At 42.2% G+C, this 288,358-nt stretch overlaps 1 protein-coding gene and 1 long non-coding RNA gene across 7 annotated transcripts; one reads left to right on the top strand and one right to left on the bottom strand.

Moving 5' to 3' along the window:
• Positions 1-45,991: 45,991 nt before the first annotated feature.
• On the bottom strand, positions 45,992-48,275 carry LOC106732243 (uncharacterized). Of its 2 annotated transcripts, none has more exons than XR_012900746.2 (3): positions 48,173-48,275; positions 47,091-47,276; positions 45,992-46,171 (listed from the first exon to the last, which is right to left on the bottom strand). It is a non-coding gene; the product is annotated as an uncharacterized LOC106732243 (long non-coding RNA). The 2 variants fall into 2 exon arrangements; XR_012900747.2 differs by having other exon boundaries at positions 45,992-46,148.
• Positions 48,276-65,008: 16,733 nt separating this feature from the next.
• Positions 65,009-257,376, top strand: ADAMTS20 (ADAM metallopeptidase with thrombospondin type 1 motif 20). 5 transcript variants are annotated; one of them, XM_075930234.2, is made up of 39 exons: positions 65,009-65,565; positions 67,060-67,406; positions 94,007-94,172; positions 115,976-116,238; positions 126,820-126,903; positions 131,763-131,887; positions 135,540-135,580; positions 136,161-136,266; positions 137,368-137,514; positions 140,249-140,390; positions 143,233-143,337; positions 160,467-160,612; positions 160,792-160,973; positions 161,070-161,206; positions 164,984-165,077; positions 169,043-169,138; positions 174,073-174,239; positions 174,343-174,472; positions 180,728-180,854; positions 182,280-182,490; positions 184,585-184,749; positions 185,454-185,618; positions 194,009-194,131; positions 196,135-196,236; positions 197,525-197,689; positions 197,906-198,205; positions 198,557-198,718; positions 204,914-205,090; positions 236,576-236,743; positions 240,274-240,447; positions 244,842-245,012; positions 246,318-246,518; positions 246,643-246,772; positions 246,934-247,028; positions 247,115-247,209; positions 247,606-247,739; positions 248,901-248,992; positions 252,937-253,041; positions 255,698-257,376. In XM_075930234.2, the coding sequence occupies exons 1-39, from the start codon at positions 65,475-65,477 to the stop codon at positions 255,785-255,787; spliced, it is 5,721 nt and encodes a 1,906-aa protein (XP_075786349.2). In that variant the 5' UTR covers positions 65,009-65,474; the 3' UTR covers positions 255,788-257,376. The 5 variants fall into 5 exon arrangements, with proteins under 5 accessions (XP_075786349.2, XP_075786355.2, XP_075786345.2 ...); XM_075930240.2 differs by having other exon boundaries at positions 65,010-65,565; positions 116,012-116,238; positions 164,984-165,101; XM_075930230.2 differs by having other exon boundaries at positions 65,011-65,565; positions 164,984-165,101.
• The last annotated feature ends 30,982 nt before the right edge of the window (positions 257,377-288,358 follow it).

The following is a 288,358-nucleotide window of genomic DNA, read 5'->3' as shown; positions in this document are numbered from 1 at the left end:
CCTTACCCAAAAAAGGTTCCCCACCCCTGCTTTAGAATGAGGGACAGCACATGTCACAGTAGTTTTTTAAGGCAGTAAAAAGTTTTGGGGGAAATCACTGACTCTAGTGACAGGAGAACTTTTAAAAGGTTCAGGTTTAGTTTAGATAAGAGCCAAAAGGTTCAAACCCTTATCCAAACAGATTGAATGAATCCTTGATTCAGATTGGATTAATAGTTGAATCCAGCCTTGTAGTTTGATTTTTCTTTGTTCCCAGGGTTCCCAGGTGGTTTCAACAAAAATACCAGACACACATGACATTACATCACAATCTACATTACATCTTATTTAGAAATTACTGGACATTTATATTCTCTCATTTTTATTTTCTCAATTTGTTTCCCAAACAGAAAGCTCAAATACTGGACTGTCCAGTTCAAAACTGGACACCTGGCAACTCTATTTGTTCTGGTCTAGGACAAAAGCCTAGTCACTTGTCACTGACATTCCTACTATACAGAGAAGGCTGCAAGATTAATTGCAGCCAGTCAGCCAGTTTCTAGTGGGGATTATGGCTCAATGGGTGGCTAAAGAAGTGCCCTGTGACATGTAGGGGCTCGTCCAGAATTGTGAGAGGATTTACAGGCCCCTCACTAAGACTTCAGAAGTACTGGAACAGTCTTGGACCAAGAAAGCCCCCATTCCTCAGCAACTGCAGAACATACAGTACTTCAAATGGGGGACTGACTTAAAAATGAACTCTGGCAATCAAACGGGGAGTGTGAAGGAGAGGCTGTCTATACGGTAGGAGCCAGTTAGAATCTTCTGGAACAGAGAAATCCACTGTGGAAGGGCCTTCCTTGGCTGGGTATACCCACACGCCTGACCCCTTTCTTCCTTCCCTTCTCCTTGACAAGGAGAAATCATAGGGTACTGAGAAGAAAGCGTGTAGCCCCCAAATAACTATCTGAACAGTTGAGATTGCTTGGGGAGCCAAGTTGTCAACACTGTATTTAAAAAAGAAGGGGCTGTTTTCTAAGCACCCCTGCCACACCTGTCCTCCTGATATTATTAGCATTATTATTAGTATTAATAATGCCAAATCATAATCAGTACTCACATTCACCAGGGCTACTTCTGGCTGCTTTTTTGCAGCAGTCACCAATTCCTGATCCTGTTGTACAGAGATGAAAAAACAACAGTATGTCCATTGTACTAAGGTACTGTAGGTAACCATACTGAGGGAGTGAGAGGGAGGAAACAGAGTACTGTGACCACACTCCAAACTGAAGGAAGCACAGGAGAGGTAGAAAATAGCCCAGGAGAGTAGCTAGAGGTTCTGGGAACCCCAGAACCCCAGGCCCTTTTAACTGCTGCTACAGCCTCACATGATGTGCTCCAGGTAGGGCTGCCTGGGAAAAGCTAGCTCCAGCCCCATTCCCTTCCACTTGAAGCCCCGCCCCTTGTGGGGGCACAGAGCTGCCCCCTCCACCTTACCCAATGGCCTGATGATTCTGTCAACCACACTGCAAACAAGACATTTTATTTACTTTGCCCACTCACAGGTTGCCAGATTCTACTGGTTTCTGTCTACTTCGTTTTTTTCCTACCACTATTAACTTGACATGCAGGTAAAGCAAGAGCATGTGAAGTGAGGAGTGTGTTGATTGAACACAGCATTGACTGCAAGAGCCATGCTCTGTCTCCGCATCCAAACAAAGCGCAGTTAGTAAAACTATCCTACCCTGGGAGACCATCTTGCTTCCAACAATCTTGTGGCCCACTGAGATGAAGGAGGGTCAATCATGCAGCCCACTCAGTAGCCTAGGTTGTACATCACTGACCTACATGAAATCCTGGGATATGTCTCTGGGGGTTTGCACAAAAATTATCTGGTTAACTAATTGGTATTTGAGGCCAAATAGGCAGAACATAGAGGCCCTTATGGACCCAATTATTCTTGACCAGTTTACCCAGACCCTTACTGAGGCTACAAGAGTTTGGGTCACAAGGCATCAGCCAGAATTTCTAGAGGCAGCTGCAAAACTAATGGAGACATATGGAAGTGGACTTTCCATGAAAAGAACTCTGTTCCCCACACAATAAGGTAGTGGAGAAGGAGGGCCAGGAACCTCAGTCACCAAAGCTCATGTAGAGGATACAAGAGGTTACCCAGGTTGCCCTAGTGCCCACTCAGTTGTTTGTTACCAGTGTGCCAGCAAAGGGGATATAATGAAAGACTGCCCAGACATGCACTGTGGGTTCATGGGATTCTGGGGGTGGACAGGCATAAAAGATGGTAAAGTACCAGGAGTGCAGTGGATTTGACAGCCATGTTTTCTATTTCAAGAAGTACCTTGGTTATATGGTGATGACAATAGAAAAGGGTGACAATAATCCACTGTGTACATTTGGGCAAAAGAGTAGAAAGCTGACGCTGCAATTCTGGGATCTTCTTTAGAAACCGCAAGAGTAGAGCCTGCAGTTAATTCTCCAGGTGCACTTTTTAAAGTCCCTAGACCTATTGCAACAAGCTCAAAGTTGAAATACTGGAGGACTTAGAGAAGGGGGGAAGACATTTTCATGAGGGTGGCAGTCAATCTGGCAGTAAAAGATCATAAACACCTAGCAGAGAAGGGGGGGTGGGGGGCGGCGTGTAGGAAAAGGGGAAAGAAAGGGGGAGTAAAGGCTTGGCCTACTGCCCAAAGGCACAAGCCACTGGCAAGGCTCGGGAAGAAAGGCAGACTGAGGAGGGAGAAAAGGGTCCTGGAGGTCAACTTACCTAGATAGTTCTAAGCCTGTGTCAAGATAAATCAGGGGATCCTGATACTGAGGTGCTAGAGGGACAACTTACTTAAATAGATACAAGCCAGTAGTAGGAATTGTTGCTTGCTGGGTAACTAAAGGGCCCAGTGACACACTCTTATCTGAAAAATGAGATCTTCAACATCAAAGGCTGTTTACTTCTGAGTAAAATCCTCTCTGTTTACCCCCACTGCCTCATCTACCTTTTACCATCCTACAGGCCACTGCAAAAGCTCCTTCCTGTTATCAATATAATTTTATCTGTGCATTTCTAATATGTTCGGCATGTGGGCTGCATGCATCCAGATTAATTGCTTATGTTTGATGAATACCAGGGCCAAAAGGTAATTTTTTTGCCATCTCTGAAGTCCAGATATATTTTTCAAATTATTAGAACTTCTTAAATTGGCATAATTAAGTTGGAAACCTCATGAGAGGGGAATTATATTGACGTATTCAGTATTTCTTCCTTTAGGTCAGGCCAGAACTCCTGTGAGAATAACTTATCTTCTAATCCCCTTTTGGTCCTTACTATAAGTAGAGGTTCACAAAAATGAAGACATAATAAGACTTAAATAAAGGTTTTGGTTCCTGTGTCATTTTTTAGGGAAGACCTAAGATGGGAGGGTTTTTAAAATTATTTTATCTAAAATGCCATGCCTCCTCCCCGATTTTGTCTCTTGAGAATATATATGCATCTCTTTCTAGCTGCACAAATTCAATTGGTAACAGCACCTACAACCATGTCAGCCATTGACTAGTATGTTTGGACCAAATGTATCAGAGGCACCTGAAGTACCCTCAGTCATCTTGAATCTTTCTAAAGGGAAATTTGAATATATTTTATACACTTCAAAAAGAGAAATACTGAACCTTTGATGAAGAAAACCTAATCTCAAAAATTGGTTCTATAATATGAAATATGTTGTCAGAATATTCAAATTTGATCTAAATCCTCCCATATCTGAATCAGCAATAAATCCTATTCCATACATATTACCCCCTAGCCAAGACATGTACTGTGGAAATTAGTATCAGATCTATTTTTGTGAGATTAGCTTCCTTAAGGCTCAGTTTTACACATCTGCAGGCAGCCCATAATAGAGTTTTAGTGGGTATTAACACCACAATTATTTTTTTCCTTATTGCCTACCTGTCTCTTAATCATCCCTGATTAGCTTATGGCAGGGGTGTCCAAACTTTTTTCAAAGAGGGCCAGATTTGATGAAGTGAACATGCGTGAGGGCCGACCATTTTGCCTGACATTCTTTGAACCATTAAAATTAAATGCAACTTAACTATTTTATGCAAAGTTTATTGCAAACGGCATACTTTTCATTTCGTCACATGGATGACAAATCTAAACAGGTGTTAAATCACTCTGCCTTTCATATCTGAAGGCCAGATGAACAAAAAAATCCAGGAAGCTGAAATATATGTCAGGAACATTGTAAAGTACATTACATATTAGTGGTAATAAAGGTTGTCTGTCAACTTTTAAGTTCAAAAAATACGAACAGGAACATAACACCAAGTATACATGTTGTGTCCAAATATATTTATAACTGATTTAGACCAACTGACATTAACGGAGATTTTACAATGTATTCATCTCAATACATATGGATTCGTTGGGGGCCATAAAAGATAGATATTGCCAAATTACCTGTGGGGCCGTATTAAACCAGAACATGGGCCGCAATTGGCCCGCGGGCCGGACTTTGGACATGCCTGGCTTATGGAATACACACCTCCCCAGGGCTTATGGACCATTACAAACAATGTATGCTTCTGTGATGGCCAAGAAATTTTAAATGTTGGCAGTGAAAGCTTCACTCCCTTCCTTAAATAATAGATGGTTTTATTTGAGGGCCCAATCCTATGAGGCGTTCAGAGCTTTGAACTTTGACTACAGTTAATGTGAGGGAACTCTGCTATGTGCAGGATTGGTCCCTGAATAATTGATCTGGAAATTCTGAAAAGATAACCTGCAAGATCCAGATTCTCAATTACACTAGTTTAAATCTAGACTTTCTTGAATTCATGTTTACATCATCATAGCTAAGATTGAACTCTTTCCCACAAACTGCAAATATTTGAAAGCATATGGTCTTTAGTCTTGGTCTTTTACGGTGAGGTCATGAGATAGGTAACTAAAGTTAAAGGAAATGGAAATTGGAAGTAATGCAGTATCATAGTCTGCTTAGATTGTAAGATCTTTGGGGCAAGGATTATCTTTTTGTTCCTGAGTTTGTACAAGTTGATTCCGTATCTATTGTAAATGGCCTATAGCAGATGCTGTAATGCTAATCTGCTGGAGAACCTCTGTGTGAGAATTGGAGGAGCTAGTAAAGCCCAATTAGGAAAAACTGGAGACTCATTCAATGGTTTTGTTGTTCAGAGAGATTGGAGTTGCAGGTGGACTTGGCCTCAGATTTTGCAGTTTCGTTTTTGACCATGAAACATGGAGATCAATCTTAACTGACTCCTGCATATGTTGGAGTGCCTTATGACCCCTGTCAGAGCTCAGACTTATTTTTTTTAGCTGAATTCTTCCCATACTGTTGAATGGCTGTTAAACATGCATACTATGTTGCATGGAGTGGACAAAACAGGAGGCTTTCCACACACAATGTCAGAGTTGTATGTTGGGCATAAAGTGAAATGATTTCATCTGTAGTGCCAATGTTTATGGTTGTTGATGCCTACAGACTACTAGGGCCATTGTCCACAGGTAGTACTCTATGCTTTTTGGACATGTCACAAGGATGCCACAAGATGTTCCAGTGAATGCTTTTCTCCAGATGGCTTGTAACATCTGGGATATTGCACCAACTAAGGGGTGGTGGTGGTTCAAAAGCAGACACCCTATTTCATGTGTTCAGCAAGTCTATTCTGATATTGGATTCTCAGGTCATCAAGCCTTTCCGATTGCATGAATGGACAAAATGGTGAATGATTGCTATGGCTGACTGTTGGCTAAACATTGAAGAGAAGTGTACAAGTGCATGGTACAATGTAGTCCTGAATGATGACTGGTGCTCCTATGTACTAAATAATGAAATATTTTGCTCATGCTACAGATCTCATGCAATCATATTAGGAAAACTCAATGCATCCCTAGGAATGAGATGAAAGTCTTCAGTAGTTTATTTCTACCATTAAAAATTATTGGGTTTGCTCAGACATGAACATATTTTTAAATTACAGTATGGTATCTGAGGGTACGTCTACACTACAGAGGAAGATCAAAGCTGCTGCTGTCGATCTTCCAGGGTTTGAATTAGCAGTCTAGTGAAGACATGCTAATTTGAAGTCAGGGGGGTACTCCCGTCGATGCTGGTAACATTGCTTCCATGAGGAGTAAAGGAAGTTGAAGAGAGAGCGTTCTTTCTTTGACTTCCTGCAGTGTGGACGGTGCCAAAAGTCAAGTTAAGCTACTTCGACTTCAGCTAAGCAATTAACGTAGCTGAAGTTGTGTATCTTAATTCAACTTTGTTCCGCAGTGTAGACACACCCTGAAAATGTGTCAAATCAATAGTCCTATATAAAGCAGTGGTATGTTTTTCAATATTTTTCTATCACTGTGTATGTTTTAGTAAAATATACAAACACTTTTTTTTATGGTTGTGGTCCTGACCTTGCAAACACTGCCAAGTATAATGCATATAGCAATAAGTAGCCCACGTGAATTTATGAAGTTACTTGAAGTTCAGGGCACTGTTCATTATAGCAAATCTTTGCAGGGTTAGGCCCTGTATTTGTTGTTTTAAGGGGAGAGCACTCCCTTGAGTGGAATCAGAGGTTATTACCAAGATCAAATTTCAAAGGGATCACTTCAAAACAAGTAAGGTGTAAAGACATGAATAAAGTATGTAGATTAAAGCTTTGATCCACTATGCAGGTGAAAGTCTATTGTATTGTATAAATAAGTTAGAATCAAATGACAAGATTTTGAATGTACTTAATTTTTATTAAGTCAACATAGAGGAAAATGCAAAGACAAAATCTAGTTTGCTGACCTATAGCACCTACAGTGTAATTAAAAAAAAAAAACCTCCAATTTTGCAGGTGCTAATGCTAAGGCCTGAGTCCTCATTGTCGTGCACTTTACTTAGTCACTTTCACTTACGTAAAGTGGGTTTGAATTTCTATCAGAACAGAATGGTAGCATTTTCTACATTCTTTGAAGGAAAAAAAGGTGGAAGGCAGTGCAGAATGGCCAGCATAGCTAATTGATTATGCCCACAAATCAGTTAGACCTCTGAATGCTATTTGCATTCATAATTAATTGTGCCTTTGAAACTGGAGGCAGGTTTGGAGTCCCTTTTACAGACAGTGGTTGTAAATATAAAAATCTATATCACTACGTATTTTTGAGATTTTTTTTAAAACCCAGAATGTGAATTTTAAAACAAAAATGCAACCAAGATATTTGTCTTATTAATTGCCTGCAAAACTTCAAGTTTAAGAAGTTTAAAATGAAAGCTGCTTTAGCCTTCTAAAACAGAAGAACATGGTCTTGCACAGTTATCTTTTATGCACTGATTATTAATAGATACAGAAATAATTGGAAAAAGCCCTGTGAATATAACCATTGCATTTCTATAAGTGCCCAAAAGCCTAACGAATGTGGGATTTTCCACTTCTAACAGTCCTTGTTATTTTCAAATTGACTGCCAGAGAATGAGCCACCAAATCACATAGAAAAAGTAGTACTAAGGAAAGCAGAGACAATAATATATATGTTCCTATTCCACTGTGAAAATTCTTGTAATTGCAGTCCCACACAAAGTAGATTCTGTGGGTTTATGATTTGTGTGGTGGAGTGAAGTGAGGTGCAGACAGGAAGCAGACACTTTTAATGGTCCCCATGTGTATTGGTGTGGAAGTTAAGGTATTCCTAGCAAAAAGAATACAAAGATTCATGGATTAACATGGATTTATAAATACTGCAGTGAAATCAACACTGGCCTGCTGATATTTTTACTTAATAAATTCAATGTCTGACCTGCAAGAGCTTATACTCTTTTATAAGAGTCTTGTGAGATAAAATATCATGAATCTATTTAATATTTAAAATACAAATAATTTCCTCTTGAGAAGCACTTTCAGTAAATGTTTTGTTCATCTTAATAAAGTTTACTGCAAGTAGAAGTTTAAACTATAAAAGGAACATGTGTACATTGTTAAGAGCTGTTATATAATCCTGAATAACTTCTGTCTAATTAAACATAGATAATTTGATTGTAAAAGTCCAGAAACAGACAACAAAATGGTTCAACTGCCTGCTATTTCAAGTATATTTTAATAGATGGTAGAATATCTGCAGTATCTCTAAATCTATTATCTGAGCACATATCAAAGGACTTTCAAGGAACCAAGAAGAACAAACCTAAACAATTTCAGGGAATTGAAGGGTTCTTGTTTCATTATCAGATTTTCCAGCAACTTAAATTAAACAGACGCCAAAGATGCACAGTCAAAAAAGTAGATTATTTTTTGTTTAGAAAATATTTCATGTTAGAAACTTCCTATCTTGATCATGAAACATCTTTCATTTCTTTGGCTCTCCGAGCAACACATGCAACAATATTTAGAGACTAATTTGAAACACACTGAGGGCAAAACTTACCATTCTGTAGTGGGAGTAGGAGTTATGCTAGCACTTAGATTGGATGGGACCCCAGCTTAAAACAAACAGTGTATCCCATGTTGTTTCCTCGATTTATTCAAACCCTATTATTGTTTCATGTTGCTACTTATAAAGGTTAATTACGGGGCTGGTGAAGTGGAAAAATTAAATTGAATGCTACTAAGATATGCAACATTAGCGATCACACTTAAATGCTTTCCAATTTTACTTCAGAATCCACTACTTCAGTATATGAAGCATTTCTTTATGCTTAGCACACAGAATTCTTTAGCAATACTATAGGTTCAGAGCTAACATTTTAAGTGTCCTTACTGGTAATTAATTATAAATATATCCTCTAGTATATATTTTTATGACCTGTGGCTTTTAATTTAAGACCACAAAGAAGGTGTAACTTTTACCATGAGTGAGGAGATTTTGGCTTGGACAGGAGCTAGTCGGGCATGATAGGAGAAGTTCTAGCCCCCTACCCAATTTCTCCCTTGCCTGGGTGAAAGCCCGCTCTGATTGGCTGGCTCCCTGCTCTAGTTGCCTGGCTCCTGGAGAAAGCAGGCAATCTGAGCTGTCCTAGGAAGCAGGCTGAACTCTCCCCCTCTCTTCTGCAACCCAACTCAATTTTCATAGGAGGGGAGGAGGAAACATTTTGTGTGTGCTTTAAGTGTGGTGGCCCCAGTTCTCCTTTCCCACTAAGGAGCCACCTCTTCTTCCCCTGTCCCCTTTTCTTCTTGCAACAAAAGGCTTGTGAAGAGGCAAGAGGGGGAAGAGAATCCCTGGATCTGCACTCCCCTCCGACCTAGGAGGGGCAGAAGGCACCCCAATAAAACTTTCAGAGGGGTAGCCATGTTAGTCTGTTAGGGAATGTCTACACAGCGAAGTTATTTCGAAGTAACAGCCCTTATTTCAAAATAACTTTCCTAGCATCTACACAACCAAGTAGAGTGCTTATTTTGAATTTGGTAAACCTCATTCTACAAGGAATAACACCAAATTCGAAATAGCTATTTTGAAATAAAATATTTCGAAATAACACTGTAGTGTAGACATACCCTTACTGAAAAAAATTAAAAAACAACAAATGGTCCTGAAGCACCTTAGAAACTAACAAAAAATATAGATGAAACAAAAGACAGGACTATGCAGCACTTTACAGACTAACAAGATGGTTTATTAGGTGATGAGCTTTCATGGGCCAGACCCACTTCCTCAGATCAATATGTGGAAGAAAATTGGCACAACCATATATACCAAAGTGATACAATCAAAAAAAAGTGAACACATAAAATTGACGAATCAGATTTAAGAACAGAGGAGAGGTGAGGGGGAAGGTTAGTGTCTGTGAGGTAATGACATTAGGGGTGATAATTAGGGAAGCTATCTGTGTAATGGGTGAGATAATTAGCATCTTTGTTAAGAACCATATGCAAAGTGTCAAATTTAAGCATGAATGACAGTTCTGAGGCTTCTCTTTGAAGTGTGGAGTTAAAATCTCTTTGAAGCAATATGCATGTTTTAAGGTCATTGAGAGAATGGTCAGTCTGGTTAAAATGACAAGCAACAGTTTTCTCTCTGTGAGAAAGCCTGATACCTGTTTTATATGCATTGATTCTTTGGCAAAATGTCTGAGAAGTTTGTCCAATATACATAGAAGACGGACACTTTAGGCACATGATGGCATAAATTATATTTCTGGATGAACAGGAATATGTGTTCTTGATCTTGTAGCTTGCATGGTTAGGTCCAATAATGATATCAGCAGAGCGAATATGTGGACAAAGCTGGCACCGGGGTTTGTTGCAAGAGAAGGTTCCAGGGTTGGTATTAGTGTGGTATGTCCTGTGGTTGTTGATAAGAATCATCCTGAGGTTAGGTGGTTGTCTGTAGGATAATATGGCTCTGTCTCCTAGAGCCTCTCAGAAGGTAGTATCCTGTTCCAGTATAGGTTGTAGTTTACTGATAATGCATTAGACAGGTTTAAGTTGGGGGCTATCGGTGATGACAGGTGGTGTTCTATTGTTGGTTTTCTTGGGTCTGTCTTGAAGTAGATGGTTTCTGGGTATTTGTCTGGCTCTTTCAATTTGCTTTTTTATTTCTCTGGTTGAGTAATTGAGGTTTATAAATGCTTGGTAGAGATCCTGAAGTTTCTGGTCTCTGTCAGTGGGATTAGAGCAGATGTGATTGTATCTAAGGGCTTGGCTATAGATGATGGATCGTATGGTGTGACTTGGATGAGAGCTGGAGGCATGTAGGTAACTGTAGGAGTGAGTGGCTTTTCTGTAGAGAGTGGTATCAAATTTATCATTGGTGATTTGTACTGTGGTGCCCAGGAAATGGATTTCTTGTGTAGAATAGTCCAGGCTGAGATTGATGGTGGGATGTAGGTTGTTAAAATCTCTGTGGAATCCATCCAGTGTTTCTTGGCCATGGGTACAGATCATAAAGATGTCATCGATGTATCACTAAAAATATAGATGGTATCATGAGCTTTCGTGGGCACAAAAGAAGTAGATTATGCCCACAAAAACTCATGATACCATCTAAATGTTTTTGTTAGTCTCTAAAGGTGCGTGTACACAGCACCCTATACTCGAAATAAGATACGCAATTTGCACTAGGTAAATTGCATATCTTATCTCTAATCTATTTTGAAATTTGAAATTTGGTGCATCTGCACAGCACCAAATTTTGAAATAACATGCTATTTTGAGCCATCCTTTATCCCTCATGCAATGAGGTTTACTGGGATGGCAAAACAGTGTGCCTGTTATTTCAAAAAACATTTTGAAATAATGGGTAGCTTGTATAGACGTGGGGTAGCTATTTCAGGAAACTGGAGGTATCCCAAAATAGCCGTGCAGTGTAGACATACCCTAAGGTGCCGCAGGACCATTCATTGTTTTTTAAGTTTTTCCACTAAAACTGCTCCCTGGGATAGAGAGAGTTGGTGAAGAACCCCAGAAACTGCTGGAGCGGAGGTGAGTTGGGATGGGGGTAAGGGGTCAGAACTGATGCAGGGGCAGAATTGACCTGTGCACTGGGAGGACAGAACTGATGGAAACCTGGGGGCTGGGCAGCGGTGAGGGTGGGAGTGGGAAACAGGCAGAATTAATTGTTTGGCAAGGGATGGGCAGATGTCAAGGTGAGGACTCCTGCAGCAGGGGCTCAAATCATTTAAATAAATTGGAGAGTGTTGTCAATGCTGAATGTCACACAAACTGAGGAGGGAATTCAAAACTACAGAATAATCTTTTTTTTTTTAAATCAAGATTTTGGGGCAAACCTCATAAATTTTTGAGTTCTGACATGATTTTTGAACCTTTGGCGCTGGCAATATCGCAGCAACCTAGCAATGTAGCAATGTTATCTTTATCAAAACTCTTTTATAGAGCAGATATGTGATCTTGATCAGTAGGAAAAGGCTTTGCTCCAGCATTTGATGAAGAATTGGAAATGGCAGCATTGTCCAGCTGCACCAAAAGACTGACAGGGGACACTTGATATGGATTTAATCAAGCCACAACTTGATTATTAGATGTCTGGGATTACCTGGAACATAACAGTGTACAGGCAGGTAACCACCTGTATAGTCTGTAATTACCTGTGGACTTTCGCCATCTCCCCCCTTTTTTTCATCCAAGTACTTCCAGTAACCCACTCAGCTGGTGGATGGGAGACAGCAGAAGAGCTAGGTGAGAGGGGTGGGGCAGGCATTGGGAATTCTGGGGGCAAGGCTAGTGCTGGGGGCTCTAGGGGTCGGTGGCTCTAAGACACAAAGTGCTGGCACTGGGGGCTCTGGGTACAAAGCTAATATTGGAGACTGGGGGTTGGCTTTGCAGGAGGCTGGGAGGGTTGGGTGCAAGGGACTTTGGGGTCAGTGACTGGCACTGGGGGGGCAGTGGAGGGGTGAGGTGTTCTAGGGGATAGTGTTAGCACTGGCGGGCTCTGGGGGCTGGGACTTTTTATACTGAGGACAAGCAAACCCATTCCCAAATTTTGGGTTTGCCTGTCCGTGGTATAAAAAAGGTTGGATAATTATTTAAAATAAATAATAGAAGCGGAGAAAACAGTGACAGTTTATTTTTTGCTCATGCTCTTTAAGGGATCTGGCTGTTTAAAGAGGCAGCTTATTTTGATTTCAAGAAATATTATGGAGATCACTGCTAACCACTTTTATCAAAAACAAAATGAGTAATTCACAGACAGAAAACATAAAATGTACTAAACTTCTAACACTGAAACAGAACAACATGAAATACTAGAAACCTAGTAACATATGTTAGCAGACAGTCACATTCTTTATAGTAACTTGTCGTACTACCTAAATATAAATACATACGATACTCATCTGCGTGACAAAATGTACCTGTTATTTTTTGTTGAATTAAAAGAACATACCCATATGTATAATAGCTTACACAACTAACAGATAGACATGCCCATTTATAGTAATTGGAATTTGAGTCTTACTTTGTTTAAAAACAGCAGGGAACTGTTCCATGTGTTATCTCTGACACTATTTTTAGCTAGTAGTTGTACTTAGCTCATTTTTGTGGGCATACTTGCAGTGCATTCAACACCCTCATGCTGTTGATATGTTGAAAATAAGAAAGCTTTAATTCAGTTCAGTACCACTTCAACAATATTAACCCTTTGTGAAACATCCTCTGATTATAATCCTAAATGACTAGATTTTGGTGCCATTGCTAATGCTGAATGTGCCTTTAGTCTGTGAGGATGTGTCTATACCAGGAAATTATTCTGAAATAACTTATTTCGAAATAACTCCCAAAATAACTATTTAAAATAGCATGCCCAACTATAGGGAAGCCTTAAAATTAGTCCAAAGCAGGCTCCTTTAGGGCGTGTCTACACAGCAGGGCTTAACTCAAAATAAGTTACATTGAGCTACATCAATATCATAGCTTATTTTGAAATAGCTTATTTCAAGTTTTGGTGCTGTCTACACTTTCACTTATTTTGAAATAGAGCACTCTTCCTCTGACTTCCCTTACTCATCATAAAATAAGGGTTACAGGAGTCAAAGTAAGAAGTCCCTCCAGCTTGACAGTATTTCGACATTATGTCGAAATAACTGCCGTCTATGTAGATGTGGACTATGTTATTTTGAAATAATGTTGTTGAAATAATAATAGTTATTTCAAAATAATGTTGATGTGTAGACATAGCCTTAATGTGGATGTATTACCCTAATTTAGAGCCCCAGGAAACACTGGGGAGTAATTACTTTGAATGATTCTGGGGAGTAGTTATTTCGAAATATCAACAGCGGAGCATACACTACAGCTATTTCAAAATAGTTATTTTGAAATAAGCATTATTCCTCATGGAAAGCAGGAGTTATGATGTCAAAATAGCCAGTCCCTCATTTCAAAATAACAGGCTTGGTAGTGTGGATGCTCCGCTTGTTATCATATATATAGTAGCCCAATGTCTGTGACTCTGTAACGCTGAAATGCTGGCTGTTCCCTCTGGGTGGAGCTGTTGCCTCCCGCCATGGTGCTCGGCTGACTTCTGTGCCGTTCAGCCGGGCCGCCATAGGGGAGGAAGCGGCTGTTTAGGCTCCCCTGCGTTGGCCCGGCTGAGTGGTGCAGAAGTCAGCCAAGCGCTATGGTGGGAGGCGAAGGGGGGCGGGGCAGTGAAGTGCGGCATGACAGCGGCTCAAGGCCCCACCCCCTGGCCGTGAACATCACCGCCCCGCCCCTCTTCACCTCCTGCAGTGGCGCTCAGCTGACTTCTGCACCGCTCAGCTGGGCCACTGCGTGGGAGCAAGTGGCGCAAGTGACCGTCTGGGCTCTGCGCTCCCCATGCAGCACAGAGAGCGCAGTCCCCTGAGTGAGAGGCAGGAGCGGGAGGAGAAGAAAAAGAGAGAAACAGAGAGAGAGGCAGGAGGCAGAGGAGAGCTGGGGGGGGGCAGTAGGAGGAGGAGAGAGAGAGGAGGAGACTGGAGGCTCAGGAGAGAAAACCGACGTGGAGGAGAGACCTGAAAATCCCGTCTTATGATGGGCTAATTGGCTAGTTTCAAAATAAGGGGAGTTATTTCAAAATGGAAACCAGGGCTAAATAACTGACTCACTAATTTTGAAAACATCAGGAATAAGGGACTATTGAATGTGAGCAAGGGTAGCAGAATGGGGTTCCGGACTTAAAGTGGACTTGTGCAGAAAGAATGAAAATTTTTTCACTAAATTTGATGCAAACATTTCTTGTCATTTCATTTTAGGTAATTTTGTGTCATGAATTTCCCTTTTCCTTAAATGTTGTGAAACGATAACAGGGAAAACACTTTCTCCCACATTTTCCATGCAAAATCCTTTATATAAAAAGGAGTAGGTGTCATTGGAAAAGTTGAGTCTAAAGAATTATAAGGGAAGTTTTAACAGTCACAAATCTTAGTTATTTTCTACATTGCATCAGAGGCATAGAATCTGTTTGAGATCTGCTAGAAGTTACTACCCTTCTCTCACAGATATACTCTAGGAATTGATTTATTTGTTCAGTAATGCAGCTTTTCACTGGACAGTTTTCTCTTGCAAATATTAATAAATAGCTAAGGGCAGTTAAGGGCTCTCTGTGTCTTATTGGATCTAACCTAATATGATTCTTTATTACAGTTACAAGTACTCTGAAATAGGTCAGGTCCTTGACTATTTTAAGAGAATACCCAATGAGTGGTCTAGAAGAGTTTGGGCTCACACAGACAGACACTTCTCTGAGGTCACTAGACACCCTCTAATACTGATCTATGAAGCTTGTAACTCCTGTTCTTAAAACCCTACCAAGAAGCTCATGTCTTCCACAACACCCACAAGAAGTTAATTAGTGATACTAATAATTAATCAAAGCAAAAATTCTGCTTGTACACTCATCTGGTCTTATGAGTTCATCCTGTCTCATTTGTCTGCCTTATATTAGACTATAAACTATACTGGTGAGGCACCGTCCATCTGTTGTGCACTATGTAACCCACACACCTTCTGGATCTGGTTCATTGTCCCATTTAGTGGCACCTAAACCACTTACAGAAAGAAAGAATGAGTTTCCTCTACAGCCTTTTCTGAGAGTCAGCTGGCTTTTAGCTCAAGCGGTATAGGATCATGCACTAAGCTCCAGGTTTGATTCCAGTTATACCAGCATTATGCTGAGCACATTGGTGGTACTTTACAAATTGTATTATGACACAACAACAAAACAAATGAGTGATCTTGCAAAACTGAACGTCACTAATACTGTGAAGTTCAGACATCCCCATGAAAAGAAACACAGGAAGTGATAACTCCATTTTCTAGTATAGACTGTCACTAGGGGAATGCAAAGGTAACTAGGCTGTTACATGCCTAGCTAGGAGTAAAGATGTAGCAGATAACAGATTAAATTGTAATATTAGTAGAACAGAAATGGTTTTCCTTAGTTGAGGGGCTGCATGTGTTTCCTTGAACATCTAGAACAGGTGTGGCCAACTTGAGCCTGAGAAGGAGCCACAGTTTACCAATGTACCTTGCCAAAGAGCTACAGTACTTTGTGAAAAGTCCCCATCAGGTGCCTCCTCTCCCATCTCCAGTTTCTTCTGCCTACCAGCAGCCCCACTGATCAGTGCTTCCTCTTCCTTCCCTGTGCCCCCTGGCTACTGAAATCAGCTGTTTCATGGCACTCAGGAGGCTCTGTGGGAGGGAAGGAGCAAGGTGCAATACGTGAGGAGGAGGAGATGGAGCCAGGAGTTGAGCATTGGAAATATGGCACGTGTAGCTGCAGCCCTGGAGTCAATGCCTAAGCAAGGAGCCGTATATTAACTTCAGAAGAGCCACAGGTTGGCCACCCCTGATCTAGAAGTTTAACAGTATGAGGCTCAGGAATCTACAATGCTGCAAAAATAATCTCATTCCTTGCCAGTAATAACACTGAAAACTCATAAGAACTGCCATATCAGGTCAGACACAATGGTCCAGGTAGCTCAGTATTCTGTCTAATGACAATGTCTAATGTCAGATGCTTCAGAGGGAATGAACAGAACAGGTAGTCATCAAGTGATCCATCTGCTGTCATCTACTTTCAGTCTCATCACAAGATAAGACTACTAATTTACAGGAGGAAAGGCTGTTGTAGCTTCTCATTTGCCTTGTACAGTCTTATATAATGATCTCGATTCTCTACTGTCTACAACTCCTGTCAGTGCTGTGCAAGTATCAGTCCTGATCTTTGTGGAGTCAGGAGCTGGTCTAAATTCTTCCAATTTCCAAGAATCTACATGCTAGCAGGAAGAGCGAGAGCACAGCAAGCTCCTAAAATATCTCCTACTCAGGGGAGTGACATGACTCCAGCATATGATCAATCTCATCTTGAAATTCAACAATTTAAATACATTGTGAAAAGCAGCATTGGTTTTCCGAGCAGAATATGCCAATAAAATATCTAACTTCACCAAGAGTTTGGCATTTAGAAGAATTTGTCACAACCAACCACACTGAACTAACTCTGCACCTAAAAATGCATTCCAAATCTATTTGTTAATTTCACCTGAATTAATTTTTTTGCATATTTTCTTTTAGATTTTAAATAAATGTGCCTTCAATCATGCATTACCTTTTAATTGCTTGGTCCTAAAGAAGTGAAAAAATATTATTGCAAAGGTGGTAGCAATGACAATTCTGAAGAATGAAGTCTGTTTATCCATAGAATAAGTACAACACCATCAGTAACAGGGCAAACTCCTCCATATTATCTCACCAATAAGCCTCAGTCCTTGCAAGAAGGAGATATCTCTAGGAGTGAAAGGACAGTTCAAGGCCTCATGCCCATTCAAACATTGGCCTCTCTAAAGAGATTGCCAAAAAAGTTGCAATTAGTGCTAATTGTAGTGGAGGTTTTTGTGATGTGGACCCTTGTCCACTGGGAATTGGATTAAGACCATCAAATTCATTTCCTATGCTGCTGATACACTGAAATTTCTAAAGCTTTTATTCAGGTCACTACCGCTTGGACAGTGTTAACCTTTTGGAAATATTGTCTGATTATACATAAGGAGAATAGAGTTTGAATGCTCAATCATTGGTTACTGTACATGCTCTTTATGTTAAAATGTTACGTTCAAGTCTGTTTTCTTTTAGTTGATTGAGTTTTCCCAACCACACTACATTACAAAGTACAAACTTCACAGGGCTTAGAGTAGGCTGGCTCTTTTGTGGTTATGTAACAGTACATAAATAAAGAGATTCCCAAATATTAGATATCAAGCTTTTGACAGGTGTTTTTGGATCTAGTTGCATTTTGTTACTCTCCATTATTATGGCCCCCTTTGATCGGGAACATTCCTCTCCTGTGATCAAATGTAAAATGAATTAGAATCATCCCTTTTCATCTCATTTGAACAAAACGTGAGAGCTATTTACTTAGCTGTACTCCTCTTTATGATAAGCATTGTCTTTTTTCATTGGTTCTTGGTAAGATTTTTTTTCTCTAGATGGACCAGCTCTTTTATATGTTCTTACAAAGGACACTGGTGGGATGTCACCTCACATTTGTCAAGAACAAACAAAACACTCTTTTTAACAAATGATGTTTTACAATGTCTTGTGAATGGACATTAATTAGCCTAGGAAAATACAAGGAATTAAACTACCAAAAACTGCTTTCTGATAATATGAAAGCTCTGACTCAACCTCAGAAAAGCAGACATTAAGAATCTGAGATTTTGTAATATCCTAAACACACCTCCGTGTGGCTAGGTATTTGAACACACATGTAAGATCACCCAGAGTTTGGTACAGTTGCCTAAATAATTGTGCACAGCAGGGCATTTAAAACAGGAGTTTCAGCATTATTAGTTTGATTGCTTTCATGTGTTTAAATCACATTTTTTAACACAACACACAGCATTTCCAGTAGCTTTTTTCTCCTGTAGTACCATAGGAAAAGAAGCAGATAAAATTTCCTCTTCCCTTTGGACAATTGATAGTACAAATATATAAAGCTTTTATATTTAAACAGTCATTTAAAATGTTATCTGTTGCTTGACTATATAATGTAGAGAACCTGTGCAAGTCCCTCTTCATCTCATTAGCCCTTTTAAAGCCTGTTTAGATGGAAGTGCTAACGGGCAGGCTGCATTGTCCAGGGAAACAGGAATTTCTTGCCTACCTTTGAGAAAGCAGAAAGAACCTGGAGAAACCTGCATGGAACTTGGAAAGAGGAACACAGATTGCAGAAGGAAAGACTTTGGAATAGTTTATTGCCATATGTTGGGGGATTATGTAGTACAAAGAATCTTGCACAGGCTCTGTGCACTGAAGTGTATTTCACCCTTATAATGTAACATTCTTCATGTGAGGACTGTGTCTGAGCCCTGTACTCACTGTTGGGACTTGACAGATAAATAATAAGGCAACTGTACCAATCTGTGTCAAGTCTACATAACTGGGCCCTGAAGGATACAGTCTGTGTCATAAACATGTGATCCGGAGCAAAATCTTTAATTAGTTGAGTCTGTAGAAGAAATCCTAAATACTTTCCCTTTGCTTCTAGTGCTTAATAGTAGCAGATTCCTATTCCTACTTCTAAGCTGCTCTGGCAGGCGTGATGAAGATGGAGCCATCTCCACCCTTTCCCTGTCCTTCTTTGGCCATTCCATGTTCACCTACTTGTACGTGAGGAAAGTAGTGGTTTTCCCACCATCCTTGCAGTAGAGATGCAGAAGAGGCTGGCCAAAAGCATAGTGAATTCGTATTTTCCCTTTCTCCAGTGCAACCATCCAGGCAATCTGACCCTGAGCCATATTGGTTTTATGGGCAAAGGGTAATAAAAACAGCAACAATTTATAATTTATCAAGAGGCATATTATTGGCTGGGGTGGTAGTGCAATCTATTGTTAAGGTTGTCTGACATTCCCCATTATAAGATCCAGTTTTCAGTTGATTATAATTTTGCCAAACTTGAAGGCTACGTCTACACTGGCCCCATAAAACGGAATAGGCATGCAAAGCAGGCAAGTCAGAATAGGGAAATCCACGGGGGATTTAAATATCCCCCGCGGGATTTAAATAAACATGTCCGCCGCTTTTTTTCCGGCTTGGGGAAAAGCCGGAAAAAAGCGTCTAGACTGGCACGATCCTCCGGAATAAAGCCCTTTTCCGGAGGATCTCTTATTCCTACTTTTCAGAGATTTTACTGGCAATTGTTTGGGATGGCTTTCATGTGTTGCTTCCCCACATGTGAGCAAAGTACATATCTTAAATATATGCTGATAAAATTCTGATTCCATATCATCTTTTTCTCTCTGTGTATTTTATCATCAACCATCTATTTTAGTACTTTCCTAGTGGGAGTTACCCGGTATTGCTCGGGAAAGTGAAGGAACAAAATTTAGAAAAACAGGTCCATTATCGTTTTTCGCATGGTAGAAAAGTTGCACTGAATTCTATAGGGATTAAAATAAATTAAAAAAAAGAATAAAACAACCAATTTTACATGTTATCATCAAAAACTTTATTGTAAACTATATTTTTTGTTTCATTATTCTTTACAAATATGTACACATTTTTTCCACTTCCAACTCTTGAACACGCAACATAGAGTTGTCCATGTGAAAAGCAAGATGTCTCCAAATCAAAAAATTTCATGTTTTGAGGAGTACAGGAGCTGCCGAAAAAGCTCCCCGCTGTCGGCAGAGCCGCGACTACACTTTACTTTCACTTTCGACACTGAGCCTGATGGGCACAGCATCGGAACGTGAGTATGCAAATGAAGCCCGGGATATTTAAATCCCGGGCTCATTTGCACTTCCAAAGTGCTTGATTTGCACTTTTCTTTCGGCAGAGGGATGCAGTCTAGATGTAGCCAAAGCTGTGTTAAGTCAATGTTCCATTATACATTTTTAAAAGACCAGCCATAATATTTTTTTTAGTAATTAAGATTTCAGAGTTACAAACACAACCACTCCTCCCGAAGTGCTTGTAATTCTGGGGTTCTATTGTATTTACTATTTCTATGTGGCAGTGAAGGGGCTGACGTAGGATTTTCTTCCACACGCGGCATTTGTGGGCAGCTTTGTGGTGTTCACTACATCAGACTCTTTGAATTCCAAGTTGGCATAGTTCTTAGATAATAATACATCCGTGAATATTAGCTTCAAACTGTAACATTCCAGTCCTACACAAACCTTTCTGAAATCTATTTTTCACTGTCTTTCTGGCATACATACAAAGTTTGGCCAAAAAATTCAATTTGAAATTATTTAAATTTCACACATACTTCATACATGTTATCTGAAAATAATCTTAACTGATATTTAGCATCTGAGAAGGTGTGTGCTTCTTGGCTGGCTTCTTAGGTCACTGAATATTTCATCAATGAAATCAGATGTCTTAATGATACATCCAGTTACATGGAAATGAATTCTGCATTTTGATTACCATTAGACCCAGAAGAAATGAATACACAAAGACTATTTTGCAACTGTGGAAAAAGACTGTTAATAGTTTTGTTCTGCCAACAACCGTCAGTCACAAAGGGCATGCAACATTACTGTTTGCTGCTCTGTAGGGCCACAGTTACGTCTACTGTGTGTAACAATAAAGTGTTATGCTCATTAGGGGAATTTTATCCAAAATAGCAAGGGCCACAGAAGGCTTATAGTTCTATTGCATGAGGAGTAAGGGAAAGAATTGTTCAGCAGCAAATATATAAGGAGCCTCTCAACAAGCTTCTTTGGTGCTCATTGCTACACCAAAATTAGTTTGGTGCATGGTTTTCCTTCTAATGCAAGATATTTGACTCTTCCATTATTTCTTTTCTGTGAAGCAGAAAAAAACTCAGTGGTTCTGAAGTTGTAAGTATAACCAGATGCTGACCCACACAGATAGGCATGGCCGCTGTATCTTGTGTCTAGCAGAGGAGCTAGATGTGTACAGCTTGTTCAGAATTGTAATTTTCATCTAGTGCTACCAAACATTGCAGGGCACACCCAAAAGGCCCAAAAGGCCCCCTAGAAATGTCCACCAGAAACTCTCATGAGTCCTGCCTGATGTGTTCTTCAAAAGATTTTCCCTTAAGAAAAAACCTGAATCCCTCCATCGAATGCATAGACACTGCATCAGTGCCATCCTCGTCACTACAAATCAAGCTGTCACCTGGGTCCAGTCCATCTGCTTCACAGGTTATCTTAAGTGGTCTGAGTTATCTGCAAATCTAGACCTCCCTTTTCCTCTTTGTCTTCCTTCTTGCTATTATAATGTACAAACTGCCATCAGAGTAGCTAGTGTATTCTTTTCTCTGCATATAAGTAATGAGCATTATGTCCAAGAAGAATATATCACATTCTGGCCAACTAATATCAAGATGTTTATGGACAAACTTAATAGTCATTTATCAATGATATGTGGCATTACTGGGTCCCACAGGGCTGGTTTTAGGAAGTTCAGGGCCCAATTCGAACCATTTCGATGGGGCCCTGGCAGCTGGGATTTTTTGTGTTGACCAAAAAAAAAAAACCCACACACAAATTCATTTTGGTTGAGAAAAAAAACAGCACACAAAGAAACAAGTCACAGCCCCTTTACATACCTACAGAGTCCCGCTTTCTAGCCAAACCAGGTGCTGACGCCCCCTCTGGCAGCGCACCCGGCACACTTCTGGGTTTAGGGCTTGGGGCCTTTGTAGGCACAGGGCCCGATTCAGAGGAATCGAGTGAATCGGCCTAAAGCCGGGCCTGGGTATCCATTATTTACCAGCTCATTTTCCTGGGCTGTTTCAATTGAAATAACAAGTTTCACAACATGTGCTCGCTGCTCACAATTGGTGCAGCAAAATGATAGATGTCAATTAAACTGTTGCAACAGCTTTGCATAATGTGTCTGTACACTTCGCTGATGTCAGGAATGGGTATACAGCATCGACTTCTAGCAACATGTATGAGTGCTGTGATTTATTGGTGTTGCGTGCTCTTTATTCTGATTCTGATACACAGTTGAGCTATGATCCTGTATCAGCTCTGAATTTTAGCTTTCTTGGTTTTTAAAGGTTTTTTTTCTATTACAGACTAACCCTCTGAAACTTCTGTCAGTAATGTGGGGATTGCTTCAACCATACCAATTACCAGGGCTCGACAAATAATATAATCTACTTGCCCGTGGCGAGTAGATTACAACCCGGAAGAGCCGGATTCAGGCAATCTGCGCATGCGCAGAACGATCTGAGCATGCGCAAAGCGATCTGCACATGCGCAAATCGCTGGACAGCGTGGCTGGTGAGCGGGGCTCACCGCGGTTCGGCGAGCCCTGCCAATTACCATACCTTAACTGTAATGATTCCAGACCCAGTTTGATGTCTTGTTCAACTAGGTTGTGTCTACACTGGTGGGATCTCGCGCAAAAGCGGCCGCTCTTGTGCAAAAACTTGCTTCCTGTCTACACTGGCCGCAAGTTCTTGCACAAGTACACTGATGTTCTAATGTATGAAATCAGGGCTTCTTGCGCAAGAACTCTGACGCTCCCACTCAGGAATAAGCCCTTTTGTGCAACTGTTCTTGCGCAAGAGGCCAGTGTAGACAGACAACATGAATTTCTTGTGCAAGAAAGCCCTATGGTTAAAATGGCCATCAGAGCTTTCTTGCGCAAGAAAGCGTCTACACTGGCAAGGATGCTCTTGCACAAAAGCACATCTCATGCACAAAAGCACATGCCAGTGTAGACGCTCTCTTCTGGAAGATTTCTTGTGCAAGATCATGCCAATGTAGACGTAGCCCCAAAGTCTCTGATTCATGTTTTCAGAGGACTGTGGGTATTTTTCCCTTTGAGGACTCAAAATTACCCAACATGCATAGGTGAGGAAAAATGGTTTCCCCTTTTAAACTTGATACATATTTTCCCTTGTGCTTGAAGTATCTGTTTTCATGTGCTTCCACTCACATTTTCTGCAGGTATATTTGTTCACTATTTCTGTTTGCCCACTGTTCTGAGCTATTTCTAAAGGGCTCAAAACCAGAAATGCCTAAAATAGCAGAAAATATGTGTGAAACAACTTTGTTCTTGTTCTTAATTCTATGATTACATTCTTACCACTACTTTAATGCATTTATTTCCCAACTGGTATTTTTCAGTATTTTAGTTTGTAAACCCCATGGACTAATGCCCTTCTCCATAACTGGTATAGTATCAGACTGACTTCACCTAATTTTCCCTACATCACTGTGGATTTAGACACCTAATAAACATGTCATCTCCATCTGCAAATGTTGTCTTTCATTATGAGTTACTGCAGTACTAACCATTCATATATTGGCTGTATTTGGTCCAAATTGTTCTTATAATAAGACTTCCTTTTGAACTGGATCATTTTTATATGGGCTACAAAAAGCTTACATTTATAAATAATATGTCCAGTTTTCATAAACATTCCTTACTTATTGAAGGCATATTTCTTACTATGCTAGCAAATGCCATTCCAATTGACTTCTGAAGGCATGTCTTGTCCTTATATTATGTTATAAAGTGAATTGCACTCAGGCTGAATCTTCTCAGACATCAACTGCTTTCTATCACGGTTTAGTAGAAGAATATCTGACTTCCTGATCTCACATTCTGCTGTTGTTTTCTGTTGTGAGCCATACAGTGACAAGAGCTCTCTTGTGCTTCATTTGCATAATCGTGTGAGAGCGCTTTTTCGAAAAATGGTTTTTCAAAAAAAAACACCCCGCAATCTAGATGGGGTTCTTTAAAAAAAACACACCCTTTTTCGAAAGAACCTGTACTCCTCATTTTTTCAGGAGTATGGATTCTTTCAAAAAAGGTTTTTGTTGGTTTTTTTTTCAACAGAACCCCTTCTAGATGGCAGAGATTTTTTTTTTGAAAAACCCGTTTTCGAAAAAGTGCTCTCATACGATTATGCAAATGAAGCACGAGATTTGCAAATCCGTGCTTCATTTGAATTTTTGATCTGTTTCAGTTGCATTCCTCTTTCGAGGAATACTTCAACAGCCCTCAGAAGTATTCTCGTTGTTGAAGTCATTAACAATATAGTACACATAGGTTGGTCTATTTGATTTTTCTGCTGCAGACACGTCCACACTAGGAAATAACTTATTTCGAAATAATATCTCCTGAAATAACTATTTCAAAATAGCGCATCCACATTACAAGGCAGCATCGAAATACTGCAGATTTGGAACCTGCATCAGATGTAAAGCCCTCAAAAGCACTCCGGGGAGGGCACGAAGAGGGCAGACACTTCCTGTAGCTGCTTGCTAAGCTTGCTGTGCTCAAAGGGGCTTTTCTCTACAGCTGCATCTCACGTACTACTTCTCCACTGCCTACACCCTTGCGGGGCACCATATGCTCCTTGCCATATGCTCCGGCTGCCTTTGCACACACAACAGCACTTCCAACATGGAGCTGAAGCTGCTGCAAAGCAGTGCCATGTTCACATTTTCATGCTTTACCTCATGGTGCAGTTCATCCGCACTGCCCATGTGCTGCTTCAGGATGAAAACGACCAGCCTGGACTGGAGGACCCTTTCGCCCAGGCCCTGGCATGCCTGTTGCAACAAATGACCCTCAATCTCCTATACACTGTGGAACGCAGCTTCTGGTGGAGGGAGATCTGTTCTGACTCGTGGGACCGCATCATCCTGCAGTGATGGGAGGACCAGAAGTGGAAAGCCACCTTCCTGGAGCTCTGCATGTGGCTCACTGCTGCCCTCAGGTGACAGGACACACAGATGAGACCTGCCATTCCCCTGCAGAAGTGTGTCTCTATTGCACTCTGGAATCTTGTCATGCTGGACAACTACCTCTCCGTCGGGAACCAGCTCAGCGTGGGAAAATCTATAGTTGGGGCCGTGTTCCTGCAGGTAGTCAAGTCCATCGACATCATCTTGCAATGGAGGGTCATCACTCTGGAGAACGGTGATCCCAGCACTTTTTTCTTGACTGCTCCATCTGGGTTGGGGACATGGACATGCCCATATGCACCCTGAGTGACACAGCCTACTCCTTGCTCCCCTGACTGATGAAGCCCTACATGGGCAGGGTGAACTCCACTAAGGAGAACCAAGTAAGAAGAAGGCACCATCCTAGCCTGGTGCGGAGATCCCAGAGGGTGGGACCATGGGTGAGGAGAAGAAGGAGAAGGAAGACGAGGCCAGCCAGGGGACAATGCCTGCCAGCCAGGAGGTCAGCCTGTCAGGAGCTGGTACCCCCTCCCAGGATGTCATCCAGGGCTCGGACGAGGCTGGGGAAAGCCCATTAGGTGTGTTCCATTACTTTCCCTAAACACATACGGAGCGAGATGGCGGGTGACACAAAGGACTGCATGCTCCTTGCTCGACCTTCTTGTTCTGAGGATTGCACAGCAGCCGGTGCACATGGAGCACCAGTCCAGAGCACGCAGCCATATGAGGCTGCCACAAAGGAACCTGGCGTGCTTGCTCACAGGTTTTCTGGTGAGACCTGCCTTTGTGGGACACCTTCCCATCACAAGCCACCACTAAGGAGGATAGGGTCTTGGACACACACAACAGTGTTACACATGCCATAGGCTTATGCTCTCACTCACGGACAAGTGCTATGAGGTGGAGTACACCGAGCACCTGCGATGGGAACCTGCCAGGAGGGAGGAAGATGAGGGGACTATTTTAGCAGCCACAAAGAGTTATTTTAGCACCCAGAAAGAGTTATTTTCAGAAAATGAATGCCTGCAATTACTCCCTCATACACAGACTGATTTAGTGAGTTCTGTACTATTGCATTAGTGAAAAAAATTATTAGGAAAGCTTTGAAAAATATGAGGAGGTCTGAGCAGGCAATGAAACTTTAGGGCTGTGTCTACACTGGCATGAATTTCTGGAAATGCTTAAAACGGAATACTATTCCGTTTTCAGTTTTTCCGGAAAAGGAGCATCTACATTGGCAGGCTGCTTTTCCGGAAAAGCCCTTTTTCCAGAAAAGCGTCTGTGGCCAATGTAGACGCGCTTTTCCGGAAAAGAGCCCCGATGGCCATTTTTGCGATCGGGGCTTTTTTCCGGAAAAGACTACTGGGCTGTCTACACTGGCCCTTTTCCGGAACAGTGTTCCGGAATAAGGACTTATGCCCGAGTGGGAGAAGAATAGTTTTTCCGGAATAGCGGCTGATTTTGTACAGTAGAGCATCGTTGCTTTTCCGGAAATTCAAGGGCCAGTGTAGACAGCTCGCAGCTTATTCCGGAAAAGCGGCTGATTTTCCGGAATAAGTGGCCCAGTGTAGACACAGCCCATGTGTTTAGTATATATTTGTTTCAAAAAATCATAGGTTATGTTCACTTATTAATCTATTTAGTCATTTTAATAATTGATGTCCTGCATAACCTCTACAGGTTTTTTTTGTTCTCTAGGTTTTGCATATTATTTTATTCATATACCATTTCTACCTTGTGCATGTACACACACATATTGTTATGCATATTTATAATATACATAGAACAATAAAAATAAAGTTAAAATACAGGTTGAACTCCTCTAGTCTGGTACTCTCTGGTCCGGCAACATCCGTGGTCCAGCATGATTTTAATTAGCTGGATGTCCACTTAAAATGGATGTGGCCAGGTTTCCCATACTCTCATAAAGTTTGTTTATAGCCGCCAGTTCTGGCTCTCCAAGTTCTGTGCTGTTATTTAGCCCCAAGTGTCTTATAAGAGTCTTATAAGCAGTGGAAGGCTATGTCTACGCAGCAGTGTTACTTCAGAATAACTGAAATAACATAGGCTGAATTTACAAACAAGCAGTTATTTAGACGTAATGTTGAAATACTGTCAAGCTGGAGGACTGTTTACTCCAACTCCTGTAACCCTCATTGTACGTGGAATAAGGGAAGTTGGTGGAGTGCTGTATCACGAAATAATTGCTGTGTAGACGGCGCCAAAAGTCAAAATAAGCTATTTTGACTTAAGCTACGCAATTAGTGTAGCTCACGTTGCATTGTTTATTTCGAGTTTAGTCCTGCTGTGTAGATGTGCCCGAAGTGTTGGCAAAGCTGCTAGACAATATTGATCTCCTGTGTTTCAGTAAATTCTCTGGTTCAGCACTGTTCAGGTCCTAAGGGTGCTGAATTAGAGAGGTTCAGCCTGTAGTTCTATAAGTAACTCCTGATAGGTTAAAATAAAATCAAAATGTCTCAGCTAGTGATATTTGAGAAATTATTAAATTAATAGATGGAACTATTTCACTGATACTAATATTCTGATATTTAGACATGCCAAACTGATATTTTTCTGCTGTCACAGATCCACTTTGGGATTAAAAGATGTTTTGCTACATTTTTGTCTTCCATATTTATAATAGAGGGGAAGAGTAAGACATAATTACAGCCATTAAAATCAATGTTTTGAATCTTGTTAAAGCACTTTCTTGTTCATACTGCATGCCTGAAATAACTTTTGATACAAATAGAGAGGGTGTAAGTGTGTATTCTCTCAGACTTGAAGTACAAACTAATATTGCCTTCTGAAGAATGTCAGGTTGCATACTTAACTCTCTCTTCACTTTAACACCATTTCTGAGGTCCATGCATACGAGAGTAAGGTTGGAATAACAAGTTGTGGATAATGTATATTTGAACAATGATATACTAGTCTTACCTTGAGAAAGAAACGATTAACTGTAACAGAGTTTGATTATGAGGGTCACATTGTATTTTAAGCCTATAACCGAAAATCTAAATCTTTTTTTCCTGAGTTTGCCACAGATTTCCTAAAGGTGTGTCAACACTGCAGGGCAAAAGTTGAATTAAGATATGCAACTTCAGCTACACCGATTGCATAGCTGAAGTCAAAACAGATTAATTGACTTTTGGCACTGTCTACACCGCAGGAAGTCAAAGGAAGAACATTCTTCCTTGAACTTCCCTTACTCCTTGTGCAATAAAGGTTATAAGAGTCAGAGTAAAAAGTCTGCCATCTCGAAATTATTTTGAAATAATGGCTTGCTGTGTAGACGTTCCCTTTGTTATTTCGAAATAATGTGTTGATTCTAAAATAATACTGCAGTCTAGATGTGCCCTAAGTGACCTTTGCAAGTCACTTAATCATGATATGGGTCACATTTTTCCATCTGTAAAATGAGGATAATGCCAAGTACCTAACCAGAATGTTGTGAGGATTAAATTATTTGTTCACAAAGCTCTTTTGAAATTTGCAGCTGAAAGTTACTCCACATTTATTTACCATTATTTTAAATAGTAATTGTATTATCATGGGATGCTATAGTAATATGGGAGATAGTATTTTTTTTGTCTTTGTTTTTAGTGGCTTTTGTCAGTTACCTTGGGCTGAAATATTTCATGCTTAATTTAGCCCAGAAGGTTTTTTTTTTTATGTTGATGAAAATCCATTTAGGGTATTTAAAAAACAGTAATTTAGCTGTTAAAGAAATTGAGTAAGAGTGTTTAGAGCTTGACTTTTACACAACGTATGTGCAGTAATCTTCAATATGAAATGCTGCTGTGTTAAATCTTCAAAAATAATTTAAGATACAAAAAGATTAATTTATCTAATTTACTTACCTGATATCATAAGAGGGTACATTCAATGATCAAGTATGCATATCTGAATAGTTTCACAGGCTCAGCATTCATGACCTACTAGAAACCTGCCGTCACTGTGGAAAGCCATCCTTCCACTACAGAGCCTTTTAATGCCCTTTAGTTTTAAGATAGTGTTAGAAAGGTCAGCAGGTTTGATACCTTGTCTGTTGGGGCCTGGCACCTCTCCTAATATTAGAGTTTGCATTTTCTTGGAGAGCAGGGCGCTTCCTCAGAATATGGACATTGTGAAAAGAATGTGATATAAAGATTGCACCTAGCACCTTTGATTGTTTTTCTTTTTGTTTTCCTCATAAACTGAACACAGTATTCTGTATTAATGCGTTGTCAGGACTGAGAGTCTGACTGTACAAAATCAGGAAATTTGAGCGTCTGACATCTATGGCATCTGTAACTTAGCATATAAGGCACAGTGTGGCTACGTCTACACTGGCCCCTTTTCCGGAAGGGGCATGTAAATTTCGCCAGTCGTCGTAGGGAAATCCGCGGGGGATTTAAATATCCCCCGCGGCATTTAAATAAAAATGTCCGCCGCTTTTTTCCGGCTTTTAAAAAAGCCGGAAAAGAGCGTCTACACTGTCCCCGATCCTCCGGAAAAAGTGCCTACTTCAAAGTAGGAATAAGACCCTCCGGAAAAGGGCACTTTTTCCGGAGGATCGGGGCCAGTGTAGACGCTCTTTTCCGGCTTTTTTAAAAGCCGGAAAAAAGCGGCGGACATTTTTATTTAAATGCCGCGGGGGATATTTAAATCCCCCGCGGATTTCCCTACGACGACTGGTGAAATTTACATGCCCCTTCTGGAAAAGGGGCCAGTGTAGACGTAGCCTGTGTGTTTAAAGAATTAAAGATAACATATCTTTAACATATCATACACAGAAATTCAAAATGCTGCACCCTGTATATTACAGATAACAATGTATTGATGTCATGGCAAACAATGGTCTCAGTCCTCTTCTTCACCGGGGGTATGTCTACATTGAAGGCATTCGAACTTGCAAATAAAGCCTGGGATATTTCACTCAGCACACAGTCAACCTCTGGAACTCCTTGTCAGAGGCTGTGGTGAAGGCTAGAACTTTAACAGGGTTCAAAAAGTGCTAGATAGATTCATGGAGCTTAGGTCCATCAATGGCTATTAGCCAGGATAGGCAGGAATGGTGTTCCTAGCCTCTGTTTCTCTGGAGGTGGGTGACAGGGGAGGGATCGGATCACGTGATGATTCCCTATTGTGTTCCCTCCCTCTGCGGCATCTGGCATTGGCCACTGTTGGCAGACAGGATACTGGGCTAGAAGGACCTTTGGTCTGACCCAGTATAGCCATTCTTATGTTCCTTCCACCAGTCATGATCCCTAAGCCAAGAATTTGCAGTAGGAATGATAAAGTGTCAATGCTTGGTTTTGGGCATTCACAGATTCCCATCAAGGAAAATTCTGAGGCATTGGATCCATCAGCCTCCAAGATGCTTTGCACTGGAAGAGAACAAAGCAGCCAGGGTATGTCTACACTGCCGCCCTAGTTCGAACGAGGGTGGCTAATGTAGGCATTCGAACGAGAAGCTTATGTACAGACAGGTGGAGATAATATTTGAACAGAAATCTGAATCCCAGTTGAATCCAGCACCAATATGGATAAATAGTTTATATGGCCAGGGGCTGTTTGAGATATGTGAGGATTTTCTTACTGTGAATATGTTTTCTCTTTTGCATGGGTTGAACTTGCTGTCTCCATAGGAAGAACTACAGTAATATCAGACCTTACTGCTGAGATCACTAACTAACATGCATCTTCTTGGTTCATATTCCTACTCTGTCAGTGGAAGACAATGTATGTTAAAGTCATAGAATCATAGAAGATTAGAGCTGGAAGAGACCTTGGGGATATGTCTAGACTGCACCCCTCTGCTGGAAGAGGGATGCAGAGGGATTAGGCAGGTCAAAATTGCTAATGAAGTGGGGATTTAAATATCCCACGCTTCATTAGCATAAAAATGGCAGCTGCTTTTTTTTGGCACGGAGCTTTGACAGAGAAAAGTGGCATTCTAGAGGCTGATCTTTCGCTAAAGAAAGCCTTTCCCGATAGATCCCTTATCTAGATATACCCAGGCTGTCATCTAGTCCAACCTCCTGCTCAGGACCAACCCCAACTAATTCATTCCAGCTAGAGCTTTTTCAAGAATGGCATTAAAAACTTCTAAGGATGAAGATTCCACCACCAGCAGTTCTACACCACCCTCCTAATGAATCAGTTTGTCCTAGTATCCAGCCTAGATTTCCCTTACTGAAACTTGAGACCATTGCTGCTTGTTCTTTCATCTGTCACCACTGTGAGAACAACTTGGTTCCCTCCTCTTTGGAATCCTGCTTCAGATAGTTGAAGGCTGCTGTTAAATTGCCCCTTATTCTTTTCTTCTGCAGACTAAACAAGCCCAGTTCCCACTGCCTTTCCTCATGTCATGTGCCCCAGCCCTCTAATCAATTTCATTGCCATCCACTGGTCTCTCTCCAATTTGTCGACATCCTTTCTGTAGTGGGAGGCCCAAAACTGGATGTAGTACTCTAGATGTGGCCTCACCAGTGACAAATAGAATAATTACTTCCCACAATATGCTGGCAATGCTCCTACTAATGCTGCTGAATATGCAGTAGCCTTCTAGGCAACAAGAGCACATGGTTGACTCATAACCAGCTTCTTGTCCACTTTCCTGAAGAACTGCTGCTTAACCAGTTGGTCCATAGCCTATGCATGGATTCTTCCATTCTAAGTGCAGGACACTTAGAAAATTGCCCCAGGGGCCTACAGTTTCAAAGGGGCCAAGAGCTCTTGGTCCAAGCCACCATTATTGTAACAGTGGTGGCAGTCAGAGCCCCATACCCCTTTGAATTGCCACTGAAGCACCCGAGTGCTGCTCCACTGCACCACACAACTCTGAGGGCTGGGAAAGGGGAACACACAGTGGTATGAGGGGTGGTAAAAGCTTATTGCCCTTGGCTCTGCCCCTTCTGCCCTCAGCCCCACCCCTTTCAAGGTGTGGAGCCAGGCCCCTGTCCCCACACTTTGCCCCGGGGCCTGTGGTGGCTGTTGGCCCTGCTGACGCTTACTGAGGGTGCAATCCAATGCAACATCTAGATGATCATTAATGAAGATTCTGAACAAAACCAGCCCCAAGGTTGATCCCAGAGGCATTGTACTTGATACCTGCTGCATCCAGTTCCATCAGGTAACTGCAGATAGGCCATCAACCAGGTGCTGCTATGGACGGTTGTCGCTCTGGACAATGTGTACAGCATTGTGAATGTCTTTGCCACCATGGGCTTCCCCAACTGCAGGGGGGCCATAGACAGCATGCACCTCCCCCTCCCGACTCCCACCCACCATGCCTCGGACTACATCAACGGAAAGGGGCACTTCTCCACGGTGCTGCAGGCCCTTGTGGATCATTAGGGTTGCTTCACCATCATCAGCGTTAGGTGATTCGGGAAAGTGCATGATGCCCACAGCTTCCAGAACTCCTGCCTGTTCCAAAAGATGTACACCAGCACTTTTTTCCTTGACTGCACCATCAGAGTTGGGGAGGCCTACCCCTTGCTCCCCTGGCTCAAGAAGCCCAACACAGGCAGCCTGTACCCCACCAAGGAGCACTTCAACGCCAGGATGAGCAGATGATGTATGGTGATGGAGAGTGTGTTTGGCTGTTTAAAGGGGAGATTCAGGAGTCTGCTCACCCATCTGGACCTCAGCAAACTCAACATCCCCTTCTTGGTGGCGGCCTGCTATCTGCTCCACAACCTTTGTGAGAGCAAGGAGGAGACTTTTCTACCAGGGTGGGAGGCTGAGGCTGAATGGCTGGTCAGGGAGTTTGAACAGCCAGACACCAGTGCCATCAGGAAAGCACATCAAGGGGCTGTGCTCATCAGGGAGCCCTTGGGGGAGAGTTTCATGCAAGGCCAGTTCTGAGACTCTCCCCCGTGCCTCTCCACAAGGGGCCCCTACATTCCCTCTGTGTGTCTTTCCTCCCCCCATCTCTCCCTTCCCCTGCCCTCCCTCTCCTCCTTCCCTCTCCTGCAGTGAAATAATAAGGGCATGTTTCTTGAAATAACACAACTGTTTATTGGGGAGACAGATCTGGAGAGGGACTGGGGAAAGAACCTGTAATGGGAGAGGGAGAAGGGGGTAAGGGATGGGGCTGGAACTGGCACCTGTTTCCAGGTGTTCAGGAGGCTTTGGCTGCCTGAGAGATTCCACCACCCTGAGTTCTAGGGCTCCAAAAGCCCCTGGGGGGGCTGGGAGGGGAAGCCATGGTGGGGGGAGGGGAAGGGGAAGAGAGATGGCTATTGGTCCACTCCTTGCAGGACTACATGTGCTCCATCACCAAGGTTAGGAAGGGGCAGATTGCATTGTGCTGGCTTGCCAGCTAGTCCCAGGTGGCCTTCCTTTATTCCTGGTCATCCCAGTGCTCCTGGTCAGCCCAGCACTCCTCCCAGTCAGCGACCCTCTCTTGATGCTCTTCCTTGAGCCCTCAGACGAGGGACTGCAGGCAGGCCATCTGCTCCTGCATTAGGTCCTTCTAGGTGCATTTCCTCCTGCATATCCCCTGGAGTTGGATAGATGGCGTGCAGGTTGGGGCTGTGCCAAGCTCACAGATGGCCCAGCTGTGAAGAAAAGTTACAAGAGCAGTCATCCCATAAGACAGTGTGTATGACGTCGAGCCCTAATCTTTGAGTTGACACCGAAGGTCTTGGGTCAGATGATGGTGATGTTGTTCGAGCAAGGCCATATATCGCCTAGGCAGTGGGCATTTTCCTGCAGGGGCACAGATGTCCCAGGGAAGAATCACTACACCCATGGCCTGGGGACAAGCAGACATGGGATGGTGCCGGCCAGACCAGGAACCTGGGAGAGGGGGATGGAGTGGCTTGGCTTCCTTCTGTGTCCCACAGACTGTGGGTCAAGCACTGGCAGTGTCCTGCAGAGAAAGAGCATCTATCCCTGTCCGCTGGAAGAGGTGGAGGGTGTGGTGGGAGGTGTGTGAGAGCAGCAGGCACTGCTTGCTGGAGATAGTTCTACTAGATTTCCCTCCTCTTCCTTCCCCCCAGCAGGTTCCCAAGCATGGGATCAGTCTCCTCCACATCACCGCGCTTGACCAGGATTGGATGCTGCCTGAGTGTGCACATGACCCTGTGCTGTGTGCGGCACTGCTATGTGGTTCCATGACCACAGCCCTCTTAGTAGTGGTTTGTGAGAAGGACCGAGGGGTTCTTGTGTGAGAGCATCATGGAAAAGAGTGCTCTGGACTGGCGCTCCATGTGCACCCATGTGCACAGCCTGTTGTGCAGCCCCCAAACCAAGTAGGCCAAGAAAGGAGCACACAGCCACATGCAGCCCATTGCCTGCCCCGTATGTAGATAGGGAGAGTTATAGAACTCAACTGAAGTGGCTTCCCTGGGTTCGTCCAAATCTGAGAGACATCCTGGGAGGGGGGAACTAGTTTCAGGGTGAGGAGCCGGTCCTAGCTGGTGGGCATGGTCACCTGTTTGGCCTCCTTCTCCTCCTCCTCATCTGCAACCCTGCCCTCCTTGAGGCTGACGCCACGTGGCTGGACTCCACGGTGATGGGGGACATGACGGACCGCCTCTTCCAGGATGGCATCCCTCAGGTCATGGTACCAACAGCTGTGTGGAGCCATCCTGCAGCATCCACTCTACTCCCTGGCCTTGTGGTAGGCCTTCCGGAGCTCTTTGATTTTCATGCAGACCTGGTCCAGTGTCTGGGTGTAGCCTTTCTTGGCCAGGCTGGAAGTGATCTAGCTGTAGACCTCTGCATTTCTCTTTCTGGGGTGAAGATCCTGGAAGTTGGTCTCCTGCCCCACAGAACTCGATGAGGTCCAGGATTTCTGCTCCAGTCCAGGCCAGAACTCTCCTGCATCCCTGGCCAATGGCAGCCGAGGGAGCAGCAGGTGTGCTGGCAGCCATGGGAGTCTCTGAGGGAGTGTTGGGGTTGCTCCTGGCTCCCTCGCTGGATGCTGTCTTGCGTGGGGCTTCCAAAGCTGACCTCTTGTAAGAAGCGCTTCTCCTGCTTCCAGGAGTTTTAAGCTCCATGGAGAAGGGGAGCAGTGGAGATGCCAGGTGTGGCCAGAGCTGTCAGAACTGCAGCTGTGAGAGGCCTCCGGAGGCCAATTATTTTGAATTAGCAGCACCAGAGCATCCACACTAATGTTATTTCGAAATAACAATTTCAAAACTAGCGTTATTCCCTGAGGAAAGCTAAAATTTCAAAACAGATTTCAAAATAACCAGCCTGTAATTTCAAAATAACGGGCTTGGTAGTGTAGATGATCCACTTATATATTCGATCTAAGAAGGGTTACTTCAAAATAACTTCCTTATGTAGACCAGGGCTCAGCTCTTTTTGCTATAAAAAAAATGTCTTATGTTGAGGAGGGAAAGAGTACTTGATAATAAAGCAACATTGGCTTCTTTTTCTGTACTGGGTTATGAAGGTAAATCTTGAAGGTAATTCATAGCACTGGGATCAGAAAAAAAACCCATAAGTGACCATCTCTTCACTCCAGCAGTTCCTGAGAATCATCTTTAGGTTGTGAACCTTTAGTGGAAGGGATTGTTTCTCTTCTGTGTTGGTACTGAGCAAAGGACAATGGGGTCCCATGTCAATTCAGGCCACTGGGTGGTGGTGTTATAAGTAAGGTTGATAGCACCATCTATTTTAAGGTTGCCTGACACTTCCCTTTATAGGACACTATTTTCAGGTGCTTACGACTTTACCAAACTTTAACTGCTTGGGTTGAATTTTTCCACATTGTGTGGCCACCTTTGGTTGAAGAGTGTAGGAAAATTTCAGCAAAAGTGGTTCATTTCCAGTAAAGAGACTATGGAAAAATACATTCTATCACCTATGTTAAAATATTCTGGTGACAGGTCACCTAATTCTGCCATTTCCTAACTTTTGCGTGCCTGACTTTGCAACTTCAATAATGCTTTTTAAATTATTGTGTGTGTGTGTGTGTGTGTGTGTGTGTGTGTGTGTGTGTGTGTGTGTAGTAATATAAATGTTTACCCCTACTAATTAAACTATTTGAAAATAGGGCATCAATTCATTACAACAGTAGTTCTCAACCAGGGGTCTGAGGCCTCTGGAGGGTCTGCAAGCAGGGTTCAGGGGTCTACCAAGCACAGCCAGGGTTAGACTTGTTCTCTAGGGCATAAAGCTAAAACCCCACCACAAGGGGCAGAAGATGGGGGCTTCAAGCCTTGCCACTCAGGGCAGAAGCCAAAGCCTGAGCAAGTAGCTTTGCAGAGCCTGCTATGGCATGAAACCCTGGTCAGTTGTCCTGCTTACTACCCCCTAACCTTGGCCCTGGCTTTTAGAGGCAGAAAAACAGTTGCTGTGATATAAGTGGGTCATAGGTTTATATAACATGTTGGGTGGGGGCTCAGAAAGAAAAAAGGTTAAAAATCCCCAATTAGAGGATGTACAATGAAAGATATGAAAGGATGCCATGTCATATGTACCTTTAATAACAAACAAAGGGGATTTAAAAAAAACAACAACAGTAAATGTATCAATTGTACCATGCTGCTGATTTCAAGCTGTGCTCATCACTGTAAATATAATATACAAATACCAAGTTTAGAACCTAGATAATAGGCATTGCCTTTGGTAAGGGAATAGATGGAATTATTTTCTCATCCAATGAAGAGTCCATTTACTTCTGGATAAGGCTCACTTGTCTCACATTAACCTAGATGAATGCTACTGCTCTTAAAGATAGTGGCTATCTGTGCATGTTATCTGTGTTTGTTTCTTCTACCTTATAATAGTACTAGAGGGAAAGTAAGCATACAAAATGACAATAAAGAAGGCTGGAAAATGGGCCAAAATCCATGTAAAATAGTTTGTATGACCAGAGATAATTAAGTTACCCAAACAGTGAAAGATAAGCATTGGGCTCAAACATACTCCCCATTGAAATAATTGGGAGTTTTGGCACTGACTTTAATGCCAGGAAGATTGGTTTCAATGTATCTTGTATAATGAAGTGCATTAAATACATGTAAGACAAGTGATAGAATTCTATCAGACTATTGTAAAGGATACATGGCAATATGTTCATATTGGTTTTAGAAGTATCTTTAAAAGCATAAAATTGGCCTTTTTGTGCTATTTTAAATATGTATTTTCCCAAATATTTTAAATGTTTGTTCTATACAAAATTATACTGTGTGTATATGTGCATTTTCCCATGTGGCTCTGCTCTCACTGAAGCTTGGCTTGCAGGGGTCAGGAGGAGGCCCACAGCCCCCTTCTCCTCTTTTGAAGGCTACTGCTGCTCTTGGCATGAGCTTTGAGCAGTCCTTGTTCTCACTGAGCACAAATGGGACTGTGTCTAGTCCCTTTGTAGAGGCACATGCATGTGGAAGGTTAGTTGAACACTGTTCTTCCACAATCTACCTCTTACTGTATAAGTGTCTGATTCAGAGGCAGCATATTTGCAGACAGCTCTAACTATACAACTTCACAAAACTGAATACACAATTTAGATCTCAGATTGGGGGAATTATGACTTATCCAAGATACAGTACGTTTTTTTTAATCCAATATTAAGTTAAACTTTCATTCATTGGCAAGTAATACCACATCTTTTCTCTTGTGCATGTGTAAAGTTTTTTATAGTTTTGCTTAGCACCATTGGATGTTCATAAAAGGTGTTTTATTTATATTTACTGGTTAACATTTAAAATAGCCTGTATACTTTTACCATTGCTATAGTGCAGCAAATTACCTTGTGCATCATAAAACTCCTTTATTGTCAATCAAAAAGGCCACAAATAATTTGTTTAAACAAGTGTTGTATTTAAATAATAAACCACTTGCTGACATCTCATAACTTAGCTTTGTAGGTTATATTTGTGAAAGAGTGTAAAGTTATGTTCTGGCAGTTCTCCAGAACATTTGATTGCCTCTTGCCAATACTTTACTTTAGTGTAAAAGAAGTGACAGGTTGTTGTGTCTGTAATAGTGGTTAATTTTTAACTTCAAAAACTTCCCTGTGATCTTAAAAGCTTATAATTTGTTCATAGCACAAGCTCGTACAAGCACTCTGCAGCATCTGTATGTGATTTTAGCAAACAGATACAATGGAAAGCTGTAGTCTCTACAAAAATCGTTTAATTAGATGTGAAAAGTGGGTTAAGCTCTTACATGAACTTTAGCAGCAGTAAACTCACTTTCAAATGGTCACATATTGGGCTTAATACTACATCATGCTGTGTGCCTGCCGGAGGGTGCTGAGCACGCTCAGTCCTTGATGAAGACCACGTAATCTGAGAATATACTCAGCATCTTTCAGGATCACCCTCAAAATATATAGCATGACTGTCTGGCTGCCACTGAAGTCCATTGCAAAATTCCCATTGAGTGAAATGGACCGGGATTTCACTGCTGAAATATGCAGAGGTATAATTTATAGCTGTGCGGTATTAAAGGGGTGTTATCAAGTAAAAATAAAGGGCCCAATCTTGCAGGCCCCTGCTCATGGGTAGCTACATTATACATTGTTTGCACACAAAATCCACAGTGGGGATTCCTTGTGAGGAAAAGACCGATATTTAGGCCCTTAATTTAAAACAAACAAAATCCCTCATCTGTGTTACCAATAACCCCATGGAACAATAACTGAAATAATTTTAAAAGTCTTAATTTTTCACTTTTTTTAACGTTTTCACTTTTACTCAGCTTGGACAGTGATACTAACCTAGTTAAGTAAATTCAATTTACATAATATTTTGTACTTTATAATCAGTTTCATATTGATTTCAATACTACAGAGTACTGTTTTATTTTTTAAAAATGAGAACATTTCTGTTATTAGCTTTTGAAAAATCTTTTTTAAAACTCCCCTTCTCTTCCAAAATTCCAAAATAATCAATAAAAACAATCCTGTACACTTAGTACTTAAAATGGCGATGTTCCTTTACATTACTTTTCAATTATATTTTTCTAAAGGGTTATACTTCTTTCCTTTATCAGTCATATTAATATTTAAGGAAACCTTTTTTAAACCTAACACACTTGATTATGTAAGGTTTCCAGTACAGGTTGCATCTCTCCAATCTGGCACTCTCTGATCTAGTTAGCTGGATGTCTGCTTATCATGTGTATGACCAAGTTTCCCACGGTCCTGTAAAGTTTGTTTACAGCTATCAGTCCTGGCTCTTAGTGTTCTGTGCTGTCATTTAGCTCTAATTTACCCCTAAATGTCTTCTAAGAGCCCTGGAAGCAGTGCAAGTGTTGGTAACGCTGCTAAGCATAAGCATGGTTTTTATGCTTTATCTACTTATTTCCTTGTACCAATATAGGTTGTACCCTTGGGATCTGAACCATCCCAAATGAGGAAAAATTTGCCAGATCAGGGAAGATCCCCTGACACCGGCCTTCCAACGCAGTGTCCCTCTCTGTGGCTGGCTACTGCTGGGTTTGGGGTGGGTATAGTGGGCTGGCAGGGGCTCCCCAGGAATGGAGATTCCCAGCCACTGCAGCCTCGCTTCTCCCTGGGGATGGAGCTTGCTAGTCCACCTGCTGCTCTGCCTGGCCGGTGCTTCCCCAGGGACAGTCCCCACCCACCACTGGCCACTGGCCACCCACTGGCCACCCCACCCACCACTGGCCACCACTTCCCAGCCAGTGTAACAATGAAAAACATCGTAGTGCTTTTAGAATTTATTTCAAAACAAACTCAGTTCTGCTCTCAGGCTATGTCCATACTACAGGGTTTTTCTGGGATGCCAGAGAGATCCCAGAAAAACTCTGCCAAGTCCAGAGAACGCATCTGCTCTTCCGCTTTTTTTTTTTGCGGAAGAGTAGTTGTGCTCTGTCAGAAGCCCTGTCTTCTTCGTGCCACGAGGAAGAAGGGCTCTTCTGAAAAAGGAGGCTTTTCCAAAATTTGGCCCAGTGTAGATGGGCCAAATTTCAGAGAAGCCTCTTCCAAAAAACTATCGGAAAAAGGTGTGCAATTTGCGTACCTTTTTCCGATAGATCAGTGTAGTGTAGACATAGCCTCACTGACAGTAAAATTCCTACTGACTTTAGTAAGAGCAAGATTAAATCCATTGGCTACGTCTACACTGGCCCCTTTTCCGGAAGGGGCATGTAAATTTCACTAGTCGTCGTAGGGAAATCGCGGGGGATTTAAATATCCCCCGCGGCATTTAAATAAAAATGTCCGCCGCTTTTTTCCAGCTTTTAAAAAAGCCGGAAAAGAGCGTCTAGACTGGCCCCAATCCTCCGGAAAAAGTGCCCTTTTCCGGAGGCTCTTATTCCTACTTTGAAATAGGAATAAGACCCTCCGGAAAAGGGCACTTTTTCCGGAGGATCGGGGCCAGTCTAGACGCTCTTTTCCGGCTTTTTTAAAAGCCGGAAAAAAGCGGCGGACATTTTTATTTAAATGCCGCGGGGGATATTTAAATCCCCCGCGGATTTCCCTACGACGACTAGTGAAATTTACATGCCCCTTCCGGAAAAGGGGCCAGTGTAGACGTAGCCATTGTGTTTCCTTTAATAGGGTTAAACCATGCTCTTTACACATAATTCATAGTGAGTAGTGGTGTAACTCTGCAGTGTGTTGGAAGGCAGAGAATTTTTTCTTGAGATCTCTGGCATGCAGGGGAGAGTGCTTTACTGTCACACCCATTTCTGCATGCAGTCCCTTGAGCCACTGCAGAGGCTCAAGTAGTTGTAGCTGCATCTCTTCTCCGCTCCCTTTGGTGTTCAGGGTATCATTAGGGGACCTGAGAGAGAATATTACTCATGCTCCCCTCATCTCAGGGTCTGATGTCCTGCTTGACTCTTATCAAGGTTGGAGAAAGGCTCCATGCACCCTTCCCCCACTGGATACCCACAAAGGGGTCGGTCACAATCAGGTCCATAATCATTCTTGTTCAGAATGTTTAATGCAAGGCAGTTTTTGCTTCATTTTCAGTTCCTTCCTCATCCCCACCATTCATAATTCCTTGCTTGCATTAAAATGCTTCTCTGGTATCCACTAATGGGAGTGTGCTTGAAGAACTACAGGTCAGGCTTTGAAAAACTTACCATGTCCACAAAACCAGTAACATAGCAGTGACAATTGAGATACACTTTCCTCTGCGCTGCTGATAAACATGAAAGGGAGAGGAGATAAAAGCAAGCAGTAAAAAGGCAAACATTTAGTTTCAATTCAGCTGGAGATGAGCAGCAGGAGAAGGCCTGAAGCTCTCTTTCATGTGATGCAGTTCCCTTTGGTGATTGAATGCATGCATTTTGTAAAAATACAACAGTGCCTTAGTAAAACATCAAACCTATTCAAAAATCCCGTGAAGGTCAGGTAGCTACCGTGTCTCTGTTGCATGGAATGGAGAGCAATATGTTTTCAGTCATGTAGGTATCACATGGGAAGAAATATAGAGGACAATTTTGGATAGTAGACAAAATGTGGTTTGTGGAAAGATATGTATTTGTTAATTGTGCTGTGATGCATAACTTGTAGATGCCATCTGAGCACAGATGTGTCATTGTGATATCTAGCTTGGAAGAATTCACTGTTTTATTTGAAGTCAACTAAATGTTCCAAACATTAGGTCACCTTCTTTAGGAACCTGATGTAACTGGATGCAAGTGGTCTTATAAACAAAAGAGCTCTGTGCAACTATAGGTATTCCCTATTGTACACATGCAGAAACAGAGAGAGAGCTGAAGTGATTTGCCTAAGGCTATGGAGAAAGTTAATGGTCAAAGCAGAATTAGCACTTGGGAGGACTGCTGAATTCCCAGCCTTATGAATTGAGGCTTTGTCTACACTTAACATTTTAAAGCGTAGCTGTGGCACTGTAAAGTGCCAGTGTAGACTTAGTCTCAGTGTTATTGCAGCTGTGTCAGTCCCAGAATATTAAATAGACAAGGTGGGTGGAGTAATATATTTTATTGGGCCAACTTCTGTTGGGGAGAGAGACAAGTTTTTGAGCTTACACAGAGCTCTTCTTCTGATCTGGGAAAGGTCCTTGAGGGACAGTTCTGTGTAGCTCCAAAGCAGTCTCTCTCACCAACAGAAGTTGGCCCAATAAAAGATATCTCACCCACCTTACCTCCCAACCTTATGCTCATTCTTTTGGGCTACAGTGTGTCCAGTGCAGTTATATGTGTGTCTGTTGCTGGTGTTAAGTGTTTTGGAAAAATTGTATTTGGCATATGGGCCTTTTCAATGATCAGCACACAATGGGTGTGTCTAATCTACACCCTTCTGTTGGCAGAGGAATGTAAATTAGATGTATCGAAAGTGCAAATGAAGCCGGGATTTAAATATCCCGTGCTTCATTTGCATAATGGCAGCTGTTGATTTTTTTCAAAATGGAGCTTTTCAAAAAAAAACCTGGCGGTTTAGACGGGGCATTTTCGACAGAAATGCCCCGTTTTGAAAAAAATAAGTACAGGATCTTTTGAAACGGGGCATTTCAGGCAAAAATGCCGCATCTAAACTGCCATTTAAAAAAAAAAAAAAAGCGGCAACTGCCATTATGCAAATGAAGCATGGGATATTTAAATCCTGGCTTCATTTGCACTTTCAATACATCTAATTTACATTCCTCGGCCGACAGAAGGGTATAGTTTAGACGTACCCGATGTGATGCTGCTGTGTGACACCCTGCATGTATGATGATGATTAGACTTGTACTATTTGCCCCTCTTGCTACCTGCAGAGTTCAAATATGAATTTCTGGGTCTTTGTACATCGTACTTTTTCCTAAACAAATTTCAAACAAACATCTAGAAACAAAAACAATGGTCTATATTCAGTGGCGCTACACTCATTTATATTAGCTAAGACTCTGAACTGATATGACTAAACTGGTTTGATTCTAAAAAGATTTGGTCATTCTTCTCCTTTTACTGTCTGTGCAGAGTACAGACTTTACTGTGTTTTTCTGTGATGCACTGGCACACAGCACCTACAAGCAGTTCGGAAGTTTGCTGTCTGGAGAATCAGCACTCACCTCTTTAAGAAGGAAAAATAAAAGGCATTTTGGGGTGAAACTTCCTCTCACCTTTTGAGAATTCTGCTTTAGATGAGCCTGTTAAAAGGACTGCAAAGTCCTTCAGCAGTAAATTGTCTGTAAAACAATAAAAGGTCCTTCAATCACATTTCCACAGGTGACCTGCAATCACATTGTTTTAAAGAAAACAATTTCTTTAAGGTTTTAGTTTCCAAATATCTAACATATCCAAAAGTTGAAGGCAGCAAATATCAGTGTTCATCTTGTATAATGCCCATAAATTCCTTTTAAATGTTTGGATTCCAAATTATTTAGAATAAAAAAATAACAAATATGATTAGAAATACAAAATGTGGTTTCCTATGCCCTCTCCACTCTTTCAGGGATGGCATCTTGGTACTCTCTTGTTTCTCACACAATCATCTTTGTGCTTTCTTCCACCTTTTACACATAAGGGTAAAGAAAGACACTACTTTCTTCCATCATATCCTGTCCTCATGACACATTTCAACCATGGATTCTACAAGAAATTAAATTGCTAACTGTGGTTATAGAGGGGGGTAGGTGAGGATGATGACTGTTCTTAAAAACAACAACTAAAACAATACTCCTCGCCTCTCCTATGATTGGATGATCTTCTGGGCAGGGCTCTATCTTCCTGTACATGGGACAACATCTAGCACATTGTGGGCATTCCTATAATACCACTGCTTAAATAATACTAACTTTAATACTGACATACAATAGCTTTGTGTTATTACTATGATATGGTACTACAAAAGTTGGAAGAAACTTTTCCCAGCGCTTAGGTTCATATGTTCACTTAGCTGAGGCCAGCATCCAAGACGTTGGCAAGTCCTTCTCCACCACTGTTGCTTGCTACTGCAGCATAAGACTATAAGAATGACCATGCTGGGTCAGACCAAAGGTCCATCTAGCTCAGTATCCTGTCTGCTGGCAGCAGCTAGTGCCAGGTGCCCAAGAGGAAATGAATAGATCAGGTAATCATCAAGTGATCCATGCCCTGACGCCCATTCCCAACTTCTGGCAAACAGGGGTTAGGGAAACCATCCTTGCCCATCTTGGCTAACAGCCACTGAAGGACTTCTCCTCTAGGATTTATTCTAGCTCTTTTTTGAACACAGCACCACCCCCTTTTCCTTCAGGCATTGTTCTGTTTTGCCAGATCCTAGTGCTGCTGCTCAGCAGCTCTCCTTCCAGTGACACCATCACCTAGGATCTCCAGAAGCATTCTGTCTCTGAATGGTGGCCTCTCACGACATGAGCATAGTTTGACTTCTATATTGCAGGGGTGGCTCCAATCAGTCCGACAGGGCTCCATGTGTGGGGACAAATTCTGTGCCTGTACAAGGCTTACAGTTGTGGGAGCAATACCACCAACAGTGCCTCTGTCTAAGGATACTTGTTGTCTAAGTGGTACCAAAAGGTATCTCTTCCAGCATGAACGTTCTCTCTCTTCACTGCCAGACAGCACTGCAGGCGCTCCGGAGGCTACATACGCAATTTTGGCTCTGTACTGCCCTTATGATACAGAGCCCTCTGCTATGGCTTCTGGTGAAGGTGGTTGCACATCGCACCACAGCTACTGCAGTTCATTTTACAAACGCATTATATTTAAAAATGTCCTCCAGCTCATTTAAAGCAAGCACACTCCTTTTTCTCTTCTTTCAAATCCCAATCCACAAGAAGTTTTCAGCATGCCAGTGAGAGCATTTTCAGGGCAGATTCTCTTTTGAGTTATTTATTTTCACAAATATTCACAGCTCTTTTACTTTACACAAACAGTAATTTATTTGTCTGAATTTTTGCCAATAGCACTTGAAAGGAATTCCAAATACAAAGAAAGTGCACACATCCAGTTTATGTGCAAAAAAGTATTTGCAGAGTCATTTGCTGTATTTATCAAGCACTATTCTTTAGTTAAAGGCTCAAAAAGAGCACCCCACTCAAGCTTGGACTTCTGCCCTCTTCTCTTTGACATGAACAGCCAACAGCTCCTTGCCTCTCTTCTTACCCCTGCCCTGATGTCATTCCACCATATTTGGCATCCTATCAGGTCACTGGGGTAAACTCTAAGGCAAGCTATCTTCTGTCTAATCTCCTGCCAGATGATTTTCCTGGCAAAGGACCTGGCTGGAAACATGCCAAATAGTGAGTGCCCTTTTATTTTTTTTATCACCTTCTGTATAAGGAAGTTATTTTCTAATTCTCTAAATTTAGGACACCTCTGCCTTACTTGAACATGAAGCTTTCCTAGTAGCAGCTATTCTGTTCTCTCCATTTTGTTTTGTGATTTCCAGTTTTTATAACTAGTAATTTAAACGTCAGAGCAGAGAATGGCACCTAATGAGCCAGCACATATGAGAGTTTAGAAGCAAAACTTAGTTTAAAGTTATTTGTATTTATGGACAATTTGATGTTCCAATTACAGTGTTTTTAAATTACTCTGTGAATATGCAATATGTTGATTTTTAAAAATCAACAAATGTCATAGAAATGTTTTTGTGACACTAACTTAAGGACACAGATGTGAATGCTGTCTGTAAGTGGAGGGCTCAGTAACCGAAAATGACAATCTGTAGGGAATGAGTGTGAGTTAGACTGTAGGACTATGATCAAGGGGTGGTTTCTTATTGTGTTTACAGTTTTTGAGTCTTGTATATGTGAGGTACATTGGCTATTGTTCAATTATCAGAAAGCAATTACCAGTTTTTTGTGATTGAGATTCAGTGTATCAAGAAGGGATCAATTTAGGGGTTCTTTCCAGTGGGTACAGATCCAGTTCCAGTTATTTTACTACATACTTCAAATGAGTTAGCAAACTCAAGTTGCTATTTGACTGCTTTGCAGTCTGCTAGTGTTAGCTTGATAAAATATTTCATCTATAAGAATTTAGTTAAGATAAATATAAGTATGTTGAGTGCTCTTTTACATTGCAGTTTGACTGCCAGTAAATTACAAGCAGTTCATTCATGATGATCTGACAGCAGAGAGAGCTGTAGGCAGAGTCTTGACAGGCAGCTCCTCTTGAACAGAAGGAGTGAAGGACAGAGGAGTAATGGGGTACCTCAACCTAAAGGAAGGGTTAAGATAGTCCTAGAAATGGAGACAAAATCAGTTATGCTCTTGCAGGCCCATTGAATTCAATAGGGCTGTATGGGGTGAAACATGCTGCAGAATTTGTTGCCATATGTTTTCTTACAGGTTGAGGTTGATTATATTTTTTTTTCAAAGAGTAATATGATCCAGTAATAATGGTAGTATGCATGCATTGCGGGTTAGATTCTAATTTCACATGCATGGTGTGCTTGCCATATTTTTGAGACTTTTTTTTTTTTTTTTTTAACTGTGCTTGAAGTATCATACAGCCCTCTATGCAATGCAGTACAAAAGCAGATTGTTCAGGGTATTCAATAATGCATGCAATGTTTCTCAGGTTGGAATGTTATAGTTTAATGTGTATTAAGAATGGCCATGTATTATCGAAATTATCTCTTTGAAATTAGAGATCCTGATTTTCCACTGCATGACCTTTGCACGCTCTTTTTTACTCATACAATGCAGGTGCAAAACGTTACCAAATCAGAATGGCAACATTTTACACTCAATTAGTACAGGTGCAAATGATTCACAAGGTATAAGCACTGGAGCCTCAGGCCCAGAAAATTCATTATGATAACTCTGTAAGTGGGCTATATGACTGTGTACATATGTATTTGCTACAGATTTGGGCACATTGTAATGATTTAGAGACATCCGTTTAAAACAATTCATTACTGGAGGCAAAGCTATATTTCTTAAAGGAATTCATTATATGTAAAAGATTTTTACAGCCCATTAAATCCATTTATCTGCAAGAATAATGTATTGATTTCTGGCATTTTAAATGAACTGCAACAAGTTTGGTGGAAAGCCATTAAAATAATGTATCGCATATGAAGTCAAATCTGAGATTAGAAAAGGGAAATAATTAAAAATATGCCCCATTTCACAGAAGAACGATATAAGTAATTACCTAATTTTAAAGGCCAAATTTGCTCTCTGGTCTGTATTGATGTCAAGAGGAGAACAGCTTGTAGGACGAGCAGAGTAAGCAGTTTGTTCAGGATGATCTGACAGTAGAAAGACCCATAGGCAGGTCCTCACAGGGACCATCCCTTGACCAGGATGGAAGGTCAGTGGAGTAATGGGGTATTTCAACCTAAAGGAAGGATTAAGATAGTTGTAGATGTATAAACCTACTGTAGTTATAAGCAGGGATATTAGAGAGTGAGTAATAGAATAGTTGAGTGACCACATGGATTTTTATTGGTTACTTGACTATTTACTGCCTGTATCGGAGGTAGCAGCGGAGGGTGCCAAGCAGGAGCTGGTCTGTGAGGTTAACCAGTTTAAAAAACACCAGCTCCCCACACAGACTGGCTGCCTGCCACTCCACCCTGCTGCCTCTGAAACAGAGGCAGCAGGGTGGGATGGTAGCAGCCCCTGTGAAAAAAGGGTCGAAGCTCTGATAGAGGCAGCAGCGGAGTGAAGAAGGAGGGCAGCCAGCACCAAAGAGCTGGTGCTGGAGGGAACCAGCTTTTAAGCCAACTTCCCCTAGCACCAGCTCCTGCTTCCCACACCCTTGCTGCCTCTGATACAGTGGCAGTAAGGTAGGGGAAATGTGAGTAGTTGAGAAGATTAACTGATAAGCCTAGGCTTATTGGTTAATTGTATACTCGACTACTTGTTTACATCCCTACTTGGTGAAGCTCCAGCTATTCTCCATGGGTCTCACGCTACTGGCTGTTAGTGTTAGCCCTCCACATGGTCTCTTTCTCTTTACTAGAGACAGGAGCACAGCCTACTGAACCACTCATCACAGGCTAGTTAATAAATTTGGGGTAAAATCCCCTCTGGAATCCTGATCTCTCTTCTAAAGGCAGATTTTGAGATGTTGTAGGGCAATTGGGGTGGGGGGGGGGGAGACCTGGGTATGCCCACTATTCCAGGTTCCAGCCCAGGGACCCTAAGGCAGTGGCAACAAGCAGGGTTACTGCCATTCTCAATCTGGCAGCTTTTCCCTGGACCTCTTCCCCAAACAATCCTTCCTAGTACCTTTCCTTTGGTACCTGCTTGTCAGTCCTCAGCTCACACCCACACTGCTCGTGCACACAGCACGCACGCACTCACTTCCTGTCCTTTACTCTTTTCCTTCCTCCTTCTTTACCTGTGGGGAAGCCTTTTAAAGCAGCACCATAGGCCTTAATTAGGTTCAGGTTTCTAATTAGTCTATGGCTTCTAGCATGTTCTAATTGACCCCAAGTGTCTCCCTGATTATGCTGAACTTGGGTTTTGGCCTTTTTTCTTTTACATAGGAAAGAGAAAGCTGTGCACCTAAGCTTCAGCATGTATTCCCTCCACCAGTGAGTGGCAGATGTCCAACTAGTTATAAGTGCTGTTCAGAAGAAAGGAGTGAAACATTTAATTAAACCATAATAAATTATTTCCCTCCCAAACAATTTCAATATTAGGGTATGGCTAGACTGTGGAGTTTTTACAATAATCAAGCAGCAAAAAAGACTCAGTGTAAATGGAGTAAGACTATTTCTATGTATTTCTTATTTGATGGAAACTGGAATACTGCAATTATTCTGAATTACCACTAAGATATTAACAAATTGATGGATGTTCTGAAAAGGATAATATAAATCAAATCTTTCTCAATCTCCTAATTATTGTCAAAGGAGGATTAAAAAGTTAAATATCTACATTAGAGCTGTTCTGGAGCATTTCTATGAAAAATGCAATTTCTGCACAACTGAAATTTTGGAGGAAAATTTCACTTTTGTTGAAATTCCTCAATTTTCCTGCAGGAAGGTAGGAATAAAACATTTTTGTTTCAAGTCATTTTGACCCAAATTGAAATAATATATCTCATTGAAGTGTAGAATCAAATGAAGTAAAAATCATAAATGAACCAAACTGTTCCATGGAATCTTTCTGGATAGTAATTCCATGCTATAATAATATGAATATTGGAGAGGGATATATTACCAGCCATGTGTCTAGGAAACTGATAGTGACTTTGAAATGCTAAGGGAGATCAGAGTGCCTATAAAAATTAAAAAACTCAATAATAATGGGGAATTTCAACTATCCCCATATTGACTGGGTACACCTCACCTCAGGATGCAATACAGAGATAAAAGTTTCTTGAAATCTTAACTGACTACTTTTTGGAGCAGCTGGTTCTGGAACCCATAAGAGGATAGGCAATTCTTGATTTAGTCATAAATGGAGTGCAGGATCTGGTCCAAGAGCTGAATATAGCTGGACCACTTTGAAATAGTGACCATAGTATAATTAAATTTAACATCCCTGTGACAGGAAAAACACAACAGTAGCTCAATATGATGGCATTCAATTTCAGAAAGGGGAACTACACATAAATTAGGAGGTTAGGTAAACAGAAATTAAAAGATACAGTGCCAAAAATAAAATCCCTGTAAATTGCATGGAAACTTTTCGAAGACACAATGGGTGTGTCTAAACTACAAGGTTTTTTCGAAAAAAGTAGCCTTTTTTTGAAAAAATTTCACCTGCGTCTAGACTGCAACCACATTCTTTCGAAAGTAAATCGAAAGAACATGGTAGTTTTTTGGAACATGGTAAACCTCATTTTACAAGGAATAACGCCTTTTTTCGAAAGTACTCTTTCGAAAAACGGCACTATTGAATGCAAGTTGTGCTTTTTCAAAAGAGAGCATCTAGACTCTCTTTTGAAAAAGCAGCTCGTTTTTTTGAAAAATCTGCTTGTAGTTTTGACTCTCTTTATTGAAAGAGGCTTTTTTTCCATATAAGGTGGTAGATGTTTTCCATATAAGGTGGTAGAAGGAGTCTTTAACCTTCTTCACAAGGTAAATTGAAATTGCACTTAAATAAATTTTTTTTTAGCCCTAAATCTTCTCACACTCTGGAAAAACTATTACATGTGTTTATAATGGGCATGGTAGTAAAACTTTAGTGAAACTGTGAAGGAAATATAATCTGATGGTATAATGTATGGCATGGTGGATCTAATTTTGATGCTTTACTTCCCCTTCCTAAGTCAATTATCTTCCAGCCTTATAAAGCAGCTAGCTGAGATCTCCTGATGATATAATTGCTTACTCCACTTGGAGCACAACCATTTTGTGGATGAAGATGTAGACCATCTAATGATGATGAACAGTTACTTTGGCATCTGTATGCTCATTCATGAAACACTACAAAACCAATGTTCTTTTTACTGTCCAACAGTGTCTTCAGAATTCCCTTGTGCTCTCCCATTAAAATTCTTTTTGGGGAAAAAATTATACATTTTGAACTGTTTGTACAATTTGGCTTTATTTTTATAGACATTTTCCCTTTCTCTCTCAATGATATTCTTTCTGTTTAGTACTTCCCTGCAGTTCCAATCCTGACGAGGTATAACATTTCCACGATAAAGAATAATTACAATATCTGCAATGTCTTCGCTGAACAGTAGTCTGCTACTCCAGCAGGATCCTGGTTTAGTATGTTTGACACTTTCTTAGTCCTTGGCAACATAGAGATAGTAATTGATCCTTATCTTAGGGAAAAGAGACAGGAGACAACAAGTCTGCTTTTATTCTCTCTCTCTTTTGGAGAAAAGTTTTCAGCCCAATGCCTCAATATCTAATCTGTTTCTTTTAGTGTTTTCTTATTCCTCTGAACTTTAGCATTTGTAATTTGGATAGTCAGTACATGCCTGTGAAGAACATTTAGCAAGTATAGAGCATGCAGGTGTGGAAAGGCAAGGAACTTTCCATCTGCTTTTGAGAGATGGAAAAGGTAGAAAAATTCAGCTATGTCAAGCCCAGAGCTGTGGATTCCTACTCTGACCAGATAATGTTACAGGTAAGGAAACTGGTAAACTATCTCGAATCAAATAAATTAAACATGAAACATAAAACATGAATCACACTATCAAAATAAAAATGTGAAAAACAATATGAAAAAACATATAAAATAACAAGATCAATTAAAGAAAAACTCACCAAAGCAAAGAAATTCAAAGTTACTCCAGCCACAGTTTAACTCATTCTAATGAGCATGTATAGATAGCTCTGGTGTATGAATGTATTTTCTATATCTCCTTCTTTACAGTGTTGATCCTGCTGATCCCCTAATCCAGGCTTTGTCTCTGTATTCAGCTTAATATTTGTATTGGGATGAGTCTTCTAGCAAGGGAGAAAACTGACACAGACATAGAAAGGTTAAGAATTGTATGCTTAAGGCAATGATAATGAAGACTGCAGGTCTCACTCTGGGCACAATGGCTGACTCAGTGACATTCATTCTGACAGCTGACAGACTTTTCTATAGAAGTTTCTTTCATGGTGTGATGTGCTGCCCCTCCCCACCTATACACACATATAATGCTGTATAGTATCAGAGGGGTAGCCGAGTTAGTCTGAATCTGCAGAAGCAACGAGGAGTCCTGTGGCACTTTATAGACTAACACATCTGACAAAGTGGGTCTTTGCCCAAGAACGATAATGCTGTATATAGTTTGATTCCTCCAGGTGTCTTCAATAGTTCTCCTAAAATTGTATTATCACATAGCATAGTCCAAATTATTAGTTTTCTAAAATAATACCTATCTTAGCTCAGTATTGCAAAGTTCTCAGAATATTGGGTGCTCTTATATATGTAAAGTCAGATGAGTTCTAGACATCTTGACAGCCTGAAATTTCTGGATTTTTAGGCTTAGCTTTAATAACTCTATTTTATTTGTGTGATTTACTGTTAAATTTATAATCCTTTAGTGAAATAAATCTGTAGGGCTTCACTGGGTAATACTACCAAAAAAACAAAACAAAAAAAACTGTGTAGTTAGGAGAAAACTATGTGGGCCAAATGTATCTTGGGCATAACCATACTTGGGCATACTGGCTTCAATGAAGTTCTGCTAGGGATGAATTTGGCCCTGTGACTCTTTACATGTGAAGAATATTTTCTCTCTGGCCAAAGTAACAGCTGCAGTGTACTCATGAGTGTAAAAAATAATCTGCATTTTTTTCAGCAAAATGAATGTGCAGGCTTTTTGAATCTATAATATAGTAAGTATTTTTACATAATAGTTTGCATGCAGTCATTCATCGTCTTTATGCTAGAGCTTTTTGCTTCCTATCTCCTCCCCTCTTGAGTTTGCTGTGACCTATATTTCAGTCTCTTTTTTTGTAGCTGAAATTCCCAGTGGCTGATACAACAGCTGCAGTGTGCTGATGGAGTTCCAAAAAAGGGTGAAGCTCATACCCAGGATTGCTGTTTCAAATTTGGCAGAATGAACATAGAAGTCTTTTGCCAACTTTTGATCCTGTGAAATTTAGCCTTACTACTTACATAGTGACTATATAGCACCACACATAATACTTTGTAACTAGGATTTACTTTTTCACTTTACTTCTTCATGGAACTTATATTACATCCAAATGTTTGAGACGGTGTTTCATATTTTATGTTTCATGTTTAATGTATTTGATTCAGGATAGTATATCACTTTCCTTACCTGTAACTTTATCTGGTCAGAGTAGGAATCCACAGCTCTGGGATTGGAACAGTTGAATTTGTCTACCTTTTTCATTTCTCAAAAGCAGATTAAAAATTTCCTTGCCTTGCCACACCTGCATGCTTGCTACTTGCTAAGTTTTCTTCACAGGCATCTACTGATATGGTTATTCAAGCTACAACTGCTAAACTTCAGAGGAATAAGAAAACACTAGAAGAAATAAATTAGATATTGAGAAATTAGATTCTGTAAAATTAGATAATTAGAAATTAGATACTGTAAAATTTTCTCCAAAAGAGAGAGAAGATGGAATAAAAGCAGACTTGCCATCTCCTCTCTCTTTTCAAGTTTGGCAGAATGAACTTGGAAATCTTTTGATCCTGTGAAATTTAGCCTTATTACTTACATAGACCATGTATACCCTAGGAAACTATTTCGAAATTACTAAATTTGACTTAAAATCTCAAGCTTTAACAAATTCGAACTAGCATGTCCTCACTATGGGGAAGCATTGAAATTAGTCTGAATCAGGTTCCATGACTGTGGATGTGCTACCTTGGACTTAGAGCCCCAGGGAGCACTCTGAGGGTGCATCTGCACAGCACCTGAAACTCAAAATAAAATACGTAATTTGCACTACGCAAATTGCATAGCATATTTTGAGTCTATTTTGAAATTGCTTATTTTGTCATTTGGTGCCCAATTCCAGTGCCCAATTCCAAAATAAAGTGCTATTTCGAGCCATTCCGTACACCTCATAGGATGAAGTTTACAGGGACGGCGAAATAGTGCATCTGCTGTATTTCAAAATAGTGGACATGTTCAAAAGATGCTGGGTAGCTATTTCAAGATACCTCTGGTATGCTGAAATAACTTTGCTGTGTAGACATACACGTCCACACTACCAAACCCATTATTTCAAAACAATGGGCTGGTTATTTCTAAATAATAACTCCTGCTTGTCATGAGGAATAATGCTTATTTTGAAATAGTTATTTTGGGAGTTATTATTTCAAAGTAAGTTATTTCAAAATAATTTCCTAGTGTAGATATGCCGTAAGGTGCCACAGACTGCTCGTTATTTTTAAAGTTGTAGACTAACACGGCTACCCCTCTGAGACTTCTTCACTTTGCTTCTTCATGGAACTTATAATGACATGTGAGTGTTTGTTTTGCTTATACAGTTGTAAATTATTTAAATGTATTTGAAGTCATTGAGATGGATAGCTCTGAGTGAGCAGCATTCATTAGAATTTTTAAAAATAATACTATTCTCTTATCAGCTGGTTAGTACTTCAGATTTTGACATTGCTGGTCTGACAAGCAATTATTTTACAATGATGGGTTTACTTTAACAATCAAGAAAGACAGTAATTGTATAAAGGAAAGTTGTGATCTGCTTTGGTAAGGTTGTGTTTAAGGGAAGCATAAACATGATGGCTATGTCTACACTGGCACCCTTTTCCGGAAATGCTTAAAACGGAACAGTTTTCCGTTATAAGTATTTCCGGAAAAAGCGCGTTTACATTGGCAGGATGCTTTTCCAGAAAAGCACTTTTTCCGGAAAAGCATCTGTGGCCAATGTAGACACGCTTTTCCGCAAAAAAGCCCCAATTGTCATTTTCACGATCGGGGCTTTTTTGCGGAAAAGACTACTGTGCTGTCTACACTGGCCCTTTTCCGGAACAGTTTTTCCGGAAAAGGACTTTTACCCGAACGGGAGCAGCATAGTTTTTCCGGAAAAGCACTGACAATTTTACAGTAGATTGTCATTGCTTTTCCGGAAAAGCAAGCGGCCAGTGTAAACAGCTGGCAAGTTATTCCGGAAAAGTGGCTGCTTTTCCGGAATAAGTGGCCCAGTGTAGACACAGCCGATGGGATTCAATTTACAGTTGACAAATTATCTTTATGAAAAGTGCTATAGAATTGAGTAGGCATGAAACCATAGAAGACAATAACTTTCTTAAGGGTTTTCTGACCCATCTTGCAAAATCAAATAGAAAATTATATCCCAAGTGTAGAATTCAATAGGATAGTTCAAAAACCTCTTCAAGTTTCTATAGGACCCTGTTAGTTTCATCCTAATTAAATTGGATAGGACTATTCAATATGGATATTCAGTCAGATTTGAAAAATAAGGAAGTTACCTCAGACTGAATAGAATTGTGAAATGGATTTAATATCATGGAGAAAAAAATAAAACTGAAATAAAAAAGGAGTCTTAACAAACAAAAACAGGATTTATTGATTTAAATTGTTTTCTAAAGAATGGCAAAGTGTCAAGGAATTGTGATAAAGTGGAGAAAGAAATACTCATTCATTATATTGCAATATATATTGTGAATGTCTGGCTTCTTTTAATTAAAATGTGTATATCAGGCAATGTTTGGCAGACCTTACCAAAACTCTGTAACTCATGATTTCCATATAGGATTCTAAGACACAAAGAATCTGCATGCAGTTGAGTGACTACATTTTAAATGTTGTGCTGTAGCCAAGAAAGAGTTTGCATGATTGTTAATGGCTTAACATGTTCACTTTTACTAATTCTATTCTTTTAACTAATAAGACTTATCCATTGTATAACTTTAAAAGTATGTGCAAATATTTAACTATTCACCACAGCATTACAATTCAAGATGACCAGGAAATTCATGCAATTTTAGTGAAATTGCAGAGAAAGTGGAAAGTTTCAATAGGCACAGAATAGCCTTGTACTTTACAAATTTGCAAGGTAATTGGCATACATATTTCATTTCTAACATTTCCACTAAACGAGATGAATGAAAAGAATAAACAGTACACATAAGAACATAAGAACAGTCATACTGAGTACTGAGCCCAGTATCCTATCTTCGGACAGTGGCCAATGACAGGTACCTCAAAAAAGAGGCTCGGGCCGCGTGCCATCCTCCCTCCCAGGTGCTCCATGCTGGGGAGGCTGGTGCCATGCGGCCTCCTCCCTCTGGGGTCAGGGAGGCTCTGACTGTGCACCCTCCTCCCTCCCTGATGCTCTGAGGCCAGAGAAGCTTGGGCTGTGTGGCCTCCTCCCTCCCCGGTGCTCCGGAGCCAGGGAGGCTGGAGCCACATAGCCTCCTCCCTACCTGGGAGTCTGGGGCACACACCTGCTCTCCCCCTGCCCTCCTGTCCCCGTGTATGTGTGTGGGCACACTGCCCTGCCTCCTCCCCTCCCCATCGTGAGGGGGTGGAGCCTCACCAGAGGGGGAGGAGTTGTAGGCGGGGCTGGGAGCCTGCCATCCCCAGCCCAAGCTGCATCCACTGCCCATGTCTATCCCCTTTTTAATGATTCCTAACATTCTGTTTGCTTTTTTGAGTGCTGCTGCACATTGAGTGGATGTTTTCAGAGAACTAACCACCATGACTCCAAGATCTCTCTCTTGAGTGGTAACAACTAATTTAGTCCCCATTAATTCATATGTATAGTTGGGATTATGTTTTCCAATATGCATTACTTTGCATTTATCAACACTGAAATTCATCTGACATTTTGTTGCCCAGTTACTTAGTTTTGTGAGATCCTTTTGAAGCTGTTCACAGTCTTCTTTAGACTTAACTATCTTGAGCAGTTTAGTATCATCTGAAAATTTTGCCTCCTCACTCTTTACCCCTCTCTCCAGATCATTTATGAATATATTTACTAGTATTGGTACCAGTATGGACCCCTGCCAGACACCACTACTTACCCCTCTCTATTCTAAAAACTAGTAATTTATTCCTACCCTTTGTTTCCTGCCTTTTAACCAGTTACCAGTCCATAAGAGGACCTTCCCTCTTATCCCACGTCAGCTTACTTTGCTTAAGAGCCTTTGGTGAGAAACCTTGTCAAAGACTTTCTGGAAAGCTAAGTACATTAGAACATAAGAACATAAGAACGGCCGTACTGGGTCAGACCAAAGGTCCTTCTAGCCCAGTATCCTGTCTGCCGACAGTGGCCAGCACCAGGTGCCCCAGAGAGGGTGGAACAAAGACAATGATCAAGCGATTTGTCTCCTGCCATCTCTCTCCAGCCTCTGACAAACAGAGGCCAAGGACACCATTTTATCCCCTGGCTAATAGCCTTTTATGGACCTAACCTCCATGAAATTATCTAGCTTCTCTTTAAACTCTATTAGGGTATGTCTACACTACCCCGCTAGTTCGAACTAGCGGGGGTAATGTAGTCATCCGCAATTGCAAATGAAGCCCGGGATTTGAATTTCCCGGGCTTCATTTGCATGAAGCCGGCCGGCGCCATTTTTAAATGCCGGCTAGTTCGAACCCCGTGCCGCGTGTAGCCGCGCGGCACGGGGTTCGAACTAGCCGGCATTTAAAAATGGCGCCGGCCGGCTTCATGCAAATGAAGCCCGGGAAATTAAAATCCCAGGCTTCATTTGCAATTGCGGATGACTACATTACCCCCGCTAGTTCGAACTAGCGGGGTAGTGTAGACATACCCTTATAGTCCTAGCCTTCACAGCCTCCTCTGGCAAGGAGTTCCACAGGTTGACTAGACACTGTGTGAAGAAGAACTTTCTTTTATTCGTTTTAAACCTGCTACCTATTAATTTCATTTGGTGTCCTCTAGTTATTCTATTTAGGGAACTAATAAATAACTTTTCTTTATCAGCCCTCTCCACGCCACTCATGATTTTATAGACCTCTATCATATCCCCCCTCAGTCTCCTCTTTTTTAAACTGAAAAGTCGCAGTCGCTTTAACCTCTCCTCATATGGGACCCGTTCCAAACCCCTTATCATTTTAGTTGCCCTTTTCTGAACCCTTTCCAAGGCCAAAATATCTTTTTTGAGGTGAGGAGACCACATCTGTACACAGTATTCAAGATGTGGGCGTACCATAGTTTTATACATGGGCAGTAAGATATTCTGGGTCTTATTTTCTATCCCTTTCCTAATAATGCCTAGCATGCTATTTGCCTTTTTGACCACCGCTGCACACTGCGTGGAAGTTTTCAGAGAACTGTCCACGATAACTCCAAGATCTCTTTCCTGATTTGTCGTAGCCAAATTAGCCCCCATCATACTGTACGTATAGTTGGGGTTATTTTTCCTGATGTGCATTACTTTACACTTATCCACATTAAATTTAATTTGCCATTTTGTTGCCCAATCACTCAGTTTGGTGAGATCTTCTTGGAGTCCCTCACAGTCTGCTTCTGTCTTGACTATCCTAAACAGTTTTGTATCATCTGCAAACTTTACTACCTCACTGCTTACCCCTTTCTCTAGATCATTTATGAATAAGTTGAAAAGGATTGGTCCCAGGACTGACCCTTTGGGGGACACCACTAGTTACCCCTCTCCAATCTGAAAATTTACCATTTATTCCTACCCTTTGTTTCCTGTCTTTTAACTAGTTCTCAATCCATGAAAGGACCTTCCCTCTTATCCCATGGCCATGTAATTTACACAAGAGCCTTTGGTGAGGGACCTTGTCAAAGGCTTTCTGAAAATCCAAGTATACTATATCTACTGGATCCCCCTTATCCACATGTTTGTTAACCCCTTCAAAGAACTCTAATAGATTAGTACATTGCATTCACTGAATCACCCTTGTCCACATACTTGTTGACCATCTCAAAGAATTCTAGTAAATTAGTTAGGAATGATTTCCCTTTACAGAAACCATGTTGACTTTTCCCCAATGTTCATCAGTGTGTCTGAAAATTCTGTTCTTTACTATTGTTTCAACCAATTTGCAAATAAATGAATGGGTTCATTTCACTACTGAAAGAAGTGTGTTTTAAAGGCAGTTTTTACAAGCAAGCAATAATATCAATACAGATTTCATGAAATCAGAAAGCATTATATCAACGAGGGCCAGATTTTTTGGTGTAAATCAATGTAGCTCCATTGACTTCATTGGACTGACACCGATTTAGACCATTTATGAATTTGTCCCTGAAAGTATAAAACTGTTAAAATATATTATTTCATCTATGTCTTATTCCTTCCTCTTCCTATTCTCAGAATTCATGACTCACGATACAGCTGCACTTTGAACTGGGAGTGCAAGCTTAAAGAGGCTTACCGGTGCTAGCTCTGATTGAGCTAGGGAGCTATGCCAAGGGAACAGCAGCGGTACTAGCCAGTACATGCCCATCTGAGATGCTAGGTATTTACTTTGGGGCTACTTGTCCTTCCTATTGCTCATGCCACTACATTCTCTTTTTAGCACTAACTAGATGAGAGTATAGTGGGGCAGAGTGGCCACCCACTGACCCAGAGGGGATGAAGCTCCTTGCAGAGTCCTGGTGGGCTACAGAGAACTACTATGGTATGTCTCCTTGAACTGTGAATCATACCTTCAGCTTGAAGTATAGATCTACCCTCTCTGATCTCCTCATTCATTCCTAGCTCTCTGTAGTAGCCCTAATGCTGACTCCTTTTTCCTTCTCTCTTCTGATCTCTTTAGTTTCTCTCACGTTCTCCTTCTGATTTTTTCCTCCTTTTCCAGTTTCAGTTGGGCTTCATCTATCACCTTTCGGCTGATTACTCCCAAATGTCTTTATCCACAGTCTGTCTTTCTCTGTCCTTCCAACGCTAAATGTCCACTGACAACTAACACTCACTATGGCTATGTCTAGACTGCCAAGAAAAGTCAGAAAAAGATATGCAAATTGTGAACCGCAATTTGCGTATCTTTTTCCGCTTCTATTTCCGGAAGAGCCTTTTCCGAAATTTGGCCCATCTACACAGGACCAAATTTCAGAAAATCCTCCTCTTTTGGAACATCCCTTCTTCCTCATACAATGAGGAATACAGGGATGCCAAAAGAACGCATTCATTTTTTCGGAAACTGTTCCTAAAAAGCTGACGCGGTCCTTGGGTGGAGCAGAGCTTTTCCAGGATAGCTCGGAAAAGCTCTTCAGTGCAGACATAGACTATGCTGAAAACTGCATTCCATGTATTCCTTACGAAGCTCTCATTGTTTTCCACTTACTGTTGATAATTACTGTATATTCCCTGTCACACTGGTTTGCAACCTCAGTGCCATTTTCAGCTTCCACTTTTTCTCACAAATCTAAATGGTTGCCTTGTAATGTCCTTTATCTCAGAGCTCATGGGACAACTATGAGGCTGTCTGCATGTTGCTGGTTGGTCACATGATAGTATTCTCCTCTATGTTTCTAGATGCTAAACTGTGTTAAAGGAAGATAATATTAAATACTTCCCATATAACAAATGTTCAGATAAGTAATTGCAACAACTGCCTTAGGAATAGTATATAATCGCAAATGGGAGGGAAGATGCTTTTTGCCATTATGAATAGGGAGGGGGGAAAAGGTGGTTGATAAGAACATTTCTATTAAGATATGGTCCACCTTAAAAAAGTTAAGATTATAGAACAGTTTTCTCAACTCCATTTTCACATGCTCATAATTTCTGATACATTCATATTTTTAAACTGAAATGTTCCAGGCTTGGTTTCTCCTGAACTGCTGGAAATATATATATATTTGTACTGTAAAACAAGACAAAACAAAAATCTGCCTATGCTTGTTTTGAACACTTTGGACAAGTGTTTCAAATGTGAAAGTTGGCATGGACATAATTGTCACTGAGGCCTAATCTCTTTATTTCATTTTTTCAACTGGAATTCATTTTTGAAAATTGAAAGCCAGTGAGACATCACTTAAGTGCATTATCAGAGGGCATCTGCTAAGATGTTATCAGAGGTTAACAATATCATCTGTGTTGACTCCATGAATGCTGGAGCTTCCGTAGGGGAAAATGAGTGAGCAGAGCACCCACTGGCAGCCAAGCTCTCACTCTGCCTCCCTCTTCCCCTCGCACCTCTTACCCAGTGGTGGCCCCACTGATGTACTCCTCCACTGCCCTCCTAGCACTTCCGGAGTGCCATGAATTAGCTGATTTGCAGAATTCAGGAAATTCTGGGAGGGTAGGGAGCAGCGGGGATGTGGCACTCTTGGGGGAGGAGGCAGGAAGAAGTGGGTGGGAGGCTTGTGGAAAAGGGGCGAGGAGTCCTGTGGCACCTTATAGACTAATGGTATGTCTACACTACCACCCTAGTTCGACCTAGGTGGTTAATGTAGGCAACCGAAGTTGCAAATGAAGCCCGGGATTTGAATTTCCCGGGCTTCATTTGCATATTGCCGGGCGCCACCATTTTTAAATGTCCGCTAGTTCAGAGTAACGGTAGTTCAGAATAGGAAGCCTAATCCGAACTACCTAGTCCGTGCCGCGGGCACGGAGTCTGAACTAGCGGACATTTAAAAATGGCGGCGTCCGGCAATATGCAAATGAAGCCTGGGAAATTCAAATCCCTGGCTTCATTTGCAACTTTGGTTGCCTACATTAACCACCCTAGTTTGAACTAGGGTGGTAGTGTAGACATACTCTAACAGAAGTGTTGGAGCATAAGCTTTCGTGGGCAAAGACCCACTTCGTCAGATGCATGTAGTGGAAATTTCCAGAGGCAGGTATAAATATGTAGGCCAGAATCAGGCTAGAAATAACGAGGTAAATCCAATCAGGGAGGATGAGGCCCACTTCTAGTAGCTGATCTGGAGGTGTGAATTCCAAGAGAGGAGAAGCTGCTTTTGTAGTTAGCGAGCCATTCACAGTCTTTGGGTACATCTAGATTACATGCCTCTGGCGACAGAGGCATGTAGATTAGGCTACCGGACATAGTAAAATGAAGCAGCGATTTAAATAATCGCCGCGTCATTTAAATTTACATGGCTGCCGCGCTGAGCCGACAAACAGCTGATCAGCTGTTTGTCGGCTCAGCACGGCAGCCATGTAAATTTAAATGACGCGGCGATTATTTAAATCGCCGCTTCATTTTACTGTGTCCGGTAGCCTAATCTACATGCCTCTGTCGCCAGAGGCATGTAGTCTAGACACACCCTTTGTTTAATCCTGAGCTGGTGGTATCAAACTTGAAGATGAACTGTAACTCAGCAGTTTCTCTTTGAAGTCTGGTCTTGAAGTTTTTTTGCTGCAGGATGACCACCTTTTGATTTGCAATTGTGTGTCCAGGGAGATTGAAGTGTTCTCCTACAGGTTTTTGTATATTGCCCTTCCTAATATCTGATTTGTGTCCATTTATTCTTTTACATAGGGACTGTCCAATTTGGCCAATGTATATAGCAGAAAAGCATTGTTGGCACATGATGGCGTATATTACGTTGGTAGATGTGCAGGAGAATGAACCAGTGATGGTGTGGCTGATCTGGTTAGGTCCTGTGATGGTGTTGCTGGTGTATATATGTGAGCAGAGTTGGCACTGAGGTTTGTTGCATGGATTGGTTCCTGAGTTAGAGTTACTATGGTGCGGTGTATAGTTGCTGGTGAGAATATGCTTCAGGTTGGTGGGTTGTCTGTGGGCAAAGATTGGCCTGCCTCCCAAGGCACTTTCACAGGGCTCTGCTCCGTGCCGCTTCCCCAAGTCCGCCGCTGCTGCTGCTGAAACTGATGAGTGGAGGACTTGGGGAAGCTGCAGAGCAGAGCAACTGGGGTGCTGCCGGGTTGGTCCCACAGCGCCGCCCTTCACCCCCCTGCTCGGGGATAACTACTGCAGTCTGGGGGGTGGGGAGCCCGCTCTCCTCCCCTCCCCTCCCCAAAACTCTCGGCGGCGGATCTTCCCTTGCCTTCCTGCAAAACGTTGGAGGGTTCGCCCCTCGCCGCACCGTTCCTGCCCAACCCCCGGATGTAGTGCGGGTCCGGCAGAACCGTCACAGCCCCCATGCCAGAGTACCTCCTGATACACCAGCATATCTGATAATCCGGAACCACCTAGGTCCCAAAGGTGCTGGATTATCGGAAGTCTACTGTAAATACTTCAGGTTCTTTAGCTCCATTGACAGAACCCTGAATGGCTACAGAATTTATATCCACATTTGTATCCGCAAAAATGAGCCACAGACATCTGCATTGAAATCTGTGGATGCCAGGACTAGCTTTACCATGAGGCAAACTGAGAGTGGCCACCTCAGATGCCAAACTATGGAGGGGCGCCACTAGGACCCAGAGTATAGAAAATTGTGTCTGCTGCTGGTGCATATGTATTCTCTCTGCTCTAGATGCACAGAGATGGTGGAGTGCTGTGCTGGAGGAAGGAGGGCACAAGAGACATAACAGGCAGGCAGGAGAAAAGGTGGCATGTGGGCGTCATTTGAGCTCCCTGCCTCAGGTGCCAAAATGTTGTGGGCTAGCCCTGGTAGATGCGCATACTCATGCACCCAAAGCAGATATCTGCAAATTTTCAGGGTTCTAGATAAAAAATTTGTAGCCACATCTGCATCCATATCTGCAAAAATGAAAGGTGGATAATCCACATCCAAATCTGCAGATGCAGATACCTGTGGATATTAAGCAGGTATCTGTGCATTTGCAGGACTCTATTCATAGACAACTATGGCAACAATGTGGATTTAAAGAAAGTTATTCTTATGGCTGATCAAGCTGAGCTGAGCACAAGACCTGCAGTAGAGACAAAGGTAGTTTTATGCCACTTTTAGGATCCCCTGAGGCTATGCCTACACTGCAGAGCTTTTCTGGGATACCAGAGGTATGCAGGAAAAGCTCTGTCATGTCCAAGGAACACGTCTGTTTTTCCGAAAAAAAAAATTCGGAAAAGCAGATGTGTTTTTCAGCATCCCTGTAAACCTCGTTCTACGAGGAAAAAGGGATGTTCCGAAAGAAGTTTTTTTTCTGACATTTGGCCCTGTGTAGACAGGCCAAATGTCGGAAAAAGCGTCTTTCTGAAGAAAAGCAGAAAAAGATACGCAAATTGCGGTTTGGAATTTGCGTATCTTTTCCAACTTTTCTTTTTAGTGTAGACATAGCCACTGAGAGAGAAAGAGAGAGTGAGAGAGAAAGGATTTTAAACAAACTGTGTCATGCCAGAAGGGAGAAGCTCTAGCCCTCTAGTGAAGTTGAGGCCTACTTCAGAGAAAGGAAGACCCCATTGGTTGACTGCCTGCCCCACTTGCCTGCCCCCTGAGGCAGAGCAGCCAGAGCTGCTGTAGGAAGAGCCCCTCTCCTTCTCTTCCTCCCCCTACACCCCAGCTACCTGAAGTTGTTTACACAGGAAAGAGAAGAAATAGATCAACACAACAGCTCCTGCTACTCCCTGCTGTGAGCCGTTGAGATGGTTCCTTTGCTCCCTTCCCCTCTGCAACACCAGACAGACTTGGGCCAGAAGGAATATGTGTGAATGAAAATCCCATGGAGCTGCCCTCCCCCCAACCTGGAAGAGAAGGATCCTGCTACTGTTTTCCCTGCCCAAATCTGGAAGAGGAAGGGTGTGAACCCCAGGAAGCACAAGGGTGAAGGTGGAAAAGATGAAATGTTGGGGGATAGAGGGCTATGTGGGAGCAGAATTAATGTTGTGAACTGATGGGGACAGGAAACTGAGGCTAAAGTGACATGGGGCTGAGGGCAGTATTGATTTGGAAGTTGGGACAGAGAGCAAACATAACTGGTAAGCAGGGTGGGGACTTTTTTTCAGTGGGAGCCATAGTTATCCACTAAGTTTGGAAGAGTGGACAACACTAATTTTGTCTGTCTGTCTCTCTCACACACAGGATGGGCTGGAGAAGTAAAAAAGTCAAAACACACAACACCCCCGCATTCCAACCACCCCACAATATAAAACCTTTAAAAAAATACTCTGTCTATTGCAATGTCTGATTTATGATCTCTTGAGGAGTCCAACTCACTATTTTTGATTCATTGAGGTTGGCAAAACTGAACGTCTTGTTGCCAGATTACTATCCTTCAAATACCTCCTTAAAAACTTTCCCACAAAGCTAGTAATCTGCCCCATAATCATTATGTAATTGACTCAGTGCTTTCCTGAATACTTGGCTAAGTGTTTTTATGACAACTGAACTGACACAGCAACCTAAAGAGGACCTTTGGAACAGAAAACCAAGTCCATGATGCCACAGGGCTACAAACTTCTTAAAACCCTTATCAGGACTTCCTTCAAACAAAGACCTTCACCAAAATAGCTCCATTTTACACATAGTGTGCAGTGAATAGGTACAAGGTCAGCAGAGGGCGTGGGCAGAATTAAGGTTTCTAGGTGATCGTTGCGGTGTATTTCCATCCATGCCTAATGCAGCTCGGGGTTTTTTCCCTTTGGGTATAAATGCTGAACTTCCAGGCTTTTCAAGCATTTGCGTTTTGTGGGTGCGCACAGTGAATGGACTTACTGTGCATTTCTTGTTACTGACACGTATTCCCAGGCTTACCTCTAGAGTCACAGCCTGGTTTGAGTGGGCTCTGGGTACTTGCTCGGCGAGGGCAGGCGCGCATGGGGAGAGGAGCTCTCCCGTGCGGGTTTATGCGGTGGTGCGGAGGGACTGTTATTATTCCTTACACTTTGCGCTGCCTGGCCGTGCGGGAGAGCAAGTGTGTGCGCGCGTGAGGACGGAGGGGCTGCAAGGAGCCGGCTCCACTCATTGGCCAGGTCCCAGCCCCCAGAGGGCGGGCAGTCTCTTTGATCGGGGGTCCTGGGATGGCCACGGACTGAGTGAAGCTGGCATGCTGCTCCTCGCTTCCCCACAGGCAGCGGGAGGAGGGGAAGAACCGCCCTCGCCCACCCCGGCGCGGAGCGAGAGCGAATGCCAGAGCTCCGGCGCGGGGAGCGTGCACGGGGCAGCGGAGCGGGCAGCTTTCTGAAGGCGGAGCGGGCCAGCAGGGACGGGAAGAGGCAACGAAGGGGACAAGGGTGGGCGCCAGCAGCATGCAAGAGCCGAGCAGTGCGGGTTCGGCCCAGCCGGGTGGCGGCTGCGGCTGCTGAAGCGGGCGCTGCTGCTGGAGCAGCGGCGGGGCGCCCCCGGAGCGAGCCATGCGGGTTGCGAGGTGGCTGGCGGGGCTGCTGTGCCCGCTCTCCCTCCTCATCACCAAGCCCTGGGCGGCCCGCTTGCACCCCTCACAAGGTAAACAGGCGGCCACAAAGAAAGCCGGGCTCGGCCCCGAGCGGCGGGGCTTCCCCGGGCAGCGGGAGGTGGCACCGTGGCGCGGTGCTTTCGAGGAACGCGGCGCCCGGCTGGGGGCGCCCGCGGAGCCTCGCCTGGCGTTGCAGAGGGAAGCCCCGAGTCGCTTGAAGGCGCTGGGAGTTGCGCCGCGAGTGTCTGGGGGAGGCGGGGCAAGGGTCACCCTCAGTTTGTAGGTGGGTATGGGGGGAGTCAGTGGGGGTCCGTGCGTGGGGGGCGCAGCATGAGCCGGGGCGTGGGGGTGCGCGTGCGACTGCGAAGTAACTGGAGTCCGTGTGAGAGAGGAGCGGGGCAAGCGGAGCGGGAGTAACTGAGGCAGCGGGGTGCACGCGAGCGGTGGCTCTGTGTGTGAGCGCGGATGTGCGGGGGGGTCAGGCTGTGTGTAGTGCCTAGCCAGGACTTCCCCCACCCCCACATATGTGCATGGCTCTGATATTTACTCTGCGCATGTCGACGGAAAGGCGGCACATTTGGCAGCCGGGGTGGCTGCTAGGCATGTTGGTGGTGCTCACAGTGTACGTGGGTATTTGCCGTGTGTAGGGCCGAGAGAGCTGGTACTTACAGTTTGTATGAGCGTTTGGAGGTGTTTGCGGATGGGGTATGTCTCTTGGAGAGGAGCTAGGGGAGCAATTCCTTGGCACACCTAGGCTATGTCTAGACTGCAGGCTTCTTTCGAAAGAGGCTCTTTCGAAAGCATCTTTCGAAAGAGCCTCTTTCAAAAGATCGCGTCTAGACTGCAGGCGGATCTTTCGAAAGAGAAATCCGCTTTTTCGAAAGAGAGCACCCAGCGAGTCTGGATGCTCTCTTTCGAAGACGCCCTTTTACATTGAAGAACACCTTCTTTCGAAAGAGGAACTTTCGAAGGAAGGCGTTCTTCCTCGTGAAACGAGGTTTACCGCCATCGAAAGAAAAGCCGCGTTCTTTCGAAATAATTTCGAAAGAACGCGGCTTGAGTCTGGACGCAGGGGAAGTTTTTTCGGGAAAAGGCTACTTTTCCCGAAAAAACCCCTGAGTCTGGACACGGCCCTAGTCTCCTTTCTGACACATGTCTCCTCAAATAAAGCTAGACAATACTGCAGGCAAAAGGAGGAGGGAGAAAAATTGTTCTCCTTGGCCTTTGAGGGTAGGACAAGAAGCAATGGGCTTAAATTGCAGCAAGGGAGGTTTAGGTTGGACATTTGGAAAAAGTTCCTAACTGTCAGGGTGGTGAAACACTGGAATAAGTTGTCTAGGCAGGTTGTGGAATCTCCGGAGATATTTAAGAGCAGGTTAGACGTATCAGGGCTATAAGGGCTGGTGTGGACGCTACTGGACTCGATGACCTCTTGAGGTCCCTTCCAGTTCTAATGGTCTATGATTCTATAAACAAATGTTGAATGAAACTATGGCTCTTCTCCAAACTGCCAGTGTAGATGGGTCTTTTTCTTTCTGTTGCAGAGACCTTCGTGAAGCAACTCTCGTTCTATGAGATAGTCACACCTACCCGAGTGAATGAATTTGGAGAAGTTTTCCCTCACACGCATCACTTCAGGAGGAGGAAAAGGAGCTTGGAGGCACCAGGGGAGCCTGCTCCTTTCAGGACACATTACCAGCTCAATGCTTATGGACAGCTCTTCCAACTGAACTTGAGTACCGATGCAGGATTCATTGCTGCCCATTATAAAGTGAAGCATGTGGGGTCCCCACAGGAGCAGACCTCCCCTGACTTGCGCCACTGCTTTTACCGGGGGCATGTCAATGCACAGGAGGCACATACAGCCGTCTTCAGCCTCTGTGGTGGCCTGGTAAGCATGTTGGTTATTGCTTCCTATTCTCTTTCATTCATGTCTGTCCTTGTTTGAAAAAGATATGATAGGCTCCTTTGCAGCAGAGCTGAGTCTGAAATTCTCAAGCACTATTCAAGGTAGTTGGTCATGCCAGTAGTAAAGTGTTGCTGTTGGCAGGTGTGCTGTGATGATTCTTTGTTGGTTGGATACACACATGCCATTTTCATAAGATCTTCTACTGGTATATAATAAGATTCTTTTGGGCAGTGGGAGGGACAGTTCAGTGGTTTGAGCATTAGCCTCCTAAACCCCAGGTTGTGAGTTCAGCCTTTGAGGGGGTCTGGGGTAAACCTGTCAGGAATGGTACCTTTGGTCCTGCCATGAGGTCAGGGGACTGGACTCCATGACCTCTCAAGGTCCCTTCCAGCTCTATGAGATAGGTATGGCATTTTAACACAGAAAAATGATTTGCTTCAGAAATACAATAAACTGCTTTTTGATTAAGTGATGCTATAAGTCAGCATTAAACATTGTGGCTGTGTCTACACTGCACCCCTTTTCCGGAAAAGGGATGCAGATTAGACCAGTCGGAATTGCAAATCCGCGGGGGATTTAAATATCCCCCGCGGCATTTGCATTTACATGGCTGCCGCTTTTTTCCGGCTTGGGGATAAGCCGGAGAAAAGCGCCAGTCTAGACGCGATTCTCCGGAAAATAAGCCCTTTTCCGGAGGATTTCTTATTCCTACTTGAAAGTAGAAATAAGAAATCCTTGAAAGTAGGAATAAGAAATCCTCCGGAAAAGGGCTTATTTTCCGGAGAATCGCGTCTAGACTGGTGCTTTTCTCCGGCTTATCCCCAAGCCGGAAAAAAGCGGCAGCCATGTAAATGCAAATGCCGAGGGGGGATTTTTAAATCCCCTGCGGATTTGCAATTCCGACTGGTCTAATCTGCATCCCTTTTCCGGAAAAGGGGTGCAGTGTAGACACAGCCTATATGTGTATAGAGTCAAGAAGTGTGAAATAGTGATGTGGGGTTCTGGGATAGCAAGGGAAAGGCAAGTGCCTGTATTAGTTATGCCTTAACTTCCACAAATGCTATAGGAAGAGAAGGTGGAGAAGAGAAACTCCCAGTGTTCCTTGTGCCACAATCATCTAGATCTTCTGTGTTGACTCACATTAGTCTGCTCATGCTTCTATTGAAATAAATGAAAAACCCTCCTGTTGGCTTCAACAAGAACAGGATTAGGCAATTTATATAAGAACATAAAAACATAAGAACAGCCACACTGGGTCAGACCAAAGGTCCATCTAGCCCAGTATCCTGTCTGCCCACAGTGGCCAATACCAGATGCCGCAGAGAGAAGGATCACAACAGGTAATCCCCATGTGATCCTCCCCTGTGATATACCGAGCTAAAGAAAGACAATAAAACTCATCTTCTGTCTCCCAACCATGGCTAGGGATGTCAATGTATAGTCGACTATATGATTAACCGATGAGCTTGGGCTTATCAGTTAATCTTGTCAACCCCCCCTTGCTGCCTCTGTATCAGAGCACTGGATCTGCCTCCCTTCCCTGCCTCTTGTGCTGCTGCCTCTGATAGAGAGGTAGCAGTGTGGAGGGTGATGTGGGTAGGCTGGAGCTGATACACATGGGAAGCAATGCACTGAGACCTCTGCCATCCCACCACAGGAACATGGGGAAGCACTGGCCACTTCAGGGAATGGCATATGGCCAGGGCAATCAGGGAGTGTGCTTTACTGACAATCCCATCAGTCAATTGCAATTGACCAGCTGGTGACCACTGGTAGAGTATGCAGCCCTAGTTCTTCCCCAGTGCCCACGCTTATAGGCCTTACTCCTTTTACTTCTTTGCATGTCTGCACAGGATCAGGCCTTTACACAATCTAATAATAAATTAACAAAGTAACAATTGCACAATTTTTAAAATGAATTTATTTTTACAATATTGTGCTTGGATGGCAGGTCTAATGAACATAGCAACTTGCATTCTGTGGTCTAGTCCAGTGATTTTCAAACTACAGGTCACAACCCCGTACAGGCTCGTGGAATGGCAGGCACTGGCTCTCATTGATGCAGAGTCACTGGGTGACCAGTTGGGGTACTGAGGCAGGCTACTTGTCTCTCCTGGCAGTAGGCCCAGCTTCTGGGGAGGGAGGAGGGAAGGAGAGCGCACAGAGCTCCGGGCATTGCCTCTGCTCTGAGCACTAGCTCTGCACTTCCATTAGCTGGGACCTACTGCTGGCTGCTTCTGGGGCACAGCATGGTCTGTGGTGCCAGAAGAGGCAGCACCCCTACAGCACCACTGACCAGATCCTGGTCACCAGGAGCTTCACATGGTATGGCCCTCCTTCCGCAGCCCTGATCCCCCACCCAAAACCTTATCTTCCTTCTACAATCCAAAGTTCTCCTCATCAGCCTCACTCTAAAGCCCACACTCTAATCTAATTATGTCAGATCACGGGTATCAACAACTTTCTTCAACTGGGTCATGAGAAAATGTTTGAAAATGACTGGCCTAGTCTGCACTAGGAATGGAATAGCTTATAGGTTAATGCTATTGACTACATGCATTACCCCCACCTGTACTCCAAACCCCACCTCAGTCTCAGCAGACTGTAAGTTGCACTTAAGTTCAAAAAAGTGATCCAGAGTAAAAAAGTTAGAGAACCCTGCTCTATACTCTTCCCTACAAGTAACTGAGCAAGGAAGATGCAGAAAATAGAGCAAAGATGTGAATATGGAAATTATGCTGTAATGTACAAAAGGCCAACATATATCATATTCCCCTCTGCTAAAGTGTTAAAAGGGGAGCCCTGGAAGAAATTCTACTTCAGAGGGGTATCTTTGCACAGTTCATTCCAAGTGGATAGTGCAACTATGTGCTACCGAATACTCAAACCTGAGCCAGCGGACTCAGCCTAGCCCTAAGACATTGACTATTTGAGCTGAAAAGGTAAATAGTCCAGACCAGAGGCTATAGTAATGTGCATATCCAGTCTTGCTTTTGAAGCATCCCTAATAAATACTATGTACATCATAAAATAAGAAAAAATAACCCTAAACCCTACCAAAACAAAATACTTTACTGCACGCACCATTCTCACCCGGGAAGAGGGTGAGAGAGAAAACGAGCCATATATGTGAGATGTGTACCACATTGTTTAACGTTTTATTGAAATCAGATTGGATTAGTGTAATAAACTACAGGGAATAGGTCTTAGATTTTTTTAAACTTTCTCCATTTACAGCATTTTATCTAGAAATCTCCATCCCTTTTAATGTATTTTTGACAACTTGAAGAGACATCACTAATCTGAAAGTCACAGTTATCTGAAATTTTTGTATCTATTGTATTTATAAGTAATATGTAAATGTATTGAAAATGACAGAAATGAGTGAAAATATTTTTCTCGGTTTTTTAGCTTGTGTTGTATATTAAACAGCCAGTCTGTGTCATGCATGCTTTTATTGTTTTAAATGGGAGTAATCGTGGAGAAAGTAGTACTGATTGTGAGTCAGATAGTAGAATCTAGCTTTTAGTTTTTTTATAACCCTTTATTGTAATGGGCAAATCCCCTCTCTTAGTAGGATCCATTTTCTCCTTATTAAACCCAGGATATATCTAGACTGCTCGCCTATTTCGAAATAAGCTATTCTGGAATAGTTATTCCGAAATAGTTTATTTTGAATAGCATGTCTACACTGCAGGAAAGTCTCAAAATTAGACTTAGAGGCTTAGAATGACCGTGGTGAGGGGACATTTCGAAATAGCAGCAGCGGAGCATCTACATATGCCTTATTTCGAAATAGCTATTGCAGAAGAGGAGTTATTCCTCATAGAATGAGGTTTACAGATTTCGGAATAAGCCATTCATTATTTCAAAATTATTTTGAAATAATGGAATGGCTGTGTAGATGCTGGCATTGTTATTTCGAAATAACGCTAGTTATCTTGAAATAATGGTGCAGTGCAGTCACACTCCCAGTGACTTGGCCCTGGCATGTGGCAGTGAAGGAGGGTATGTCTACACTACAAAGTTAGTTCGAACTAACATAGTTCGAACTAACTTTCATAGGCGCTACACTAGCGCTCCGTTAGTTCGAATTTAATTCGAACTAACGGAGCGCTTAGTTCGAACTAGGTAATCCTCATTCCACGAGGATTAAGCCTAGTTCGAATTTACTAGTTCGAATTAAGGGCTGTGTAGACCCTTAATTCGAACTAATGGGAGGCTAGCCCTCCCCAGGTTTCCCTGGTGGCCACTCTGGCCAACACCAGGGAAACTCGTCTGCCCCTCTCCTGGCCCCGGACCCCTTAAGGGGCACAGGCTGGCTACGGTGCCAGTGCCAGGTGCAAGCCTGCCAGCACCCAGCCAGCAGACCCTGCACCTGGCACGGATCGAGCCACCCACCCGATGCCCCCCAGCCCTCCCCTTCTTCCCGGGACCAGGCTGGCGGCTCCCGGGAGTTGCCCGGGACCGCAAGAGGCGGGCACCCGCCTGGGCTAGTGCGGACATCGTGGAACTTGTCCACGACCTCCGCACTAGGCACAGGAAAGTGGCCGTCTAGGGCAGGAGAGCTGCCAGCCTGGCCACCCAGGAGCAGGTGTGCATGAAAATCAAGGTGGTCCACTGAGACCCCCGACCCTGAGCCCTGAGCTTACAATGGCTGTACTGTGTCAGACCAAAGGTCCATCTAGCCCAGTAGCCTGTCTGCCGACAGCGGCCAACCCTAGGACACTGGAGGAGATGGACCGAAGACAGTGACCAAGCCATTTGTCTCGTGCCATCCCTCTCCAGCCTTCCACAAACCTTGGGCAGGGACACCACTCCTACCCCCTGGCTAATACCACTCCATGGACCCAACCTCCATGACTTGATCTCACTTCCCTTTAAACTCTGTTCCAGTTCTAGCCTTCACAGCCTCCTGCAGCAAGGAGTTCCACAGGTTGACTCTTTGCTTTGTGAAGAAGAACTTTCTGTTACTAGTTTGAAGCCTGCTACCCATTCCTTTCCTTTGGTGTCCTCTAGTTCTTCTTTATGGGAACTAATGAAGAACTTTTCTGTATGCAACCTCTCCACCCCACTCCTGCTTTTAGAGACCTCTATCCTGTCCCCCGTCAGTCTCCTCTTTTCTAAGCCCAGTCTCTTTAGCCTCTCTTCATATGGGACCTGTTCCCAACCCCTGATCATTGTAGTTGCCCTCCCCTCTCCCAGCCTCTCTCTTCGCCTCTCCCACCTCCTTTTCCCAGTCTCCCCCAGTTTTGTTCAATAAAGACAGATTCCATTTTTGAACACAATTGTCCTTTATTTTGTACATCAAGAAGAGGGGCTAGGGAAGGGTAAGTGGAAGGAGGTGAGAGAGGAATGGGGTACGCGCCCCCGATGAGGAGGACTGGGCTGGCTCTGTGGGCTTCTGAGGGTGGAAGCTCTCCTGCAGCCCCCCAATTGCCCCCTCTCCTCAGATGGCAGCCTGCAGCAAGTGCAGCCGGGCTGATGGCCGAGTGCTGTGATGTGCCCAGTGTGGGAACTCCGGGCAATCCAAGCCAGGACTGCTTTGCAAACGGGGCATCCCTGAGAACTGTCTGTCCGGGGTGGGGGTCGGGTCCCTTTAAGCACAGCCCTCGGCTAGCCTGAGACAGCATCTCCATGCTCTAAGTCCTCCTCTGATGCCCTGCCGGCACTGCTTCCGGCCATCCTTAACCCCGGTTCAGGGTCCACTTAATGTGGACATGCTAGTTCGAATTAGCAAAACGCTAATTCGAACTAGTTTTTTAGTCTGGATCCGTTAGTTCGAATTAGCTTAGTTCGAATTAAGTAATTCGAACTAAGTTAGTTCAAATTAACGTTGTAGTGTAGATGTACCCGTGCAGAGTAGGATTTCCCTTGTTGCAATTCCCAAGAAATCAGAAGAGAGTGAAGTTCGAGAGGCTGTTTTGAGATGTATGATGACAATTATGTTTCCCAGATACATATCTTTCAGGAGAGCTGATATGGACCAATGCTGTAAAAGTTAAGGGATAACAAAAGGACTCAAAATGCTAGAGGAAAACTAAAAATTTTTAAAATTGCTCTGAAGATTTATACAATGTACTTGTAAGTGATCAGAAGTTTAGCTGGTAAACCAGTAACTCAATACTAATTTAATCATTTAGGGTGCATCTACACAGCAGGGCTTAACTCAAAATAAACTACAGGCAGTCCCCGACTTACGCGGATCCGACTTATGTCGGATCCACAGTTACGAACGGGGCTTTTCTCGCCCCGGAGGACACGGACTGCGGGACCTCGCAGTCCCGCCGCCCATGTACTCCGGGGCGAGAAAAACTGCTCCGCGTCTCCCTGGTCTGCAGACCAGGAAGACGCGGAGCAAAGCCGCGGAGGGGCTCGGTCCCGCTGCCGGCTTCCCCCGAGGCTTTGCAAAGCTGCGGAGGGGCTGAGGCTGCAGGGCAGCCCAGGCGTGCCTGGGCTGCCCGAGCCCCTCCACGGCTTTGCTCCTCGTCTTCCTGGAGACCCTCCAGGAGACCAGGGAGACACGGAGCAAAGCTGGGGAGGATGCGGGCGGGACCGCGGCGCATCTCCGCGGTCCCGCCGTCCGGGTTTCCCTGTTCTGCTGGGGGGCGCAGCTAGTGCGCCCCCCAGCAGACCAGGCTTTTCTCGCCTGGGGTAGAGCAGCTGGGGCTGCTGGGTTGGTCCTGCAGCGCCGCTCCTCGGCGCTACTGGACCAACCGGGCAGCACCCCAGCTGCTCTTCCCCAGGTGTCCCCAAGTCAGCCGCTGCTTAAACTGATCAGCGGCTGACTACAGGAAGCCCGAGGCAGAGTTGCTCTGCCCCGGGCTTCCTGGAATCAGCCGCTGATCAGTTTCAGCAGCGGCTGACGTGGGGACACCTGGGGCAGAGCAGCTGGGGTGCTGCCCGGTTGGTCCCCCGCAGCGCCGCCCCTGCGGGGATCTACCCGGCAGCGCCCAGCTGCTCTGTCCTAGGCATCCAGATTCAGCTGCTGTTGAAACTGATCAGCGGCTGATTCCAGGCAGCCCAGGGCAGAGCAATTCTGCCTCCAGCTTCCTGTAGTCAGCCGCTGGTCAGTTTCAGCAGCGGCTGAATCTGGAAGCCAGTTCTGACTTACATACAAATTCAACTTAAGAACAAACCTACAGTCCCTATCTTGTACGTAACCCGGGGACTGCCTGTATGTAAATTGAGCGACGTCAATTGCGTACCTTATTTTGAAATAGCTTATTTATAAATTGGGAGCATCTACACAGCACTTATTTTGAAATTGAGCATTCTTCCTCCGACTTCCCTTACTCCTCGTACAATGAGGGTTATGGGAGTTGGAGTAAGAAGTCCACCAGCTTGACAGTATTTCAACATTATTTCAAAATAACTGCCTTCTGTGTAGATGTGGACTAAGTTATTTTGAAATAATGTTGCTGTGTAGACGTACCCTTAGGCACCTTTCTCCACTTCCCTGACTTCATCCAAAGCCTTTACTACTGCCTCCTAAGTTCCTGCCCTCTATTTGTTTACATCCCTGATTCCAGCACCCTCTCAAGCTTCTGGTGCTTTCTCTGACTTCAGTGTAAGAAACCCCTCCCAAGAGCACGTATGGCTTATGGCTGCAGAGTACCTAGGGAATATAGCTTAAAGGTTGTTGACAAATTGTATGCCCTTTTGATGTGTTACATGGCAGAGCTTGCACTAGGCTCAAGGATGTAAATGGCAGGGGGTTGCTAAGAGGTTATTAAGGAGTCTGTAGTAATTGCAGGGAGGTAATCTATAATTAAGAACATTGGGGATGCAGTCAAAGGCAGGAGGTTGAATTGGCTCCCAGTCTGGCTTCTGATCACTTGCAAGACTGTTAACATCTTTTGAGTGATTTCTAGCATTTCAAATTTTATTTTCGTAAGTTCTGTTTCTTTGTTTCTGTTTTTACTTTTACTTCATTGGTCAATTTTAGCTTCCTACAAGAGTGGGAAACAAGGGCTCCTGTGGATGTCACTGGCTGCATGTGGACCAAGTGTCCTCTCAAACATTATCCAGTCAGGAGAAACAAAAGAGGCAAAACATTCATTTAATTGCACAAGTTGATTGAGAAATATAAGGAAATACTGTTGAACAGACTATTTCAATATGATTTGTTACAGTTATTTAATAATCGTGATTGGTATGAGTCTTCAATTTAAGGTCGTGCCCACATGAAGAAAAAGTGAGAATTAAAGAAGAATTAATCTATTTAATGCTGTGGATCAGGGCTGGGCACAATATGGCCCGTCATTGTCCCACGGCCCAGCGGAAACCTCAGGCAGGCTTCCTGCCTGCCACATCCCACATGCCGCTCAAAGCAGCTGGCTTTAGGGGGCATGTGTGTCTCTATATGCCATGCACACCTGGGGGAAGGGTCTTTGGATGATGCCTCCAGCACACTCTCACAGCTCCCATTGGCTTGGGCTGTGCTTGCAGTGCAGGCAGTGTGCAGAGGGACCCTACCCCTTCAAGGGATGCACAATGACAGAGATGCACATGACTCCCACTGCTGGTCACTTTAAGCGGTGTGTGTGGGAGTGGCAGACCGGGAACAATGTTCCTTCTAATTTTTTTCACTCGTGTGTGGAATACATTTTGTCATATGCACTGAGGCATGTGCGGATTTGCACCATCAGTAGAAACACAAAACCTAGCTGTGGGCGGTGCTCTGCTAATCAGCTGGGCATCATTGGACTTCCTCCTGAGTGGCCACACATGCGCACAGCTTACAGGGAACACTGGCAGGGAGTCTGCCCAAGAGTCCTGCTCTACTGCTGGCCAGGAGATGCCTAAGGTGAATGCCCCCCTTCACCCCGTCCCAGGTTACAATCCAAACCCACTGCACCTCTGCTCCTGCACCCACACGCCCTCTTATACTCTGCACCTGCTACTCTAGGTCAGAATCCTCTCTTGAACCCATACCCCCTCTTATACTCTGTATCTCCATCTGCACCCCAATCACCTGTCCCAGGTCCTTCACTCAATCTCCATCCCAGATCCTGCTCCTCCTCCATTAATATCATGAAGGAGTGCATCTGTTGACCACTTAGCAAATTTTTGGCAAAAATTATTGCCCACCCCTGCTGTAGACAATGAGGCCCAATCTCTTAAGGAACATTATGTTGTTCTTGAGAGAGACGCAGGAAGGTGTTGATGGACTCTAGTTTTCCACAGCTGGAAGGATGGATTGGCCTATATTTTATCAAATGCTGCTAAGGACTCCAGATACAGTGGGTCTAGAATGTTTTTACTGTGAGGTTGTGTGTGTGGGAAGGAAGTGAGCGTAGGGATATGTATAGCCTTTTTTCATCTGCAGTCCGTGTAGGTAGTACAGATCACAGTTTGACAGAGGATCCCATAGTTTCTGTTCAGCAGAGTTTAGTGTGTAGCAGGAGGCCACTGGTTTTGTTGTTCCATGAATCCATTGGCTTTTGGCACCTATACTGCACAGAGAAACAAGACTGGTAGGAGCTAAAGCAGTCACAGGAGTGTAATGGCCTTCAGAGGAATTTAATTGTCATTTCTGTGGCTTAAGCAGGTAATTTTTTTCAGCTCTTTTGTAACTCCCCTCTTCTCTGCATTAAGCCTGGCTATTTCTGATTTTGGGAGAGTGAGGAGAATTTGGGCCTAAAGCATTGATCTTCAGAACTTTCTCAATGCAAGAGGTTCTCTTTGTTTTGTTTTAATAAGGGTCAGTGAATCACTTTTCTAAATATTCTGAAAACAACTGTATGTGCTATTAAGTAGGAGTGCAGTAGTTTCTTTTCAAGAAAAGTAAACAATCCTGGAGTTTGTCTTACTGAAGTGTTATTTTTAATTATACTTGGTTAAAAAATTGAATGGCTGCCAGAAACTGGTACTAACATATGCCAATAGAGACTCACCTGGAATTATATTATACAGAAAATAGTCCACTGGCATTTCCCCACCCCTTTAATGTAGTTAAAGTACAACAGTCCTCACGGGTTAGAATAATTTGGCTTTTCATAAAAAACCCTTTTACAGTTTTTGCCATTGACTACTAAATTTTCCCTTTGGTAACATTTTATTTTAACTAAGAGGCTGTATGTTGAAAATGGTTATTTCCTAATTCTGAAGAAGAGATCATTTTGCAGAACCTCGGTTAAGCATATAATCTACATGAGCATCAGTATTATGTTGGATGGGGAAAAGAGGAAAAAGGGGGAAAAAAAAAATTGAAGTGAAAATGCATGCAGAACAAAATCATCTAATCATACTATGTGTAGGAAATGTTATTTGTATATATATTACTTTTTTAATTCAAAGAATCACAGAAGATAGGAAAATTTTACGAACTGTTTACAACTGAAAAACGATCACTTTCTGAAAAAGTAAAGTTTAATTGCTGCTGACATACACTTAAACATTCTGGCTGTGTCTAGACTGGCAAGTTTTTCCGCAAAAGCAAGTGCTTTTGCGGAAAAACTTGCTAGCTGTCTACACTTGCCACTTGAATTTCCGCAAGAACACTGACGATCTCATGTAAGAAATCAGTGCTTCTTGTGGAAATACTATGCTGCTCCCGTTCGGGCAAAAGTCCTTTTGCGCAAAAGCTTTTGCACAAAAGGGCCAGTGTAGACAACTCAGATTTGTTTTGTGCAAAAAAGCCCCAATCGCGAAAATGGCAATTGGGTCTTTTTTGCGCAAAAGCACGTCTAGATTGGCACGGACGCTTTTCCGCAAAAAGTGCTTTTGCAGAAAAGCAATCTAGACGCTCTTTTCCGCAAATGCTTTTAACGGAAAACTTTTCCGTTAAAAGCATTTGCGGAAAATCATGCCAATCTAGACGTAACCTCTAGGTTCATTAGGAATCCTGTATTCCAGTAGATGAAGCTGTAACCCCAAATCTCCATAATATGTCACTGAAATACTTCAGTACTACTGGTATTGTTGCCCCCTTGCCAGCACAAATTAGTAGAGAGACAATAATTTACTATCTTCATAAAACTTAAGTGTTGCTATGTTATATGTAAGCAAAAAAGATAGGAACTAGTTCAAACTCTCCAGACATTCAGTGCAGTGAGAGAGATTTGGGAGTTATATGTTTTATTTTTTCTCTTGGGTCATGTCTATACTAGGAAATTATTTCAAAATAACTAAAATCAACATAAGAACTTCTGATTTAAGAAGATCGAAAGCATGTCCCAACTATGAGGAAGCATCAAAATTAGTAAGAATTATTCCAAAGTAACACGTCCACACAGATTGGAGTCTCCCTCGGACTTAAGAGTCCCTGGAAGCACTGTGGGGAAGGAACCAGGAGGGACGATATTTCCTGTGGATGCTTGGTCAGGCAAGCTGCAACATATGCTTACAGGGGATATATGCTTACAGAGCCTTCTCTCTATGGCTGCGTCTCACATGTCACTCCTCCACTGCCTCCTCCCTCGCAGAACTCTAAAGGGATGCAGTGTGATCTGTTTGCCCTTGCAGATACAACAGCACTCAAAGCATGGAGCCAGCACTACTGCAAAGCAGTGCTAGGCTCACAGACCTCGTGCTGCGCCTCATGGCACAGTATGTCCAGACTACCCACATGTTGCTTCAGCAGGATGAGGACTAGGACCTATAGGACGAACCCCAGTGTGGACTGCAGGCTCTGCTCACTCAAATCCTCCTGCTGCCGCACATGCTCTTCAATTCCCGGGACACTGTGGAACACTACTTCTGGCAGTGGGAGACGAGCTTGGACTGGTGGGAGACGAGCATGCGGCTCCTCACAGCCTGTTGTCTGTCCCTGTATGTACATAGGGAAAGTTACCGAACTCACCTGAAGTGTCTTCTCTGGGTTCATCTGAAGTCTGGGAGACATCGTGGGAGTGGGGGAATGATTACAGGTTGAGGAGCAGGTCCTGGCTGGTTTCCTCCTTGTCATCTGCCTCCCTGCTTCCTGCCCTCCTGAAGGCTGACACTGGGCGTCCATGACAACAATGGGGTACATGACTGGCCCTCTTCTCAGGATGGCATCCAGGTGGGCAAAGTACTGGCAAGCATGCTGTGCTGCACCAGAGTGTTTGCTCTTCTCCCTGGCTTTGTGGTAGGCCTGCTGGAGCTCTTTGATTTTCATGCAGACCCTGTCCAATGTCTGGGTTTGGCCTTTCTCGGCCAGGCTGGTGGTGATCCAGCTGTAGACCTTTGCATTTCTCTTTCTGGTGTGGAGATCCTGGAGGTTGGTCTCCTCTTCCCAGACCTCAATGAGGTCCATGATTTCTGCACCAGTCCAAGCTGGAGCTCTTCTGTATCCCTGACCAAAGGCAGCTGAGAGAGCAGCAGGAGTGCTGGCAGCCTTGGGAGGCTCTGAGGGAGTGTTGGGGTCAGTTATAGTTCACCCTCTGGCTGCTGTGTTGCACATGGCTCTCACAAGTCTCCAATGTGGAACAAGGCCTCTGCTGTAGGGGAGCAGTGGAGATGTCAGGTGTGGCCAGAGCTGTCAGAACGACAGTTGTGAGAGGCCTGCAGAGGCCAATTATTTCAAATTAGCAGCACCAGAATGTCCGCACTAACGCTATTTCTAAATAACTATTTCAAAATTAGCATTATTCCCTGAAGAAATCAGGAGTACAAACGTTGAAATAACCAGCCTGTTATTTCAAAATAACGGGTTTGGTAGTGTTATATGCTCTGCTTATAAATTTGACCTAAGGGGGGTTATTTCGAAATAACTCACTTATGTAGACCAGGGCTTAGATTTTTCAGGGGATTTTTCTTCCTCTGCTTTCTCCCTGATTTCCTTGGTTTTTTGTTTTGTTCTCTCTCTTTCTTTCTTCATCATAATTTCTTCTCACAGACACTGCTTCTCACATACTCTGGCGTGCTTCCTGTTAACTTTCCTTTACTGTCCATTCTTGTAGACAAGGCCATCCTCCAACTAAATGGGTTTTGCATATGTCACACTTGAAAGAGGCATTTGTAATGGAAAGAGAATTTTGACAACAAAGATGTCTCTAGTCTCCTCCATCTAACTTAACTTCTCATAGAATGAACAGCACAAATATTTAAGCTCTCAGTTTTGCTTTATGATCTTTCCTTGATTTTTCCTAAGTCTAGTCAAGCATTCTACCTAAGGGGACATTTTAAATGTGTTAAATAGAAAAGTAAGGGAAAGTATTAAATGCTCCTTATGGCTGTATCATGTGAGCATGTTTAACAGGTTTTCTCTGCTTCTCATGCCAAAACTCTAAATCATCAGATAGTAATTTCTGAGTGTTCAAATGCATGTGCCTCAACTGCAACCAAGGGGGACCAACCATCAATAGTTTAAAAATAAAAAACTCATAATAATCTGGGATCCTAAAATGAGGCATGCCCTTGGAAGCGTGACTTTTCCCTCTTTTCCCCCAGACTTGTCTTCAATAGTTGAAGCCTTTGATGCCCAGAATACCAGTGACATATCTCTTCTCTGTCACTAACAAGAAGATTTATTGTTAAAGCCACCCTCAGACATGCTAGTTCTGTCCTGTCTCTTCTTAAATAACATAGGTTGTGCTTCAAATGACTCAATTCAGAGAAGCTAGGCTTCTCTTACTCCAGTTCTTACACTTCTTGTGCCCCGCAGTGCTTCACAAATATGGACTTAGCTGAACCTGATTCTTCTGAAGAGGACTTCTGTCCACATTAGGTATTTTCCTAATCAAAATATCCCTATCTTTTACCAAAATATCCGTAAACTCTTAGTACAATGAATTCTTAGTAAGCAATTGTACTTGATAATAGCAGGTTGCATCTGATTCTTGTTTCACCCACATGGATATAAGCTAACATTTTAGAAAAGCAAGTTGTAGGCTTCTTATGCTAAGCAGACACCATAGTTGCAAACTGCTCTAGAGAACTCTCTCTCTTCTGGCTGAGGGAAATGTCAAGTTCCAAACTCTTTAGGACAAATATGGACATATTCTCTGCAGAGTTCCTGTGAATTCTACTGCCTATTTGTCTATTCACCACTTTTATGCAACCACAACGTTGTCTATTTAATGTTGAGCTTTTACCTCTGTATGTGATCCCAGTGAAAGTAAACAGAGGGATTTCCACATGTATGTTATATTGTATTATGACACTTACAGGATACCTGTATTTATTTAGATTTGGGCATGTATATCAGGCTCTGAGTGCACTGACAAATCATTATGTAAACAGTTCATAACACAAATAAGTGCAGAACATCAGCAAACCTCATTGTCAGTCAGCAGAAAACAAAAACATCCCCACTTCATTTTTCCCCAAATTCCACACGCCTTTGCTCTCCCAGAACACATGTGCAGATAGACAGGCTTTTATCCATGCCTCAAAGATCAGCAAGTTCTGGCAGCTATTATTATTTCAAACCACAAGGTGTGTGTGTGTGTGTGTGTGCTGAGTGAATTCTGTATCTGAGTGTCCTTCACAGAAAATTATCTATCTGCAGTGCCATGTTCTTACAAACCAAAGGGATTTTAGCCTGAGTGCTGCAGGTGATCTCAACTGGCATTTTCACGCAAGAGAGGTGCTGGCTGTCACATAGGCAGATCCCAAATCTTTTAAGGTTCATAGGACTAAACCAGGGGTAAAAGTAACTTACATTTTTGGTACTATCCTATCATAAACCCCTCCCAGTGCGGGATGGGGGTAGTGAGGGCTCAGGGCAGGGGGTGCTGGGTTGTGACTAAATAAGCTTAAGTCCAAGGTGGGTCTTCCAGAGCTCCTGTAGTTCACGTAGCTCTTTTCTGAATTCTTTTTCAGCTTTTTATTTTGGAAACTTTAAGATTAATTTCATGTTTCTGTAGCCTCTGCTGCTACACTTGCTCATTTGGTGTTCAAATGTGTATTTAAATGCAAGATTGTAACTTCTGTAAAGTTCATTCCCCCCCTCCCATCCCTCTTGAAGGGTACAAGCATGTTAATTAAGCATTATGGAATTCTAAAACACTCAAATAGACCCAATATAATAGACACAATTGTTCATTCATATAGAGTACTCTAAATGTATTTTTTTTTAAATCTAATATAGACAACTGTCTAACTCATCCAGAGCGTCTTTGATCCAAGGAATAGGTTTTTCTGATGTGGATTTTCTGTAAAAGGTACTCTACTCTAGCAGGTAGGTGAGGGTCTGTGGCCTGCAATGTGCAGGAGGTCAGGCTAGATCGGGATGGGGAACTTTTGACCCATGGGCTACACATGATTCCTCAGTGTTAGCTGTTGGTGGACTGTCAGATGGTTTGTTTACCTTAGTGTCTGCAGACCTGGAGCCCCACAGTCCCCCGTAGCTGCAGTTCACCATTCCTGGCTGTGCCGCTTCCTGCGGCTCCCATTGCACAGGAACAGTGAAACACGATCATTGGAAGCTGCAGGGATCTGTGTCTGTGGACACTCAGGTAAACAAACCATTGGTGGCCTACCAGCAGCTAACCCTAATGAACCATGTGCATTCTCTGCACCAGAGATTCCTCACTCCTGGGCAAGATGGTTATGATGGTCCCTTCTGACCTTGAAGTTTGTGAGTCTAAGAATCTCAGAGGTATGTGTTAGAGAAAATAACTTTTATTTTATAATCTATTTCTATTTATCTGATCTTCTTATGAGAGCTATCTTGAAGTCTTTCATAACGGATATGTCTACACAGCAGGGCTAAAGCTGGAATAAGCTATGGGTTTTGGTGCTGTCTACACAGCAGGAAGTCTGAGAAAGAGCACTCTTCCTCTGACGTCCCTTACTCCTCATAAAATGAGGGTTACAGGAGTCAGAGTAAGAAGTCCTCTAGCTCAACATTATTTTGACATTATGTCAAATAACTGCTTGTAGTGTAGATGTGGACTATGTTATTCTGAAATAACACTGCTATCTTGACGTACCCATACAGATTTCTGGTTACATGATTTAGCATTTATCTGCAAAATAAGAGTCAATCAAATTCCATCTTAATTTTTTGGAAAATGCTTGCACTTGCACTCAATATGTATTTGGCAACTTGTCTGTATGCAACTGCTGAGTGACTTGGGCTTCATTGGTATTCCCCAAATGTTTTTCATTTACTGTGCTTGGAGAAAGATGTATTTTTCTCTGGGCTAGTCTAATATCTACAATTATATCATATCTCTTGTAATATTTGTCTCTGACAAGAATCTGTCTGGTAATGCATTGCAATTTAATATTTAATCTATTGTAAACTTTGCAGTAAAATTTTTCATGTCAGGATATGAAGTTTTTATGGATTATTGAGCATGTCATTTGTCTGATATGATTCTTCAAGCATTTTGACTAAGTTGCCAGTTTTGGAAAATGAACGGAAAGTTATTTGCTTTTTTAAAAGAAGTATGTTCAGTATTCCACTGAAATCTAAAATATTTTTTAATGCTTATTATCATTCCTTTGAGAATTGTTCATCTCCATGAGTGGCACGCTCAGGACAGACTGTTAAAAAGAGGCCAGATGCCCCAAAATGATTGTACGTTCTACAGTTAGATTCCACCAACCCAGTAACAAATGTGAATTTCTGAAGCACAATAACAGTCTTTCCATAGAGTAACAGATAGATGCCTTGGGCACTCCACTCTATCTTGCCACCCAGGCAAGCTGTACTTATTGATAAATGGTTATGTGTACCAAAGGCCACAAATATTCAGGTTGCTTCCAGTCCCAAGGAACCAGTCAATTACCTCAGGTCATTTTGTACCTCGGATCTCACACTAAAGATATTGTTTGAAGGGACTGTTAGGTTCATCCAATCTAATACTCTCCAACATGCTAGATTTGTTGTGACTAAACCAGTGGTCTCCAACCTTTTTACACCCAAGATCACTTTTTAAATGACAGACCAAGCCAAGATCTACCACCTCGCCCCTTCCTTGAAGCCCCGCCCTCTCTATTCTCCTCCTCTCCATCACTTGCTATCCCCAATCCTTATACTGCTACTTTAAAAAAAAATTCCCAACATTCCTCACAACTACTCACCTGTGCTGTTGCTCGGTGAGTAGCTGCTCCTCAAATGAGGAAATCTAATGTAAATGTACTGCGCAGGTGCGCAGTTCAGAGAGGGCTCAAGAGCTACTCTTAGAGCCTCCGAGATCTACCGGTAGATCGCGATCTACTGGTTGGTGACCACGGGTCTAAACCATCCAAAACAGATGTATGTTCAGCCTCCGTTTGAAAATCACCAGTGAAGAAACTTCCACAACCTCTGAAGGCAGTCTGTTCCATTATTCTACTGTTCTTACAGTTAGGAAATTTTTCTTGAGATTTAATCTAAATCTGCTATACTGTAGGTTCAACGCATTGCCTCTTGTCATGTTTTCTGTGGCAAAAGAGAACAACGTTTTTCCATCTTTTTTATGGCAGCCTTTCAAATATCTAAAGACTGCTATCATATCCCCCTATAATCCTCTTTTTCTCCAAACTAAACATCTCCTGTTCCTTCAGCCTTTGCTCATCTGACTTTCTTTCCACTTCATTGATCATCTTTGTCACTTGCCTCTGGATAGTGTTCTGTTTCTCAACACCCATCTGTGCATTAGTGAATAAACATTAAGGATGTCAGAGTTTAACTGATTACCCATTAACCAGTAAATATCAGTTAAACTCAGCCAACTCCCAAGGAGGCTTTGCTGCAGGCTCTGCTTTATGCTGCAGAACCCACAGCGCATGTAACAATGTAACTGCTAAGATTTTTAGTGGTTACATGGTTACTGTATTAAATGATTTTAACATCCCTAATAAACATCCTGTCTATACATTAGTGAATAAAATTGGACTCAGTATTCGAGCTGAGGCCTAACCAATGCCAAATGGAGTGGTACTATCACAAGCCAGTTTCTTCCCTTGGGCATTTGCGCATTAGGGTTTTTTTTCCCCTATGCATAGCACCTAACATTTCTCTTTGTTGAATTTCGTGTTGTTGTGTATAACCCAGTTCTCCCAATGTATTAAGATCCCTCTGAATTTTATCTCTATCCTCCAAAGTATCGGTAACCTCCTCAGCTTTGTATCATCTGCAAACTTGATCGGTATGCTCTCTATACTTACATCTGTGTCATTAATAAAGATGTTAAACAACACCGGACCCAGAACAGATGCCTGCAGAACCCCACTTGAGACTTCCCACCAATCTGACTATGACACTACTCTCCATATGGGCAAATTGGTTGAAACTGTAATAAAGAATAGAATTGTCAGACACATGTATTAACATGATTTGTTGGGAAGAGTCAACATGGTTTTTATAAAGGGAAATAATGTCTCATGGATTGGTGACTGGTTCAAAGATAGAAAGCAAAGGGTAGGAATAAATGGTCAGTTTTCAGAATGGAGAGAGGTAACTAGTGGTGTCCCTAAGGAGTCTATATTAGGGATGTTAATGGATAACCAGTTAAATGGTTACCCTGACATGGAGCCGGGAGCAGCTGGGTAGGAGCAACCCGTGCCTGTGGTGGGGGCTACTCTAGCCTGACCCCAAGGGGGTCACTCCTGCAGAATTTGCGTATCCTCTTTTGACTGTTCCGTGTAGTCTAGATGAACCCTAAAATGGTTAAACACAGTGTTAGCACACTGTAGGCTATCTCTACACTGGTAGGATTTTGATTCCAAGCTCATATATATATATATAGTTCTCACCAAGCTAATGTGAGCAAGGCAAATAGAAATGTTAGTGTAGCTGTGTTGTGTGGTCAGCAGCAGCAGCACAGTTTAGCCATGCAGAGTACAAACCCACCTGAACCTTACAGGTATGTACTTGGCATGGCTAAACTGTGACTCTGATTCTGCAGCCAATGCTACCACAGCTACACTATTTATACTTGTGTTAGCTTTCATCAAACTAGGCCAGGTATGAATATGCAAGCTGGGAATCACACCTCTGGCTCATAATGGTGACATCATCTAAGAAAGCTTGACAAAGTTACTAGAAGTAGAGCAAAGTATAGACCTGCTTTTGAGAGATTAACTTTCCACCCATTAGCTTGACATTATGCATACATCTGTTTTTCTGTCCTCTAAAGCTGGGATTTTGACTTTATTATGTTAACAGCACTCAATATATTTCTTTCGTTGTTGTTTGGATATTCTGGTATCTGCTTGGGCGTTAAATGGAAAATCCAGGTTCTATCTGTTAAACTAGAAGAGTGTTTTTATTCTTGTCTTTGCTCTTTTGTGATTCTCATGCATGATACTGAGGTTTTGTTTAACCTGGACACTGTATAGGTTCTATTATGTGAATTACCATAACAGTGAAATTCTCACTTTGGGGCTCCTCCTGGGCTCATAGAGGTGATCTTCTCCTCATATCCCTCTTGTTTCTTGAGTAATTCTTTTGGCATGACATAGAGAGAGGTAGTAGTGTTTCCTTCTTCATATGAAATAGGGGTTACGATTAAGGATGTTAAATATTGAGTAATTTACTAGTCGAGTAGTCGATGGAATTTCCATCGACTACGTGACCAGTCGATAGGCACTTCCGCATTCTTCCTTTAAAGTACAAGAGCCCTAGCGGGGGCTCTTGTGCATTTCAAGTTTGGAACTTCGCATGCAGCCTGGGCCAGCAGGAAGTCCTGCTCACTCTGGGCTCCATGTGGGCGCTTCTGCTTTGAAAGTGCCTGCTTGGAGCCCAGAGTCTGCGGGACTTCCCGTTGGCCCCAGGCTGCATTCAGCGTGCCAGCTTTGAAATGCCTCGCAGAGCTGAGGTCAACTGAGGACTCCTCAGCTGATCTTGGACTCTACGCGGCATTTCAAAGCGGCAGTGCTGCATGGAGCCCGGGACCAGCTGGGGACACCCCAGCTGACTCTGGGTTCTGCGGAAATGGCACACAGAGCCCCATGGTCAACTAGGGAATCCCCAGCTGACCCTGGGCTCCACGCAGCATTGCCCTTTGAAACTCCATAGGGGTGTTTCAAAGGGGCAGCGCCTCACAGTTGATCTCAGGCTCTGTGTGGCACTGCCCCTTTGAAACTGGTGTTTTAAAGCAGCAGCGCTGCATGGAGTCCGTACCCTGGGCTTTGTGTGGCGCTGCCGCTTTGAAGTACCCCCTTTGCTTCCCTCAGATAGAGGCAGCAAGGGTGGTGAGGAAGTGAATAGTTGACTTGACTAGTCCTTAACATCCTTAGTTACAATTGCTGTCTTTTCCAAATTCCTATAACTAACATACATATTAGGGATGTAATATTGCGTTTAATTGGCTAACTGGTTAAACATATTATTTAACCAGTTAACCAATTAAAGGGAGATGAGGCTCTCTGCTTGCCGTGGACAGAGGCTGCTCTAGCTGGTATGCTGGAATAGCCCCTGCCTGTGGCGGGCCAGGGCACCCCATGTGGAGAGGCTGCTCCAGTAACCCAGTCAGAGCAGCCCCTGCTTGCGGTGCACCCAGGCCTGCTGCAGACAGGGGCTGCTTCACCCTGGCCTGAGCAGCCTGTCTGCGGCAGGCCCCTCACAGGGCTGGAGCAGCTTCGGCCCCCACAATCCATAATACATATCACTTTCTTAAGCCTTGTCTTCATTTCTCCTTAGACTGATAGCTCTGGCACATTATAATGATTGTCACAACATGTACCAAAATATGTTTTTCAATTTATTTGCTATGTTGTTGAATGTTAGCTGTAGTAATTTCAAAATATGTTTATACTGCAGATTTCTTTCACAGCAAAGTTTAGAGGTAATTTCAGTTCATGCTGTATGTCACAGACATTTCCTTTTCCAGACTTAATGGGAAATACAAAAGCCCTGTTAAATGGAGAAAATATCTGTTAGAAAAATAGTCAATAACATCCAGGAGTCTTTCCATTATCTTATTTGGGTCATTGAAATGTCTTAAGAATGTAGAAAATGAATTATTTCATGCATCAAACTTAAATGTATCAAAGAGATATACAGTAATCACATTGGTCACTAAGATATGAACTATATTAATTTTGTATAACTATATTTAGAGAAATTGGTCATTTATATAATTAACATTTGGTAATAAAAATATTCATTATTCTGATTCCTGGTGTGCTGCCCCTCCACATTTCAATTATAGCATAATCAGGGCTTGACAAATTATACAATCTACTCGCCCGGGGCGAGTAGATTGTAACCCGGAAGAGCCGAGTTCGGGTGATCTGCGCATGTGCAGAACAGTCTGCACATGCGCAGATTGCCAGACAGCGCGGCTGGCGAGCGGGGCTCGCCGCGGTTCGGTGAGCCCTGAGCATAATTGTAATAGTCCATAGTCCTATGTTCTCCTGGAGTTAAGAGCAGTTTTTAATATTTCAGATGGCGTTTCTGTTTCTTTTTTCAAGACAACAGCTAAAGATGAATACTCAGATTGTGAACCTAAAAATCTATGCAAGGATTTTTTTAGAGCTGTGATTTCATAATCTTCAGCAACCCCTAATGGAATATTTAAAGCATATTTTAAACCAAGGTACTGTGTTGTGTAGTAGAATATATGTATAGTAATTAATAACTGCTTTTCTGAGTAAATTCAGAAACTGACAGTATATACCTCCAGGTTGGCACATAACTGTTAAATGGCTTCATTGCCACTTAATAACTCTTCCACAGGTTGAATGTTATGCTAATAGGTCTGGCAAGCTAGAAGGCTTTTTCACATCTAAGTTAATAGATTCACTCTGGGGAAAAACTCACCAGGCTGCAATAGCCTGCTGTGGGAGCTTGCAGGAACCCTTAGAATAGGGATAGGAAGAAGCGAGTGGCTGGGCACTAAGGATAGGTCTGCACTGCATGCTTATTTCAAAATAAGCTTATTTGGAATAGAACCTCCAAAATAGCTTATTTTAAAATAGCATATCTACACTACAAAAGCCCATTGAAATAGTGCTGAGCTGCTTCTTGAGGCTGAGCCTTGTGCTTAAAGGGACCCCCCCATACAGTTGTGTCTTAAAAAAAGCAGCAAGCAAATGGTCTGGTAGCACTTTATAGACTAACAAAACATGTAGATGGTATCATGAGCTTTCGTGGGCACAGCCCACTTGTTCTGAAAAAGTGGGCTGTGCCCACAAAAGCTCATGATACCATCTACATGTTTTGTTAGCCTATAAAGTGCTACCAGACCATTTGCTTATTGTTTTTTTCTGTAAGGGTATGTCTACACTGCAAAGTTAATTCAAAATAACAGCCGTTATTTCGAATTAACTTTAATAGCGTCTATACAGGCAAACCGCTATTTTGAAATCAATTCGAAATAGTGGAGCACTTAATTCGAATTTGGTAAACCTCATTCTATGAGGAATAAAGCCAAATTTGAAATAGCTATTTCGATTAAGTGCTGTGCAGACACTTATTTCAAAATAGGGGGCCTCCAGCCCTACCCAGGGAGCCCTGCTGTCCACTCTGGGTACAACCAGGAAAACTTCCTCTCCTCTCCCCTAGCCCCGGAGCCCTTAAAGGGGTAGACTTTGGCCACAGTGCCTGTGACAGCTCCAAGCCTGCCAGCCCAGAGCCAGCAATGGCCACCAGGGCCCCTGACCCAGTGGCCCCAAAACATGAGCCAGCAAGCCACTGGCAGCCAGCCCTCCTCCACTCCTCAGGAGCAGTCTGCCAGCTCCCAGGAGCCTGCCAGGGGCTGGAAAAAGCGAGCGCCTTCCTGGTCCAGGGTGGAGATCATGGACCTTATTCAGGTTTGGGGGAGATGCCCCCAACATCCATGATCTCCACACTAGACGGAGGAACGTGGCCGTCTGTGGCAGGATAGCTGCCAGCCTGACCAACAAAGGCCACATGCGACCCAGGAGCAGGTTTGCATGAAAGTCAGGTTGGTCCAGTGAAACCCCCAACCCAGGGCCCTGAGCTTCCCCTCCCCCTTCTTCCCCTTGTTTCCCCCTTCCAGCTCCCTCCTCCCAGGTTTTCCCCTTCCCTCTCCCACCCTCTATCTTCCCCTCTCCTACCTCATTTCCCCAGTCTCCCCAGTTTTGTTCAATAAACCCAGTTTCTATTTTTGAACATACGTGTCTTTTATTTGACATCAGGAAGGGGGATTAGGGAGGGATAAGTGGAAGGACGTGAGGGAGGAATGGGGCACGAGCCCCCAGTGCGGAGGACTGAGGAGGCTCTGAGGGCTCCTCAGGGTGGACGCTCTCCCTCAGGGCCTCCTGGATCCTTACAGTCCCCCCGATGAACCGCCCAGATGGCAGCCTGCAGCAAGTGCAGCCAGGCTGATGGCAACGACCACATGAGACACACTGGTGTGCCCAGGGGCAGCTCTGGCTCCATGTGGCCGAGTGCTGTGGTGTCCCGAGTTTGAGCACTCAGGGCACTCCAAGACAGGACTGCTTTGCTGTCCCTCATCGAGGTAGACAAGCAAGCAGGGAACCCTGAGAACGGTCTGTCCGGGGTGGGGGTAGGGTCCCTTTAAGCATGGAGTTCAGTTAGTCTCAGCCCCACACACTAAGTCCTAACCTGATGCCCTGCCGGCACTGGTTCCGGCCTGCCTTAACTTTGGTTCAGGATCCACTCAGTGTGGATGCGCTATTTCAAAATAGCAAAACGCTATTTCGAAATAGTTTTTGTGTGTAGATGCGTTAATTCAAATTAGCTATTTCAAATTAAGATAACTCGAATTAACGCTGTAGTGTAGACGTACCCTAGTAAACTAATTTGGCTACCCCCTGAAGTTGTGTCTGAAGCCCTTCTCCTTTGTCTACCTCACTGAGGGACAGAAAAGCCTTTTCGCTGCCTGCTCTGGTTGTCCTTGAGGAAACCACATCACTCCAGCTATGGAGCTGGACCTGCCTCCAAGCAGTCTCCGGCTCTTAGACACTATGCTGCACCTCTGGCTCCAGTTACTGCAGGCTGCCCTTGTGACTCTGTGGGAACAGAACCCCCAGCTCATTGTGGAGCACCTCCTCTCCTCTCTCCATGCTCTGCTCATGCAGCTCAGTCCCTCCTGCCCTTCCCTGTACACCAGTGTCTCTTAAACTTTTTAAAACCGAGGAACACCAAACAATTTTTTTTATGGGGAACACCAAGGATTTTTTTGTTGAGCAAAAAAAAGGCTTGCCCCTTTAAGGGCAGCCATATGAACTTTGTTCTCTCCGTGTATGGTGACCATATTTTCTGAACCAAAATTAGGGACACATTAGTCACACCCCCTGATCTCTGTTAACCATGCCCCTGACTCTCGGGGTCAAGATGGAAACATGATGGAAACAGTAAAAGGTATCGTGTGATCCTCTCTAAGAACTTTTCCTACCATCCTCTTACCAATAGGAATGAGTTTGGCCCCCACTGAACCCCCCTCATGCCACTATCCTGTAATTGCATTAACCCAATTTGTATCACATTAACTGGGGGGAGGGAGGGAGGGGAATGTTCACTCCAAGATTTTCCTCCCATTAGCAGAATGAATTTTGTGGTGTGCATTAGTATTGAGTTCCTGTGGCTTGTTTGGATGTGCCACTGTGGCACCCAAATTATTAATAAATATCTTATAAACCTCTACCTTTTCCCTTTGCTGCCCTGTCTCCTCCCCTTACTCAATCAGCTCCCCTGGTGCCTGCTGCCCCCCAACCCCTCATCCTCCTCTGCTGTCCTGACTCCTGCCCTTCTCACTGCCCTCAGCCCTCATGGGACCTGCCCCCCTGCACCAGTCCTTCTCTCTCCCTATACACACTCCTCCAGTATCCCCACTCTGGTTATGTGTAGCTACCCCTCCTCATCTCCTCTCCTAACACCTTCCTCTACACACCTGCCCAGCCTCTCTCCTCTGGTGATGGTCCCTCCCCTGCAGGTGTCTGCCCTTCTGCTTCACCCCCAGAATCCCCTGGCACCTGCACCTTCCCTTACCCCTACACCCTCTTGGTGGCTCCTCCTACCCTCACTGCCCCTGACCCCCTTGCCCTCTTTCTGATGCCCATCCCCTCACCATCCTCTGCCCCAGTTCCTCTCATGCCCCTCTGTGCCCTCACACATGACTTGCTCCATCCTCTACTTCCTCATGCCCACCCCTCCTTTCAACCCTTCTCCCAGCACCTCCCCCTTCCCTTCCTCTCTCTTGCCCCAATGCCTCTCCCTTCCCCTCTCCTCTCCATGTCCCCTCCACCCTCCTAACCCACTGACACCTCCCCTCCCTCCCCCTGCCCTTTTCCTAATTATCTCCACTTGGCCCCCTGGCATTTGTCTCTCCTACACCCTGCCCCTTGGTGCCTCCCCTTTCTTCTCCTGCCCTGCTCCCCTCCCCTCAGCACAAGCCACTTCCTCTTCCACCTCTTTCCCCCTAGTTCTCTCCATGCTCCTCCCCCACCTTTTGCTTTCCAGTTTGCAGGGCTGGAGTCTGTGATCGGGCCCCAGAAGTCCCCACAGGCCCGGCTCCAGCTGCTTCTGGGACAGGACTCTTTGCTGGGCCTGAAGCTGGGACACCTGTGGTACTAATTTTAGTGCAGTCCAGTCCCTACACCAGCTTTGGCTCCCATTAGGAGGAGCGTGGGGGGGAGGGGAGTAACCCCTCACCCCTCTCCCCTCCAGACCTGGCTTGCAGAGCATGGTAGAGCGAGTGGGTCCGTGCACTGCCGCTCCCCCAGCGGGAGGGGGGGGAAGGGGCAGGGGAGAAAGGGCTGTGCACAGAGCATATCAGCTGAGCCCGAACGTACCCAGCTCTGCAGCACTCCAGCCAGGTTCTGCGTGCTCCCTGCCAGGACTCTGGCGGCATCTCCCAGGAGCGACTCTCCGGGTTTGACCCCCAACCAGTGCCCCTCCCTCTCCGGCAGTGGTGGCGGCTGCCTGTGGATGGAGGAGGCCGGGCTGGTGGCCGCGCACGGCGGAGGCATGCCCTTTAACCCAGGGGAGGCAATGCCTTTCCTTGCCTCTTAAACCAGCCACCCATGGTAGAAGTACTTGCAAGATAGAGACCATAAAGGCTGAGGGTGGAGAGTGGTGGAATAGATTTATCTATAACACACAATTTAAAAAAATACCACTTCAATGACAGCATAATTGAGCATATACAGTAGTTCATTTTCATTTGTAGTTAAATTTTGAGTATTTCATACTAGGAATGTAATAGTATAGTCGATTAACTGATTAATCATTAAGCAAAAGCTTAGAGGTTAATGCTATAAACTACACGCATTTCTCTTCCCTCAGCCCCGCAAGTAAATTTTTTAGCAGGGTGTCCAGCAACCCTGTTGAGTTCTGGCTTGTGCTGGTTACAGGACCTACCCCTGCTGTGACTCTGCATTTAAAGTTTATTAGGAGCCAGGCGGCCCGGTTCAGTTCTGGCTTGTGCTGGGTCCAGGAGCTCAGGCCCCCTTCCCCCTGGCAATAAAAAACAGGGTTTTATATTGGCTTCCCATGCAGACCAGCTCCCGCCTTGCACCCTGCACTGCTGCCCCTAATACAGAGGCAGCAGCACAGTGGCAGAGATCTCCTTGAGAGTGGGGCTGGAGTGCACTGGCTGCTTGGCCTTGCCCCCGGAGACTATAGACTAGTTAAGTAACTGATAAGAATTCATGAAGTTAATCGACTGTTGAATTAACCGATATTTAACATCTCTGTTTCATACATATTTTACTGCACATATAAAATCGTTGCTGGAAAATATAATTATCAGAAGAAAATACATTGACTGCCTCTGTCTTATTTTCAGATGGGTACCTTTAAAGCACATGATGGTGAATATTTTTTAGAACCTTTGATGAAAACAGAGGGAGATCAATATGAAGATGATCATAACAAACCGCATCTTATATACAGACGTGGAGATTTAAAAAATGACATTTATCAGAAATCCCATAAACTTTGTGAAGTTTCAGGTTAGTTATACTTTGATTTCTGATGTGTCTATTCATTATGGTTTTTAGTGTTTTTAATAAATTGTATATTTACAAATATTTTTTCCTTAATACTATTAATGACTACCTTTGCATTGAAACCTTGGAATGGATTTTATTTATTTGTTTTACATAGACCTAGCAAACATTGGTGAAAAACAAATGTCCCACTTTTAGTGTAAGAATAAATTTGCTTGCAAAAATATGCCTCAGTCCTTTAAACACTTATGCACATGCTTTATTTTTCACAACAATTGTTGCATGGATTACATTTTTGCAGGATCAGATACATATTTGCCACTTAAGTATAGACTGACACACACACACACAAAAAGAAATTGACTGCAAACAAATCTAAAAAGTAATACATTAAATCTTCCTATCCTGTAATATAGTGTATTATCTAGTATTTACTATTAGTATAGGCATGGATGTTCTTATTATTTACATGTTTAAATATTTTATATTCATATTACATAGTCATTCTATATTAATATATTAAAGTTGAGAAACAGAAAGGGGGTACCTGAGGAGCTTAGAATTAGGATATGTCACAACACAATTTAGGAGTAGGGATGTGAAAGGTCAACCGGTTAACCGGTAAGAATCACCCTTAATGGGTCGGGGCTGGAGCAGCTTCCTGTCCACTGCTGGCAGGAGGCTGCTCCAGCCCCAGGGAGCCCGCCACAGACAAAGGCTGCTCTGATCTTTTAGAGCAGCCCCTGTCCATGGCAGACCTGGGTGCACCATAGACAGGGGCTGTGCTGACTTGGCTGGAGCAGCCCTTGCCTATGGCGGGGGAAGAGGATGGAAGCACTCCAGACCAGTCCTTTAATTGGTTAACTAGTTAAACATCACATTTAACAGGTTAGCCAATTAAATGGTATTTTACATCCCAATTTAGGATGATTTACTTGAATATGAAATAGGAAAAAGGACTACTAATAGCATACGGACAACTAATGGTGTAGAACAATGCTTTTATACAAAATTACATAGTCATGGGTAAAACTGGAAGGCACCATGAGAAGTCATCTAATTCAGTCTCCTGTACTTATAGCAGGACTAAGTATTACTAGACTATCCCTGAGAGGCATTTGTCTAACCTGCTCTTAAAAATCTCCAATGATGGAGATTCTATAGCCTCCCTAGGCAATTTATTCCAGTGTTTAACCGTACTGATAAGTAGGAAGTTTTTTGTAATGTCCAACCAAACTGGTCTTGCTGTAATTTAAGACTATTGTTTCTCATCCTGTGTCAAAGATTAAAGACAGTTTTTCTCCTTCCTCCATGTAACAACCTTTTACGTACTTGAAAACTGTTATCATGTGCCCCCTTAGTATTCTGAAGACTAAACAGTTTTTTCAATCTTCCCTTGTAGATCATGTTTTTTAGATCTTCGGTCATTTTTGTTGCTTTTCTGTGGACTAGCTCCTATTTGTCCACATCTTTCCTGAAATGTGGCACTCAGAACTGGATACAATATTCCAGTTGAGGCCTAATTAGCACCAAGTACAGTGGAAAAAGTACTTATTGTGTCTTGCTTATAACACTCCTGTTAATACATCTCAAAATGAGGAAGCGGGAGAGGGAGCAGGGGCAGCAGGGGTGGGAGGAGGAGCGGGAGCTGGGGCAGCCGCAGGAACCGGAGCAGGAGGAGGCAGGAACTGGTCCACCAGGGTCTGGAGGTGGCCTCTGAGGCCACGGCCCTGCTCCTCCAGCGCATCCACACTCTGCTGGCGCAGCCGAAGGTCCTCCCGGACCCAGTGCTCCTGGTTGCGGAGCAGCTGCTCCATGAACCGGAGGTGCTGCCGCTGGTAGTCCTCCTCATTCCTGGCACGCCTGCTGGCCTGGGTGCAGGTGGCTGTTGCAGGCGGGGTGGTGAGCCCTGCAGTCCCAGGTGCTGCTGCTGTGGTGAAACAAGAGCAGCGGTCAGTTCTGTCTGGGGACAAGGTGGGTGAAACCCAGCCCCCCTCTGCAAGGCCAAGGTTCCTGCATGACACCCAGCTGCTGCTCCATGGTGGGCAAGGCCCAGGCGCACGGTCCCTGGGCTCCCTCTCCCCCCCCCCACCCCTCCGTACACATAAGGGGAGCATGATGGTACTCACAGGTGGAGGCCTCCCTGGCCTCGGACGACACAGGAGATGTGGTCTGTGGGGTTCCTCGGGGGTCCTGGGTAGGCTCCCGGCAGGCTCCTGGCTCGCGGCGTCCTCCGGCTCCTCCTCCTCGGTGTCCAGGACGGGTCCCTCTGCCCCGGGGTCGATGACCACCCAGGGGGCATGGACGGCGTGAGCCCCCAGGATGCGGTCCAGGGCCTGAAAGTGGGGGCAGGCCTCCGGGTTGGCCCCTGGCAGGCAGGCCCAGGAGTAGGACTGCTGCAGGTCCTTTATTTTACAGCAGACCTGCTCCCAGGTCCGCTGGTGGCCTCTGGCGGCCAGGCTGCCAGCCATGCGGCCGTAGACAGCTGCGTTCCTGTGGCTAGTGCGGAGATCATGGACGTTAGAGGCTTCTCCCCAAATCTTGATGAGGTCCACGATCTCCGCAGTAGACCAAGCGGGTGCCCGCCTCTTGCGGCCCTGAGCAGGCTCCTGGGAGCCGCCAGGCTGGTCCCGGGAAGAGGGGGAGGGCTGGGTGGCATCGGGTGGCTGGCTCATGGCGTGCCAGGTGCAGGGTCTGCTGGCTGGGTGCTGGTAGGCTTGCAACTGGCACAAACTGTGTAGCCAGCCCGTGGCCCTTTAAGGGCTCCGGGGCCAGGAGGGGGGCAGACAAGTTTCCCTGGTGTTGGCCAGAGTGGCCACCAGGGCAAGCTGGGAAGGGTTAGCCTCCCACTAGTTCGAATTAGGCGTTAGTCCTCGTAGAATGAGGTTTACCTAGTTCGAATTAAGCGCTCCGCTAGTTCGAATTAAGTTCGAACTAGCGGAGCGCTAGTGTAGCGCCTATCAAAGTTAATTCAAACTAACGTCTGTTAGTTCGAATTAACTTTGTAGTGTAGACATACCCTCTCTTATCTTCTACATATCTGCAAATTGATTGCTTAAGTATTTGCTCCATTATTTTTCTGGGTATTTAAGTTAAGTTTCACTAGTCTACAATTCCCTGGGTTTTGCTTTTGTAGTATAAGGTAAATTTTTCAACAGCTATGGGCATAGCCATGCATGAATCTTTATGGTTCATTAAAGCTCCAACATGATGTAATGGGGGAAAAGATACCTGCAACTACCCTCGAAGTACAACATCTAGAGTAGACCAAGGACTGGGATTAGAAATAATTTATTTGTGATTGTAGGTAATAATAAACTATAATTCCAAACATCAATATACTATTATCAAAGTGCCATTTTAGAAGTATTTCTCAGTGTATCTAACAGTTTAAATCTATTGACATAACAGATGCCTTTCTTGTGCTTTTTAATATGAGCATAAGGGCTTTGTTCCTATGACTTCAAAAATAAATACATGTGTGCAGCCTCATAGTAGAAAACTGGAGCAAGTAGTTTGTTTGGTTTGACCTGGCATTGAGAAGCATCCTATTTAATGAATTCTTCATCTTTGATGAGACTGAAACAAATGTGTATTCATTCTGGTTTCACACACACACACACACACACACACACACACACACACACACACGTAAAACTGAAAATTCACAATTACCAACCCTACCTTCTCCTTTCATGATTAAATATTTGAAAATATCAATTCTCTGAAAATGTTTAATGGTGTGGTTTTAGTATTTTGTGTTTGTGATTTTAATCCTGGAAAATGCTTATCACATACTAGTTGCTGAAATCTTATTCTATATCACAGATTTAATTAGTAAGATCAGGTGTTAAAAAAAACCCTAAAATGGCTCAGCATTTAGAAATTGCAAGATAATAGACAACAAATACCATACACATGCTTATTGTGTTGTTTGGATGGTTGTGTTGATTTATATCTGCTGTGGTTGTACTGGAAGACTTTTGCTGGGGGTAGATCATAGAATCCTAGAACACTAGAACTGGAAGGGACCTTGAGAGGTCATCGAGTCCAGTCCCCTGCCCTCATGGCAGGACCAAGCACCATCTAGGTCATAGATGTCTGTCATATATATCTCCAATGATGGAGATTCCACAACCTCCCTAGGCAGTTTATTCCAGTGTTTAACCACCCTGACAGGAAGTTTTATGGGTATATGTGTGAATTGCAGTGAGAAGCTATGTGTGGGGTTACTGTGTGTGCTGATTGCGGTATTGCATGTAGGTGTAGCCCAGTAGGGCTCTGGGAGGGGCTTCTCCCCCTCTGGGTCAATGGGTGGCCTTTCCGCCCCCCTATAGTATGTTGTGTTGTTCTGTGAAAGTTGTTTGGATTTGTGTGAGTGTGTCATGGCGTATGCACACCCCATCCCTTGAGGTGCGGGTATCCAGAGGTGTGGACACTGCCTGGTCCACTGCCAGGTTATCAGCTACCTCTATCAGTCTGTACCAATGGTCCTTAGTCCAGGGCAGTAAAGCCTAATGGCTACAATCTATAAGGGTAGCCCTCTGATCAGGGCAGCACAGCCCAATGGCTAGAATCTATGGGTATGTCTACACTACCACCCTAATTTGAACTAGGGTGGTAATGTAGGCAACCGGAGTTGCAAATGAAGCCCGGGATTTGAATTTCCTGGGCTTCATTTGCATAAAGCCGGGCGCCACCATTTTTAAATGTCCGCTAGTGCGGACTCCGTGCCGCGAGGCTACACGCGACACGGACTAGGTAGTTCGGACTGCTCCAATCCTGGAGGGCCCACCACAGGCAGCTCCTTTTGGTGGCTGGCCCGCCTGGCTCCTCTGCCACAGGTTATGTGCTGGCTCCCTGTGGAGGCTTCAGTACATACTGCAGAGCTCACAGAGAAGTCTCCCCAGGAGCGGGGCTGGCAGCCCCTGTCAGCTCTGTTCCTAGGGAGGCTTTGCTGCGCGCTCAGCCGTATAAAGCTTATTTAAGCTTATTTAAGCTTTATACTGCACAGCTTGTCATGCGTGTAACTGCTAGGGATTTTAGCAGTTACATGGTTCCATTTTTAAATGACTTTGTACATCCCTGGTTGTGGCCTGGGGCAGGGGATTAGAGTGCAGGGTCTGGGAGGGAGTTGTGAACTGGAGCAGGAGTGCAGGAAGCGGTACAGGTATTTGGGTTGTCACTGGAGGTAGGGGATGGGGTGAGGAAATTGTGACCTGAAGGGGGAATGCAGGAGGAGATGCAGGGTCTGGGAAGGGGTATGAGTGCAGGACTGGGGGTGCAGAGGTGTGGGTTAGTTGAGGGAGGAGTGCAGGAAGTGGGGCAAAGGGTTGGGGGGAGGGAGCAACTGGGATGCAGAGGCTTGCTCTGGCTGAGAGCCACTTACCTGGGCGGATCCCAGCCAGCAGTGCAGCAAGTTCCTTAGTAAGGGTACATCCACACTACAGCGTTATTTCAAAATATCTTATTTTGAAATAGTTATTTCGAAATAAGATATTTCAAAATAACACGTCTACACACAAAATGCATTTCAAAATAGCGTTTTGCTATTTCGAAATAGCGCGCCCACACTGAGTGGATGTTGAATCGCATTTAAGGCCGGCTGGAACCAGGTCTGGCAGGGCATCAGATCAGGAGTTACTTTGTGTGGCTGCTGCCTGAGGCTATCTGAGGTGTGTGCTACAAGGGATCCCCTCGGACAGTCAGTTCTCAGGTTTTCCTGCTTGCTTGCCTACCTCGATGAGGGACAGCAAAGCATTTTTTTCTCTGCGTGCTCTGGTTGACCTCACTCGGAACACCACAGCACTCTGTAACATGGAGCCAGAGCTGCTCCTGGGCACTCTGGTGCTTCTCTTGGACCCATTGCTGCAAGCTTGGCTGCACTTTCTGCAGGCTACCATACGGGAGGTCCATCGGGCGTGCTGTCAGTATCCAGGAGGTCCTGCAGGAGAGCTTCCACCCAGACTAACAGTCTCCCTGGTCTGCTTGTGCCTCATTCCTCCCTAACGTCCTTCCACTTACTCCTCCCTAAGCCCCCTAACATTCATGAAACACACATGGCCCCTGCAACTTCTCTGGGCATGGAAGGCAGGAACCCTTAGGGTAAGTCTAGACTATATGCCTCTGGCGACAGAGGCATGTAGATTAGGCTACCCGGCATAGAAAAATTCAAATCCCGGGCCATTTAAATAATCACTGCTTCATTTAAATTTAAATGGCTGCCGCGCTGAGCCGATCAGCTGTTTGTCGGCTCAGCGCGGTAGTCTGGACACTCTGCGGTAAACATCAAATGCATTTGTCGACCGCCCCAGTAAACCTCATCCCAGGAGGCATACCTGGGAGGTCGACAAATGCCTTTGATGTCGACCGCGGAGTGTCCAGACTACCTCGCTGAGCCGACAAACAGCTGATCGGCTCAGCGCGGCAGCCATTTAAATTTAAATGAAGCGGCGATTATTTAAATGGCGCTTCATTTTCCTATGCCAGGTAGCCTAATCTACATGCCTCTGTCGCCAGAGGCATGTAGTCTAGACGTACCCTAAGGGTCCCTGCCTTCCATGCCCAGAGAAGTTGCAGAGGCCATGTGTGCTTCATGAATGTTGCAAGCCTGGGGGCAGGAGAGGTACTTCACATGCTGCCTGTCCTGTAAACAGGCAGCTCCTATTGGCTGGAAACTGGCCAATGGGAGCTGCAAGATTATTCTAGGAGTGGAGGCAATGTGAGAAGCCTCTCCCCCCAGGCTCCCAGCATTCACAGAAGCAAATGGCCCTGCAACCAGCTTTTCTGAGAGCTGAGTGATGGTGGGGCAGGCTGGGAGCTGGCTGAGGCTTCTGCGAGCTAGATCCAGTGACTCATTGTGGCCTGTGGGCCATATTTTGCCTGGTCCTGATCTATGCAGTTTCCCTCATACAGTCAATTAAATTGTTGTAAATAGATTAGCTGTGTGTAAGGGTGGTGATTTACTTCTAATCTCACAGTAATCTAGGACTCTTGGTAGGGTACCAGCTTGGTTAGACTGGATGGACTGGATGCTATTGCTGCAAATGGTGTCTGGTCTGTCTGGTCTGGAAAAGTTGGCAAACCTAACTCTCAGCATGACATAGTTATATGCCTTAATATAACTGTACACTTAATTAGTGTAATTTATAAAGTCAAAATGGCTGAGAACTTTAAAATGGTATGATAACAGACTTCAAAACCAAGTAATTTGGTTATACTCTGAACCAAAAGAGCTTGGTCATGCTTGTAGCTACTACCATTGATTGCTTCACACTTACTAAAAAGATATAGGCTTCAGAGTGACACAGTGACTCTCCTAGAATCCTATTAGGTGGATTTTAAACTTGGAAGTAGAAAGTATAAGGTAAAAACTCTGTTTATTCATGAATTTTACGGGCAAAAATAGATAATTACGATCATATAGTCTAAACTGTATTACATATCCCATAGAAATGGTTTTTCTGTATATCTATTTTGTTTAAAGTTACTTAAAAATATGGTGGTATGCATTGTTTGGTATTGTCTATAAGGTAGTTTCCATAATTTGGAAAATCATGGAAATATCAATCCTTAAATTATTCCTTATATAAAAAAGCGCGAGTTTTAGTCAAAATCATGTTGTTATTATACTGTTATAATTGTTGCGTGCTGATCTGAAATTGCCTTTTATTTTTTTGTCCAGTGTTTGCTTTTGCATGATATTTGTATGAATCCTGATTCTTTCTTAGTTTTAGGAACGACTATAATAAACAAAATTAATGTTTGTATTTTTTAAAATACTACACATTATCCTTTAAATTATGGTCACTGCCATTTCTCTGGTCTGACAGACTTTGCAGTTTTTCTATTTAAATCCACTTTTAACCAAACAGTTGCTGTTTAAATAGGAACTTCGGGTATGTCTACACTACAATGTTAGTTCGAACTAACAGACGTTAGTTCGAACTAACATTCATAGGCGCTACACTAGCGCTCCGCTAGTTCGAATTTGAATCGAACTAGCGGAGCGCTTAGTTCGAACTAAGAAAACCTCATTTTACGAGGATTAAGCCTAGTTCGAACTTACTAGTTCGAATTAAGGGGTGTGTAGCCCCTTAATTCGAACTAGTGGGAGGCTAGCCCTCCCCAGGTTTCCCTGGTGGCCACTCTGGCCAACACCAGGGAAACTCGTCTGCCCCCCTCCCGGCCCCGGACCCCTTAAAGGGGCACGGGCTGGCTACGGTGCCCGTGCCAGGTGCAAGCCTGCCAGCACCCAGCCAGCAGACCCTGCACCTGGCACGGCACAGAGCCACCCACCCGATGTCCCCCAGCCCACCCCCTCTTCCCGGGACCAGGCTGGCGGCTCCCGGGAGCTTGCCCGGGACCGCAAGAGGCGGGCACCTTCCTGGGCTAGTGCGGACATCGTGGACCTCATCCACGATCTCTGCACTAGGCACAGGAAAGTGGCCTGCTAGGGCAGGAGAGCTGCCAGCCTGGCCACCCAGGAGCAGGTTTGCATGATAATCAAGGGGGTCCACTGAGACCCCCGACCCTGAGCCCTGAGCTTACAATGGCCGTCCTGGGTCAGACCAAAGGTCCATCTAGCCCAGTAGCCTGTCTGCCGACAGCGGCCAACCCTAGGAACCCTGGAGGGGATGGACCGAAGACAGTGACCAAGCCATTTGTCTCGTGCCATCCCTCTCCAGTCTTCCACAAACTTTGGGCAGGGACACCACTCCTACCCCCTGGCTAATACCACTCCATGGACCCAACCTCCATGACTTGATCTCACTTCCCTTTAAACTCTGTTCTAGTTGTAGCCTTCACAGCCTCCTGCAGCAAGGAGTTCCACAGGTTAACTATTTGCTTTGTGAAGAACAACTTTCTGTTACTAGTTTGAAGCCTGCTACCCATTCCTTTCCTTTGGTGTCCTCTAGTCCTTCTTTATGGGAACTTTTCTGTACGCACCCTCTCCACTCAACCCCTGCTTTTAGAGACCTCTATCCTGTCCCTGCTCCATCTCCTCTTTTCTAAGCTGAACAGTCCCAGTCTCTGTAGCCTTTCTTCATCTGGGACCTGTTCCCAACCCCTGATCATGTTAGTTGCCCTCCCCTCTCCCAGCCTTTCTCTTCCCCTCTCCCACCTCCTTTTCCCAGTCTCCCCCAGTTTTGTTCAATAAAGACAGATTCCATTTTTGAACACAATTGTCCTTTCTTTTGTACATCAAGAAAAGGGGCTAGGGAAGGGTAAGTGGAAGGAGGTGAGGGAGGAATGGGGCACGAGCCCCCGATGGGGAGGACTGGGCTGGCTCTGTGGGCTTCTGGGGGTGGAAGCTCTCCTGCAGCCCCCCAATTGCCCCCTCTCCTCAGATGGCAGCCTGCGGCAAGTGCAGCCGGGCTGATGGCCGAGTGGTGTGATGTGCCCAGTGTGGGCACTCCGGGCACTCCAAGCCAGGACTGGTTTTCAAGCGGGGCACCCCTGAGAACTGTCTGTCCGGGGTGGGGGTCGGGACCCTTTAAGCACAGCCCTCGGCTAGCCTGAGACAGCAGCTCCACGCTCTAAGTCCTCCTCTGATGCCCTGCCGGCACTGCTTCCGGCTATCCTTAAGCCCTGTTCAGGGTCCACTCAATGTGGACATGCTAGTTCGAATTAGCAAAACGCTAATTCGAACTACTTTTTAGTTCTAGACGCGTTAGTTCGAATTAGCTTAGTTCGAATTAACTAATTCGAACTAAGTTAGTTCGAACTAACTCTGTAGTGTAGACATACCCTTCTAGACTACCGTTAGCATGAGAACGTTTTTCTAATTATATTTGTACTGCTATATTTCATTGTATGGTCCTGCAACACTTTATAAGATTAGCAAGTGCAGAAACATACAGAAGGTATTACTTACAAGTCTGTTATCAAAACTACATTAGAAATCACATTAGAAAAACAACATTAGAAAAAATAGTCTATCTACAATACGTTGAATAAATCATTCAGTTTGGTCAGATTTGCACAACATCTCATTAAAGAACATTCTCAACCCCCCCCCTCAATCCCCCAAACCAGCAACCCCAACCTCATTTCATTCTCTGTCCCTTCCATCAAATCCACAAAATGAAAGGTTCTAGGAAACTAGCTTTGTAAAGGTAATTGTAAGAGTGTGCTGGGAACCAATAGCTGAGCCAGCATGCAAGTCACTTAAACACCAATTAAGTTTCCCTATGGTGGACCTGATGGGGGCCTAATTAGTGGATTAGAATGAGCTGGGGGAGGACTAAAGAGTAAATTGGCCCATTAACATAGGGGGAATAAGAAGGCACAGGCACGAAGTATAGGGAAGAGAGAGAGAGAGAAGGAGACTAGTAGGGTCAGAACCAGGAAGGTTTTCTGGATAGAAAGCTTATTCATCTCAGTAGAGAAAAGAGGAGAAACAGGAGCGGTTTCATAGTGTATGTATTTGTAAGGTAGCGGAAAGAGAAAATGTAAATAACAGTACTGGGTGTTTAGTGGCTGAAGATAGAGCAGAAGTCAGGAGTCAAACAAATATTTCATCTAAATCAGCGATTCTGTAGAGCCTTGTCTGCACACAAACATGGTCCTACAAGTGAGTTTTGAAACTATATAGTTAAATTGATATGTTTGCACATAACCAAATTAAGCTACTTTTAAACCAAAGAATATCTATTCATAATGATACATAACTTAGTACAGTAAGAACTCCCAAAGATATTGCAGGAAACTACCAGATCTGTCACAAATTGGGGATGTGAATAAGTAGTTGACTAGTCGATTAACTGATAAGCCTAGGTTTATCGGTTAATCTAGTCAAATAACTCACATCCCCTCCGCCCCCACTGTTTCTGTATCAGAGGCATCAAGGGCGGGGAGCAGGAGCCAGTCCATGCGGGGAGCTGATTTTTAAACTAGCTTCCATCGCAGACCGGCTTCCATCTGGCATCCAGTGCTGCTGCCTCTGATAGAGCTATCAGTTAACTGAATAGTCAACTAACTGCATGAATTCTTAGCAGTTAGATGACTATTCTGTAGTCCATGGGGTCGGGACTGTCAGCCAGAGCATTCCCAGTTCCATGAGAGTAGGGCTACAGTGCACTGGCTGCCAGCCCTACCCCTGGGAACTATAGAATAGTCGACTAACTGATAAGAATTCATGCGGTTAGTCGACTATTCAATTAACCAATAGCTAACATCCCTATCGCAAATATATCCACTATTTTTCTTGAACTGTAATTCAGTCACATTGTATAACACAGCAGCACTACCGAAAGATTCCTTGAAATTCAACCCCCCGCAAAAACAATGAAACCTTTGGCATCATAGAGAGCAATATTGTTAGTGAATTACTGTAATATAAATTACAGCTGGTCCCCGAGTTATGAACGCATTAACTTACGACCGTTCGTATTTACGAACGAAATCCACACTTATGAACAGTGCGGCCGTACGTAAGTGAATGTAATCCGACTTGCAAACAGATTGTTACGATCTAGTGTTTGGTACGTAACTCATTAGTAAGTCGGGGACTGGCTGTATAGGTTTACCAGATACTTTCACCAAAACTACTGAACATGGTGGGAAAAAAATTGGTTCAGCAAAAAGAAAAAAAAAAAAAAGAATAAAAGAAAAGAAATGCACAAAAAATATACCGGATACCTGGCAACCCTAATGAATTATCCTGAGCATAAATGAGATCGAATTTGGCCCCTGTTGCTTTCATTTAATTTTTTTAATGCACATTTATAAATGTGCAGCTGTGAACAAATATCCCACATCATAACTGAATGTCTCCAATTTAAAATAAAAAGATTTCATACATCAAAACTTAAATTTGCCCTACATTTTCAAAGCATAAGTATGGTAAGCCCCTCAATATACATTTACACTGCAACAAAATCCTTATGCCAATGAATCTCAAAGCCCAGGTCAACTGACTCAGGCTCATGGGGTTTATGTTACAGTGCTAAAAATAGCAGTGTAGACATTCCTACTGGGTTGGCAACCAGGCTCTGAAACCTGGTGAGGGGACTAGGGGTCTCAGAGCCCAGGCTTCAGCCCAAGCAGAAACATCTACACTGCTATTTATAGGCAGTCATTTGATCCAGGCTCTGAAACTCACTGTGTTTTTTTGGCAGTGTAGACATATCTTCCCAGATCAGATCCTTACAGTTCTCAATTTAATATGGGAAGTTTTCTGAAATCTGTCAGAGTCTAATTTTAATAGTATCAGAGGGGTAGCTGTGTTAGTCTGAATCTGCAAAAGCGGTGAGGAGTCCTGTGGCACCTTACAGACTAACTCAACTGGGTATGTCTACACTACAAAGTTAATTCGAACTAACAGCCGTTAGTTTGAATTAACTTTCATTAGCGCTACACAGGCAAACCGCTAGTTCAAACTTAATTTGAACTAGCGGAGCGCTTAATTCGAACTAGGTAAACCTCATTCTACGAGGACTAACGCCTAGTTCGAATTAAGTAGTTCGAATTAAGGGCTGTGTAGCCACTTAATTCGAACTAGTGGGAGGCTAGCCCTCCCCAGCTTGCTCTGGTGGCCACTCTTGGCACAACCAGGGAAATTCTTTTGCCCCCCCTCCCGGCCCCAGAGCCCTTAAAGGGGCACAGTCTGGCTACGGTGCCTGTGCCAGGTGCAAGCCTGCCAGCCCCCAGCCAGCAGACCCTGCACCTGGCACGGCACGAGCCAGCCACCCACTGCCACCCAGCCCTCTGCCTCTTCTCGGGACCAGGTTGGCGGCTCCCAGGAACCTGCCCGGGGCCGCAAGAGGCGGGCGCCCTCCTGGTCTAGTGCGGAGATCGTGGACCTCATCCAGGTTTGGGGGGAGGCCTCCAACGTCCACGACCTCCGCACTAGGCACAGGAAAGTGGCCGTCTAGGGCAGGATAGCTGCCAGCCTGGCCACCAAAGGCCACATGCAAACCCAGGAGCAGGTTTGCATGAAAATCAAGGTGGTCCAGTGAGACCGCCAACCCTGAGCCCTGAGCTTAGAACATAAGAACATAAGAATGGCCATACTGGGTCAGACCAAAGGTCCATCTAGCCCAGTAGCCTGTCTGCCGACAGCGGCTAATGCTAGGTACCCTGGAGGGGATGGACCGAAGACAATGACCAAGCCATTTGTCTCGTGCCATCCATCTCCAGCCTTCCACAAACAGAGGCCAGGGACACTATTTCTACCCCCTGGCTAATACCACTCCATGGACCCAACCTCCATGACTTTATCTAACTTTAAACTCTGTTATAGTTCTAGCCTTCATAGCCTCCATAGCCTTCCACGGGTTGACTATTTGCTTTGTGAAGAACTTTCTTTTATTAGTTTGAAGCCTGCTACCCATTAATTTCATTTGGTGTCCTCTAGTCCTTCTATTATGGGAACTAATGAAGAACTTTTCTTTATGCACCCTCTCCACACCACTCATGATTTTATAGACCTCTGTTATATCCCCCCTCAGTCTCCTCTTTTCTAAGCTGAAAAGTCCCAGTCTCTTTAGCCTCTCTTCATATGGGACCTGTTCCGGACACCTGATCATTTTAGTTGCCCTTTTCAGAACCCTTTCCAAGGCCAAAACATCTTTTCTGGGGTGAGGAGATCACATCTGTACATAGTACTGGAGATATGGCGTACCTTAGTTTGATACTTCCCCTCCTTCTTCTTCCCCTGGCTTCCCGCTTCCAGCTCCCTCCTCCCAGGTTTCCCCCTCCCCTCTCCCACCTCCTTTTCCCAGTCTCCCCAGAGGCTAATCCCCCCCCACCCTCCACTTTTGTTAAATAAAGAGAGTTTCTATTTTTGAACACACGTCTCCTTTATTTTGTACATCAGGAAGGGGGGGTTCGGGAGGGGTAAGTGGAAGGAGGTGAGGGAGGAATGGGGTATGAGCCCCCGATGGGGAGGACTGGGGTGGCTCTGCGGGCTCCTTGGGATGGAAGCTCTCCTGCAGCCCCCCGATTGACCCCCCCCAGATGGCAGCCTGCGGCAAGTGCAGCCGGGCTGATGGCCGAGTGCTGTGATGTGCCAAGTGTGGGCACTCAGGGCACTCCAAGCCAGGACTGCTTTGCTGTCCCTTATCAAGGTAGACAAGCAAGCGGGGAACCCTGAGAACTATCTGTCTGGGGTGGGGGTCGGGTCCCTTTAAGCACAGCCCTCGGCTAGCCTGAGACAGCAGCTCCACGCTCTAAGTCCTAAACTGATGCCCTGCTGGCACTGCTTCCGGCCAGCCTTAACTTCGGTTCAGGGTCCACTCAATGTGGACATGCTAGTTCGAATTAACAAAACGCTAATTCGAACTAATTTTTAGGTCTAGATGCACTAGTTCGAATTAGCTTAGTTCGAATTAACTAATTCGAATTAAGTTAGTTCGAATTAGTGCTGTAGTGTAAACATACCCTTAGTCTATAACGGTATGTCTACACTACCCCGCTAGTTCGAACTACCTCGTGGAATGAGGAGTAACGGTAGTTCGAACTAGGAAGCCTAGTCCGAACTACCTAGTTCATGCTGCGTGTAGCCGCGCGGCACGGGGTTCGAACCAGCCGGGATTTAAAAATGGCGGCCCCCGGCTTATGCAAATGAATCCCGGGAAATTCAAATCCCGGGCTTCATTTGCAAGTGCGGTATGCCTACATTACCCCGCTAGTTCGAACTAGCGGGGTAGTGTAGACATACCCGAAGGTGCCACAGGACTCCTTGCCGCTTTTAATTTTAATAGGTTTTTGTTGATAGTGTTCATTGTATCCAAACCCCCAGCCTCTTGTAAGCTCTTCCTAGTTCTGGAGGAAGAACAACATATGAACATACATGGTGGAGACGCAGTGACCTCTACAGTATTAGAGATTGTCTGGTATGCCAATTCAGTTACATATTGTTTGTATTCCTCTGTCAGAGAGTTTCTCAGAGTGGTCCGTGAAACCACTTTGAGAAACCTGCTAACTGGTCACTCCAGTGTGTATATTTACTGGCATCATGGCCATGGAGCCTCGCGGCACCCACTGACTCTGGTTCATTGTTTGCAGCCTAGGGGAGCTGCAGGAAGTGTTGGCCCAGCCCATGCTACTTCCTGCGGCTCCCCTTGGCTGCAAATGGCAAATTAGAGCCAATGGGAGCTGCAAGATTCTGTGGTGTAGAGCCAGTAAGTAAACACACCTGAGCAGCTGGTTAGCAGATTTCTCAAAGTGGTTTCATGGCTTTGCATAGGAAATTGTATAGTAATTGTCAGGGCCCGCCGAGCTGCGGCGATCCTTGCTTGCCAGACGCGCTGTCCGGTGTTCTGCACGTGCGCAGATTGTTCTGTGCATGTGTAGATCGCCCGAACCTGGCTCTTCCGGGATGTAATCTACTCGCCATGGGTGAATAGATTACATAGATTGTTGAGCCCTGGTAATTTTTCTCTAAGGCTATGTTTACATTACGAGATAAAGTCAAATTTATTAAGGTCAATTTTTAATCCCCTGATTTTGTAAAGTAGAAGGTGCATGTCCTCATTGTGCGCAAGAATTCAATGCAGTTTGAAATAGCCATGCCCAGTAGGGTGGCTAGGTTGACTCTGAGAATGATGCACTGTGGGTAGCTGTTCCACAGTTCCTGTGCCCCTTTGCATTCTGGGTTATTGCCTTATGCTGGAGTATATCCAGAAGATATTGGGTCCACCTGAATGAGGAAGAATCTCAGGAGGCCATAAACATACTCTTCTGCGAAGTACTTGAATTGAGTGACTAACAAAGGCCGATGGCCTTAGATCCTCTGGACACAGTGGAACGCTGGTTCTTGTGCTGTCAGACAAGTATAGATTGGTGGTACCGCATAGTTATACAGGTTTGGGATGATCAGCAATGGCTGCAAAACTTTTGCATGCATAAGGCCACTTTCATGAAAGTTTGTGAATTGCTTTCCTCTGCTCTGAAGTACAAGAATATCAGAATTAAACCCATTCTGACAGTGGAAAAGCGAGTGGCAATTGCCCTGTGGATGCTTGTAATGGCAAACAGCTACTGGTCAATTGCTTTGGGAAAGAAGAGGCATATTTGCAGTGATGATCCAGACTATCCATTTGCCTCATTTGTGTTCTGGAATGATTGCCTCGGCTCCTTTATTTTTACGGGGCACTGCTGAGCATCCCAGGCATATCCTTTCTCCTCCATGTCCTTTGCAATCTTGGCATATATATTTGTGTTCCTTTTGCTGGTTTCTAGTTCTGCAAGAACAGCTTCTCTCCCCACACAGCAATGAGGTCCAGGATCTCCTGCATACTCCATACTGGTGCTCGTCTGTAACCCTAGGAACTGCCTGCTCTGAGTACTGCTCACCATGCTGGCCACACAAGAAATGAAATTAAAATTTTCCCAGTGCTTTTCCTGTTCACCTGGAGAGCAGTAGAGTTGAAAGTCCTGGCCATAGTGGTCACCACGGGGCATCATGGGACACTTCTTGAAGGCCAAAAACTGAATTTTGCAGCAGTGTCTGTACTACCATAAAGTCAACCATGCAAAGCTGAATTTAGTATTACTTCTCATGGAAAGCAGGAGTACTGAAATCGACTTTAACGGCCCTTAAAATTGACGTAATAGGCTTGGTGCTGTGGACTCATTGTTTAGAAATTCAACCTAATATTGCTAAGTTTGACCTACACTCTCAGTGTGGACCAGGTATAAGATGTGAACATAAATTGTAGTTGAGTGCTTTTACAAATATTAGGAGCAATGTTATACATTTGGAACCATATTCTGACATCCTTACTCTCACTGAATACTTTTTTACACCATATATACATGCACCAATCTCAATGGTACTCCTCATGGAATAGGACACAGGTTGAACCTCTCTAAGGGTATGTCTACACAGGAAAGTTATTTTGAAATAACAGCCCTTATTTCGAAATAACTTTACTAGGGTGTGTCTAGACTACATGGCTCCGTTGATAGAGCCATGTAGATGAGTTTACTAGACATAGCAAAATGAAGCAGTGATTTAAATAATCGCTGCTTCATTTACATCAAAATGGCCACCGCGCTGTGCCGATCAGCTATTTGTCGGCACAGCGTGGTAGTCTAGATGGGGATCAGCTGACCCCAGAACCCTTTGTCGTCAGATCCTGTAAGCCTCGTTTCACGAGGCATAAAGGATCTGACGATAAAGGGTTCTGGGGTCAGCTGACCCCCGTCCAGACTACCGTGCTGTGCCGACAATCCACTGATCGGCGCAGCATGGTGGCCATTTTGATGTAAATGAAGCTGTGATTATTTAAATCGCTGCTTCATTTTGCTATGTCTAGTAAACTCATCTACATGGCTCTATCAACGGAGCCATGTAGTCTAGACACACCCCTAGTGTCTACACAGGCAAACTGCTATTTCAAAATAAATTCAAAATAGCGGACGACTTATTTCAAATTTGGGAAACTTCATTCTACGAGGACTAACGCCAAATTCGAAATAGCTATTTTGAAATAAGTGCTGTGTAGACACTTATTTCGAAATAGGGGGCCTCCAACCTTCCCAGGGTGCCCTGGTGGCCACTCCAGCCTCAACCAAGAACACTGCTCTCCCTCCCCCCTCCCCGGAGCCCTTAAAGGAGTAGACTCTGGCCACAGTGCTTGTGCCAGCTCCAAGCCTGCCAGCCAAGAACCAGTAGTCAGTGCCCCTGACCAGTGGCCTCAACACATGAGCCAGCAAGCCACTGGCAGCCAGCCCTCCACTGCTCCCCAGGAGCAGTCTGTCAGCTCCCAGGAGCCTGCCAGGGCCCGGCAAAGGTGGGCACCTTTCTGATCCAGAGAGGAGATCATGGACCTTATTCAGGTTTGGGGGAGATGCCCCAAACATCCATGATCTCTGCACTAGATGGAGGAACATGGCCGTCTATGGCTGGATAGCTGCCAGCCTGGCCACCAACGGTCACATGCGAACCAGGAGCAGGTTCGCATGAAAATAAGGTTGGTGCAGCGAGACCCCCACTCCTGAGCTCTGAGATTACCCTCCCTCTTCTTCCCCTTGCTTCCCCCTTCCAGCTCCCTCCTCCCAGGTTTTCCCCTCCCCTCTCCTACCCTCTCTCCTTCTCTCTCCCATCTCCTTTCCCCAGTCTCACCTCCCCCTAGTTTTGTTAAATAAAGACAGTTTGTGTTTATGAAAAAACATGTATTTTATTTGACATCAGGAAGGGGAGCAGTGTGTGTGGGGGGGTAAGTGGAAGGACATGAGGGAGGAATGAGGCACAAGCCCCCAGTGAGGCAGACCAAGGAGGCTCTCAGTGCTCCTCGGGTGGAAGCTCCCCTGCAAGGCCTCCTGGATACTGACAGCCCCCCGATGGACCTCCCGGATGGCAGCCTGCAGAAAGTGCAGCCAGGCTCACAGCAACGTGTCCAAGAACAGCACCAGAGTGCTTAGGGACAGCTCCAGCTCCATGTTGCAGAGTGCTGTGGTGTCCTGAGTGAGGTCAACCAGGGGACTCAGAGACAAAATGCTTTTCTGTCCCTCATCGAGGTAGGCAAACAAGAAGGGAAACCTGAGAACTGGCTGTCCGGGGGGGTCCCTTTAAGCACATGCCTCAGACAGCCTCAGGAAGCAGCCGCAGAAAGTAACTCCTGACCTGATGCCCTGCCGGACCTGGTTCCAGTCGGCCTTAAATGCGATTCAGCAGCCACTCAGTGTGGACGCGCTATTTCGAAATAGCAAAACGCTATTTCGAAATGCATTTTGTGTGTAGACGCGTTATTTCGAATTAACTATTTCGAAATAGCTTATTTCGAAATAATGCTGTAGTGTAGACATACCCATATCTAGTACTCTCTGGTCCGGCAACACCCGTGGTCTGTCATGATTTTAGTTAGCCAGATGTCTACTTACCATGGATATGGCCAAGTTTCCCACAGTCCCATAAAGTTTGTTTATAGCCATCGGACCTAGTGCTCAGTGTTCTGTGCTGTTATTTAGTTCTAATTTACCCCTGACTGTATATGAGAGCCCAATAAGCAATGGAATTGTTATAATGCCACTAGACAATGTTGACCTCCCATGGTTCAGCAAGTTCTCTGGTTCGAGACCAGTCAGGTACTTAGGGTGCCGGACTAGAGAAGTTCAACCTGTGCTACTAAACATGGGTCTCTTGTTAGAGTACCCTAACCGCCATGCTATGGCATATTCTGTAGCAGGGCACCTTGTTTCTTCTGTTGATGCTGTTCCACTGTGTTTAAATAATTAAATATGCATTGGGCCTAGAGCCAGGTGCAAGAGTGACACCAGCTCAAACTTAGACGTGAAAGTCCCTTTGAAGGCAAAATGTAACCCATGTCCTTTTCTTTGGTATTTCCCAGTGGCTTTTATGAATCCCATTATCTGGGGCCTTTCTCTTCTCATGTATTGCATAGGAAGTTTTAGGGCATGTCTGAACTTCAAGATGAGGTGTAATTCCTAGTCTGAGGAGATATACCCATGCTGGTGCTGATCACACTAGCCCTAGTAGCACAAGCAATAGAAAAGGTTAGGACCCTTGATCATGTACCCATCTGAGACTCTAGAGACATAGTTAAGTGACATGTGTCTCTCATACCATATATGCTGTTACGGCTACACTCTATTTTTGAAGCATAGCAGAGTTAGCATGGGTACGTCTCGTCAAACTGGGGGATTGGGGCACAATGAAATTCAGGCCTCTAATTAAATACAAAAAACTATGTTTAAATGACAATAAGGACATAAACGTTTTTTAAAGAGTAAAAGAAAAACAAAATCACTGTAATTACTTGAGTTATGTCCTCAGTGTCAACCTTGTTTATACACTTCCTGGCTTTTGTTGGTTTGTGTCACAATTTTACTATTTAAATGTAATTTTTTGTATTTAATGTTCCTGTTTTATTTTAAAGAAAAACATTCCCAACTCTTTCATGGAAGATTATAAAACATACCTTATTTACCTGAAGAGACCAGAACTGGTACCTTTTCAGTCTTTCAGGTAAACACAAATGTAAGCAACATTTTTGTTAATGTATTATATATATTTATTTATCTAAAGTTATGTTATTTATTTGATTATACAGAACAGTTTCTTCTGAAGTGCTTAAATATTTGATAAAGACTGATTGTTAATGTTTTAAATATATATATATATATATATATTTGCTCAGAACATGAGACGTCCTTTTTTGTCATGTAAACATACTGTTTGTTTTGACATTTAATCCATTTTAGGCAGTATATTTGAAAAGCAGCACCTATGCATGCATGAACATTTTGGTTTGTTCTATAGTACCAGAATCATTCAGAATATATTATGGGCTAATGAACATTGTGGGTAGAGTATAGAACCAAAAGTATGGTGAGAGGAATTCTGGCTGTTTGTGTTCTGGAGGGGCACTGCAATTTCTTCACACTTTGGAAGTATAGATTATGAACTCTTACTCCATGAGCTAGCTTAACATATTTGTCTGAGGGGGACAGAAAGGGAAGGGCAATGACCTCAGTTTCGCATGATCTTTCCAACAATCTTTGATGAGACTAGTGGAGTTTTCTTGGAACAGTCTTTGTGCTTGAGGAGCGCAACTGGGGGAAGGCTCCACAACCTGCACCGTAGCTATGTATTATTTTGTCCTCTCTTTCTTCCTCCTCTGTGTGTCTTGTTTCTATGACTCTTTCACATATGTTTTTGGTCCTGCTGCAATTAATCTGTGCTTTTGCAGAACCCCTTTGAACATATGCAGCTAGAGTGCGGGCAGAAGCAGCAATTGGGTAGCAGTTCTGAGATCTTTCTTGTTTTGTGCTATACGTGTTTGCCCTAATGATGAGTGTAGCTATTAAAAGTTGTCATGTCTACGCCAGCATTGTATTAGATTTCCCCATTAAAATGAGGTTTGTACAAGTGAACATCACATTGTCCTTGGCCTTCTAGCTTGTAAGTTTGAATTTTAAAACAATTTGTATTCTAAAAAGTATACAGTATAGTATATCTCTTTCCCATGTTTGGGCCAGGGACAATGTTTTTGCTCTGTGTTTCTATGGCACTTAGCACAATAGGGTCATCGTCTATGTTGATTAGGGCACTTACACACTATAAGTGCGTCTAGACTACATTCCTCTTTGGAAAGAGGAATGTAAATGAAGGAAATCAAAAATGAAAATGAAGTGCAGGTTTACAAATCTCGTGCTTTATTTGCATAATTGCGTCCAATCACTTTTTCAAAAAACGTTATTTTGAAAAAAAAAGTAGTCTAGACACAGTTCTTTCGGAAAAAAACTCTTTTTCGAAAGCACCCTTATTCCTGAAAAAATTAGGTTTAGATTGCTTTTTTTCAAAATAATCTTTTTTTGAAAAAGCAATCATGCAAATGAAGCATGGGATTTGTAGATCTGCGCTCCATTTGCATTTTTTATTTCCTTCATTTGCATTCCTCTTTCGAAAGAGGATTGTAGTCTAGACACATCCTATATGAAAAAAAAGGCATTTCTTACAATGAGAGACAGAATGGCTCCCTGGATGATTATCTGCTCTGTTCATTCCTTCTGTTTATTTGCTCTGGGGCACCTGGCATAGGCCACTATTGGAAGACAGGATATTGAGCTAGATGTACCTCTGGCCTTATCTACTAGGGCAGTTTTTATGACACCAAATATAGGGCAGCTGTATACCAGTGTTTTGTAAATATCCAATTTGATATTCCTGTTTTAAGCTTTCCTAACTAATATTTTTATGGTTATATTGCTTGATTTTGGAAAAAGACTAAATATTACAACTTTGTCAATTTGTTTATTTTGTGCTGTCTTTATCCTTATTCTCTTTAAGTTTAGAAACTGCATGCTCTAGTAACTTTGTGTTTATCTTCTAGAAAAAGAAATGAAAACAATCACTTTACCATTTTCAGACCATGGCAGTTTAAATGAAGATATAAGTATTTTACAAAAGGCCAGAGTTTTAGAGTATGCTTTTAAAAATCTATCAATAGAGGATGAGAGAAGCTATCCACATTCCCGGAAAAAACGTTTTCTTTCATATCCAAGATATGTAGAAGTGATGGTTACAGCTGATGCCAAAATGGTTCGCCACCATGGACGGAACTTGCAGCACTATATATTAACACTTATGTCAATAGTAAGTAAATCAAGTGATACTGCCAATCGCAAGTGAATTTATTACTGTTATGGTATTGGAGCATTGTGTCCCATCAGATAATTCTGTGTTGAAACAAATAATTTGTCTAAATATACAAGATCAGGGCCAGAACCTTAGCTGGTAGCTCTGTTGACTTCAGTACTGCCGTGAGTAATATCGTAAAATCTAGCTCTTGATTTGATAACACATTAAAAGAATTAGTAATATATAATAATTCACTGTGCCATTTAAGTAAAATGAATAAATTTACACAGCAGTGCAGTTTTAGTAAACATTTTAAGAACATATAGCTGTTGTGAAACAAAATACCCAGGTTACATTATATTCTCCAGACAATAATAAATTCACTTTTCAAAATAATAATCAGCTTTTCAGCTGGCTTCCAATAATCATAGAATCATAGAACCATAGAGCTGGACCTCTCCTACTGCAACTTGAGACCATTGCTCCTTGTTCTGCCATCTGTCACTACTGTGAACAGCCTTTCTCCAGCCTGTTTAGAATCTCCCTTCAGGAAGTTGAAGGCTGCTGTCAAATCCCCCCTCACTCTTCTCTTCTGCAGACTAAATAGACCCAACTCCCTCAGCCTCTCCTCATAGGTCATATGCTCCAGCCCCCTAATCATTTTGGTCACCCTCCGCTGGACCATCTCCAATGCATCCACATTCTTCCTGTAATCGGGGGCCCAGAACTGGACACAATACTCTAGATGTGGCTTCACCAGAGCTGAATAAAGAGGAATAATCACATCTCTGAATCTACTGGCAGTGTTCCTCCTAATGCAACCTAATATGCCATTAGCCTTCTTGGCTACAAGGGCACACTGTTGACTCATATCCACCTTCTCATCCACTGTAATCCCCAGGTCCTTTTCTGCTGAACTGTTACATAGCCAATTGGTCCGCAGTCTGTAACAATGCTTGGGATTCTTCCGTCCCTAGTGCAGGACTCTATACTTGTCCTCGTTGAGCCTCCTCAGATTTTTTTTTGGCCCAATCCTCCAATTTGTCTAAGTCACTCTGGACTCTATCCCTGCCCTCCAGCGTATCTACCTCTCCCCCTAGCTTAGTGTCCACCGCAAACTTGCTGAGGGTGCAATTCATCCCCTCATCCAGGTCATTAATAAAGATGTTGAACAAAACCGGTCCCAGAACTAAACCTTGGGGCACTCCGCTAGAACTCGACCACCATCCTGACATTGAGCCATTGATCACTACCCTCTGGGCCTGACCTTCCAGCCAGATTTCTATCCATCTTATCATCCATTTATACAATCCACATTCCCTTAACTTGCTGGCAAGAATATTGTGGTAGACCATATCAAAAGCCTTGCTAAAGTCAAGGTTTATTACATCCACTGACTTTCCTATATCCACAGAGCCAGTTACCTCATCATAGAAGCTAATCAGATTGGTCAGGCATGATTTGCCCTTCATGAATCCATGCTGACTATTCCTGATCACCTTCCCTTCTTCCAAGTGCTTCAAAATGGATTCCTTGAGGATCCCCTCCATGATTTTTCCAGGGACTGAGGTAAGACTGACCGGCCTATAGTTCCCTGGATCGGCCTTCTTCCCTTTTTTGAAGATGGGCACTACATTTGCTTTTTTCAATCATCCGGGATCTTTCCCAATCTCTATGACTTTTCAAAGATAATGGCCAAAGGCTCCTCAATGACATTTGTCAACTCCCTCAGTACCTTCGGATGTATTAAGTCCAGACCCATGGATTTATGTACGTTCAGCTTTTTTAAATAGTTTCTAACCTGTTCTTTCCCCACCAAGGGCTATCCACCTTCGTTTCATATTGCGTCACTTAGCGCATTAGTCTGGGAGCTGACCTTGTCCGTGAAGACAGAGGCAAAGAAAGCATTAAGTACTTCAGCTTTCCCCACATCATCTGTCACTAGGTTACTGCCCTTATCCAGTAGGGGTCCCACACTCTCTCTGATCACTTTCTTCTTGCTAACATGCCTGTAGAAACCTTTCTTGTTATCCTTCACATCCCTTGCGAGTCGCAATTCACCTTCCTGATAATTCCCCTGCATTCTCAACCTATACATTTATGCTCCTCCCTAGTCATCTGTCCAGGTTTCCACTTTTTGTAAGCTCCGTTTTTGTGCTTAAGTTCACCAAGGATTTCCCCGGTAAGCCAATCCAGTCTCCTACCATATTTGCTTCTCTTGCTACGCATTGGAATGGTTTATTTCTGTGCCTTCAATAAGGCTTATTTAAAATACTGCCAGCTCTCCTGGGCTCCTTTCCCCTTCATGTTAGCATCCCAGTGGATTCTGCCCATCAGGTCTCTGAGGGAGTTGAAGTCTGCTTTTCTGAAGTCCAAGGTGTGTATTTTACTACTCTCTTTTCTTCCTTTTGTCAGGATCCTGAAATCTACCCATCTCATGATCACTGCTTCCCAAGTTGTCACCCACCTCTACTTCTCCTATTAGTTCCTCCCTGTTTGTGAGCAGCAGGTCAAGCTGTGCACGGCCCCTGGTCAGATCCTTCAGCATTTGTACCAAGAAGTTATCCCCAACATTCTCCAAAAACTTCCCGGATTCTCTGTGTACTGCCGTATTGGTCTCCCAACATGTCAGGGTGATTAAAGTCCCCCACGAGAACCAGGGCCTGCGATCTGGAAGCTTTGCTCAGTTGTCCGAAGAAAGCCTCATCTACCTCATCCACCTGATTTGGTAGCCTTTAGCAGACACCAACCATAACATCACTGCTGTTGCTTACACCTCTAAACTTGACCCGTAGACTCTCAATAGGCTTTTCTCCCTCTATATACTGAAGTTCTGAGCAATCATAATGCTCTCTTACATATAGTGCAACTCCACCTCCTTTTCTCCCCTACCTGTTCTTCCTGCACAGTTTATACCCTTCCATGACAGTGCTCCAGTCATGCGAGCCATCCCACCAAGTCTCTGTTACCCCAATCAAATCGTAGTTCTTGGACTGGGCCAGTGCCTCCAATTCTTCCTGTTTGTTGCCCAGGCTTCTCGCATTGGTGTACAAACACCTTAGATAACCAATTGATTGCCCTATCTTCTCCATTCAAATCAGGGTTCCTCCTTTGTTGCTTGTTCCTCTCTGCATTTCTTCCCGGTGTCCGACTTCCCCACTCCCCTCAGGGTTTTGGTCACTGTCCCCCAATGAACCTAGTGTAAAGCCCTCCTCACTAGGTTTGCAAGCCTGCCCGTGAAGATGCTCCTTCCTCTCTTTGTTAGGTGGATCCCATCTCTTCCTAACAATCCTTGTGCCCAGAACAGAGTCCCATGGTTGAAGAAACCAAAGCCCTCTCTGCGACACCACCTGCGCAACTACGCATTTACTTCCTCAGTTCGACGATCCCTACCCAGTTCTTTCCCTTCAGCAGGGAGGATGAACGAGAACACCACTTGCACTCTGAATTCTTTGATCCTTCTTCCCAACTCTACGTAATCTGCAGTAACCCGCTCAAGGTCATTCTTGCCCGTATCATTAGTTCCCACATGGAGAAGCAGGAAGGGGTTGTGATCTGAAGGTTTGATCAGTTTTGTAAGACTCTCAGTCACATCCTTAATTCGAGCTCCTGGTAAGCAGCACACCTCTCGAGAGTGAAGGTCTGGACGGATGGCTCCGTTCCTCTTAGGAGGGAGTCCCTGACCACCACTACCCACCTTCTTTTGGGGGTGGTGGTCGCGGAACCCCTATCCCTACGACTATGCATCCCATGCCTTCCAGTAGAAGTGGTTCCCTTCCGATTTCTTCCTTGTGAGGTCCCTTCTAAAGCATTTACCATCGCAGAGCCTGTGGAGAGAGCCTGAAAGTGATTACTTACCTTTGTAGCAATGGGGGCTTCCTGTGCTGGCCTTTTTTTCCTTCTAGAAGTTACATACTTCCAGTTCTGATTCTCATGCTGTACTGCCCTCTCTGGCTCTTCCGCCTGCCTTGCCTGCAGGATTAAATACTGCCTTCTATCGACGAACTCTTCATCCTCTCTGATTGAGTGTAGGGTCGACACTTGGGCCTCCAATCCTCTAATTTTTTCCTTTAAAATGGCAACCAGCTTGCACTTAGTGCAGATGAAATCCCTTTTTTCTTCCAGGAGGAAGATAAACATGGCACATGCTGTGCAGGTAACAACAGCAGACCTATCACCATCCATACCTGCTGTCCTAAAAAAGGGTTTAAAGGAAAGGCAAGAGTACCTCGCCCCCTTCCCAACTCCCTCTCTAAACTCCCTGTTTGCAATCACCTGTTCGCAAGCTCCCTAGTCACTGATTCTCTCCTTTATAAAGCTCTGGACTGCCTGATAGTCCCTTCCCCTACCAAGGCTCAGCCAGTCAGCAGAGGCTTCTAGATTTCAAACTTTAATTAGAAGCCAACAGTTTCCAGCTGCCAGTCACAGTACACACTCCATGGGTGGGGCGGGGGAGGGGGCGGTAGTCAGGGAAAGGAAAAAAATAAAATAAACACACCACACTCACAAAAACAAACTCAGCACACAGGAAGAAAGCCCCAAACACAACACACACTACAGACAGCCGCTTCCCTCAAAAGTCTTGTAGTCACTTCTCCCTTACCTGGAGAACTCCCTCTCTAAACTCCCTGTTTGCAATCACCTATTTGCAATGGAGCTACTTGGATTGTAAGCTGCGATTTTCTGTGATTTTCGTTCATTGTTTGAACAGCAACAGGGTCTCAGTCGGTGTTGACTAGGGTTCTGAGGCACTAAGGCAATACATAATAATAATTAATACATGGTTAATACCAGCTAAGGAACTGGAGGAAAGAGAAGACCCAAACACTAGAGCAGCTTATGGAAGTGTATCTGTGTGTGCTTGCCGTCACAAAAGGGATGAGAAGGTAGAGATTTGGTCCTGATCCTGTTCCTCATCTCCTCCTCACTAAACCTCCAAGGTGGTTAGCTGCAGACAGAAGCTCATGCTAATGCTTTTGAAGGAATGATGTGATTCCCAGTCAATGACAGTGTGGAGCAGGTACTCAGGGTAGGAGCAGCTCACGGAGCTCCCTGACCACTTTCCCTAGGAGCCAGACCTGCTGGCTGATTCCAGCTTACAGTGTGAAGCCAAAACAGGTAAAAACTAGCCTGCCTTAGTCCTGCACCACCATCTATCAGACTTTTAATGGCCCAATTGGCGGTATTGACTAGAGCTGCCAGCGTTCCTTTTTGACTGGGCATTCCGATCAAAAACCAGTGCCTGGTAACCCTACCTGGGGTAGTCATAGGTTGAGATCAGAGGTATGTTCCAGAAACATAGCAGGGTATCAAATAAGACTTAAATAAAAATAGACAGATTTTTAAAAGTACTGTATACCGGAGCCTAAACTGGGATAAATTGGCAAAGCTCCATTGAATTTTAGAGGGAATTATAAAATCCAATAATACATGAATGTAAGTCATTTATACCTTTGCAAATCAGGGGTATAGCTACAAATGGGTCTGAGGGGGCCATGGCTTACCTACTTAGCATCCAGGCCTACCCAAAGTGGTGCCAGAGCCTCCTAAATCCCACACTGCTTTCTTGCTGTCCCTGTGCACTGCTGCCCTGTCTCCAGCCCCACTGCTAGCTCTCCTTCATCTGAGTGACCTGCAAGATTGTTATAACCAAGATGGTTGCCTGGGATAGGGTAGTTTTGCTAACTACGCTTGCGTATCTAGAATTTGCAGGGTATACTAATTGAACCAATGAAGTGCTTGGATTGGATATAGAGGGCGCACATGGCTCTCAGGGTACATCTAGACTACAAACCTCTTTCAAAAGAGATTGTCTAGACAGCCATTCAACTTTCGAAAAAGTGATCTGCTTTTTCGAAAGAGAGCACTCAGGCAATCTGCACACTTTCTTTTGAAAAAGCCCTGTTTGCATTCAAGAACACCTTTTTTCAAAAGAGCTCTTTTGAAAAAAGTCATTCTTCCTCGTAAAATGAGGTTTACTGCTGTCGAAAAAATCGCTGCGTTCTTTCAATTTAATTTCATAGAATCATAGGCCTGGAAGGGACCTCGAGAGGTCATCGAGTCCAGCCCCCCGCCCTCAACGCAGGACCAAGCTCCGTCTACACCATCCCTGACAGATGTCCATCTAACCTGTTCTTAAATATCTCCAGAGAGGGAGATTCCACCACCTCCCTTGGCAATTTATTCCAATATTTGACCACCCTGACAGTTAGGAATTTTTTCCTAATGTCCAATCTAAACCTCCCCTGCTGCACTTTAAGCCCATTACTTCTTTTCCTGTCCTCAGAAACCAAGAGGAACAAATTTTCTCCTTCCTCCTTGTGATACCCTTTTAGATATTTGAAAACCGCTATCATGTCCCCCCTTAATCTTCTTTTTTCCAAACTAAGCAAGCCCAGTTCATGAAGCCTGGCTTCATAGGTCATGTTCTCTAGACCTTTAATCATTCTTGTCGCTCTTCTCTGTACCCTTTCCAATTTCTCCACATCTTTCTTGAAATGTGACGCCCAGAACTGGACACAGTACTCCAGCTGAGGCCTAACTAGTGCAGAGTAGAGCGGCAGAATGACTTCACAACGTCCCTTTGAAATACTTCCAACTCTCCTCAGCTGTTTTTCCCTTCAGTCTTGCTTCCCATGGGACCTTACCTACAAGTTCTCTGAGCTTATCAAAATTTGCCTTCCTGAAATCCATTACCTCAATTGTGCTGGTCTCCCTTCTACCTTTCCTTAAGATCATGAACTCTATTATTTCATGATCACTGTCCCCCATAGGGCATGTCTACACTACCCCGCTAATTCGAACTAGGTAGTTCGGACTAGGCTTCCTAGTTCGAACTACCGTTACTCCTCATTCCACGAGGAGTAACGGTAGTTTGTGCCGCATGTAGCCGCACGGCACGGGGTTCGAACCAGCCGGGATTTAAAAATGGCGGCGCCCAGCTTATGCAAATGAAGCCCGGGAAATTCAAATCCCGGGCTTCATTTGCAATTGCGGTATGCCTACATTACCCTCCTATTTCGAAATAGGAGGGTAGTGTAGACATACCCATACTGTCTTCCACTTTCAAGTTCTCAACTAGTTCCTCCCTATTTGTTAAAATCAAATCCAGAACAGCTTCTCCTCTGGTAGCTTTTTCAACCTTCTGAAACAGAAAGTTGTCTCAAATGCAGTCCAGAAACTTATTGGATAGCCTGTGCCCCGCTGTGTTAGTTTCCCAACATATGTCTGGATAGTTGAAGTCCCCCATCACTACCAAATCTTGGGCTTTGGATAGTTTTGTTAATTGTTTAAAAAAGGCCTCATCCACCTCTTCCACCTGGCTAGGTGGCCTGTAGTAGACTCCTAGCATGACATCACCCTCATTTTTTACCCCTTTTAGCTTAACCCAGAGACTCTCTACACAGCTATCTCCTACGTTCATCTCCACTTCAGTCCAAGTGTGTACACTTTTAATATACAAGGCAACCCCTCCTCCCTTTTTTCCCTGTCTGTCCTTCCTGAGCAAGCTGTACCCTTCCATTCTAACATTCCAATCATGCGTCCCATCCCACCAGGTTTCTGTAATACCAATGATATCATAGTTGTATTTATTTGTTAGCAATTCCAGTTCTTCCTGCTTATTACCCATACTTCTTGCATTTATATATTGGCATCTAAGATACTGATTTGATCTTGCCTCCCTGTTGTGCCCTGACCCTCCTTTCTTCTTGCCATTATAGGCCGTAGTCCCCCCCATTTCCAACCCATCTCCCTGTCCCGCACATTCAGCACTTACCTGTGGGCTTTGCTCACCTGTCCCCGTCAAACCTAGTTTACAGCCCTCCTCACAAGGTTAGCCAGTCTGTGTCCAAACAAGGCCTTCCCGCTCCTGGAAAGGTGAACACCATCTCTGCCAAGCAGTCCTTCCTGGAAGAGCACCCCGTGGTCAAGGAAGCCGAAGCCCTCCTGGCAACACCATCTTCGCAGCCAGGCATTCACCTCCAGGATGCACCTCTCTCTGCCCAGGCCCCTACCTTTGACAGGAAGGATCAAAGAGAATACCACCTGCGCCCCAAACTCCCTCACAAAAGAGCACAACAGCAGTCTAGACACAGGTGAAGTTTTTTCGAAAAAAAAAACAACCCTGATTATACACAGTCAATCCTGTGTGTAATCAGCATTCACCTTGCTTCATGTGTCCTTGCTTTCCATGCATGTCACTTTAGTAATATCGGTAGGAAAAAAATGATGCAGATGAAACCCAGCAGACTCTGGCGACCCTGGTATGGTCAACAGTAAACAAAATGTCTTGTGGGCTGCACATAAAACCTCAGTGGGCCTCAGCCTGTCCACCACTGACTTAAGATACATTAGATCTCATTCCATTAGAGGTCAGGCAACCTTCATGTATTTGAAGACTGCTTCTGTTCTTGAGATTCATAAGGCAGCTACATGAAGCTTGGTCCTGACATTTACAAGATTCTAATCTTTTGGTCAAAGTTTCCAAAGGATGCCCATTTCGGTAGAGCTCTTCTACAGTCATTATTCAGGCAGGAGTCTTGGTGTCCAACTCCAAGCAATCAGACAACTTCTTGTTAGTCAGTCACCAAGAATGGATTCTACAGAGACAATCACTTAAAGGAAAAGGATGGTTACTTAAGTACCTTAGAATAAATGTCCTTCTTTAAGATGTTTTGTTCACATGGGTTCCACAGCCCACCCTCCATTCCTTGTACTTTGTAATTCTTCCCACATTTGGGGTTGGGTGTTGGTGAATGAACTGAAAAAGATTGATCCTGCCTCACTTTTATACTGGCATTGCGTGGGGATTTGAGGGTATCTAGGGCACAGATTCAGCTCTAATGGATACTCCTGGACAAAATAATCCAGTCTAATGCATATGAGATGTACATACACCCCGAGTGGCCTCCATGTAGACAGCACAGGGTAGGGATATGGATATTAGCAGTCAGGTCTAGTGATCAGAGTCAAGGACAGAAACCAGCTATTGAAGCCAGAGTCAAAGCCAGAGACAGAGTCAGGATTATGCCAAAGGTAAATGCTAGAATAGGGGTTCAGGACTCATGCTGAGGATCAGGACTGCTATTATACAGCCATGCCCAGGATCAAGTCAGAGTCAGGAACCAGAGAACAGTGACTGAGTGAAGTTGAAATCAGAATCAGTATCAAGGATCAAACTGGAGTCAGGTAACAATGCCAGAGTCAAACCAGAGTCATGTCTTTGAGTCCTGTATGTCAGTGGATCAGGATCTCATTCAGTTGCATAGACAACTTCTTGTGCCTCCTTTTGGCTTAAGTACTTTGTCCAGGCTGATCAATAGGCCTGAATGTCTGCTCCAATCAGGAGATTCATGGGCGGAGCTTCTGGTGAGCCAGAGTGTTGCTAGCCCCTGCCCCTGATGGTTCTGGAGAGCTGTCTGGTGGCACTGCTGAGAGATCCATAGGTCTGCATATCTTCTGTAAATTATCTGGTTTATTTTGGAGTCAAGCAATGAAACTAATTGCTGTTTCTGCTCCAACTAAAGTCAGTGGCAAAGCTTCCATTAACTTCAACAGTGTGTCTCAGGCTCTGCTGTACTAATATCCCTGGTCTTACAAAGGGATCCCCATAGGCAGACTTTTATGTGCTCATCATTAGAATTAAACTCCCCACAGGCCAGGACATAGCAATTGAAAGCAGCGCCAGACACTGCTAGAGCAACAGATGCAAAACTTGTGGACATATCTCAACTGCTATGATGATCAATACCCCCACAACACACCTTTCAAGATTTATGGGGTCCTTCACTTGCTTGTTCCAACATGTGACGTAGCTCCTCCAGTGCATCAGATGCTTCAACAGCAAGTATGTGGATGAAATGGGACAATCATTCCACGCCTGAATGAACTCACACCGAAAAAATAATAAAAGACAAACAGCATCTTTGTGCAAACACTTTTCACAAAGTGATCACTCCTTATACTTGTGCTCACAGGAAACTGGCACAACATGTTCAAAAGGTAAACATGAACATTTAAATTCATAGCTCTGTTAGGCACCAGAAGGCATGAATTTAACGGGGACATTAGTTCTTTGGTTCATTACAACAATTTGCAACAACCCATACAGTCTGCTGCCCTAAATTACTTACTTCAAACCCTCTATGCATAATAATCTAATGCTCAACTTCCCACTTCATTTCAAATGACCAGCATTTTAGTCCTTCTACTTAACACTTATATTGAGCTCAAACACTATCCTTGCTTCCTCAGACCTGAAGAAGAGCTCCGTGTAGCTTGAAAATTTGTGCTTCCCATCTAGAAAAGTCAGTTCAGTACCCACCCTGTCTCAGTCATATCTGTGGAGAATCCATTTGTCCTTGGTCTTATTCTGTGTTAGTTATTGTAAACAAGTATATTCAGTTATAGTAAAAAACCTACAGATTCTAAAAGGTATAGCTGCGTATCATCTGTCCATCTTCTGGTAATCAACATGGTAACTGAATGTTTAGAACAGAATATAAAATTTTAAATAAATGAGTATAAAAATACTAAGAGAGCTTAAGTTTGTCATATGATTTTATCAGGCTAATCTTATGACCCTTTTCTCTCTAGGTTGCAGCAATTTACAAAGACTCAAGTATTGGAAATCTCATAAATATACTGATTGTAAAACTAATTGTAATTCACAATGAACAGGTAAGAAAATACACATATTAATAGGATACGTTCTAGTAGATTAGGGACAAAATATTTAAGCTTGCAGGCTAATTTTTTAAAATAAAATATTTCAACAAAACAGTTTATTTTATAAATATTAAGACTAGTTACACTCATCTATACTGTAACCATCACTTTGTTGATATAAAAACCAAACCGCCACATAAAAAAATCCTACCAAAACTAAACTAAACAGAGAGAGAATGTAGGAGTCATGTTTAACAATTAGCCCCAGCTGGGATTACTTTATACACACACAGAGGTTTACTGCAGAGTGTGGCTGTGGTAATACCATGTTGACAGAGGAATGAGGACGTTCTGGAAGGAGTTTGACTAGGGATGTTAGATAGCCCGAAATAGAATAGTCGAGTAACAACATCAATTCTTTTAGTCAACTATTCTATGGTCTCCGGGAGTGGGGCTGGCAGCCAGTGTGCTCCTGGCTCCACTCCCAGGAAGCCCCCTGCCAACCTGCCCTACTGCCTCTGTGTTAGGGTATGTCTACACTACAATGTTAGTTCGAACTAACGGACGTTAGTTCCAACTAACTTTCATAGGCGCTACACTAGTGCTCCGTTAGTTCGAACTTAATTCAAACTAACGGAGCGCTTAGTTTGAACTAGGTAATCCTCATTTCACAAGGATTAAGCCTAGTTCGAACTAGCTAGTTCGAATTAAGGGGTGTGAAGCCCCTTAATTCGAACTAGTGGGAGGCTAGCCCTCCCCAGGTTTCCCTGGTGGTCACTCTGGCCAACATCAGGGAAACTCTACTGCCCCCCTCCCGGCCCCGGACCGCTTAAAGGGGCACGGGTTGGCTACGGTGCCCGTGCCAGGTGCAAGCCTGCCAGCACCCAGCCAGCAGACCCTGCACCTGGCATGGATCGAGCCACCCACCCGATGCCCCCCAGCCCTCCCCCTCTTCCCGGGACCAGGCTGGCGGCTCTCGGGAGCTTGCCCGGGACCGCAAGAGGCGGACACCCGCCTGGGCTAGTGCGGAGATCGTGGACCTTGTCCACGATCTCCGCACTAAGCACAGGAAAGTGGCCGGCTTGGGCAGGATAGCTGCCAGCCTGGCCACCCAGGAGCAGGTGTGCAAGAGAATCAAGGGGGTCCACTGAGACCCCCGACCCTGAGCCCTGAGCTTACAATGGCCGTACTGGGTCAGACCAAAGGTCCATCTAGCTCAGTAGCCTGTCTGCCGACAGCGGCCAACCCTAGGGACCCTGGAGGGGATGGACCGAAGACAGTGACCAAGCCATTTGTCTCGTGCCATCCCTCTCCAGCCTTCCACAAACCTTGGGCAGGGACACCACTCCTACCCCCTGGCTAATACCACTCCATGGACCCAACCTCCATGACTTGATCTCACTTCCCTTTAAACTCTGTTCCAGTTCTAGCCTTCACAGCCTCCTGCAGCAAGGAGTTCCACAGGTTGACTCTTTGCTTTGTGAAGAACTTTCTGTTACTAGTTTGAAGCCTGCTACCCATTCCTTTCCTTTGGTGTCCTCTAGTCCTTCTTTATGAGAACTAATGAAGAACTTTTCTGTACGCACCGTCTCCACCCAACTCCTGCTTTTAGAGACCTCTATCCTGTCCCCCCTCCGTCTCCTCTTTTCTAAGCTAAAAAGTCCCAGTCTCTTTAGCCTCTCTTCATATGGGACCTGTTCCCAACCCCTGATCATTTTAGTTGCCCTCCCCTCTCCCAGCCTCTCTCTTCCCCTCTCCCACCTCCTTTTCCCAGTCTCCCCCAGTTTTGTTCAATAAAGACAGATTCCATTTTGGAAGACATGTTATCTTTATTTTGTACATCAAGAAGAGGGGTTAGGGAAGGGTAAGTGGAAGGAGGTGAGGGAGGAATGGGGCACGAGCCCCCGATGGGGAGGACTGGGCTGGCTCTGTGGGCTTCTGGGGGTGGAAGCTCTCCTGCAACCCCCCAATTGCCCCCTCTCTGCAGATGGCATCCTGCGGCAAGTGCAGCCGGGCTGATGGCCGAGTGGTGTGATGTGCCCAGTGTGGGCACTCAGGGCACTCCAAGCCAGGACTGCTTTGTAAACAGGGCACCCCTGAGAACTGTCTGTCCGGGATGGGGGTCGGGACCCTTTAAGCACAGCCCTCGGCTAGCCTGAGACAGCATCTCCACGCTCTAAGTCCTCCACTGATGCCCTGCCGGCACTGCTTCCAGCCATCCTTAACCCCGGTTCAGGGTCCACTTAATGTGGACATGCTAGTTCGAATTAGCAAAACGCTAATTCAAACTAGTTTTTTAGTCTGGATCCGTTAGTTCGAATTAGCTTAGTTCGAATTAACGTTGTAGTGTAGACATACTCTTAGGGAGTAAGGATATGTCTACACTACCACCCTAGTTTGAACTAGGGTGGTAATGTAGTCAACCGGAGTTGCAAATGACGCCCGGGATTTGAATTTCCTGGGCTTCATTTGCATGTTGCCGGGCGCCGCCATTTTTAAATGTCCGCTAGTTTGGACTCCGTGCCCCGCGCCTACATGCGGCACGAACTAGGTAGTTCGGATTAGGCTTCCTATTCCGAACTACCGGTACACCTCGTTCCACAAGGAGCAGTGGACGGGGGTGGGGGCAAGGAAGGCTGCAATGAAGCAGCCTCTATCCATGCGGGTTCCGAGCATAAGCTTATGCGATAATCGAGTAGAGACGTGACTAGTTGCTCCCCCACTTGCTGCCTTTATCTATTAAAAGCTGCTCCCCAGCACCGTCTCTGGGGATAGGAGGGGTGCAGTCCCCTGCTCTCCTGTCTTCTCACTGCCACCACTTCAGCTCTGGCCACCATTAGAGTTCACCTGGTGGCCATTTTCGTGTTTCATTTACCTATGCAAGATTGTTCGGTGTTTTCACATGATGTCACCTCCCGGTTCCTGAGAAGCCTGGACTGCCTCTACCCTCAGGCCAGAGACCCTCTCCCACAGTGGGACATGAACCTGATCTTGATGCAGCACACATTGTTCAAGGCCCTGGCCATATCCCTTGTCCTTGCTCTCCTTCAGGGTAGCCTTCCTGATCTCCATCCCTTCGGCTAGATGAGTGCCAGAGCTCCGAGCACTGACCCTGAAACTGCCATATACCTGGTTCTTCAAGGACAAGGTCCAGCTGTGGCCTCATCTGGCCTTTCTCCCTAAGGTGGTCTCCACGTTCCCTATGGAGTAGGACATTTTTCTACTGGTCTTGTACCCCAGGCCTCATGCGAACAATGAGGAGAGGTGTCGTCACATACTTTTACCTGGAAAAAACATGTGATTTTCTCAGATCCACGTAGCTTTTCGTGGCCTATGCGGTGTGTGAGATGGGTTCCCCGATTTCTTCCCAGCAACTGTCCAAATAGATCACTTCCTGTATTCACCTGTGCTACGAGTTGCCAGGGGTCCAACTCCACCAGAGCTCAGACTTCCTCACACTCTTACCTTACTGCTCATGTCCCGATCCAGGACATTTGTCAAGCAGTGACGTGGTCGTTGGTACATACATTCATGTCTCATTATGCCATCACTCAGCAGGCCAGGGATGATGCTGAGTTTGGCAGGGCTGTACTGCAGTCTGCATTCTCATAACTCCTACCCACCTCCACAGACACTGTCACCTATGTTGCATGGACATGAGCAAGCACTGGAAGAAGAAGAAAAGACAATTACTTGCTCTGTAACTGGTGTTCTTTGAGATGTATTGCTCTTGTCCATTCAACCTCCCACTCTTCTCCCTTTTGTCAGAGTTCTGGCAAGGGGTTGGGGATGCTCTTTATAGTATGGCATGCATTCATCACTCCAGGGGGCGCTGGGGCCCTGGACCCCATGGGTACTGCTTAGGGGAAAACTTCCAGCACCAGTGCATGTGGCAGGCACACACACCTATGTTGAATGTACATGAGCAACACATCTCGAAGAACACCAGTTACAAAACAGGTAACTGTCTTTTTTCATAAGACCTGTGAAGTTTAATTGTCAAACTTGTGTGAAATTGAAAAACATAAACACAAATTAGATTTTATAAATTGTATTAGTCCATGATAGTGTGCATAACACAGATCTGAATTTTTAAAATATATGCTTTCATGATTTGTCATTTATGTTTTTCTAGTAGTGTCTATGTAATCAGTATATGACGTAGGATTTAAATATCCCGCACTTGGTTTGCATGTTCCCAGCCGGTCGCCATTTTAGAAATTCACTAGCCTGGAGTAACTGCCCGCGTCTACATGTGGCAGTGAAACGGGAGTGTGGTTACTCGACTATTCTATTACCGGCTATCTAACATCCCTAGTCAAACTCCTTCCAGAACGCCCTCATTCCTCTGTCAACATGGTATTACTGCAGCCACACTCTGCAGTAAACCTAACTTGAATTAGCTGGTATTCCTCCTGCAATGAGGTTTACCAGTTAATTCGAATTAGGGGCTTTAAATCGGACTCCCGTTTCATGGCCGTGTGTAGATGCGGGCAGTTACTCCAGGCTAGTGAATTTCTAAAATGGCGACCGGCCAGGAACATGCAAATCAAACGTGGGATATTTAAATCCCGGGCTTGATTTGCAACTTCGGTATGCTTCATTTACCTCCCTACTTCGAAGTAGGGGGCGAGTGTAGACATACCCTTACTGATCTAAAAGACTGGTTACATTGCTGTCTGACTGATTACTAGCCAAATTAAGGCTCTGATTATACAAGTTGATATATGTGGGTGGACTCCTGTATGGAGCTCCATTCACTGCTGTTCACCCACACAGATCAGCTTGCAGAATTGGATCCCACATGCCTGAATTTTTGCAAGTGAATGTGTATCACCGACTTTGTTGTGTCTTGGCAATTTCCTGTACAGGAAGGACCAACCGTCAGTTTTAATGCAGCTACCACTCTTCGTAATTTTTGTTTATGGCAACAAACACAGAACATTCTGGATGATGCTCACCCTTCCCATCATGATACTGCTGTTCTTATTACAAGGTATAGCATCAGTCACAATTATTGAACTAGGTCAGATGAGTAACAGTTTCTTGTTTCTGACCTTTTCAACTGTTGCATTGAAATAATTCAAAGTTAATTGAAGTAAATTAAGAAATCAACAGTAAAATTAACCAGTGAAATCAAACAGTGAAATCAAATTAAATGTTTTATACTTGAAAAATATTTGAGTTGAAGGTATAGTTCCCAGCTTAGGTAGATGTATGCACTGTAGCTTGAATTGGCATGCTAAAAATAAAAAGTGTAACCATGGTGGTAGAGGTGATAGGATTGGCTAGCTGCCTGAATACGATCTTGCCCAGGACTCTCAGTACTTTCTCTGATGGATAGCCCATCCTGCCACCTGCCCCTCTGCAGTGATGCTTCCATTTGTAGTGTGCTGGCTCAATCACAGTTAGTGTGCATAGATTTACCTGAGATGGAAACAACACCTTTAGCTCAAGTTTAGGTGTATACTGACACTACAGAGAAAAAATCCATGAAAATTTACAATAACAATGTCGTGTTGGTAGCTAGCCAGCTGATCACCCCTGAATTTGTCATGTGATGAAATGAAGGTTCTACCCACTGTACCAATACATTTCAGTCAGTGCTAGGGCGCTGAACTGAATCAATATCATTCATGGAATCCATTGCACTGATTGTCTACTTTTGGATGAAATGTATAAAATTAATAAATACTTTACTGGGGAAAGCATTACATTTAATTTATATTCCTCCTATAACCACTTATCTCTGTCTTTCTAATGTTCAAGCATAAAAGATATATCCTCCCTGTTTTTTCTTTCAGTTACTCTGATATTTAAACCTTGTTTTATATCCTCTGGAAAAAAAGTTTCATTTGGATCTTGTACTGAATTGTATTTCCTTATTTCGGTAGTGTTGTTGGCTGCTCTGCTTATGGCAGTTTTAAATTCCCAGAACAAAACTGCCCAATTTTCAGCAGCATTTTTATGCTTCCTCTGAATTTTGAACCCTCCAGCGAAATAGCATAGCCTGAGATTCACGAAAGGACGTAGGTGTTGTGATGCTGAGTGTCATAACATTTAACTTTTTAGCCTTGTAGAAAACCGTAGGAACAGCACTGTGAGCCATAGAACTGGAGTTAGGCCTCTAGCCTCCTTTACAATGAATGGGGATGGAGAGGTCCTTTAGAATGTGATCAACAAAGCCAGCATAGTAGGTGGGAACCTGCTTAAGCCAGCCAACAAGAATGATACATGTTAAGACCCATCCTGCCCCTCCCCTCTTAGGGTACATCTACACAGCAGCATTATTTCGAAATAACTAGTGTTATTTCGAAATAACTTAGTCCGTGTCTACACAGCAGGCAGTTATTCAGAAATGATGTCGAAATGCTGTCAAGCTGGAGGACTCCTTACTTTGACTCTTGCATCCCTCATTGTACGAGGAGTAAGGGAAGTCAGAAGAAGAGTGCTCTATTTCAAAATAACTGCTGTGTAGACACTCCCAATTTCGAAATAAGCTATTTCAAAATAAACTGCACAATTGATGTAGCTAAGTTTGTGTAGCTCATTTTGAACTAAGCCATGCTGTGTAGATGCACCCTTATTGAATTCAGCACCTCAATTTGGACTGCAGGGAGGTCCCTAGCTTTGCTAGCAATCACCAAAGGGGGGCAGGATAGGTGTCTTTCTGCATAAGTCACAGGTGAAACCCAGTCCAGTAGGTATACTCAGAGGCTGCTTAATTTGATGCCAAACAGCTGGGAAGAAACTCTCATAAATTCTATCCCAGTGGTTAGCATAGTTACCCCAAATGTAGGAGACAATTGGTTCAATTCCTCTCTTTGCTTGATGAGAAGAGATTTGAAAAGAGTTTCTTATCTCTCAGATGAGTGGCCTAGTCACTAGGCCATAGAATATTCTAATGTGGGTTTTCCTTACTCTGTCCTCTTGAAGCTGTTTCACTTTAATTAAATACATAAATAAATAATCAAATGTTATTTGCAGGCAAAAACAGAGTGGGGATGAATTTATAGCCCATTTGTTAGGACACTGACCTGAGAGGTGGAAGATCCTGTTCAAATCCCTTCCTGTCAGATTGGATGGGAGTGAGGAGGACTTGACCTGTTCTCACATCCTAGGTGCATTCTTAAAACACTGGTCTAAAGGTTATAAAGTAGGTCTATGATCTGTCCTTTCCTACCTTGTTCTGTGTGCAGTCAGGTGGCCTCTGAGCTTGCCTACTGGATTGGGTCCACAGGCAGACTTGCGCAGGTGACCACATCTCTTCTGAGCTCATGGATTGCTCTGGCACTGAGGCAGAAGGTGGGTATCCAGAGGCTTAGAGTGAGGTTGAAGTGAGCAAGCTCAGAGGAAGGAATGTAGGTACCTAGGACACTTTTACTACAAAAATGTAGGCACTGAGGCTACGTCTACACTACAGGCTTCTTTCACAAGAAACTTTTTGTGGGAGATATCTTCTGCAAAAACTTCTTGCGCAAGAGCACGTCCACACTACAAAAGTGCATCGCAAAAGCAATGTGCTTTTGTGCAAGAGAGCATCCAGACTGCATGGATGCTCTCTTGAAAGGAAACTCTGATTGCTATTCACAGAATAGCCACCAAAGCACATGTGCTTTTTTCTGTTGGCTCTTTTTGCACAAAAAAGCCCTGTTGCCCATCCACACACACCTTTTTGCACAAGAACTCTGGCGTAAAAAGGAGTTATTGCTCGTAGAAAGAGGATTTGCTACACTGCAAAACCCCCTCTGTTCTTTTGATTTACTGTAAATTTTCTTTCTCAAAAATGCGCTCGAGGTGTGGACACTTCGTGGGCTTTTTTTGGGCAAAAATGGCTGTTTTTGCACAAAAACCCTGCAGTGTAGACGTAGCCTGAGGCTATGTCTACACTGCTGGGTTTTTTTCAGCAAAAGATATGCAAATCTCGCTCTCATTTCCATATCTTCTGCCAATTCTTTTTGCAGAAGAGGTTTTGCCGCTAAAAAGCCCTGTGTAGACGGGGCCATTTGTTGGAAAAAAACCTCCTTTTTCACAAGATCCCTTATTCCTCAAAAAATGAGGTTTACAGGATCTTGCAAAAAAGGATTTTTTTCCGAGAAATGGCCCCATCTGCATGGGGCTTTTTAGTGGCAAAACCTCTTCTGCAAAGAGGATCAGCAGAAGATATGCAAATGAGAGTATGATTTGCATATCTTCTGCCAAAAAAATCCCTGCCAGTGTAGACATAGCCTGAGTGAGCTTAAATGTGCGTAGGGTTAGGCAGCAGCCAAGAAAAAGGAGTTTTGTGGGTTGCAGCTGCACATAAAAACAGGACTTGGGTACCAACCTACGTATCTTTGGAGATATGGGACTTAGTATTTAGGTTTCTTGCTCAATGCAAGTTTGAGAGACAGTGATAGCAAGGGCTAAATCTGTTGAGTTTAAATTAGCTTGTTTACAAAAATTTAAAACAGATGTATACATTTAAATATTAAACATTATGAATCATATCCACATCTGGTTTAAAGCAATGTATCTCCATTGAAGACAATACAGCTACATCAGTTTATACAGCTGAGGACGTGGCCTTATGTGTTTTTTGTTGGAATAAAATATTGGATTCTGGTTTGGATATTACAGTATTTTCAAATAAAATCTTTTTCTTTAAGGGAAGATATCTGCAGAGCTAGAGAGAAGTGTGATACTTTAGGTAAGCTACTTTAAGTCAGTATAATATCTTTAAGAGAACTTGTAAAATAATTACAGATGTGAGGAAATCATACTGTAAATGTAAGTTTCCAATGCACATTTTAGAATGTTGACCTTTATGATACTGCATCCTTGGCAATGTAACCTTGCCTTTTGTATATATTCCTGGGATGATTTTCTGGATCAAGATAGGTGCTTAATTTGTGTGTCTCTGGCTATATCCCTTAGGCATTACTTTAAACATGTACCTCGTAATATCCCAATTCCCTGCTTTTAACATCTGCATTTTCACATCAAAAGTTATGAATGGGACATATCCAGCCCACTTAATTAGCCTCATTAACATGTGTCCTACAATTGACAAATACTTCTTTTGCTGTTATATATATCTTTGTTTCTGTTATTTCTACTCAAACTCATCTGATGAAATGGGTCTTAGCCATGAAAACTCATGATTCCATATATTTTTGTAAGTCTCTAAGGTGCCACAGGTCTACTTATTGCTTTTAATATTTGTATAGTCAGTATTTCTACGTGAATATTTTGCTGATAGACTTCTATATTAAAATTCAATTTTTCAGGCTTAGCAGAACTGGGTACAATGTGTGACCCACTGCGCAGCTGTTCTATAAGTGAAGAAAATGGATTAAGTGCTGCATTTACTATAGCACATGAACTTGGACACGTGTAAGTATATATTTCCCAACAGAATAAATGTTTAGATTTCTTTTTTCTTTTAATTTGTGTCTCATTTCCCCTGGTTTTCCCTCTTGCTCTGAGAGCAAATAATCTGCTAAAGCCCTTTGTGGGACACAGCATTCTCCCTGCCCCCTTGCATCTTGCCCCCTCTACTGGCCAACAGTTAGAAGTAATAGATTCATGATTTAAGGCCAGAGGGGACCATTAGATCATATAGTTTGACATCCTGTATGTTACTGGTCACTAAATTAAACCCTTTTATCCCTGTCCTGAGCCCAATACCTTGTTTTGACTAAAGCACATCTTCCAGAATAAAACGGTGCCTCTGTCTCTCTCCATACATCAGCTCAAAGTGGCTGTGGAGAGCCCTGGCTGCAAGAACCTCTGTTCATTCCTTGTGTCTACAGCTGTCACTAGAAGAGGTCTAATGATGCCATTCAGAGAGCTTGGGGTGGGGTCCAGGTTAGCCTCAGTTATTACCCTAACCACAATCTAGTCCTTAATAAATAACGTCAGTTTAAGTAAATACAAGTTGTTAATATAACTTAGAAATATTCTTAAATGTTTTCATCCCATTTTAGAATACTATAGGAAAACACAAGCAAATAGAAATTCCTTTTTAAAAATATGAGAGGAAGCTAAGATCAACACATGATGTCATGAAGTAACACATTGAAGTAAAAAGCCACGTCCTGCTCTGGGTCTGTGAGGCATGCCACAGTTTAGGTGATGATGGCATTTCACAGCCTAGAAGCCAGCTTATGAATTGGTGATGCCTTTCATTTTCATTTAGCCACAGTGCTTCAATTCAAAGAGCAAAATATTGCAATTTGCTAGTTGCATAAATATGATAATGCTGGGCTTTGTGTATCTTGTAGTCACAATGAAGGTGTGTGTATGGGAGCATATATTATTTATATCCTGTTTATTAATTTATATGGTATGGTGGATAAACTGTTTGTCTAAAACTACATGCTGGTCACTTGCCATATCTTTCTGCCACCGCTGCTTCTGGTGATGTTATAAAGTAAACTTAAATGAATTTTAACTGAATTTGTTTTGGGGTGGGTTTTTTTTTTAATTTTTTAGATTTAATATACCCCATGACGATAGCTTTAAGTGTAAAGAAGCTGGAATAAAACATCAGTACAATGTAATGGCCCCAACTTTAAATTACCACACAAGTCCTTGGACCTGGTCAAAATGCAGCCAGAAATACATCACTGAGTTTCTTGAGTAAGTTTCAACATAATGTAGTCTGTTTTTCCAACTTAATTTCTTGAAACTATTTAAAAAACATTGCTTAAATATGACTTACATGCTGTTTTAAAAGTAATCTGTGTTCCTTTGTATTTTTCATATGCTATATTGCCATAGAGTTAGTTGCTTTTCAATTAGGGTGTGTCTAGACTACATGCCTTCGTCGATGGAGGCATGTAGATTAGACAGATAGGCAAAGGGAAATGAAGCCGCGATTTGGCATGTAGATTAGACAGATAGGCAAAGGGAAATGAAGGCGCTAGTCTGGACACGACGCGCCGACCTGAAAGCCTTTTATCGACATCCCCCTTATGCCTAGTAGGATGAGGTTTACAGGGGATGTCGATAAAAGGCTTTCATTTTGACAGGGGAGTGTCCAGACTAGCGCCCAGAGCCGACAAACAGCTGATCAGCTGTTTGTCGGCTCAGCGCGGCAGCCATGTAAATTTAAATGAAGCCGCAATTATTTTAATCGCGGCTTCATTTCCCTTTTTTGAATACAGGCAGTCCCCGGGTTACGTACAAGATAGGGACTGTAGGTTTGTTCTTAAGTTGAATCTGTATGTAAGTCGGAACTGGCGTCCAGATTCAGACACTGCTGAAACTGACCGCCAGTTCTGACTTACATACAGAATCAACTTAAGAACCCCAGGCGTCCCCAAGTCAGCTGCTGCTGAAACTGATCAGCAGCTGATTCCAGGAAGCCCGGGGCAGAGCAACTCTGCCTGGGGCTTCCTGTAGTCAGCGCTGGTCAGTTTCAGCAGAAGCTGACTTGGGGACGCCTGGGGCAGAGCAGCTGGGGTGCTACTGGACCAACCCAGCAGCACCCCATCTGCTCTGCCCCAGACGTCCTGATTCAGCCGCTGCTGAAACTGACCAGCAGCGGCTGAATCAGGATCTGGGGCAGAGCAGCTGGGGTGCTGCCCGGTTGGTCCAGTAGTGCCCACGGGCGCTGCAGGACCAATCGGCAGCGCCCCAGCTGCTCTGCCCCAGAGTCCAAAACAAAAGCCTGGTCTGCTGGGGGGGGGGGGAGCACACTAGCTGCGCCCCCCCCCCCAGCAGACCAGGGACACGGGGAGCAGAGCCGCAGCGGCAGCGGGGTGCCGCGCCTCTGAGGCTTTGCTCTGGCAAAGCCTCTGAGGCGCGGGACCCCCCGCGGCTGCGGCTTCAGTCAGGGTGCCTGTGGTCTGCTGGGGACCGTCCCCAGCAGACCACAGGCACCCTGACTGAAGCCGCAGCCGCGGGGGGGTCCCGCGCCTCTGAGGCTTTGCCAGAGCAAAGCCTCAGAGGCGCGGGGAACCGCCGCTGCTGCCGCTTCAGTCTGGGTGCCTGTGGTCTGCTGGGGACGGTCCCCAGCAGACCACAGGCACCCGGACTGAAGCCGCAGCCGCGGGGGGGTCCCGCGCCTCTGAGGCTTTGCCAGAGCAAAGCCTCAGAGGCGCGGGGAACCGCCGCTGCTGCCGCTTTGACTGAAGTGGCAGCAGCGGCGGTTCCCCGCGCCTCTGAGGCTTTGCTCTGGCAAAGCCTCAGAGGCGCGGGACCCCCCCGCGGCTGCGGCTTCAGTCCGGGTGCCTGTGGTCTGCTGGGGACCGTCCCCAGCAGACCACAGGCACCGGGTCTCATGCGGCAGCAGCGGGGGTTCCCGCGCTTCTGAGGCTTTGCTCTGGCAAAGCCTCAGAAGCGCAGGAACCCGCCCGCTGCTGCCGCTTGGGTCCCGGTGCCTGTGGTCTGCTGGGGACGGTCCCCAGCAGACCACAGGCACCGGCACCCAAGTGGCAGCAGCAGCGGTTCCCGCGCTTCCGAGGCTTTGCTCTGGCAAAGCCTCAGAAGCGCGGGAACCCGCCCGGTGCCCCTGGTCTGCTGGAGACGGTCTCCAGCAGACCAGGGGCACCGGAGCAGCTTACGAACGGGGCTTTCTCGCCCCGACTTCCGGGGCGAGAAAGCTCCGTTCGTAAGTGCGGATCCGACATAAGTCGGATCCGCGTAAGTCGGGGACTGCCTGTACACAAATCTACATGCCTCCATCGACGGAGGCATGTAGTTTAGACGTACCCTTACTGAACAGTGTAATATTTTAACATTCATTCTTAGAAAAGTAGTTCTCAGTCCTCTAAAGCCTGTTGCAGGTGCTTATCTTTCTTTACTGTGAGTAGTTTCATGACTTCAATTGAATTTCTCACAGCATATTAAGGATATGCTTCAGTCTTTTCAGGATCACAGCCTGGACAGCACCATCAAGTACATAAATCTATTTAACATGGTGTATCTAGAGTAAAATGCAAACCCTCCTCTTTTTATGAAAAGCTTATTTTTAAAATGAATTGTTGGATACAATTATATTTTTCCTTTTAAACTTTTCTTTTCCGGTAACAGGTTTTTTTTCAGTCAGAGGTGAAGTGGCACAGTATGGGCTGGTACAGCATACTAAAATTTTAACAACTGTCTATCTCTTATGGTTTATTTGGAAGTTTTATGTTTGTTGTTGCACTGGTGTGGTAGTATAGAAGGGTAGCTAAATATATGTGCAAACCCACAACTTACTTCATTGGAAGTTATGCATATGTCAATACTCTAATAACTGCCCCCCAAATCAATTAATTAGTGTTTTACATTAATCATATAATCACAAAGTGGTTTTATCTCCAAAGTTATACATTTTGTAAAAGTTGAATAAAAACAAATAATTTACATTCTGTAAATTTTATAACAGTACAGGTTATGGGGAATGCCTTCTTGACAAACCAAACGGAAGAATATATGCTCTTTCATCACAGCTGCCTGGATCAATGTATGATGTCAACAAGCAATGTGAACTTATGTTTGGTCCTGGGTCACAAGTATGCCCCTATCTGGTAAGCCACCCAATGCAGAAACCTATCTTTAATATTTATTTAATACTTATTGAAAAATATTTTTTGCAGTTTCTTTAAAATTGAAATGAAATTCCACAGACTCTTTATACTTAAATTGATTTTTTCTCCCTTAAGCATGTGGAAGAATTTAAAAAAAAAAAAACAGCACTATAGAGAATAAGAAACTTCAGTGAAAAGCTTGGTCATTCAAAATTCTAGGAGATTTTTCTGTGGCATTAAAGAGCAAGTGGAATAAGGTGGTTTAGATGTGTGCATTTATGCATGCGATGACTGTTGCAGGAAATCTGAATTTACATAGATGTGTTATTCCATATTTTTTTCTTAGGGCATGTCTACACAGTGGTGTTATTACAAAATAACAAAGTGAGTGTCTACACAGCAACCCTGTTATTTCAAAATAATTTCAAAATGACAGCTATTCTACGGAGGCTGTGTTTCAAAGGGGGCAGTGGTACCCAGGGTCAGCTGGGGACTCCCCAGCTGTCCCAGGCTCTGCGTGGCACTTCCCCAGAACCTGTGGCGAGTACCGGGGAAGTGCTGCACAGAGCCCAGGGTCAGCTGGGGAGTCCTCAGCCGACCACAGGCTCCTAGCAGCATGCAGCCTGGGGTCATCGGGGGACTTTGAGTCCCCCACTGACTCCAGGCTCCATGGCTTTGAAATGCACAAGAGCCCCCACTGGGGACTCTTGTGCATTTCAAAGCAGGCACATGCGTGCATCCCAGAGTCATGCTAAGTGCCTATTGACTAGTCAATTAAATTCCATCGACTAGTCGACTAGTCAGTTAACCGCATTTTAACATCCTTAGGTGGGAGTCGCTTCTGGGTCAGGTGGAGGGAGGGAATCAGCCCCAGCATTCTCCTGGCCAGCCAGAACATGGGGAGGGAGGCTCGAGCAGCGCACCACTCCTGTCTTCTCTCAGCTGGCTGGAGCACACTTACCTGACAGACCATGGGGGGGGAGGGGGAGAAGAGGTTTGCACCCTTGTGGTCCACATTTACAAAAAACGCACCCCCAACCAAAATTCCTGAATATGGGCCCCAGATATCATTGGACTTTGGATCAGATCTATGTTCCACATATCCAAACAGTATAATATTGTGTGCAATACTATTTTTTAAAAAAATGTTATAACTTTTAAAACTATGTAATCTATAAAATTAAACACCTATATCCATTTAATTTTTAGATTTTCTCACTTACAACTGTATAATGTGACTCATTAACTCTGTTACTGTGAAATCACTCAATTTTTTAAACACTAAATCAGGGGTTCTCAAACTTGTGATACCGCGACCCACTTCTCAGTTGCTCGCGACCCCCCTCTCCATTGCTGCAACCAGCCTCTCAGTTGCTCATGAACCCCTTCTAATTTGTTTGTGATCCCCCTCTAAGTTGCTTGCGACCCCCCGGGGGGTCGGGACCCACAGTTTGAGAAACGCTGCACTATATGCCAAATGTGCAATAATTCCATTGTAATCAATGATAATTTACACCAGAGGTTGAATTAGAATTGAGGACCACCAAATGTGGTTAAAGTAATTTTTGCCTGTTCATTCTTTTGAGGACAACTAAATTTAGTTTGGTGACAATTGAGGATTGAGTCTGCAGGCAGAACTACTACCTTTGGCTGCGTCTACACTGGCATGATTTTGCGCAAATACTTTTAACAGAAAAGTTTTTCCGTTAAAAGTATTTGTGCAAGCGAGCGTCTATACTGGCATGTGCCTTTGTGCAAAAGATTTACTTCTGTGCAAAAGCATCTGTGCCAGTGTAGACGCTTTCTTGCGCAAGAAAGCTCCGATGGCCTTTTTAGCCATTGGGCTTTCTTGCGCAAGAAATTAACGTTGCTGTCTACGCTGGCCCTCTTGCGCAAGAATACTTGCGCAAGAGGGGTTATCCCTGAGCGGGAGCATCAGAGTATTTGCGCAAGAACCACTGATTTTGTACAGTACAAAGTCAGTGTTCTTGCGCAAATACTCGCGGCCAGTGTAGACAGGCAGCAAGATTTTGCCAATGTAGACACAGCCTTACTGTATATACTGAATAAAGTTTTCAAATGCCCTTGTGATTTTCTGTAAGACTTATGCTTACTAAGGCACTTTTAAAATTTGTCTCATTGTCAATAAATTGGTACCGTTATGTGGAATCAGTAATTAATGGCTTTACTTGTTTATTATATGCAAACCTTATGATGTGTTGTAAATAATCTGAACATCTAGTTTTTTATGAGATAATGATGTGAAGTTGACTGATTTTTGTTAATCCAGACAGTTCAATTAAAATATTCCATGTTACTTTTCTTACGCAGAATTTCCTTTTTCATTTTATAAGGACCAGTGTTCTACACAGCAGTAAAACTTCACAGATAATTAATCAGCCCCACCTCATCAGTCAGCTCCCTGCATGGAGCCCTGGGCTGGGCTAATTAATCACCTGTGAAGCTGTGCTGCTGCCCAGCTTAGAGGGAACACTGATGTACTTATCTCATAGAGCTGGAAGGGACCTTGAAAGGTTATCAAGTTCAGTCCCCTATCTTCACAGCAAGACCAAGTACCATCCCTGACAGATTTGCCCCAGATCGCTAAATGATCCCCTCAAGGATTAAACTCACCATCTTGGGTTTAAGCAAGCCAATGCTCAAGCCACTGAGCTATCCCATAATTTGTGAAAAATATATTAATGATAGCTTTTAAAGAAGTCTCCTATTTGCAAACACTACGAGATACCTGCAGTTAGAGAAATTAAATACATATGTAGGCCATTGCACAAAATGATGTTATGAGTGTAGTAAATGAGAGGAACTTTTGTCTTCTTTTCAGAAACAATGCAAACGCTTATGGTGCACAAGTTCTGAAGGAGTTCACAAGGGCTGTCGTACTCAGCATATGCCTTTGGCTGATGGGACAGAATGTGGTCTTGGAATGGTAAGATTTAACCTTGGCTATTTCTCAGTTCTTTTACACGGTAAACTCATGAAAGTAATGGATAAGAAAGACTAGTGACCACTATTCCTGTTCTGTGCAACTTCTGGATACTGATTATATGGGCCGCTCCCACTTGATCTTAGATACAAAGTTTGGCTACTCCATATAATGTTGTAAGATAAATATTATCAGATTGCGATCGCAGATCAGTATATTTTCAGGTATAAGGATAGCACATTGGTAACAGCAGCCATTTTTCTTTTTAGTTGTGTGGTCCCAAAATTTAGGGACCATCTTGACCAGTTGTTTCCTAAGCTGTTAACTTTCTACTGCCAGTCATGCTCCAGAAATGAATTTCCAAGGATATAGGCTTAACTGGGCTGATATCAGGGACAGGCCTACCATGAGGTGAACTGAGGCGACTGCCTCAGGTGCCAGATTGTAGGGGGTGCCACTAGGACCCAGACTGTAGAAAATTGTGTCTGCTGCTGGTGCATATGTATTCTCTCTGCTCTAGTTGCACAGAGATGTTGGAGTGCTGTGCTGGAGGAAGGAGGTCACAAGAGACCTTTCAAAGTTTTGGCCCAAGCGAGGAGGCATGGGGGCATCATTTGAGCACCTCACCTCAGGTTCCAAAATGTTGTCGGCCAGCCCTGGCTGATATGATAATGTGATCTGCGAGCCTAGTTCCTGATCCTACATCAGAAACTGCTAGGATTGACCTATGCATGGGTATGTCTACACTACCACCCTAGTTCGAACTAGGGTGGCAATATAGTCAACCGGAGTTGCAAATGAAGCCCGGGATTTGAATTTCCCGGGCTTCATTTGCATGTTGCCGGGCGCCACCATTTTTAAATGTCCGCTAGTTCGGACTCCGTGCCCCGCGGCTACATGCGGAACGAACTAGGTAGTTCGGACTAGGCTTCCTATTCTGAACTACCTGTACTCCTCATGGAACGTGGAATGAGGAGTACAGGTAGTTCGGAATAGGAAGCCGAACTAGTGAACATTTAAAAATGGCGGCGCCCGGCAACATGCAAATAACCCCCGGGAAATTCAAATCCCGGGCTTCATTTGCAACTCCGGTTGACTACATTACCACCCTAGTTCAAACTAGGGTGGTAGTGTAGACATACCCCATCTTATTATCTAGTCTGACCTCCTGTGTATCACAAGCCATTACTTTTCATTTGCTCATCTAGAGTTCAATAACTTTGCATTTTTGCAGATTTTCTCTGTTTGATACTATGTATATAATAAAGAATTTGATAATATGATATGTTGAATAACAAATTAAGAAGTTAAGTTCTGCATCTCCTGAACACTCATGATTTTCTTACATCTTGCAAAATTAGAAAAATAGTGATTTTGGAACTACCAGTAGAACTTTGGCCTGATTGAACCTCATTCATGTATTCAGTATTTAACCTATTTTCATGAATTAGTCATTTAAAAAGATGAAAGTTCATCATATTTATATTAAACCTTGTGTATAATCATTATTTTTAAGTTACTCCAGTGTGTGTGTACTAACATCAGAGTACTTTTGTTATGTAACCTAACAAAACCTCTTTGATGTGTTATTACTGCATTGAAACAAAATAATTTTCTCTAGTCATTGAGAAGATAATCACAGTATTTAGAACTTTACTTCTGAAAAAAATAAAAAAAAATGTACAATAATTAATCTGAGAAAGTGTGATTTGTCCCTACTTACGGCCTGCTGCTGTGCTCATCAAAGTTAGTGAGAAAGTTTTCATGGCCTTTAATGGGGATAGGAGATAGCCATTAGTTATTGGTCTCTAAACAGTAAGGCATGCTCATTGATAGGCCTAATTTAGCCCTAAAACCTTTTTTTTAAGCCTTATAATTTAGCCCTAAAAGCACTTTTTAGATTTAGCATATGTTTTTTGTTTTAATTAGTCTTATCCTGTAATATGAAGGCCAATTTTGACAATCAATTGTTTGTTTTACTTTCCTAAAAATCCCAAGTAGGTTTAAAGTTAATACAAAAGACCCTAAAGGGAGTTGAAAAGACTGCTTTTACTGAGCTCTTGGGTTGTTGAAGGCAACCTTTTATCTTTGGGTCAGTTTTTTAGATTTCAGTATCTTTGGAATAGAGGCTTTTTCATTTACAGAGCTGAGCACATGAATGGTGTTATTATAATAATAATTATAAAATAATAATGATAAATTTGGTCATTACTGGTGGCATTTCCTCTAATAGTAGTAGGTAAAATGAAGCATTGTTTGAGTCACTATCTCAACAGAGGATAAAGAAAACCTTTATCTCAGGCTTTGAACTTCTGCTTTTCAGCTATTATCACTTCATAAAATTTAAACACTGGTTCATTTCCACTCTAAACTTCCTGCATAGTCCACACTTCCCTCTGTTTCATCACAGTGAACTTCCTTCACACAACAAATGTGAACAGATACAGGAAAGAATTATTTTAGTAGGAGCAAAATAAACTTCTTGGATTTTCTGCCAGAATTTATGGAAATCTCTCCCCTCTCATCCCCTTTCATCTTCTACGTTCTGAATCCTGATATTTGGCAGTGGTCCAGCTGTAGCAGCTTTATTGTCTCTGGGACCCACTTGTCAGTACATTGATATTCACACTGTGTACCATTCCATCCAGGTGGTTTTAGTATTTGCCTTCTGGGATTCATGAAAATCAATGGAAGGAGGAGGCGGCATCTGCCAGTTCTAATCCCACCAGCATACAGGCCCTCAAAGGAGCAGAGAATGATATATGTTTTATAATTCATGGCCTACTTAGTGCTCCAAAGAGACTTTACTATAGAAGAGCAATAAATAAAACTTGACTTACCAGTGTGAATATTTGCTAGTTTGCAGGGACATTTGTTATAGTGAATATCTGAAATTTACAGTGCAGAAGAACAAATACTGTATTACTTGAAAACACTACAGCTGTGTCTACACTGGCATGAATTTCCGGAAATGCTTAAAACGGAATACTATTCCGTTTTCAGTTTTTCCGGAAAAGGAGCATCTACATTGGCAGGCTGCTTTTCCAGAAAAGCCCTTTTTCCGGAAAAGCGTCTGTGTCCAATGTAGACGCGCTTTTCCGGAAAAGAGCCCCGATCGCCATTTTCGCGATCGGGGCTTTTTTCCAGAAAAGACTACTGGGCTGTCTACACTGGCCCTTTTCCGGAACAGTGTTCCGAAATAAGGACTTATGCCCAAGCGGGAGCAGAATAGTTTTTCCGGAATAGCGGCTGATTTTGTACAGTAGAGCATCGTTGCTTTTCTGGAAATTCAAGGGCCAGTGTAGACAGCTCGCAGCTTATTCCGGAAAAGCGGTTGATTTTCCGGAATAAGTGGCCCAGTGTAAACACAGCCTATGGGTATGTCTACACTGCCACCCTAGTTCAAACTAGGGTGGCTAATGTAGGCATTTGAAGTTGCAAATGAAGCCTGGGATTTAAATATCCCGGGCTTCATTTGCAACTTCAAATGCCTACATTAGCCACCCTACTTCGAACTAGGGTGGCAGTGTAGACATACCCTATATAGGCTATGTCTACACTGCAGCACTATTTTGGGACACCAGAATTATCCCGAAATAGCTATTCCATGTATTTTGAGCATACTCATTATTTTGAAATATAACAAGTTCACTATTCCGACGTCCCTGTAAACCTCGTTACACTAGATGTAACGGACATTTCAGAATAGCAATTTATTTCAAAATTAGTGCTGTGTAGGCCGCACCAAATTTCAAAAGAAGTTTATTTTGAAATTGACTTGAAATAAGCTACACAATTTGCGTATCTTAAATTGCATAACTTATTTCAAGCTACGGGTGTAGTGCAGACACACTCTTAGTGACTGATTTGAGAGAAATAGTTAAATTCAAACATACACATTTCTTGGGATTACTTTTATAAGCTACTGAGAAAAAATATTATGCAATACAATAATGGGAAGTATTATATGGCTTGTGTTTCCTCCCTCCCTTTCTCAGAAATCAAAGTAAGTTATCATGGTAATATGATAAGAATTTAGAGCCAGAGCACATGTTTGCTTCGAGGTAACTTGCTCACGAGTAAAGCTAAGCAAATAACTTACTTTTTTTAATGCTGGCAGTTCTGAAAAAGTGGGGGAAAATAACTTCAAACAGAACCAAATCCTAAAATTGCAAACGGAAAGAATTGTTCCAAAACAAATTTTGGGTAGTATGGGTAGAAGAAGCAGCTTCCCTTACAACTTATAGCCCTGTGAGATGTAGGAGATCCATGTTCAGTTCTGCCTCTCCTTATGATGTGGAAAAGGGAATGCAGCGTGGGTCTTCTCATGTTACAGGACAGTGTCTTAGCCATTACAAAGATAGCTTCCCCAGTTATCACCTCTAATATCATTAGCTCACAGACATTTACCTCTTCCCCAACCCCCTTCGGTTCTGAAATTTGATTTGTTCTTTTCATATGTGTTCATTTTTTTTAATTGTGTCCTTTGGTATATATGGTTGTGACAATTTTCTTCCACTATTTGATCTGAGGAAGTGGGTCTGGCCCACGAAAGCTCATCCCCTAATAAACCATCTTGTTAGTCTTTAAAGTGCTACATAGTCCTGGTTTTTTTTAGCCACAGGGCTGTGTAATGGACAAGGTTTTCTCAATGTTTCCTATTGGCGCTGTTCCACTGTGTCACTAAAGCAGGCATTTGAACTTGTGTGTGTCTCCCCAGCATAGGAATATACTTCACATAAAAGTACTGGAGGTAAGAGCCGTAGCACTAGCCTTCCAACACTTCCTTCTGGCAATAGCACACAACCATGTCAAGATATACACCATCAATGTTGCCAGCATGTTTTATATAAACAGACAGGGAGGTGCCAATTCCCACATCCTCTGTACAGAGTCTATTACCTTGTGGAATTTCCCATGGTATCGCTCTCAGCACTTGTTATCTGCCAGGTGCACTGAACACCATGGCTGATGCATTAAGCAGATCACTGCCTCAACAGCAAATTGTATCGACTATTCGATTAGCCAAATAATCGAAATTTTACATCCCTAATGGCACTGTTTTCTGCCAATTTCCTTGCCACATAACCCCAAGATGATATACCAGCCAGGCATACAGGCCCAACACCCATTCCTCAGACTCTATCAACAGGCTTGGTTCCTGGATGGCTCTAAGGCATACAGTTACAATGCTCTGACCAAGTACACAATGTACTTTTGCACAGTTGTGCTGCCTCAATGCGGAAAACAAACTCCGACAAATGGAAACATTTTGCACACTGGGCCATCCCTTGTAACATCTCTCCTGAGACCCCCATTACCTGTCATCCTTAACTACCTCTTGCACTTAAAACAGTCCAACATTTCTATCAGCTCTGTTAGGATTCACCTAGCTGCAATAACCACATTAAATTAAAAAACAGACGATAGCACAATCTTTGTACATCTGATGACAAAATGTTTTATGAAGGGCCTCCAGTCATTATATCCTGATATAACTCTGCCAAAGGAGCCCTGGCACCTCCATTTGGTTCTCAGTGCACTCATCAACCCTCCATTTGAGCCAATGGCCGCTGGCACACTTCTTCACCTTTCTATGAAACTGCATTTTTGGTTGCAATTACATCCACCAGGCGGGTGGGAGAAATGGCAGCCCTGGTGGCAGATCCTCCCTACACCACCTTTTTAAAGGATAAAGTTACGCTACGTACCCACCCCAAGTTCCTTCCTATGGTATTCTCTTTGTTCCACATAAACCAAACTATTCACTTTCCTGTATTTTTCCCTGAATCTCATGCCAATACTTTCGAAGCAAGGATGCATACACTAGAGCTACGTCTACACTGGCATGATTTTCCGGAAATGCTTTTAACGGAAAAGTTTTCTGTTAAAAGCATTTTTGGAAAAGCGCGTCTAGATTGGCAGGACACTTTTCCGCAAAAGCACTTTTTGTGGAAAAGCGTCCATGGCCAATCTAGACGCGCTTTTCCGCAAAAAAGCCCCAATCGCCATTTTTGTGATCGGGGCGGAAAACAAATCTCTGCTGTCTACACTGGCCCTTTTTCACAAAAGTTTTTCGGAAAAAGACTTTTGCCCGAATGGGAGCAGCACAGTATTTCCGCAAAAACACTGACAATCTTACATGAGATCGTCAGTGCTTTTGTGGAAATTCAAGCGGCCAGTGTAGACAGCTGGCAAGTTTTTCCGGAAAAGTGGCTGATTTTCCAGATAAACTGGCCAGTCTAGACACAACCTAGATGTCTACAGGGCTCTCTCATTTTACATTCACAGAACAAGGCCTTTTAGGGCTTTGCCCAAACTTTTCATATCCATTGTGGAATGCAAAAAAGGACAACAGATATCCTCCCAAAGAGTATCTCACTGGATTTCCAACTGCATAGCCTTATGCTATCAGCACAACCAGCTTATTCCACCTACCTCCATCTCTGCCCATTCTACCAGGGCTATGGCCACATCAGTAGCTTACTTCTGCAAGATCCGTCTCGAGGACATATGTGCTGCAGCCACATGGGTTTCTGATCAAATGTTTGCAAAGCACTATGCACTCACACATGGATCTCTTTCTTCAGCAAGGGTTGCCAAAGCGGTGTCTACATCTTACTTTCCAGATCCAAAGTCCCTACCTCCTTAGGACATATTGCTTTGCAGTTACCTGCTGTGGAGCACCCACAGGAACGTCTCTCTCTCTCAGAGGAGGTTACTCACCTTTATCAGAAATTGATGTTCTTTGAGATGAGTGTCCCTGTGTGTGGTCCACTACTCTCCCTTCCTCTCCTTTACTTCAGAGACCTCTTTTTTCCACAGGCCAGGTTTCTGGGTGTTGAAGAAACTGAGGGAAAGGTGGTCACACATGCGTAGTTGTACTGCATGGCGCTCACGCACCACACTACTGTGCGTGTATGGCCCCCTATACTGCTTTGAAGAGTCCGATCTGTGGCACTGGGATGCACCGACACCTGCTGTGGAGCACCCACAGGGACGCTCATCTCGAAGAATATCAGTTACTGCTAAAGGTAAGTAACCTCTTGCCCAAGCAAGATCTCTGCCCATGGTGCCAAGTTCTTCCAGGGTCCACACTGCTGACAAGCCAGGTACCTTCAGCACCTCCTCAGCATGTGTGCTGGTGATTCATAAATGGGCTGACTTGGAGCCAAACCACAAGGCCTCCACAATGGCATAGACAATGCTGGTTCGGGATCCGGTACTGAAAGTGCTCCATGCAGTGATGTTGCCACCAGCACAGACCTCTGCACCGTCGAACAGGGGGACAAGCGACACTGACTACTATCACCAAGATGGTACTGAAGCAGACTACAGGCGACTCCTGACTTGCGACCACCCAACCTGCAACCCCCAGCATTTACAGCCACTCTGCCCCGGGAGCCACGGAGCTGCCTACTGCCTGGCCTAGCCCCTGGCTGGCTCAGGACGCCATTTGCGCCGTGCCATGGGGCTGCCTACTGTCCAGCAAAGCCCCCGGCTGGTCGGCTCATGGCACTATTTGCGCCATGGTGCTGCCTACTGCTTGGCACAGCCCCCGGCTGGCTCAGGGCGCCATTCGCGCCACAGCGCGGGGCCACCTACTGCCCAGCAAAGACTCCTGGCTGCAGGAGACTACAACTTCCAGGAGGCAAAGCAAGCCAGGAATGGAACCCCCATTCATAACATTGCTCCTATAGGCAATAAAGGTTCAAGTTACAATGGCCCGACTTACGACGGTTCTCTAGGAACCAATTAGTTCATAAATGCAGAGTCGCCTGTATGCCAAAGAATCCCTTGGCACTTAGACAGTTCCTCCACCACACTGATATAGAGGTCCACTTGGTGCCACAATCACTGCTTCTCAGTTCTGATCACTCTCCTATTATGAGAACAGAACAGCAGCCTCTGTCCCCCACTTTTTCTATAGCATATAGTGTAGCTGAAGCAGGCAAATAGAATAGCTGCTTCTCTTCCAAACACTCCTCACCCACCCAAAGGAGGCCTTCTTGGGAGCTGGGACCAACAAAGTCCTCAAATGGACCACCTGCCTATCAGTGATACAGCCAACCATTGCCATATCCTCTACCACCCATGCATTGGCCACCATGGGTTGCCTGTTCCACAGATGCCATCACACAGTGCCATCCACTCCATCTAGAGCAGAAATCAGAGCTCTCGGACCCATGACATTTAGGATCATGACAGTTACACCAGATTACAAAAACTTGTGGAGCATCTCCCAATACACAGATGCCCACAACTCCAGGCCATTATGTAGGAGGGCCAAATGATACCACGTATAGCTCTCCAAACAGCTATGTGCTGTTTGGAGATGCTGGATGTTGCTGATATGGTAGCCTGCACTACAACAACAGCAGTGATTATGTGTACAGCCTCCTGACTTCAGGCATCCCTAAAAGTCTGCAAAAGAAGGTGGATGATCTCCCATTTGACAAGGCACACCTCTTTTCCTCCAAAATGGATGAGGTTTTCCATACAATGAAGGACTCCCTAGCCATGCTAAGAGCTCTTGGCATCGATACCCTGGCAAATAAGTGGCAATGACACACTCCATACCAGAGACTGCAGCAGGCTCACAAACAACAACACAAGTCATTTGATTACCGGTCAAAGTAATGTCCACAATAACACAGAACACAAGACACAGACCACTGGTACCTGCAGATGTCTCCTCTGTAAGCTCACTCTCATTCTGCAGCTTCTCTGGCCTGGCTGCCACTCTGTGGTCTGGAACTCCCTCAGCGCCTCCTTCCCCTTCAGCAGTTAGCCCTGACTGAGCTGCTCCAGAATCTTTTATAGTCAGTCTCTAGCTGGAGCATGCCCAGCAGTGCTGTGGGGGTGGGACCTTCTCAACCAGCTGGGTTGAGGTAATTCAGTCAGCTACAGTGAGGGGTTGATACACCCTGTCACAAAATCCCTCAAACTCTTATTATCTATCACTGAATGCTTTAAAGGTGAAGTTTTCTCAATAGCTCTCCATGTAGATATTGTCATGTATACATAATACTTAACAAGCAGCCATCACACTGAGTTATAGCACATTTCACAAGAGCTGTAACGGTGTCCACAGCATTTCTGAAGGTTGTCCCATTGGTAGACATGTGCAGAGCAGCATCATGGTCCTCTGAACATACCTTTGTGAGGTACTGAGCTAGTGGCCGCCATGGTAGGACTGGCTGTCCTCTCTTCTATGACTCAGGCATGGCTCCACATCCCAACTCCAACTAGGCTTTGCTCTACAGCACCTAGCATAGAAAACTCACCGGGACAACACAAAGAAGTTACTCATCTTCTGCAGTAATGATGGTTCTTCTTTCCTTCTATTTTGGAGTTTATGCAATTGATTCCATGGAGAAAAAGGAACAAAGGGGGTCATACCATGCACACAAATGGACACAAATGGCACCAGGAGGCAGTTACTGCGCATATATGGTATGGCCAGGAACTGCTAGGAAAAATCTCTGATTGCCAGCGTGAGGATGCACCAACACCTAGGGCTCGTCTACATTGGCCCCTTTTCCGGAAGGGGCATGTTAATTTCACAGGTCGTAATAGGGAAATCCGCGGGGGATTTAAATATCCCCCGCGGCATTTAAATAAAAATGTCCGCCGCTTTTTTCCGGCTTTTAGAAAAGCCGGAAAAGAGCATCTACACTGGCCCCGATCCTCCGGAAAAAAAGCCCTACTTCAAAGTAGGAATAAGATCCTCCAGAAAAGGGCTTTTTTTCCGGAGGATCGGGGCCAGTGTAGACGCTCTTTTCCGGCTTTTCTAAAAGCCGGAAAAAAGCAGCAGACATTTTTATTTAAATGCCGCGGGGGATATTTAAATCCCCCGCGGATTTCCCTATTACGACCTGTGAAATTAACATGCCCCTTTCGGAAAAGGGGCCAGTGTAGACGTAGCCCTAAAGTGGAGCAACCACAGGGACACACATCTCAAAGAAGCTTTGTTCTTTGAGTGCTGTCCTTATGTGTGCTCCATTTCAGGTGCTGGTGTGTCCTTACGCTGGTGACTGGAGATTTTTCCTAGCAGTGTCTTGCCACACCGTGCATTCACAGTGGCGTTCTTTCATGTGGTAAGTGTCCATTTACTATGCGCACAGTGCGACACCTCAGGTCCTTCTCTACCATCCTTGGATAGCAGATGGATGTCCTTGCAGCCACCCTCCCTTGTCCAGAAACAAAACAGTTTTACCTCAGGTTTTTCCCCATCCAGGTTTTTCAGATCCTTTCTTCCCATTTTTTTTAAAGTCCTTGATGCCTGCATGGCGCTCCAAGTGGCCCTGGATGTGGCAGACTGTGGCTTGTAGTACTGCCATGACGATAGTAATGTGTAGAGCCTAGTGGCTCCAAGCCTCAGGTATACTGAGGGAACTTCAACTGAAAGTGGAAGATTTTCCCTTTGATAGATCACACCTGTTTGCCAGTAAGACTGATGAGGTCTTCCATACTCTGAAAGACTCATGCCTAACACTCAGGACCTTAGGAATGTACACCCCACCAAACAAGTGCCAGAGCTATAACCAGTATCCAAGATCATGAAATCCTTGCAGACAAACCCATAGGCCCTACAACTATAGGCAGATACAGAAACAACAAAAGCACGGACCACAAGGGCAGCACCAATCTGCTATGCATCAGCCTTCTACTTCTAAACAGCAAATTTGAATGTTTGGTCAGGGGTCTGAGTAACATCTCTACGATATCATGACCTATGCTATGCAATCTTTAATTTACCCACCAATTATGGTCCTTTTAGCAACGTTGGACTGAGATAACAGCTAACTGGTGAGTCCTAAAGATTGTTCATCTGGGTTATTCCGTCTCCTTCATGTCCATTCACCGTACCCATCCCCCTTCCTATCCCTCTTAAGGCACCCTTCCCAAGAGAGCTTAATACAACTGGAAGTTCAGCATCTGCTACAAATTGGAACCACAGAACCAATCCCCTTGACCTACCAAGAAAGAGGGTTCTATTAAATTATTGCCTCACTCAAAAGAAGTAAGGGGTGTGGAGAGCCATACTAGTTCTCAGGCAACTCAACAAGTACAAAACAAATTGAAGGTTTATAATGGTCAGTTTAGCAACCGTCATACCAGCATTGGACAGCTGAGATTGGTTCTCAGCCCTTGACCTCCAAGATGCCTACTTCCACATAACTATCCAGCCAGAACAGGGACGATTCTTACTTTTCACATTAGGCTCCAATCAGTACCAATACCAGGTTCTCATGCTCAGTTTATTGACTGTGCCGAGGGTCTTCTAAAAAACCCTGGCAGTAGTAATGGCTTACCTTTGCCATGTAGTGTTGATAATCTTTCCCTAGATGATTGTCTTATCAAAGGCATATCTTACAAAACATGGTTGATACTACTACTATTGTCCTGCTACTCAGTCTTGTTTTTCACATCAACTAACAAAAATTCACACAAACCCTCGAATTTTAGGGGCTCAACTAGACTCCAATACAGCTAGAGCAACACTTCTCAAACACAATTTCGAGTCACTTACTGCTCTTATAAATATGGTATAGGCTTCACCATATACAGCAGTGCCCAACTGTCTCCAAATACTTGGTCACATGGGAGTCACAAGCTATTCATAAGACTAGCCAGACTCTTATGAGGTGCCTACAAGAGTGGCTGGCCACCATTTATGTCTCCTCCAGGGATCCTTTACACGGGGCAGTTTGTATCCCTTATCACTTCCTCCTTCCCTACAATGGTGGACACAAACATACAACATTCTAGAAGTGGTTCCCTACCAACAGCCTTCCCCAAAGGTTACCATAAGCACGGATGCCTTCCTTATGGACTGGGGAGCATACCTGGATTCCCACACAGTACAGGGCAAATGGTCCTCTCAAGAGACCAAACTTCACATCAATCTCTTAAAGCTGAGAGCCGTACGCTGCGCATGCCAGCACTTCCTTCAGCATATCCGAAACAAGGTCATCCGAATCCTTATGGACAATACATTATGAAAGTATTATATCCACCACTGGGGGGAGTGCGATCCAACTCCCTATGTACTGAGGCAATCGAAGATTGGAACTGGTGCCTAGGACACCAGATACCCTTATAGCAACCTACCTGCTGGGAGCCCTCAACGTTATGGAGGACAACCCGAGTTGTGTATTTTCAGACCAACATGAGTGGGAACTGGACTCCGCAGCCCTTCACAAGGTGTTCTGCAAGTGGAGTCATCTTGACATCGACCTTTTTGCAATCTGGCTCAATTGTAAATGTCACCAGTTTTGCTCCAGGGTGGGCCTTGGGAAGGGATCCCTAGGTGATACCTTTCTTTTGAGATGGGAAGCTCCATTCCTTTATGTGTTCCTACCAGTACCCTTTATCCCTCGAGTGATACTGAAAACCCGACAGGACCAAATTGAATCATACTGATAGTGCCATCGTGGTCCAGGCGGACTTGGTTCCCATACCTCCAACGTCTCACTGTCTCCACTCCACACATGTTACTACGATGTCACAATCTCTTATCCCAACATTATGGTCACACTTTCCTTCCAGACCCTTCAGCTCTCCACCTCAAGGCCTGGCTCCTTCATAGCTCCACAATGCCGAATTTCCTTGTCTGACAGGGTAAAAGAGATACTTATACCTGTACGTGGAAGAGATTCTCCACATGGGTCCTACAAAAACATAACATCCCACCTTCCTCTGTATCCCTGCCCACAATATTGGACTATTTTGTTGAGCTACAGGAGGCAGGTGTCTCAGCTCCATAAAGGTCCATAGAGACTGAATTGTAGCATTTCACAAACTGCTTCACCAGGTGTCTCTTTTCTCACACCCAATGACCAAATGGCTTCAGACAGGTCTCCAAAATACTTTTCCCACAATAAAACCACCCACTTCTTTGTGGGACCTAAACCATGTCCTTAAAACCCTCATGAGACCTCCCTTTGAGCCACTCACCACGTGCTCATTGTAACATTTGTCTATGAAGGTAACTTTCCTTGTAGCAATCACATCAAGCAGTAGGGTCAGTGAGATAGCAGCCCTGATGGCAGACCCTCCTTACACAATTTTCAGCAAGGACAAAGTGACACTGAGATCCCACTCCATATTTCTCCCAAAAGTTCTCATACCCTTCCATATTAATGAACCAATCCACTTGCCTGCCTTCTTTCTGAAGCCACACAAGAACGGGTTCCAAGCATTGTTGCACACTCTCAATGTACGATGAGCAATTGATTTCTATCTCAACAGTAACAAAGCCCTGAAGAAAGTCCATGAAGCTTTTCATTTCCTTTTCAGAATGATAATAAGTAGACATGAGTAAGGACTAAGAGAATGTGCTGGTGTTTGTGTTGTGTTTTGTTCTACAGATTTGAATTCCAGCCTTCATTCCAACTGCTTTTGATACATTAGGTTTAGCTGCACTAAATGCTGGAGAGATTAGTTGGAAGAAGTTGGCATAGTTGTTACTGTGATATAATGAGAGGAGGATGTGCATGTTGAAGGATCAAATATATCTCATTTCAGTAGGCTGTGTGTATATCGACGCACAGTGGTATTTTGATGGGAATTGTTAGCAGTGTGGTGGTATATGAGACAGTTGTCTCTGTGGCTTAGTGTCTCAAAAAATTCTCAGAGCAGGATGAAGGGGAGGTAATGTTGGTCTGCAGTAGTTTGTGTGAGGTAGGATCATTGCTTAAGCATAGGTTAGTGCCCAACTAAACCATAGTTTTGCCTTAGCAAAGAGAAGACGTGTGATACTGTCATAAGATACTTGTATGCTCAGGAAAAATGCTAGTACATGTGTGTTGGCCATGTGTTAAATCATGATTCAAAGAGGGCAGAGTTGGCACAGCGTTATCATAGGTCTTCATTTCTCAGTCTTCAGAGATGTGAATGTAGCTGAACTTGTTATTCTAAAAGAGATTGAGGCACTATCAATCCCTGTAGATAAAATTGAGTGCCCCCTGTTTGTCATTTACCAGACTGTTGTGAGAAGATACAACCTTTGCATTCTGGGTGTTTTAAGCCCCTGGAGGCCTAAGGAAGTCATGGCAATGCAATTGTCTTGGGGCCTCTAGGCACATTCTCATTGGGGCAGACCCTGTGTCTAATAGCCCCATCTTGAGAGCTGTGACCATGTGAGCCCACTGCTAGGCCTCTAGTACCAGTACTAACTTATCAGGGTCCCTCTACACTGTCCCAGAATTCCTGCTGTGTGGATGCTCTGGGTCTGGAATTTCATTTTTCAAAAGCATTGTAATAGGTGTAACACACACCTAGGGTTGCCAGATGGTTTAAGCAAAAATACCAACCCCCCCCCCCAAAAAAAAAAAAAAACCACTGGGAAAAGATTCTATTGAGGAAAAAAAGGGGGGAGACCAAAGTTGTTGAGCAAAAAAAAAGGGGACCCTGGTGGCCATTTTGTTTTTCTGTTTCAGCCACATGACAAGGCCCTGAGGAACCAGGTAAGCAGGGAGTGGCAGGGTGTCAGGAGGGCCAGGGGCTGGGCCTGGATGCTGAGTGTGTCGTTGCCAGGTGTCCGGTATCTTCGCCTCCTGGCAGGAAAAAAAATCAGAAAATACCGGACATTTTAGGTGTCTGGTATTTCCTGCATTTATTTTACCGGACAGGAGGCGAAAATACCGGACTGTCGAGATCAATACCAGACACCTGAAAACCCTACACACAATATGCAGACAGTTTGATCAGGATTCTAATGTTACTCTTTAGTGAATCATCTGAGAGCGATGCAGACAAATAGAAAAAATAATATACCCTATGGATTATAAACCCTATGTTTATAAACTAAGTTTCCTGCCTTAGTTTCCTTACCACTTCAGCGCATTCTTTGGGCTGGAGTCAGAATCATCTGGGGGTATCCAGAGTCCTTCTGATGTAGTATATAGCTTCTGTTCTAAAACATGGATCCTTCTCTCTGCACTAGCTTTCTCTTGTTTTTGCTGGTCCAGATACTTTCTCACACCTACCCAAAAGTTTTCTAGCTTGCTCTGTGAGTCTTTGTGCCAGATACACCCAGCCTCTGTGGTTTTCAAAAGGCTATAATCAATAATTTGACTTCTTTGTTTTATGTTTGGGAATTTTCCACTCTTCAGCCTCCAAGTCCCTGAAGAGAGGTTAGGAAACTGGTTCTCCCAGGCTTGAGCTTAATCTATTGGTTAATCAAAGTATAGTCATGAAGGTTAACATCTCTCAGTTGTCTCTGTTGTGGTGTGTGTATATGTATAGGATTATAAACCATCTGCCATACTTCTTGTGTTGTGTGTATGTATGTATGTAAATGTAAATAAACACATGTATTTTTGAAAGAAAAGGGGAAAATTATAAAATATTCAGAAAAGCCCAGTGTGTTTGGTTCATCAATTTTCTACTGTGATTTCTTTTTGTTGCTTCTGTAGGGATGCAATGGAACAATAGTAGATACAACTTCATTGAAGAAACTATTAAAATCCCAAATATTAATATGTGTTTACCACTTTTATAAGGAGAAATAATTCCAAAATAGACATAGGATTTCTATGTGCAATGTTCCAGAAATCTCCATTGAAATTATTGTAGCCCTTTTTGTTTTCTTTTTTAATTTTGGCTTAAGCTGTGCTTTCAGATATACATAACGTGTACAAGAAAAATCTTATTTTTGAATTAAGTACTATTTTTTGTGAACTTGGAGCTACATTTTTCAGTTCACTGTATTTATATTTGATTTCCAGTCATCCCGTGGTAAATTTTGAAATCCAAGAGCTTTGTTTCTTCATATTCACAGTTGAGATCTATGAAGAATCATCACATTTTCATAGCTTGTAATTTAGAGGTGCTAGAAAACTGAACTAAAAAGGTGGAATTGAACCCAAAAGACATCAGATACAAAATGAATATTTGTACCTTATAACAGCCAGTTGTTGCTGGGGCACACCTCCTTACTTTCACTGCTGCGCTATGCCCTTGTATGAGACTAAATGTAGGCTGGGTTTTTGAAGGAATTAGTCCCCCAGTTCCCATAGTTAATTTATAGGAGAAGGGCAACTATCCCCCTTAACAGCTTTTATAAAAAACCTCATCCATTCACTAAATCCCGGGATACTTATGATTGCCTTTTCAGGAAGATAGTGAGTTCAGTAGGGCTACTCGTATACAGGATTGGGAACTTAAACTGTATATTCTTAGGAGTAATAATACTGTCTCTCATTTGTCTGGAAATTGTCATGCTCATTCATGATATTGTATTAATAAAAATGAACTAGTTACAGTTATAGGATGCTGAATCTAATAACGGCAGTGGCCCTAACAGAATATACAGCAATTTTGTTATCTCTACCTTAATGTGACTCTCACTAGCTAAGAGTTAGCTTCATGCCATAGCTATATTTGGCCAGTTCCAATCACTGTATTTTTGCTGGTCACTCGTATTTTCAAGTCTTTGGGCTTATGCACAAGTAAGATCTAAAGTGGCATCAAAGTGATATTTGAGATTTAGCTGTGGTTTTTCTCAGTACCTTTCCTAGACTCGAGGAAGATCTCTGTAGCTCAAAAGCTTCTCTATCTCACTTAAGATTTCCTTTAGCTTTGTTTGCTCTCATAGCATACTTGAAGCACTTTGAATTTCTTTATGACATGGTAACATGGTAGAATTTTTAGGTTTGCTTTTCATCATGAATTTTCAAGGCAAATAGCTGAAGTCTTCTGTAGGTCTAGTTAGAAAGTCTGCATGTAAAATATCAACACTCATTTAAGGCCAGAATTTCAAAAGAGCTTGACTTCCATATTGGCACCTAAATGAAGTGGCCACATTTTCAGAAGTTCTTAGCAGCATCTGTAATTCTCAATGAGAGCTATTTGTTGCAAAACACTTGAAATTTTGGCATTTCATTTACATTCCTAAAATAGAAGCAAAATCTAACATTAACTGTTGGTGCTTTTATGTGTGTTTTTAATAAGATATTTTCTCTTTTGTTTCTTTAATACGGTAACTTTGTGATAAAAACATGTCTGTTGATTTCCATTAATCTTGTTTCACAATTTTTTTATCAATTTTTTTATTTCTATCTTTTGTTTTAGGTTCTAAGCACACATAACTAACTATATTTTATTGTTTGTCAACTGAACAGCACTGTTACCATGGGATTTGTGTAAGCAAAGAAATGGAAACACGTCCTGTGGATGGAGAATGGGGAACTTGGGGACCATATAGTTCTTGTTCAAGAAGCTGTGGAGGTGGAATCAAAAGCACAACCAGGCTATGTAATCAACCTGAGTATGTTGTTTGTTTGTTTATATCAGTATGTTTTTTATATTGTTAAGACCAAGCAAGTTAGTTCAAAGGCGTCAGGAAAATAAATATCAATTTCAATAATTTCTAAAGTTAGAAGTCAGTCTACAATCTCTGATATTCAGAATGTACCTATGTCCTTTACTTTCAATCATTTTGATTAGGCCAAGAAATGGAGGAAAATACTGTGTGGGTCGCAGGATGAAATTTCGATCATGTAATACTGATTCATGTCCAAAGGGCAAGCAAGATTTTCGAGAGCAACAGTGCTCCGATTTTGATGGTAAACATTTCAACATCAATGGTCTTACATCTGCTGTACGCTGGCTTCCAAAATACAGTGGCAGTAAGTAAATACAAACTTTCTTTGCTAACTAAACACAAATGTTCATATACTTAAAGCTTTGCAACAGTAAAAAATCATGCTGGATTTTCTTTACAGTTGCTATGAAAGATCGCTGTAAACTTTTTTGCCGAGTGTCTGGAACAACTTCCTACTACCAGCTGAAAGATAGAGTTACCGATGGTACTCCCTGTGGAACTGAAACCAATGACATATGCGTTCAAGGCTTATGCAGGGTATTTACACTTAACTTGGATATTATAATACTTATATATAAACACAATGTATTAACAGACTAATAAATATCACATGTATATATATATGTATACTATATATACTATATATACTATATACACTATGTATAGTTCTTCTAGTATATGCAGTGCTTGCTGAGCCACTCAACACCAGCTTCACCAGCAGATGAAGGACCCTAAAGCCATAATGAAGTTTGGTTAGTTGATACTCATCAACAACATGCACCATTGTCTGGCAGAAACCACACTAACAAACTGAATCATGTGCAGACCCTATATGAAGAAGCTGCCAATGCATATTTTTCAGCTGGTTCTGAACCTGTTCAACAGAATTCAGAGATGATGTGGCAGGTTGAATGGTCAGATCAGCGACAATTAAACCATTCCACATGTCTTTAGCTGACTACTTAGTGCACCACAGGCTTGCTGCTGACAGATTCTGATCTGATGGAGACCATGATGGACATTAATTATGCTTTGGAATGACTGAAGATGTCTGCATAGTGGTAGACCTAGATAGGCATGTAGCTTTTCCACCTGTCTGCCCCGAATGTGTGGAGGCGTTAAGTAGCTCAAAACTGATAGCCATGGAATAGGATACTTGTGATATTGTGCATGGTTATGTTCAATTCAAATTTAGCCAATTTAGTGTGAGGTAAACAACACCAAAAAGGGGCACAGTAGTCTGCTGAGGAATAGCACAGCACCAAAGCTTTTGTGAAGTGTCGGTGTGCCTGTACCCCATGTCAAAATGATTAATTTGCTAAGTAGCTTATTCCTGGTTCTGACTTTGGCAGCAGTTTGTTTTAGATGTCCAGGGTAAGTCAAATAGCAGTCTAGTGTGATGCCAAGGTAGACTGGTTTTGCCTCGTGTTTCCACTGTTTTTCAATGAGGAAGTCATTTAACTTACATTTGATGCTTGCCTTGTGGAGGCAGGTGACACTCAAAACTGTCTTCACTTTGGTGGAGGTGTCACCTGCCACAGTAGTCTACCATCTTGGCTAGGTTGGTGTCAAATAATGACCTTGTTCTCATCTTTGGCCCAAACCAGTTGGGTGTATTTCACTCAGCCAGATAGTGACATGATTGCTCACATGACCTCTACTGTATGTCATCTCTAGATGTTATCCCCAACCAGTATTATGTGTGGTCCTGGACAACTATGTACACAGTCAACACAGACCATCACTTACCACTGTCAGCCTTCAGCTGCCCATCGTTAGAAGTTTAAAGAAAAGAAGGTGGAATTTCAGGAAACCTAATTAGTAGAAATTCAACTAAATCCTGGAATGAAGTATCATTACCAGCCGATCATGTTTTGTGCCAAATGGTGAAACTTACAACCATTTCTATGGAGCCATCTTCAAAGCAGCATGAGCGTCCATTTCACAAGTCTATTGCTGTGTCTGCATTCCTTGTTTTGACACCTTTTGTTCAGAACTATTGGTGCCGTATGAATTGTCTGGAGATCCAGATATTGTTGACCACCTAATAAGACTCTTAGCTGCTCTGAAACAAGCAAGGTGGGAGGAAACAACAGATAATATGAATTTCACCCATTCCAGCCAGAAATCCTAGAACTTTGTGTGTTGACTTGGCACAGCAAGTGCTCTCCCAGTGTTCTATGACTCCAAACCATGTTGCTGGTCATTTACTTCAGGTTTCAAAGGTTGCCCTGAATAAGCTTGTATAATGGAAGATTCACAACAAATGGCAGCAATTCAGATGAGGTAATCCACTTAGTTAGTACATAGCGCCATTCACAAGCACTGAAATAGACATTGTACCATGCAACATCAAACCTGGAATGGAGGAGGGATCTGACTGCATTTCACTAGAATTCCTGAAACACCTTGGAACTAGTGCTCATCAATGATTATCCAAATTCCTGACATGGGTTGTCAACGTTGGTAATACGTCAAGGATTTTGAGAATGTCAAAAGTAATCACCCTTCTAAAACCTGGAAAGGACCTGCACAGTGCAGCTAGCTACCAGCTCATCTCTCTGTTGTCTGTCAGATTCAAAGTGTTGGAGTGGCTTATCCTCCAGCATATATCTTCAGAGGTGATGACAATTCTCAGTATCCACCGAGCTGGCTTACAGAAGGGCAGAAGCACCAGTGACCAAGTGCTGCCTCTCACTACATATATAGAAAACAGGTTTCAACAGTACTTAAAAACTGGAGCTATTTCCATGGACTTGACAGCAGCCTACAATAAAATACAACTGTTGAGGGCTCTCCCAGCATGAGTGGTGGATATTGCCAAAGTTCTACTTCCTGAGGGTGTTTTGGGGAGATGGAACAAGGGCGTGGAGAAAGTAATCCAACAGTTTACTCCAGTGCTCTGTGCTTGTATCCACCCTGTTCTATCTGTACACAAACTACCTGCTACTGACTTATTCATGCAAGTTCATCTATGCAGATGACTTCTGCTCCGATAACCAGTGGCACTCTTTCACTACATATAGTATATATGTGTGTGTGTGTGTATGTGTGTGTGTGTGTGTAGTGCTTTTTGGTAAAGAAAAAAAAGGTGTCGGTACCCCAGGGGACAAGTTGTTGAGCTGTGGGTGCTGGTAGTGCATCTGGAGGTGCCGGTACTGCATACCGGGCAGTACCAACACAAAAAAAGCACTATAATATATATATATAGTGTTCTACATATCAAAACAAATCCTATTAGAAACCACTAAAGCAAAGTTGTTTGAACCTATTTTAACAGGGTTCTGATCCCAGTCAGCTTAGTGACCTATAAGCAGAGCTCATAAAGTAGAAGACACAGATTTGAATCCTAAGAGCCTAATTCTTCTCTCATTTAAACCTGTATAAATTAAGGGTAACTCTATTGAAATCAGTGTAGGTAGACTGATGTAAAATTGGAGTAAATTGGAAGTAAATTAGGTCTTGAATGTGAGTTTTCATCCCCAGTCAAATAGCAGAGAAAAATGCTATTATGTCTATGGAGATGAAGTTTTACATCATATTTCTCAAAATCAGGAGGCAGTTTAGCCCTGAAAAATATAATTTCAAATTTCTTAGAGGGATGAAAATTGTGGTAATGCAACAGGTTTTTTTTATAGTGGGAAGGAAGCTAAAACAACCCACAATGTTGGGCTAGATTTTGCTTCCCATTCCCATGTAGCCTTACTGATTTAAGTGAGGTTGCATAATGTCAAAGTGAAGATAAAATGTGTCCCTTTATTAGGATTTACCACAGGGAAGAATGCCAGAGCAGCTTTTCTTATGTGGAGGAGGGAAAGGGAATGGTCTGAGTAAAGAGTTAAAAATTAAAATAGCAATCTTGGATTTATTTTTCTTAGTATCTTAGCTAAAGGTCATCTAAATAGTCAATTAATCATATCATTGTATATTTTACAACTATAGAGTTTAAAAGAATTGATGTTCATGTGCACATAATAGTAAAGGTATTGATTCATTTTAACATTCCAAAGGTTTTTGAACAAATAATCTTTAAAATTTATGGTGACCATTATAAAATGTTAATGCATCAAGAATGCAGAAATAATAGATTTACCTTCTACTTTTTTTATAATAACAGAATGATTATACTTTTTTCTTATCTCACAGCTCCTAAGATAGAAAAGGCTGTTCGTGATTTGCCAAAAATGGAAATAGTTCATATATATATATATTGATTGGGGGAAAATCTTAAAATGTGCTGTTTTCACTGTTTTCTACTGAGCTGAATGATGTATTAAAAGTATATGCAACACAGATTTATTGTATTTCTTGTAGCAAGCAGGCTGTGATCATGTGTTGAATTCCAAAGCAAGGAGAGATAAGTGTGGAATCTGTGGTGGTGATAATTCTTCATGTAAGACTCTTGCAGGTACTTTCAACAGTGCTCATTATGGTATGTTTTTCTCTTGTTTTACATTTAAGTTTTGTTTAAAGTATGATTTCAGTGTGGCTGTGTCTATATTGGCATCCCTTTCCGGAAAAGGGATGCTAATGAGACACTTTGGAATAGCAAAATCTGCGGGGGATTTAAATATCCCCCGCGGTATTTGCATTAACATGGCTGCCGCTTTTTTCCGGCTTGGGGATAAGCCGGAGAAAGCGGCAGTCTAGACGTGATCTCCGGAAAATAAACCCTTTTCCGGAGGATCTTTTATTCCTAGGATGCCAGAGCAGCTTTTCTTATGTAATAAAAGTAGGAATAAAAGATCCTCTGGAAAAGGGTTTATTTTCCGGAGATCACGTCTAGACTGCCGCTTTTCTCCGGCTTATCCCCAAGCCGGAAAAAAGCGGCAGCCATGTTAATGCAAACACCGCGGGGGATAGTTAAATCCCCCGTGGATTTTGCTATTCCAAAGTGTCTCATTAGCATCGCTTTTCCGGAAAGGGATGCCAATGTAGACACAGCCTGTGTGTGTTCTTTAGGACCTCTGCCAACACAAAATATCCATGACTTTATGTCACATAAGCTCATTCAAGGATACAACAACAAATACCATGGTATGCTGACCTATTCAGGAAAAAAATTAGTTACTGTGTAAGGTGAAAACAGAAAAGAGGGGGAAATGGTGTGCTGAGGAGTTGCAGAGCTATCTCTGGGAAAGCATGCTAAAATGAACTACACAGCCCATTGGGGCTTTAGCATCTCCTGCTGGCCTCGTGAGGAGAGAGTGGGATGAATCCCAAATTTGAGTTCCTGGTTGATTTTCTTTCTTTTTTAAAAATGACAAATATACACCCATAAGATGTGATGCCTTCTTATTCCAGATTGCCAGATGTATGCCCTTCTGATCAGTGGGAATAATTGGGAAAACCTCTCACATAGAGAATCTGTGCTTTCAGTTTCTTCGGTAACACAATCTGTGTTTCATATGCCTATATGTTTGAGAGATCAGCGTATGTATAAAAAGAAACTTGTATCAAGAATAGCATATAGAACTATAGTTTCATAATAAGAGCATGGAACAGAAGGTCAGGAGACCACAGACATCAATTGGCCAGTGACCCCTTTAGGCTGTTCCACTAGTTTAAATGGGAAGCACACTGGGTGGAGATGGGCCTTGACAAAAATAGGAGATGCCTGGCCAATGTAGAGCTGCTAAGAGGGTTCTGTGCTGGCTAACTTTCCCATTCCCCAGGAGAAGGAGATGCTGACAAGGGGAAAGGTATATCCGGAATGTTGCTGATGTTTGGCAGTTTTTTGCCTGGCAGATGGACTCTGTCCGGTGCGGGCAAATTTTAGCCCACGGGCTGGGTCTAGTTCGCAGGATTAGTCCCTGGCGGTCCATTACCTCCATGTTTACCTGCGCCTCCGCAGGTATCGAAGGATCACAACTCTGATTGGCGGCGAATCGCCATTTGCGACGGGAAGCAGCATCCCAGTCTGTAACGCTTCCCACCATTCACGTTGGCCATGAACAATGATGCATGGCCAATCAGAGCTGTAATCCTCTGATACCTGCAGAAGTGCAGGTAAACATAGTGGCAGCAGCCTGCCAGGGACTAACCCTGTGGGTTGCCATTTTTTTATTGCCCACTCCTGATATGTGGTTGTCCCAGGGAATGAAGCAAAAACACCAGAAGGTGTAAAGGTGACACACAGTTACTGTCTTCCCCTTGCCTCTCTCCCATATGCATATACATATAATCCCTTTCGTTTTTATGCTGATGGATGATGGAAGGCCTATTATTATTAAATTAGAAACAATATTAATTTGTGAATGTACATTTAAAATTATAACAGTGAAAGAATGTAAGAATACGTCTACACTGCATGCTATTTCAAAATAAGCTACTCCAGAATAGTTATTCAAAAATAGCTTACCGGTATTTCAAAAATAGAACATCTACACTGCAGGGAAGCCTCAAGGTAGGCTTTCCTAATGTGAACATGGTATCTCAATTTAGAGACCCAGGAGGCACTAGGGAGGAATAACTTACAATAGCCCTGGTGAGGGGCTATTCAAAATAGCAGTGGGAGAGTCTACACATGCTTTATTTCGAAATAGCTATTTCGGAATAGGCATTATTCTTCAGAGAATGAGGTTTACAGATTTTGGGATAAACTGTCCATTATTTCAGAATTATTTAAAAAATAATGGAATGGCTGTGTAGACGCTTGCAATGTTATTTTGAAATACTGCTAAGAGTTTGATAACATTGTAAAGGAACTGTTGGCTTTTTAATACCACTAATCATCATTTACAGCAGGAGTTCCACATTAACTGAGTTTATGTTTGATACTAATATGTTTGTATTCAGATAAAAATGGCACAAATGCCACTGTCAGCAATGTTCTGTTAATATACTTCCTTACAAGTTTTGGGGCTGGTTTGCTCTGTATTAAAAGTCAACGTACTCAAGCATGGAACTTTCAATTTAAAAATAGGTTTTATTTTTAATATATTGCACTTATAATTGAAATATATGAGTACTTGACAAATAATTGTCTCTCTCCCCTCAAAAAGCAGTGATTTAATTTTCCTGTTACTTGTCCCATATTAATATGTTACAGGTCAGTGTTTCTGTTATTTGGGTGTTTTCTCATTACTATATTTTAGAAAGATATATAGTGTGTAATTGACAAGTAGTGAAATATTTACTGAAAATGTGCAAATTATAACAGTTTGCAGATACAGTGCTGCCCCCAGGTGGCAGATATAATAAATCTGTGCTAAGATTAAGCTGTGCTACATAATAATCAATGTGTATGATTTAATACATACTGTACAAGTAACAGATAATAAAAAGGAGGGGACAATGTTGTAGATGTATTTTTGGTTTATTATGCATGGATGAGGGCTAGCCAGTTGAAGCTTAGTTCTGATAACAATCCTGAGATAATTTTAGTCGACAGGACAAGCAATTGGTGGAGTTATCAAGAATTATTTCTATTCTTCTGACTGTGATACTATTTGATAAGCAGCTTCACAGTAGAGGGTTCTTAAATTTTATTTGGTGCTCCTGGAAGTTCAGGTGGAACTGTAGCTGTAAATAAGCATTTTTAACTGCATGTGAGACGAGTGTGACTGTTTCTATCAGATGTAGACCTAGATATACATTATTTTGTTAGCTTAAAATGATGCTTCTATAATACGTATGATTTGGTGTTATCTGGAGTACTGGTAATTGTACAATGTGACTCATTTATGAAGAATTGCTTCTTGAAGGTAGGACAATAGATCCATACTCTAATGAGTAGTCCAACTCACACATAGAAGAGTTGAGCTCTAACATGCGTAATTTATCTGATGCATCTGTATCTAACTTATCCTGCCTGGACTTCACACTGTAGTACTTAAGCACCTAGCAGTCATTAATGCATTTTCACTTCACAGCACTTCTTTAAAAGAGGAAAGTATTTCTGTTTTACTGATGAAGGGCTGGGGCACAGGATCGATTAAGTAACTTGTCCAAGTTTGCACAGAAAATGTGAACCATGTTTTACTGAGTCCCACTATATTGTCCTATTCAGCAGACATGTATATGGAAAGGATTTTATTAGTAGAGTCCACTGACATTATCGGTTAGATTACATGTCATTCAGTTTTCATAGAACCAGAAAAAATATTTCTCATTGTTACATATGAAATCAGTAAGTATTATAATAGTTCAGTTTGACTAGACTTTATATAACTTAATTTCTGTGTTTTAAAAGAAGCTCACACAATTTTCTTCCTGCTGAAAAATGAGTGGATTTAAAAGTGGCTGCCCCTCACTGGTAGTCAGGGTATGGGAATATAAAGATTAAACAAAGTTAAACAAATTAATGTTTATAACTATGTGAATGTTTGTGGTGTTTATAAAAGAGCTAATGTATGTACAATTATATTCCAGGTTATAATGTTGTTGTAAAAATTCCCATGGGAGCAACAAACATTGATATTCGTCAGCACAGCTATTCAGGAAAACCAGAAGATGACAACTACCTTGGTAAAGGTTTCTTCTAAAGAACATCTGATAGATGGTTTGTGTGTACTTTCCCAACAGTCTATAGCAGACATAAAATATAAAAAGCCTGATAAAGTCTTTGTAGCAATTGTCTAATTATAATTTATCATCACTGGGGTTGCCTGGTTCTTCTGCAGAAGTTACACAAGGGAAATTTCATCTGAAAAGAAAACAAAAAAACTAGGAACTTCAGTGGGTTTGGGGGATTCAGAGATTCTCTGTCAAAAATTTACATCTTATTTCCAGTCTGAATTTAATCTAGCTTTCACTTTCAGAGAGTGGATTGTATTGAATTTTTCTCTGCAAGAACGAAGAGTCTTTTATTAAATACTCATTCCTCATGTAGGTACTGATACCTTGTAATCAAGTTACTTTGTAAAACTTTCTTTGTTCAGCTAAATCATTGTAGCTTTTCGGGTCAGCTACTGTCTGATATGTTTTTCTTTCCTTTAAGGCTGTCTAAAAACTACATCCCTTTTCTCGAAAAAGGGATGTAAATTAGACACTTTGAAATTGCAAATGAAGCTGGGATTTAAATTTCCCGTGCTTCATTTGAATAATGCTGGCTGCGGTTTTTTTCAAAACAGGCTTTTCTAAAGAAAAACGGCTGTTTAGACGGGGATCGATCAAAAATAAAACCCTTTTTCGAAAGATCCTGTAATCCTCACCTGTCCTCTTAATTATTTAACATTCCCCCGATTTATGTATCATCTGAAATCATTATTAGTGATTATTTTGTTTTCTTCCAGATCACTTATAAAAATATTCAATAGTGTTAGTACCAAGAACAGATCCCTGTAGGACCCATTGGAAACAGTTTTTCTCAGTGTGATTCCTGGATTACATTTACATTTTAAGATCTATTAGTTAGTCAGTTTTTAATGAATTTAATGTGGGCCATGTCAATTTTATATTGTTTTTGGGTTTTTAAGCAAAATGTCATTTGGTACCAAGTTAGATGTCATACAGAACTCTTAAGTATATTACATCAACATTGTTACCTTTAGCAAAGAGATTTGTAATTTCATTAAAAAAAAAGATGACAGGTTAGTTTGACAGGATCTCTTTTCCATAGATCAATATTGATTTGCATCAATTATATTACCTTCCTTTAATTCTTTATTAAAATTAGTCTCATTTCAGCTGCTCCATTATCTTGAGCAGAATTGACTTTAAACTGATAGTTCTATAATTAGCCTGGTCCGTCTGTGCCTAGTTAAAATATGGCACAGACATAGGTGCTGACACTGTGGGTGCTCCAAAAAAGTATTGATTGCTGGAAGATGCATGGCCCAAATGCTAGGAGTAGAAAGAAGAGGCAGGACCAGCCCCTTCCAGCTGCTGAGACACTGCTGGGCAGCCCGGTGCAGTGACTTCCTGAGAGAGCCTGACTTCCACTCCTTGCATGGGCTCTGGTGCTAGGGTTTCTGACAAGGAGCCAGGTGGGAAGTGGAAGCTGCCTCCTCCCCAGCCAGGTTTTCTCAGGTAGCTGCTGGGCAGGACTTCAGAGCAGTGACTGGGAGGGGCTGGTGTTAAAAGTGGTTCCCTCCTGATCCCTGCCTGAGTTCCTACCGGCCACGAAGTGTGGCACAATGTGCTCAGGGGGAGGGGATGCAGTGGGAAGACAAAGTGACCCCCTTCAAGTAATTTGGAGTGGGAAGAGTTTGGTGTTAGCTGGAGTAATTGTAGAATGTGACTCATAATGTGACCTGCGGCTCTTGTACATTTCAAAGGGAGAGGTGCAGCAGTCGGACCCCACTGCAATCACCCTTTGAAATGTATAAGAGCTTCCTGCAGCTCTGCCTCACATGCCTGCCCTGACCTGAGCGGAGATGGTGCTGGGGGGAACCAGCTTTTAGTCATTTACATCCCTAGTGGGATGTTGGGGAGAGGGCTCTTGGATGAAGAGGAGGATCGAGAACCTGTCCCCCAGGGAATCTGGAAGTTGGCATCTATGGACACATTAGCTTTCCAAAAGTGTTCTAATAATTACTGTTAATCAACATTATTGATCCATCTCTTTTAAAAATTTCTGCTCAGTCAGCTCTTTTAAAAATATTGGATACAAGTTAACTGGACCTGTTGATTTAAAAATATGTTACTGTAGTAGCTTCTCTTTAACATCCCCCAGAGATCCTAGTGAAATGGAACAAATGTTATCATCACCATAAAATGAGATTACATCATCAGTTTTTTCCCACAAAAGCAGACCAGCAATATGTATTGAACAGTCCCGCCTTTTCTGCATTATTATTAATGATAATTCTACCATTTGCATCTACTAGTGGATAGTATCATTGTCAGGATGCTTTTGGTTCCTAAAATAAGAACTCCTTCTTATTGTACTTAACTCTGGTCACAGATTTCTTTTTGTGTCCCTTTACTCTGTTATTCTTCTTACACAATTCCTAATTCCTGATTTACATTTATTACTGTCAGCTTCCTCTTTCTTCCATTGGTAAAATATATATATTTAATTTTTGTAGCTGACTGTTGTTCCCCTACCCCATGTTAGTTTTTTAACCAGTACAGCCTTCTGTCACAATTGTGAAACTGTGGCTTTGGGGGCATCTAGCGAAGTATAAATTATTTCCAGTTATCATTCAAATTTTTCTGATTACATTTTTTCTCACAACTGCTTTGACTCACAATTATTTTCAGCTTTGAGAAATTGGCCTTATTAAAGTACCAAAAATATAAGTTACTGATCTGGACCTTATTATAATAGCACGTTATAAATTTGATCAAAATTGACCTAGGCTAGGGATGTTAGAAAGTGGTTAATTAGGTAACCGTGTGACCACTGAAAATCTCAGTGATTACACGCTATGGGCTTTGCAGTGTAAAGCTTATACTGCAGAGCCTGCAGTGCAGCTGGTTTCCTAGGAGCAGAGCCGACAGCCAATGTGTGCCAGAAGTCGGCTCCCAGCTGCTGGCCCCAGTCCCAGGGAGCTGGCTGCATGCGGGCTCTCCAGTATAAGCTTAATAAAGTATAAAACTTGGCAAGCTTATACTGGAAACCCCACAGCGCAGCCAGCTCCCTAGCTTTATACTGCAGAGCCCACAACGTGGCCTGCACCAGCTCCTGCCTGCTGCCCCTCACCAGGGAAGCCGAGTGCTGCCACGCACCACTGTCTCTAGAGAGGCAGCAGCATGGGGTGGCTGATACAAAGGCAGCAGTGCAGGGTGGCAGCTGGCTCCCTGGGGCAGGCCCAGAAGCTTGTGTGTAACCATTATGGTAACCGATAAGCTCATGCTTATTGGTTAACCATGTAAACAATTATTCTTTTACATCCCTAACCTATGTTACCATTAATTTGTAGGTCTCTGATCTTTATCTGTTGGGAGAAGGTTGATAAAGAATTCCCCGTATAGGCTGCACTGCTTTTTGAGTTAGGAGTATTGTCATCTATGATAATTAGAAATTCCAACGATGTTTTTGTACTGGCAGCAGAAGACCACCAGCATATATAATTCAAAGTGAACTCCCAATCACATGGGATCACAAGGCAATGATCCTGTTCCTTAGTGTGATTTGGTGCTCTGTTTCTTATTTGTAATGTATGTATAAGTGTTTATTTGTCAGAAAGAGATCAAGAATGGATGGTGTGTTTATAAAGATTTTATTTACTATGAATTTGTGGTGGCTATTTTATTTATGAGTGAACTAAGAATTAAAGCAGGTATTTGGATATTCTAAATGCATATTTGTTCAAAACATAATTGGGCTCGTCTACACTGGCCCCTTTTCCGGAAGGGGCATGTAAATTTCACCAGTCGTCGTAGGGAAATCCGCGGGGGATTTAAATATCCCCCGCGGCATTTAAATAAAAATGTCCGCCGCTTTTTTCCGGCTTTTAAAAAAGCCGGAAAAGAGCATCTACACTGGCCCCGATCCTCCGGAAAAAGTGCCCTTTTCCGGAGGGTCTTATTCCTACTTTGAAAGTAGGAATAAGACCCTCCGGAAAAGGGCACTTTTTCCGGAGGATCGGGGCCAGTGTAGATGCTCTTTTCCGGCTTTTTTAAAAGCCGGAAAAAAGCGGCGGACATTTTTATTTAAATGCCGCGGGGGATATTTAAATCCCCCGCGGATTTCCCTACGACGACTGGTGAAATTTACATGCCCCTTCCGGAAAAGGGGCCAGTGTAGACGTAGCCAATATGTATTTGTAAGCTAAAATCCCTGTTGTATGAGAACTATATAGTTTATTCAATATAATATAAAGTAGAAGAAAAATATTTGGACAGAGTAGAATTGTTGAGAATATTTATAGTCTATTGTGTTATGACATTTTGCAGTTAATTGTTTCATTGATTTTAGAGATACAAGGTGGCTGAAGTAATACATTTATTGAACCAAATTCTGTTTATGGGAGTCAAGCTTTTGAGCTTACACAGAGTTCTTTGTCAGCATTTTAAGCATGCACAGAGAATAAGGTAGCACAGATGGTTACCTATGCTTGCATTTTACATGTATTCTATCCATGGATGAAAAATACCAAGAGAAAAGAAGCATAGTTTTCTAAAAGCCTGTCGATCATGCAATGCCAGAATGGCACATTTCAGTCTTGCCAATGAAGGCTTAGGGCTTACCCAGTTTTAACCAGGTATACGTCTTCCCAGATATACTGGCAAGGCCAAACCATTTTGATAATATTGTTGATATTACTACCCTATAGTAATCTAGTCCCCCAGCAAAGCAAATTTTAACTATGTAAATAAATACCTACAACCTCTGAATAGAAGAATGTTACTAACGGTATTGGATCTTACTGCTGTTTTCATAATTATTTGTCATAAATAAAAAATAACAATTATAAGAAATAGCTAAATGCAAATGAAATGTCAAATTTGTATTCATGTTTATTATACTGTTTAGTTGGGATACATGTTTATATTCAATTTTTTACTTTTAGCATTATCTGATAGCCATGGGAATTTTATTCTGAATGGAAATTTTGTTGTAAGCATGTCTAAAAAAGAAATAGATATACAAGGAGCTGTTTTTGAGTACAATGGTTCAAACAACACTGTAGAAAGAATTAACTGCACTGATCGACTAGAAGAAGAGCTCATTTTACAGGTGAATTGTCAATATTTTAATAAGTTTGTAAAGTTAATAAATGTTTATTGTTTTATAGTCATGAGCCAACTCATTGAAAAGCAATTCTTTTATATCTTTAAAGGTATTATGTGTAGGGAATTTATACAACCCTGATGTGCGTTATTCATTCAGTATTCCAATAGAAGAAAGAAGTGATCTGTTTACTTGGGATCCATATGGTCCCTGGCAAGAATGCAGCAAAATGTGCCAAGGTATTGTGAAATCTTTTTGAAATCAGAATTCTATTTGATATATCGTATTCTTATAAAAATTCAGAAGTATTTAACATCAGGTCACATCACACATCTCATCTTGTGTGGGCCTAAATGTGGCACAAAGTTTGGGATTACATTTTGAAAATGAGGTACACCAATAAGCGTAGGAAACTTTAAATGGCGAGGGATTTATTTTCCTTGGTTTTAATAGAGTTCTGTATCTTCTATTCTGGATTCTCTATTTCTAATGTAAATAATTTCAACAGTAAATGTGTGAAATTTGTATGAAATCATAGGTTATTTAAAATTAAAGATTAAAATGAGTAATATTGAAATTAAGATAAATTTAAGAGATGTGTCATCTAGAAAAGTATGGCAACATGGATTAGGTTCATCAAATGATTAATTAATTCTGTTTGGTTTCAAATTTAATAGGGAGAGAAAGGTGGTATTATTATTGTTATTTATCTTTACATTTTCACAATAGTTCTAATAGTAATAACTGTATTTCTATATTATGGAAGCAGTTGGACTCAAAAGTGGTTGCATTATATATACATACAGGGGTCGACAAATTATGGAAAACCTTACTCACCAGACAAAAAAGGGACTTGCCACCCTGCCCCACAAAAAGTGTTTTTAATGGCATAAATTCCTAATAAGAATAAGAACAGTAATTACTAATAAGTTATTAATAAATATCACACAGGTTATTAATAAATATCTTATAAACCTCTACCTTTTCTCTCTGCTGCCATGTCTCCTCCCATTGCTCCATCAGCTCCCCTGGTGCCTGCTGCCCCCCAACCCCACACCCTCTGCTGTCCTGATCCCTGCCCTTCTCACTGCCCTCAGCCTTCCTAAGACCTGCCCCCCTCCGCCAGCCCTTCTCTCCACCCTGTGCCCACTTCTCCAGTAGCCTCATGCTAATCGGGTGAGCTACCCCTCCTCATCCCCTCTCCTAAAACCTCCCTCTACACACCTGCCCTGCCTCTTTCCTCTGGTGCTGGTCCCTCCCCTGCAGGTGTCTGCCCTTCTGCTTCACCCCCAGAATCCCCTGGCACCTGCACCTTCCCTTACCTCTGCACCCTCCTGGTGCCTCCCTCTTCCCTCACTGCCCCTGCCCCCTTTGCTCTCTTTTTCCCTGATAGCCACCCCCTCACCACCCTCTGCCCCCATTCCCCTCATGCCCCTGTGCCCTCACAGATGCCTTGCTCCATCCCCGCCTTCCTCATGCCCACCCCTTCTTTCAAGCCTTCTCCCTGTTCCCCCTCCCACTGACACCTCCTCTCCTGCCTTTTCCTCATTGTCTGCATTTGGCCCCCTGGCATTTGTCTCTCCCTTGCTGCCTTCCCCTTTCTTCTTCTTATTCTTCTCCTGGCCTCCTCCCCTCAGCACAAGCACCTTCCCCATATTTTCCCCCTCCCCTTTCCTCTCCAGGGGCCAATTCTAGGTTTTTGCTGCCCCAAGCAAAACATTTTTGTCCCCCCCTTTGTTGTTGTCTTTTACACATGTTTGCATTTTGCAATGGTTTTTTTTTTGGTTTGTTTTCTTTTTTGTCCCGGCATTTTAGCCCTATAAATAACAAATAGCATTTTCATTTTTTTTCCCATAAAGGCAAAGGCTCTTCAAGTGAACTCCCCCTTTCACTCGCTGCTGGGTCACAGCAGCCTTTTCCCTGCCCTGTCCATCCCCTCCCTATGGGCAAGCACCCCTCACTCCCAATGCACAAGGGGAGCAGGGTGCAGGGACAGCACAGAGCCAGAGGGGTGCAGGGAACAGTGGGGGAGTACGGGGGTGGCACGGGGAACAGGAGGCACAGAGCCAGAGGGATGTAGGGATCAGGGGTAGCAGGGCGTGGTGGAGGCACGGGGAATGGGACGCAGGGAACAGGAGGGGCAGAGTCCAGGGGCAGAGTCCAGGGGCAGTGCAGGGAACGGGCAGCACAGAGCTGGGGGGGCAGGGATTGGGGGGAGCAGGGTGCGGTGGAGGCATGGAGAATGGGACGTGGGGAATGGGAGGGGCAGAGGGATCGGGGTCTAGGGGAAGTGCAGGGAACGGGCAGCACAGAGCTGGGGGGCAGGGATCCGGGGAGCAGGGTGCGGGGTGTAAGGGCAGCGCAGAGCCAAAGGGTCGCAGGGAAGACAAAGGGGGGCTGGGACTGTGGCAGGACTGGAGCCGGCAGGGTGGGCCCTGGCTGTGCCGCATGCCTCAGCCAGCTCCCAGGAACAAGCGGCCAGAGCCGAGCTGCCACGGCCCTTTAGAATCAGTGGAGCCAGGTCACACCAGCGTCCTGATGTCCCGCCTCGCCTCCTCACTCGCGCTGGAGCTGCACGCAGGCAGCCCGGTGGGGAGAATCGCCGCACTTTCCCCTTCTCAGCGGCGCTGTGTTCCTCTGCCGGCCGGCGGATTGGATGGGGCTGTGCCGCCCGTAGTGCAGGCTTCGGCCAGCCCGTCATAACAGCCCACCGGGCCAGTCCGCCCCTGCACTTGCCAACTGGAAAAATCTACTCGCCACTGGCGAGCGGGCGAGTGCATTTGTCGAGCCCTGTATATATATATATATGACTAGCCACTTGCCTACAAGAATCTGATTCATCTGGTTACTGCTCTTGCTTGAACTAAGCCAGAGTTCCAACAAAAGGAGCCAGCTGTATATTTTCTAAACCGTAACTGAATTTCTTTAAAAATTTCAGTTAAAGCAACCTATCATAGTAAATTATGCTTCATATTCAAGCTTGTTATGAATAGCCAGGAGGCCTGAACTATAGAGGTTTCAGATGATAAGAAAAGGCTTTGTCTCCTCCTCATATGGATGGCATTTGGGTTCATGATATATCACTGCTACATGTAGATGTTACATAGAACTAAAGAGAAAGTCGATCCCTTTGGGTATGTCTACACTAAGAAAACCCTGTGGCAGTGAGTCTCAAAGACCAGGTCAGTGGGGGGGGGGGGGAGAAGTGAGGGGGCTAAAAATAGCAACATAGACATTCTTGCTTAGGCTGGAGCCCAGGCTCTGGGACCCTCTCACTGCATTTTCAGAGCCCAGGCTCTAAATCTAAGTAGGAATGTCTGCATGGCTATGTTTAACCCCACAGTTAAGCACAAGTTTGAATCAATTGACCAGGCTCTGAGACTTATAACTGTGGGGTTTAATTTGCAGTGTAGAGATTTAGTCATGGATATTTTTAGTAAAAGTCATGGACAGGTCATGGGCAATACTGTGACCTGTCCATGACTTGTACTGTAAATATCCCTGACTAAATCTTAGCTGGGGGGGGAGGGGGCTGTTGCTCTGGGGGAGAGAAGGTGGCTGAGGAGCTGCTGCTCTGGGAGGGAGGGAGGGTTGTGGCACCAGCTCTTTGGGGCTGCCAAACAGTAAGTGCTCTGGCCACTCATGGAGCTGCCCCCAACTGCTGCACCCACTGCCTTTGGGATTGCTGCTCAGTTAGTCCCCCATGCCAGCCACACAGGCCTCTGCAAAAGTCCCAGAAGTCATGGAAAGTCACTGAATCTGTGACTGTGACCTCTGTGACAGACATGGAGCCCTACTCATGGCACTCCAGAGGCAGAGAGGGAGTTTCTCATTGCTGCCTTTTGGGTGCAGTCTTCCAGGAATTCTATTCTCCTAGACTTCTGCTTCCTCTTTTAGGTGGGACAGCAGGTTCTCATAATTGATCATACTGAATGCTGCAGCGATCCGGGAGTATGAGGCTATATGTCTACACTAAAAGGTTTTTCTGCAAAAACAACTGTTTTTGCACAAAAATCGGCAGAGCATCCACACTTCAAGCACATTTTTGCACAAGAAAATTGACAGAACAGAGGGCTTTTGCTGGTAGCGTTATTCCTCTCCCCACAAGGAATAACTCACTATAGCTCTTGTGCAGAAAGGTTGGTGTGGATGCTCCGGAGGGGTTTTTGTGCAAGAAACCCCTATCAGAAAAAGCACAGGTGCTCTGATGGCCATTCTGTTAATAACAATCAGAGCTTTCTTGCGCAAGAGCGTCCATGCAGTGTAGTTGCTCTCTTGTGCAAAAGCACATTGCTTTTGCGATGCGCTTTGAGGTTTGGACGTGCTTTTGTGCAAGAAGTTTTTGTGCACGAACTCTTCCGCAAAAGGCTTCTTGGGCAAAAACCCTGCAGTGTAGACTAAACCTGAGAGTGGATATCTGGCTTCCATCTGTTGACATCAAAATCCATCAGTGCCATTAATGCTGCCTCTGTTTCATGTTGTGGCTTGTACCTCCGTCATGCTAGGACTAAGTTATTGGCTGCAACTAGATGACTTTGAAAGAGGCTTTTGGTAGCTTCTCTGTGAACTTGCTTAAGAATGGAAAGTTTGATATTGAGCGGTAGTTAGTCAATTCCCATATACCACAGATGGATTTTTTCATTATGGCTACGTCTACACTGGCCCCTTTTCCGTAAGGGGCATGTAAATTTCACCTATCGTCGTAGGGAAATCCGCGGGGGATTTAAATATCCCCCGCGGCATTTAAATAAAAATGGCCGCCGCTTTTTTCCGGCTTTTAAAAAAGCCGGAAAAGAGCGTCTAGACTGGCCCCGATCCTCCGGAAAAAGCGCCCTTTTCCGGAGGGTCTTATTCTTACTTCAAAGTAAGAATAAGACCCTCCGGAAAAGGGCGCTTTTTCCGGAGGATCGGGGCCAGTCTAGACGCTCTTTTCCGGCTTTTTTAAAAGCCGGAAAAAAGCGGCGGCCATTTTTATTTAAATGCCGCGGGGGATATTTAAATCCCCCGCGGATTTCCCTACGACGACTCGTGAAATTTACATGCCCCTTACGGAAAAGGGGCCAGTGTAGACGTAGCCTATCAGTAGGACTGTTGCATGTTTGAAAAAAAAAGAGAAATTGATCTTTTCAATCAGGAGGTTATATCAGTTGTTTGTGATTCTTTTCCCCCAACCAGGAAGGGCCTGGATTAGACTTATGGGCTTTTGGTTGAGTCTCCTTCAGAGTGTTCTGTAGTTCTGGAGCAAGCTGAATGTAAGGAGTAAAGGAGCTGTTTATTGGCTCGTAAAGGCATGTTTGATACATGAAGCCTAAGAGACTTCCTGAATGTGTCTGATCCTTCCATGATGTGTGTAATGTTGAGTTCTACTTTGGACTGTAGGTGGTCAGAATAGATGGTACTGTTTACCAACTTGAATACCTCATTTATGTGAATTTGGCAGCTTTTGCAGAGGTAGAAAGAAAAGTTCTCTAGGCCTGTTATATAACCCAGCATAGTCTTGACAAAAAATAAATTTTTCAGCCTGTTTTTTACTTAGTTTTCATCCATTAATGCTCAAGTTGGCATCCTTCTTTCTCTATTTGGCATAGGGTGTTTGAGATGTGTGTGAGTGAAGGAGAGGGAGAGGTAATTTTGGGGGCCAGAGTATTGATAGCACTTCAGATTTTGAGCTCCTTGCCTGAAGGTGGAGTACTGTGGTCTTTTGACATGCTCTGGAATGTGATAGGGTTGATTAATCAGAATTGTGGGTATTTCCAGTTGCCTGGAATTGAGGAATACTCTAAACACTGCTTTGATAAAGTGATGCTGACACAGTAAACGAATTGTATTGTCCTCCTACATCAGCAGAAGAACTGATAGGGACGTTTTGACTAATTTGTCAGAAAATAAGACTCTTATGGAATTGTGGCTGTTTCAATGAAACTCTCTTTGGGAAGGGTTCTCAGGTACATCCTGGAATTTCTGGTCTAAAGGTGAGAGTGAGCAATCCCAGGTCAGTAGAACTCGTATCTGGGACATGGGTAACCCAGCTTCAAGTCCCTGTTGTGCCTGATTTAGATCAGGGACTTCAAGCTAGGTCTCCCACATCTCAGGTGAGTTCCCTAACCACTGGAGTATTGGCTATTCTAGGCGAAGGCTTTTCTCTCTCTGTTCCCCTTTTTCGTGTGAAAAAAAATCAGGTTCTGATGAGAAACCGAAATAAATTCTGAAACCTCAGAATTTCTCACAAAATGGAATTCTTTTTTGTTGGCCAACCCTAATCAATAACTCCTGACCACTGACTTTAGGGTGTAACCAGCTATGTGGGTTGGATTACAGGTGACCTGTAGGACTCCTAGGTAGGCAAGTAGAGAGATGAGATTTTTGTCTCATGTATGTTGGCTTTCCTGTTCTGTGCAATTATTCTGAGAAACATAAGTACATATTTCATTACAGAAAATATGTAATGGCAATATTTCTTAGTTCTTTAAACTTTTTCAAATGTTTTGTTCCAGGTCTTCGTAGAAGAAAAATTACATGCATACGTAAGAGTGATCACTTGGTAGTGTCTGACCAAAGATGTGAACATATACCTCCCCTACCAGCAGTCTCTGAACAGTGCAATATAGAGTGTGAAGTAAGGTAAAAAGATGTTTTCTATTAAAAGACTCTTTTAACACTTAACTCTTTTTATAGATGTAGATCTAAACAGTATTATACACAGGCAAGTGTCCAGCTTTAAAAAAAATAAAATCAGTTGATTGTAGAGAGTAATCCTTTGGGTTTGTACCTGTGAAACTAAGAAGAAAATTGTTTTATTGATTTTTGGTTCTTGGTTGAGGGGGTGAATTTTGCCTTCATAAAATCCAAAATACTCTGGCTTTCCTGAATTTTGCCAAGAATTATACTTTCAGTAGGAATTCACTTCTATTGTTGGTTCATCTGGAATGCCCAGGTTGCAGTATTAAAAAAATGCAGAATTAGGACCACTCACTGAGATTTTCAAAATCCCCTAAGGGATTTAGACACAAGTTCTATTAATTTAAAAAATTGTCTAGAAGTCTTTCTGGGTATGTTTACACAGCATTTGGAACAATGTGAGGGGGGAAGGGGAGAAGGCGGCTCTGCGGGAACTGGTACATTCAAGGAGCAGGCTTAAAAGCCAACTCCACACACACACCGTCTTCTGCCTGCTCTCCCGCAACACACACTAATGCCCCTGTATGAAAGGTAGCAGTGTGGGGAGGGCAGGAGCTGGTGCTCTCCTGTCCCCCTCTGCACTGCTGCCTCAGTAAGAGGCAGCAGCACAGAGGGCGCAGGGCAAGTGGGGAGGCAGCTCCATGGGAGCTGGTATATGCGAAGAACCAGTTTAAAACCTGGCACCTCACGCTTACCAGCTCCTGCCTGTCCCTCCTCTCCACCTCCCCCTTTCCCCTACGGCTGCCTCTGTATCAGAGGCAGCAGTGGAAGAGGTAGAAGCATCTCCATAGGAGCTGGTATGCATAAGGAGCCGGATTAAAAGCTGGCTCCCCATGTACATCAGCTCTCACCTCTCTCCCACCCCCCGATACAGAGTCAACGGGTGGGAGGGGCAGTGTGTTAGGATTAACCGATGAGCCCGCGCTCATTGTTTAATCATGCAAATGTATGCTGTTCACATCTGTACTTATACTAATGCTCTAAAAATAGCTGTGTAGAAACACTTTGATTTTGTGGCTTGGTCTGGAGCTTGGAAGCCTGCTTTTCTCTTTAGGCTTTAGAGCTTGAGCTCCAGTTGAAGCCACTAAGAATATGCAGCCAGTTTTAGACCCCTAGCCACGAGTCTGTCAAACTAGGATGCTCACTCCCACTTGCTCCAAAATGCTATGTAGACAAAATCTGTTTACATGAGTTTAAATCCCCTCATTTTGAACATTTCAATTCTTATGTTTACTTTCAATGTATTTAATCTCTAGCCTAAAATCAGTTTTATACTGCCTCCCTCATAATAGTATCAGATAGTGCTTAATGCATTAATGTTGTATTTATTATATATATTTAGTTTTATATAACAGTTTGTACTTGTAGGTGGCATAATATTGGCAAAAGTGAATGCACATCACGGTGTGGCCCAGGGTATCGGTCTTTAGATATACACTGCATGAAGTACTCGGTTTCGAAAGGAGTGAGTGTTCCAGTGGATGATAAATACTGTGCTGATCAACAGAAACCACCAATCAGAGAACCCTGTCACGGTGACTGTCTGTTAACCAGCTGGCACTACACAGAATGGTCAGAGGTACAAATTCATACCATGTGATTGTACAGTTGCAGTTCTGTTTAATGTTCAGACTAGATTCTCATTTTTTCCTAGTAGCAATTTACTCTGATTTTCTCTATTTAAGTAACTGAGAGAGATATTTCTTTGGAAAATCTGAGTTGTTTCAGTGGAGATGGTAGCAAACCCTATGTTTAGGTTTCCTAATGTTTTCCATTATAAAAGATTATTGAGACTTTTTTTACAAGCTCTGATACCTTGAGTGTTTGCAGCTGGCCTTTGATATTCAGCAATGAGAAAGCCATTGGGTTAAAGAAGACATTTTTTTGTCCCATTTACATTTACATTCCAGTTTAGTTGAGCTACAAACAGTTTAAAAATTGACATTTTGCTTCTTTTGATTTCATTCTTCAGGAAATTTTGTCAGGATGCCAAATCACTGAACATGACCTCATTATCAAAGCAGCAGCATGATTTACACTGGGAACAACTTGGAGCTGCCAGAGCAACTGTAGTCTTCCCAATCTATTCCCCCATGAATATGATACATAGCCTCAGCACCATATCCTCCTCTTTGCAGGCACCACAAAGGACATGAATTCCCCCAGCTCTTAAAGCAGGTGGCAGTGGGGAGGGAGGGCGTGGGGGAGGGAAAAAGTTCAGCTGATCCTCATTTGTAACGCCTATGAACTCAGGACATAGCTTCAGAAACCCATCCTCCCTGTCCTGTTGGACAGGTGCTGCTCACTTCCTTGCGGTAAGGAGAGGCAAGAGAGAGATAACCAGTCAGGGCAGCCTCCCCTGAGAGCTCTGTAGGCCAATAATATTCTAGGCTCCTCTGAGAACTCCTTAAATACTTTAACATTATAAGTAAATGAATTCACATTTTTATTGCTTGGGAAATGTTAATGAATCCGTGGTATAAATGGTATATATGTGAATTGGGCATTGGTTAGATAGCAAGAAGAAGAAGGAAAGACCTACTACATGACGTCTGTGACCTGTTACCAGTGAGATAAGTCTTCTCCTTCTGCCAGCTAATTAGTTCTGTAGCTCAGGTGGTAACAGTTTGTATATAGCAATGCTGAATGTTCAGTGTTCAAACCCTGGTGATGATGTAAAGCAGTAGGGGCAATGTAACAGAATTTTTGAACTTTTCACTTTTAAAAAATGCTTTCAACATTATGCTTAAAAATTATTTAAATGGCAAAGTCATGAACTTGAAAATTAGAAATACCAGAATTAAGGTTGCCTATGCAGGTCTAATTCTGCCTCCTTGGCTATGTCTACATTGGCACCCCTTCCGGAAAAGGGATGCTAATGAGACCAGTCGGAATTGCAAATGCCGCGGGGGATTTAAATATCCCCCGCAGTATTTGCATGAACATGCTGCCGCTTTTTTCCAGCTCGGGGTTTTGCCGGAGAAAAGCGCCAGTCTAGACGGGATCTTGCGGAAAATAAGCCCTTTTGAAAGTAGGAATAAGGGATCTTCTGGAAAAGGGCTTATTTTCCGCAAGATCCCGTCTAGACTGGCGCTTTTCTCCGGCAAAACCCCGAGCTGGAAAAAAGCAGCAGCCATGTTCATGCAAATCCCGCAGGGGATATTTAAATCCCCCACGGCATTTGCAATTCTGACTGGTCTCATTAGCATCCCTTTTCCGGAAAGGGGTGCCAATGTAGACACAGCCCTTGTGTGTATGTAGTATGTTACTGTCTTTATTTGGATGATGATATACTATTTTCCCCAAAATCCCTGCATTCAATACACAGGAGGGATGCAAAAGGTTGCATAGGCAGTTATAATCTGCCATTTCCTAACCTGCAAGTGCTTGATTTGATATTAAATTACTTTCTATTAACATGATGTTATATGTATTTTATAGAAGATAAAGTATAATTTGCAGCCCTAACTTTTATTTATGAACTATATCCTGGAGCTAAAAACTATATCATGGAGCTAAAAAGGAAAGTAAGACATTTATATACGATATATTTATTTGAAATTTATAGAGTTACACCAGGGATGAATTTGACCAACTATATTTATTTTTATTGTAGGTTGAATTGGTCTTTGTACATTTCTTTTGCTTCATTTTACTTTTTTCTATATTCCAGTGTTCTAGGAGCTGTGAGAGAGGTGTAAGAACCAGAGAATCTTTTTGCATGAACAACTTTGGTCGTCGGCTAGCTGACAGAGAATGTGATGAGCTTCCAAGGATTGTAATGCAGAACTGCAATGAGTTTTTATGTCCAAACTGGGCTACTAGTGAGTGGAGCGAGGTAATACTAATCATGCAAAACTTCAAGCTCCTTTGATATTATATTTTAAAATTATTTTAAATGAAAGCAATACTTTTAAAATGTTCTCTGTTTTGGTTTTATTAGTTATTTTAATTTTACATTAAATATAGTATATACTAATAATAGAGTTTTGCAAAACTCTCAAGTAAAAAACTTACCAGTAATTCAGTTTTTTACTGAAATGTTATTAAAAAACTGTGAGGGTTCTTAGAGCAATTTCATCTAATATTCTGCCACTAACTTTTGTATGTTTCAAAGTAATAAAAACTATGCAATCAAGTAAAGCACATTATTGGTTATGTTTTCATGTAATTATACTGGATTTCTCTGAATTATGATTGGGCTAAACATGTTTCCTTTGGGAGTTATGGCATATGTTTTTTCATCATACGCATATATTTTCTTTACAACTGATACTTTAATATTATGAGTAAATGAACTCTAATTTGTATTCACATTTTTACAGTGAGAGAAATGTTTATGGGTCTTTGGACGGCATGTCCTTGAATGGGGAACAGTTAGAAAACAAGAAAAAAAAGACTTGGTTGTATTAAACTGTAAAAATATTTTTGGGATTAGCTGTACACTAAGCAAAGTTCAACAAATAACTGGAAAAGATGAATCTATTAATTTATATTTCAGACTTTTTATCATCTGACAAATTTAATGTTATAACTCTGTAGTGTCCGGTGACATGTGGCAAGGGAACAAGGCATCGACAAGTCTGGTGTCAACGGAATGATGAAAAACTGAGAGAGAACTTCTGTAATCCAAACTCTAGACCAGAATCAGTAAGGTCATGTGAACTTCAGGAATGTGCATCTTGGCAAGTAGGACCATGGGGCTCAGTAAGTATATGAGCATTTTTTATCTATTCGAGACTTGAATCATCTTGCAACAATAAGGTTTTAACATATTTTCTGTTGGAATATAATTGGCAAGGTTATAAGATTCTGTCACAACATAGCATTGTTTTACATATGTTAAGTCAAAAGTGTTGCTAACCCAAGATTAATAAAAGTAGATGCAATTCACAAAGCAGTCATTGGTGGTATATGCCTAGCCAGTTATTTCTAGATAGAGCTGTACTTTTAGGCAGCCTTGATTTAAAATATAAATTAATATATGCTAAGCTAATGATACTGTTAAGAATCTTCAGCTGCTTAATATAATATATCTTTAGGGGAAAGGCACAGCTCATTTATTTTTAATTAAAATAAGCATATTTACAATTCAGTGGTACGTGCTTTGTTTCTAAAGGCATATGTCTGATATATTGCAAAATTCCAAAATAGGATGAATTCATTTGAAAGAGGGATATTTCTGAGAAAATAGTTGAAAAATAGTTCTAAAGGAAGGTGCTTGATTTGATGACTCCCCATCTGAATAATCAAGCCAGCCGTATTTTCAGGTTATTCACAATAGTCTCTGATACTCTGTAAAAATGTCAGAGGGACAGCCGTGTTATAACTCGGGAACTGGGCAGCATATGATAATAATTCTTTTACCTGTGAAATGCAGAGGCATTGTAGAAAAGAGACCTATAAGCACATTCTTAAACTACTTTGCACTTCTCCAGAACTTTTCATCTATCTAGTCTATCTAACCTTTCTCCATCTAAGGCAGAATTCCTCAAATGTAAAGTGCTGTGAGTCTCAGGAGCAATTGCAAATGATCTGTCTTGTATGCTGGCTTCTCTTCATTTGCACTTGCTAACTAACCTGCATTAAAATGAGCTAAAAATCTATGATCTTAAATACTTTTATAATCTACTCTTCCATGTAAGAAATTGCTGTACTTGACATTTCTGATACATCTACAAGAAATTTGCTAAATAACAAATCCATGTACAGTAATAACAAAACAAAACTCTCCATCCTTATTACTCCACGGTGCCATGAATTGGTATCCACTGATAAATGAAGTGATTTACTGCCTATTTCTGACTTAACAGTAATAGGCACAAGTTTGTTACAGTGCAGGATTTTTTTTTTTTATAACTTAAGAGTTCTGAATAGTATATAATGAATCAATGAAGTGTCATTACAATTCATTATAAGCAGAAGTACAAAATTCATAGCATCTACATTGATTTGACTTTTCATGTCTTTCCCCACAGTGTTTATCACACACGAAGCTTGTTTCACAGAACTGTTTGTTTCGGGTAACAAGAAGGTTAATTCTGCTTGGTGTACAATGTATCTTCACACAGATTTTGAAGCAATAAAAAGTCAAATGTTTTGATATGGTCCTGAAATAATTTCTTGGGACACTATGGGCATGTCTACACAGCAATGTTATTTTGGAATAAGAAACATTATTTTGAAATAACAAAGTGAGCATCTACACCACAAGTCCATTATTTTGAAATAATTTTGAAATAACAGGTGCCTTATTCTGAAATCTGTAACTCTCATTTCACAAGGAACAATGCCTATTTTTGAAATAGCTATTTCAATATAGGGTATGAGCTGACAATAAAACTGTGGTTACTTTGGAATAAGTGGCCTCCGGGGATTCGCATAGGTGTCCTGGTAGCCATTCTGTCCACACTCATCAGAACTCTATAGTTCCCCTGCAAGCTTTAAAGGTGCAGCCTCAGGGGAAAGGTCTTATGGCATAAGGAAAGCCCTGATAGCCCTGTGCCACACACCAGCAGGCTTCCCTGCCTTTCCTGCTGCCATGAGCAACCCCTGTGCTCCCACTGAGCCCTCCATGGCTGCAAGGGAGCTGGCAGCCACCTCTGAAGCCCCTGCCTGGGAGTGAAAGAGGAGGGCACCATCCTGGTCGGGTGTAGAGATCCTGGATCTCACTGAGATCTGGGGAGAGGAAAAAACCTCCCAGGATTTCCGCACCAAGCACAGAAACTCTGACATCTACGGCTAGATGGCCAACAGCCTGGGCCAGAGGGGCCATAACTGTACCCAGAAGCAGATGAGAATGAAGGTGAAGGGTCTGATGCAGGCCTATACCAAGGCCAGGGAGCACAGCTCCCGCTCTGGGGTGGCACCCAACACCTCACTGTTTACCCCTTTCTCCAGATCATTTATAAATAAATTGAATAGGATTGGTCCCAGTTTGGACTCTTGGGGGATACGACTAGTTACCTCTCTCCATTCTGAAAACTTACCATTTATTATTACCCTTTGTTTCCTGTCTTTTAACCAGTTATCAGTCCATGAGAGTACCTTCCCTTTTATCCCATGACAACTTACTTTACTTAGGAGCCTTTGGTGAGGGACCTTGTGAAAGGCTTTCTGGAAATCTAAGTACAGGCAGTCCCCGGGTTACGTACAAGAACTGTAGGTTTGTTCTTAAGTTGAATTTGTATGTAAGTCGGAACTGGTACATATGTAGGGGAAACTCTAGCCAAACATTTTTTTTAGTTTTGGATAGCATAGGGAAAGGTTAACTCCCCTCTAATGTTTGTTTTGCTGTCTGTTCCCCTGTTCAGAAGATTTCACATCTATTTCTGTCCCTGTGACAAACTCAGGACTAAAGGAGTAACTCATCAAATACCAAACAGCTCTGCACCATGCTTTGAGCTAATAGCTTTATTTCCACACACCACCCAGGGTTCTAGGAGGAGGGTCCTTTTTTTGCTAACACAATGAGGCCAGCACTTTGTTTGTTTTGGTGGAGTCTTTGTTTGCCCAGGGAGCCCAGCATGTATAGGGGGAGGAGGGGCAGAGAGGCTGCTTTTGTCTGCTGTTCGGCAGCCTGTTGCTCAGGGGAGGGGGCAGCCTGTTGCTGGCAGGGGGGGAGGGGGGAGGCATGCAGGATGCGAGGCCGCGGGGGGGGGGGCAGCAGGCGTGGGGAGGCACTTTTCCTCTGCCCAGCAGCTCTGCAGGATCCCTGTCCCTGTGGCCAGCTGCTGCAGGCAGAGGCCAGTTGGAGCCGGCCGAAGAGGAGGAGAAGGTGGATTCTAGGACCCAGGTGAGCGAGCCCCGGGGACGCTGCTGCGCTCCGGGAGCCCGGCATGTATAGAGGGGAGGAGGGGCAGAGAGGCTGCTTTTGTCTGTTCGGCAGCCTGTTGCTCAGGGGAGAGGGCAGCCTGTTGCTGGCAGGGGGGGGGGGCAGCGGGCGTGGGGAGGTACTTTTCCTCTGCCCGGCAGCTCTGCGGGACCCCAGTCGGAGCCGGCCCGAGGAGGAGGAGGATCCTAGGACCCAGGTGAGCGAGCCCCGGGAATGCTGCTGCGCATGTGCGGGAGTTGCCTCACCCCGTTCGTATCTAGGGATCTGACGTAAGTCGGATCCACGTAAGTCGGGGACTGCCTGTACACTATATCTACTGGATCCCCCTTGTCCACATGTTGACCCCCAAAAGAACTCTAGTAGATTAGTAAAGCAATATTTCCCTTTACAGAAACCATGTTGACTTTTCCCCAACAAATTATGTTCATCCGTGTGCCTGACAATTTTATTCTTAAATACAGTTTCAACTAATTTACCCGGTAGTGACATTAGATTTAGCGGTCTATGATTGCCAGGATCAGCTCTAGAGCCCTTTTAAAATATTGGCATCACATTAGCAATCTTCCAGTCACTAGGTACAGAAGCTGATTTAAAGGATAGGTTACAAACCACAGTTAATAGTCCATAATTTCACATTTGAGTTATTTCAGAACTCTTAGGTGAATGCCATCTGGTCCCAGTGACTTGTTGCTGTTAAGTTTAACAAAACTTGTTGATACCCAGTGGGCTATCAAGAGGGCACTCTCTGGAACTTGAGCAATGTTTGGAGAGGACATGATAGTGGACAAAGATGTTTATCTGGGTATAAAATTAATGTATTTGCATTAGCTGCAGTTGTTAAATATTTTGAAGGCTAATAAGTAGAGTAAAGTGAACAAGCCAGTTTCTGTACAACAAAGGTCTGATTTTCAGTTTTAGACATGAAGTTTCCTGAACATAGAATAACTAATGCTAATTGTACATAAAAATGGCATAAACTTTTCATTTGTGGATGCATTTAATATATTTAGATTAGTATGGTAATTAAGCATATAAATTAGCTCCAGTGCAGTAGTTATTCAGAATTGTTATTCAATATTAAAGTTATCTGCAGCAAAAACCTACCTCAACTCCTCAAAGTGTCATAGCAGTGACTCCAGCTTCTCTGATAGTGATAATAGTGTATATTCTCTGGTAGATCATATCATAGTATTAATATGTCAGACTGTCCATAGGAAGGGGACAGTTGACAACCCTCCTGGAGTTGGGTGCTAACTAAATTTGAGCTAGTAAACATGCTACTTATATCATAGACAGCAGGTGGCTGAAAAAATGACTAAAGTAACATGAATAAATGAGCTCCAGTTACTTGCATGTTCCTTGATCCATTGTATAGCTGTGGTGCAGGGTTTGATTAATGAGAGGCTGCTAAGCAGGACTGCTCTCACAGGATGTACCTACACATGCCAGACACTTACAAGGGATGACTTGATCAACCATGTAATGAAGGAGAAGGCAAGCATAGCTTGCAATGGCCTTGGTCTCTGCAAAACACAGCAAAGAAAGTAGATGGGAGTGAAGTGGAGACATGGAAGCACCTTCATGCTGGGAAAAAGAAAAGGCACAAGAACCATAGGAGGAATTGGTATTATCGTTATCAAAGAATGGCCGTCCATAACCACCTCTTGCAATTTTAAGTCATCATGTTTCAAAATTCTGTACTTCTCACTGAATTAGAATAGCACCCTCAAGATTATCCATCTACGCTTTCATGACCACAAGTGAAGGTGATGATATAAATGAATTCTATTAGGAGCTTGAGGAATCCCTCACTCAAAAATCCATATATATGATTGCAATGGAACACTTCAACACCAAGTTCAGAGGAGGAAAAGAATGCAAAGTTCATTGGAAGGTATGCCTTTGGCAAGTGGAGTTCATGAGGAAAATGACTGCAACACTGAGAGAGACAAAAGGAATGTTGATCCAAAACCCCTGGTGTAAAAAAGGCCAAGTATAGGTGAATCTGGATAATGCCCAATGTGAAGAATAAGAACGGATCTAATATTTCCTGATCAATAAGAGGTATGATGTATTACATCTTAGTAGTGCCATCATTCAAGAATGGTAGTGATCATAACTTACTCAGAGTGAGACTCATTTTCCATATAAGACAAGAAAGTACTACAGATGGCAAATAAGAGACATTGTCTACAAATACTCTATAAACCAATCCTGAATGTGAACATTTCCAAGAAAGAGTGATGTCTCATAACTGTGATGAGGACTATAAAAACTTCACTGATAAATTGAGGCAGTGTATGAAATTTGGTGAGAAAGAAAGAACAAAAAGAGGGTATGTCTACACTACCCTCCTAGTTCAAACTAGCGGGGTAATGTAGGCATACCGCACTTGCAAATGAAGCCCTACCTCCTAGCTCAAACTAGCGGGGTAATGTAGGCATACCGCACTTGCAAATGAAGCCCGGATTTGAATTTCCCGGGCTTCATTTTCATAAACTGGGCGCCGCCATTTTTTAATCCTTGCTCGTTCGAACCCCGTGCCGCGTGGCTACACGTGGCACGAACTAGGTAGTTCAGACTAGGCTTCCTAGTCCAAACTACCGTTACTCCTCATTCCACTAGGAGTAACGGTAGTTCGGACTAGGAAGCCTAGTCCAAACTACCAAGTTCGTGCCGTGTGTAGCCGCGCGGCACGGGGTTCGAACGAGCAGGGATTTAAAAATGGTGGCGCCCAGTTTATGAAAATGAAGCCCGGGAAATTCAAATCCTGGGCTTCATTTGCAAGTGCGGTATGACTACATTACCCTCCTAGTTTGAACTAGGAGGGTAGTGTAGACATACCCAGAGTGAAGGCAAGAATCTCAGAGGAAATGAGGAACCTACTAGAGAAGTGGAGGAATATGAAGCAAAATGATTGTGACAAATTCAAGTACTTCCTCCTCTACTAGCTGATAAAAAGATGAAGGAGGACTTTGAGAAGTACTGAAATGAAAATCTCTTAAAGATGACTGAAGGTCACAGAAGACCCCCCAAAAATGCAAACTGGAACTGATAGTGTACAGGTCGACAATGGTGCTGAAGAACAAGCACAGAGATGCAGTAATTAACAGAACAAGGACGGAAGAGGTTTCTGCAAAGATTTGTACACTGAACTGGTCACATTTCAAATAAATCTCTACTACCAATACTTCAGCAGCTCAAGGAACATATATTCCCAATTCTCATCAGTGAAGTTCGACATGAGGCTTACCAAATGAAGGAAGGAAATGTTCCAGGGAAATGGATAAATGAAATACCAGCTGGCAAATCTGGAAAATTCTTGCTCATAGGTTTAGCCATTACTTGTAAATGCAGAAGATACCATCCAGCTGGAAAGAGTCCCCAATACCATTTTGCTATATAAGAAAGGCAACCACGAAGACCTGAAGAACTTCAATATGTCTGTTTTCACATGTTGACAAGCTATTTACCAAAATAATAAAACTGGCTCTCACAGACTGGATAAGCAGCAGCAAAAAGAACAGGCAGGTTTTCAAAGGAATTTCAGCACATTGGGCTGTATCCTTAGTATACACCAACTATAGGAACACTCAAGGGAATAGAAGTTGCTTTTATGCATTGCCTTCATCAACTATGAAAAAGTATATGACAGTGCAGAGATCAATGCGGTGCTAAAATTCCCTACAATAGGGAGTTATTGCAAAATGCCCCCCCTTATTTCAAAATAATAAGTAAAGCGTCCACACTACCAAGCCTATTATTTCAAAATAATGAGCTGGTTATTTTGGAATCTCTACTCCTGCTTTCCTCAGGGAATAACGCTTATTTCGTAGTCATTATTTTGAAGTAGCATTAGTGTGGACGCTCCACTGCTGCTATTGCGAAATAACTACTCCCCAGAGTAATTAAAATTAATTACTCCCCAATGTTTCCTGGGGCTCTAAGTTGAGGTAGTGCATCTACAATAACGGAGCCTTCCTTGGACTAATTTCAAGGCTCCCCCATAATGGGAATACATTATTTTGATTTTGTTATTTCAGGAGTTATTGTTTTAAATTTAGTTATTTCAAAATAATTTCCTAGGTTAGACATGCCCTTGCAGAACAGGGCATCAGCACAAATTACATCAAATTAGTTGAGGAAGCAAACTCTCAATGCCCAACAGATGTAACTCTGACACCGCCCTTCCCATCACAGTCTAAAAAGGTGTGGAGAAAGGAGATATGGTTACACAAAAACTCTTCACAGCCCTCTTTGAAATGGTAATGAGTTAGATGAAGTGGAAGGGTAGACTCAGCTTCAATGGAGAGCAATTAAATCACCTCAGATTCACAAATAATATATTGGTTATCGAAAATAATATCAAACGACAGAAAATGTTATGAGAACTTGACACAAAATGCAGCCAAGTTGGACTGAAAATGTAAAACCAAATTTATGTGGTCTGATGCCTTGCCAAAATCCCAAATAATAATCAAATTATGACAAATAGAAGAAATTGAACAATACATCTATTTGGGCCAAGAAATTAACGTGCCACAATCAGGAAGGTGAACTCTTGTGACAACAGAAAGCTAGTTGGAGTGCATTCAGTTCTATCAAGGATATCGTTCAAGAAAAAATCAACAAGGCAACACATGTCAATCTCTTCAGCTCAACAGTATTTCCAGCAGTGTTGTCCAGTAGCAAAACATAGGAACTGACAAAAAATAATCGGGCAACAACTGTCTGTCATGAAGAGGGCAATGGAAAGAAGAATTCTGGGTATTTCAGTCCTCAACCTAGTCCTCAGTAAAATGAGCCAACAGCAGAATGGAGCGCAGGATGTCTTTGTTAAAAGCAGGTACAGTAAAATGAGATAGGCTGGACATATATCTTGGCTCATTGATAATTAATGGAGTTCTCTTGTCACTAAATGGTACCCATGAGAACTGAAATGACCACTTGGCCAACCTCCAAAGAGATGGGAAGATTTAGTTGTGAAGAAGCATGGAAGACATATTGTGATCAGCACAATCTACATGAGGGTTAAAGGATCAAGGTCATTAATGTTATTACACATGTTAAATCATTATTAGAATATTTTTTGAAAGAGAGTAAATTTAGATGTAAATAGAACTACGTGGAAATTATTTCTAGATTATTACATTCCTGTTCTTGTTACACGGATGTTGTTTAATAATAGAAATTCTATCAACATTTTAAAATAATCACCAAGGTTTAAATTGTTTGAAGTAGCTAAAATTGTTATCTTTAACAGTGTGCTGTGACATGTGGACGTGGATACCAAATACGTGCAGTGAAATGTGTTACTGGCAATTATGGAGTTATTTTAGAGGATGACAGAGAATGCAATGCTGCTACCCGTCCTAGAGACAGTCGAGTAAGTAAAACAAATGCATTTCAAGCAAACTATTGTTTGTTTTATTTTGGAAAGCCCAAGTATATAAATGTAGCAGAGGGCTACTTAAACAACCTTGCAAATGTATAAGCAAGTAATAAGTAATTGTAATGTGGAAATAAATCTACTTCTTGAAGTCATTGTCCCCACAAATTCAGTTGTTAATGCTCATGCATTACGTACGCAAGAGATCAGATTCTTCTCAGTAACAGTATCTGCTGAGGCCATGCCTAAGGCCTGTAACTGAGGGCATAAAGGGCAGGGCAACTACATCTCATATCCAGTTACTTCTTATCACCCATGGCTGTGAGGTAGATCATGTCTACCTTCCTTGGTCTGACAAGTTAGCTGATATAGTACTATACATAGAAGTAGTCACTGCTTGTCATTTCATTATTATTTGCTATTAGCCCTAGATAAGTTGTCTTTGCACATAGGCTCAAAATAAACAAACCAAAAATTTTCAGACTAAGGATTGCAAGGAGAAAGGGTTTCCCCTCCCCTCTGTACAAGAGTCATTGGAACAGGAGGATTAGAGCCAGGGTCTGCCAAATCTCAGATGAATGTCCTACCCACTGGCTATGGACTTATTCTCTTTTTCTTAGGCTCAATGTCTATTTAATAATTTGTTCAATTGTAACAGCTTCAGCAGTAGAATTCAAAGAAACCTGCACCAGATTATCCCATAGGCTAGTTCAGAGTTTCTCAAACATGGGGTCAGAACCTTTCAGGGATTGCAAGATTACTATATGGGGGATTGTGAGCAAGGATGTTAGGAGATGGGTAATTGGGTAACCATGTAGTCGATACAGCTGGTTTCGACTACACGATTCGTAGATAAGGGAAGGCACTCAGAAGGAGCTATCCCTGCTGCGCAGGCAGCCTGGCTCCTACTACATTTAAAATGCAGCGCCACAGCGGGGTAGCTCCTGGACCTGGCGCAAACTGGGACTGAGCCAGGCTTGCTAAGACCCCTGCAGATGGGGGTTGCTGCTGAAGTGCCTACCCTGGCCTTCCTGTGCTGCTGCCTCTGATAGAGACAGCAGCATGGATTGGGGGAGGACAAGCTGCTATGCGGAGACGGTGCTGAGGGAACTGGCTTTAAAGCACCGGCTCCTGCCTTCCACCCCACCCCTCTTACTGCCTCTGATATACAGTCAATAAGGGGCAAGAGGAATGCAAGTAGTCGATTCAAGTATTCTTTTACATTCCTAGTCATGAGCTGTCAACCTGCACCCCAAAATGGTTTGCCTCCAGCATTTATAATAGTGTTAAATATTTGTAATAGTATTAAATATATTTGAAAGTATTTTTATTTATATGGGGGGGGGGAAGGAGAGGGTACACACAGTTGCTGTATGTGAAAATAGTCTTCAGTAAAACAGTTTGAGAACTAGTGGACAGGGCTCTTACCTGAGTGGTAGAAACTTCTGATTCAAATATTGTCTCAGCTGGCAAAGCGGGGACTTGAATGATGGACCCTCACATCCTAAGTGATTACTGTCTCAGCTAGGCTAAATTTCAAGAGAGCTCCTTTTCCTCCTGTCTGTTTTGTATTGAGTTTGGTTGTTGCTGCGCATATCTACAGATCAGATCCCACAACTGTCTGCCCCTGGTTCATGTATCACTCTATGGCTTAGGCACCCAGATGCATACAAGGCAGAGAACACCCAGGACACTTGTATTGCAGAAACATACGCTGCAGCTGGATGGGGGTTTTGTGAATACTAATGGTGTCATAATCTGATACTTAGGCCCCTAAATCTCTTTGTGAATCTCTCTTTCCGAATGGAATCTTTATGAATCTTTATGCAGATGTATGGGGTAAATTATTGTTCTTTTTCAATATTGTTGGATAAGGCTATGGAAAAGTAGAGAAGAGTCTTACTGAAAAATAGTGTGACCATAATATAATGATGATATGCTTTGTTTTTTGCATTTCTCAAAAAATGTGTTTGAAGTTTATGTTATCCTTTTTCTCACAGGACTGTGATATGGCTCCTTGCCCAGAAACCACAAAATTATGGACAACATCACTTCCTGTCATAAGAAAGGGAACTCAGTGGAGATATGGATCGTGGACACCAGTATGTAATATATTACAGTGGGTGCAGTCGCTAATTATATAGAGTTCCCATTCTGTCCCATTTTTCAGTACTTAGAGCTTACATTTTACCTTTCAGACTGAAATTTTCTAGGCTGTGCAAAAATAGTTCACCAGTTTTTAAATATAGGGAGACTGAGTATATATATTTTCCCACCATGAAAGGATTATTGATGCCTTTGGTTTAAACAGCTGTTCTGCTGAACAATTCTGGGTTAAAGTTGTAATTTTGCCTGTAAATAAGCTTTTTGAAAAGAAGTGTCTTTGACTACTCTGGGAAAAATTGGTTTTGATTTATCCAAGATATGAGCATTTGAAAAGATGCACTGAATCTGCTTATTTTTTCATGAGCTCATAAAGCATGTAACTGAGACATGCATGCATATGTATTTTAGCTGTGTAAAGTATACTTAAATTGATGCCGGATTGAGATGCCTATGCAAAAAGGCTTTGACTCAATTCTTGGCCAGTTTTTGATATATGAACACATCAGATTTATGCTGATGTAAAATACAAGAACAAAAAAACAAGTGATAGAGAGGTGGCAGGCAACTCCCCTGAGTGCTCTTCATTGAAAACCTCACACTGGCAGGCTGGGACTGAGCCAGCCTGATGGTCTGAGTTTTAAATGCAGAACACACTTGGGGAAGGGGGGGGGGTTGCAGTTAACTGGGACATTAATCAATAAGAAATTGCTTATCAGCTAAATGGTTGGCTGACTAGCTGTTAACATCCCTAGTATAAAATAATTGAAAAGTATGGGAAGATGTGACCTATATCTATCTAAAGTTGTAGAAAAAATAATCATTACATGATAATGCAGTCATATAATTTGAGGACTACATCTTAAAACATACATTCATGCACAGCAAACTTAAGGTTGCACATCCAAATCTCATGCCCTTTCTGTGATCTGCGTATATCAGGCCCATCTAGCAGGATGCCTCCTTTCATTCCCTGATACTATAGCTCCATTAGAGCCACACTGTCAGGGTTTCTCCACTAGCAATTGCTCCCAAAACTTCATCTTAAAGTGAGTTATTCACCATGGAGAGAGGGCAAGAAAAGTGATATAGCCTTAGATAAATACACATCTGGGGTTAAGAGTTACTCTGGATTTAGAATAGTATAATTGAGGTTAGAATTTGGCTCATAGTGTTTAATTTATGGATTAAAACCTATGTTAAATCATATTAGTACTAAATATGCTGACATTTACAAGTTCATTGATCTAATAAAACATGATCAACGTATATTTTTCTCTTTCATAGTGCTCTGCATCTTGTGGAAAGGGTAACCGTGCTCGCTATGTGAGTTGTAGGGATTTTCATGGTGGAGTTGCTGATGAATCACTCTGTACACATTTACCCAGACCGGCTGAGATTTCAGACTGTTTTAGTCCATGTGGGCAGTGGCAAACTGGAAATTGGTCCCCTGTAAGTGTTGTTGTTATATATATTGTGTTAGTACCCAATGACTCTGATTAGAATTAGGTTCTCATTGTGCTAAGTGCTGTGTAGTTTTGTAAGGATAAACTGTGTCCTCAGAAAATAAATTATACTTTTATTAATTTCAAAAGTAAATATGAATATTTTAGTTATTGTTTTTTTATGTTATACTGTATCACAAATGTTGGGTTAATTTTTGGTCAGTGCACAGTTACATGTGATAATGGAATAGCAACAAGACAAGTTGTCTGTGTCAACTACCATCAACAAATTGATGAGAATTACTGTGATCCTGAAAGCCGTCCTTCCAAAGAGCAAGAGTGTAACATGCCTCCATGCCTGCCAGTTTACCGTCATACTCCTAAAATACATGACCATCCAAGCCGTTTTCCAGAACTAGATTACCCTCCAATACACAAGGGTCAAAACCCACAAGATAATGTAAATCAATGGAGCCATCCTTCTGTTGGAGGAAACCAGTGGAGAACAGGACCATGGGGAGCAGTAAGCAAACTACTAAAATATATTTACTGTTTGCCGTTCTGCATGAATTAGAGTTTTCTCTTACCTTTTTTAACATTTCTAAAAATGACATTGTAGTACAGTACCTATTTGACAAGCTTAAATATTTGTTTTTATTTTAAAAACAATATTTTCATACATTTGATCAAAAGCAATTTATTTTGATTTTTAACCTGTAGAATGTTTAGAACTTTTACAGTGGAGGGGGAGGGTTAGTTTATAGTTCAGTGCCAATTTCCAGCATCCTTATTTTCAAGTTCTTTAAGCAATATATTTTACATTTCAGTGCTTGCTCAACTAACAGAGATGTGTATGTGCCTCTTGTTTTACTAGTGCTCTAGTACTTGCGCAGGCGGATTCCAGCGTCGGGTTGTGGTATGTCAAGATGAGGATGGAAGAAGTGCTAGTTACTGTGATGAGACAACAAAGCCCCCAGAATCAAGGCACTGTGATTCTGGACCCTGTCCACGATGGAACTATGGGAACTGGGGAGAGGTGAGGGTTATTTAACAATTTTTAAAAAGGTATTCATCAACCTTTTGTGCATTTTAAAGGTAAAATAATTACTTGGTTTTGTATGCAACAGGGAATCTTTATTACCAATCTAAAAACTTTCAAACTGAAAGATTTTTTTCTACCATTGTCTTCACAATGAATAACCAATTTATTTGTTCAATGATTAATACTATTTGTTCAATGATTAATCCAGCCTGTGTAGTATAGATTGCTTATAAGTGATTTTATTTTCTTCCCTATCACTCATAGAAATGTTAAACAGTATAGGACTAAAACCCGTTAGGACCACAATAAACACATCATCATATATATAGTAGCCCAATGTCTGTGAGTCTGTAACACTGAAATGCTGGCTGTTCCCTCTGGGGGGCACTGTTGCCTGAAATGCTGGCTGTTCCTGCTGGGCGGCGCTATTGCCTGATATGCTGGCTGTTCCCTCTGAGTGGCCCGTGCTGCATGGGGAGTGCAGGGCCCAAACGGCTGCTTGCGCCACTTGCTCCCATGCGGCGGTGCGGCTCAGTGGCGCAAAAGTCAGCTGAGCGCCACAGTGGGAGGAGAAGAGGGGCGGGGTGATGACGTACATGGTCAGGGGGCAGGGCCTGCCCGTGTACGTCACCACCCCAGTCCCCTTCGCCTCCTGACGTGGCGCTCGGCTGACTTCTGCTTCACTCAGCCAGGCCGCCATGGCGGAACCCAAACGGACACTTGCACCCCCGTGGCGGCCCGGCTGAGTGGTGCAGAAGTCAGCCGAGTGCCACGGCAGGAGGCAAAGGGGAGCGGGGTGGTGATGTGCAGTGTGACAGCGGCTCTAGGCCCCGCACCCTGGCCATGAACGTCACCGCCCCGCCCCCCCTTCGCCTCCTGCCGTGGCGCTCGGCTGACTTCTGCTCAGCCAGGCCGCCACGTGGGAGCAAGTGGTACAAGCGACTGTTGGGTTCCGCGCTCCCCATGCAGCACAGGGAGTGCGTAGCCCAAATGGCCATTTGGGCTCCACGGTCCCCCAAGTGAGAGGCAGGATGGGGAGGAGAAGAGAAAGTGAGAGGCAGAGAAAGTGGCAGAAGGCGGATGAGAGCTGAGGGGGGGGGACGCCGTAGGAGGAGAGAGAGAGAGAGAAAGATGGAGCGAGAGACCGGAGGCTCAGGAGAGAAGACCGTTGTGGAGGAGAGACCTGAAAATCCCGTCTTATGACGGGCTAATTGGCTAGTCTTGATAATAATTGCCCACTTACAATTGTATTTTGAAACCTGTTAGTTAGCTCATTTTAATTTATTTTATATGTCCATTTTTAAGTTTTGCATTGTTCTTACAGTTGCCAGATGGTTTCAACAAAAATACCTAACACCCGTCCTCCCCCCAAAAAAACACCGGGGAAAAAATTCTGTTGAGGCAGGGAAAAAAAGAGGGGGGAAGCCAAAGTTGTTGAGCCAAAAAAAAAAAGGGACCCCAAGAGTTATTAAGCAAAAAATAAATAAAAACAGCATTAAAATAATATGGCCCCTTTAATTGCATGCAGAGTCAGACTAGGGAGAGGAAGAGGAGAGGTTGACCACTAAGACCCAGGGGAGGCATTGCTTCCCCTTGCTCAGGTCTTGAGGGTTTTTGCCGGCAGCCATCTTTTTCTTTTGGTCAAGCCACGAGAGAGCTTCCCTGCGGAACCAGGTAAGCGGAGGGCCAGGGCTGGGGAGCCGAGGCCCAAGGAGGACGTCCAGGGGCTGGTTCCAGTTGCCGAGTGTGTAGGATTGCCAGGTGTCCGGTATTTTCGTCTCCTGGCCGGGAAAAAAACAGAAAATACCGGACATTTCAGGTGTCCGGTATTTTCTAAAAAAATTTTACCGGACAGGTGGCGAAAATACCGAACTGTCCAGTAGAATATTGGACACCTGGCAACCCTAAATTGTTCTACTTTCTTAATGTTTTGTGCAGTACCAAACAAAATGGAAGTGTATAACACATAAGGACTACTACCTTATCAACTAGATTTACAATCTTATAAAAATTATATGAAATTATCTATTTTCCATAAGCCCATATTGATTCATCATCATCATTATCATCATCAACAACCATGGGCTCAATGCCTCCCTCACTATTTCCTTCCATCTTTCACTGTCCAATGAGGAATGGCTTGGTTTCTGTAGACTAGCTCTGCACCAATCTACTGTATCATCTACCCATTCTCTGTGGGGTCTGCCTCTCCTGTTCAGAGCATCCATTATGCCGAATACCAGGGTCTTAACTTTTCACTTGTCATTCATTCTGCAGATATGCCTGAATATCTGTAACTTTCATTGTATAACCTTCTGCACTCATCTGACCAACCCTCTTCCTTTATCCAGGTTTGGGACTGGCATGAAACCCCTAGAAGCTTCATGGTGGAGTTCCATATTGATTGGAATTAATTATATTTCCCTACTTTTCATATTTATTTCTCAAGCCCGGTATCATCCATTCATTTTTTTTCCCAGGATGGAAATTAAGATAACAGGTCTTTAGTATTCTTTCCTTTATTTGGAATTTTTCAGTTTTCCAAGACTTATTGAAAATCAGTATTAATGGTTCAAAGAGTTCTTCAGCCTGCTGTTTTAAAATTCTTTCTATGCAAAGTATCTAGACCTTCTGTTTCAAAAATGTGTAGCTTTAATATCTGCTCTCTAACATCCTTTTGAGTCACTGTGGGATTGAAAGTATTAAGCCATCATTGTATGGTATGATTACACCATCAGGTTTTTCCCCAAATATAGAAGAGAGGCATTTTGAACACTTTTGCCTTTTCGCTATTGTCATTGATAATTATACTATTTATGTCTACTAATGGCCAACTATCATTATTAGAATCTATTTTATTTATAATACATTTTTAAAACCCCACCTTTTTATAGTCCTTAACTCTGCTGACTATGAGGGTCTTCTTGTATAATTTTGCTTCTCTCATTAAATTTCTACAGTTTGAAGCTTCTGAGTAATATTAATTATTACCAACTTTCCCCTTTTTCTATTTGTTATTGTTTGTCTTTGCATGTATTTCTAAGCCGTGTGGCCCTTTTCAAAGTGGGTTTGGGGACATCTACTAAAATAATCTTTAACAGTTCCCTTTTTTTCCTTTTAAAGTCTTTCTCCCAGCTGATTTGTCTCATAATTATTTTCAGCTTTATAAAACTGGCCCTATTAAAACACCAAGAACATATATTACTCTTCTGGACTTTATTCTGCTAACAGATTGTAAATGTGATCAAGTCATGATCACTTGTACCTAAGCTGTCACAATCATTTTCATAAGTGAACTAAGGTATGTCTACACTGCACCATTTTTCCAGAATAACAGCTCTTATTCCAGAAAAACAATACTAGCGTCCACACAGCAATTGCGTTATTTTGAAAGAAAATCGAAATAATGGAGGGCCTTTTCCAACATTGGTAGACCTCATTCCATGAGGAATAAGGCCTCTTCCAAAAAAGCTTTTTCGGAAGAGGGTGTGTATTGACGATCCACTGTTGCTATGTCAAAATAGCTCCTCACCAGGGCCATTCTAAAGTTATTCCTCCCCAGTGCCTCCTGGGGCTCTATATTGAGATAGTGCATCCATATAAGGAGAGCCTACCTCTGACTAATTTTGAGGCTTTCTTGCAGTGTAGACTCTGTATTTCGAAATAAGCTATTCTGGAAGATATCTTCCGGAAAAGCTTATTTTGAAAGAAGCTTGCAGTGTAGACATACCCGTTAGGAAATATGGTTTAGATTAAATTACTGTATCGAGACCTTCTAGTGCACAACTAGTTAAACACCTATACTCAAAAGGTATCAATGGTTTGCTGTCAAACTGGGAAGATCTATCTAATCGGGTTGCCCATGGTATTGGGATCAGTATTATTTAATATTTTCATTAATACTTGGGTAATGCGGTGGAGAGCATGCTTATAAAATTTGTGAATGTCACCGAGCTGGGATTGCTTGCAAGCACTTTGTGGGACATGATATTAATTAAATATTATCTTGATAAATAGGAGAGTTAGTCTCCAATCAACAAGATGAAATTCAATAGAGAAGTTCAAAGTATGCACTTAGGAGAAAAAAATTAAACACACAACTACAAAATGGAGAAATACCTGGCTAAGCAGCAGTACTGCAGAAAAGATTTGGGATTTATAGTGGATCACAAATTGAATATGAGTTGTCAAATTAATGCAGTTGCAAAAAGGTTACTAACACCCTAAGGTGTATTAGCAGGAGTATTTGTATGTAAGACAAGAGAGGTAATTTTCCTGCTTTCCTTGACACTGGTGAGGCCTCAGCTAGAATACTTTGTCTAGTTTCTGGTGCCACACTTAGGAACAATATGGACAAATTGGAAAGAGTCCAGAGGAGAGCAACAAAAATGATAAAAAGTTTAGAAAATCTGATCTATGAGGAAAGGTTTAAAATAAACGGGGCTTGTGTAGACTTGAGAAAAGAAGATAGGGGAGTGTGGTGGGGGGCAGCAGGAAGGTCCCGATAGCAGTCTTCAAATATGCTGTTGTAAGGAGGATGGTGTTGTTTTCCATGTCCACTGAAAGTCAGACAAGAAGTAATGGACTTAATCTGCACTGAGGGTCAGAGTTTAGGTTAGGTATTAGGAAAATCTTTCTAACTATGGGGTTAGTAAATACTTGAACAGGTTATGAAGGGAGATAGCGCATCATCACTGGAGCAGGTTTTTTAGAGCTGCCTAGACAAACACCTGTCAAAGATATGCTTGGTCCTGCTGTAGCACCAGAGGTTGAACCAAATGACTTTGAGGTCGCATCCTACATTCTATAAATCTGTGATTCCATGTCACACAGATTGAAGTCCCCCTTAATAACACAGCTGTGTTCCCCTACACAAAAACAGATAGGGGATAGGTGCTTAAAAGCCAGTCATTTGTTCTCTTGTGTGATTTAGTGGTCTGCAGCAGACATGAGCCAGTATTCTCTGTTGTGCTGTGTCTTTTGTGGCACTGACTCATAAACATTCAAAGACACTTGTTTTTAATTGCCAATGTCTCAGAAGCAAGTAATGCCATTTTTTACATGGAGTGCTACTTCCCTCCCCTTCTGCCTACTTGATCCTTCCCAAATAGATTATAACCATTTGTTTTAACATCTAACTTTTCTGATCAGGTTCAGAAATACCACCTAGGTTGAATTTCTGCTAATAAATAAGCATTTCATATTCCTCCTGTTTAGTACTTACTCTCCTAGCAAGTGAAAACATTTCTCAGAACCTGAAGCTTACAGTACAACTGACTAGCAGCATTGCAAGAATTACTATTCATAGGGTATATGGAGAATATAGTAGATGGATAAAGAACTGGATTGTATAGGTTGTATCTCCTTAACCAAGACTCTCTGGTCCAGCAACATCTATGGTCCTGTAGGACCACGGTTGTTTCTGGACTACAGAGCCCAGCTATAGGGAGGTCTGACTGCAGGGCAGAAGAATGGTGGAGGGCTGGCAGCTCAGTATCAATGGGAAGGGGGCAGCTGGTGCAGTGGGGAGTTCTGGCCCCAGCAGCCAGGCAGTAGCGGGGTCGGCAGCAGCCATAGAGCTCGGGCCTGGGTCCTGGCCCTGGCCAGGCAGCCTTGGCCCCAGCAGCAGACCTCTGGCCTTGGCAGCTCTGGCCCTGGTTACGGAGCTCCGGCCCCAGCAACAAATAGCCAGGCAGCTCCAGCCCTGGCCGCAGAGCTCCAGTTCTAGTGCACTTTGTTGTAGTGTTGTAGTATACTTTGTTGCTCAATACTCCTGAAGATTCTCTTGTTCAAAGCAGGAAACTCGGTTTCATATCCAGTTTCTATTTGCCCTTATAGAAAAAGGTGTACATGCCACACTAACTGTGGCCCCGAATTAATTTCTCTTAATTTTTTTCTTTCAAACTAGTGTTCATTGCTGCCCAAAGGAGCAGACTGTTTTCTATCTTCTTGTAAATTGTAGAAAAATGTTAACTAAATATAAATATGCAGTTTTGTAAGCTCTTTGGGGCACAGTCTTCATTATAGGTAGATGAAGTAAATGAGGCCAAGATTTTTTGACAGATGCATATAAACTGTAGTGCAATAAAATATTAAATAGTAATAACAGTTTATTGGTTATACAAATTTCTGTTTGGAATGTGAAGACTGCCTATGAGCCGCCTGAACTCTATCTTTTTATTTTTTTAGTGTACTCATACATGTGGAGATGGAATAAAGACAAGATTAGTGATTTGTCAGCTTCCGAGTGGCCAAATGTTGAATGATGAAAACTGTGAAATTCTAGAAAAGCCACCTAACATTGCACAATGTAATGTGCGTTCTTGCCCAGGCGATGTTTCATGGCAACGGGGACCATGGCAATCGGTACGATAGTATTCACTATTTTCTTTCTTTCTTTCTTTCTTTCTTTCTTTCTTTCTTTCTTTCTTTCTTTCTTTCTTTCTTTCTTTCTTTCTTTCTTTCTTTCTTTCTTTCTTTCTTTCTTTCTTTCTTTCTTTCTTTCTTTCTTGTATGTTTGATCACAGGGAGACAAAATTGTGTGGAATATATCCATTGTAGCTTTTTTAAGTATCTGCTCCCATTTAGTTAAATGGCAAACTTCCATTGACTGGTGCGGCAGCAGGATGTAAACCATCATAAGAAAGATGGCTGCTCTTCATCCTGGATTATAATACCAAATTAACAGTTTTTTGTGTCCTGGATGGGAGGAATCATTTTGGGATTTTAATTTTAAAATAAATACTATAATTTGTACTATAGTATTATCTACATATTTGTAACTATATTTACAGTATATGTAGATATCTAATGTGCAACATTCTGATCAAAGATACATCTAAGCATCAAATATATCTCACACATATGTATATTTTGTTTTCCCTGTAATCAGTCAATATTGTACTCTGTATTTTATGTATAGTTGTGTATGGTTTACATTTGTGTATATAACAGTGACTAATTAAAGATGTCTGTATAATTGTATAAGTAATTATAATAGAGTTCCTGTCTATATCTAACTGTCTATTATTATGTAAAAACAAATACAGTGATTACTATTAACATCTGTATAGTTCCCACTTGCAGATACTTTACATTATTGAAATAATCATAGTAGACCCCATGCTAAAGGACTATGTAGTATTCCTTATGTATTGAATACCATAGTAACCTTTATTAGCCAACATGCAAAAACTGTAAAGAGATTAATGGCAACCCACTGTAGGGTCTGGATCCAGCTCCACTGGGAGCAAGACCAGGATCACTATTCTATTAAATGTTACTTATACCAACAAGCTGATTTCATTTTATGTTTTTGATCAAAGAATGTGAAAATATTAATTGAACTTCAGCTTTCAATGTTAAAATATTTTAAAATAATTTTATAATCTAAATTTGGTACAAATATAAATTAATAATTTATAATAGTATCTCTCTTTCTTCCACTGTGCAAATTAGAGTTTCAGTCTTATGCTGATGCCTGCATGTCTGTCAAGAAAATCTTGCTTATAGCCTTTTATCAAATGTTAATTAGTAACTTGCAAACACTAATCTCTGCTTTTTTTTTGTTTGTTTTTTAATTGTAGAATTACATGCTGAAGGGGTAAGCAGAACTTTCAGCATATCACTGACTAGAAGTTTAATGTTTGTTCTTTTTCAGTCTCCTGAAATCACTTACTCCCAGTCTTTTCTCTGGGTGCTGCTGCAGATTGCACTGCAGTATGTGGAGGTATATCTAAACAGCAGTGTTATTTCGGATTAACTGACGTTATTCCAAAATAACATAGTCCGTGTCTACACTACAAGCATTTATTTCAACATAATGTCAAAACAATGTCGAGCTGGAGGACTTCTAACTCCAACTCCCATAACCCTCATTTTATGAGGAGTAAGGGAAGTTGGAGGAAGAGTGCTTGTTCTCAGACTTCCTGCAGTGTAGACAGCGCCAAAAGCTGAAATAAGCTATTTTGACTTAAGCTACACAATTGATGTAGCTCAAGTTGCATAGCTTATTTTGGCTTTAGCCCTGATGTATAGACATGTCCTGGGTGGCCTCACAGTCATAAATGGAATGGTGATCTAATGTAGCATAGAGTCAGTCTGTTGAGAAAGTGGGGCCCAAGTAAATGCCCTGTTTATACCATATGTGTTGTAGTTTGGCAGTGATTTTCATATTTTATACCTCAGATGATATAAAGTGGATTTTATATTTTTCAAAACTAATCCATATGGTTTTAAATGACACTTTTTACAACCCAGTGGGAACCTTTACTTGACCTTCTCTTGACTCCATAGCCTACTGAGGTTCTGTGGTGATGTTTACATCACCCACGTATTGCTCATTGGGTGTTGCTCCAAAAGAAAGCATTGGTCATCAAAACCTGTAGGGGGACCAAAGATGAAAGTATATTCATCTGTGCTTCTTAACCTTGTTGTTGGGAGTATTCAGGACGTGATACTATAAAGAACATTAAAAAAAATATTTCAAAACATCTTGCTTAGATGAATGCACATTGTCTGGAATTTTTTATCACTATGGGTATGTCTACACTTGCAGCCTATTTTGGAATAGGGCTACAAATGTAGGTATTCAGAATTGCAAATCAAGCCCAGAATTTAAATATCCCGCGCTTGATTTGCATCTTTCTGGCCGGGCGCCATTTTTTAAATTTACAAACCCAGAATAACTGCCCGCATCTACACATGACAGTGAAATGGGTGTTCAAAATAAAGTCCTATTTCGAACTACCTATTAAACCTCATTGCTGGAGGAATAACAGGTAGTTTGAAATAGGGCTTTATTTCGAATGCCCGTTTCACTGCTGCGTGTAGACGCGTGCAGTTATTCCGGGCTTGTAAATTTCAAAAAATGGCGCCCGACCAGGAAGATGCAAATCAAGCATGGGATATTTAAATCCTGGGCTTGATTTGCAATTCCGAATGCCTACATTTGCAGCCCTATTCCAAAATAGGCTGCAAGTGTAGACATACCCTAAGGGCTAGAATGTGTGCATTTGGCACTACCCTTAGATAGAGTGGTGTGAAGTTGCAGAGTGCTGGAGAAGTACTAGGAGTTTGTCTCAAAAGCAGAAAGCCGACTCTGTGCTCTCCAGTGCATTGTAGTGTGCACCACTGCTAACTGCTACACTTAGAATATTTCTCCACTCCCACCTCACTGGCTCTGCTGACCTGTGTATAATGAAGGGTGGGGAGAAGCTATGACTTTGCCTTCCATGTGTCATTTTGCAGTACTATACAACCTCAGATGAGCGTCTGGTAACTGTCTTGTGATCTCTGGAGCTCTTCGAGTCTGCCTTATCTTCACCTTGGCCCTCATATTTCCCTACCCCACTCCTCTAAAAGCTCAGAAGGAACTACGTAGAATTTAGTTCTCCTTACTTAAAAATTCTTAAAAATATTATTGAAGAACAAGTATAACTGTGGGTAAGAACATATTATTATTTTATATAAAATGGTGAGGTATCTGTGTCCTACTAAAGAGGAAGGGGTAGCAGTTGATGAAGTACAGATAGGAATAAAAGTGAAACTGTCAAACAAAAAATAGTCCCATTCAGTTATATCACACGAAGGCAAATTATATAAGTGCTTTTATTATAAATACTAGAAGTCTGAGTACTAAGATGGGTGAACTGAGTGCCTGATGTGACATGAGAATAATGAAATAATAGGTACCACAGAAATGTGGTAAAATTATGATAATCAATGGGACATGGTAATACCAGGGTAAATAATATGCAGGAATGGCAGAGTAGGTCACAGTGAGGATGGGGTGGAACTATATGTGAAAGCTGATGTGTTGAAGAGCCAACAGAGCCTGGTGGTTACAGCCCTCCCCTGAGATATACAAATTCCAGGACTGAATATTTACTTTTTCATGATTTGGAATAGGAACCTAGACCCAAGTCTCCTCCCTCAGACTATAAAGCCTCTCTCTGACCCAATGAATGTTTAATTATTTATAAAAATACGAATAGCTTCAACATAACTGATTAAGAATAATCCACCCTAGAATTAAATTAAGTATTAAATATTCAATTTTAAATGAGAAAAAAGTGTGATACATCCGCATTTGCTATTGGAACTAAGTATTAGGTAGCATTCATTTTAAGAATTCCAACTGTTCTGCATGTCTGAGAGCCATCTGCAGCTGGTCAGGTATCTTTCTTACCAATGGATTCATGTGTAGAGCCGAGCTTAATCAGGTATTTGTCTTCTCCTTAAATAAAGACAAAATTATAGTTTTGTTTTTAAAGTAAAGTATATTCTTAGGATATTTATGCAGATCGGATAATATACCCCTGGCATGCCAGTGGCATCTTCTGTTTATTTTCTTCTATTATTGGGCAAATATTTATACATGCAACTGTCATTAGAATGAACTGTTTCTATAGTTAGTTTTTTTGTTTTAAATTTTTTTAATGGTATCACATACTATCATTCTGTCACAAATTTTAAAGCCCTCTAGTGTTCCAGGTTTTCCCTTTAGTCATTAACTTTAGAATTACTTCATTGAAGAACTCTATCTTTGCACTAGTGGAAGAAATGTAATTTTATTTTATATTTATGAATTGAAGAAAATTTTTTAAAAAACTGAGGTTCCAGTCCTTCTCTCTAAGAACAAGGGCAGCTCAATGGTGCATAACTAAATAGAAATAGTTATTTGCTTTCATTTTAATGTGAATATCCTATTATATTTCATAAAAGTGCCTGGATTCACTTCTGTAGTATATAAAGAGTATTTATATCTTTAATGTTAACCTTTTATATTAAAAGGGAATTCAGGATCAGAAATCATGGTTTTCAAAACCAGCTACATTCCTATACCTCTACCACTGCTGCTGCATATTGTCAAACTTCAAAATACCTCATTACTGATACAACATTTTTAATATCACGTTAACTGAAATCTTTAATGGTAGCATATGCTGTTTATTCTTTAAAACTCTGTGGGAAAAGAATGCCATTTAAGAAATTAACTGATAATATATGCTACTATTCAGACTATGTTATACAAAGGACTTGAAATAGTAGACTATTAACTATATCACAATTTTTGTTAAAATGGATAAAAATTGCTATTTCAGAAATTCCAGAAAGAAGATTTGTATATGTTGGTTTTATTAAATTTAGAGTAACTGCATCCATTTGATACTATATTATTTCTGTAGTTTAAAAATAAATAATTTATAATTTATGTCTGATAATTTATTATGTTGATGTGACTTGGTGTCTGTGTGAAATACAGTTGCATTTTAACCCTTGTTTGTTTGACCCACGTGTTTTGTGGCTTTGTCTGTGTTTATATTTAATGTGTGCTTTATTAATGCATTCTAATATTTGGGCTTCTTTTTCAAAAAAATGTTGAAATTAACCACTACTGTGGAAAAATGTGTTATTACCATTGAGAGATATTTGTATTGTAATGAATTTTCTATCACTTTTCAGTAGCATTATTTTCATAGGGGGAAATGTTAAGGAATTCCTTTTGTAAAATATTAAAGTTTGTTATATTATAGAACTTGTCATGGCTTTTATACCTGAACCTAAAATTTATTACTCTTATTGTTGCCACCAGAAAGCTTACTTAGGCATAACAGCAGCAATTAATGAAGTTTGGGAGGTAGACATGAAATATCCAGGTTGATGCATGGTCTTTAGAGATAAAACAAAAGGATGTTGGCAACAGATTTCCTTGTATTGTAGCTGTAATTTTAGGTTCCAGTCCTGTTCCTACTAATGTCAGTGGCAAAAATAATACAAAACTATACTGACAATATTTTAATGTTATTTATTATGTTAATTCATAACAACACTGTTAATTGTTATTACACAATGTCAAAAAAGATAAAAAAAATGGAAGGATAGAGAAATGGACAATGAAAGTTATATCTCTGGAAAGACTTCCGTATGGGTAGAGTTGTAAAAGATTTGGACTGTTTCATTTAGAGGAGAGACAAGCAAGAGGGATTAATAGAAATCAATAGAATAATGACTATCATAGAGAATGAAAAGCAGGCACTTTTGTTTATCAATCCTAGTCCTACAAAAACAATACAACATTTACTGAAAATGAAAAGCAAAAAGGTCCTAATTTTAAAAATTATTTTTTTTAGAAAGGCTAGGACTTTCAAAGGCCAAGGGAATTAGACAGTCATTTCTAAATAGGAGTTTGACCTGGACATGTACCTTTCTATTGAACCTTTGAAAATCCAATCACAGTTCAGGATCAGCTTGTGGAACTCAACATTGCCACAACATATGACTAAGTACAAGAAGCTTAACAAGATTAAAAAAGTACAGGTTGAACCTCTCTAATCTGTCACTCTCTGGTCTGGAAACACCCATGGTCCAGCATGATTTTAGTTAGCTGGATGTCTACTTTTCATGGGTATGGCCAAGTGTCCCGTGGTCCCATAAAGTATGTTAAAGCCACCAGTCCTAGCTCTCGGTGTTCTGTGCTATTATTTAGCTCTAATTTACTCCCTAAATATCCTCTAAGAGCCTAGTAAGCAGTGGAAGTCTTAGTAATGCTGCTAGACAATATTGACCTCCTATTGTTAGGAAAATTCGTTCTGAACCAGTCAGGTCCCAGGACTGCTGGACTAGAGAGGTTCATTCTATGGTTATATTAGCTATGTTTAAAATATATAAATGATGGAAGCATTCCTGCTTTACGTTATAAGGTGATCACTGATTTTCAGGGTTAGCAAGTGGGTAGATTATTCCACAGTTGTCCATTATGGGGATCATTGCTTCTTTCTCTGAAGATTCAGGTAATTATCATTATCAGGAACAGGCTGTTGTGCTAGACAGGCAACTAGTTTGATGGGTTTTGGCTATGCCTGTGTTTATTGAATTGCCAGCTGAAACATCTTAAGTCCCAAATCTTCATACACTTACACACATGCTTACGTTTAAGCATATGAGTATTCTCAATGTGTAAACTTGTACATAAGTGTTTGCAGGATTGGGACCTAAATAATAATATGAAACTGAATATGAGACTGAAAAATACAGAAGAATGTACTAGGTTGAAAAGAAAATGGAAGACGACATAAAGAGGTGGGTGAAATATCGTAGATCTCATTACTTAGATTATATAGAAATATATTTTGTTCCTTTTACTTAACATTTAAAAACAAAATAATTATACTATTTTCCCTATTTCTTTAATTTACATAGACTTTTTAAAAATACTGTATTACAATGAAACTATGTTTTGCAAGTTTATGAAGACTGAACTACTTATCATGACTTAATACTTATTCATATTGGTTTGGGATGGTTGAGTTATCATTTTGCAAGGTTGTGTGTCTTTGAAACTATGACTTAATATATTCTGAACACAAAAGGGTCTATTTAAAAATGCTCTTCTATTATGATTCAGTGGGATTTCATAGAGGAAAGTTTGTAAACAACTTTAAACTCTTGATATCAAATTTGCTTTTAAATGCAAGATATTGTAATGCCTAGATATAATGAACTAAGATAAAGTGGTACAATTAATACATTAATAGAGATGGACTTGGTCTGAACATCTGGCACTGTTGTGTAGCTTGGAATCCAAATGCTGATACAAATATGAGAGCTGGCTGGTATTTCTGAACCCAGATTCTGGATCTGAACACCACAAAACTTTGGGAAGGCCAAATCAGTATCTAAATACTACAATTGGGTTTCATCTCTAAATTATACAGATGTAGAATAAAACTCATGACTGTTTTGATATGTTGTAACGCGTAAATAGCAGTTTTGACTGGAGTGGACATTAGAGTCTTCAAGTGATTGGACGCCACTCCTGGTGTATATGTTCCCCATATGCACAAGGTCAGGTTCTTTTTGCCTGCACATTAGATGTCCTCACATTGGCCATCTGAGAGCATAATGGTTGGAGTTAAACCCAGATCCTTAGAAGTATTAATCTGCCTACTTTCATTGATTTCATTAGCTTTCAACCTAAGTATTTTTGACGATCTGCAAGAGGGCTTAGTTTTTTGTTCATTGACTTTGTAAAAATAAAATTAAATAAATGTGACAGATTGCTTAATACGCTACTTGGAGATGCCCAGATTCTACAGTAGTGAATGCAAAATAAAAAACAATATAGAATAGAAATGGACTGTAAAATAGAATGGTTCATAAATTACTACAAAATCTATATAAAATAGAAATGAAATTCAAACTCATGGTTTGGGGTCCCTGAGGGAAGTAATATTTTTAAGAATGGGTGTTCAGCTGCATGAAAACATAAAAATCATAAAATACTGGGGCTCATTTACAATATTCCTGTTTGTACACTCCAGGATGATATTAACCTTTTTAGCAATTGCATTACATTGTTGACTCCTATTCAGTTTGTCACCCACTAGGGATGTTAAGTAGTGGTTAATTAGCTAATTGAATAGTTAATGCAATTTGAAGGGGGCGGGGAGAGTGCTCACTACCGTTGCTACGGGTCTGCACTTGAAATATAGTAAGAGCTACATTTAAAGTGCAGTGCCACAGTGAGGTGAGCTCCTAGGGCTGGTGTGAGCTGGGACTTAATAGTCCTGGCTTGTGCGGCTCTGGGAAGGCTGCAGCTTTGCCTCTCCTGTCCCTCCCCTCCTCTCCCGCACCATGGAGACAATGCTGGGGTGTACCAACTTTTAAGCCAGCTCCCCCCAGCATTGGCTCCTGTTTCCCCTCCTCACTGCTGCCTCTTATACAGAGGCAACGTGAGGGGGAAGTGAGTAGTCGAGTAGTCACTCAACTACCAGATAAAGCTATGCTTATCAGATAGTTGACTACTCAACTAGTCACTTACATCCCTACAACCCACTGTAAGAGCCAGAAGCCTTTTAGCACTATTGCCTCACCAATTATTCCCCCTTTTGTATTTGTGCATTTGATTTTTTTTCTTCCTGTGTATACAGCTTTGCATTTGTTTTTATTGAATTTTATCTCTTTGCTTTCAGACCAGTTTTCCAGCTTGTTAAGGTGGTGGTTTTTTTACTTCTAGTCTTGTCCTCCATATTGCTAGTAACCCTATCCATTTTGGTGTCATCTATAGATGTTATAAACCTACTCTCAAATCTATTGTCCAGTTAATTAATGAATATATTGAATGGTACCAGAATCAGGACAGACTCCTGCAGGGCCTCATTAGGTATTCTCCCACCTGTGCCACTGGCTATAAATATGTTATGAACTAAGCAAGTTAGAGCCACCTACCAATGTGAGAGCTCATTCTACTAGAGCTCAGGCTTCCTGTTTGAAGAACACCCCTATTTCTCAAATCTGTAGGGAAGCTGTATGGAGTTTGGTCCATAGATTTTCAAGACACAGTTCTTTTGATAAAGCCTTCCAAAAATTGTGCCCATTTTTGATAGGCCTATCCTGAAGTAATTTCTTGGAAGTGGGTACCAAGAGTCCTGCACAAATAATCACAAAACTGCTTTTTAATCCCCAGAGACAGAACCTATGTGGACAATCACTTGAGAAGAAAGAGGTGTCATTTAGCTTACATTTACTGTGGTTATTTGAGATGTATCGTCCATATAGATTTTCCAGCTGCCCTCCTTCCTTCCACACCACTACAAATTCCTACTTTTCTGGGATAATGTATTGGCAAAAGAAATGAGGGATGGTTGGCCCGTTCTGCCTTTATATATTGGGCTGAGGGGCATCAGGATGTTTAGGACATAAGTGCTGCCCCAACGAACATTGCTGGTCCAAAAAAAGTTTATGGGGCACATGTGCACCAATGGTGGAATAAAGGTGGATAAAGTTTCACAAAGATACGCAATTACTGTAGGGTAAGTAGTTGTTCTTTTGGATTCCTGATACTACACTGCTGAAGTACATGAAAGACTCCCATTGACCACAGTGGAGCAGGACTGGACCCATAGTGAAGTATACTGTGGAAAAAAACCAGTTTCCTAGTCAAGTGTTACATATTGTTCCATATGATGAGCAAAATCCCCTGTGTTTTTCAAGACCATTTAAACACTCTCAGCATGTACTTAGTTAATATATCTCTGTTGTGTCTGTGAAGATCTCAAACCTAACCAGGAAAAGGAAAGTATAAAATAAGAATTGAACTGAGTGTCTGAGTATTTCTTAGTCCTTGTGATAGTGTGCAGATTTTCTACAGCTGTATTTGAATAAATATGACACAAAGATGTAGTCAGCATTGGGTCCCTTTGTATACAATGCAGTCACTGCCCTGATCGTGCAACCACTTCCACATTCACTTAACTTTAAGCACAAGTAGGTATTGACTCAAGTGGGTACTGCTTATGTACTTTAAAGTTTAGCAGGATAGTGGTCTCTATTAATATAACAAACAACAGGTGGAATGGTGTGTGAGATGAAAGGGGAAGAAAATGTTTTTAATGTGATACAATTATGTATTTGCTGTCATAGAAATTTTCATCACTTTGTAGCTATACAATGTTATTTTTATTCTGCATGCTTGTGTATTGCAGATTTAAGTAATAAATGTACAGTAGTTGAAAACTCTAACAATTCTATACAGTATTTCTAAGCTTTCCCCAAACCCCAAATGCTAACTAGTTTTTAACAGAATTAAAAATATGAAAGTTTACATTTCAGGAAGCAGGAATGGAGGCTCCTCAAGGAATCTATTTTGAAACACTTGAAAGAGGGGAAAGTGATCAGGAATACTCAACATGGATTCACCAAGGGCAAGTTATGCCTGACCAATCTGATTAGCTTCTATGATGAGATAACTGGCTCTGTCAACATAAGGAAGTCAGTGGATGTGATATATCTTGACTTTTGCAAAGCTTTTGATATGGTCTTCCACAATATTCTTCCCAGCAAGTTAAGGAAGTATGGATTAGATAAATTGACTGTAAGATGGATAGAAAGCTGGCTAGATTGTTGGGCCTAACAGATAGTGATCAATGGCTCGATGTCAGGTTGGTGGTTGGTTTCAAGTGAAGCGCCCCAAGGATCAGTTCTAGGGCCGGTTTTGTTCAACATCTTTATTAATGACCTGGATGAGGGGATGGATTGCACTCTCAGCAAGTTTGCAAATGACACAAAGCTAGGGGAAGAGGTAGACATGTTGGAGGGCAAAGACAGGGTCCAGAGTGACCTAGACAGATTAGAGGATTGGTCCAAAAGAAATCTGATGAGGTTCAACAAGGACAAGTGCAAAGTCCTGTACTTGGGACGGAAGAATCCCAAGCATTGTTACAGGCTAGGGACCAACTGGCTAAGTAGCAGTTTGTTAGAAAAGTACCTGGGGATTTCAGTGGATGAGACGCTGGATATGAGTCAACAGTGTGCCCTTGTAGCCAAGAAGGCGAATGGAATATTAGGTTGCATTAGGAGGAGCATTTCCAGTAGATTAGAGAAGTGATTATTCCCGTTTATTCAGCTCTGGTGAGGCCACATCTAGGCTACGTCTACACTGGCATGATTTTCCGAAAATGCTTTTAACAGAAAACTTTTCCGTTAAAAGCATTTTCAGAAAAGCACATCTAGATTGGCAGGATGCTTTTCCGCAAAAGCACTTTTTGCGGAAAAGCGTCCGTGGCCAATCTAGACACGGTTTTCCGCAAAAAAGCCCTGATCGCCATTTTCGCGATCGGGGCTTTTTTGCGGAAAAGAAATCTCTGCTGTCTACTGGCCCTTTTGCGCAAAAGTCTTTTGGAAAAAGACTTTTGCCCAAACGGGAGCAGCATAGTATTTCCGGAAAAGCACTGACGATCTTACATGAGATCATCAGTGCTTTTCCGGAAATTCAAGTGGCCAGTGTAGACAGCTGGCAAGTTTTTCTGGAAAAGCAGATGATTTTGCGGAAAAACTTGACCGTCTAGACATAGCCCTAGAGTATTGCGTCCAATTCTGGGCCCCCCCACTACAGAATGGATGTGGTCGCATTGGAGATGGTTCAGCGGAGGGCAACCAAAATGATTAGAGGGCTAGAGCACATGACCTATGAGGAGAGGCTGAGGGATTTGGGCTTATTTAGTCTGCAGAAGAGAAGAGTGAGGGGGGATTTGATAGCAGCCTTCAACTTCCTGAAGGGAGGTTCCAAAGAGGCTGTGATCAGTAGTGACGGATGGCAAAACAAGGAGCAATAGTCTCAAGTTACAGTGGGGGAGGTCTAGGGTGAATATTAGGAAAAACTATTTCTCTAGGAGGGTCGTGAAGTACTGGAATGGGTTACCTAGGGAGGTAGTGGAATCTCCATTCCTAGAGATTTTTAAGTCTCAGCTTGACAAAGCCCTGGTTGGGGTGATTTATTTGGGATTTGGTCCTGTGTTGGGGAGGGGGCTGGACTCGATGACCTCCTGGGATCTCTTCCAGCCCTAGGATTCTATGATTCTAGCCAGTTAGCAAGTTTCTCAAAGTGGTTTAGCGGACTACTTTGAGAAATTGTCTAAACCATCCTTGCAAGGTGTTTGTCTAACTGGCTCTTGAATGAAAGAGATTCCACAATCTCTCTAGGAAATTTATTCCAGTGCTTACCTACCACTGACAGCAAGTTTTTCCTAATGTCCAACCTAGATCACCCTTACTGCAATTTAAGACCATTGCTTTTTGTCCCATCATCAGAGGTTCAGGAGAACACTTTTTCTCCCTTGTCCTTGTAGCAACCTTTTATGTACTTGAAAACTGTTATCATGTCCCCTCTCAGTCTTCTCTTCACCAGATTAAACAAACCCATTTTTCATGGGTCATGTTTTCTAGACTTTTAATCATTTTTGTTCCCCTTTTCTGGACTTTCTCCAATTTGGCTAGGTCTACACTACAAAGAAAAGCTGGAAAAAGATACACAAATTGCGAAGTGCAATTTGCGTATCATTTTCCGCTTTTCTTTCTAAAGAGACTTTTCCGTAATTTGGCTTGTTTACACAGTGCCAAATTTTGGAAAAACCTCTTTTGAGCCATCCCTTCTTCCTTGTGAAATGAGGTTTACAGGGATGGTGAACGAGCTGCAGTCTGGATGTAGCCTGAGTCCACATATTTCCTGAAATATGATGCCCAGAACTGGACCGAATACTCCCAATCAATGTGGATTACAGTGGAAGAATTGTTTTTTGTATCTTACTTATAACATTTCTGCTAATACATCCCAGAATGATTTTTGATTTTTGCTTGTGATCCACGATGACCTCAGATGCCAGTCCTTTCCTATTTTGTATGTCTGCCACTGATTGTTCCTTTCTAAATGGATTACTTTGTATTTTTCCTCATTGCATTTCATCATATTTACTTCAAATTATTTGAATTTTAGTCCTATCCTTCAAAGCGCTTGAGGCCTTCCACACTTGGTATCATATGCAAACTTTATGAGTATAATCTCTATATCATTATCTAAATCATTGACGGAGATATTGAACATAACTGCACCAAAACTGCGTGCAGGAACCCACTTGGTATGCCCTTCCAGCTTGACTATGAATCACTGATAACTCCTATCTGAGAATGGTTTTCCAACCAGTTGTGCACCCACCTGATAGTAGCTCTATCTAAGTTGAATTTCCCTAATTTGTTTATGAGACGGTCGTGCAAGGCAGTATCAAACGCCATATTGAAATCAAGATGTACCATGTCTACTGCTTCCCCCTTACTCTGTCAAAGAAAGCTATTAGTTTGACGCAATTTGTTCTTGAAAACTCCATGGTGACTTGTTACATATCACTTTATTATCATCTAGATGTCTGTCCATTATCTTTTCCAGTACTGAAATTAAGTTGATTGGTCTGTAATTCCCCAAGGTTGTCCTTGCTCCCATTTTTATAGACTAGAATTATATTCCCTTTCCAGTCCTCTGGAATCTCACCTGTCTTTCATGACTTTGTTACTCAGAGGCCTCAAACTTCCAGTTCTGGTTCTTGCCCAATTTCTTTTCTGGTAAATCTGTTCTGTCTGTGTCTGAAGGCACCTTTCTGCCAGGGTGAAATTTTGTACTATGTATGTGTGGCGTGATGGAGAGGAAATGGAGGTCTAGTTGAGAGTATAATATATACCTTGCATTACCTGGAGATGGAGACACAAAACAAGACCGAATCTAGAACTATAGTGCAATGTTATATATTTGACAGAAAGTTTATACTCCTAACATGAGATTTTCAAAAGTGCCAGCATAGGGCTAACTAATTTCCCTTTGAATTCTTACCATTTTTTTGCCATTAATTTCAAAAGGTGTAGAGTTAAGACAGTACTGATTGCTTTGAATATTACACTTGTAGTATATATTATAAGTTGCTTACTTGCCCTCAGCTGTCCGTTCCCATGTTTATATTTTATTAAATTAAATCATGATAAAGATTTAGGTACATGTACAAGACTTGTGATAAAGGGATACTGATTAGCAATATTGCTAAACTATTTTTGAACAAATTAGTAAACTGATTGCTTATCATTTTTAATATGTATTATAATTAATTTCAGTGGGAGTTGAAGATAAAAAAAGCAGCACAGAGTGGTATGCAAGATTCTTCATATCACTTAAGTCCAGAATTTTGGGCTGCACGTGAAAGAGAAAAGTGAGTGATCAAAGTAATGGCAGAAGAAAGGAATACATATGGCTTGTCTAATTCAAAGCTGGTAACCAGATGTCATGAATTGAAGAGCGAGTAAGGCAGGAATAATAGCTGTATAATTCCATTTTTTCCATAATAAAGAGAAGAAATGGAATCTAAAAAAAGGAATATTAAATGAGGTGCCAAATGTGACACTCAGGAAATAGTAAATGCTCTCTTTAAATATTAAAAGCGAGAACAAAAATCTAGCATAGTTGGGGCACATATAGGCTACGTCTACACTGGCCCCTTTTCCGGAAGGGGCATGTAAATTTCACCAGTCGTCGTAGGGAAATCCGCGGGGGATTTAAATATCCCCCGCGGCATTTAAATAAAAATGTCCGCCGCTTTTTTCCGGCTTTTAAAAAAGCCGGAAAAGAGCGTCTACACTGGCCCCGATCCTCCGGAAAAAGTGCCCTTTTCCGGAGGATCGGGGCCAGTGTAGACGCTCTTTTCCGGCTTTTTTAAAAGCCGGAAAAAAGCGGCGGACATTTTTATTTAAATGCCGCGGGGGATATTTAAATCCCCCGCGGATTTCCCTACGACGACTGGTGAAATTTACATGCCCCTTCCGGAAAAGGGGCCAGTGTAGACGTAGCCATACACAGCAGGGCTAAAGCCAAAATAAGTTACGCAACTTGAGCTACATCAATTGTGTAGCTTAAGTTGAAATCCAAGGTAGAATACTCCTCCCCTGACTTCTTTTACTTCTTGTAAAATGAGGATTATAGGAGTCAGAGTAAGAAGTCCTCCAGCGCAACATTATTTTGACATTATGTCAAAATAATTGCTTGTAGTGTAGACGCGGACTATGTTATTTTGGAATAATGTTAGTTATTCCAAAATAACACTGCTGTGTGGACATACCCTTGATAGTTTTGTGCCAATATATAGTTCTCTTTAGATAGCTTAAGCCATGTTCAGGTATTTCAATTATAGAACCTTATAGACTACTGTTATCTACCCTATATATAACATAAGACCATCCCTAGTTCTGCCAGTGCTAACTGGGTACCTCTTCCAGAATAGCAAAAACCTAGAAAAAATAGTTTCTGGAGGACAGGTCTCAAATTCATAATTGGTTTGGAATTTTGAGTCCAGTATTCATATCTGTATATAACAAATATTGCCTCTGAAGGCTTTTTTAATTTTTTGTATTTGTTAGTCTGTTCTGTATCTGATCCATTTTCATGATTTTTTTCTTCTGATAATCTCTCTTTTCTGCCCCTTCTTCTGTCCTTGCCAGTCTTATGCTCGTCTTGGTTCTTGTCATTTTCTTCTCTTAGGCCATGTCTACACTGGGAAATGATTTCAAAATTACTAAATTCGACTTAATAACTCCCAGTTTAACAAAAACAAACTAGAGTGTCCACACTACAGGGAAGGCTCCGTTAATGTGGATGCATTACCTCGGACTTAGAGCCCCAGGAAGCATTGAGGAGTAATTAGTTCAAATTACTCTGGGGAGTAGTTATTTCAAAACAGTGGCACCACAGCGTCCATACTACCATTACTTTGAAGTAACTATTTCGTAATTTGCATTACTTCATATGAAAAGCAAGATTACAGATTTCAAAGTAAGTGGTCCGTTATTTCGAAATAACAGGCTTGGTAGTGTGGATGTTCCTCTTATAATCGACCTAATGGGGGTTATTTCGAAAGAAAGTCCTGGTATAGACCAGGGCTTACTGTCTGCAACACAATTTTCCATCTGGAATTTTCTTAATAATACATCAACATGCTTATGAAACAATGTTCTCACAACATGAGATACCACATTTTCTGATGTTTTGCAGTATATTCTAACTGTAAAATGGGTTTTGTGTTGATTTGTATTCAGCTTTGTGACAAAATCCAAAATGTTATTTAAATTCAATTTCATGTTATGAAATTTGGATTTGAATGAGCACTTTGGGTTTTAGCTTGGACATCTATGAAAGGCTGGTGTTTATCTTTTATTAATCCTCTATCTCTTTCAACCAGACAGTCTTACCCAATGTCATCGGTTTTCACTCTATGGTCACTCCCAGCCAAAGCAGACCACAATTCTTTAGCTGAAAGAACACAGAAAAAACTTCATATAAAAATTGGAACCCAATCTTTTCACCAGAAGTAGTTAGTAAGCATCACAAGTCCAAAGGCACCATTTATAAAGGTTTTGGGAGTCATTACCCCCCCCCCCCCACACACACACAAAAATTTGAACCCCTGGATTTCACTCTTAAAGCCCATGCCCTTGCTCCACAGGCAGCTCTTAACTGGTCCCAGCTTTACCTTTGGGGCAGGGAGTTTGTTTATAAAAGAGGAAGGAAGGATGATTAAGATAACAAAAAGCTTGTCAATCAAATAATTGAAGTATGGTTAGATCACCATGAAAACATTGCTGGGTACTGCACTTAAAAGATAGGGGGGAAAGTAGGAATCAATAGCGATATGCTGCAGGGAACTGCTCTTAAACATCTCATTAATGTTCTCTAAAAAGGCTAAAGAGATGTGGCAAAATTTGCAGATAATACAAAATTACTCAAAATAGTTAAGTCCCAAGCTGACTGTGAAGAGTTACAAAGCTGGGTGATTGGAATTCAGTGTTGATAGGTGCGAAGTAATGCACGTGGAAAAATATAACCCCAACTACACATACAAAAATGATGGGGTCTGAAATAGTTGTTACCACTCGAGAAAGAGATCTTGGAATCATTGTGAATAGTTCCCTAAAAACATATGCTCAATGTGCAGTGGCAATCTAAACAGCTAACAGAATATTGGGAACGATTACAAAATAAATAGAAAATAAGGAACAGAGTAAGGAACAGCTTCCATATGAAGAAAGATTAAGAAGACTGGGATTTTTCAGCTTGCAAAGGAAATGACCAAAGAGTGTGTGGCAGGGGAGGGGTATGTTAGAGGTCTAGAATAAGGAAAAGTTATTTATTCCTTCATTAACATAATATAAGAAGTTCATCCAATGAAATGTATAGGCAGCAGATTTACAACAAACAAAACAAATTATTTCTTCATGGTCAACCTGTGGAACTCTTTCCCAGGAAATGGTGGAGAGGCCCAAATGATAACAAGGTTTGAATAAGAACAAAATGCATTCAGGGAGAAAAGGTCCATCAATAGCTACTAGACAGAGTGGACAGGGATGGTTTCGTTAGCTTACATTTGCCAGAGGCTGGGAATGAGCAAAAGGGGATGAAGGATTAGATTGTCTCTTCTGTTCATGCCTTCTGAAGCAGCTGGCATTGGCCACTGTTGGCAGACAGGATACAGGGCTAGAAGAACCATTGGTCTGACCCAGTATGGCCATTCTGATGTTCTTATCTAGAACCCAAATGTATTTGCCACCTGTTATAACTCGCTAGACCCCGCTCCCCTTCCGAAGCTGAGATAGAGTCCAGGAGTCTTGACAGTCTCTCTCTCACTCTCTCTGCTCAGTTAGTAACAAGTAAGAATATATATTAAAATTTTAAGGCTAACCAGTGTCCCTTAAGTGACTTGTCACAAGATGTCAGAATATGTTAGTATTAGAGAGCTAAGTGGGTCTAATATTTATTTAATTGTCTATATTTTATACAGAAATTAGATAGTGTTTCTGTAAGTTAATTGCTTAGTTATCTACCAAAAAACCCTGGAATTTTCCGGTGCCTTAGTAGCCCCTGAAAAGAGCTGGGGGAGGCATATACGAGGTCCATCCTTCCCAATTCACTGCTTGGCTTGTACTGAGCATTCTCAGTAACAGGCTGTGTTTACACTGGGCCACTTATTCCGGAAAATCAGCCGCTTTTCCGGAATAAGCTGCGAGCTGTCTACACTGGCCCTTGAATTTCTGGAAAAGCAACGATGCTCTACTGTACAAAATCAGCCGCTATTCCAGAAAAACTATTCTGCTCCCGCTCGGGCATAAGTCCTTATTCCGGAACACTGTTCCGGAAAAGGGCCAGTGTAGACAGCCCAGTAGTCTTTTCCGGAAAAAAACCCTGATTGCGAAAATGGCGATCAGGGCTCTTTTCCGGAAAAGCGCGTCTACATTGGCCACAGACGCTTTTCCGGAAAAAGGGCTTTTCCGGAAAAGCAGCCTGCCAATGTAGATGCTCCTTTTCCGGAAAAACTGAAAACGGAATAGTATTCCGTTTTAAGCATTTCCGGAAATTCATGCCAGTGTAGACACAGCCAGCCTCTGTTGAAGCCACTGTCCTCAGTCTGCCTCCCATGCTCTTACTTTTTCCTCCTATCATGCCATGCACAGGTCACCCCTCCACACCAAAATCTGAAATGGCACTTTTGTATAAATCCCTTCCCTTCACTAGTAGTTGGGAGAATGGGAATCAACACCTGAGTTTTTGTGGTCTGTTTTTGACACTCCTGTATGCTAGACTTTCTGTGCTATTGTTGGACCACAATAATAGCATTAGCCCCTTTTTTTAGGGATTTATCATTTATGTAAGGCTGAAACTCAGCCTTTGTTTTCAGTATGCACACAGATACTTACAATTTTTTTTAAAATCAACTCACTGACTTACATGTATTAGACATTAGCAAATAGAATATGTTATTTTCTTTTTTTTTAGCAGGGCTATTATCCCTTGTTCTAAGTTGCAAATTTTGTCATTTTCAAAAAATGGCATTTTTATATGCTCTTAATCTATAGTAAGAACACAGGAATTCAGAGGTGTCATTCTCCCTCCACCTACTTCGGTGTTATTCCATGGACTTCAGTGCAATGACTCCAGAATTACAACACTATCAGGCCTTTGGTATTTTGAAAGACACATGTTTCACCACAATTCTCTTAGTTTAAGAATATGCTCTATAACATATTTCACAATAGCTTCGTCTCATAATTAATTTGGGACCTATTGGTATTAAGGGTCTGTGCCTGGCCCTATTCAAAATAATGGCAAAGCTTTGCAATGGTTGCAGATACTCAGTTATAACTCATTTCTTGTGTTTACTCCCTGTGTTGGTGGATGTAGCAGCTGAGCTATTGACTCTTTGCCACCCAATGATTACCCTTGCTGGGGAAATTCTCCAAAGACCAGATAAACTGAATTCAGAAAAACTTTACACTGATAGTGTGAGTCTGAAGAATCAGACTCAAAACAATTGCACAGATACGAGTGAAGGTACAATTTGACCATAATCCTTATCACAAATGACAGTATGAAAGAAGGAATGAATCCAGCTTGATTTTCAGAATCCAAACTAGGTTTGTAGGACTAGCAGTTAGAACGAATATTTTACTTGTTAAAAGGGCACATTAATATTGGAAATTGGTTAAAAAATGAGACACCATAAGCATGTTGCCCTGGGACGCCATACTACACTCATTTTACCTCAGAGCACAAGGAAGAAATAGAGTCTCTAATTCATTAGGGAAGCTTACAGATTTTCTCAAAGCCACAGGTAGAATTTTCAGGACCTATAAAAAGAGGTCGTATAAGATTCCTAGCTCATACTCCTATATTTTGCACTTATATTAGACATTCATGAACATAAATGGCTCTTCCCCCCCAGCTCTTGATTGTTGCGACACATATAATTGTTTTTGCAACCTGGTCATTGCAAGTATTACAGGGAGAAAGGAGATAGATAAAGAGGGCAGCAACGGTATCACTTTCTATTGAAGTAAATGGCAGTTTGGATGAGGCAAGCAACAAAGATAATTATTTTTCCTTGCTTACGTTAGCTATAGCAGGAACATACTGCATATTATCACCAACATGTAATGTTTCTAAAGTGTACTTGATCCCAGCTGCACTTCCATTTTCTCATCTGTAAAATGAGGCTAATCAAATCTTTGTAGACTGCCTTGAGCACTACAAAGATGATGTTCTGCACACTGAGGAAGAGCAATGTAAATAAGGATTCCTGCACAGAAAGCACCAGTTGTCTCCCTTTTGCTTTCCATGTTCCCTTATGCAAACTTTCCTGTTTTCTCCTCCCTCCTACCTCCCACACTCCAATTCACATGCATTGTGTGCACACACACTTTCCCTATAGTCCCTCCCTGTTAAATAGCTATGCTGCAACAAGTAGGTTTGAAAATAAATATTTGGACTGAGTGTCATTTTGCCATTATTTTTCATAACAGAAGGTTACTCTTTCATCAGGAATAACATAAAATCTCCAACAAAGAAACTTAAGGTACGTCTACACTACAGTGCTATTTCGGGATACCGGAGTATCCCAAAGTAGCTATCCCATGTCTTCACAGCAAGCCGGTTATTTTGTGCTTGCTATTCCGACATCCCTGTAAACCTCTTTATAAAAGGAGTCAGAGACGTTGTGGAATAGCGCTTTATTTCGAAATTTGACGCTATGTAGACTGTGCCAAATTACTAAATAAGCTGTTTCAAAATAGCATGGAAATAAGATATGCAGCTTGTGTAGCCCAAATTGCATATCTTATTTCAAATCACAGTGCCGTGTAGACACACTTTCAATGAATGGGAAGGATGTTCCAGTGGCCAGAGCTCTGGACTGAGAGAACTGAGTTCGATTCCTTGCTCTAGAATGGAATTTTCTGTGAGATTTTATGCAAGCTGCTTACTGTCTCTGTGCCTTAATTCCCCATCTGTTAAATGGAGCTATTATTGTTTTCCTAGCTCACAGGTGTGTTGGTGGCTTGGTATATTAAAAATTGTTTTGAGACCTACTGATGAAAAATTCTACATAAGACATAGGGGTTATTACCCATAATTACCCAATTCTTTTAATGGGACTAAGGCACACGTGTTGTGAATAGTTAAGATGGCCACCTCAAAATAGCCACAATCTCCTATTGCTGACAGTGGAACTGATAACTCAAGCTGAACTTAGCAAAGATGGCCAATGCCTCCCCTTGTTTCCAATGGGAATACAGCCAAACTGGCCTAGGGAAAGGTGATTGTCCGATGCTTTCAAGAGGTAGAGCAGAACACTTCCTGGATCAAGAGAATGAAAGTGGTAGCTGTCTTTACTAAGGAATCCTGTGGATTTAGTCCTATTAAGACAAGGAGAGGACAGCTATTTTGGCAAAGGGCCATTTTTCATTAGTTTCTCTGAAGATGTTATAAGATTCTGCTGGAACAATAATTTTCAATTATGAAGGATAAAAGATAAATTAACTTTTAACCTAAATATTAGCCCATTGAACTAGATCAGTGGTCTCCAATCTTTTTATACCCAAGATCACTTTTTAAGTCTCAGAACAGGTGAAGATCTACCGCCCCACCCCTTCCTTGAAGCCCTGCCCTCTCTATTCTCCTGTCTATCACTTGCTATCCCCAGCCCTTATACACTCTGTTAAGCAGGGTTTATTTTTAAATTATGCAATACATAAAATTAAAATCACATGTTTATAGTTATGAAATAAATGGTTTGTTTTTAATTCATGCTATTTAAATGTCAAATGAAGCATTTACAATTATACATTTTGTTCTCTGCTATTTTGTAAATCTAAAATCAAGTATTGATAATTATATATTTTTTCTTCCAATAACAAAGTCTCAGTGTGACACCTGTAACTGAACAGTATCTGCTAGTGTCTTGAAGTCTGGGTTGTAGTCTGAGATTGCTAGTCGTATACAGTCCATCAGATGGGCATCTGTGATCCTGCGCTCAGCCTGGGAAGCTTGCTCCAGCATGGCTGGAGGGAAGAGAAGTGGCTGCCCGGCCAGCTGGCCATTGTGCTCAGCCAGGGTGCACCAAGCTCCATGTGGGCAAGTGCAGAGGAGAAGCCGCCGATCAGCTGGAGCATGGGGCAGCCTCTTTCAGCTGAAAGCCACAGTCAGCTTGCTGGGGTATTTCAGCCCTTCCGACCTCCCAGCTCCCACCATTCCTCGCAGCTACTCACCTGTGTTGTTGCTCGGTGAGTAGCTGCTCCTCAAATAAGGAAATCTAATGTAAATGTACTGTGCATGCGTGCAGTTCAGAGAGGGCTCAAGAGCTACTTTTAAAGCCCCTGAGATCTACCGGTAGATTGCGATCTACTGGTTGGTGACCATGGCACTAGATTCACTCAAGATTTGCCATCTGAAATAACTGAGATGAGATCACTAGAGACAAAAATTGGTCTTAGAATTCTAAATTTATAAAAGGACTAATTTTATAATGAATTTTAACTCAGTTTAATGGATTTACTGAAATTATCAGCAAATTCATTCATTCATTCTGTAGTAATTCTGTAATTATGAGTATACATTTCATTCTTCATACACAACAAATAGATTGAATGCCTACTTTTAGTGCAAAGTTCAAATCATCAAAAGTTATAGTGCCTCCAAAGAATGGATCAATTATTAAAAGAAAAACAAAATCATTAAAGTTTAAAAATTACAATCTTAAATATTTAGAGAAAATAACTCAAAGCACATATACTCCATGCAGGGGAGAATAATCTGGGAAAAGGTAATATAAAGAGGCTTAGAGAGGAGAGTGAGAATTGATAGCAAATCAGACATGAAATTACAATGTAAAACAGAAGCAAAAGAGACCAGTGTAATATTTGGGCAGCATTTGCATCCGCATCCCTTTCTATGGGTCAGTTTTTGCCATCCTTACTCGCACTGAGCTGTATCTTATACTGTAGTTGCATTTATTTCGGTGTTACTATACATGGAGTAAGGTATTATTCAGCTTGAATAAAGAAGGCAAGATCCAGCCCTAAGTCAGGTGATTCATCTTATTGAATCTGAAATATTAGGATCAGTTGAAAGATCTTCCTTGCTAGAAAACTATATTAGAGTGAGTTCGGGGGAAAAAAGCAACAAACATTGTGAAGGAGCAGCAGGGATTGTTTTATGAGGAAAGATGAAATAATTAGCTTGGCTGAAAAACAGCAAAGGGGAAGATGTGTTATTGGAAAAGAGGAGAGAAATTAAGGTGCTAGGTGGAATAAATGTAAGTAAAGAATCAAATAAATTTAAGTAAATGTTTAGACTGTATTCTAAGAAAGTAAAAATAAGATTTATTAGGGTTAGAATAGTCTCCCAAGACAAGTGGTGGGCATCACAATACTTGGAACATTTAAAACTAAACTGGGCAGAGCACTAGAAAATGTATTCAAAAAAATATAAGGCATGATATAATGGACCAATACATTTTTACTCTATGAATTCCATAGGTATAATTTTGCTCTGCCATGCAGCTCATGCAAAATGATTGAGGTCAAAGGGGCTGTATTGGTTATAAAACAGTGTAGAATTTCATCCTTTTCAATTTTATAACCAATTTCATAGCTAGTTTTGAGGTGGGTGTAATTTTTCCTTCATTGTGTGTTTGTATTTATCTGTATTGCAGAGAGCCCATGGTTAGGTATTTTACAACCATAATAAACAAGGGTCCTTCTGCAGAAGAGCTTACAGGCTCTGTATGAAAAACAAGTTGGATATAGTAGATTGGAGGAGCACAAGGTAACAATGAGACAGTGCTAATTAGCATAGTAAGCAGTGGGTACTGTACACTACTTGCCATTGGCAAGTATTTTGTAGGCATCACAACAGAGAATTTTAAAGAATTGTTACGAAAGATTTTACAATTGATGGAATTTATTGGAGTGTTGTTGCCACAAAGCAAAACCTACTTCTCCAAGAGCTGTCTCAAAAGTCCCCAGGGAGTAACACAGATAAAGAACACAAAATATTTCTTACTTATAAAATACTATAACATGCCATTTAAAAAAAAGATGAATTTTATTTTCAATGTCAATAAATAAACATACTCTATTGTTGACAGCACAAAGAATCTGATTTTAATAAACCTAAACAGACATCTGGGTTAATATTTATCTCGGAATATATAATTTTACAGCAACATCGTAATGACCATGTATAATTTCTTACTGCTTTCAGTACAAAGGTTTATGAAAAATGTTAGCCATTGTGTGATCAGACTTTTAGAAAACTGTCTGGGCAATACACAAATAAGAATGAGCATTTGGAACAAGTGAATGTTACTGTGTTATTAGTCACCATATTTCTTGTGTAAAAAACAAAACACGTTTAACGCATATTATGTGACTGTTACACCTCCTGATACTGAACCATTTTGATATTTTCTTATGTAACAGTCAGGTTGCATCAGCTGAAACTGGGGTATATAACTGAGTGTCATCGCCATACTTTTCGCAGCTGAGCCCATAGTATCTTACTTTCTCTCCCACTAGTCTCATGTAGATATTGAAGAGAGTTATATGGATCTCTGCAGGATTTCATAAGTGAGAGCTGTCAGGGAGTTACTATGGGAGTCAGCAGTTACCCTTCACACCTTTGAGAGTTCAGTTGGAGAGGAATGATTAGAGCTACTGTATTGTTGGGTCATCTATTTCTGCTCTGTAATGTAGTTGTGTTAGCAGTACCTTACAAAGATCCAGCATAAAGACCTTCCCTGTACCCAGGACACCCAAAAGTCATCTTTTACTGCCACTAGAGCCATCTTTGCATTGTGCCCTGGTTCAAATCCTGACTTTGAGGAATCCAGGATTCTGGCTTATTAAGCATGTTGTTGAAGTTTTGTGATTGCTACTTTCTCATACCCACATTGCAATCGACAATGAAAAGTCTCAGAGGGGTAGCAGTGTTAGTCTGTATCTGCAAAAACAATGAGGAGTTATGTGGCACTTTAGAGACCATTAGGGCAAAAGCTTTTGTGGGAAATCCCACTTCATCAGCTGAATTGGAATGGAAGTTGCAGAAGCACGGGTATATATAAGGAAGAAGTTGCTTGTGTTAATGAAGCTAATCAACTCAGGATGGAAGTGAATCACTCACAACATCTGGTGTGGAAATGTGAATATCCAGAGAGGGGAAATTGCCTTTGTGATGCATTAACTAGTTGAGATCCTTATCCAATCTTAAACTGATAGGCTACGTCTACACTGGCCCCTTCTTTGGAAGAGGCATGCTAATTTTGAAAGTGGGAATAGGGAAATCTGCGGGGGATTTAAATATCCCCTGTGGGATTTAAGTAAACATGTCCGCTGCTTTTTTTCCGGCTTGGGGAAAAGCCGGAAAAAAGCGTCTAGACTGGCCCGAGCCTCTGGAATAAAGCCCTATTCCGGAGGATCTCTTATTCCTACTTCAAAGGGCTTTATTCCGGAATAGGGCTTTATTCCGGAGGATCGGGCCAGTCTAGACGCTTTTTTCCGGCTTTTCCCCAAGCCGGAAAAAAAGCGGCGGACATGTTTATTTAAATCCCGCGGGGCATATTTAAATCCCCCGTGGATTTCCCTATTCCCACTTTCAAAATTAGCATGCCCCTTCCGAAGAAGGGGCCAGTGTAGACGTAGCCATAGTGTTGAATTTGCAAATGAATTCCAGTTCAGTAATCAGATTTTGAAATTCTTCTGTAGAAGGATGGCTACTTTCAAATCCATTATTGAATACCCAGGGAGGTTAAAGTGTTCCCCTACAGTTTTATGTGTTACTATTCCTGATGTCTGATTTGTGTCCATTTCTCCTTTGGCGTAGAGACTGTCCACTTTGGTCAACATACATAGCAGAGGGGCATTGCTGGCACTTGATGGCATATATCACAGACATACTTGATGGTGTGGTTTATGTGGTTAGTCCTGTGACAGTCTCACAGGCATAGATGTGTGGACAGAGTTGGCAACAAGATAGGTTTCTGGGTAAATGTTTTTGTAGTACATTGTGTGGCTGCTGGTAAGTATTTGTTTCAGGTTGGGGGGCTGTCTGTAGGCAAAGATTGGCCTGTTTCCCAAGGTCTGTGAGAGTGATGGATTGTTTTCCAGAATTGGTTGTAGATTGTCAATGATGCGCTGGAGGGCTTTAAGCTGGGAGCTGTATGTGATGACCAGTGGTTTTTGCTTTTACAAAGCTTGGTCCTACAATGGAGTGAATTGCATTTCTGACGGCAATTTTGACTTACAATGCTATTTTTAGAAGATAGTTGTGTCATAAGTCTGAGGGCTGCCTGTCTAGTATTTTGTGTGGTAAAGAACTTGCTTTATTTTAATGAAGACTTAGTATCCTAAAAATTGGAAATGACACAGGCTCAATTCTAGAGTTTGTCCCCTTTGCAATGCTCCACCACTGCAAAGGGGAAGGAAATCTGGGGAGTTTCTCTAGTTGAGAATTCCACATTCCTTCAGCATAGAGGGAATGCATATTTGGTACAGAATTGGTGTAACAGCTCAATATCACCACTTCTAAACCTCCACAGTGGGGAGGCATGCCCCCAACTGAAATGGAGCATGAAGAGAAGCTGACTAATGACAGGGGATAAAGTAGCTCCCAGATGGTCCCTGCCCTGGGCACAGCTGGGCAAAGAAGCAGTTTAAGGAGCCACAACAGTCCTTGCATAGTTTTAGAGCTGCTTAAACTACTCCCACTGGATTATAGCCCTCGGAACCACTGTGTCAACCAAAGATTAGTAGAATCAACAGCACTGTATATATCACAAGAGGAAGTTCACCATTTTTCTGATCCCTGTATCTCTTTGGAGTAGGTTCTAGATTGAGCCTAAGAATTTGAAAGTCACTGGTCCAGTTTCCGGCTCAGTACAGTCACACAATCACATCTAAAAGGCTTTTATTTTTTTTACAATGATAAATACATTATTCTCTTTAGATGCTACCTCACCCCCTCTTAGCCACAACCTTTAAACTCTTATGCCATTAATTTGCTATGAGAAACACTAGGGGTGCGTCTAGACTGGCAAGATGAATTTGTGCAAGAGCACTGACTTTGTAATGTACAAAATCAGTGCTTCTCACGCAAATACTTTCACGCTCCCGCTCGGGAAAAAGCCCTCTTGCGCAAGAATACTTGCTCAAGAGGGCCAGTGTAGACAAGGAAGAACTGTTTTGCGCAAAAAAGTCCCGATGGCTAAAATTGCGATCGGAGCTTTCTTGTGCAAAATTGCGTCTAGACTGGCCATGGATGCTTTTGTGCAAAAGCACTTTTTGCGCAAAAGCATCTGTGCCAATCTAGATGCACTTTTGCGGAAATACTTTTAATGGAAAAACTTTTCTGTTAAAAGTATTTCCGTAAAATCATGCCAGTCTAGACTCAGCCAAACCGTAGCTGTTAATATGCTTTCCACTTGCTAAGCAGTTTTCCAAGTGTAGTCTTGGAAAAAGTATTTGGCCTGGTTAAATTACAGGCACAAAAGGTTCCCTTGAAAAGAAAACAAAATAAATTTAGATTAAATCCCCTCTCCCCCACAAATCTAACTGTTTAGGGTTTTTTTTTCAAACTATCTATTAAAAAAGGATACCTCTAAACCCTTTCAGTAAAGCTGTATTTATTGCAACTGCTCGAAACTATATTTAAGCTGTTTGAAAGAACCTTTATTTGCAAGCAATTGATGATGCTCCTTCTGCATAAGAATTAACTTGTACACTTCAGAGAGTGCCAGCAGCTGCATCAGGCTAATGTTCACAAAATTTTAATACCAAAAAAGATTTAACTGATGACTTCTAGTTACCAGGGTTACGGAATGACTTTCAACAATATTAACTCCAGCTATTCATTGCAGTTTTATAAAGGATGAACTGCAATATGAGAAAGTATTACCTTAGCCCATGTTGAGGAGACATGCTAAAATTTGTGGGTAAAATGCTTGTGGAATACTTTTTTCAACTTTTATTTCTTTTAAGTAAAATGTTCATATTTCTTCTGAGAGATAAAGTTCCCCTGGAAGTTTTTCTATACATGTGAGCCATGTTAGATGGAAAATGTGTTCCTCATACAACTCCAAAATCAATTCAAGTTTGTAATCAACAAGTCAAAAATAGCCATCCTGCTTTTAAAATATGCTATCTGGGCCACATTTTCCTGGCTCTTATATAAGTGCGTGGAGTGAGAAGCGGGCAAGGGAACTCCGTGATCTTACACAATAAGAAAAGATCCAGGTATAGCTGCATTCCTTGCATTTAAGGGATCAATGGAATTGTTCTTGTCTCTGGGGATGCCACCTCCATGACAACTTATGGACTGGAGGGCTAACAGCTCGCCAGGCCCCTGGACAAGTCAGGTAGGGGACCTGCTTGGTGTCCCCAGAAGGGGTGAGGGTGAGTCTAGACAGTCCTTAGCATTGCTGGGAGCTCTTGGTGCTACCCACAGCATGCTGTGCAGCGCTCCGGCAGCAATTGAAAGGGCCCGGGGCTCCAGCTGCTGTTACTGTTTCCATAGCGGTGGCAGCAGACAGGAGCTCCAGGCCCTTTTGTATCACTGGTCCCTGGGGCAATTGCCCCATTTACCCCTTTCCCCATCAGCAGGTCTGGCTATGGAACAAAATGGGCAAGAAGCTAAATCTCACAAAGAGGTGGTTTGTAACTTCCCGGCTTCAGAGGACCTGGGTAGGAATGCAGGACTGTGCCTAAATAGTTAGAGCCCTGCAAGTCAGTGGGTATTTGCTTTATATTCATGGTTATCCCATCCACGGATGTGGATGCAGATATCTACTGCTCATTTTTGTATATATGGATGCAGATACAAATTTGTAAATAACACAACTGAGCCTTGTAACAACTACAGTAGAATCTCAGAGTAACAAATACCAGAGCAACAAAGTGACTGATCGATCACATTCCTCATTGTGAACCGGAAATATACAGCAGCAGAGACAGAACAGTACCGTATTAAACCTAAGCTACTAATAATTAAATAATAATGTTGAGATGGAGATTCACAAATTGACAGTAACAAACTATAATAATAAGAATTCAAAATGTAGTAAATGTTTATAATCACTGTTTTCTTTTATTACTGGTATATCAAGGATTGTTCCTCCTTCTGTAGGTGATGTGAGCACTGAAATAACCAACATTAAACAAATTAGACTTTACTTTTTTCGTAATAACTAAAATGTTGGTGAATTAAAATATTGTATTGGAATATAAATAATATAGCCTATACAGTGACACTACTAAGTTTGGCCTGATCTCTGTTCTAAATGGCAATTTTGAGTGTGTAAGAATTCAAGAGCAGGCCCTTAATTTGAGATGTATGTAAGAGAGAAAAGGTTACAAAATGTGTATATCCCATCTGTAGCTTTTCTAGAAAGGTTATATTTAAAAGTATGAGGTCTTATTGCATTTTGAAATTTTTAAAAACATAATCTCAAGCTATTCTAATTTATTTGGTTATTTGGGAAGGAATTAGACAAACATGGAGTAAAAATAACCTCTGCATTAAAATAACATCATTATTTCCACTATTGTTTCTCAGTTAATTTCATGTTTTCTTGGTACAAACTGAAAATTCAAGACATTTTCATGTCATTTATTGTCATTAAAAACAATTCATTAGATTTTATTGATGATTTTAATTTTGAGATTATTTCTACAAATTTACATCACTTTAAAATGAAAGTATATTTCCCACAATCTCATTAAATGTTTTTAGTTACAAGAAACTTTAAGAATTGTTAAGACCTAGTTTTCTTCTGTAAATATCTGTTCAGTAATCTTTCAATTGTGGTTTCATAGCTTCATTGAGACATCAAATAAGTTTCAGCAGGCTTTAGCCATTTCCATTAAACTGACAAGCATTTAGAGAAAACAAACTTTTAAAGTAACTGGAACACGTATTGTCCTGTAATCATTATGTCCTGTATTCTCCTTTTGTATTACCATCTCATCACTTCCCTCTCTATAGCTGTTGATGGCTGAAACATTTAGTTCTGTTTATTTTCTATTTCCTGTATAATTACACTGTAATCAGGAAGTTTAGTAGTAGAACTTTGTCATGAAAGAGAACCCCAAGATCACCACCTCGTACAATATACAGAATGTATCCTATAAATTCTGTAAGTGTTGCTTTTCTATCCTACCTGCTGTTCATTTATGTTTCAACTAGCACATTTACACAGTGTTGGTCAGATCCTTAAGGAGGGGCTCAAGGTAGGATGTTAGAGATATGGGGTAAGGAGAGGCTCTGGGCAGGGGATTGTGTGTGTGGGGGGGCCTTTTTGAATCATATCCACAATATTTTAAAATGATATAAATTGAAAGATTCAAAGAAAGGAAAATGATTTAGTTTAGTTTAGAAATATTCCCATTTATGGTAGTCATTGCTGATTAGAAATGTAAGCTTTTGCATCCTGTATTTTATAAACTTTCTTTCCTGGAAATAGAAAATGATTGAATGTTACAAGGTTTGATTATATTGAGATGTGACATAATTTCTCCTCATAAAGGACACTAGACAGGAAAAAAAGAGAAATGCCTACCGGTATTTGTGGAGAAAGGGTGGTTACCCACTTTAGCCAAATATTTTTTTCTGGATCTTGTATGAATGATGTTTTGATTTGAGTAATCATTCTCTGCCTGATGGTAGTGGATGCATTTACTTAAGACTTCTGAGGCCTAAGTTAAAACAGCCTAAAATACATTAGACAGTACTCTTTCTGAAAACTGAAACAGAAAAAAAATCCTTTTATACATCAACATTTCGCTAGAAATGAATGTATCAGCTAAAAATGTACAAGATAATGACTTATTTGGAAATAAATTAATCTCAGCATCAAATATTGCAGAATTTACTTGTTATGAAATACACCCATTCTGCTCACACACTACACAGTGCAGGATTGGAACCTAAATAGGATCTGCAGAAGTAAAGAGCTGCAAGAGAGTTCGCATGAAATCCTGGCCCCATGAAGTTAAAGGTAAAATTCCCATAGATTTGAATCGAGCCAGGATTTCATTCTTGATTTGCATCAAGTTTGCAAACAGAGGTAGAAAAGATCTTCTGGAGCCAGAGGAAGCCAATAGGAGCTCTGTCAATAGGGAGGTGGGGGGGGGGGGGAGAAAGAATGATGTATCCTGGCCTTTCCATTTGGTAAGAAGTAAATAACTGATAATGCTTGTTTGTGTAAAAATAAAGTAACGTAGGGTAAAAAACAGTACAAACTGCATGAGGCTTTAGGGTCCATATAACACATTCTCATACAGATTCTGGAAAACGAAGGTATTTTGTTTGTGATCTATTCTGACTCATTGTATAACTCATCTTATATACACAAAATTAGCCACATATTTATTTACAAATACAAGATGCCTGGATGAATGTGAAACCAATGTATTTATGAGATCTGGTATATGTACTAATGAATGAATGAACAATTAACTGATTGTTGACCAGGATCTAAACAATAAGTACTGTTCATTAGGTAACAACTTCTATACTTCAAAGTAGAGATGTATGGTAGATATTGCACAATATAAAATTGCTATTATTTATTTGTACACTGAATGGTTGTTTTTTCTGTTTTTCATGTAATTTTAAAATTCTAAGTAAAACATAGGAATAAAGCAAATCTATATCTTCTTTTACAGTGTTCTGTTTCCTGTGGAAAGGGTATAAAGTATCGTGATGTGCATTGTGTGAACAGCATCCACATTAAATTAGAGGAAGAAAACTGTAGACATTTAAAGAAGCCTCGAACCCACAAAGTTTGTAGAACTGTCAGATGTCCTGCATGGAAGGCCAACAGATGGAAGGAGGTAGCTAAAATTTCCTGTAATTATATCCCCCTCTTCCTTCTAAGCAATTCATACAAGGGCATATTAATGCTATGCTGCTTCAATTAAAATACTAGACAGAAGTTGTTCTTATGTGCTATCCACTTAAGAACATAAGAACAGCCATACTGAGTTGGACCACAGGTCCATCTAGCCCAGTGTCCTGTCTTTGACAGTAGCCTATTCCAGGTGCTTGAGAGGGAATGAACAAAATAGGTAATCAGCAAGAGATCGCATCTTCTGTCATCCATTTCCAGATTCTGGCAAACAGAGCCTAGGGACACCATCCCTGCCATTCATGCACCTATCCTTCATGAATTTATCTAGCTCTTTTTGGAACCCAGTTATAGACTTGGCCTTCACAACATTCTCTGGCAAAAGCATTGCAGGTTGATGGTATATTGTGTGAAGAAATACTTACTTTATTTATTTTAAACCGGCTACCTATTAATGTAATTGGGTTACTTCTATGTCTTGTGTTATGAGAAGGAACAAATAACACTTCCTTATTTATTTCTCCACATCAGTCATGATTTTAGGGACCTCTATGATGTTCCCTCTTAGCCATCTCTCTTCCATGCTGAAAAGTCCTAGTCTTATTAATCTCTCCACATAGGGAAGCTGTTCCCTTATAGCTATACTAATTATATCTACAGCTTAAAATGAATTGGCACACTATAAGATCTTGCTTTTATTTGTAAATTATATCACAGAAAATACTGACAAATTTGCAAGTGAAAATTAAAATATATTTGATAATGCCCATCTGCTGCTGATTAATGGTTTGGGGCTCTCATTTCACAGGATAGCCTTTTCTTGAAGAGTAGCTAGCCTAATTTGTAGATTCAAGACCAAATAGTTAAGATAAACATTTACATTCTGTGATCTTTGGAGTTTCACTTATCGGTGTATAATAATGTATTGTGTCATAAGTCATCACTTTAGTAATTTCCTTTTAATGTGCCCTTGCTCTTTAAGGGTAAACTTTTCATAAGTGTCTTAGGGTATGTCTACACTGCCATCCTAGTTCGAACTAGGGTGGCTAATGTAGTCATTTGAACTTGCAAATGAAGCCCAGGACTAAAATATCCCGGGCTTTATTTGCTGCTAGATTAATGTTAATGGAGCAGAACAATCTTTTAAATGCAGGAGATTCTTCAGGATCTTTAGTATGAGCACCACCACTGCATTAAGTTTGCATTGTGCTGCTCATATTGAGAATCTTTTCCATTTATAGAAATAAGTTCTCTTTGTGGAATGCTTCCTGTTTTGCAGGAATATTTCTTGCGCTTGAAAGAAGTTTGTCAGTATCACTCAACTGGCCAACACCAAGGCTATCTGATACAGTTATGGCATGTCTGGATAAAGTGTGAAACACTGTTTGACGTCAATTCTGCAGAATTATGTCCAGACATTCTGGGACGCCAGATAGTATCCAAAAGGGCCCATAAGCCAGAACCCGGCATGAATTACCTTGACTTTGTTCCACCTGATCTTGAATATTAACCCAGGACTTGGAAATGGACGGGAAAACATACACGAGTGCAGGGTCCATGGTATAAGGAAGATGGCTACTAGCAAGCCAGGCTCATACCTCTTTTGGAAAGAAAGGCTAGACATTTCTTGGTGCCTAAGGGTATGTCTACACTAGCCACCCTAGTTCGAACTAGGGTGGCTAATGTAGTCATTCAAACTTGCAAATGAAGCCCAGGACTAAAATATCCCAGGCTTTATTTTCATGTTCCCGGGTGCCATTTTTAAATGCCCGGTAGTTCGGATTCCCTGCCCGCGGCTACACACGGCATGGGCTAGGTAGTCTGAACTAAAGCCCCTAGTTCGGACTAACGTTACTCCTCCTGCAATAGCATACAATAGCATAATAGCATAAATGTGAACAATGGTGGAAAAATAGTAGGAGCTACAGGAAAAAACACATCCTAAAATATGGCTTGATAATTTCGTTCAATGGCTCTTCATGGGATATTTTCATATGTTGATAGAGAATGCTGTATACTGTATTGTACATAGGGTTTAATAACAATTAGGATCTGTTCTAAAATTCCTGCTTGGGAGTTTTCCCTGATTGGCCTTTTTAAAACATATTCTTATGGGGGCTCACAGCAAGAGGTTCCCTATCCTTGCTGTTGCTGGCAGAAGCATGACCAGGCAGCTTGGCAGACACTCTGACTCTGTCTTCAGGTGCTGCCCCTTACAGTTTTCATTGGCTACAGTTCTCGGCCAATGGGCTGCGACCCACAGAGTCAGCACCCGGGAATAAGAACGGAGGCAGTGTGCAGACAAGAGCAGGACAAGGAGCCACTTGTCCCAGGTGAACTTCCCCCATTGACCTCAAAATGTTTACCATAGACACTTGTGTGTCTGTAAGGACACGCTGCTGATCCGTGCACAGTGCATTTCAATCTGCTGCTAGACAGTGGATGTACCACTTCCTCTAAATGTGAAAACTTACTCCTCCAGAGTTGAAGTCTTCCTCCTATTCCAGGAACATTCTTGCATCACAAATACCTAAGGCAGTCAGTTGGAGTACACCAGTCATTTTTGTTAAACACTATACGCTTAATCTATCTGCAAGGACAGGAGCAAGGTTCAGGAGAGCAAAATTGCAAACACTATTAGCTTAGACCATCTGGACTCCTCTGTTCCACCTTTTAGATGGGGGCACTGCTTGTCAGTTGCCTAGAGTGGGATCCACATTGACTCTAACTTGAAGCATTACCTGACAGCAATTGTGTCTGGTCTGCGTGAATTCCATGTCCCATCCTCTATCCCTGTATCTCAGAATCCTTTATATCTGGAATTCTGAACACTGAGACATCTAGAATACTTCTGAATACTTAGGGAGTGGGGAAAACAGGCATGGTAGGGGTAGAGGTCTCTAGGGAGAAATGGAGAGCAGGTGTGGGTTGGGGACTTGGCACAATTCTGTGTCACTGGTGTGCAATGACCTGTGAAGCTGTTAGTAGAGCTCTGCAAAGCTTCAGTTATCCATGGACAATTTTTGCAGATTGCGGATCAGATGCAGATACAATTTTTGGTATCTACGCATTGTTTAAAACTGAGCATCCTCTATTTTACACTACTACGATTTCAACTACATAGGCCTGATCCTGCACAGCCTGTGCATATATGAGTGGCCACTCTTCCCATTGAGACTTACGTTAAACGTGCCATATATCTTTCAGGAGCATGGTCCTTAGTCTGTAGTATTTATTTAAGCTCACCTGCTGAAAGTGTGTTTTTTCTATTGTTATTTGACATTTTCATCCTAAATCTCCTATGACAAAAATGTAGAAAATTGAAGTAAACACCTGAACTATGTTATCAAAAGAAAACAGAAGTGTGTTAGCTGTAATAAGTGCAAAATGTAAAAGGGTAATACTGTATACAAGCCTCTTGGTTCATGAATGACATGCGATAATGGGAATTACACCGTATTTTCGCAGCTACCTTTTTCATATTCTTTCTTTTATGTATGCATGTATTGACTTTAGTGTTCTGTGACCTGTGGAGTGGGCATTCAACAACGGGATGTTTACTGTCGGCTGAAAGGCACTGGTCGAGTGAATGAAGCAGTGTGTAATCGTGATGCTCAACCCCCTAGGCAGAAGCCCTGTTGGTTGCCTGCCTGTGTGCCATACCAGTGGCTAACAGATGAATGGCAAGATGTAAGTATGGACTTTTAAGTACTGCAAAGTAACTGGCCTGCAAATGCGAACAGGCCTGCAGAATTCAAAAGCTCTTTTTCTTTCTAATATAGAACTTGTTTTAGGCAGAGACAATGCAGGAAGTATCAACTTTTATGTAAGTTGTGTGTCCTCAATCTCATGTAAATGGTATCTCTTACTAGAGATTTTAGAAATGTGTGTCTATCTCTCTATCCAGCTGCCTGTGAGTCTATTTGTTCAAGAATTCCTCCTAAATGGTAAAAGCTAGGACCACCAAATGTGGTATGCAACTTCCTCTTATAACTTAAAGCAAGGCCAGGGTTTGGTTGTGCCAAAACCATGGCATTTGCCTGGAATTCGATTGTTTCTCATAATATGGAAAGGGAGGGGTCTGGTAGGAGAGAGTTATGCTGCGGAATGACCACAAGGGGGGCAGAAAGAGGCCAGAGAGGAGGACCGTTACCACTATAATCCCATTGGGCCAACTGGGGGTAGGGATGGAGAAAGGAACAGCTATCTACTACATATTTCAGGCTATGTCTAGGCTGCAGAGATTTTCTGGGATACTTTGAGGTATCCCGGAAAAGCTCTGCTGCGTCCAAGGAACACATCCGCTTTTTCGGAACAGTTTCCAAAAAAGCGGATGTATTCTTTCAGCATCCCTGTATTCCTCTCAGTGAGAGGACTAAGAGATGTTCCAAAAGAGGACTTTTTTTTCTGATTTGGGTCTGTGTAGACAGGCCAAATTTCAGAAAATCCTCTTTCAGAAAAAAAGCGTAAAAAGATATGCAAATTGTGTATCTTTTCCCAACTTTTCTCGGCAGTATATACATAGCCTCTGAGGGTGTGTCTAGACTACTGAGTTTTGTCGACAAAAGTAGACTTTTGTCGACAAAACTATACCTGCGTCTACACTACCGCTGAGTTCTGTCGATATAATGTCGACAGAACTCAGCAGTTTTGTCGACGTTGGTAAACCTCATTTTACGAAGCATAACACCTTCTGTCAACAGAGTTCTGTTGACAGAAGGTGTTATTGCATGTAGGGTTGTGTCTAGACTACAGGGTTTTGTTGACAAAGCAGCTTGCTTTGTCGACAGAACTGAATGTGTCTAGACGCTCTTTGTCGACAGAAGTTTTGTCGACAGATACTGTCGACAAAACTTCTGTCGACAAAAGCCTGTAGTCTAGACATACCCTGAGAGTTTGTCTATGTGTCTGTCTGTCCCGCAGCCAGAGGACATGCACCTCTCCCCTGGCTGTGCCCACTTCAGCGGCAGTGGGCATGGACAGGCACTTCACAACTGGCCCTAAGTTGTTACATTGAGAGAAGACTGGGACAGCCTGCATACTGAACCCTTCCTCGGCAACCCACAGTAGGAAGTTCTACAATGTGAAGATTTGCCTTTAAAAATAAGAAATAAAATAAAACATAGCATGCCAGTTGAAGAAAATCTAAAGGCACAGAACTGTAGATGATTTTGATGTTACAGTAGCCTTAAAAAATGTATGAGTAAAAATATGAAGCAAGTAGTGTAGACAGGGAAAAAAAGCAAGCATAACCATAAAGATGCACAGGGTGCCTACCAGTTATATAATGTTAATTTATAACCTGATCCCCAGGGATGTGGCTTTTTAGAATCAGGCTCCTAGGGGAATGAAGTCCCAAATCTGAGTATGATTATTTTAAAATATGAATGGTGCAATATTTAGAGTATAAAAATATAGTCCTCCTGACTTGCTATTGCTGTACATGCCACAAACCACAGAGAATCCACAGATCACTTGCTGGTGGCTTACAAAGTGCTGGGTTTAGATTACAAGATTCTGGCATATTTTCCCCTGCTAAATCAATTAAAATTACTACTGTCACTTTCTTGTGAAAGCAACTGCAGAGTTTGCCTCAGGGCTACTCTGTGATCAGGAATGGGAGAGCCCGTATGACTGAGAATGGGATGGGAGGTGTTCATGAGACAATCTCTATTAAACTGTGCTCCACAATGTTTGAGAAACTTTGGTTCATAATATGTGGGTAATAGTTATCACTGAACTATTAGGATGTTGGCATAACAGAGGGGAGGAGCCAAGCTCTACACACACAGAACTTCCTCTCAGTTGTAGCTATCAGAGGAAGAATCACAAGAATGTTTTGCACATAATGCATGTGAGTACCTTGCCTGATGATGCTAATGTGAAATGCTAGCTTTATGGGGGAATTGTGCACATGCATACTTACCAGGTCCATCTAGATGAGGTCTGTTTTTCTTTAAGGGAATTATTTATTTATTTTTCATTTTTTTAAAAAAACCCTCTAAAACCTTTTATTTGAACTAAGAATTGAAATAATTTCTATTTTCATTACTTAAAAAATCATTATCTAGCCTCTTTTGTTCTCACATTTCTTCTTTGCCATTTTCCAATCTTTAAGCTTCAGATTCCATATATGGTGTTTTCAGTGATCATCTTCTATCCTTCTGTGTCTCTGCTCCTCATCTGCTCTCTATTTCTTTCATTCTCCCAGCTTCTCGCCACCTTCCAAAAGGCACAGTGTTCTTCTCCTTCTCAGCCCTGGCAAAGACAAATTAAGTAACACTAACTTGACAAAGAAGTCCTAAGACACCCTCTATTAGAGTATTGGGAATGCTATGGTACGGCATTTGGGAGATGAACACATGCACTTTGCTTTGCTGTCTCTTGTTGGTAGCTTATGTCATGTTTGTAAAATTTCTTTGTTGACATTCTCCCTGCCCCTTCTTTCACAATGTTGGCCTTGTTTACACTGGCATGTCATCTCACCAAAACTGCCTTTTGGCAACAAAATTGCGAGAGCGTTTACACTACAATGTGACTTTTGTTGGGGAAAAACACCCAGTGACAAAAAAACCAAAACACGCACAAGAGAATTTTGTTCTTTTCCCTCTTTTTATTGTCGACAAAGTGGACTCTGCTCTTTGTTTTGTTGAGAGATCCGGCTTCCGCCAGTATCCCACAATGCCTTCCCTGATAGTTGTGCTCAATGTTTTATGATCTCTGCTGCCCTGCAGGCAGATGCTCCTCCCCCCTTTCAAAGCTCCAGGGAGTATCTGACAGCTAAGTGGGCTGCTCCATTGGAGAACAAACAAGTAGAATGCTTCTGTTCTGACCTGCACTAGGAACACAGCAACAGGCAGACTGCTGCTGCAGGGGGAGGACTGGAAAGACTGCTGTGACATTCCTCAGCATGGAGAACTCACATAGCTATGAGGGAATCTCAAGAAGCACAATGATCACCTCTGCCTTCCCACAACACTGCACTGCGGGGTGCTCACCCACATTGCTTTGCTCTTATCTGTTGAGAGGATGCCAGCTATGTGGCCAGGAAATATTGACAATTTGAGGCAGAAAAACTGGTTTGGCCAGTTTTCACTTTTGGCAACATTTGCATGTTGACAGCACTTTTGTCGTCAAACCTTCCCAGTGTAGACATAGCCTAAATCCAGTATTAATGGTTACTAATGTAGAGTTTGGATTCATTTTTTCAAAACTTTTATATAACTAAACATTTGCAAGATATTCTATCTCTGAAGACCAAATTACCCAGCCTATGTTAGTTGAATGTTTATTGTTTCTTATCATCCTTTCATACAGAGGAGTCATTTTGATCTTACCCCATATACTGCCCTGCCATTTTCTTCATTTTAATCTCTGGCTCACTTTACATGTAATGCAGGCATGTAATTATACATTCTTATTTTTTCATATAAGTGCTAATATCTGAGCTTTGAGAAGAAAGTGAAAGGTTTGGATGCATCGGGTGTTTGTATTGAAATAGATAACTGGTTTCACAAGATGTTTCTATTTCAAGGTTTAATTTATCCATAGCAGCCATCAAGAGAGATTTGTTCTATAAGGGTATGTCTACACTACCCTCCTAGTTCGAACTAGGAGGGTAATGTATGCATACCGCACTTGCTAATGAAGCCCGGGATTTGAATTTCCCGGGCTTCATTAGCATAAGCGGGGAGCCGCCATTTTTAAATCCCCGCTGCGTCGAACCCCGTGCAGCGCGGCTACACGGGGCTCGAACTAGGTAGTTCGGACTAGGTTCCTAGTCCGAACTACCGTTACTCCTTGTGAAACGAGGTGTACCGGTAGTTCGGAATAGGCACCCTAGTCCGAACTACCTAGTTCGAGCCCCGTGTAGCCGCGCTGCACGGGGTTCGAAGCAGCGGGGATTTAAAAATGGCGGCTCCCCGCTTATGCTAATGAAGCCTGGGAAATTCAAATCCCGGGCTTCATTAGCAAGTGCGGTATGCATACATTACCCCGCTAGTTCGAACAAGCGGGGTAGTGTAGACATACCCTAAATGACTATTTTAAATGGAAATACTGTAATTTGTTTTTGTTGTATTCAGTGCTCAGCATCATGTAGGAAAAAGGAAACACGCCGGAAGGTCAAGTGTGTGGATGAACACAAGATCCAAGTAAATGAAAGTTTCTGCGATCCTGCCACAAAGCCTCCATCAATCAAAAAATGCAGGATCACTCCCTGTAAATATGTTGTTGTTACAGGAGATTTATCACAGGTAAATTAATCATGTTGCTAACCAAATTTCCATTTACCTAGTATATCAGAAAATATTAATATGATTGTTCATTGGTTGTAAAAAATATTTTAAATTTTTTCCACATGGAATCTTCACATCAACCAGGATTTTTTGTTGTGATACCAAGACCACAGTCCTTTCTAGCCATGTTCTACAATTACATCTCTGGGAGGAACAGGGGCCCCGTTTCAGGAAAGCTGGGGGGGGGGACAGCAGCTGTGCAGCTTACTTTTTTTCCCGTTCCCCTGACTATCAGGGAGCGAGGGGAAAGTACTTGGATTCCGTGCATGTCTCTCACTCCTGGCTGGTGAAGAGAGGGGGCAGAGGAGTTATTAAACAAATACAAGGGTACTTTCCCCTTGCTCCCTGATAGTCAGGCTGCTACCCTCCATGTTCTCCCAAAATGGCACCCTTGGGGGGGGGGTACTGATGGGTTGGTATTTTCTGATACCTGGGGGCAGAGGCAAGAGGGGCAGTTGTTAAGCTCTCCAGATCCACCCCCTCCTCCCACTGCTCTTGTACTGCACTGTGGGCCTGGAGTATGGTTGAGTACTGTGATCATTGGAGGGTGCCAGGTCTAGACTCAGTGGGTATGTCTACACTACCCCGCTAGTTCGAACTAGCGGGGGTAATGTAGTCATCCGCAGTTGCAAATGAAGCCCGGGATTTGAATTTTCCGGGCTTCATTTGCATGAAGCCGGCCGGCGCCATTTTTAAATGCCGGCTAGTTCGGACTCCGTGCCGCGCGGCTACACGCGGCACGGACTAGCTAGTTCGGATTAGGCTTCTAATCCGAACTAGCTGTACACCTCGTTCCACACTATCTAGTTCCGAACTAGCTAGTCCTTGCTGCGTGTAGCCGCACGGCACGGAGTCCGAACTAGCCGGCATTTAAAAATGGCGCCGGCCGGCTTCATGCAAATGAAGCCCGGGAAATTCAAATCCCGGGCTTCATTTGCAACTGCGGATGACTACATTACCCCCGCTAATTCGAACTAGCGGGGTAGTGTAGACATACCCTCAGTTTCTCATCATCTTTATGTGACACTTCTCTGGAGTAGAGTTCAGGGGGTAAAGAAATAGGAGGATCTGTGATGGAGTTAAGTGGCATCAGCAGGAAGATAAGGAAGCTTTTTCCCTCCCATCAATTTACTCCTCCTTGTTTGCAGCAGCCACTTTGTTTTAGAGATTTTTGCCATGAATTTTGCCAAAAACTCCTCATTGTTTTTGCTGAGACAGACTAACATGGCTACCTCTTTGAATGTTTTTTGTTATTTATTTCAGTGTTCAGCCAACTGTGGGCTTGATTACCGGCAAAGGATCACATACTGTGCGGGAATCCACACTATTCGGAATAATCATGCCTATGGTCTTCGCTTGGTACCATACCGAGATTGCCCAATAATACCTTCCCCACAAATGTATAAGTGCAACATCAGGGGGTGTTTACAAGCAGCTACTTGGAAGGTGGGGAAGTGGAGCAAAGTGAGTATAAATGTGCAAGCAAAAACTTTACAGTCTCCTCAAACACAAACTTTTTCAAAATGAATATATTGGCAATGGTCATGATTTGTTTTCTTCTGAACATCTGGTTGCTATCTTTGTGTAGTGCTCAGTAGCCTGTGGCGTGGGAATAAAGGAAAGAAGAGTAGAATGCCTGACTGAAAATGGGTTATCCAGTAGCTTGTGCCTGTCACGTTTAAAACCAGCAGAAAGAAAGATCTGCCATGCAAAAGAATGTAAGTAATCGACATAGATGATTATGTAGTGGACTAAATGCTTTCTTGCTGTATTTATCTAAATATGGTAAAATAAATTATCTTTGCAACACAATTATAGCTGCTGAAATTCAGTTCTTAGTTCATGAAATATTGATATGGTTCAATCATTCATTTTTAAGGTGAAGCTTTCACCAGCTGCAAAGAAATCCAGATTAAAAAGGGGATTAGAAAGGATGGTGAATATTTACTTAACGTTAAAGGAAGATTGATAAAGGTACTATTAACATTTCTATTGCAAGGGATGGGTTGTAAAACAAAACTGTCATTATATAATAATAAGGGTTATATTTTCGGTTGTAGATTTATTGTTCAGGGATGCAGTTTGAGAATCCCAGAGAATATTTAACCCTGGTTAAAGGTGAAGCAGACAACTTTTCTGAAGTATATGGATACAGGTATAACAAACTTGTTTTTAAAGTCTTACTTTATGAAATGTTATCAGCATTTTGAAACTATAAATCTAAGTTTTCCTTTATGGTAACACATACACAGAAATATATTTTGGGCCCAATGTTTAACGGGGTAGACATACAAATATACATCACTAACGTACATATTCTTTCCTACCAAAATTATGTGTAACTGCACTAATTGACTATACCGATCATCTTTTATTATTTCAATGGAAATGGTTATAGCAGTGCTGCAGTTGGCCCAACTGTAGAAAGATTCTACTGTTTAATATTTGTTGTAAGATATTCTGTTTCTAATATAAAATGTGTTGATTATTTTTCAGTATGATGCTACTTTAAAAAATGTAGCAAAATAGAAACCAAACTATTGTATTTCAGGTTACAAAATCCATATGTGTGTCCTTTTAATGGAAGTAGAAGGCAAGACTGTGCATGCAGAAATGACTACCTTGCAGCTGGACGCACTATTTTTAGCAAAATAAGAATTGATATAATCTCTTTTCAAATTAAAAGTAAGTGTTTATATATTATTACTGTAGAAATCTATGTATTATGACCTTTCTGTTGGAATTGTAAATGATAGTAACTACTATAAATGGAAATTTAGGGCCTGATTGTGCTATTTCTACACAAACAATACTCTTAATTTCAATGGCAATTCCATGAATGAATCACAGAAATTCACAAGTTCAAACCTTAAGCTTTTATGAGTGTCTCCTAACTTTAATACACATGCATAATCTATATGTGTGTGTTTCTCAAGGGCAGAACTAAGGCTTTTCCTACAGCAGATTACATGAATATATTTTCCAAATCAAGAGATATGTTCAAGGGGCTGTCGAGGCACAAGATTTCTGTTTTTGATAAATTGGTGATGATCTTGAACAAAAGGATGATGAGAAAGGAAGTAGGAGGATGAATCACTGTATATTAGTACTTTTCATTAAAACTATTAACTCTAGCCCTAAATTTGGAGATATGGGGGGGAGAGGAAGTGTGGTGTGTGGTTTATTGTTATTTTTTAATGAATGTGTCAGGTTATATGCATTCATATGGCATCAACACTTTAAAGAATACCCAAATTTACTGGAATTTTAGAATGTAAAAGGTCTATGAAACTCCTACAAAAATCAAACAATTGTATTTGTTCTCCCATTACAGAACATTTTTTTAAAATTTAAAATAATCTCTATTTTCAGCACAATTTATAAATATTAAGATCAGATAGAACCAAAAGATAATTTAGTTTGTTCTCCTGGATATCACATACCAATTTTGCCCTGCCTTCCCCTTTTTAGAACCCAATGAGTTGTTTGACTAAAGCCTATCTTCCAGAAAGGCATGTAGCCAATGGACAGGGGCCTACTGTGCTTCTAAGTGTGTTTCATTTTATAATTTAGTGGGAATATTTTCATTAATCAAATATGTTATTTCTCAATTTGTAGGCCTTGGGTACTAGGAATTATTTGAGGGAAATTCTATGATCTGTGTTGTATAGGAGGACAGACTTTGGAATCTATGAATCTGTGAAACAACATTGTTACTATAACATTGATTTAATTAAATAAGCCAATTAAATTTTACATGGAAACAGTTTACTGCAGTAATATTTTTGCTTCTTTGTGCATATTGCAACCATTCCAGTGCCAAATACTTGTCATATCTGTTTACAGCTACAGACCTTCTGTTTGCTCAGACGATATTTGGGAGGGCTGTTCCTTTTGCTACAGCTGGAGATTGCTATAGTGCTGCCAGATGCCCACAGGTATTTATAATTTTTTTATTAAATGAACACTTAAGAAAAACTCCATTTTATTAAAGCTCTCCACTGGGAGATGCAATAGGCTCTGATGTACGCTCAATAGGCTGTATACAAATATGCAACCATAATTACTAATTTCTTTCTCTCTTCTCTTCTGTTCCATTGCCCCTTACATTTGCTCCCTTACATTTGCTCCCTTACATTTGCTCCCTGAAATTGTTTTCCCGACAGTTGTCTCCTTTGTTGACCCTCATGTTCCTGTTCCATGTATAATACCCAATCCTCTATTGCTCTCTTGTGTTCCTGCCTCCTGCACTGCTGTTCTGTTATGAAGTACTCCTTAAATTTTTACGTGTCTTTCTAATGTCCTCCTACTCCCTCTTTCCAACCCTTATCCCTTGCTGTTGCCCCAGTACATTTCTCTTTTCCTCTCCATTACTTTTCTTCTCCTCTTCTTTAGATCCCTTTTGGGAAGGCAGTATCAGCCAACTCTTGTTCTCCCTGTATTTTCTCTTGGTTTCTCTGCTCCTGTGATGCAGATGGCATGAGACATTTATTAACATAAAGTGTGTCAGAGCTGCAAGGCAAAGCTTAAAGATGAGTCAGTCATTGGCCACTCAGCAGCAAAAGAACACTTCCCAGCCTGTGTTGTGAGTTGCATTAATGGTCTATCACTTGAGATTTCCTGAAACATATCGAAATACCTCTGTGGAGAAAGAGAAGATATCTGATAAATGCAGATACAGTGGGGCATCCCAAGACACCAAATATCATCTGCGGTCCTAAGACCAGCAGCAGAATACCATAACCAGAAAATTAAACCAAAAATCAACAAACCAAAAATTCTCACAGGTGCTTCCGAGCACTGGATACTGAAAAATAAATACATCTGAGAACCAAGTCCACTACTGACCTAGGTAGGCACAGCTCTTTTGAACTGCATTTCTTTACACCAGTGGTGAAAGCTAATTGAGAATATATTTCTTTACTGAGATACCTTGAAGGAATGCTGCTGGTCTCTGTCTAGATCATTTGCATCACTTCCTATGTAAAGCTTTTCAAACCTGTTCCCAAGTCTGAATAGTATACATGACAGGCAACTGCTGTGTCATCAGTGTAATTGCACACATGCTACTTTCATTTATTTCTGCAACATGACATTACTGTGGATGAGGTTACTTTGTGGAATACTGCAGGCCTATGATTGTGGAATAAACTGCAGTCCATTTGCATTAATTTTCTCCAGATGTTGCATGCCATAAAATGAATACATTCTGCTTCTTTGGTCTCAAAGAAGTATCTGACCTGTGCAACATTATGTGCCAGTGCACCCATTTATGAGTCAGAAAATAAAAGAGCAATGAGGCATAAAAACATACAGAAAATAAGTTATACCAAGCAATACAACAAGAGATGAATTTTTATGACATGTTTTGAGCATTTATATAAGTAACAATAGTGAAGCTTGAATGGGGTATATGCATCACTAGAACTCTGAAATAAACTCTTCCTACAGTACCTACAGTCCTTTGTATGTGATTTATTTTTGATAAAGCTTGGTTACTATCAAATTATAGGCATCTCATGAACACTTAAAGGTTTACACCTTAAAACTAGACTTGGAAGGATTTGATTTCAGGAAAAGTCAGTAAAAATCCAATGATTAGGTATTACAATTAAGTTTGTTAAAAATGGACTAGTGAATCAATAAGAAAACCAGGAATGATTTGTTGATCTAAGGATATTTATTTGTATAATCATATGTGATGTTGACAGTTTGAGTTTTAATATTTTAAAAGCTAAAATAAAAATTCTGGCAAGCCTAGATGGCAGTACCCAACAGGAAGTAGTACATATGTTTACCATGTTCGATTTTGGCAAAAGAATAAAACATTAAAATAGAAAAGAGTGTTTCATGAAGTATGACCAGAGTAGATGAAGATTTAGATTGCATAGTACTAATCTCAAAATCATAATTTAAAACAAGCATATTTAGTACGGGTTTGATTTAGCTTTTATTAAAATCAGTAGCAAAATTCTTATTGGCGACTAAGGGAAGCAAGTTTTAGCATGGTCTCTGTGTACAGTGTGTATACACACACACACACACACACACACACACACAGAGTATTTACTAACATGTTTGTTTAAAAGCTCAACCACAGTATTGTATTAATATAATTTATTCAATTTCTGCAACTTGTCTTTGGTGTCACCATTTATTTTATAAAGTGGGAAAAAATATACTGGAAAAGGTGTGGTATAGTTTCTAGTTCCAAACATATTGTCTGTTTTAAAGTGTATTTCAAGTCCTTCATTTATTTTTTTAAATATGGGTTTGCATATAAAAGGGGCTTTTGCAATCAATGCAATTATTTGAAATAGAGTTTATTGTAAAACTTTGTATCTAGCAGTGAATTTAATTTAAATATTTGTGTATATATTAGATGTTTTTATTAAGAGGTATATTAAGTAGTAAGTCTTGTGTGTACTACACAGTGGATTGATGCTGCAGCAACTGGTCCACCAGCTGTCGATTTACCGCATCTGCGTAGATGTGATAAATCGATTTTTGAGCACAAGCCCATCAATGCTGGTACTCCTCCAAATTAAGAAGAGTAGCTGACATCTATGGGATAGCAGACCCCACTGACTCTACTGCATGCCAGACACCACCATGAATACGTTGACTTTACCTACACTATTTGAGTAGGTGAACTAGTCGACGGCACTGTTTAGTGTTGACATGGCCTAAAGTAAGCACAGAAGAGTGAGCTATCACTTTTATAATAGGGTGAGGAATCTGATTGGATACTTCACTTGAAAAAGTCTGAGAGCTATGAGTAGGAGAGAAAGATTCATTTCTAGTTTCCAGAGTAAGATCCTGCCAAAATAGCTCCAGAAAGTTCAGAACACAGTTTACATTTTTTATCTCTAAGAAACAGTTGTTTCATGTTGGTCCCAAGATATGAGAGAAAGACGGTGGGCAAAATAATTATCTTTTATTAAATCAGTATCTCTTGGTGAAAGGACAAGCTTTGATCTCCACAGAGTTCTTCTTCAAAGCTTCAAAAGCTTGTTTCTTTCACTCACGGAGTTTGGTACAATAAAAGATATTATTTCACCCACTTTGTCTATCTTTAAGAAGGCAAGCCTCATTCTGGTAAGTCTGCACATTTGTAATACACAAATTGAAATAAAATTATGAGATGTCACTTAGGAATAATAAACAAATCAGTTCAGATGAAATATAAATCAAACCGAAAACGCAAACCCACATCCAAAAAGTTTGAGGTTTTCAGAAATTCCGATAATTTTGAAGTATTTTTGAAATTTGTTTTTGTTTATGCCTCAAAATGTCTGGCTTTTGGCCAGAATTGTTATTTGATTATTGTGATAATTGATGTTATATTATATGTTATTGTAATTATTACGCTACTTGGTATTATTTAGCATTACTTCCCACGCCCAGGAAATCAGAAATTACTGCAAGCATCACACAAAAAACTGTTTGTGCCAGAATTCCAGCAATGTTTCTTGATGAAAAATGCTTATGTTTCTAATAATTTTCAGAACTTTTGGATGTTTTTCTAATCTAAACTGAACTCATCATCATTGCTTTTGTCCATAATTAATTTTTTTGCAAAAACTATCTGAAAATATCACAAAATGTCTGAGTATTTGATGGAACCTAATTTTTATTATTATAAGAGTGAAAATATTAAAATAATCATGTGCTTGCAGTTATAAGAAATGGTGAGTGAACGAAATACAGCAAAATGTTGGTGTGTGCTAACGTAGATCTTTCTACAATATTTTTACTTTAGCAATGTGACATTCAGTATGGAACATAAAGTTACAATGCAATATTCTAGTTAGTATTTTCTAATGTGCCACTGTTAAGTTTGTACATAAGCTCTGTACTTTGGGATTTTTTTTCTTGACAGGGGCAGTTTAGCATTAATTTGACAGGCACTGGACTGAGGCTATCCAATACAGCTAGATGGATTGCTCAGGGCAATTATGCAACTGTTGATATACACAAATCCCAAGTAAGTAATCCTTTATATTCTTTGTCCATTGTTAACTTGAGTTAGAGACCTAAACCCGTACTGCAGAGCGGTAGGAAGTGATGGCAGTGATTCAATAGGTACCATTCTTTGATCTCAGTCATTGCTGAAACAAAGTGATATTCACAGCCACGACCACGCTTGAGGAGATTATATATAATGCTGAGACCTGACAACTTATGGTCACTGAAGATCTCATGTCATCTTTCATAAGAGTTAAGAGTGTTTTACTCCTGTCCTCCTAATAATATGCCAGCCTAAGTAAGTAGTTTCTTTCTATCTAGCTTTCCCATAAAAGTTTTAATATGATACAGAGGCAATATCCAAGTGATAAATATTTTTTATGATATTTACTGTGCATAATTCTCCTAGATCTTTTATCTACAACAAGATTAATGCAAAAAACCCAAAAGAGCATTAGGGCAAATAATATAAAATACACATAGGTTAATTCACTATTAGTGCCATACAATGTTTTCCATAAATTAATTAATTGTCAGATAGCCACATGGGACATATATTATTATTTATTTTGCAGTACATTCTAACATTGCACAGTTAGCCTTGTTATCTCTGAGGGCACACAATGTATATTGGTGAAAAAGTTATGAACTTTTTACTCAGCATGACACTGCACGGCAAGAGGGCTATACATTGTAGAACACTTTAGGGATTGGAGTACAGGTTGAACCTGTCTAGTCCAGCACCCTCGGGACCTGACTGCTGCTGAACCAGAGAATTTGCAACAGGAAACTTGGCCATGCCCATGATAAGTGAACATCTGGCTAACTAAAATCTTCCTGGACCATGGATGTTGCTGGACCAGAGAGTGCTAGACTAGAGAGGTTCAAATTGTAGTTAGAAAGGGGTGGAAATGGTCAGGAAGAGGTGGTGAAGAGGCAGGATGGTACAGAACATGGATGGAAAGTAGTGGGGTGAGGCCTTGAAGGAAGAGGTGTAGTGAGGGGTGGAGCACGAGCAGGAGCAGGAAGAGATGGGACAGAGTGGGGGATTTGGAAAGGATTGGAGTGGAAATGGGGCATAGGGTTGAGCACCTCTGGGGCAAGGAGGAAGCTGACACCTGTGCTAATAGGTACCTATTGCACATTGGTAAAGTCCTGTCTAAAATGGTGCTAAGTTAACACATGCTAGAAACTTTTTAGAGGGCATTAGCAAGGTTAATTTGGCTATGTCTACTCAGCAACATTATTTTGAAATAACTAGCGTTATTTTGAAATAACATAGTTCACGTCTACACAGCCAGCAGTTATTTCAACAGAATGTCAAAATACTGTCAAGCTGGAGGATTTATTTTCTTACTCTGACTCCTGTAACCCTCATTTCATGAGGAGTAGGGAAGTCAGAGGAAGAGTGCTCTATTTCAAAATGGCTACGTCTACATTGGCCCCTATTCCGTAATAGGGATGCTAATGTAGCACTTGGGAATAGGCAAATCCGCAGGGGATTTAAATATCCCCCGCGGGATTTGCATTTTCATGGCTGCCGCTTTTCTCCGGCTTTTCTTCTACTTTCAAGTAGGAATAAGAGATCCTCCGGAAAAGAGCTTATTTTCCGGAGGATCGCGTCCAGACTGGCGCTTTTCTCCGGCTTATCTACAAGCCGGAGAAAAGCGGCAGCCATGAAAATGCAAATCCCGCGGGGGATATTTAAATCCCCCGCGGATTTGCCTATTCCCAAGTGCTACATTAGGATCCCTATTACGGAATAGGGGCCAATGTAGACAAAGCCAATAAGTGCTGTGTAGACAGCACTAAAACTCAAAATAAGCTATTTTGAAATAAGCTATGGAATTGACATAGCTCAATTTGTGTAGCTTTTTTTGAGTTAAACCCTGCTGTGTAGACATGCTCTTTGAGTGCAAAACTTCAGAGTATCTGCAATTTGCAGCCCTCTGGCGTATGTTGCTACACTGTGTAGACAAACCTGACATGTTTATTAGGGGTTCAAGTTAATTTGATAGTCTTCAGTGGGATGTGTCAAAGGTTCTGATGAGTCAATATTTTATTATACTGTTTGTGTAACTATGGGTGAGTCTAAGCTGCAGGGATTAACTCAAAATAAGGTACGTAAATTGAGCTATGTAATTGCATAACTTATTTCAAAACAGTTTATTTCGAAACAGAGATCATCTACACAGCACTTATTTCGAAATACAGCACTCTTCCTCTGACTTCCCTTATTCCTCATACAATGAGGGTTACAGGAGTCAAAGTAAGAAGTCCTTCAGCTTAACAGTACAGCCGGTCCCCGAGTTGCGAACAGTAGAGTTATGACTGTTCGCATTTCTGACCAAAGCTCCCATGGAGCGGTCGTAAAAGCGGTCCCCAAGTTACAAACATGACCTGCGCTTATGAACAGCGCGGTCGCTATGTAACTCAGTGGGGTCCAAGTTATGAACAAATCAATTTATGGCCAAGTATTTGGTCTGTAACTCGTTCGTGACTCGGGGAGAGGTTGTATTTTGACACTATTTTGAAATAACTGTCTGCTGTGTAGACGCAGACTAAGTTATTTTGGAATAGCGCTAGTTATTTCAAAATACTATTGCAGTGTAGATGTATCCTATGGTAGTTTCTCTTGACTGAGCTTTTGCTATTTTTGCCTCTCTAATTTCCAGGATGGTACTAAAATATATGGAAGATGTGGAGGGTTCTGCGGAAAATGTGTTCCAAACACAAATATTGGTCTCCAACTTCAAATACAGTAAAAGCTCTGAGGTGGTAAGAACATCAAAAGCAGGAGAATCTCTCTTTCTGGTGCAGATATTAGGTGCTATTATTTATTTTGGTCATTCATCTCTGTGAAGTTAATTTACTACTAAGAATTCCTTCCCATTTTCATCAGTGTTCAGGGATGTATATCATTGTTTAATCATTTATTGATGGGCTAACAGTGCATAATCCACAATCATAAACCCTCAGGTTTTAATAAAGAGGTATTCAATCAATGTACAGTATATACAAGCTAATAAAGTAAACTGCACTGATGTTACTACTACTGGTAACACCTTAAACTGGACCATAATTGTAATACTGTACCTGCAACTAATCAGTACACTTCATTGTACAATGTACAGTAAAATGCATATACTGTGCTGATTTTGTTATCAATCATATTAAAATGTAAAAATAAAAGAAGGTTGTTGACACAGGAAGTCAACTAATAATTTCAACTACTTTCAGCTTTATGAAACCTGTTGGGAATTATGTTTTGTCAACAATTTACATCAGAAGAGTACATCACCAATATACTTTTTCCTGATACAGTTTCTATAGGGCTTTTTTTTTCATTTCTATGTCATTAAAACATTCTCTCTTTCTTTTTGTGGTGCTCAAACAGTAGTCTTAGTGTTGGAAAGTGTGGTTCAACCTCTGTTGTCTCCATGAAAAATGTTAAACATCAAAACAAAGTTTGTTGTGGGTATAAGAAAATAAAATAAGGAAACACATCATAGTTTGAAAATCTAGTTTTCAAAGCCTACCTCTCACACAGCTGTGTATATTGTAAAAGCAGTATATTGTGTATGTTGTGCAATTTAGTATGCAATCATACAAATATATATTTTTACTTTTCCTCTGTCCAGATTCTCCAGACATTGAAGTTTAACAAATGCCCTATCTTGTCTCCCTTTTTCACTACAGCCAGAATTCCCATTGATCTCAGTGAAACTTCTGGGTTCAATAAGGGAAAGCAGGAAGCAAAGTGTGCACAGTTCACATTTTTGAGAAGTGTAGTTTTATTTTTCAGAGGTCAATGCAACTGAAATGCACACTCTTACAAAGTGCTTTCTCATAGAAAAATTAAATGTATAGGGGGAAACTTTTAAATTTCAGAAATGATCTAGAAGTTTGATTTATTGTTTAGAATTATTCCAGAAGTGCAGAAATAAGTAGAGCATAAAGATAGCCTGTTTCAGGTAAATTCTCAGGTATTCAAAATAAGATTTTATATGTGAGTAATAGCACACATTATGTACTAGATAATTTTAGGCATTTTTCAACTTTAAACCAAATACCTGTTTATATGCCAGTGAGAACTGGTAGGTCATATGGCAGCTATATCTTAGTTTTACCCACAACGTGTTAATCAAGTTAGCAATACCTTTTACTGAAAGCCTATATTGTACCACAAATGTTTAAGCAGTTGCTTTTTAGATAACACATGTAGATGACTATTTTGTGATCTCTGTATCAGAAAAGTATTTTTGCACTATGTGCCTTATACTAGTTGTAAACATGAATAAGAAATATATAACACTATTTTCCTATAAATGTTTACGTTTATAATTAAAATGTAATTTAAAATATTTATATAATAAATATGCTTGTGTGATTGACACTTGAGTATTTTTGTATACTTTTCAAAATGAAATATAGTACAATGTCCCAAAAATAATGAAGCTGTTGTATATCTTCAGAACAGATAAATCTCCTAACGTCATTTAAACAAAATACAAAATATAGCTCAATTCTGAAATAATTACCATGCAGCCAGTTGGAAGACAAATGTAGAAATCAACAGTGTGTAGTGAGATTAATTTTAAAAATATTTTCATAAAAAACTCCTTTGTTTATAGAACTGTATTCATGTCTCATGGATTCTGCCTGATTCATGCCTGATTCCACTAATCTTGTGTGCTTAAAGCTCATACATGTAAGAACCTAGTATCAGAGTTACAGGAAACTTTAATGGTGGAAAGATTTTACACTACTTTTTTTCTGTAGAATTAATATTGTGGTGTTAGGATTATGCTAAGGACCCAATCCTGCAAGAGGGTATGATGCTGCTTTATTAAGAAGTCCTCCATATACCAATCTTTGGTTGATTAAGATTAATCACAGGAGTCTCGACTCCTGAGGAGGGAGATAAGTGGGAGGTTGGGGCTCTGTCATGTGGAGAGCAGGGGAGTTTGGCAGAAGGGACAGGGTCTGCAGGCAAACCTCCCCAACACAAGAGTTCACCCCCCACCCATAGAGATGGGCACCTAAGATTGGGCTTCATAATAGCCAGCATGCTGAGCAGGGAGCTGCCTAAGATAGCCACCGGGAGGGTGTGTCCTAATCCGTGCTCTGCCAGGGAGTTCAGTGTCTAAATCCAGGCTATTAGGGGAAATCTACTTATTCTTGGGATTCTCAGATGAACCCTCTCCTGAAGTCAGGGGCCTATGGCATTTCTTGCAAGAAGCCAATCAGGGAGAAGAATGGAAATTATTTGGGTATGGCACTTACCTCAGAGGTGGGAGCCCCAGTAGCCAATGCCTATTTATTTATTCAGAGTAGAACAACTTCACCAGGAGATGCTGAGGCACCCTTACATCAGCATATCCCATATGCTAATGGTTAGAGTACTTGCCTGAAAGGTGGCAGCTCTCTGTCCAAATCCTGTCTCATCAGGCAGAGGGGGGACTTGAATGGGGGGGGGGGTCTCCCATATCCTGGGTGCACACTTTCACTCTTGGGTAAAGGTGTCATGGGAGCTTCTCTTGCTGCCTGTTTTGTGTGGAGTTAGACATCCTCAGAGTGTGCCTACAAGATCGGGCCCTGCATGTGAGATAGGCAAAAGAGTGTCTGTCTTCCCGTGAATTGTGACTCGTTCCAGGGCTTATGAAAGCTGGATAGCTAGAGAGAGGATACAGTGCAGCAGAAATTCATGCACCAAGGGAACTTTTAACACCAACATTTAGGCTCCGAGCAGGTTTAGGCACCTGAAGGATTAGCAGGCAGTTGAGTGAGGGTTCTATGAATCCCAGTGGCACTGAAATCTAGAACTTAGGTGTATGAAGTGGCAATTAGGTGACAAAAGTTCCTTTGTGAATGTAGCCTATAGAGCTTAGCACCGGAGACTCATGCTAATGTATTATTGCCCACATATATGTTACCCAATAATACTGGCAGATTTTGCCTGACCATTGTAAAGAGGTGACCCTCTCCACCCGGACTTCACTCTTCCAGTGCAGACAGGGAGACAGGCAGCTCCCTCAGCGGCAGTGTATCTCCCTCCCCAGGGCTCCAAGGAAGTTGTTCCTCAGCACAGTGATCCACAAGAAGAGAAGGGCTGGGACTGGATAGGATGTGACCAGAAATTAGGCAGTTCCAGTTGGGGAGCAGACCATAGCCACTAAAAACAGCCAGATGGCAGAAGGCATGTAAAATAGAATTAGATTTCTAATATGCTCTGGGTTTTAATACACTACAATAAAATCATATTGTTAATTTGGGAATGCAAATTTAGTTTTTAAAGCTTTATAATTGTTTAATTTTGAAAGTGCCCCACTAGCTGATACTAGCAATTTCAACAGAAGTGTGTTGTCTATAATGCTACACTACAATGGTCACCATTAAGTATCAATTTGCCTATAGTTGCCATACCATGGTATGAGATCCTGCAGTTTTCCAATGTACTTAATGATGGGAAATAAAATCAAAGTTATTAAATTTACTGTGCAGCTTGACATTTTAGTCAAGTAACAGCACAACCTCAAGATATCTTCTAATTTATGGAGCAAATTCATGATTGCACCCTGATCCCTATTACACAGTGTCAAGCCTCCTTATGCTGGATCCAGTTGCACTAATCAAATTCCAGTTTGTAAGGAATGTACTGTGGGCAGGTAAGAGGCAGAAGAGATGTTATTGGAGCACACTATACTAAAGCTGTTGCAGCAGAACCAAATTCAAGCAGTCCTAAGGTTGCTCTAATTCAGGCAGGGGAAATGGAGAAGAAGAGTAGCTTAAATGCTTTTTGCCCTTCACTCTTTATCCATATGTTCCTGTTTCTGGTGCAGGAAGAGAATAAGAGAAGATGTTCTGTCAGTCTTAGTAAGAAGGGAAGTTGACTGGATTTGCAGCTGATGGCCACCCCAAATCTTTGAAGGGTGCAGCTTTGGGATACAACTCCTGCTCCTTCCCTTCCCTATATACTGGGGGCAGGGCTTTGAGCCATGCTCTCTCAACTGTTAGGGTATGTCTACACAGCAAAGTTATTTCGAAATAACTTTACTAGCGTCCACACAGCCAAACCGCTATTTTGAAATTAATTCGAAATAGCAGAGGGCTTATTTCTAAATTGGTAAACCTCATTCCACAATGAATAGTACCAATTTCGAAATTGCCGTTTCAAAATAAGGCTATGTCTAGACTGCAGGCTTCTTTCGAAAGATCGCGTCTAGACAGCAGGCGGATCTTTCGATAGAGGAAATCCGCTTTTTCGAAAAAGAGCACCCAGCGAGTCTGGATGCTCTCTTTCGAAGACGGCCTCTTTACATTGAAGAATGCCTTCCTTCGAAAGAGGAACTTTCGAAGGAAGGCGTTCTTCCTCGTGAAACGAGGTTTACCGCCATCGAAAGAAAAGCCGCGTTCTTTCGAAATAATTTCGAAAGAACGCGGCTTGAGTCTGGACGCAGGGGAAGTTTTTTCGGGAAAAGGCTACTTTTCCCGAAAAAACCCCTGAGTCTGGACACGGCCTAAGTGCTGTGTAGATGCTTATTTCGAAATAGGGGGCCTTCAGCCCTTCCCAGGGTGCCCTGGTGGCCATTCTGGGAACAACCAAGAAAACTCCTCTCCCTCCCCCCCTTCTCGGAGCCCTTAAAGGGGTAGATTCTGGCCACAGTGCCTGTGCCAGATCAAGCCTGCCACCCCAGAGCCAGGAGTGGCTGTACCTGTTCCAGTGGCCCCAGCATGAGCCAGGCAGCCAGTGCCAGCAAGCCCTCCACCGCTCCCCAGGACCAGTCTGCCAGCTCCCAGGAGCCTGCCAGGGGCCGGAAAAGGTGGGCTCCTGTCTAGTCCAGTGCAGAGATCAGGGACCTAATTCAGGTTTGGGGATTGCCACCAATGTCCATGATCTCCACACTAAATGGAGGAACACAACTGTCTACAGGTGATGGCTGCCAGTATGGCCACCAACGGCCACATGCGAACCCAAAAGCTCCCTAAAATAAAGGAGCTGTGGCAGGCATATGCCAGGGCCATAGGGGGCAGCTCCCAACCAGGGGCAGACACAGACCCCTGCCCCTAATTTGATGCCGTGGACTGCATCGTGGGGGTAGGACGGTCCGTACCCCCCAGGTGATCATCGACCTTGGGGCAGAGGTTGCTGCCGCCTGCTGCTCCAGCCCTTCCTGCCTCCCCAGCTACCGTTCCTCCTCCCACTCCTTCTCCCTTTCCCACTTCTCCCTCCCCACCCTCCCCACACCTCCAGGGACACTGCGGCCCCCACACCTGCGGTGCTGGGTGACAGTTGGGCCGCCGAGACCCCCAACCCTGAGCCCTGAGCTTCTCCTCCCCTTGCTTCCCCCTGACAGCTCCCTTCTCCCAGGTTTCCCCCTCCCCTCTCCCAGCTTCCCTCCTCCCCTCTTCTACCTTCTTCCCCCAGTCTCACCTCAGTTTCATTCCCCAGCCCCACCCCAGTATTGTTCAATAAAGAGGCTTTGTTGTAATGAACATGTGTCTTTTATTGTACATCAGGAAGGGGGGTTAGGGAGGGGAAAGTGGAAGGACGTAAGGGAGGAATGAGGCACAACCCCCCAGTGGGGCACACCAGGTAGACTGTTACTACCTGCAGAACATGCTGCCAGGCTCACAGCAACACGTCCAGGAGAAGCACCAGTGTGCCCAGGGGCGGCTTCGGCTCCATGCTGCAGAGTGCTGTGGTGTCCTGAATGAGGGCAACCAGAGCACGCAGAGAAAAAAATGTGTTGCTGTCCCTCAGCGAGGTAGGCAAGCAAGCAGGGAAACCTTAGAACCGGCTGTCCGGGGGGGGGGGGGGTCCCTTTAAGCACAGGTCTCAGATAGCCTCAGGCAGCAGCCACACAAGGTAACTCCTGACCTGATACCCTGCCAGAACAGGTTCCAGCCAGTCTTAAATTCAATTCAGCATCCTATCAGTGTGGACGCATTATTTCGAAAGAGGAAAACGCTATTTCAAAATGCATTTTGCGTCTAGACACGTTATTTTGAAATAAGCTATTTTGAAATAACGCTGTAGTGTAGACATACTCTCATTGGGCAATTTTTTTGGAAGGCTGGAAATTGGTTGGTTCCCCATCCTTGCCCTTTCAGGAATAAAAATCTCCTTCTGGGTGCTGGGCAGTGTTCAGCTCTATGGGTGCTGAGTCCATCCTTACATCTTTTTCAAACTGTCTTTGTTTAGACTTTCAACATCAAACTCATGCCATAAGCAGAGTTTTAATGTGGTTGCAATATTGACAGTGATTAAATAGCTCTTTGTCATTCTGCTTGGGCTGAATGTATTCCTTTTCCTCTTTCCATTGAAAATACTTTTAAAATAATAAATTGTTCAGTGGAGCATGACTTTTATGCTTCTCTGTCTGCCTCAGCACAAATGTTAGGGAGAATGTACTTCATTGTTCTGGCATTTCATGAATTCCCCATGTTAGGATTTTGATTCATATGGGAGGCAAAGGAGTTTTCATCAATCATTCTATTGCAAACTAACTAATTTTTTATCTAACCAGTATTTAAAGGCCACATGCAGGTTAGTGAATAGCACAGATGAATTTGGCTACTTGATATCATTGATATATTTGTTCATGTTTGTTGTCTCGTGTACTGAAATGAAAACTGTGGATCGTTTCTATAGTATTATGTTTTCATTCCTTTAATTGACATCATACTAAATGTATACCACAATCTAAAGCCAAATCTGTGTTCCATATGATAAAAACCTTCTTAACATGCTGTTTGCAGAGCTCCATCTTGTGGCTGTTTGTTATACACGATAAACTACATGTATGTTGGTTGGAAAGCAAGACAATTTTGGTTGACAACTTGAGGTAAACTGCAATTAAAAACCTGTAGCTGGCCTGTGCGACTCAGCCTTAGGCTGTGGGGATGTTTAATTGTGATACAAACAGTCATGGTCAGGTCAAAGCCCAGGTTCTAGGACCCTGCAAGGTGAAACCCAGACCAGGAATCTGCACCTCAATTAAACAGCTCAAGCCCCACAAACCCAAGACAACTGGAACAGGGAGTGTAGGTTCATGGGAGTGCAGGCATAGCCATAGTAAGTGAAATATTGAACAATCTAATACCTGTACATTACTTTGACAATTTATTTTATATCTTTATTTTTGGTACTAAGGTTAAAATATACAAACTGGCCAAATACTAATACAAAAACAGAGTTGTAAAGTTTAGAAAGTATTTTGAAAATATTTCCCTAAATCACTAAATAAAAAGTGTATGTCTGTGTGTGATCCTTTTGCCCCCAAAACAATAACTCCAAAAAGTAAACTGACAGGGATGAAGACTACATTGAGTCACAATGCCATTACCCATGTGCAGCCCAGCAGAGCTGAATGACCACATGAAAAAGAAAGAAATTTGCCTTTCCCGGCTCTTCTCAGGCACAGCTCGGGAAGTCAGGATGGCTTCACGCCCTCAGTCAGGGCTGTGACCAAATGCCTGAATCATTTGACATGCAAAAAATATTGTGAGACTACAGACTTTGTTCATAATTTGCAAGTCTCTCTCAGGTTTAATTTTTTATAATAATTCTACCTCCTGACCCAGTAAATGTGCTGCCACATTTGTGTAAAAAACATCTTTCTGTAAAAGGGAACCTCATTACAGTATCTGCTATTAAGCTTTTGCTGAGACAGACTTTTTTCATATTGTTTATTAAAGACCATATCCAACTCCCATTGAACTCTGGAAAAATCCCATTAATTTCATTGTGAGCTGAATATAGCCCTAAATGCTCCAAGTCAGTAAGGTCTAATGTGCTTTGAGAGTACCTAAAACACACCCATTCTGCATGGATTATAAATAAAGAATATCAATACAAAATTGTCGAAAACGTTTTATAACTCCTTTTTCTATGGCACAACAAAAAGAAAAAACCAAACACAATATTAGCTATGATGTTTGTGCATGTATTTATGTGTAGGAGTATGTGTGCACGCGTGCGCGCACACACGCACACACACACACTGTACATGTAAACCTAGGAAGGACTGGGCTACTTGTATTGAAAATATGGGTCCTCATTCTTTGCTTCATTGAGTTTTCAGTGGAAGGAAAATATAGATATAGTGGCTATATAGATATTGTAGCTAATGGAAAGTACTGGGTTCCATTCCTAACTCTACTACTGATCAGACTATTTGTTGTTTTTTAAGTTTTTCCAGTTATAGACTAACTCAGCCACCCCTCTGAAGCTTTCTACTACTGATTTGCCTTGTGACTATGAGAAAGTCATCTCACATCACTGCATCTCAAGATTTCCCATTGGGAAAATTGAGACAATAATACTGAACAACATCTGAGGTGGTGAACTCCCCTTCTTACGCAGCTATGAAATATTGGTTCTGGTGGAAGTAATAGCATTCATTCCTTATTGTTAGATATAGGGAGGCAGACTGAACTGGAAAAAGCTTGCCTTTCACACACTCCAAAGCCACAAAAAAGTCACTAGTTAGAATCTGGTAGTTAGGTTGTCTAAGGACTGCTCTAAACAGCACCATCTGGCAACAGCCCTTGAGGACTGTATGCCACATGGGGATAGCTCTGGTTTATACTCCTTCTTCTTCACACATCTACATACTGCAGCCATTTATTCATGTGACAGGTGGCACAGGCACTGAGTTCACTGGATCTATGTCAGCTGAGAGCATCACAGCTTAAGTGAATTCATACCTGGCCAGCTCTGTCTGCTTTCCAGGCACTTTGTGTCAGCAGTGTGGTGCAAACATATGACAATGCAGCTGAGAATCTGATCCAGAATACTGCAGGTACAGTTCACAATAAGCCAAATCCAAGGTTCTGCAGAGGATATCTTTAGTATTTTAATGTATGGGCAGGAGGATGAGAGTATGTGCACAGGTGTTAATTGAATAGCCAAGATGAGCTTCTACAGATAGTGGAGGGTTTTTTTCACTCCATGGCATAGAGACAGAATGTTCTCAGCCTAGCTTCTCAATTTTATTTACTGGGTTAAGCAAACAACTCTTTAAACTTTAGAACTTATGTAAATAAAGTGTTATACTTCTCACAGCTCTTCTTGGCTGAAAATGCCTAACTGCAGCCAATGGGATCTGTGAGGCCCCATGCCTATGGATGCCACATCTATACCTACTCATGGATCGACGCTCCAGAGGTTGATCTTCTGGTATTTGATTTAATGGGTCTAATAAGGGCCCACTAAATCAGATGTTGAGGGCACCCCCATCACCGCCGGTACTCCTGCTCCTCATGAGGAGTAAGAGAAGATGACAGGAGCATTTCTCCCGTTGACCTCCTGCTGTGATGGGGGTGCCAAAGTTAGAATTAAGGTACATCAACTCAAGCTACACAATTAGCGTTGCTGGAATTGTGTATCTTAATTCAAACTTATCCCCTGGTGTAGACCTGGCCTTAGATAAACAACGCATCTTGCGACCTATCCGTGACTTATTCCCTTACAAAATGCATACAAGCATCTTCTGTATCTCCCATCTTTAAAAAAATAATCCAAATCTCCTTTGCAGCCTTATTTAAAAGGTTGTCCAGACTCCTTTTCCCTTGTAGGAGTGCAGTACGCGGGTTTGCATTCTTAAACTGGGGTGTTTGATTACCACAGTGTCTTCAGGTGCATATTTAGAATCTTTGAGTGGCACAGTGTGGCCAGGAGAGGTTCTCCCTGTAGGGAAGAAATCTCTTACTGATCGGACTGCCCGTAGGGGTTTGCCGATTATTTAATCTTTGCTCCATAGTATTTAATCTGTTTTCTCATTTGCCATTTGTGGGCCTTTGGGTCCTCATGGATTCTTTACTTCCCCACTCCCATGGGTAGGCACGGGGGAGATGGGGACTCACCACCATAAGGGCTGGGTGGTCAAAGCTATCCTATTCTTCAATACTGGCCTTCTAATTTAATTTAGTTCCATTAATTAAAAATTTAATTAGTCTCTGGTCCAAATATCTGGTTAGATCTAGTGAAGTGGACACAGAGCTGGACAGATCTTTCAAACTATCCAGGATCAATGCCATAAACAACAGCATCACAATAGGGGCGTTGCTATAATCAACTTTTGGACTATTTCCAAAGCTTCTCTATAGTTTTGTATGGCCTATGTAAACAAATGACCCCCACTTTCCACTTGCATTCCAGTAAAGGATATCAAAACATTTAAAAAAAAAACCCTCCCACAACACAGTAGTTACTTATTCCCAGTTTATAGATCAGGAAATTGAGTCCTGGGAGATGGATGACCTGATTCTGATACCCACATTCAGGGGCTATGTCTACATTAGCAAGATTTTGTGCAAAAGCTCCTGCTTTTGCGCAAAAACTTGCCGCCTGTCTACACTGGCCACAAGTTCTTGCGCAAGAACACTGATGTTCTAATGAAATCAGTGCTTCTTGCACAAGAACTATGATGCTCCCGCTCAGGAAAAAGCCCTCTTGCACAACTGTTCTTGCGCAAGAGGCCAGTGTAGACAGGCAATGTGAATTTCTTGCACAAGAAAGCCTGATGGCTAAAATGGCCATTGGAGCTTTCTTGCGCAAGAGAGCATCTACACTGGCATGGATGCTTTTGCGCAAAAGCACATCTTTAGTGCAAAAGCACATGCCAGTGTAGATTCTCTCTTGCGCAAATACTTTAATGTAAAAACTCTTGCGTTAAAAGTATTTGCACAAAATCTTGCCAATGTAGACGTAGCCAGGTTGTGCAGTACCTTACTCACTTGATTCGTACAAAAATACTATGCAGTGTGAGGAAGGGTGGCAGTATCTGGCCCTAAATGATTTGCTCTAGATCACACAGTTGTGAATCTGGGGGAAAGTTTGCTGTTTCCTGTCCCATAACCTCAGTGGAAGGCTAGCTTTGCTCTTTTTCTGGTACATCTCCACATTTTCTTGAGCCTTTGTGACTCTCAGGATGGACCTCACTGCAAATTAATCATGCAGGAATTCATTTTTTCCCATGTCTTAATTAGCTAGCCAGTCAGGCTCTCTTACTGGTGTGCTTTGGACACCAGCCAAACAGATCATAGATGTAGCAGGATGCTGCTGTTAAAAAGAGCTATTTCCTGGAAATATTAGCTTCAGTTCAGACAGATAGCTGACAGTGATTAATAGCAGTCAGACAAGAAAAAAAAAGCCCCACCTTCTGTATTTCGTTCAACAGAAAAGTTATCTCTTGTGGGCCAAATATTTGACACTGAATCATCTCAGATAAATAAGAGGGGTTTCTTTTGCACAATGAGATTTATTTTATATGTTCATAACTTGAGAGGTTCTCATTGGTTTTGTTTATCCTGGCTGTAGAGAAAGGCGTCTGTGCTCTGTTTCTGATACATTTCTCCTTGTGTTCAGTTATGACAGATACCCCTTTGAATCGGGTTTATAAAAATATTGTAGCACCAAAGCAAAGCATTCTGGTCATATTTATGTCTGTATTCTGTCCTTAAACATGAACAGCTGCGCATATATCCAGCTGCCTTCTATTTGATTCTGCACAGCAGTCCAGAACCTTTTTCTTTGCAATACACAAACATTTCCTTTTTTGTGGTTCTTCGCTGTTCCCACAATAAGATTTTTTTAGCCCATATGTATTTTTTCAAAGCTTATTAGTACAGTTAAACAAATACCACAGGGAAAGCTCAAGCTGTAAGGGGGATAACTCTGTAGGGGAACTAAGGGGGATATTATGAGGGGGGGTTCAATAAAATAAGTTATTGATTTTATGCAAATCATTGTTTTATTCAGGAAAAAATCTTGCATTTGTGAACACTGAAAGATTCTTTTTGAAAGGGTCTAACTTTTCATTCTGATTTACACAAGGAAGGGATAGTCAAAGAAATTAATGAATTTTCCATATGCAAAAAACTGGTGATTCCTGGTATTGATGCTTGATAGGATGAAAGCATATTTGGATTTGAGTCATCTCTTTGGAAAGTACATTGATTATGATTATGACATTCAGGACCACTTTATCATCCTGAATTGTTCCTCTAAAATTGGAAATAATTTAAACTTTAGCAGTCTGGTACCCCAATTGGAATTTATGCCAATAAAATCCAAGGCAGAACATTTTGTTGTCTTTTGTTTTTGTTTTTGTTTTTAAAATTCCTTGCAGAAAAAGTTCTCTGTAAGGTCTATTTAACTGCCCATGAAAAGAAAACAGAAGCTTCAGTTGTTCTTTTGAACATCTAGGAAGGCTTCCATCTTATATGAACATCAAAACTATTGGTATCACTTTTAATGAATGTTTCATATCATTTAGCCCTTTCCTCTTCTATTATCATCATCTTTTTCTGTCTTAAATGTATTGTTCTTTTTGCAAGAAAAATGCATTAACTCCAACTTCCCCTCAATCTAATTACTGCTTGTAACTTATGAGATAAAGAGGATACATTAGCGCAATTTTCATAGTTTTTTACTCCAAGTAGTAACATGAGGTATTCAGACTTTATATTGCAGGAAACTTTTAGAGGAAGGTGATACAGAAGAACAGAAGAATGGTTATTTTGGGTCACACCAACAGTAAGTCTAGACAAAATCTTTCAGTTGGAATAAGCTACGCAAATTTGCGCTACGCAAATTGTGTAGCTTATTCTGAGTCTAAATCGAAAGAGGTTAGCCATCCACAGGCTCACTGTGTGTTTTGTGAAGAAATACTTCCTTTTATTCATTTTACACCTGCTACCTATTAATTTCATTTGGTGACTCCTCATTCTTGTGTTATGGGGAGTAAACACTTCCTTTTCTCCACACCTGTCATGATTTTATAGACTTCAGTCATACTCCCCTTCGGTCATCTCTCCTCCAAGCTCACAAGTCCTGGTTTTATTAATTTTGCTTCATATGGAAGCTGTTCCATACCTTTAATCGTTTTTATTGCCCTTTTCTGTACCTTTTCCAATTCCAGTGTATCTTATTTGAGATGGGTGACCAGATCTGCACACCGTATTCAACAACGGGGTGCACCATGGATTTATGTAAAGCAATATGATATTCTTTATTTCATGATCTGTTCCTTTCTTGATGATTCTCAACATACTGTTAGGTTTTTTGGCTGCTGCCACACAATGAGAGGATGTTTTCAGAAAACTATTCACAATTATTCCAACATCTTTCTTGACTGGTCCCGAATAATTTAGTCACCATTTTTTATTGTATTGTTGGGATTATGTTTTCCAACATTGCATTTATCAACATTGAATTTCATGGGACATTTTGTTGATCCCTTTGTAATTCTTTGTATTTCTTCCCAGACTGTTTTGGACTTCACTATATTGAGTAGCTGTGTATCATCTGAGAATTTTGTCACCTCACTCTTTACCCCTTTCTCCAGATTCTTTATAAATACGTTGAATAGGTTTGGTCTCAGTACAGATCCCTGGGAAACACCACTGTTAACCTCTCTCCATTCTGAATATGGACTGTTTTCCTATTCTTTGTTTCCTATCTCGAAAGGAAGTAGAAAAGATTGACCAAAACAAAACAAAATAAAAACTGATTTCCCACCCTCAATGTCCTGTTCACAGATTTCTGTTTGGTCAAATCAGGCTCCAGAATTTTCATAAATCATTCCCTTCTGCCATGAGTATTCTTCAGTGAAATGGCTGAGTGTCTTTTTGCTTCACCTTCTATTTCCCCAGTACTCATTGCCTTTTTTTCCTGGAGTTCAGACCCCAGTATCTTCTTTAGTTGATTTGACATTCCCCTCCGTCAGCTTGGCGGTTCCTGTTGACTTAATGTAAATACATTGCCATTGTATTTGGCTTATCTTGCTTAATCTACATCAGCGATCTAGGAAGGCAGGTAAGTCAATATTTTTTTAGGAAAATCTTGTTTAATCAACCCTCCTTGGTTATATGGTTTAAAACATATTTTTAATTAATATATCAACTTGCATGACACCTGTACCTACATCTCACAATGATCAGGATGAGCAGTAAGATTATAAAAACTTTTGTCTGAAATTTTACATTATATTCTTCACAGATAATAGTATGTTAGCTGTGGCCTGCAAAGAGTTGATGACATAGAGTAGTGAACCACTAATGGTCTTATACAGGAAAAATTAGCAGTCCAAATTCTACCAAAACTTAAGAGTTCAAGTCACATTGAAGTGGAAATTCCATGTGAATTTCTGCTGACAAGACTAAACTATTGAGAAACAGGCAGCCATGGTATCCAACATACCACACTGCTCAATGTTAAATCAAAGAACAGCTGCCTTTTTCTTCATGCCTAGATATCACTTATAACTGGTGTACAGTTAGGAAGCAGCATATTTGTGACTAATGTGCACCATCAAGAGAATCCCAGTAGGAGTGGTGGCAGGCACCAGTGGCACGGCACAGCTGGTAGGAGCGGCAGCAGGCGAGGAGCGGTGGCAGGTGACCCACGGCGCGGCGCGGCGCGGCTGGTAGGAGCGGCTTGTGTTAAAGACTGCAGCAGAACCCTACGGAGAGGTGGGGCCATCAGCCTTGGACCATGTAAGGTGCCCCTATCTATCCCCCCACCCTCCTTTCTACCCAGGTTGGGAGGTAAAACCCTGCAGGTGAACTTTTGAACTCTGGGCGGCACTGACCAGAGACAGAGACTTTTGGGGTGTTGGACTTCGGGACTTTGGGTGATTCTTGGCGTGTGGGGGGGCTTAGCTCATGTTTGGGATATTAACTCTGTTTGTGGTATTTTCCAATTAATACCGTATGGCTTTTCTCTCTGTTTCATTAAATGTTTATTTCCTACACTCAGACTCTGTGCTTGCGAATGGGGAAGCATTGCCTCTCAGAGACACCCAGGAGTGTGTGAATTTCCCAGGCTACTGGGTGGGGGCTCAAGCTGGTTCTGTGTGAGATGGACCCCTAGATATTGAACCCAGCCCTGGTTGCTGCCAGGCCTACCCGGCAGAAGGGTTACACTTGGAAAATATAAATTTGGCAATAGAAGGCTCTTCAATCTAGCAAACAAATTTAATATAAGACCCAATGGTTGGCAATTGAATCTAGAAAAAAATAGATTGTAAATAAGGTTCACATTCTCAACAGTAACAGTAATTAACCACTGGAACAGCTCATTAAGAGTAGGGGTGGATTCTCGATCCCTGGAAATTTTCAGATGAAGATTGGCTGCTTTTCTAAAAGCTGTTCTCTAGCTCAAATGGGAATTAATTTAGGAAAGTCCAAAAGCCTATGTTATGCAGTAGCTCAAACAAGATTCTTGTTTATTTATTTATTTATTGGTTTATTTATCTTTGTATTATTGAACATGTTGCTTCTCTATTTCAGAACTCTCTGATCCAGAAACATCCGTCATCCAGCATGATTTTGGTTAGCTGGATTTCCACTTTTCATGGGTGTGGCAAAGTTTCCCATAGTCCCGTAAAGTTTTTTTACAGTCACTGGTCCTGATTCCCAGTGTTCTGTGTTGTTATTTAGCTCTAATTTACTCCTAAATGTTCTCTAACAGCCCCAGAAGCAGTGGAAGTGTGGGTAATGCTGCTAGACAATATTGACCTCCCGTGGTCTGGAAAATTCTCTGGTTCAGAACTGGTCAGGTCCCGAAGGTGCCAGACTAGTGAAATTCAACTTGTAGTGCCTAGAAGGCTAAGTCATGGCTCAGGATTCTATTGTACTAGGCAATGTACAAACACAGAACAAAAGACAGATGATCACCATGATACCTTCTAGCTTCATACTCTGAATCTATATGTGTATTTACTTGCCAGGGAGTAGGACCCAGTCTCAGTCACAATATTCCCAGAATAATGAGTAGTGCCGGAAGGAAATGTCCAGTTTGTCTGCAGGTCTTCAACATTAATTGAAAACAGTCTTTCCTAATGAAAACCAAAATTACTGCAAAAGTTCATGACAATTCTTACATACAATAACTGAAAATTTGTGCGTCTCGCTTAAACTAGGCAACATGCATCAATAAAATACTTTGCTAAACTAACTGCATTTCATGAAGCAATCCAGTTTTGCTATGTAAACTTATGCAAAGCAAACAGCAGACATTTGGTCCTTTTGAAGCCTACATGGGGAGGTCTGTCTTCGAGCCTGCTCAGAAACAATAAGGCAAAGTAAACATGAAAAGCTTTTTAAAACCTAAGATTATTTATGGTGAATGATTTGCGTATATGCATTGGGATCCCATTATTATTAGCATTTTAGTAGATTAGTGCTCCCAAACTGGGAGCATGCCCACTCCCAAGATGCGGGGGCATGTAACAGGACCAGAAAAGGGATAGGGAGGGAGTGTTATGCTTCCAGCCTCACTGTTCCCCCAGACCAGTTCCTTCTTCAGCCTATCTCATTTTAAGCAGTTGTGCTGCTTCATAACGTAACTCCCCCTTCACTGTCTCATCCATAAAGACATCTGTATTCTAAAATCCTCATCACTAATGCTATGGAGGTGCATTTCAAACAACAAGGGTGTTGCAGCTTGAGTATCTGAGAAGTTGAATAGAGTTAGTAATTCTGGCAGGTTTGAAGGCAGAGGAAACTGTGGTTTTGAATAATATCTAGTGGCGCCAGCTTCTCTCACTACATTGATTCCATGGGAAATTTTATTAACAGAGTTGGGAAATAAAATCTGACTCCAAATTTTTCTACCCTGGCACTTTGAGATATGAATCCTTTGCAGCATGAGGCCTTTCTGCAAAGCATTCAAAAACAGAGCTGACACAATGAGATTATAGTAAGGAACCCACGCAGACTTGGCACATTTGTTAAAAGTACACAGAAGGGGCTGTTTGTCCATTGCAAATCTGTTTTACTGTGCAAGGCACCATTCAATGCTTCTGAAAAGAAAACATTTAATATTTGTGGGCCACTGGGTTCTTTCCAGTAGACAACCATGATCACTGCTTCTGCAACAGCAAACTTGGCAGAGAAATCAGCAGCATCATGTTAATTAGTTTCCATTTGGGCATGGACATGGGAGGAGAATAACAATACAGATGTAAGAACTTGAAACTCGAGAGGCATGAGTGCTTACTGATACAGTCCCTGTAATTCTTTGAAGCTCCAAGAATAACTGACACTGCATCAGTGCACAGAAACAGCATGAAACTTTCCCCAAGTACTGAGTATTTAGGAACACCTTGTTCCCATTTACCAAGCCAATGTTTGAATCAGAAACTAACTGCTTGAACTGGGGGTAGCCAGGGACTGAATTTCTCAAGCATGTTCAGAGCTAGGGCCAGTTTTCTGAACTTGGTGTCCTAAATCAGGCCGGAAGGCAGCTTTGAAATCAAAGGGTTGAAAAGGGAAATTTGCTGAAAGAGACAAGTATTCTGGCAATTTTTTTCCCTTTAAATGCCAAATTTTGTAAGAGCCTGTGTAAAATTTCGGAGATGAGGGACTATCAGATACATAGTTTGGAAAGGTCCCTTTGAAGGACAATGGAACTAAAACCACTCTAAATTTTTTCCTATCTCTTTTAGGTCCAGCACTCAAATCTTTATTTACTTTGTGGTGTCAAAATCAGCACCATTGGTGTTGATATTTGAAACAATGCCTCCCTCAACAGCTAGGTTTTTTTCAAAAACAGACGGGGACCATACCTTGAATTCCAGAAGTATTGTACCCATGAAAACTCATGATACCAGTTACATGTTTTGATAGTCTTTAAGGTGCTGCTAAACTATTCATTATTTTTTAAGTTTTTGCAGCTGTAACATTAGAGTTACACCCACACAAGGGTGACAACATTATTCTAGAACACTTCCATTTCCATGAGCCAGAGTCCAGAGACTCCAAACAATCTGCTAAATTCTGCTGACATGACATAGTTGGAGTCTATTTTTAGTAGTTTTAGGTTCAGAAAGTCTGTAAAATGGTGGTCAGTCCACAGTTAATGCATGGTGCTTAGTGTTGAGCAACAAAGAAGAAACACGAGCAAATAATCCTCTGCCTGGGAAATGTAAATGTTGAGATGGATGTGTGGTGTAAGCAAGAAGAACTGTGTGAGGAATCTGCAAAAGCGACGAGGAGTCCTGTGGCACCTTATAGACTAACTGAAGTGTAGGAGCATAAGCTTTCGTGGGCAAAGACCCACTTCGTCACTTTGTGTGAGGAATGTGTAGGTTACAGCCATACTCAAAATGTTACCCATAATAAAAAACATAAGGGCACGCAGACTCAAATGGTTTGGACATGTAAAGCAAGGCCCTGATAACTACATGCCTAAGAGAGTCCAACAGTTCAAGACTGAAGGAAAAAAGGATGAAAGGACAACTCAAGAAATCATGGTGGAAAGCCTTAAAGGAAGACTTGTTATTATGTGGTGTTTCCATTATGGCATTGAATGGCACACTTTGGAGGAAGAAGACTTCTATGGTGTATCCTTTTTGGTGGGATTAATGCAAAGAAGATGAAGATTGTTAATCGTTTCATGATATGGCAGTAGTTTTTTTAAAACTGCTTAGTATTTTATGTCCAGTGCTGTCTTGAATACTCAGTTGGAATCCTCAGATACCAGTAGCTACAAGATCATAGAAGTCAGAGAAGGAAATGAGCAGTTATTTCTTCTAGTCTAGTTACATGTTGCTTATATTGAGTTAAGCTCTACTCTGCAGACACACCCAAAGGCTGTTTACACTGCAACTTTTTGCAGCAGAAAATATGCTAGAAAGGGACTCATTAGCATGAGTCGCGATGTCATTAGCATATTTTCTGCTGACTCTTTTTGTGCAAGGACTTTTTACCTGAAAAGAAGCAGGATAGCCGCTTCCGTTTTGCACAAAAAAAAACCCCTTTGTGCAAGATCCTTATGCCGCTCCAGAGAGGCCCTTGCGCAAAAAGAATCAGCAGAACATATGCTAATGACATTTCGACTCATGCTAACGAGTCCCTCTTTAGCATATTTTCTGCTGCAAAAATTTTCAGTGTGGACATAGCTTAATTGTCCTCTTAGCTGCCATTATTAACAGACACATGTCAAAGCACAGCTGAAGGCAGTGGTGTCAGCAGCATTGACAGACACAGAATAAAGCAACGGTGATGTTAGGATTTTGTGACCTGAGGAATGGTGACTGGTAGTGAGATCAAATAGCAGTATTGGAATTAAAGCTAGCACAGAAGGGTTCCTTCAACAAGGTGCCTAAAACTGGCTCGAGCCCCCACCCAGTAAACTGGGAAAATTCCAACCTACCCACTGGGTGCCTTTAGAGGCAATTCTTCCCCTCTCACAAGCACTGAGTCGGAGATAGAAACAGTCTGTTTAATCACTATAGGCAAACATTAACCCATAAGACCACACATAAACAGTGAAAACCCCTACATGAAAGAAACCTGTGAGCAAGGTACTGTCTGCAGGGTGACGTCTTTTGCCTAGAGGTCTTTAGTCCATCCCTGCTTCAAACACCCCACTTACAGCTCTGTCTAGTCAGTGCAGATCCAGACACATCACCTTGATGACTTCCCTCATAGAGCCTGATGTGATGCTACCTGTGTACTGCTCCTGCTGGCCAGTCACTCCCACCAGCCCCCTGCTGGCCGCCTTCCGCTTTCCCTACTAGCCGCCCGCCGGTCGCTCCCACCAGCCGCTCTACTGGCCACATGCTACTGCTCCCCGCCAGCTGCCCTCCTGGCTGCCCACCATTCGCTCCCGCCAGCCACTCTGCTGGATGCATGCCATTGCTTCTACCAGTCGCTCCCACCAGCTGCTCTGCTGGCCGCAATGGCTATGTCTACACTGGTGGGTTCTTGCACAAGAACACGTCCACATGGCCATGTGCTTTTGTGCAAGAGATGTGATTTTGCCCAAGAGCATCCATGGCAGTGTGGATGCTCTCTTGCACAAGAAAGCTCTGATGGCCATTTTAGCCATAGGGCTTTCTTGCACAAGAAACCCCTGCTGTGCATCCTCACTGCCCTCTTGCACAAGAGCTCTTGCACAAGAGCGCTTACGCTTGTTAGTAAAGAGCATAGCTCTTGCGCAAGAAGCCCTCTCTTCCCACGCTTTAATGTAAATTTTCTTGCGCAAGAGCGGGCAGGCCGTGTGGACACTCTGCGGGTTGTTGTGCAAGAACAGCTATTCTTGCGCAAGAACCCACCAGTGTAGACATAGCCAATGGATCTGGCTCCCGGCCAAACCAGTGACTTCAGCTCTTAGTGATTTCAACTCTTTAGCCAACACTCAGGCTGGCAAAAGATTCCGTTTTCACTAGAATAACAAAAAGACTCCTAATGGAGTCTGCTTTAGGTCTATCCTTAGAATAGGAGGAGGCGGGGGGAGGGGAGGGCATGGTGGCCAGGTTGAACCAGGCTCACACTTAGCAGGCATGAAGCAGGCTGGCTCAAGCCCTTTCCTCCCAACTCAGCTCACTCAACTCTGGAAGGGGGACGCTTGTTTATCTGAGACCCCTTCCAATGATGCTGTCTCTTCTGCAAGCACTGGTTTCATATTTTACAGTTCCCATATTTAGGGGTAGCATGATTTGTGACCCCCCCACAACAGCCCAAATTAGTTACAATACATCACACTCCATTCTAACAACCGATCCTTCAGCCCTGGCTGAATTGGATTTACATAAACACACCCCAGATTCCTTCCCCATACCAGCATGATCTGTATTTACATATCAACAGTTAATTATCTTGCAGGGCTAAACAACTTCAGGTGGCTGCATTGCAACCAGTCCTTCAGACCCCTGGCTTACATATACTTAAATTCAAGTCTTAGGTTATGTGCCTCATTCTGAAGCCTATTTGTAAGGAAAACTCATATCAGATGATTTTGTATATGACGTAGATGCAGAACTGGGCCCCACGAACACTGATCAAGGATTGAAAGTTTCTTAGATTATTGAGAAAAAAAGAATGACATGGGAGCAATTAACTCAATTCTATTAAACATAATCTTCTACAGGTTCCCATTCTGGACTCAATTCCTGGGCAATACATTTTAAAGTACCACTGATGAGTCTGTCCTCTCTACCCAGAATTATCAGGATAGGCCAAAATCTGCAGGTTGTTATGGAACTTTGTCAACATATTTTAGGATTAGCCTCTACAGGATCCAAGCCAAGGAAGAATTTGCAAGGCTTAATTCATTAAAATGTGCAACAGGTAGTTAAAGTCTTTTCTGGTTTTACACATATATAAAACTTTAAAATGTCCACATCTGTGTAACTTTTTCTGATGTGATGGAGAGGAGGGAGGCTAGTAAATGATTAGGTAGCTTGGAAGGATACTTAGAGAAACAGACTGAGGAATATATAGAGGAAGAATAAAAAGAGGAAATTCTCAGAATATTTTTGTAGTGTTGTTCTGAATATTGTGTACTGTATTGTGGGAAATGTTTCACCATCTGTCTAATGGATATCAATAAAGGGGAGACTGTGTTAAAAAATAAAGTACCAGTTTGTCCTTTACAAAAAGTTAATAAAAAAAAGGAAGTGAAGAAGGAAGTGAAGGATGGCTCATTATTTTTAATGAGTTTGCTTTCCAACAGAGTGCCTGTATCTCCCTTCCTTTACATTTTGCCTTATTTCAGTTCGTTATGGCACATTGAACTGCTCAAGAGAATTTAAAAAAACAACGAATAGTCCTGCAGCACCTTAGAAACTAACAAAAATGTAGCTGGTATATCTGAAGAAGCGGGTTGTGTCCACAAAAACTCACGATGCCATCTACATGTTTTATTAGTCTCTAAGGGTATGTCTACACTACAGCATTATTTTGAAATATCTAATTTTGAAATAGTTATTTCAAAATAACATGTCTACACGGAAAATGCATTTCGAAATAGCGTTTTGCTATTTCGAAATAGTGCGTCTACACTGATTGAATGCTGAATCTCATTTAAGGCCAGCTGAAGCTGGTTCCGTCAGGGCATCAGGTCAGGAGTTATTTTGTGTGTCTGCTTCCTGAGGCTATCTGAGGCCTGTACTTAAAGGGACTCCCTTGGACAGCTGGTTCTCAGGTTTCCCTGCTTGTTTGCCTACCTCGCTGAGGGACAGAAAAACATTTTTTCTCTGCATGCTCTGGTTGCCCTCACTTGGGACACCACAGGGCTCTGCAGAATGGAGCTGGAACTGCCCCTGGGCACTCTCATGCTTCTTTTGGATGTGTTGCAGCAGGTTTGGCAGCACTTTCTGCAGGCTGCCTCGCAGCATCTGGTGCAGCCCAACCCCCAGGCCGTCATGTGGATCCTCCTGGGGTATGTGGAGGAGCAGCTGCAGCTCCTGGATGCCAACGTGCCCGGATAGCTACCGATCTGTGGGGAACCAGTTTAGCAGGGGGAGATCCATCATTGGAGCAGTGCTCATGCAGGTATGGCAGTCTTTGACGACTGTGCCAGGAGCTGCACAGTGATTGCCCACCTCTGTGTAGTTCCAATGACATGCTGGAGCCTCCATATTTATTTGACAAATAATATTTGCAGAGTTTTAAAATATTGTGGCAGAATTTTAAATTTTTGGCACAGAATGCCCTCAGAAGCAAATGTTTCTCAAGTACCCTGCTGTATTTCTGCATCTATGTGAAGTAGTTGCCTTAAGCTAAAGTTCTCCGGGTAGGTATTTTGCCCAAAACAAGACCAGCTCTAGTCATGCTACACCCAGGGCTTTTTCAGCATTACACCTATTATAATCTGTGCTTGGAAAAACAAAACTGATTCCCTTTTCAGCATGCAAGGGAATAATTAGAAGCGGAACATTGTCACTACCCAGCTCTTGCTAGTTCCAAGCAGTTTTGCTATGAGGCATCTACCTGAACAAAATGTCTTGTAAATGGAATTTCTCATCCTGTTCTGGTTCTTTTGCTGGATGCGTAAAGATTTTGGTGCCTGAAATTGTCCTAGTCAGCAAAAGCCACACCTGGGCCCCAGTCTACAACCTGAGGCTGTGTCTACACTGGGCCACTTATTCTGGAAAATCAGCCGCTTTTCCGGAATAAGCTGCGAGCTGTCTACACTGGCCCTTGAATTTCCAGAAAAGCAACGATGCTCTTCTGTACAAAATCAGCCGCTATTCTGGAAAAACTATTCTGCTCCCGCTCGGGCATAAGTCCTTATTCCGGAACACTGTTCCGGAAGAGGGCCAGTGTAGATAGCCCAGTAGTCTCTTCCGGAAAAAATCCCCGATCGCGAAAATGGCGATCGGGGCTCTTTTCCGGAAAAGCGCGTCTACATTGGCCACAGACGCTTTTCCGGAAAAAGGGCTTTTCCGGAAAAGCAGCCTGCCAATGTAGATGCTCCTTTTCCGGAAAAACTGAAAACGGAATAGTATTCCCGTTTTAAGCATTTCCGAAATTCATGCCAGTGTAGAGACAGCCCAGAAGTCTGCTGTGCTCTGTAGTTCCAACCCTTGCAACAGCAGAAGTGATCTCAAGCAGGGGTTCTTAACAGTCCCTTTGAAATGGTTTGTGGGCCACTTAGGGCTATGTGCTCCCAGATGAGAACTGCTGAGCTACGGCCACTATTATTACCTCAGAACTGCAGTGTGTTCTGTCACTTCTTTCTCACATGCAAGGGTGTTCCTTGGTCAACAGATCCTTCAGTTGTGGGTCCAGTCACATGGCTGCTAGTCCTCAACCCTCTTCTCTCAGAGTTTAAGGAAAGTCCTGTGGCTCTGTGTGCTACAGTGCTAAGTCCCCAGGCACCCAGAGATACCCACATCGGCTCAAAGGAGAGTTGAATTTTCTCCATGTGGAATCAGGACAAGACCTCATCGAAAGGTGTTTGGATGTTTATTTGTTAAATACTGGGGAATTCTAGGTTCAGTAGGCTGTTTAAGGCTAGAGCTTTATTAACTTTTGCATAGAATCATGCCAAAGAGCATCCACCAGAAGAAGATAATTCAATCTCACAAAACATGTTCTGCCTGTATTAATCCAGGAAACACTTAACTAGAATCTAGAAATGTGTTCTCTTTATCAAAGCCCTGAGATGCTGTTGGTTAAAACAATTACTTTACCACAGTTCCTCTAAACTAACTGAAGAATGAAAGGGGACAACCAATCAGATAAAAAAAAATCCCATGCTTGTTTTCTACAAAACCTAGCACAGAGCCAGTAAGAGCTATTCTTTATCTCCACCACAATGTTTAACTTTGCTGTATCCTGACAACAAACTACAGCTGGTTGATCTGCTTAGGTGATGAGAGAAGCATTTGATAAGGTACCTCTCAGAAAGCTAATTAGGAAAGAAAAGGCTCTTTGGATTGCAGGAAAAACAACAAAATGGACAAAGAAAAGAAAGCAATTATTCAGGGCTATCATCAGCTGTACTCATACTGGAAGGGAGGGAGTTGCCAATGTCATTTCCCAGGGGCCTAGTCCTGCTCTAATTGACTTACTATTGTTAGAATCCAAAGGAAAACAATCCAGCGTGGCCATGACAACATGCTAAGGGAAAGAAATGATACAGTGGGTACTGGAAAGACTCGCTAGGGCTTAGGCAGTACACTGCAGGGCATTGTGAAGGGATATATGATGACAGTCACCACATCTAGATCTAAATTAGGATACATAATATTACTAATTGGGAACATTGGTGTATTGCTCTATGGAAATGGAGTGTTAATAACTTCCCTGTGCCTGTTATTTTAACTCAGTGGTAACCAACAACTCAGTGGTAAAGCAAAGACAATTTCCCTCTAGGCTGAAGAGCCAGACGGCTACCTCTGCCAAACATTACAGGAAGTACCATGTTTTTAGTGACTGCTTCACTCTGGGCTCTGAAGAGTGTACTGTAGGTTTTCCAGCAAACCTTGGGAAACAAGAACCCCTTCTGATGAAAATGTATAGGAGCCCCCAAAGATGAAGGACGAAGAGCCATGGTTTACCAAAACCAGGTCCTATACAATAAGCACAGAAGAAAGGCAAGGACTAGATTACATTTACAGAATTGGGGGACCTCTATTGTGATTTCCCATGTAATCTGAGAAAATTGTTCAGGGGATCCTAGTTTGCATAATTAAAATACATATCTAGATAGGAATTCAAATTTTGGGCTAAACTACATTTAGGAAACAGCTCAGTTCTGATAATTTTACTTGGGCATCTAGGTATTACAAAAGCAATTAAGATACACCGTTTCTTAAATAAGCACTATTATGAAATCCCTGAGGAATATAACTCATTATCCAGAACAAACTTTCAAATACATAGACTTGCATTCTACTTTGCAATCAGTTTCCCATGGAATTACATATATCTTTTTACATTAAGGCTGAACGAGTTCACTCTGATTAATGTTATTACAATGAATACCACAGTTCTGGGGCACAGACTGGTTCAGAGACCATACAATGAGATTTAGATCTGGTTAGATAATCAGAGTCTACAATGAAAGACAGTCACTAAATGTATCTTTGTTGTTTTGTCTGTGTCATGCCAACATCAATTTCCCCTTGACAGTGCCCTTTTTTTACAGCAAGCAAAATAATCTCTTTCTCTCCGCCTAGAGTATCAAATGGGCACTCTCTAGAGTTACTAACCCAATTTGGACTGGACAAAGATAAATGATCTTGCCTGCACCAGACACATTGTGGAGGTAGTCACAAAGCACGTCTCCATCCTCACTCCTACTTAGCCAATATAATTCCAGTTCTGAAGTAGACCCAACTATTCCGTCCTGCACTACCACCACCACCCCCTTCCAGCTCTGTCAAACCATCTCGTTCCTGATTTAAAGTTTCATTTGCAGACTCACTTCAACCAATGGGACTGTAATATGCAAATACAATGGAGTGAGTGAGTGAGTGAGTGAGTGAGTGATAACTATCTGAGGGTATGTCTACACTACAGCACTAATTCGAACTAACTTAACTCGAATTAGTTAATTCGAACTAAGCTAATTCGAACTAGTGCATCTAGACCTAAAAACTAGTTCGAATGAGCATTTTGCTCATTCGAACTAGCATGTCCACATTGAGTGGACCCTGAACCGAGGTAAAGGATGGCCGGAAGCAGTGCCGGCAGGGCATCAGATTAGGACTTAGAGCGTGGAGCTGCTGTCTCAGGCTAGCCGAGGGCTGTGCTTAAAGGGACCCGACCCCCACCCCGGACAGACAGTTCTCAGGGGTTCCCTGTTTGCAAAGCAGTCCTGGCTTGGAGTGCCCTGAATGCCCACACTCGGCACATCACAGCACTCGGCCATCAGCCCGGCTGCACTTGCCGCAGGCTGCCATCCAGGGGAAGGGTCAATTGTGGGGCTACAGGAGAGCTTCCACCCCAAGGAGCCCACAGAGCCACCCCAGTCTTCCCCATTGGGGGCTCATACCCCATTCCTCCCTCACCTCCTTCTACTTACCCCTTCCTAGCCCCCCCTTCCTGATGTACAAAATAAAGGACACGTGTGTTCAAAAATAGAAACTCTCTTTATTGAACAAAACTGGGAGAGACTGGAAAAGGAGGTGGGAGAGGGGAAGAGAGAGGGTGGAGAGGGGAGGGCAACTAAAATGATCAGAGGCTAGGAACAGGTCCCATATGAAGAGAGGCTAAAGAGACTGGGACTTTTCAGCTTAGAAAAGAGGAGACTGAGGGGGGATAGGATAGAGGTATATAAAAGCACGAGTGGTGTTGAGAGGCTGCATAAAGAAAAGTTCTTCATTAGTTCCCATAATAGAAGGACTAGAGAACACCAAATGAAATGAATGGGTAGCAGGCTTCAAACTAATAACAGAAAGTTCTTCTTCACAAAGCAAATAGTCAACCTGTGGAACTCCTTGCTGCAGGAGGCTGTGAAGGCTAGAACTATAACAGAGTTTAAAGAGAAGTTAGATAAATTCATGGAGGTTGGGTCCATGGAGTGGTATTAGCCAAGGGGTAGAAATGGTGTCCCTGGCCTCTGTTTGTGGAAGGCTGGAGATGGATGGCATGAGACAAATGGCTTGGTCATTGTCTTTGGTCCATCCCCTCCAGGGTCCCTAGTGTTGGCCACTGTTGGCAGACAGGCTACTGGGCTAGATGGACCTTTGTTCTGACCCAGGATGGCCATTGTAAGCTCAGGGCTCAGGGTCGGGGGTCTCATTGGACCGCCATGATTTTCATGCACACCTGCTCCTGGGTGGCCAGGCTGGCAGCTATCCTGCCTTAGACGGCCGCTTTCCTGTGCCTAGTGTGGAGGTCGTGGATGAGGTCCACGATCTCCGCACTAGACCAGGTGGGCGCCCACCTCTTGCGGACCTGGGCAGGCTCCTGGGAGCCGCCAGCCTGGTCCCGTGAAAAGGCGGAGGGCTGGGTGGCAGCGGGTGGCTGGTTCAAGCCATGCCAGGTGCAGGGTCTGCATGGTGGGTGCTGGCAGTCTTGGACCTGGCACGGGCACCGTAGCCATACCGTGCCCCTTTAAGGGCTTCGGGGCCGGGAGGGGGGCAGACGAGTTTCCCTGATGGTGCCCAAAGTGGCCACCAGGGAAAGCTGGGGAGGGCTACCCTCCCACTGGTTCAAATTAAGTGGCTACACAGCCCTTAATTCGAACTACTTAATTTGAACTAAGCGTTAATCCTCGTAAAATGAGGTTTACCTGGTTCGAATTAAGCGCTCCGCTAGTTCGAATTAAGTTCGAATTAAGTTTGGTTTGCCTGTGTAGCACCTATCAAAGTTAATTCGAACTAAAGTCTGTTAGTTCGAATTAACTTTGTAGTGTAGACATACCCTGAGTTACTTCTGATGCTGCTGATAGCATTTCCTCTATCTGCCATCACAAATGGGCACTGTGTGGAAATCAGGCCCTTTTGGTGTTCTGGTTTTTAAAGTTCTTACCAAAATTGGTATGATTCTGATGGAAAGGGTTCAGAGAAGGGCAACTAAAATGATTAGGGGTTTGGAATGGGTCCCATATGAAGAGAGGTTAAAATGACTGGGAATTTTCAGTTTAGAAAAGAGGAGACTGAGGGGGAATCTGACAGAGGTCTATAAAATCATGAGTGGTGTGGAGAGGGTGAATAAAGAAAAGTTATTTATTAGTTCCCACAATAGAAGAACTACAGGACACCAAATGAAGTTAATGGGTAGCAGGTTTAAAACTAATAAAAGAAAGTTCTTCTTCACACAGCGTGTAGTCAACCTGTGGAACTCCTTGCCAGAGGAGACTGTGAAGGCTAGGACTATAACAGAGTTTAAAGAGAAGCTAGATAATTTCGTGGAGGTTAGGTCCATAAAAGGCTATTAGCCAGGTGATAGAAATGGTGTCCCTGGCCTCTGTTTGTCAGAGGCTGGAGAAGGATGGCAGGAGACAAATTGCTTGATAATTGTCTTTGGTCCACCCCCTCTGGAGCACCTGGTGCTGGCCACTGTCAGCAGACGGGCTACTGGGCTAGATGGACCTTTGGTCTGACCCAGTACGGCCGTTCTTATGTTCTTATGTTCTTATTCTTCCCACTGATATCTAGAACATTCCCTAATATTCTGGAATTGATTGGATGTGGTCGTTAAAAATTATCACATTATAGACAAACAGAAAATCCCCCTAGCTGGGTATTAGGCATCTCTTTGTTTGGCCAATTAAATATGCATGCTCCTTTCCAATCAACAAGAATCTGTATTGGGCAGATGAATCCTTCGAAGAAAATGGGGAAAACCAAATGTTTTCTCTCTGACCAGGCACGACAGAATATTTTGCATAAGATGTAAAGTTCTTAAAAGAAAAGTAGAGAAGAGACAGTTGTAGGGTACTTACCCAAGGCTAACAAAAAGTATCCAGTTTACCCAAAGCTTTCAGTGAGCTGGGTTTCAAGGAATCTCAGAATCAGGCAAAACAATGCCTTTGAAGAAAGATCTAAGAGCATTATGCATATGAAACATATCCAAGTTTTGTACTACCACATATTGAAATTTAAAAATGAATTATAAATCCATAGCACTGAAAAACTTGTTGACCTTTAGACAAAGGATTTTTCATTTGGCAGAACTGCCTGCTATATCAGTGATATACAATCATAAAAAAATACAGCAGGCAGATGCAATGCACAAAACCAAAATACGATTGCTACGCTTTTGTCTCCTTAGGAGCTTTCCTTGATTTTAAATGCAATTTATTCTGTTTCAGCTGCACAGTTCCTGTGCATTTACTTTAAAATGCAAGTAAGTTCTCAGTATTAAATGGATCAAAGGCCTATTAAATATAATCTCAGCTGGGAACAGTATGAAAAGTGAAAATATCTCAAAGTGATATTTAAAAAAGTAATAATAATGCTAGCAGAATTTAGAGGGCTGAATACGAAGCCTCCTGTTTCCTGGACACTTGTTCAAATCTGGACCAGTACTGAAAAGCTTGAATTTCATTACGATCTAACAGCTGTACATTGGCCTAAGTGAAATAAGAGGGTTGTATCAGTCCAGTTCTGCTATGTAAAAATATACCGTCCTAGGCTGCACTACTGATCAAGTTGGAAATAGAATTGAACAGCAAATATCCAACCAAAAAATTGGTAGCTATAGATTTTAATGGCAGCAAATGAATTCAGTTATTGTAAGTATTCACTGAATGGTTGGAATTTTAAAACATTGATGCTATGTCTACACTGCAGGCTTCTTGCACAAGAACTGTTTGTGCAAGAGTTCTTGCGCAAAAGTTCTTGTGCAAGAGTGCGTCCACATTGCCATGAGCTTTTGCACAAGAGATGTGCTTTTGCGCAAGAGCGTCCATGGTAGTGTGGACACTCTCTTGTGCAAGAAAGCTCTGATGGCCATTTTAGCCACAGGGGTTTCTTGTGCAAGAAACCCCTGTTCACGTCCACACTACCTTCTTGCGCAAGAACTCTTGCGCAAAAAAGGCTTATTCCTCATGGGGAGAGAAATAACTCTGGAGCAAAAAGTCCTCTCTTCTGACGATCTACTGTAAACTTTCTTGTGCAAGAACGGTCTTGTGGTGTGGACGCTCTGCAAGTTTTTGCACAAGAACAGATGTTCTTGTGCAAGACTCCTGCAGTGTAGACATAGCCTGAGAGTGAGACTCTTGACTCAATGAAAATGGACACAGAATGTCTAGAGGTGTTTGCTCCAGAAGAGGAGTTGAGGCAATTTGGTTGGTATAGCACATGCCTTGCATGCCTTCTATTATCTAGATAAATTAAGATATTTACAACTGAGAGACAAGGTGGAAGAGATAATGTCTTTTATTGGATTACTGGAAGATATTACCTCACCCACCTTTCTCTCTAATACCCTGGGACCAATAAGGCTACAACAACACTGCATACTCTTTGCAGCTGTCAGTTTGGCACCTTTCATAAGCACTGTGTCCACCTAAACTTATTTATTTAAAATTGCCATCTGAGCTCAGATTCTCCTTCTCATTTTAAGTATAGGTCACAAAATAAAGCCTCCAGTATTTCACGGGATGCCTTCTAAATGAGCTAAGGAAAAGGCACATAATCTTCCAAGACAGATTTCGTGTGTCATTTTTGTAAACTTTATTTTGGAACAACTTTTAAGCACTGGATTTTTCATATAATATGATGTTCTTTGCTTATGTCAAATTACAAGTGTTAATGGTTTTACTGCACTCTTTTTCAGAGGCAACCCACCCACTAAACAATCAAGGAATGTTATTGGGCCAGAATTCTTCAGTATTTTGGTTAATTGCCTTCACTAATTTAGTGAAATCTCACTTTTTTTAAACATAGAGGTATTGTCAGTATGATAAACTGATTTTACAGTAAACCCATTTTTACCCACATGTACTCAACGGCTACCTCTAGACTACATGGCTCCGTCGACGAAGCCATGTAAAATAGTTTATTTGGCATAGTCAAAGAAGTTGGGATTATTTAAATCCCCGCTTCATTAAAATAAAATGGCCGCTGCGCTGTGCCGATGATCAGCTGATCCGGCGCAGCGCAGCAGTCTAGACGCGGCATGGTTGACAAAGGCATATGGGAGCGGTCAACAAAGACTTCCTTTGTCAACCGTGTTGCGTCTAGACTGCCACGCTGTGCCAGATCAGCTGATCGTCGGCACAGCGCGGCGGCCATTTTTATTTTCATGAAGTGGGGATTATTTAAATCCCCGCTTCTTTGACTATGCCAAATAAACTATTTAAATGGCTCCATCGACGGAGCCATGTAGTCTAGATGTAGCCAAACATCCACAAACATAGGAGCATCACTGTCTGTTTTGCAACCTTCCTGAAGATGACAGTACCACTAGAGTAATGCTAGGGATGCCCCCTCCAACATAAATTGAAAGCTGGTACATTCTTTTGTGTGGCATCCATCTACTACATGCATTCTGACTAGCTACTAGATTTCAAATAGCATATGTACTTGTAATATTTTTTCCTCAACTATTCAAGAGGGACTTCAAGTGAGAATGTTAATATTCATAGATCTGACTATCTGGGAAATCAGACTACTTAATAACACAGCGTAACCATGCTGCGGATCATATCTCAAGGAAAAGTGAATCCCTGTGGTTGAAGCAGGGCTAAGAAAAAAGAGACTATTTTATTAGGTCTGATTTCTCTGATCAAAGAGAAAGTATCTCTACATAGATACAACTGTGATGGCTGTAGTAGTTGTAGAGAGAGAAAAAAGAAACACTAACTCCATATGCATGTTTGTGTATGTGTATATAAAATCTTACATACAGTCTGAACGTGTACATGCACAGCTATATTTCTAATGTTATCATAAGCTAAATTATGTAATATATCATAGGCTATATTTACTTACATTTAATTAGAAATAAATATAGAATAATCGATTAATAGAAATGACTTGATTCTATTCTCCCTCTAGGAAAACGGAGCTGAAATGCTTTACTTTACACTGGACAAGAGGGGGCACTCATGTATTTCTTACATTACTGTTCATGAGTTATATCAGTTGGTAGAGAATGTAGCTGTGACAATAGTTGCAAAAGGAGGTTACAGAAAAATACTGAATTACCCAATTAGTATAATACTACAGAGACCTGGGGAGTCTGTCAAAAGAGGGAGAGAGAATGTTGGCAGATATTCTAACACAAAGCAGTTAAAAGGCCTAACTTTGCAAATCCTGGGTGGTGCACAGCAAGGAGCATGAAGTTATGCAGCTGGGCAGGTGGGAGCTGAGCCCACACCACGATGAACCTTAAGTAGAATGTTCAGCACTCTGCAGAAACTGGGCACCAGCCCCTGGCAAGCTGCTCCGTTACTCTCAAGAGTGCAGAGTACATGACAAAAAAGGCAGTAGAAAGCAAATGTGTGCCTCTGATGAGACCTAGGTTTTAGTACAATCCTTTTCTTGCTCGCCTCAGCCTTAGCCCTTCCCGGCAGAAATAACTTGACTGGGCAGCTATATTTTCGTTGGTGCAGGTTTGGGCTCCCCTTCATCCATAGTCCTCCTGATTGTAATTTACCTTGTCCTTGTACTCTGTGCATTTTGAGCCTT

This window comes from Pelodiscus sinensis, chromosome 1 (assembly GCF_052426305.1).
Source record: "Pelodiscus sinensis isolate ZL-2025 chromosome 1, ASM5242630v1, whole genome shotgun sequence".
In the NCBI taxonomy this organism is placed as follows: domain Eukaryota; kingdom Metazoa; phylum Chordata; order Testudines; family Trionychidae; genus Pelodiscus; species Pelodiscus sinensis.
The sequence above is the reverse complement of the archived record's forward strand: the minus strand, read 5'-3'. Positions and strand labels throughout refer to the sequence as shown.

Excerpts from the sequence above, each read along its gene's own strand:
- ADAMTS20 (XM_075930230.2), top strand. The coding sequence starts at position 65,475 with ATGCGGGTTGCGAGGTGGCTGGCGGGGCTGCTGTGCCCGCTCTCCCTC. Across the intron at positions 185,619-194,008 it reads AAGTAGGACCATGGGGCTCA|TGTGCTGTGACATGTGGACG; the intron begins GTAAGTATATGA and ends TATCTTTAACAG. Across the intron at positions 240,448-244,841 it reads TAACAGATGAATGGCAAGAT|TGCTCAGCATCATGTAGGAA; the intron begins GTAAGTATGGAC and ends TGTTGTATTCAG.